Here is a 277938-nt window from a genome sequence, read left to right as displayed (position 1 = left end):
TAGTTTTTCCATCAAAACTATATATGGTCTTGTTCTTTAAAGAAAATCTTACAGCACAATACCTGGGGAAAGAGCACAGAAAAACCCCCCAGATAATCCAAGACAACTGGTAGTGGGTAGTAGTAACTAATTATCTTATTATTATTAACTTTGTAAACTTCTTTTTGAGAGATATTTCTAAAGTCCTTGGGACAAGAATGCCACAAATCATCTATCATCTATCTATCATCTATCTATCATCTATCTATCTATCTATCTATCTATCTATCTATCTATCTATCTATCATCTATCTATCTATCTATCTATCTATCTATCTATCTATCATCTATCTATCTATCTATCATCTATCTATCATCTATCATCTATCTATCATCTATCTATCTATCTATCATCTATCTATCATCTATCTATCATCTATCTATCTATCATCTATCTATCATCTATCTATCTATCATCTATCTATCATCTATCTATCTATCTATCTATCTATCTATCATCTATCTATCTATCATCTATCTATCATCTATCTATCATCTATCTATCTATCATCTATCTATCTATCTATCTATCTATCTATCTATCTATCTATCTATCTATCTATCATCTATCTATCTATCATCTATCTATCATCTATCTATCATCTATCTATCTATCATCTATCTATCTATCATCTATCTATCTATCATCTATCTATCATCTAAATTTTGATCCAGCCCATGCTGAGTGAAAGAAAAAAGGCCTATGGTTTATGAAATCACTCTAGTCTAGCTCGACCAAGAGGGATCAGTGGTTTATCTGAGTATAATGCCTTCCTGGTATCTAGTAGGCTCTCTACAACTATGTGTTGAATAAATTCAGTAAAGCTGGGTTTTATTAGCCTTAAAGGAATAAAAAGGATGTGGATGTGGAGCTGGAAGTCAGAGGCCTGGGTCCATTCCTGGCTCTGCCACTTGTTAGTGGTGAGTCCAGGTTTCCTCCTGGTTTTATCAGTGTCTCTGGGCTCTGGCTCTTCTGTAAGTGGTGAGGGCTGGACAAGATCAGGATGGCAAAAGGTTTCCATTCAAAATGCCACTTGCAGTCCGTGGGTGGAAGCTGATGGGGGTGCTGGTTGAGGATTCTGAGGCTGTGACCAGGCGGAGGGGAAGGGGGCCGGCTGGGACGAGGGGCCCATCTGGGGAAGGGATGAAGGGCAGGAACGGATGCAGGCACCTGTCATCACTGGGCTGTCACCTCCAGTGTCTTATAGTTTTATGAATCTACAACCATGAGGGTCCTGGGTTTGGCGGAAACTGAAGTTTAGAAGGAACTCAGGTAGTTCTGTGTTTTATGTTAAAAGCTTCTCCTAGGATCTGGGTTGCATGAAGTAATTAAAGAACTACGTTGGGACATAATCAGATTCACGGTAAAGAAAGCTCTCTGCAAGTTCTCCCAGCACCTCTAGAAGGGAAGGCAGTGCATACTCATATCACTTATCTCTCCCGATTTATAGAGGGGATCTTAGCACAAAAGGTAGAATTATCTGCCTTGGGTCATCTGTAGGTCTGGGCACATATTTAGGTCATGTCACGCATTCATGCTTTCTTTCCTAGTGAACCGAGTTGTAGGTCATTCAGGACACAAGCCCACCTCAGCGCCTCACAGCATTCATTCTCATCACTTGTCCTGGCTGCAGGGATGGGCTGGCTGCTGCTCCAGGAAAGCCGCGCGTATCCCTCGCACCCCTGGGACTCTCATTCCATCAACACTTCTGCTCAGGAGCTTCAGTGGATCAAATAGCGCTTGTTTCTTCTGCTGTTAAAGAAAGAAAATTGTGTTACACAATAACTTCAAAATGTCACCCACCAAAATGTCTCAAAGTTACCCACTTGGAGGACTCACCATTGTGTATGTTGTTGTTTAGCAGTTCCATCCATACTGATCCTAGCCAGAAGCTTCCAGAGGTTGGAACTGGCCAAGAAACTAGGTGGGAGGGCAGAGGGAAAGCTGGCAAAGAGGAAACCATTGTAAATGAATCACCCTAAATATAAACCAGTATTCTAAACAGGAGGTAAACATGTAGGCCAGGAATGCTGCAAGAAACTCCTTTAATTGCTTAACCACTCCATTGAGATGTCATTAGAGGAAACCAGGGCTTTTTTAACCAGAAAGGCAGGACGGAGCTCTGAGGTGGGGCAGCCACCTGAGCCAGCAATGCAATAGTTCTGGTGGAGTCAGGCTGCTTTCCTGGTGTGGGCCTGTCTGTCCTGTCCCTGGGACCAGGGCTAGCTGTCCCAGTGCATCTCCAAGAGTGTGAGGGGTGAGCATGTGACCCAGGCCTCTGTCTGAGCTCCTGAACACTCTGGGTCTGGGGCTGAGGCCGAGCTCTGTGAGGATGGATGGGGAGAAGCTGCTGCCCTGGCTTACGGTCACCTCATCTTTCTGAAGTGTTTCCTCATCTGAAAAGGGAGCTTGGACTAAATGGAGGCGAAGACCCTTTTGCATAAAGGTTCTATGCGTTTTCACAAACCCCACCTGCCAAGTGGCCCAGCTTATAGCTGCAGGTGTCCTGGTCTTAGCCCCTTTTGAAGACAAAGCAACTGGGACTCAGAATCCTTAAGTCCTGACTCCATGCGTTTTGCACTGAGAGGGTTTCTCAGTAAAAGCTGACCTTGTAACTGAAAGAAGTGAAGCTCAGTAGGTGAATAGACATAATGATCTTTGTTTAAGAAAGGCTGCAACGAGCAACATGCCTGCCAGGGTGCTGTGGGCAGGTGCTTCCACAGCTTGTGGTGGGGATTAGGTGGGTGTTCTCTGGAAAGCAATGTGATATGTGCATCTGGAGCCATAACAGCCTCCTGCTTTTGACTCAGTGATTCTACGATCTGACTCTGTCATAGGAAGTAACAGGACTTTTGACACAAAGATTCAACAGAAAGGGCTCAGTGCAATTGTACTGTTTTCCAGTGTACACCAGTGTGTCAACAGGTGTGTGTCCATCACTGCTCACCTGTGACCTGGGTGTACGACATAAAGGCTCAGCCTCAGAGGCAGGACAATGGAGAGGCTCAGGCTTCAGGTACTCTCTGAGCAAGAGCCCGAGGCACTCTCTGTGAGGGGCATTTTGGAGATGTGGGTACTGAAGATGGTACAATTTGGTCTCTCCTCTCACAGAGCTTCACGTTTAGTCGGAGAGAGTCACAACTCAGGCACTTTCATGCCTGTGATACACACTGTGACGGTTCAGGAGAGCAGGGACAATTTGAAGGTGCCCAGAGAATGGGGACAGGAGAGGCATTAGCTCATGCTATCCAAGGGCAATGGTGACTGCTTAGGTGTCTGAGGACCCTACACTTCCACTAACCAACAAGTGTAGATATGACAACTAATGCCATTGCGTAAACATCAAGACAGAAGTCTCTTTGTCAAATGGTATGTCCCATGTCTAAGAATGCTTTTCCAGAGACCCAAACAAGTCTTTGGACATAGCAACCTAGGAGAGAAAGAAGAAAACAGTGTTTACTACTAATAAGCTGAGTTCCCAGCACATGGAACAGACCTGAAAGTGCCATGTCCCAGGCCAGCCCAGGATCAGGGACACTGTGAATGGAGACCAGGAGCCCTGGACAGCCCAGGCAGCCACAGGAGGCAGGGGGAGTCCTGGCAGAGTGAAGTAGGCCCCTCCCCACAAACTGCGTTTGCCTCCATGTTTTCTCTCCTGGCACCTTCCTTCCTTCCTTCCTTCCTTCCTTCCTTCCTTCCTTCCTTCCTTCCTTCCTTCCTTCCCTCCCTCCCTCCCTCCCTCCCTCCCTCCCTCCCTCCTCCTCCTTCCTTCCTTCCTTCCTTCCTTCCTTCCTTCCTTCCTTCCTTCCTTCCCTTTTTAATCCTAATCTGAGGACATTTTTAAAATTGATTTGAGGGAGGGAGAGAGAGAGAGAGAGAGAGAGAGAGAGAGAGAGAGAGAGAGAGAGAAACATAGATGTGAAAGAGAACTATTGATCAGCTGCCTCTCTTACTCGTTCCAACTGGGGATAAAACCTGTGACCTAGGTATGTGCCCTGACCAGGAAACAAACCCACAACCATTTGGTGTACAGGGCAATGCTCCAACCAACTGAGCCACCTATCCAGGGCTCATTTTTATTTTCCAGTGTGGTAAAAGATCCATAACATAAAACTTACCATTTTAAGGGTAAAGTTCAGTGGCACTACTGGTATGCTCACATTATTGTGCAACTATTGCCAATCTCCACTTCGAGAATTTTTTAACCAGCTTCTTTTAAAAAGATCTTCCTGTCGTTTTCTTTCTCCTTGCCAGGCACTCAACTAATTGTTCTAGAATTTGTTCAAAATATCTTTAAATGTACTGAATAAAATTCTTTGCAATCCTTCATTTCGAAATCTTCCATTAAAATCCCACCAGTAAATTCATTGTAAATTACTCTTCATTTGCAACTGGTTCTTGTTTGGCTTTTTTTCTCACCTGGGAGAAGGACCAGACTGTCACCAAATGTAAATTCAGCCATTGGAGGGTGGGCCCCATGTGCTCAAAAAAGAGACTCAGATAACACAACTCCCACATAGACAACACAGGACTTCCTTGACAAAATATAGGCTCCCCGAACATTCAGTGGGCGGCTGGACAGCCATACCTAGAAGACACATTACATTGCCTTTTGCACAGCAATATCCACTGGCCGTGCAAGACCACCGTGCTCGTGGATAGACTCACAGATGGACTTGCTGTGTGTGCTGAGAACTGTCTTCCAAACGACAAATCAGTTATTTCAACACCATTAACTGTCTACTCCAATGATGCTCAACCTTTTTCATCTCATGGCACACCTAAACTAATTACTAAAATTCTGTGGCACACAAAAAATATATTATGTTTTTTGCCAATCTGACAAAAAATAGGTATAATTTTGATTCATTCCGGACTGATAACCCGACGGCTATTGCTATGTTGGCTATTGTTTGACAATAGGGAAAATAGGTCAGTGTCCCTGACTAAATAGTCAGGTATTGCATGTTGAAAATTGCTGGTCTAATCCATTATAATAACTGAATTAACATATATCCCAAATTTTGTGTCCAAATTTTCTACTTTGGACTGTTTATCTAGCTAGTCCTACATGGCCACCATCTGTTTCATTATTGCAGTTTTATAAAGTGACTAAAATATTATTCTTCATTTAAAACTTTGGCGTGAATATTCTTACATTTACTTGTACAGGTAGAATTTTAATCTAGAATCACATTACAAAAGCATCACATTGGGATTTTGATTGGGATCACATTAAAAATCTATGGGTTATTAAAAATGTATGGGTTATTTATATTTTACAAAAATAAATTTTTTTCATCTAGGAACATGGCATATGGCTCTCCACTTAGTCAAGTCTTAAAGTTGACCAAGATAGGCATGACTTTTATCCTATACTAGTGGCCCGGTGCACGAAATTCATGCAGGGGGGGGGGGTGTTCCGTCAGCCCAGCCTGCACCTTCTCCAATCGAGGACCCCTTGGGGGATGTCTGACTGCTGGCAGTTGGGCATCCCTCTCACAATCTGGGACTGCTGGCTCCTTACCGCTCACCTGCCTGCCTGCCTGATTGCCCCTAACTGCCTCTGTCTGCCTTCCTGATTGCCCAAACCCTCTGCCTGATCTCCCCTAACCTCTCTGCCTGCCTGCCTGATCACCCCTTTCTTCCCTCCCCTGCCAGCCTGATCAACCCTAACTGCCCTCACCTGCCAGCCTGATCTTGCCCCCAACTGCCCTCCCTTGCCAGCCTGATCTGACCCCCAACTGCCCTCCACTGCAGGTCTGGTTGCCCCCAGCTTCCCTTCCCTGCCAGCCTGATCTCGCCCCCAACAGCCCTCCCCTGCTGACCTGATCTCGCCCCCAACTGCTCTCCCCTGCCAGCCTGATCGCCCCCAACTGCCCTCCCCTGCTGGCCTGGCAGCCATTGGCTCCTCACACTTCACCCAGATTTGGTTCTGATCGGTCAGTTTCTATGCCAGTCAGCATCTCTGGGCCTATCAACAGGGCCTGATCAGAAAGGCAGGGCTGATCAGCAGTCCTCGTGGAGGCCTGGAGAGAAATGGAGGCGCAGTTGCTGGCCCCGCCAGGGGAGAGAGAGGCAAGTGCTGATCAACAGCTGCTACACAGGCTATAGATCAGACCCTGCTTCTCTCATCAGGCCTCTCTCCGGGCCTGATTTGCAGCCCCCTCAGCAGTCAGTGCTGGGTCACTGCCCCTGCAGCCACAGTCAGTGCTGGGTCACCATGGCAACCCAGCGCTGACTGCAGGACTGACTTCTGGTTGGTCAAGCCTCTGGTCATGAAGGACCCAGGGTTTTTATATATTAGGATAATAAAAGGCTAATATGCAAATCGACCAAACAGCAGAATGACCGGTCGCTATGACGCATAATAACCACTGGGGGCAGATGCTCAGCGCAGGAGCTGCCCCCGGTGGTCAGTGCACTCTCACAGGGGGAGCGCCGCTCAGCCAGAAGCCCGGCTCAAGGCTGGCGAGCACAGTGGCAGTGGTGGGAGCCTCTCCCACCTCTGCGGCAGCACTAGGGATGTCTGACTGACGGCTTAGGCCCACTCCCTGTAGAGCTCCTTGACTGTGAGAGGGCACAGGCTGGGCTGAGGGACGCCCCCCCACACAAGTGCATAAATTTCATGCACCAGACCTCTAGTAATCTAATAAGATTGACAATTAAAAAGTTATTTTAGCAAAATGTGATGACTATTGATAGGGGGAAATGTTAAAATCTTCATAAGACTTTGCAAATCAAATCACCAGGTCACTGTATGATCACAAATCCATCATTAAGTGTACTCATTCATGCTTAAACATGCATATGCTCACATGTCACGTGGTACCTGCACTTGCCTATCCTAGTTCCTTGACTTGGTATGTTGTCCCCATCCCCAACCCTCTTGCTTGACCCTGTGTTGTCTATACAGTGATTTCTTGTCCTACTGGATCATCACTTTGGTGCTTCTCTCATTTCCCAGCATCCAGTTCAGGACCCGCTGCTCAGTTCTATCTCTGTCCATTGTGCTTCCACCACAGCATGCATCTTGGATCCCAGCCACATTTCCATGTGTTCTGGCCCCCCACTATTGTGGGGGAGCTCCCTGAGAGGTACCAGTGCTTAGCCCGGTCCTGAGGCCTTTACAAGTATTTGTTGTCCTGGGCTTGAGGCTCTACTTGCAAGGAGGCTACATACTCAGTGCTTTCTTTTTATTTCCTCCACCTTCTCTACCAGTGAAAGTTCCAGGTGGCTCAGGTTCATGGCTCAGCAAACACTTTATTTCCACTGGCCAGTGTTGTCCTTGGCAGAGCATGGAAGTGTCAACAGTCCTGGGTGGAGGTTTGGTGACAGGGGATTTCTAGAGCAAATGTATATTTCAAAACAACCCAACTCAGACACCCATGTTCCACTTTCTTCCAGAACTCTCTTTGCAAAACTATGCTTAAAACAAGAAGAGCATAGAATAGGCTAGCCCTGCCTTCCTCTCGGCAGGTGCACAGCAAGGGCCTTTATCTCTCACGGGGCAGGTCCAAGCTTCAGGGATAAAGATACCGTTGTGGGCCCATCCAAATATTAGCTGTGGAAACTTTCCCACTTTGAAAACATGAGACACTGTGTACTCAGAGCCTTGCCTTCCAGAGAACACAATCGCATCTGCCTTTCTTCTTCCAATGGATTGAGGCCACAACTTTATCTTCACATTGCCCAGGGTTTGCTAAGTCAGGGCTTATGCCTGCTGATCTTTGGGCAACATCTTCTTTCCAGTGATCTTCTCTCCTTGGGCCCCAACAGCAGGTGATAAACCACAGACACAAAGAGAACATTGTGAGGGTCCACAGGAGCCAGTAAAGCTGATGAACTTCATCAAGTCTGTGAGGGAAACTGGCCCTAAACTGATGTTAAACAAACAAGTGTTACCTCCTGCACATGGTACTAAGGAGGTTCCAAGATACAACTATAATCTATAACCAAAATCAATATTTTCCATGTTACTATCTGATCATACAAGGAAGATCAATTTATTAAATTAGAAAAATGTTGCATAATGGGGCAACATTGAGTCATGGCTATTTTTTCTTTTTATTCCTCACACGAGGACATGCTTAAAGAGAGGAAGGGAGACAGAATGGGAGAGAGAGAAATAAACATCATAGTGAGAAGCATCGATCAGTTACCTTTCATACCTGCCCTAACCGGGGATCAAACTGGCAGCCCAGGTATGTACCCTGACTGGGAATCAAATGAGCAACCTTTTGGTGTGCAGGACAACCAACTGAGCCACCCAGCCATAGTGGCTGTCAGATTTGTCATTTTCCCAGAGTAAGTGTTTGTTTGTTTGTTTTTATTGATATTTTAGAGAGAGAGGAAGGGAGAGGGAGAGATAGATAAACATCAGTGTGAGACAGAATCATCAATTGGTCACCTCCTATACACCCCCTACTGGGGACATGCCCCCTACTGGGGATCAAGCCACAATCCCAGGCATCTTCCCTGACTGGAAATCGAACCTGCGACACTTTGGTGCATGGGACAATGCTCAACCAACTGAACCACACTGGCCAGGGCCCCAGGGTAAGTTTTAAAGCCAAATTGTAGAGTATGTCAAGAAAAGTTAGGCTCCCATTCAATTCAGTACATAGTCTTAATTGAATTTTATTCCTTTTGATTTGGCATTGCTGTGGCATGAGGTTACAGGGAGAAGCAGACATGGCCAGCACCTGTCAGCACTAACCATGAACCAGTTTTTTAAATCTTTTATTATTTTTTAAAAATATATTTTTATTGATTTCAGAGAGGAAGGGAGAGGGAGAGATAGAAACATCAATGATAAGAGAGAATTATTAATTGGCTACATCCTGCATGCCCCCTACTGGGGATTGAGTCCAAAACCCATGCATGTACCCTGACTGGAATTGAACTGTGACTGCCTCGTTCATAGACTGATGCTCTACCATCACTGAGCCATGCTGGCTGGGCACTGTGAACCAGGTTTTAACCAAGGCGAGTCTGCATGCTTTTCCCACTGGAACAGTGACTTGAGAAGTTGTAATTTGAATCAATTCAGCAATTTAAAATATAAGGAATAATAAAACAATCAGAACAGCAAAAAGAAAAAAGAATCCAAAAATATGAAGATAGTGTAAGGAGTCTCTAGGACAACCATGGGCAAACTACGGCCCACGGGCCCGGCCCGTTTGAAATGAATAAAACTAAAAAAAAAAAAAAAAGACCATACCCTTTTATGTAATGATGTTTAATTTGAATTTATATTAGTTCACACAAACACTCCATCCATGCTTTTGTTCCGGCCCTCCGGTCCAGTTTAAGAACCCATTGTGGCCCTCGAGTCAAAAAGTTTGCCCACCCCTGCTCTAGGACAACTTCAAGCATACCAACATTTGCATCATAGGGGTGCCAGAAGGAGAAGAAAGAGAGCAAAAAATTGAAAACTTCTTAAAAAAAATAATGAAAGAAAACTTCCCCTACCTGGTGAAAGAAGTAGACATGCAAGTTCAGGAAGCCTCGAGAGTCCCAAACAGGAGGAACTCAGAGTCCCTACACCAAGACAAATCATAATTAAAATGCCAAGGCTTAAAGACAAAGAGAGAATCTTAAAAGCAGCAAGAAAAAAGCAGTTAATTACCTACAAGGTAGCACCCATACAACTGTCAGCTGATTTCTCAACAGAAACTTTGCAGGCCAGAAGGGAGTGGCAAGAAATATTCAAAGTGATGAATAGCAAGGACCTACAACTGAGATTACTCTACCCAGAAAAGCTATCATTTAGTACTGAAGGTCAGATAAAGAGCTTCACAGACAAGAAAAAGCTAAAGGAGTTCATCACCACCAAACCAGTATTACATGAAATGCTGAAGGGTACTGAAGAAGAAAAAGAAGGAGGAGGAGGAGGAGGATGAAGAGGAGGAGGAGGGATAAAAAATATGAATAATAAAATGGCAATAAATACATATCTATCAACAATTGAATCTAAAAATCAAGATAAATGAACAAGGAATCAAGTGAACAAAATAAACTGATGAATAAAATAGAACCAGAGGTGTGGAAAAATGGAACAGACTGACAAATCTCAGAGGGAAGTGGGGAGGGGGGTGGAAAGATCTTGTATGCATATATGCATTACCTATGGACACAGATAATAAATAGGGTGGTGAAGGCCTGGGGTCGGGGTGGGGACTTGGTGGAGGGAGGCAACTGGGGTGAAGGGGGAAGACATCTGTAATACTCTCAGCAATAAAAATTTAAAAAAAACTCCTATGGAAAGATTGGCTTTGTCTAAATAGTGGGCATCAGGGCTCTTCTCTCAGCATCTTTGTTCACACAAAGATTCCAGTCTATGCAGCAAATTGTTTCTAAAAATATTAAATGGCTATAACTTGTCAGGGAGTATTTTTTTTAATTATAGACTTTGTTTGAGCACTTTCAGGTTTACTCTAAAATTAAACAGAAAATGCAGTGAGCCCTCTATGCCCTTTCCTTCTGCACTTTTCCCCTCGACATCTTGCATTAGGGCGGTGACTTTGTTTTTATTTATGAGTCAATATTGATACCTTACTATTTGCTGAAATCTATAGTTTAAATTAGTATTACTCTTGGTGGTGTACATTCTGTGGAGTTGACAAATATATAATGACATGTACCCACCATTACATGGACATTTGGGTTGTTTCTGATTTTTGTCTATTATGAATAATGCTGCGATGAACATTTGTCTACAAGTTTTTGCATGTTTTCAGTTCTCTTACATGTACTGAGGTGTAGAATTGCAGGTTAACTTTTTAAATGAATGGAGCACTGCTATGGATCTATCATCTTCTTGTCACATGTGTAGTTAGAGCCACGTATTCTGAAAATGTGCCCCAACTCTTCCATGTTCTGAATGGAGCGACAGGCTGTGCACTAACTAGGGACATATTGGTGATGAGACAAAGCCCCTTCCCTGTTTAACTCCCACTCTATGTTCTCCCTGGTCCATCCCCCTGTCCCTGCCTCGGTTCAGGCCCATCATGTCCCAGGCATCTTCTATGTAGGCACCTGTCTACCATTTTGCTTCTCTTAAGACCATCCAGTGGTTCTCAACCTTCCTAATGCTGCGACCCTTTAATACAGTTCCTCAGGTTGTGGTGACCCCCAACCATAAAATTATTTTCGTTGCTACTTCATAACTGTTGCTACTGTTATGAACCATAATGTAAATATCTGATATGCAGGATGTATTTTCATTGTGCGCGACCCACAGGTTGAGAACCACTGCAGGGTGATCTACTTATAAAGCCAACTAATTTGGCCCTGTCAGCCCTCTGCTTTAAACCCTTTGAGGAGTTGGTCACTTCTAGGATAAAGCTAGCACACTGAGGCCCTCGCAGGCCAGTGATGATGTGACCCTTACTTACCTGCTTCTCCAGCTGTATCTGGAGCCTGGCACCCCCTGAGCTTAACCCCACCTTACAGGACTTCTTACAAGTCCTCACTGTTCCAAGCTCAGCAGAGTCCTTCCCACTTAATCACCCATCGTACATCGAATACCCACCATAGGCCAGATGCTGGGATTCCACCGTCAACAGGACATCCACCCATACCCCTCTGCCTTTCTTCCTGAGATCCTCCTCCTCCCAGTGTCTCCTATTTATCTATCCAGTCTCACCTCCCTTCTGGAACCTTCCATGAACCCTCAACTTATTTTCTCCCTCTCACGGGGCCATTGCAGGAGAGCAGGAGATGGAGCTGGGGTCAAACCCCACTTGACCTCATTAACTGAAGCTTCAGCAAGTTAACGTACCTTTGAGTGGCAACTTCCTCAGCTGCAGATGTGCAAGGGGCACAGGGCATGGTAGAGATGACACAGGACAAGGTGTGGCACAGTGCTGTGGCACCTCAGGAAGCCTGTATTAAGCCAGCCCTCACTTTTACCACTACTTGAGCATGTAACATAGTGCTAACTTTTCCAATGGAATCATCACATTGTATTACTGTTTGTTTTTACTAATCTAATTGATTCTGGAGGGCAGTAACTATTTATTATAATTAACTCTGGAATCCCTCATTCCAGCACATTACTTGAAAATAATTCATTGGTTTTCCTTCCATGGATTATTTTAATTACCCCTAAGAGGAAGATCTGGGAATCACACTGCACTGGACAGCACGATGCTTTCCTGGTAGCAAGTAGGCTGATCCCAATGCACAGAGAAGGAACCTGAGTGACTGACAGGTGGGCCACACTCCAACACCTTGGTGGTGACATTTGGCACCTGCCTCCATAAAGGGGTCTCTTTTCACGGTGGCCTCCTCTCCCCGAATGAGCCCTCAAACTCCTCCCTGCACTGACCAAAGTGCACACAGGCCTGCTTGTCCCCTGTGATGAGAGGTGCCAGGGCCTCTGTGAGACCAACTGACCTCTTCAACCTGTAGTTCCCAAGAGGAGGGAACCTGGGTCCTGGTCCAGCTTCTGATTTCATCCTGGTGTCCTCAGCAAAGTCTTTGCCATCAGACTGAGTTCTCAAGCTTTCCTGCACAATGGAATCACCCTGAGGTCTTAAAAAAGACTGATGCTCCCATCTCAGGGCCTTCAGGGGCTTTGGAGCTTCCCAGGGAGTTTTTGTTTGTTTTTTAGCAGTGCTTAGCGGAGATTAGGAACCCAGTTGCTAAGCTCACAGAGCAAAGAGCATCTCCAGAGGTTGCCCTCCTCTGGATGTGTGGGTCACAAAGAGCACCAGCAACTGTGACCTCACTGGATGGGTGTGGAGGGCTCCTGCCATAACATCCAGAAGAGATGGGTGGCATCACTGCGCAAACCCTTAAACAGAGAAATTACTGTTTGGTGGTGAGGTAGATTTTTCCATTATGGAACTTCACTGTTTGAAAAGCAAGCAAATAAACAAAAACAGGGGGGAAAGGTGAGTTTTTAAAAATTAAGATGAAATTTGCCCCCTGTTTCCTTTCCTTGCTCCTTCCTGCTATCTGAGCTGCGTGACAGCTCACTTTTCTTTTATCAACACTTCCATTTTGTGGAACACAGGAAGGAAAACGTGGTCCTTGACTCCAGGGAGCTTCCAGGCTAAGCGCAGAGACAGACCACCACCAATGATCAGTTCTACACCACCTGGGAGGTGGGAACAGGGAGCTGTGAAGCAGAGGGGTAGAAAGTTAATCCTTGTGAGGCCCATTGCTCCCACATTAGTAAGGCCATGTGCCAGGACCTGTGTATGTGTATGTTTCTCTTCTCCTGCTCAGGGTGGGGGTTCATTTCTGGGGCCACACAGAGGAAGGAGGCCAGATGCACTTCCCCCCGCCCCCCATCCAGACCATGTTCAGAATCCAACTGTACCCCAGAGTCCCAGACAGATTAGCCTATGCTTTGATCATCAAACAGTGGGATAGCTTTATTTCTTTGGTGATTCAGATGCCAAAGATATGGTTAATTATTAGATGGAGAGGTTTCCCCTCTCTCTTAGGCGGTTGCCTTCTGGGAAGCATATCATTGTGTTGGCCCCAAACCAACTATGAGAAACTAGAGTGGGGGCTTATTTCAATAGTTCTACACAAGTTCCTGGCTGCACGGCTAAGAGGCCATCTAGGCAGCTGCAGTTCTGGCTAAGCATTGTGAAATCCCGGCTCCTTCATAAATTCAGTTAGAAGCAATCATAATGAAACCACTTCTCTTTTCCAGGGGATCAATGTGCTTGATGTCTGACCTCGTGTGTCCTCCACTGTTAAAGAGATGCACAGCCGCCCAGAAAGGGTAAGGTACGGGCTCAGCTGCAGACAACAAATCCACCACAGCCTAGTTTCAGCAGGAAGAGGTTTATTCTAGGCATATCCAACAGCTTACAGTATTGAGCAAGGCTTGAAGAAACAGAGTCATGGCTTATAAATGAGTCCTAAGGCCACAGCTCAGAACCAGGCACAGAAGAGGTAGCTGCCCCTGCTGGAATATGGAAGGCCCAGCCCTGAACTCCAGACAGGTCACACCGTGGGGACTTGCAGCTGCTGTGGGCGCTCACAGCCCAGCTCGCCACCTCCTCCCGGCCACTGGCTGTTCTGAGCAAGCAGCCCACTGCCGCCGCAGAGGGGGGCCACACCTGCTTGGGTCCCAGAGCCACTGAGGATGTCAAATCGACCGAACACAGATCCTGAGCTGCAACAAGGCTGCAAATGAGGGTCTCACATTCAGTTCCCACTAGGCAAGGACAGTGAAAGAATGCCCAACACCAGGCTGCATCTCTGCACAGGCCCCTGGGAGCTGGGAAAGGATGGGGACACTCAGACCGGCCCCAGACTCTAGAACCAGGACATCCTGTATTGCCATGACTCCTTCCCCAACCCTTGGTCTGGCAGGCAGCCTTCTCTCCTTCTGTCACACACTCTGTACAACGTACAACAGCTGTATCCGCCGCTGTCACATGCCAGCCTGGATCACCTCCCGCTTCTCTGCCATTTTGTTCCACCCAACCTTCAAAGTACAGCTGAAGCCTCTGAGGCTGCTCTGTGCTTGTGAGGTCCCTATCACCAGGTACTACGCCCTCCAGTCTCCTCCAAACCATTCAGCATGTATGTCCTCTCAGTGGTGAGGTCGCTGATGGCCCTACAGTTGCTGCCTGCATGGTAACTGTGAATCTCCAGTTAGAGTGAGAACTCCTGGGGAAGGATTTTAGATTCCTAACACCTGAGCACCGAAAACAGAAAAGTCACTCAACTTCTATCCTCAGAAATTCTGTTCATACATCATACAAAGGGATAATCCTGCAGCCCTGCTCCTCTGTGTATGGGGTTGGACTCAAGATAGAAAAAGCTAACATACAGGAAAGGCACTGTGGTCTTTACTGTAACAGCCACTGCCCAGATCTGCTTTTAATCCTAACCACACTGAAATGAACCTGAGAACTTGACCAGGAACTTGGGTCTTGAATCACTTTTCAGGCTCCCAGGCCCTATGAAGACAGGACATGTGCCTGTGTCAGTGAGCAGCTCAAGTGGTACATGAAGGCAGGAAACAGAGACGAGACACCTGATGTATTGTCTGGGCTTCACTGTAGAAATTAATAACAGTTGGCCCAACTACAAAGCCTTCTCCAAAACAAACAGAATTGGGTAAGCGAGCCCGCCCTCAAGACTTGGAAGCTGAGTCCTCCTTTCCCGCCTCTCTCGGGAGGTCCCAACAGCAGCCACAAAAACAAAGGGCCTGATGGGCACTAGTCCTTTCATTTTATGTTCCAAGCCAACCATGTAGACCAAGCATGTCAAAATCAAAGGCTAACATGAGCCAAATAAACAAGGTTTAAGTTTATGTGGGCCGCAAAAAGACCCCAAAAGCTTCAATTTTCATAGAAACAGGTTTATTTCGATAGAGACATGCTGAATACAAAGGGCTGAAATAAATGAGTAATCATTACCATAAAATAATAGAACATTTTAATAAAAATTAACATTTTTTCTTGAACATTAACTTACCAGACACTGAATAACTGCACAATTTAATAAGCATAACGCAAATGAACCTATTTTCCTTGTTCTCCGAAAGCGATATATTTCTTGTTGTGCACACCAAACAAATCAGAATAAGACTAATGACGTGGCAATCAGCTGCTAAAATCTTCCCTGCTATTAGTGGAGAGAAATGGTGTGCCTGCGTGTAAGGCACATAAGGAAAATGAATGCAACCCGATTATTGTAATCAGTCATTAGTGAACATTGTAGTACGTTATTAATAATTATGTATAACAGGATATTGTAAAAATTAAGTTATGAAATTTTTATTGGCTGGGCCACAAAAATATTCATTGTGAGCCTCATGTAGCCTGCGGGCCGCGAGTTAGACATGCGTGATGTAGACAGTTCAGCCACACATTAGAAGGTGAATGGTGGGTTCAGAAAGGAGAGCAGAGAAGACATTCTCTCCCACCAAGAAAAGAAAAAGAAGGCAAACTGGTTTTTGATGAGTTTTGTGCACCTATCTCCAACATTAACCCAAATTAACTCAACATCACTTAAATCTGCTTCCCCAGAAGTGCTGATGTGGGGTTACTTAAGAAACATGCTGAAACACAGGTTAAAAATTCACCGATTCAGTTCTAGCTGGTTTGGCTCAGTGCATAGAGCATTGGCTTGTGGACCAAAGGGTCCCGGGTTCGATTCTGGTCAAGGGCACGTACCTTGGTTGCAGGCTCCTTCCTGGCCCAGGCCCAGAGTGGGGCTCGTGCAGGAGGCAACCAGTCAATATATTTCTCTCACATCAATGTTTCTGTCTTTCCCTTCCCTTCCACTCTCCCCAAAAATCAATGGAAAAATATCCTTGAGTGAGGATTAACAAACAAACAAAAAAAACTCAAACAAAAAAAATTCACAGACCCATTGAGAGCACATTTGACATGATGGCTGGAGTTTGAGATAATCTGTCCTGAGGTCTGGATTCTCGGTGCAGATGCCACACACAAGTGCAAAACCAGGTCCATGAGCCCTTTCTCCATCCCTCTCCTCACTGATATGTATTTACTAGAACAAAACTGAGATTCATCATGAATTTTAACCAGAACAGCCAACGTTTTAAAATTTGTTTCTATTTATTGATCATCCCTGTCTTTTCTAGGCAAATTCTCAATTGTGGTAAATATCACTGCAATTTCCAGGCCCCACATATGATAATTGCAGCAAAACGCTATGGCTCTGAATATTAAAGCTAAAGGGCAGGCAGTGACCAGAAAGTGGTTGTCAGCAATTTTTGGATGTCCATTCCAAGAAATTACTCAGGAGATGGTACTTTTTAAAAGAAGTATTAAGGCTTGACGACACACTCAGTTCTGGGGTTTGAGATATACGCGTGATCCTGGAGTACATATGGAGTTTTGTGGTCTTAAAAAAGTGTTTTGTACCAAAACATAGGCCTGTGGATGATGATGGAACTTCAGGACACACAGTGTCCAACTCGGTGTTTGGCTGAGTCCTAGGCTGCCATGTGGCAACCTCAGCCCTCTCTACCTGCTCAAGAATTTGGTACAAAGGAGAAAGTTGATGGCTTTCCGTTGGAGTGCACTTTCATTTTTCATCCAGGTCATACCCTTCTTTACTTTCCCAGTTGAACCCTCACCCCGACAAGGAGTCTGTACGCATGTTATTGTTGGTACTTTCACAGCAGTTAAAGATAAGACACAAGCCCTAAAGCAAGGATTTGATACAATTTTCAGCTGCCTTAGTGTGAAAGGAGTTACTTCCCTGACCTGCACATAATGAAACAAGATACAAAACCACACACTTTGTTGCGTTATAGACTTGTATGTGTTGAAATTTTTGTCTTAATTAAATTGTATTTTCTATCTGAAACAACGCTTTGAAAATGTCTATAAATGTCATATTATCAGTCTTTCATAAACATATTTTTTAAAAAGAACTAAGAATATCAAACAACTCTCTTGATTATGCCCCAGTCAAATTAGACTGAAGCACATCCTGCCGCCAGTTCACCTGCCTTTTTCTATCCTTTTACCATTATTAGTCAATCCACAAAGGGTGTAACATTTTTTAATCTCATCTTATTATTTCACCAGGCCTCACAAACTGCCATATAAACATGGCTAGGAATTATGGAAAGACAATTATGAAAAGGTAACTTGGCAAGGAAATTCTTAGGTGGTTTAAGAGACAACTAGCTGTGACTCAGCCTTAGTTGCAGAAGAACCTGCTCCAGGACAGACATGTTTGTGCACTGTGGACAGGGACATCGCCCTTCCATTTTTTTCCAGCCATGGTCATCCTACCAGGAAGCCCACCAGGCAAATGGACCATACATATTCCAATCGGCAGGTGTGAGGATCAATAAATGTAATGTCATTGATAAGGCAGACATAATAAAAATCAAATTTCCAAGTTCAGATGGCCAAAATATGCAGAGACATGGATGCACACAACAGACTGAGGATCCTCAGAAGGAAAGGGGTGGGGAGGGGAAGAGATTGACCAAAGAACTAATATGCATATATGCATAACCCATGCATAATACAGACAATAGTGAGGTGAAGGCCTTGGGAGGGGACAGGAGTTGGGAAGAGGGGGGAAGAAAGGGGGGGACATCTGTAATACTTTCAACAATACAGATAAATTTTAAACAATTCCATTATTTCTCAGTGAAAAAATCACCTTCAGCTATGTATCACGTACTTATATGTACTTACCGGAGGTCTTTGGCAATATATACAAAGATTTATAAAAGTTCCCATTGACTACCTAATCCCTCTTCTAATAATGTATTCTAGATAGAGACTTACTTAGCTTTATGAACAAAATATTCTAGGCAGAGTAATTTATAATGGTAAAAATATTGACAACATTCTGACTATCCTATAATAGGGGAAATTCTAAAATAAATTATGACAATATGGTATAATAATATTCATTCAAAACTAAACTTCTGAGTCTTCCCCTCAAAGCTTATCTTTCCCAGTGCACCATGGTAAAGCACGGTGTTTACATTTTAGGTCTGAAGGCAGACTGGCTACATTCAAATTTGGTTCTGGAACATTCTGTGTGACCAAGAAACACTTAATGATCTAAGCCTCAGTTTTCTTGTATGTAAATAATAAGGCTACCACAGAATACATAAAAGTAACTAATGAAAAGTGCTAAAAGGTCTTGATAAATATTTCAAAGGTTAACTTGGTACATACTTCGGTAATGTTGGTTACATACAGAAGTCACCTGGAGTCCTTTACTAGTAAAAGTTGTGATGCTTGGCCCGGCTGGCATGGCTCAGGGGTTGAGCGTTGACCTATGAACCAGGGAGTCACGGTTCAATTCCCGGTCAGGGCATATGCCTGGGTTGCAGGCTTGATTCCCAGTAGGGGGCATGCAGAGGCAGCCGATCAATGACCCTCTCTCTCCTCATTGATGTTTCTATCTCTGTTTCTCTCCCTTCCTCTCTGAAGTCAATAAAAAAATATAGATTTTTTTAAAAAGTAGTGGTGCTTGGATTCCACATCCTGAAGTTCTGATGTGATTGGTCAGAGATGAAGATTCAATGTCCAGATTTTTTGGAGCTCTTCAGGCAGGTTCTGATTCAGTCATGGGAGGATAGCTCATATTGGATTAACCATCCTGCTAACAATTACAAACTCTGGTCAGAATGTAAACACCAACAGTTTGAAGGTACCAAGAGCCCACCATAAGGGCAGAAACTTCTTCCCAGAAAGAAGAGAGGCACACCAGGGAGCTCCACATCTAACCAGCTGGTCCCTTGAGGAGACTCTCCTGCTGCCTAAAAACAAAGCAAAATAGGCGGCTGTTTAGAAAGTGGCTGAAGAGACAGAAGTTGAAGTGTGGAGCTGCCATGGCAGCTAGAAATTGAAAAGTCCCAGAACACTGTATGAATAGAGGGGGAACCAGAAAATTGATATTGAATGCCCTCAGATCCTTGGTAACTTATAAACTGAGCATATACCCAGGAGCCCAGCAGAAAGCAGCAACTTGGGGGTCAAAGAGCTGCATCTAAACAGGTACTAAGTGCTTAGTGTCCTGAGTTCAAGTCCAACTTGTTAGACAGGGCTCAGTAAAACCCTGAAAAACTAGATGGACCACATATTAAGAGTATGAACTGCATCCCAAGTCTAAAGGCTAAGTCTAAGGACAGTGCAAAAGCCAAAAGCCAGCTTTCACGGGATCGAGGTGATCCACCAGTAATTTCAGTGCCTTCCAGAACAAAACTCAACACATTTCAGAGGAAGATAATATAATTCAGTCTCTAAAACATATTATTCACAATTCCCAAAGCAAGATTTTTTTTAAAGGACACTAGACAATGAAAAAAGACACGCACCCTAACCAGTTTGGCTCAGTGGATAGAGCATCGGCCTGCAGACTCAGGGGTCCTGGGTTCAATTCTGGTCAAGGGCATGTACCTTGGTTGCGGGCATGTACCTTGGTTGCAGGCACATACCCAGTAGGGAAGGTGCAGGAGGCAGCTGATCGATGTTTCCCTTTCATCGATGTTTCTAACTATCTTTCTCCCTTCCTCTCTGTAAAAATTCAATAAAATATTTTAAAAAAAGAAGAAAAGAAAAAAGACATGCAGAAAATGTGGTTCATAATGAAGATAATGAAGTATATAACTTACATGTTGACTTTAGCAGATGAGCAATTTATCAATTGCCTTAAGAATTAAATATGCTTTTATATTATAAATATGCTTAAGGATTTGCAAGAAAGATGGGAAGAAGGGGCAGAGGTAGAGAATCTCCGCAGAGAAATGGAAACTTTAAGATGAAAATTATAGAATTAAAAAGTACAGTGATAAAATTAAAATTTCACCAGATAGCCTTCACTAAAGACTTTACGTAGCTGAAGAAAGTACCATGAACTTAAAAATAAGTCACTAGAAATTATCCAATTTCTGAAGCACAGATGCAATTAGAACCCAGAAGGACGGGACAGAGAGGTGGGCAAAGAACATATTTAATGAGGTGATGGCCATTTTATTTCCAAAATTGATATAAGACAACCCAAGACGCAAGAAGCTCAGCAAACTCCAAGGATAATAAATACAAAAGAACATATCAGAGTTAAACTCTTAAAAAATAAAAATAAAGGGAAAAATCTTTGAAAAAAATACTAATCCCCCCTCCCCTCAAAAAAAAAAGACCCATTACATTCAGGGAAATGACAAAAAATAATGATGGCTAATATCTCAACAGGAGGAATAGAAGTTATAAGACAATTAAAAAATATCTTCAAAGTGCTGGGGTGGGGGAAATGGCAACCTAGAAATCTATGCAGAGCAAAAATCTCCTTTGAAAATGTAGGCAAAATAATGACATTCTGAGACAAACACCAAGACAATTAATGGCTAGGAAATCTTCATTACATGCAGGGCTTAAGGAATGTCTTCAGGTTAAAAAGAAAGATCCAGATGTAAACCTGAATCTGCAAGAAAGAATGAAAAATACCATAAATGGTAAATCTATGGGTACATATAAAAGGCTATCTTTCTTAAGTTCTTTAAAAGTATATTGTCTACAAAAAATGCAGAAATAATAAAAATGTGTTTATTGTACGATTTATATGTAAGTAGAAGTAAAATGTATGATAATAAAGTAAAGGGCTAGGGGTGTGAATGAAATTATAATGTTATAAGGTTCTTGCATTGGGTATAAATATTAAAGTTTGATTGATAAATTGAGAATATATAGCACAATCTCTAGAGCAGCCACTAAAATACATAAAACAAAGATCTTCAACTTTAAAGTCAATTATGTAGATAAAATAGAATACTAACAACTATTTTCAAGTAAATCAAAAGAAGGCAGAAAAGGGAGAACAAACAAATAGTATTAGGACAAATAGAAGATAAACGGAAGGTAGACTGAACTTCAACCCTATCTCTCATTATACTTAACTAGAGGCCCGGTGCACAAAAATTTGTGCACTCGGGGGGGAGGGGGGGTCCCTCAGCCCGGCCTGTGCCCTCTCGCAGTCTGGGACCCCTCAGGAGATAATGACCTGCTGGCTTAGGCCTGCTCCCGGGTGGCAGAGGGCAGGACCAATCCCTAGGTGCAGCCCCTGGTCGGGCTCAGAGCAGGGCCAATTGGGGAGTTGGGGCGCCGCCCCCTGTCATGCACAGAGCAGGGCGGATTGGGAGGTTGCGATGCCACCCTCAGTCATGCTCAGGGTAGGGCCAATTGGGGGGTTTGGGCACTGCCCTCTGTCACACTCAAGGCAGGGTCGATGGGGAGGTTGCGGTGCCACCCCCTGTCATGCACAGAGCAGGGCCCATTGAGGGGTTGAGGAACTCCCCCTTGTCACGCACAGAGCAGGCCCATCAGGAGGTTGAGGAGCTCCCCCCTGTCACTCACAGAGTAGGGCCGATAGGGGAGTTGGCGCACTGCCCCCTGTCACACACAGAGCAGGGCCGATCAGGGGGTTGGTGCACCGCCACAGTCACACTCAGGGCAGGGCCGATGGGGAGGTTATGGCTCTACCCCATCACACACAGAACAGGGCCCGTGGGTGGGTGGGAGGGTTGGGGCGCCGCCCTCTATCACCCACAGAGCAGGGCCGATCAGGGGGTTGGGACGCTGCCACTCTCACACTCAGGGCAGGGCCGATGGAGAGGTTATGGCTCTACCCCGTCACACACAGAGCAGGGCCCATGGGGTAGGGGGGTTGGGGCGCCGCACCCTGTCACACACACAGCCGCAGGGTGATCAGGGGGTTGGGGAGCTTCCCCCTATCAGGCACAGAGCAGGGCCAATCAGGGGTTGGGGCGCCTTCCCCTGTCACGAACAGAGCAGGGCAGATAGGGAGGTTGTGGCCCCACCCCCTGTCACACACAGAGGCGCAGGGCAACCAGGGGGTTTGGGCGCTGCCCCCTGTCATGCTGATCCTGGTGCTGGGAGGCATATTACCCTTTCACTATATAGAATAGAGGCCTGGTGCATGGGTGGGGGACAGCTGGTTTGCCCTGAAGGGTGTCCTGGATCAGGGTGGGGGTCCCCACTGGGGTGCTGGCCAGCCTGGGTGAGGGGATGATGGCTGTTTGCAGCTGGTCACACACCCTTCAGGGTAGGGGTCCCCACTGGGGTGCCTGGCCAGTCTGGGTGAGAGGCTGAGGGCTGTTTTCAGGCTGGGACTGAAGCTCCCAACTGCTCCTTTTTTTCTTTTTTTGTTTTTATTCTGGGCCAGCTTTAGCTCTGAGGCTTGGCTCCAGCTCTGAGGCCTCTGCTGCTGAAAACAGGTATCTGGTTTGTTTCGGTTCTATAATCGAAACTCTGTATCAACTCCAGCTCTGAGATCCCAGCTCTCTGAAAGCTGGTTTCTGGGGTTTTGTTTAGCTTCTATATTTGTAACAATGTTTCAAACTGCAAGCTCAGAGGCCGGCAAGGCAGGCGGGGAACGTTGCAGTCCTCCGTCACTGAAGCAAGCAAGCCTCATGTTCAGTTTAAGCTGCCTGGCTGCCGGCTGCCATCTTGGCTGGCAGTTAATTTGCATATCGCCCTGATTAGCCAATGGGAAGGGTAGCGGTCGTACACCAATTACCATGTTTCTTTTTTATTAGATAGGATGGGAATGATCTGAACATCTGTGTGCGGCCATCTCGCCATGCTGGCATGAGCAGTGAGAAAACTGGACAAATCATATAACAAGCCCTGCATGCTAGATAACTATGAGAAGGTCTTTTGGAAAGAGGTCTTTATTCTAGTCCATCTGGTAACTTCACCACAAGCCCATAATTTAAACTATCTCCTTATATAAGTCAGTCTCTGCTTGGATGACTCAGGGAAGTGGATCATCGTTTGGGTTTGTGTCCAGGTAATGTCATGTGGTTAACAAACCTGTGTCCTTGTAGGGAGAGGGATTCAGCCTTGTGTGCTGCCCTGAGTATGGCTGCCTTGACCCATCCTAGTGTGTTCTGTGGCAAGCCTCCTAATGTCTGAGGTTGATAAAATTATGGGCCATTGTTTTACACTCACCTCGTGGTCTCTCAACCAAATAGGGCCTCCTCTCAAGCACTTCTGGTGTCACCCTCCTCTAAGTCTCTGTCCAAGAAGCAAGAAGAGCCTTGTCATATCTATCTGGATGAATAAATGAAGGATTGAATGTGTGAGCAAACTGAAGAATATGCTCAAATACATTCTAAGCTACAAAAAGAACATAAAAATCACACACACACACACACACACACACACACACACACACACGACCAGAAAGAAACATATCATATAAACACTGGTTATTTGGGGTAGTGAGACTTTGTGATTATTTTTTCATTTACACTTTCCTTTGTGCTCTTCATACTTCCCCGAAATAAAATACTATCTTCTCCTTCTTCATATCCCTGGTGTCATGCATTTCTCCCTGGAATACTGAACTTTGAAGAGTGAATGGTCATATCAAGCTCAGTTCCTACCAAACTTTCATTTGATTGAGTGCCAATTATATGTAAGTAAACCCAGGACCGTGTAAAACCCAGTACCTTTTGGGAACACTTTGCCTGCAGTGAAAGGCGTAGGATACCACCTGTGGGAGTCATTTGCTTTGCAGTGTTGCTCATCAAGTCACACTGTTCATAGTTATAGTCACAGTGATGCCCAGTCCCTAAGAAAGCTGTGATCCTAGTAACCTCATGACAAACAGTGCTTTCCATTCTGTGATTGAATTTTCATCTTTCCAAATAGTATCCCCCATGATGTTGAAAGTGTTGCCTTTTAAATTTATCTTTGCATCAATAGGAACTAAAGTGCAGGGTCCTAATAAAACAAGGGCAACTCCCAGAACAAGAACATGAATTCCACAAATGTTTATCCTTAACAGTGATTTTTTAAAATTATACAGCAAAGACTCACATCAATAAAAAGTAACCTTTGAAGTAGCTACATTAGGACAAATTCTTGCACTACTGCAGTCTTTCCCTTCCTCGCTGTTTTTTTATTTGACAAGGCTTGATTTTAGAAACGTAGGCAAGAAAGTTGCACCTACAGCAAAAGAGATACTGAATTCCTGAGAGTGATTCCTGGGAATTAGGCTACGGAGTTATCTGTTCCTAGAGAAGAATTCCTTACAAAGACAGGCCTCAACTGATAGAAAGTAGCCAGCTTATAGTTAGTTAAACACATTTGTAAATGGAAGACAACTTGGAGATACTGGACACTGTTTTAGAGGTCCCTCAACTCTTTGCTGTTAACTCTTCTCCAGACTGCATAATGGAAACACATTTACACTTTTCCTAAAAGTGAAGGAAAATCCAGGAAATGACAGAGGGGAAAGAATAGGCTATGAAGCTGGACAGGTCTGGGTTCTGATCTCCTTTACAAAATTGATAATGAAAGTACTTTCTTCTAGGGTTTTCTGGATCAAAGATAATGTACATAAAGTGCCCATCAGTGTCAGGAACAGAGTAGGTGCTCAATCAAATGGTATATGTTATTATTTGGGGCAGCCAGCTCTACCACATACCAGCTCTGGGTGCAAGATCTTAGTTCTATTGAAAAAGTAGAAATAATAATGGCAAAGACGAATTATATCACAGGTAATAAAACTAAAGCACTGGACCTCACAGGGTGTTATTCTGACCTTTGCAGTCTATAATCTATGATCTGATAAAGGGTGTCCTTAAAGATACTGTGGTATAGAACCAGATGAGGTTTACAACAAATAAGAGCTCAGTTGCCACAGCAATTCTGATATTATTTTTGAAGTAAGATTATTAATGTTGATGCATATTATCTTCCATAACCCAGTGGGTTTTCAATTGTAGAAAAAGACTTATGAGATAAAGCTATAGTTTAGGATCAAAGCTAGCCTTACAGTGGAACTAATGCTCTCTGTTAAGCTAGAAAAACTAGTGCTTATAGAAATACAATGTAAAGATTCCTGATTTGCGTGCTTTGAAAATCCCAAATTCTCTTGTAGAAAATGGTAGGCACCATCAGAATATTGTGTTTTTCAACTTGACAAACACCCTCTTATTATAGACCAGCAACCTTTTTCCATTAGGAATTAAAAACACAGTAAAGTAGAATAAAGAGGAAGGAGTTCCGGTCAAGAGGGAGGTGTAGGTAAACATGGTACTTGGAACCTCCCACCACCACATCAAATTTACAGCTAATCTACAGAACAACCATCCTTCAGAACCACCTGAAATCTAGCTGAATACAAGTCCTATAACTAAAAATATAAAGACGCCATATCAAGACTGGCAGGAAGCACTGAGATGTGGAATGGGCTGGTCCCATATCCTCATGTGGTGGTTTAAAATCAGAAGGGATGCAGAGGTCCCACATGAGAAGCAAGGGTACCTATCCCACACAAGGCCTCCCAGCACAGGGGTTCCAATGCCAAGAAGAAAAGTCCCCATAACTTCCACCTCTGAAAACCAGCTCAGCTTGTGGTTAAGCGAGACAGAGTTCCTCTTTAAGGACCCATGCACAGACTTAACTTGGACTCACTTGCTCTGAGCTCCAGTGCTGGGACATCATGGACATAAGACAAAGAAACTGAGTTATCTACCACTGGGAAAGAGCTGGAGGGGCAGCTTCCTCCCAGACAGAAGTGCTAGTAGAGGCCATTGTTCCTCTTCTGGGCACTCCCCACACACAGCCCGCTGGCAGGTGCTGCATGAGTCTCCATCAATCTGGCCAACACTATTCACCCTGTCCTAGTAATTCCCTGAGACCCTATCCCACCCAATTTGCAGACCCAATCCAAGCCATTTCCAGTGGCTTTTTCATACAAAGAGCCTGTCTTGGCTCATGCTTCAAATTTTCCTAAAATCTCTCAAACAAGCAGCATCTGGCCACAGCATGCCCCATACCTCTCATTAAGTGGCCTCAGACCCAGCAACAGTGACAGCTAGCCTTGGTTCACAGGTTGGCATCTTGTGGGCACCTCCATGCCCAGCACAAGTAGCAGCCACCTGCAGATCACTTTGTAGCTCATGCAGGTGGCCCTAGACAGGGTATAGGTAGCAGCTGACTTTGGCCAATACACCTGGTTTCAGTTCATGAGAGTTTTAGATCATGTCAAAGCACCACTCACACTCCTCTACAAGGGACAGATTCAGCAGGCACCAGAACCCTGCTGAAGTAAGTCCTGCTTCATGGGGTCGGCCCTGCACTGTGAATCCTCCACTGTGGTCACAGCCAGTCCTCACAGCCAATTGGTCTGGGAGTAAATTGCTCTCATCGAGTTACCAACAATAATCAAGGCTCAACTACAACAGGTGGGTGTACATAGCCCACATGAGGAAGCACAACTGGAGTGCTTAACTAGAGAGAATGGGGAAGCTGTGCTACTGGACTCTACAGGACACCTACTAAATAAGGCCACTCTACCAAGCCCGGGTGAGATAGCAGCTCTACGAAATACATATAAGCAAACACAGGGAGGCAGCCAAAATGAGGAGACAAAGAAATAGGTCACAATGGAAGAACGGAACAAAACTCCAGAAAAAGAACTAAACAAAATGGAGACAAGCAATCTACTAGATGCAGAGTTCAAAACACTAGATATAACGATGCTCAGGGAACTTAGTGGAAGAGTAAATGGATTTAGTGAGAACTTAAAAAAGAGATAAGAAACACAAGAACACAGATAGAAAGAATAAAAAAGAACTGGTCAGAAATAAAGGATATAATAGCTAAAATGAAGAATACATTACAAGGAATCAACAGTACAGCAGATGAAGCAGATGATTAAATCAGAGATTTGGAAAATATGAAAGCAGAAAACACCCAAGCAAAAACAAGAAAGAAGCAAAAAAATTTAGGATAATATAAGGAGTCTTTAGGACAAATTCAAGCATACCAACATTTGCATTATGGAGGTTCCATAAAAAGAAGAGAGGAAGCAAGATTTTGAAAACCTATGTGAAAAAATATTTACAGAAAACTTTCCTAACCTAATGAAGGAAACAGACATACAAGCTCATGACGTGAAGAGAATCCCAAACAAGATGAACTCAAAGAGGCCCACACCAAGATACAGAATAATTAAAATGCCAAAGGTTAAAGAGAGAATCTTAAAAGCAGCAAGAGAAAAGCAGTCAGTAACCTACAAGGGAGTTCCCATAAGACCATTAGCTGATTTCTCAACAAAAACTTTGCACACCAGAAGAGTTTGGCACAACATATTCAACATGATGAAAAGCAAGGACCTACAACCAAAATAACTCTACCCAGTAAAGCTATCATTTAGAATCAAAAGATAGATATAGAGCTTCCCAGACAAGAAAAAGCTAAAATTTCATCACTACCAAACCAGTATTACAAGAAATGTTAGAGGGTCTTCCTTAAGAAGAAGAAAACAATAAAAAATATAATAAAATGGCAATATATACATTATCTATCAATAATTATTTTAAATGCAATTGGATTAAATGCTCCAATCAAAAGACATATGGAGGGCCCTGGCCAGTGTGGCTCAGTTGATTGAAGTGTTGTCCCGTACACCAAGTGTTGATTCCAGGCTGGGTACTTACCCAGGTTGTGGGTTTGATCCCCAGTTGTGGTGCATGTGGGAGGCAGCTGACCCATGTTTCTCTCTCACATAGATATTTCTCTCTCTCTCTGTCTCTCTAATATCAATTTTAAAATTTAAAAGAAAAAGACATGTGGAGGCTAAATGGATAACAAAACAAGGCCTTGCATATGCTGTCTACAAGAGACTCAATTCAGATCAAAAGATACAGATAGACTGAAAGTAAAGGGATAGAAAAGATATTTCATGAAAATGAAAACAAACAAACAAGCAAAAAGCTAGGGTAGCTATACTTATACCAGACAAAATAGACTTTAAAACAAAGGCTATACAAGAGACAAAGAAGGACCCAGCAATTCCACTTCTGGGTAGTTATCTGAAGAAACCCCAAACACTAAATCAGAAAGATGTATACATTCATGTGTTCACTGCAGCATTATTTACAAAAGCTAAGATATGGAAGTGACCTAAGTGTCTCTGAATAGATGAATGGATAAAGAAGAAGTGTGCATATAGGTATACAATGGAATATGACCCAGCCACAAAAAGAATGAAATCTTGCTGTCTGCAACAACATGGATGGACCTAGAGAGTAGTATGCTGAGTGAAATAAATCAGACAGATGAAGACAAACACCATATGATTTAACTTATATGTGGAATCTAAAAAAACAAAATAAACAAAGAAGTAGAACAGAAACAGACTCATAGACACAGAGAACATTTTGATGGTTGCTAGGTGGGAGTGGGTAGAGGGGATAGGCAAAACAGGTGAAGGGATTAAGAAGTGCAAATTTGTAGTTACAGAATATTCACAGGGATGTAAAGTATAGAATAGGGAATATAATCAATAATACTGTAATAACTATTTATGGTGCCAGGTAGGTACTATAATTATCAGTGGATAAGTTCATCTATACTAATAATAGAGGAATATGCAAATTGTCTGGGTTGCCATCACAGTAATGACCGAACAGCAGGCTGCATGGAGCAACAAAGCTGGCAGGCGGGGTTAGTGAGGAACAACCAAATGACTGAACAGCAGGCTGCGTGGGGTGACCAGGCCAGCAGGGGAGGCAGTTGGGGCGACCAGGCCATCAGGGGGGCAGTTGGGGGCAACCAGGCTGGCGGGGGGGGGGCAGTTGGAGGCAACCAGGCCAGCAGGGAGGCAAGTGAGGGGCGACCAGGCTGGTGGGGGGGCAGTAAGGGGCAACCATGCCGGTAAGGGAGGCAGTTAGGGGTGACCGGGCCAGCAGGGGAGGCCAGTAAGGAGCTATCAGGCTGGCAGGCAGAGGCAGTAGGGGTGATCAGGCTGGCAGGCAGATGAGCAGTTAGGAGCCAGCAGTCCTGGATTATGAGAGGGATGTCCAATTGCCGGGATCGGGCCTAAACCGGCAGTCGGACATCCCCCGAGGGGTCCAGGATTGGAGAGGGTGCAGGCTGGGCTGAGGGGACCCCCACCCCTCGCCTGTGCACAAATTTCATGTACCAGGCCTCTAGTAAGCTATATAAATGTCTAATCTCTGGATTGTACACCTGAAACTAATATAATATTGTATGTCATCTGTAATTGAAAAATAAAAATTATTTAAAGTAAAACAAAAGTTAAACTGATTCTATTGACCTACTTCTAAAATTGTTGAAGAGATAGGAGATATGATACAGACACACAAACACACAGAGAATATGTTATACTAGAGGCCCAGTGCACAAAAATTTGTGCACTGGGGGGGGGGGGTCCCTCAGCCCAGCCTATGCCCTCTTGCAGTCTGGGACCCCTCGGAGGATGTCCACCTGCTGGCTTAGGCCTGCTCCCTGGGGGATCGGGCCCAAGCTGGCAGTCAGACATCCTTCTGGCAGCCCAGCAGCCCTCAGGGGATGTCCACTTGCCAGTGGGGAGCAGGACTAAGCTGCAGTCGGACATCCTTAGTGCTGCTGAGGAGGCGGGAGAGGTTCCCACCACCACTGCTGTACTGGCAGCCATCAGCCTGGCTTATGGCTGAGCAGAGCTCCCTCTGTGGAAGCGCACTGACCACTAGGGGGCAGCTCCTGCATTGAGCATCTGCCCCCTAATGGTCAGTGTGTGTCATAGTGACCAGTCATTCCCAGTCATTCTGCTGTTAGGGTCAGTTTGCATATTACCCATTTATTATATACGATAGAGGCCTGGTGCATGGGTGGGAGCCAGCTGGTTTGCCCTGAAGGGTGTCCCGGATCAGGGTGGGGGTCCCGCTGGGGTGCCTGGCCAGCCTGGGTGAGGGGCTGATGGGTGTTTTCAGGCTGGTCACACCCCCTTCAGGGTGGGGGTCCCCACTGGAGTGCCTGGCCAACCTGGGTGAGGGGCTGAGGGCTGTTTTCAGGCTGGCCACACTCCCTTCAGGGTGGGGGTCCCCACTGGGGTGCCTGGCCAGCCTAGGTGAGGGGCTGAAGGCTATTTTCAGGCTGGTCACACCCCCTTCAGGGTGAGGGTCCCCACTGGGGTGCCTGGCCAGCCTGGGTGAGGGGCTGATGGCTGTTTTCAGGTTGGCCACACCCCTTTTAGGGTGGGGGGGTCCCCACTGGGGTGCCTGGCCAGTCTGGGTGAGGGGCTGAGGGCCGTTTTCAGGCTGGCCAAGCCCCCTGGCAACGGAAGCTCCCAGCCGCTCCTTTTTTTCTTTTTTTTTATTCTGGAATTTATTTACCTTCTATAATTGAAACTTTGTTGCTTTGAGTGGAGCTCAGAGCTGGCCAGGGCGGGTGGAAGGGAAGCCTCCTGCTCGCTCCAGCTCCATGGCCTCGGCCAGCTGAAAGCAGGTATCTGGGGTTTATTTACCTTCTATAATTGAAACTTTGTTGCTTTAAGTGGAGCTCAGAGCCACCGTGGCAGGCTGGGAAGCTTGGCTTCCTCCATCATTGGGGCAACCAAGCCTCCTGCTTGCTCCAGCTCCGTGGCTGCTGGCCGACATCTTGGTTGGATTAATGTGCATATAGTCACTCTGATTGGGTGGTGGGCGTGGCTTAAGACATAGTGAAGGTATGGTCAATTTGCATGTTTGTCTTTTATTAGTGTAGATACTAGTGGCCTGGTGCATGAAACTCGTGCATGTGGGGGGGGATGTCCCTCAGCCCAGCCTGCACCCTCTCCAATTTGAGACTTCTCAAGGGATGTCCGAGTTGGACATTTCTCTCACAATCCAGGACCACTGGCTCCTAACCGCTCGCCTGCCTGCCTGATTGCCCCTAACCTCTTCTGCTTGCCAACCTAATCGCCCCCTAACTGCTCCCCTGCCAGCCTGTACACCCCCAGCTGCCCTCCCCTACCAGCACCCTGAGAGTTTCTTAAGTGGAAGCACAGCTACTTCAGCTAAGTGTGTAATGTTAAATTAGGCCATCTGTAGTCCAGATGCATAAGTTACTTCAAATAAACATTTTTGGGGTGTGTGTGAAAATTTAGGTCTCTGATATTGAGAGGAAAAAACTATTGCTTTAAAATAATGACAACACCTATTTCAAATATTGTAATGAAACTATGAAAAAGAAACCCTCACATAAAAAGGCTGCAAAAATGTAATTTTACTTTGAAGACAGTAATAACTGAAAATAACAGGTTTCTTTCAGGCCACATCCTTAAAAGGTAGCTGCTTTTTTATGTCTTAGGCCTATACAAAGGTCTTCAAAGACTCCTGACCCTGCCTTCTGAAGCTTTTAGGTTAACATGTTTGTCTTAAAAACTGTGAGGTGCCTAATTTTTAAAAACAACTGGCCACACCCCCTTCCTCAACCATATTGTCGCATCATCCAAGTTACACTTTATAAACAGCCTTGATGTGCTACAGACGTGCAAAAAGTACACAAAGTGGGTAAACTAGTTTGCCTTCGAAGTATATACTTAATAATCACTTAGTTACATTTTATTTTTGTGAAATGAGAACTGATTGACCAAACCTTTCAAACACACCCACCAGACGATAAATATCACCATATGTTTGATTCACAGTACATTTGGGCATAATGTGAACTGGGGTCTGTTTCGCAGCAGGTTCCGTTGGGGCTTTGGCATTTCTGTGCTTCCTGGTCGTGTAAGGCTGTGTGGAATGGCCAAGCTGGTGCTCCAGTGGCTGCCGGTTCCCTGAGCCCAAGAAGACTGCAGTAAAATATGGAGAAAAGATTGCATCGAAAGCCAGTTCTGGTTGCCCCTTTTCAACCTTAAGGAAAAATCAACAGCACCCATCACATACGGTGTCCTTTCAACAGAAACACAGAGAGCGCTGCCCCAAGCACGCAGGGTGCTGGCTCACGGGGCCCACAGACCAGCAGCGATGGCCACTTCTGGGTGACGTTGTGAAGTCATGATGCTGAGGCGACGCCCGGGGTGAGTTCGGCTGCCACAGCCACGTCCTGGCCCACATCCGGGCCTACGCCCCATAGTGAAGCTTGCGGTTGGGCACCGGCAGGCAGCTCGGGGAACTGACATAGCCATGTCAGTACTGCCGCAGTTTCTCTATGCACATTTAAACCATCGGCGTTCTTCCGGAAAGAAGGGCTTTTTCTCCCACTCTGGACGGCCATTCTCCCCCGGCAATACCCAAGGACCTGGGGTCTACCTGGCACCCCAGCCTCTCTGACCCTGCAGGCCACTGCCTTATCAGCTCCATACCTCTGCGGCCCTCTGTGCAGCCCACCGGTGCCATCCAGCGTGGTCCGTCCATCTGAAGGGCCCCTGAGGCCGCCTGGCCACACGTGCTTGGACTGCTCCCGCCGGGGCTTCACTTTCCCCGTGCCTGAAGGTGGGCCCAGTCTGCCTGCGCAGAGCTGCGCTTCCGTGACTGCACTTCGAGAAGCTTCCCTTTCTTTATTTTTAAAAGACTGCACTGCACACACCGGGCCCCAGCGCTGCCCCGGCCTGGGTGAGGGGCTGCCAGTGGTTTGCAGGCCAGCAGTGCCCCCAATCATGGTGGGGGTCCCCTCTGGGGGGCTGAGCCGGCCTGGGCTAGAGGCCACCGGCAGTTTGAAGGCTGGCCATGCCCCCAATCCAGGCGGGGTCCCCTCATGGTGACCGGTGGTCATTTAGGTCGTGATGGCCCTAGGCTATTATTCGTATAGACTAGTGGCCTAGTTCACAAAATTCTTGCACTGAGCGGGGGTTCCCTCAGCCCAGTCTGCACCCTTTCCAATTGGAAGCCTCTTGGGGGATGTCTGACTTACTCACAATCTGGGACCGCTGGCTCCTAACCGCTCACCTGCCTACCTGCCTGGTAGCCCCTAACCCAGTGATGGCGAACCTTTTGGGCTCGGCGTGTCAGCATTTTGAAAAATCCTAACTTAACTCTGGTGCCGTGTCACATATAGAAATGTTTTGATATTTGCAACCATAGTAAAACAAATACTTATATTTTTGATATTTACTTTCTACTAGAGGCCCGGAGCATGGATTCATGCACCAGTGGGTCCCTCAGCCTGGCCTGCACCCTCTATCAATCCAGGACCCCTTTGGGGATATCAGACTGCCAGTTTCGGCCTGATCCTCAGCTCACCCCAGGCCGCTGTGACTGCCGCGCTGCCGCTGCTCATTAATAGCCCTGCTGTGGAGGCAGGAGAGGCTCATGCCACCGCAGTTGCGCTTACCAGCCATGAGCCTGGCATCTGGTGCCCATTGGTCAGCTGAGCTGCACTCCCGCTGTGGGAGCGCACTGGCTACCAGGGGACAGCTCCTGCGCTGAGCATGTGCCCCCTGGTGGTCAGTGCGCATCATAGTGACCAGTCAACTGGTTTTTTGGTCCTTTGGTCGTTTGGTCGCTTAAGCTTTTATATATATAGATATTTAAATGCCATTTAACAAAGAAAAATCAACCAAAAAAATGAGTTTGCATGTCACCTCTGACACGCGTGTCATAGGTTCGCTATCACTGCCCTAACCAATTGCCTGCCTGCCTGATCTCCCCTAACCGCTCAGCTCCCTGCCTGGTCTCCCCTAACCGCTCACCTGCCTGCCTGATTGCTCCTAACTGCATCTGCCTCGGCCCCCACACTGGGGACCTGGGCTTCCCTCCTTCTGGCTGGCTGCAGGCACTCGGGATCCTGAGTGGCTTCGCCAGGGCCCTGGCTTTGTCAGGAAGGATGTCAAAAGACATCTGGTGCCGGGAGCCGGTCCATGCTTGCTGTTTCAAGGGACCTGGCATATATGGCATACTGTTCTTAATATGTTTGCTCACCTTCTTGGCACTATGTGTTTTAACCAAGGTCTCTGAGAAAGGTTGTTTCCCCAGGTAGGGATTTTCCCCTGAAGTTAGGGAGGGAATAAAACCTCTTAACTAGTGCCAGGTGGGTAATTAATCACTTTAACTACGAACAATCATGCTTAAGCTACATAATCTTTACTCCCTGGAATGGAGATAAGAAACGCCCTAACCTTTGTAATAGAGATTGATAGGATTGAATCAACTGGTATAAATACAGATGTAATAAGACAACTTGGCTAGAGAACCTCGCTATGATGATCATCTGAACGCCCTCTCCGTGTCATTCCTTCTTCGCCGACTCCGTCCACACCTTTGGGGACCCATGGACCTGCTGGGGTTGGACCCCAGCAATCTGGTCTATCCAGTCTAATTAGCACATTACCCTTTTATTAGTATAGATAATTTTATGTCTATTTATATACATGTATATATATTACAGAGAGAGAATATGTATGTCATGAGAAGATCTTCAACTATTGGTAAAATTGAATTAAATTTCACCATCTGTCTGAAAGAGCTAAGCATCTTTCCAAAGTGCTCAGCAAGAAGTAGTTTGCTTCGCTGTAGAGACTATGTGGGTGGCATAAACCTTTTTCTAATGTACTTTTTGGATTAAACACAAAAAAATAGTGGTCCCAATCCTTGGAAGGATGCCTAGTTTGGGGGCATATCTTTCTACATCATGTCAGAGACAGTTTTCCCAATTCCTAGTATAGAAGAATTGTTCAGTTTTCAAAGGTTAACTAGTAAACTATGGAAGCCTTTCTTGTGAAAGGTGGACTTTCTCACTTCGTCAAGACCGGTTTCTTAGCATGGCACCTGGACACTGGTTTCCAGATCCTAGACTCAGAAAGAAATATATTGTTTCCTTCTAAGATCATATGGCCTGATTGGCAGGTTTCTAAACCCTGTAACTATCAAAATCTGAATTGGATCCAGTTGGATAAGTCTTTTGTGGTAAGTTTAACATGACATGTCTCAAGGGTTCAAAGGAGCTCCATGTCCTGGCATCCCACAGCTGTGGAGAATTCTCTTTTCTTCCTGATAGCAAGTACCGTTTTCTTGAAACATAGTTGCTCTTTCAATTGCATTTGGGAAATTTAAAAATCCTGCTGGAGGGAAACTCTCAGGTCTGTCAGACAAGAAGCACCGTGCCAGACACAGGTGGGTTTACAGGACTGACTGCGAACCAAGGCAGAGGCTCCAGGACTCAGACTTGACTCTACACGAGAAAGAACCTCCTGGGTCAAGATTACCCACACATCAAATAAGCACCTGGGAGGTGTAAGAACTTGTCTCTGTAGAGATTTGAGAGAGAGAGAGATCAGATGGCTGGTTAGACTAGAGTGATCACTGGCTGCTCACCAAAGTTACCTGGGATTCCTGTTTAAAATACAAATTCCTGGGCCCTGTCCCAGAGATTCTGATTTAGACGGTCTAAAATATGAAAAAACTATTTTTAACAATAGTGCCCTAGTGAATCCAATTAACTCTGGATGTTATACATTTCTTCTGGAAGGGTTGGAGGGTGTCAAAGATTGAAGTGGGTGGCTGGTAATGGGTGGGGGGTTGGGGAGGAATGAACAACACAGGGCAGTCTGAAAGGTATGGTGTCATCTGAGAACCCTGCTCAGCAATGAGACTAGGAAGCAGAGCATGACTTCCAGGCTGGTATCAGCCTGTGGAGTGCTGGTGCAGGTTTAGCACCAACACAATCACCAAAAACAAAAAGCAAAAACCCACCTAATTTTTTAGCCTTGCCAAATTTTGGATATTCATACATGTAATACATTGTAGTGTATAGTCAATTTCAAGCTATCAATTTGACATTACTGAACATAGAACTAGAAAGAGATGCCCACAACTGGTCCGCATGGCCCAAAATGAGGCAGCTCTGGCCCACAACTGAGCCAGCATAGCCACCCAGGGGTCAGTGGGAGAGTCCTTGAATCCACCATTCATCTAGGAAAGGGTATTGAGAAGAGCTAAGAGCTGTGAGTTCAGGGCTCCTCCACTTGGTCTAAGGGTGGGCTCATGGTCCATTTGTGTGATCAAGTGCAATGGGCATGGATTATCAACACACTAGAATACAAAACTTGAAATTCAGTTGAAGGTAGGGATGTGGACAGAAAAGGTGAAGACCAAGAATTTTTCTTTCAGGATGGAAGAGAGACCTGAGAAGTCTCAAAGGAAAAAAGCAACGAAGAGGCAGAGATGATTGATGCAACCAAGTCTAAGAAGTGGGGGGAAGAGAAGAGAGGGACAAATCTGAACAAGTGGGCCCAGATGGCCAATTATACCAGAGACACACAGAGAGAAGAATTAGTGAGACTGGATTGAGAACATGTCCAGGTATTGATAAGTATTGAAGTTAGGTGCACACAGAATGAGAGCACACATAGTTCATCACATTATTTCTATGTTTGTGTATATTTAAAATTTTCCATAGTAAAAAGTGTTTCAATCCCATAGACATACTCTTAAAACCTGTTATTTTGGTGAAATATAACCTACATACAGAACATTTCATCAAACATAAATACATATTTAATATAATAACTAAAAAGTAAACATACCTATATAGTAAACACCCAAGTCAAGAAATAGAACACTGATAGCACTAGAAGAACTTGCCCCATTCTTTTTTAATTTTTTATTGTTGACACTACTGCCAATGTTCCCCATTTCCCCCCAACTTTGCCTATCTCTGCCCCAGCCTCTGCTCCCCCATCCCTTGAACCTCATCTCACTGTTACCAGTGTCCATGAGCTTTGCATATATGTTTTTTAGCTAAATCCTTCACCTTAGTTTAACCTGTTGGTGCCACTCTTTACCCCTCTGACATTTGTTAGTCTGTTCTATGTATCCATGCCTCTGGTTCTATTATATTCTTCAGTTTATTTTGTTCATTAGATTCCACACATTAGTGAGATCCTACGGTATTTTTCTTTCTCTGACTGGCTTATTTCACTTAGCATAATAATCTCCAGGTCCATCCTTACTGCCACAAAAGGTAACAGCTACATAGTATTCCATGGTGTAAATGTACCACAGCTCTTTGATATGCTCATCTACTGATGAACACTTGGGTTGTTTCCAGAGTTTAGCTATTGTAAATAACACTGCTGTGAACATAGGGGTGCATATATTCTTTCTGATTGGTGTTTGGAGATTATTAGGCTATCTATATATATAAAACCCTAATATGCAAATAGACAGGACGTTGGAACAACCGGTCACTATGACGTGTGCTGACCACCAGTGGGCGTGTGTGTGTGTGCAGAACATGATGGTCATCAGCTGCAGTGGGATGGTGGGCAGGTGAGTGGGGGCACGAGACCAAGGCAGGGTGCTGGTTGCTGTCATCGGGTTGAGCCTCTGGTGGTTACTGAAAATTCTTTGCTCCCACGCCACAGTCCTGTCTGGTGCTCGCACCTGCTGCCAGTGCTACCCCATTTGCACCCACAGCTGGCGCCGGAGCCGCCACTTGCACCCACTGTTGGCTCCCAGGTCTGGTCCCAATCGCTTGGCGCCATCAGTGGATGCAAGTGGTGGCTACAGGCCCCGATCACCCTGAGTGAGGGCTTCTCCACTTCCCCCTGCTCCTGAGGGGTGATCAGGGCAGCAGCCACTCACAGCCGCTGCTGGCACCAGCCCCAATCACTCTGTGCCGTCAGAGGGTGCAAGCACGACCGGCGCCGTCAGCGCATGGGAGCAGTGGCTGCAGGAGCAAGGCTGCCAGCAGACAGGTGACCGGGGGCCACAGCGTGGGGGGGACCAGGGGCTACAATGGGAGGGGCCAGGCAGGGGTGCGGAAGATGAGATGAGACCTGTCCTGTGCCCACCGCAGCCTCACAGCCCACAGTTCCTTTCAAGGTGCACCAATTTGTGCACTGGACCCCTAGTATACCCAGAAGTATTTAATTTATTGAGGAAATTCCATACTGTTTCCACATGGCTGCACCAGTCTGCATTCCCACCAACAGTGTACAAGGGTTCCTTTTTCTCCACATCCTCACCAGCAGTTGTTGTTTATTGATTTATTGATGATAGCCATTCTGACAGGTGTGAGTTGATACCTCATTGTTGTTTTAATTTGCATCTCTCTGATGATTAGTAACCTTGAGCCTTTTTTCATGTCTATTGGCCTTCTGTATGTGCTCTTTGGAGAAGTGTCTATTCAGTTCCTTTGCTCATTTTTTAATTGGATTGTTTGTCTTCCTGGTGTTGAGTTGTATACATTCTTTATATATTTTGGAAATTAACCTCTTATCAGATGTATCCTTGGTGAATATGTTCTCCCATACAGTGGACTCTCTTGTCATTTTGCTGATGTATAAAGATGCCACCAATTTCTGGATATTAATTTTATATCCTGCTACTTGGCCAACATTGTTTATTAAATCTAGTAGATTTTTTTGGTAGATTCTTTTGAGTTTTCAATGTACAATATCATGTCATCTGAGAATAATGACAGTTTTACTTCCTCCTTTCTAATTTGGATGCCTTTTATTTCTTCTTGTCTGATTACTGTGGCTAGGATCTTTATTACTTTGTTGAATAAGAGTGGTGAAAGCAGACATCGCTGTCTTGTTACTGATCTTAAGGGAAACTTTTTCAGTGTTTTCCCCATTGAGTATGATATTGGCTATAGGTTTTTCACATATGGCCTTTATTATGTTCAGGTATGATCCCTCTATTCCCACCTTACTGAGAGTTTTTATTATAAATGGGTGCTGGTTTAGCAAATACTTTTTCTGTATCTATTGATATGATCACATGATTTTTATCTTTCATTTTTATGTGATGTATCACACTTATTGATTTGTGGATATAGTACCAACCTTGCATCTCAAAATAAATCCCACTTGATCATGGTGTATGATCTTTTTAATGTACTGCTGGATCTGATTTGTTAATATTTTGTTGAGAATTTTAGCATCTATGTTTATCAGAAACTAGAGGCCCGGTGCACAAAAATTTGTGCACTCAGGGGAGAGAGGGGGGTCCCTCAGCCTGGCCTGTGCCCTCTCCCAGTCTGGGACCCCTCGGGAGATAATGACCTGCTGGCTTAGGCCTGCTCCCGGGTGGCAGAGGGCAGGACCAATCCCTAGGTGCAGCCCCCGGTCGGGCTCAGAGCAGGGCTGATTGGGGAGTTGGGGTGCCGCCCCCTGTCATGCACAGAGCAGGGCGGATCGGGAGGTTGCAATCCAACCTCAGTCACGCTCAGGGTAGGGCCGATTGGGGGATTAGGGCACCGCCCCCTGTCACACTCAAGGCAGAGTCAATGGGGAGGTTGCAGCGTCACCCCATCACGCACAGAGCAAGGCCAATCAAGGGGTTGGGGCGCTGCCCCCATCACTCATGAGCAGGGCCCATCAGGGGGGTTGGGGCTCCGTACCCTGTCACGCACAGAGCAGGGTCGATCAGGGGGTTGGGAGCTCCCCCCTGTCACGCACAGAGAAGGGCCCATCAGGGGGTTGAGGAGCTCCCCCCTGTCACTCACAGAGTAGGGCCGATAGGGGAGTTGGGGCACCGCCCCCTGTCACACACAGAGCAGGGAAGATCAGGGGGTTGGGGTGCCACCACTGTCACACTCAGGGCAGGGCCGATGGGGAGGTTATGGCTCTACCTCATCACACACAGATCAGGGCCAATGGAAGGGGGGGGGGGGGTTGGGGCACTGCACCCTGTCACACACAGAGCCGCAGGGTGATCAGGGGGTTTGGGCGCTGCCCCCTGTCACGCTGATCCCGGTGCTGGGAGGCATATTACCCATTTACTATATAGGATAGAGGCCTGGTGCATGGGTGGGGCTGGCTGGTTTGCCCTGAAGGGTGTCCTGGATCAGGGTGGGGGTCCCCACTGGGGTGCCTGGCCAGCCTGGGTGAGGGGATGATGGCTGTTTGCAGCTAGTCACACACCCTTCAGGGTAGGGGTCCCCACTGGGGTGCCTGGCCAGTCTGGGTGAGGGGCTGAGGGCTGTTTTCAGGCTGGCAGGTGACTGAAGCTCCCAACTGCTCCTTTTTTTCTTTTCTCTTTTATTCTGGGCCAGCTTTAGCTCTGGCTCCAGCTCTGAGGCCTCTGCTGCTCAAAGCAGGAATCTGGTTTGTTTGGGTTCTATAATCGAAACACTATATCAACTCCAGCTCTGAAATGGCAGCTGGCTGAAAGCAGGTTTCTGGGGTTTTGTTTAGCTTCTATATCTGTAACAATGTTTCAAACTGCAAGCTCAGAGGCCGGCAAGGCAGGCGGGGAACGTTGGAGTCCTCCCTCACTGAAGCAAACAAGCCTCATGTTAGCTTCAAGCTGCCTGGCTGCTGGCTGCCATCTTGGCTGGCAGTTAATTTGCATATCGCCCTGATTAGCCAATGGGAAGGGTAGCAGATGTATGGCTAATTACCATGTTTCTCTTTTATTAGATAAGGATAATGACCTATAATTTTTTTTCTTTGTAGTGTCTTTTCCTGGTTTTGGAGTTAGGATATTACTGGTCTTGTAATAAGAGTTTGAAAGTCTTCCCTCCTCTTCAATTTTTGAATAGTTTGAGAGGGATAGGTGTTAGTTTTTCTTTGAATGTTTGGTAAAATTCCCCTGTGAAGCCATCTGGTCCAGGATATTTGTTTGCTGGGAGGTTTTTTTGTTTTATTACTGTTTCAATTTCATTAGCTATTATCAGCCTACTCAGGTTTTCTGATTCTTCCTGATTGAGTTTTGGAACACTGTATGCTTCTAGAAATTTGTCCATTTCATCCATATTGGTGAATTTGTTGGCATATAGTTGTGCATAGTATTTTCTTACAATCCTTTGTATTCCTGTGATGTCAGTTGTTACTTTTCTTTAATTTCTGATTTTATTTATTTGGGTCCTCTTTGTTTCTTGGTGAGTCTAGCTAAAGATTCATCAATCTTGTTTATCTTTTCAAAAATCCAACTCTTGGTTTTATTTATCTTTTTTATTGCTTTTTTAGACTCTATGTCATTTATTTATACTCTGATCTTTATTATTTCCTTCCTTCTGCTTACTCTGGGCTTTTCTTGTTCTTCTTTTCCTAATTCTTTTAGGTGTAGGGTTAGATTGTTTATTTCAGATTTTTCTGGCTTCCTGAGGTAGGCCTGTAATGCAATAAATTTCCCTCTCAGGACTGCTTTCACTGTATCCCATAGATTTGAGGTTGTTGTGTGTTCATTTTCATTTATTTCCAGGTAATTTCTGATTTCTTCCTTGATCTCATTGGTAACCCATTCATTGTCCAGTAATACGTTATTTAGCTGCATGTGTTTGAGCATTTTTAAGGTTTTGTTTTTGTTTGTTTGTTTTTAATATATATTTTATTGATTTTTTACAGAGAGGAAAGGAGAGGGATAGAGAGTTAGAAACATCAATGAGAGAGAAACATCAATCAGCTGCCTCCTGCACACTCCCCACTGGGGATCTGCCCGCAACCAATGTACATGCCCTTGACTGGAATCAAACCTGGGACCCTTCAGTCCGAAGGTTGACGCTCTATCCACTGAGCCAAACCGGCTAGGGCCATTTTTAAGGTTTTTTATTGTAGTTGATTTCTAGTTTCATGCCACTGTGATCTGAGAGGTTGCTTAGTATGATTTTAATCTTCTTGTATATATTAAGTCTTATTTTGTGTCCTAACATGAGGTCTACCCTAGAGAATGTTCCATGTGCACTTAAGAAGAATGTATGTTCTGCAGTTTGGGGATGTTCTGTAAATATCAATTAAATCCATCTAATCTTGTGTGTGATTTAAAGTTGCTGTTTTTGTGTTCATTTTTTGTCTGGAAGATCTACCCAGCAGTGATAGTGGGATGTTAAGTGCTCTACTATGACTGTATTGCTGCACATCTCTAACTTAAACTCCACCAAGAGTTTTTTATATATACTAGAGGCCTAGTGCACAAAATTCGTGCACGGGGGCGGGGGGGTCCCCTCAGCCCAGCCTGCACTCTCCAATCCAGGACCCCTCGGGGAATGTCCAACTGCCAGTTTAGGCCCAGGGATCCGCCCCAAACCAGCAGTCAGACATCCCTCTCACAATCCAGGACTGCTGGCTCCTAATTGCTCACCTGCCTGCCTGCCTGATCGCCCCTACCTGCCCCCGCTGCCAGCCTGATCACCCCTAACTGCCTCTGCCTGCCGGCCTGATCGCCCCTTATTGGCCCTCCTGCCGGCATGGTTGCCCCTAAGTGCCCCCTCCCTGCCGGCCTGGCTGCTCCTAACTGCCCCCCATGCTGGCCTGGTTACCTCTTACTGCCCCCCCTGCCAGCCTGGTTGCCCCCAACTGCACCCCCCTCCCACTGGCCTGGTCACCTCTTACTGCCCCCTCTCCTGGCCTGGTCACCCCTAACTGCCACCCCCTGCTGGCCTGGTCACCCCCAACTGCCCTCCCTGCTGGGCCTGGTCGCCCCTCACGAACTGCTGTTCAGCCATTTGGTCATCCCTCACTAACCCCCCTGCCAGCCTGGTCGCCCCACGCAGCCTGCTTATTCAGTCGTTTGATCGTCCCTCACTAATCCCCCTGCTAGCCTGGTCATAAGCAGCCATCTGGTGAGGTGTGAGGGTCAGTTTGCATATTACCTATTTATTATATAGGATATTTAGGCACTCCTATATTGGGTGCATATATGTTTACAAGGCTTATGTCCTTTTGTTGAATTGATCCCTTTAGTATTATTTAGTGAGCTTTGTCTCTTTTATGGCCTTTGTTTTGAAGTCTATTTTGTGAGATATGTGTATTGCTACTTTAGCTTTATTTTATGTTTCCATTTACATAGAATATTCTTTTCCATTCTCTAATTTCAGTCTGTGGGAATCTTTTGTTCCAAGGTGGGTCTCTTGTAGATATGGGTCTGGTTTCCTATCCATCCAGTTACCCTATGTCTTTTGATTGGAGCATTTAATCCATTTACATTTAAGGCTACTATTTGTAGGTACTTATTTATTGCCATTTTTTTCTTTACACCTATGTTCTCCTCTCTCTCTTTCTTCTTCTTAAAGCAGTCCCTTTTATATTTATTGCAATGCTGATTTTGTGGAAATTAATTCTTTTAGCCTTTTTTTTTTTTTTTTTTGGTCTTACAAGGTCTTTATTTTGCCTTTAATTTTACTTTGTATATGTCATGCCAACCCCTTCCAGCCTAAAGTGTTTCTGTTGGAAAAATCAGCTGACAGCCTTATGGAAACTCCCAGTTAACTAACTGTCTTTCAGTTGCTGACTTTAAGATTCTGTCTTTAACCTTTGCCATTTTAATTATGATGTGTCTTGGTGTGGATCTCTTTGTATTTATCTTGATTTGGACTCCCTGTGCTTCCTGAACTTGTGTGACTTTTCCCTTCACAGGGTTAGGGAAGTTTGTTGTCATTATTTCTTCCAATGGGTTTTTTATTCCGTTGGATATTGTTGTGTGTCATGTTTCCCAAAGTTCTCTTAAAGTATCCTCATTTTTATTTTAATTCTTTTTTCTTCTTATTGTTCTGATTGGGTGTCTTTTCCTACCTTGTCTTCCAAATCACTGATTCAATCCTCTATTTCATCCAGCCTACTTTTAATTTCTTCAAGTGTATTATGTCAGATATGGTATTCTTCATTTCCAATTGGTTCTCATTCATGGTTTATACATTTCTTTTTATGATGATGTATTTCCCACTAAGTTCTTTGTAGTTCTCACTACGCTTCTTGAGCATTCTTATAACTATTACTTCGAACTCTAAATTGCTTGCCCCCATTTCATTTAGCTCTTTTTCTGGAGATTCTTCCTTTTCTTTCATTTGGGGGTTGTCTCTCAACTTTAGCTGTCTCCTTGTGTTTGTTCTATGTATTATATAGAACTGCTATGACTCCCAGTCTTCATGCGGTGGCCTTATGTAGTAAGTGCCATGTGGGGCCCAGTGATGCAGTCTCCTTGATCTCCTTAGCAGGGTGCTCTAGGAATGTCCCTTGTGTGGGTTATTTGGGCTCTCCTATTGTAATTTGGTCTTGATTGTTGTCCTGTTCGTGTCCCCTCAGGCTGGCTAACTGTGAAGCTCAACTCTATCCTTATTGTGTGTGTGTATACAGGTGCTGACAGATCAAAACAAACAAAACAAAAGAAGAAAAAAAACATACAAAGGAACCCAACAACAGCAAAAACAAACACAAAAGAAAATAGAATTAGGAAAGAGAAGAATAATACAAGAAAAAAAAATATGAGAAGAAAAGGGGGGAGAAAAATAATATGAAAGGAAAAAGGGGAAAGAAAAAAGTAATAAAGAATAAGAAAAGAAAAATGGTAAAAAAGAAATGAAAAGAAAAAATTTATAGAAGGAAAAAATAAGATAGAAAGAAAACGAAAAATGAGCAAGAAAAGGAAAGAGAAAAAATAAAATTATGAAAGAAAAAGAGAAAAATAATAACAACACAATAAAAAGGGAAATAATGAAGAAGAAAATGTGAAGTTTGTCTCGCCAGAGTTTAGTGCCTGCTGGTATCTCCCTTTGGATTCTGCTCTTGTCTGAGGCTGTTTTGTATGCCGGTTTTGGGACTTTTAGGAGGTACCTTGGTGCTAGCCAATGTCATAAGCTGTCCACGTTTGGCTCTCAGCAGCCTGTTCAAAGCTTCAAGTGATCCATGGTTTGTGGCTGCCTCTGCTGGGCTTGTGCACAGGAGGGCCAATCTGCGTTCCAAGGTTGGCTTTTTAGCAGCATGGGGCTGAGGGGAGGGTCAGCAAATGTGCCAAGACACCTTGGGATCCACCTCCACCTGCTTCCATCTGCCAGCCAGCTCCCCGACTGTCACTGAAAGGGCTTTTGGCAGAATTGGGAGGATAGGACCTCTGGATCTCCCATGAGGGGGAGTGCTGTTCAGATTTCAGGGAAGATGGTGTGTTTCCCCGTCCTAGAGCCAAGTGTCTGTGTCTGTCTCAGAGTATTTTCCTGACCTCAGCAGTGCCGAGCCCCTTGTAGGCAGGCTGGTCAGTCTGCTGTAACTCCATGTGATGAGCTATAGGCTTAAACTCTGCTGCTGCGTCCTCAGCAGTGGTCAAGATACAGGGTGGGCAAGCAAGATTCTAGTGGGATGAGCTATATCCCAGAGGGTGGGGTAATTACCTTTCCCCACACTGCCTCTGCTGGGAAGAGCTTGCTCCTCAGGAAAAATGGCTGCTGCAGTATGGGGGAGGATGACTGAGCATAGGTATCCTGGTAGTCACTCTCCCACATCTCTGCCCAATGCCTCCCACCCCAGATTCTTCTCAAGCAACTCCAATCCACACTTCCTTTCCTCTGCCAAAGCCCAGGGTGAGTGGTTGTGAACAAATATCCTGAGCCCTGGCCCTTTAAAAAAAAAAAGAAAAAAAAAGTGGCTTTGTCTCCAGCAGTCTCCATCACTCCCTGGTGATTAGAAGTTCTGGTCGTTGTTGTGAATGTCTGTTCCTGGCTCTAGTGCTCTGGGCTGGGGAGCCCAGCCTGGGGTCCAGGCCTCATTCCTCTCGGGGAGAATCACCCCCTCACCCCGAGCTAAAAGGTCCCTCCTTACCTTTGTCTTGCCCCTTGTGGGAATTGGGCCAGTCCCTCTCACAACCCCACCCTTCCTACCAGTCTTGAGGTTGTATTTGCCCTTCCTTATTTAAAAGTCTCCCCCTCAACTTCTCTTAAGTTGGTAATTCAGAGTAAATGTTCCCCAATTTAGTTTTATTTCCAGTTTGATTCTGGGAGGAGGTGTGAGAAAGATCCACTTACTGCTCTGTCATCTTGAAACACACCCCATTCTCTTTTTTAATGACTCACAGAAGTTACATAATTCTGAGCGTAAATCCTTTGTCAACTGCTTGATTTGCAAACCTCTTCTCCCATTATGGAACTTGATTTTTCACTCTCTTTCGGTGTCTTTTGATGAATAGAATTTTGGGATGTTAATGTAATCAAAATTTGAATCTTTAAAATATATTTGTATTGATTTCAGAGAGGAAAGGGGAGGGAGAGAGAGAAACATTAATGATGAGAGAGAATCATTGATTAGTCCCCTCCTGCATGCCCCACACTGGTGATTGAGCCACAAACTTGACATATGCCCTGACCAGGAATCAAATTGTGACCTCCTGGATTATAGGTTGATGCTCAACCATGAGCCACACTGGCCAAGCAAGATTTGAATCTTTAGCCCTAGCTGGTTTGGCCCAGTGGATAGAGCGTCGGCCTGCGGACTCAAGGGTCCCAGGTTCGATTCCAGTCAAGGGAATGTACCTTGGTTGCGGGGACATCCCCAGTGGGGGGTGTGCAGGAGGCAGCTGATCGATGTTTCTCTCTCATCGATGTTTGTAACTCTCTATCCCTCTCCCTTCCTCTCTGTAGAAAATGAATAAAATATATTTTTTTTAAAAAAAGATTTGAATCTTTAAATCTTTTTCATTATTGTTAACATTTTTGGTGTCTTGTTTAAGAAACACTTCTACCCTCAAGATCATGGATATAAGAATACTCTGTATTCCCTTCTTAATGCGCTATTGTTTTACTTTCACATTTACTTGTATTACCCACTTTTAGCCAGTTTTGTGTATGATAGGAGTAGGGGACCAATGTCCTTTTTTTTCATAGGGTTGCCAATTCTCTCATTTCCTGTTATTCTTTCATGCCATAAATCAAGTGTATGTCTGCTTGACTCTGGTTCTGGGCCCTTATAATATTGCAGTAAGCTATCTTTATGCCAAAACTATATCACCTTAATCAATAAAGTTTTATAATAAATGTCAAATCCTGCCTCATTTTTTTGAGAGTGACTTGGCTTTTTAGCAGTAACACTTGAAAGAACTTATCGTGTTACACATACCACATCATGACACACACAAATATTGAAATGACATCAAATCTGTAAGACCAATCTGGTAAGAATTGACATTATGAGAATCTTGAGTTTTCTATACATAAACATGGTACATGTCTCCATATGCCACTAAAATCCTCTTTAATAGCTGTCAATAATGTTCTATAATTGTAACAACAGAGGTCTCTAATACCTTTTGCTTGCCTTTTCCTAGAAACTTCACTCTTTTTGAGAACCAAGACTGGTACTCGCCACCTCCGACAACCACATTAAAATTACAATTAAAATACAGAACAACCATCATTCAGAACAGCCTGGAATCTGGTTGAATGAAAATCCTATAACAAGAGAAGTAAAGAAGAAAGCACACCGAGACTTGTAGATGGGGCAGAGGCATGGAATGGGCTGGTCTGACACCCATGTGTGGCGTTTTTTTAACCAGGAAGGATATATAGGCTGTGGAGGCCTCCCATGAGGAGCAAGGGGTCCTAGCCCCAGACTAGACCCCTCAGCTCAAGGTTCCAGTGCTGTGAAGAGAAGCCCCCATAACTTCAGGCTGTAAAAACCAGTGGTGATTGTGGCCCAGTGACACAGAGGCTGGGGGAGTGCCAGGCAATTCCTCTTAAAGGGCTGGCACACAGATTTACTTGGTCTCACCCCCTTTGAGCTCTAGCACTAGGAGAGCGACTTTGTGAGATTCAGGGATATATCAGGAGGAACTGGATTGTCTGGCAATGAGGAAATAACTCAGGGGCAGCTTTCTCCCAGACAAAAGTGCTGACAGAGGTCATTGTCCCTATGCTGAGACCTCCCTTGTCACAGAGCAGACTGGCAGGTGCCATATCTGAGTTTCCATCAGCCTGGCTCACACTGTTCACTCTGCCCTGGTGATTCCTTGAGATCCTGCCCCATCCAATTTGCAGCCCCACCCAAGCTGTTTGTAGCAGCTTTTCTATATGAATGGCCTCAGGCTTCAGACTTTCCTAAAATCTCTCAAACAAGCAGCAGCTGGCATCAGCGTGTCCAAAACCTATCAAGAAGAGGCCCCAGACCTGGCACTAGCACCAGCTGGACTTATTTCACAGTTTGGCCTCTCCTGGACACTTCCAAGCCCAACACAAGTAGCAGCCATCTGCAGATCACTCTATCGCTCCTGACGGATGGCCCCAGAGAGAGCATAGGCAGTGACTGACTTTGCATCTCTAGAGGGGCCCCAGAGCCAGTGAACAGCTTCAGACCATGCCAGATTATAACACCATACATCCATGAGTGACACATGTAATGGGGAGACTCTGTGACCACCAAAGCCCCACTGAAGCACATCCTGCTCCATAGAGGTGTCTTCTGCACAGCAGCTCTTCCACTATAGTCATACCTGGTCCTCACATCCAATTGGCCTGGGGGTCAATTCCTCCCAGTGACTCCAACAGCAATCAAGGCTCAACTACAAGACTGTGCACACAGCCCACACAGGGGCACACCTAGAGTGCCCAGCACAGGTGACTGGAGAGGCTGAGCCATTGTACCCTACAGGACACCTACTACACAAGGCCACTCTAACAATTCCAGGATACATAGCAGCTCTACCTAATACATAGCAACAAACACAGGGAGGGAGCAAAAATGTGGAGACAAAGAAACATGTCACAAATAAAATAACAAAAGAAATCTCCAGAAAAAGAACTAAATGAAATGGAAGCAAGTAAACTTCTAGTACTAGATACAGAGTTCAAAACAATGGTTATAGCCCTGGCTGGTTTGGCTCTGTGGATAGAACATTGGCCTGCAGACTGAAGGGTCCCGGGTTCAATTCCAGTCAAGGTCACATGCCCAGGTTGCAGGCTCAATCTCCAGTGGGGGGCATGCAGGAGGTAGCTGATCACTGTTTCTCTCTCATCATTTATGTTTCTATCTCTCTATCCCTCTCCCCTCCTCTCTGAAATCAATAAAAATATATTTAAAAACCAACAACAATGGTTATAAGGATGCTCAAGGATCTTAATGAGAGCTTCAAGGAACTTAGTGAGAATTTCAAGTATCTTAGAGAGAATTTCAATGAAATCAGTGAGAACATCAAAGACAAGAAAAAGACCAGTCAGAAATGAAGGATACACTAACTGAAATGAAATATAGTTTACAGAGAATCAACAGTAGAGCAGAAGATGCCAAGAATCATATAAACAATTTGAAATATGAGGAAGCAAAAAACATCCAATCAGAAGAGCAAAAAGCAAAAAGGATAAAAAAAATATGAAGATAGTGTAGGGAGCTTCTGGGACAACTTCAAGTGTGCCAACATTCACATCAGAGGGGTGTCAGAGAAGAGAAGAAGCAAGAAATTGAAAACCTATTTGAAGAAATAATGACAGAAAACTTCCCCTACCCAGTGAAAGAAATAGGCTTAGCCCTAACCGGTTTGGCTCAGTGGATAGAGTGGATAGACCAAAGGATCCCAGGTTCAATTCCAGTCAAGGGTATGTACCTTGGTTGCGGGCACATCCCCCGTAGGGGCTGTGCAGGAGGCAGCTGATTGATGTTTCCAACTCTCTATCCCTCTCCCTTCTTCTCTGTAAAAAATCAATAAAAATATTTTTTAAATTATTTAAAAAAATATTTTATTTATTTTTTTACAGAGAAGAAGGGAGAGGGATAGAGAGTTAGAAACACAGATGAGAGAGAAACATTGATCAGCTGCCTCCTGCACACTCCCTACTGGGGATGTGCCCACAACCAAGGTACATGCCCTTGACTGGAATCAAACCCGGGACCCTTCAGTCTGCAGGCTGATGCTCTATCCACTGAGCCAAACCAGTCAGGGCATAAAATATTTTTTTTAAAAGAAAGAAATAGGCTTAGAAGTCCAGAAAGTGCAGAGTCCCAAACAAGATGAATCCAAAGATGCCCACACAAAGACACATCATAATTAAAGTGCCAAAGGTTGAAGGTAAAGAGAGAATCTTAAAAACAGCAAGAGAAAAGCAGTTAGTTACCTATAAGAAAGCACCCATACAACTGTCAGCTGGTTTCTCAGCAGAAATTTTGCAGGCCAGAAGGGAGTGGCGAGAAGTATTCAAAGTGATGAATAGCAAGGATCTACCCAGCAAAGTTATCATTTAGAATTACTCTATCCAGCAAAGTTATCATTTAGAATTGAAGGTCAGATAAAGAGCTTCATAGACAAGAAAAGCTAAAGGAGTTCATCACCACCAAACCAGTACTACATGAAATGTTGAAGGGTCTTCTTGAAGAGAAAGAAGGAAGGAAGGAAAGGAAGGAAGGAAGGAAGGAAGGAAGGAAGGAAGGAAGGAAGGAAGGAAGGAAGGAAGGAAAATATATGAACAATCTGCCCAAGCCGGTTGGGCTCAGTGAATAGAGTGTAGGCCCATGGACTGAAGGGTCCTGGGTTTGATTCTGGTCAAGGGCATGTATTTTTTTTTTTCTTGGTCTTTTCTTTTTTCTTTTTTGAACATTTTTATTTATTTATTTATTTATTTTTTTAATTAAATCTTTATTGTTCAGATTATTACATTTGTTCCTCTTTTTTCCCCCCATAACTCCCCTCCTCCCAGTTCCCGCCCCACCCTCCACCCTCACTCCCCACCCACTGTCCTCATCCATAGGTGCATGATTTTTGTCCAGTCTCTTCCTGCATCTCCCACACCCCTTCCCCCCACCCAAGAATAGTCAGTCCATTCCCTTTCTATGTCCCTGATTCTATTATGATCACCAGATTATTTATTCACTTGATTCTTAGATTCACTTGTTGATAGATGCATGTTTGTTGTTCATAATTTGTATCTTTACCTTTTTCTTCCTCTTCCTCTTCTTAAAGGATACCTTTCAGCATTTCATATAATACTGGTTTGGTGGTGATGAACTCCTTTAGCTTTTCCTTATCTGTGAAGCTCTTTATCTGACCTTCAGCTCTGAATGATAGCTTTGCTGGATAAAGTAATCTTGGTTGTAGGTTCCTGGTATTCATCACTTTGAATATTTCTTGCCACTCCCTTCTGGCCTGCAAAGTTTCTGTTGAGAAATCAGCTGACAGTCGTATGGGTATTCCCTTGTAGGTAACTGAGTTTCTTTCTCTTGCTGCTTTTAAGATTCTCTCTTTATCTTTTGCTCTTGGCATTTTAATTATAATGTGTCTTGGTGTGGTTCTCTTTGGATTCCTTTTGTTTGGGGTTCTCTGCGCTTCCTGGACCTGTAAGTCTATTTCTTTCACCAGGTGGGGGAAGTTTTCTGTCATTATTTCTTCAAATAGGTTTTTAATATCTTGCTCTCTCTCATCTTCTGGCACCCCTATAATTCTGATGTTGGTACACTTGAAGCTGTCCCAGAGGCTCCTTACACTATCTTCGTATTTTCGGATTCTTTTTTCATTTTGCTTTTCTGGTTGGGTGTTTTTTGCTTCTTCGCATTTCAAATCTTTGCCTTGATTCTTGCGCTCCTCTGGTCTGCTGTTGGGAGTCTGTATAGTATTTGTTATTTCAGTCCGTGTATGCTTAATTTCTAGTTGGTTCTTTATCATAACATCGAGGGTCTCATTAGTTTTCTTGAGGATCTCACTACATTTATCGGCGGCTTCTAGGCAGTTCTTAAGAGACCTTAAAAGTGTGGTTCTGAATTCAATATCCTCCATTGACAGTTTTGTCCTGTTTCTTTTTTTCCGCATTTTTTATGCTTTCTTGGTGCACCCCCTAGTGGTCTTTGTGTGCAGTCTTGTTGTAGTTAAGCCTTGATGTCGGCAATACCAGGGGTGATTTGACCTCCAGGCTAACTGGCTATGAGAGTCAGCTGTGTCTGCAGTGGGAGAGCTTCTGTGCTGGATCTCTAGGGCGGTGCTAATCTAGCGTTTGCCTGAGGCTATCTGGCAAATGGCTCTGTGCAGGGCTTGGGCGGGGCGGGTCCCTGGGGATCTACAGGGCGGGCTGGAGTGAACAGTTATGGCTGCTCTCAGTTCCGTCCCTAGGGGCTCTGCCTCACAGAGTCCCAGCAACTGCTGCAAACCTCGGAGAGAAAGCTGCCTTCGAGTTCCGACTGAAGCCAGACAGTCCCGCTTCTCCCGTTTGAGTCTGGGTCCCTAGGGACTCGCCTGGATCTGGAGCTCAGAGTCTGAAACTCCCTCCCGATTGAAAACAACAACTGCGCCCTCCGCCTCCAGCCCGCTCCGCGTGCACTCCGCACCTGAGTATTTCACTTCAGCACTGCACCTCCTCTGAGTCTGGGTATGATATTCTCTTTCCTCCTAGTTGTAGAATTTCCACTCAGCCAGCCTTCCTGTGGTTCTGGATGATGTCTGTTCCGTCTTTTAGTTGTTTTTTGAAGTGGTTGTTCGAGGCAGCAATCTCCAGCGTTAACCTGTGCCGCCATCTTGGTTTACCCTTTCCAAGGGCATGTATTTTGGTTGCAGGCTCAATCCCCTGTCCTGGTTGGGGCACGTGTGGGAGGCAACCAATCAATGTGCCTCTCTTACATCGACATTTCTCTCTCTATCTCTCCTCCTCCCTTCTACTCTCTCTCTCTAAAACAACAAGAAGAAGAAGAAGAAGAACAATACAGTGGAAATAAATACATATCTATCAACAATTGAATCTAAAAATCAAAATAAATGAACAAGAAATCTAATGAATAAAATAGAACCAGAAGCATGGAAACATGGAACAGACTGACCAATCTCAGGGGGAAGGGGGGATGGTGGGAAGAGATTAACCAAAGAACATATGCATATCTGCATAACACAGACAATATGGTAGTGAAGACTGGGAGGGGTACCGGGGCAGGATAGGAAAGCTCTATGGGGGACATCTGTAATACTCTCAAAAATAAAGATTTTTTTAAAAAAGAAACTTTACATTTTTGATGCTATGACAAATAATACATCTCCTGTTTAATTTTCCATTTGTGGTTGTATACGTAAGGTACAATTGACTTTTTATAAATCTTTATTGTTGAAAGTATTACATATGTCCCCTTCCCAGACCCCCACACCCCACACAGAGGTTGCACCAATCTACATTCCCACCAGCAGTGTACTAGGGTTCCCTTTTCTCTACATCCTCACCAGCACTTGTCATTTATTGGTTTGTTGATGATAGTCATTCTGAAAGGTGTGAGGTGGTACCTCATTGTCATTTTGATTTGCATCTCTCAGCTGATTAATGACTTTGGGCATTTTTTCATATGCCTTTTGGCCTTCTGTACGTCCACTTTGGAGAACTGTCCATTTAGGTCCTTTGCCCATTTTTTAATTGGATTGTTTACCTTCCTTTTCTTAAATTGTATGAGTTCCCTATAAATTTTGGAGGTTAACCCTTTATCAGATGTATCATTGGCAAACATGTTCTCCCATGCAGTGGGCTCTCTTTTTATTTTGCTGATGGATTCTTTTGCTGTGCAGAAGCGATTTATTTTGATGTAGTCCCATTTGTTTATTTTCTCCTTAGTTTCCATTGTCCAGAAGATGTATCCATAAACATATTGCTATGAGAGATTTTGCTGCCAATGGTTTCTTCTAGGATTTTTATGGTTTCACATCTTACATTTAAGTCTTTTATCCATTTTGAGTTTATTTTTGTGTATGGTGTAAGTTGGTGGTCTAGTTTCTTTCTCCTCCTCCTTCTTCTTCTTCTTCTTCTTCTTCTTCTTCTTCTTCTTCTTCTTCTTCTTCTTCTTCTTCCTTCTTCTCCTTTCTCCTCCTCCTCCTCCTCCTCCTCCTCCTCCTCCTCTTCCTCCTCCTCTTCCTCCCCCTGCTCCTCCTCCTCCTCCTCCTACACCTCCTCCTCCTTCTTTTTATGTATCTGTTCAATTTTCCCAACACCATTTATTGAAGAGACTGTCTTAACTCCAATGTGTACTCTTATCTCCTTTGTCCAATATTAATTGAGGATAATGGCTTGGGTCAATTTCTGGGTTCTCTGTTCTGTTCCATTGATCTATATGCCTGTTCTTGGGACAGCACCAGGCTGTTTTGAGTACAGTGGCTATGTACTGTAACTTGAATTCTGGTATTGTGATCCCTCCAAATTTGTTCTTCTTTCTCAAGATTGCTGTGGCTATTCAGGGTCTTTTTTGATTCCATATAAATTTTTTGAATATTTGTTCTAGGTCTGTGAAATATACCATTGGTATTTTAATAGGGATTGCATTGAATATATAGATTGCTTTGGGTAGTATGACCATTTTAATGATGTTGATTCTACCAATCCATGGGCACGGTATATTCCACTTGTGTATAACTTTGTCTATCTCTTTTTTCAATTCCTGTGGTTTTCGGAGTAAGGTCTTTTACCTCCTTGGTTAAGTTTATTCCTAAATATCTTAATTTTTTTGTTGTAATGGTACATGGGATTACTACATATATATTTTTAGTTTCTTTTTCTGAGAGTTCATTATTGGTGTATAAAAATGCCATGTATTGCCCTAACCAGTTTGGCTCAGTGCACAGCGTCGGCCTGAGGACTGAAGGGTCCCAGGTTCGATTCCGGTCAAGGGCATGTACCTTGGTTGCAGGCACACCCCCAGTAGGAGGTGTACAGGAGGCAGCTGATCGATGTTTCTCTCCCATTGATGTTTCTAACTCTCTATCCCTCTCCCTTCCTCTCTATAAAAAAATCAATAAAATATAATTTTTTAAAAATGCCATGTATTTCTGGGTGTTAATTTTATATCCTGCTATGTTGTCGAATTCATTTATTAAATCTAGTATTTTTGGTGGAGTGTTTAGGGTTTTCTATGTACAATATCATGTCATTTGCAAATAATGACAGTTTTACTTTCTCCTTTCCAATTTGGATGCCTTTTATATCTTCTTTTTGTATGATTGCTGTGGCTAAGACTTACAATACCATTTTGAATGCAAGTGGTGAAAGTGAGCATCCCTGTCTTATTCCTATTCTTAGTGGAAATGGTTTTGGTTTTTGTCCATTGAGGAAGATGTTGTTTATAGATTTGTCAGATAAGGCTTTTATTATCTTGATGTATTTTCCCTCTATTCCCACCTTGCTGAGAGTTTTTATCAAAAATGGGTGTTTGATTTTGTTGAATGCTTTTTCTATATCAATTGATATAATCATGTGGTTTTTATCTTTAAGTTTGTTTATTCGATGTATCACATTTCTTGATTTGTGGATATTGTAGCAGCCTTGCATCCCTGGAATAAATCCCACTTGGTCATGGGGTATGATCTTTCTAACGTAATGCTGGATCTGATTTGCCAGAATTTGGTGGAGATTTTAGCATCTATTTTCATCAGAGATATTGGTTTGTAATTCTCTTTCTTTGTTGTGTCTTTATCTGGTTTTGTAATTAGGGTAATGCTGGCTTCATAGAAAGAGCTTGGAAGTATTCCTTCCTCTTGAATTTTTTGGAAGAGTCTGAGAAGGGTAGGTGTTAATTTTTCTTTTAATGTTTGGTAAAACTCCCCTGTGAAGCCATCCAGACCAAGGCTTTTCCTTGCTGGAAGTTTTTTTTTTTATTACTCCTTCTATTCATCAGTAGTTATCAGTATATTCAGGCTTTCTGATTCTTCCTGATTGAATTTTGGAAGATTGCATCTTTCTAGGAATATGTCCATTTGGTCAAGTTTGTCAAATTTGTTGGAATAGAGTTGTTCATAGTATTTTTTTTAATGATCCTTTGTGTTTTTGTGGGGTCAGTTATTACTTCACCTGTTTCACATCTGATTTTGTTTATTTGGGTCCTCTCTCTTTGTTTCTTGGTGAGTCTGGCAAGAGGTTCATCAATCTTGTTTATCTGTGCAAAGAAACAGCTGTTGGTTTTTTGTATTGTTTTTGAATTGGTCTTTTGTATTTTTTTTCAAGTCTCTATGTAATTTATTTCTGCTCTCATCTTTATTATTTCCTTCTGTCTACTTCCTCTGGGCTTTTCTTGTTGCTCTCATTCTAATTCTTTAAGTTGTAGGGTTAGATAACTTATTACAAGTTTTTCTTATTTTTGAGGTAAACCTGTAGTGCTATGAACTTCCCTCTCAGGGTTGCTTTGGATCTCTTATAGATAGCACATATACATGGGTCATGTTTTCTTATCCATTCATCCAACCTATGTCTTTTGATTGGAGCATTATTATTGGTAGGTACTTGTTTGGTGCCATTTTTATTCTTTATACCTGTGTTCCTTCTTCCCTTCCTATTTCCTTCTTCTTACAACAGTCCCTTTAGCATTTATTGCATTGTCAGCTTGGTGGTAATAAAGTCCCTTAGCCTTTTGTTTTCATCTGTGAAGCTTCTGATTTTGAATGATAGCCTTGCTGGATCGAGTATTCTTGGATCCAGTCCCTTGCTTTGAATCACTTTGTATACTTCAATCCATTCCCTTCTGGCCTGATGTGTTTCTGCTGAGAAATCATTTGATAGTATAATGGGAGATCCCCTGTAGGTAACTTTCTGTCTCTCTCTTGTAGCCTTTAAGATTCTTTCTTTAACGTTAGCAAATTTAATTATGAAGTGTCTTGGTGTCAGTCTTTTTGGGTTCATCTTGTTTGAGATTCTCTGTGCTTCTTTAACTGGTATGACTTTTTTCTTCCCCAAGTCAGGAAAGTTTTCTCTCATTGTTTCTTTTTTTATTTTTTAAGTTAATGAAAAATAATTTTATTGGTTGATAGTTCATTATTTCTATAAATAAGGGTCAAATGAGAGAACTTTATCATCTAAGCAAATTGGGGCTGTTACCACAAGCAAACTGATTATCCTAAACAAACAGGGTTATCTGGTTAATGCCTGATATTAAACCAAAAATTTTGACCAAGACACCCCTGGAGCAGCCAACATCTAAGGCAATTTTATTTGCAACACTGAGGCAACCCGAGCCCTAATTTATTATCTCTTTTGCAATTGGAGACTCCAACCCCATTCTTCCCCAAGTGGGGCTGCCTCATAAACCCATTCCCTGGATTCAGGTTATATATTACCTAAAACTCAAGACTGGATTCAATTAATTTATTTACCGCTTTATTCTATTCTTAATTCTTTTCATATTTTCCCTCTTTCTTAGGGACACAATTCTTACAGTTTAATGAAAACAATTAGGCTGTGCATATCTCCTTTTCTGTGTAATGCTAATGATAGTGGTCTCTTACCATCACTGCTACTCTTCTTTAGGTTACTATTCTGTGATCAGAATGGCCTGCGTAAAGGATACATTTCATAGGTCTCTGAAGTAAGTACTTTAATGCTTCCCTCCCCTCTTGGGCCCTGCTCTCAAGTAGGATGCCTTAGCCTGTGAAGCACTGATTCCTGATGACTTGGGTTGAGTAGGTCTGGGCTAGAGCCTAGACTGGGAGGGCTTAGGTTGAGTGGGTTTGGATAAAGAGCAGCTAGCTTGAGAGGGCTGGGGATGAGTGGGTTTGGATGGAGAGCATCTATCTTGGGAGGGCTGGGGATGAGTGGGTTTTGTTTTGGTAGGTTTGGGTTGAGAGGCCATAGGTTAGAAGGGTTTGGGGCTAGGAATGCTTGCCCTGGGGTGGTGTGGGCTGATGGAACAGAGAGTTGGGTAAAAATCTGTTGTTGGACATAGGATGGGATCCCATTTGGCCAGCTGGATTTGAAGGCCCACCTTGTCTTTAGCTTGAATCCCTGCTGAAAAGCAGGCCTTAGGGGTCTGGGTATGACTCCTGCTGGCTGAAAGTTTCTAGAGTGAGGAGTCACAGTGTGGGATAATGTTCTCATCAGTTTTTCAGTTGCCTCAGGTGGCTGTGTTCCCCGGGCGTGGGCTTGCCTAGGCGGTGGCTTCCCACCTGGTCCTGCTGGCTGTGAGTGGAAGTGACCGACCAGGGAGACCAATATGGCAGACCTTGCACAAGCTCCCGTTGTCTGTGGTCTGCCAAGCCAAATGGGTCTTGGTGGTCTCCCAAATGGTCCATCCATGTGATGTCCCTGAGCAGGTCTCGAAAATTTCATAAAACTTTCAACAGAACAAAATCTCTTGGGTTGGAAGTACTAAACCCCAAAACTTCTATCTTGACTATGGACACTTGAAATCTGAAAGGGTGGAGGATGGAACCACTTAGACTTTTGCTCTGACCCAAGGCGGAAGCCTGTAACCCTAGGGGCTTTCACAGGAACACAGTTAAAGTGGCCTCCAATTCTGGCTGGGAACGAACAGAGGTTTTGCATATAAGGCATGAATACTGGGATGAGGTGGAAATTCTGAAGAGCCTGGGTGACCTCGCCTTCAGCTCCAGGCTCTTTCATAGGCATCTCAATGGGGATTTCAGATGAGCTTTCTGGCTAACTGTGTCTTTGTTGCCCCTCATCTTCAACTGTTCCAGCCAAGTTTTCACCAGGTGAAACTTGAATTCCTTGAATGTTCTCAAAGTCTTGGTCTATCTGGATCCCCAACGCCCTGGCCAGGAAGGCCATGTCCTCCACAGACACACATCTGAGTGATGAGGACATCACTTCTTGGAGGGCAGCTCGGAGGCCCTTCAAGTTCCTCCCTTTCTCCCCAGCTTCCTCCTCCTCCCAAAACAGTAGCTGTGATGGCTTCAACTTCAGAATCCTCTGGAAAATCTGAGCCCCTTCACTCTCCTTGGCCTAGGGACTGAGGATAAAGTAGCATCTTTCAATGGCATCTTCTCCTAAAAACATGAGCAGGTCCCATTCCTTTTCACCTAGGCCAGTGGTCGGCCTGCAAACCGCGGCTTGCGAGCCACATGCGGCTCTTTGGCCCCTTGAGTGTGGCTCTTCCACAAAATACAGTGGGGCCTTGACTTACGAGTTTAATTCGTTCTGAGACCAAGCTCGTTAAGGAGCTTGTTAAGGAGCTCATTAACTCAAATTACTCTGTCAACTCAATGCAAAAAATCGGCCGAGAGATAGCTGGTATCTCAAAAAAACTCGTTAGTCGGGACACTCGTAAGTCAAGGCCCCACTGTACTGGCTCTTCCACAAAATACCAACCCGCGCATGGGCCACGAAGTTTCAATCGCACTGTACGTGCGCGCCCGCATGTGATATTTTGTGGAAGAGCCACACTCAAGGGGCCAAAGAGCCGCATGTGGCTCGCGAGCCGCGGTTTGCCAACCACGGACCTACGCAGTCAGTGAAGAAAAAAACACATCTGAGGAAACCTCCATCAAGAAACCAAATTGTGTCCAAAAACATTCCAGATCTTCATGCAGGCTGGCCACAGCAACAGGCTCTTGGGAAAAGGGAGGGTTTTCCCTTAGACCAGTGGTTCTCCACCTTCCTAATGCCACAACCCTTTAATATGGTTCCTCATGTTGTGATGACCCCCAACCGTAAAGTTATTTTCGTTGCTACTTCATAACTGTAATTTTGCTACTGTTATGAATCGTAATGTAAATATCTGATATGCAGGATGTATTTTCATTGTTACAAATTGAACATAATTAAAGCATAGTGATTAATCACAAAAACAATATGTAATTATATATGTGTTTTCCGATGCTCTTAGGCGACCCCTGTGAAAGGGTCGTTCGACCCCCAAAGGAGTCGCGACCCACAGGTTGAGAACCACTGCCTTAGACTGTCGCTGTCCAGAAAGCACCATGCTATTTCCACCAGGCCATCCGAGATCTGCTGGGGAAGCACCAGAACAGGCAAATCATGATGGAAGAAGATTTTGTGTAGTTTGGGTTGGGCAGGGCTGAGCAGTGTGTTGAGGATTTTGGATTTGGAGAAGCTACAGTCTCCTAGACGCACAAAAGAGATGGAGGGCATCTTTGCATGAGTCAGAGGCCTTTCAGTTTCCCCTGCCAGCCCTCCTGAAGACAGTGCTGGCTGCTTCTTCACAATGCCTTTCACAGCCCTCAGATTAAGATGCTTTTGTTGTTCTCTGCATCTGGCAGGAACAAAGGAAGAGCAAACCAGCATCAATACATGCTTGACATGACCGCATGCTGCAAAGAGCTGTCTGAACACAGCAGAGAGGCACAAAGCACATCCAGGGGATTCATGGCTGGTGTGTCCCTCATTTCCAGATTCTCTACTCCGGTTGGCAACTCCCCTTTGCTATCCTCACACAGAACCTTGTGTCTAAGGATTGAATCTCTAGCCGTCACATTCAGTGCTTGAACTTTCATCAGGAAATTCCAGGCTAGGTCTCCTGGAGTCTCGGGTGTCCACTTAGATCCTCGATTAGAACTATTTAACAAAATCAGGCAGAAGCTTTCTGCTCCTATCCAAGTTCAAACATGACAGGACATCTTTCTTTTTTTTTTTTTTTTTTTTTCAGATGGGTACTAGATTTATCGAGGGATCATTTCATAAGTTACATAAATGTCTATTATGCTATACACCTGAAACTAATATAATATTGAATGTCAACTGTAACTGAAAAAATTTTTTCTAGGAATTTGTCCATTTCCTCCAGGTTGTCTAGTTTGTTGGAGTAGAGCTGTCCATAGTATTTTTTAACAATCATTTGTATTTCTGTGGGGTCTGTTGTTATTTCGCCTCTATCGTTTCTGATTTTGTTTATTTGGGTCCTCTCTCTTTGCTTCTTGGTGAGTCTGGCTAGAGGTTTGTCAATCTTGTTTATCCTTTCAAAGAACCAGCTCTTGGTTTCATTGATTTTCTGTATTGTTTTTTTGGTCTCTATGTCATTTATTTCTGCTCTAATCTTTATTATCTCCTTCCTTCTGCTCACTCTGGGGTTTTCTTGTTGCTCTTTTTCTAATTCTTTGAGTTGTAGAGTTAGATGATTTACTACCATTTTTTCTTGTTTTTTGAGATAGGCCTGTAGAGCTATAAACTTCCCTCTCAGGACTGCTTTCATTGTGTCCCATAGGTTTTGGATTGTTGTGTTTTCATTGTCATTAGTTTCCAGGATGTTTCGAATTTCTTCTTTGATTTCATTGGTAACCCAATCAATATTTAATAGCATGCTATTCAGCTTCCAGGTGTTTGAGTATTTTGGGTTGTTTTTATTGTAGTTTATTTCTAATATTATGCCATCGTGGTCTGCGAAGACGCTTTTTATGATTTCAATTTTCTTGAATTTGGGGATACTTTGCTTGTGACCCAATATATGGTCTATTTTTGAATATGTCCCATGAGCACTTGAGAAGAACGTATATTCCCTGGCTTTGGGGTGAAGTGTTCTGAAGATGTCAATTAAGTCCATCTGATCTAGTGAGTCATTTAGGATTGCTGTATCTTTGCTGATTGTTTGTCTATAGGACTTATCCAGTGCTGTTAGTGGTGTATTAAAGTCCCCTACTATGATTGTATTGTTGTCGATCTCTCCTTTGATATCTTCCAGGAGTTTTTTTATGAATTTGGGTGCTCCTGCATTGGGTGCATATATGTTTACCAGGGTTATATCTTCTTGTTGTATTGATCCCTTTAGTATTATGAAGTGGCCTTCCTTATCTCTTGTTATGGCCTTCACTTTGAGGTCTATTTTGTCCGATATAAGTATTGCTACCCCAGCTTTCTTTTCCTTTCCATTTGCCTGAAAGATATTTTTCCATCCTTTCACTTTCAGTCTGTGTGAGTCCCTTCTAATGAGGTGGGTTTCTTATAGACAGCAGATGTATGGGTCATGTTTTTTTATCCATTCAGCCACTCGATGTCTTTTGTTTGGAGCATTTAGTCCATTTACGTTTAAAGTTATTATTGAAAGGTACTTGTTTGTAGCCATTTCTGTTTTTGTGTGGCTGTTTTCTTTCTGAGCTTTTTATTTCTTATTTTTATACCAGTCCCTTTAGCATTCCTTGCATTGCTGGCTTGGTGGTGATAAACTCCCTTAGCCTTTTTTTGTCTGTGAAGCTTCTTATTTCCCCTTCAAGTTTGAATGATAGCCTTGCTGGATAGAGTATTCTTGGATTCAGTCCTTTGCTTTGCATCACTTTGTAAATTTCCGTCCATTCTTTTCTGGCCTGATGTGTTTCTGTTGAGAAATCATTTGACAATCTAATGGGAGATCCCTTGTATGTAACTTTCCGTCTCTCTCTTGCAGCCTGTAAGATTCTCTCTTTGTCATGAACATTTGCCATGGTAATTATGATGTGTCTTGGTGTGGGTCTTTTCGGGTTCACCTTGTTTGGGACTCTCTGGGCTTGTGTGACTTTTTTCTTCCCCACCTCAGGGAAGTTTTCTGATATTATTTCTTCTAATAGGTTTTCTAATCCTTGTTCATCCTTCTGTTGATCTGGTACCCCTATTATTCGTATGTTGTTTCGTTTCATGTTGTCCCAAAGCTCCCTTAGGCTCTCCTCCTGTCTTTTAATTTTTTTCTCCAATTGCAGTACAATTTGGGTGTGTTTTGCTTCCTTGTCTTCTAATTCACTAATTCGGTCCTCCGCTTCACCCAGTCTACTGTTGATACTTTCAATGGAGTTTTTCATTGCAGCTATATCACTCTTCATTTCTTCTTGGGTCTTACTTAAGTTGTTGATTTTTTCATCTGTTTCTTCTAGCTTCTTCCATATGTTATCGATTTTTTCATCTGTTTCGTCTTGCTTCTTGCAGAGGTTGTCGATTTTTTTCTCCATCCGGTTTATGCACTCTAGGACCCTTATTCTGAATTCTTTATCTGTCATGTTGCATGCCTCTGTATTACTTAGCTGCTTTTCTGGAGAGTCCTCCTTCTCTTTCCTTTGGGGGTTTCTTTGTCTACCCATGTTTGATCTCACTGACATATCTAGACGTTGAGTCGTTCAGTGGCTGCTCCCTTGGTGGCAGTGACTCCTTGGTCTGTGGTTGCTCTTCGGGCGGTTGCGGTAGCAGCTGCTCTTCAGTTGGCAGCAGCTCCTATGGTGGGTGCTGTTCACAGCTGTGGTGGCTCTTCTGGCTGGTGGGGCGAGGTTTCACGTACAGCTGCTGTTCCTCAGCAGAGGGTGTGGTGCTCAGGAGGTTGCTGTTGCTTGGATCTGCTGCGTTGATTTAAAGGCACAAAATACAACACAACAAGGCACCACGTACCAGGCACTATACACAAATATATTCACGATATTAATAACCCCAAATAAAGGTGACCACCTGAATTAAGAGAATTAGGGGATAAGGAAGAAGGAAGAGAAAAAGAGAAAAGAGAAAAAAGAAAAGAAAAGTAGGGACCAAAAAAAGGAGTGCAAAAATGAAATTGGGAAAAAGGAGGGGGGAAAATAAAAGCGAGATAAGAAAAGAAAAGAAAAAAAAGAGCGAAAAGAGAGAATGAAGTGGAAGAGGGGAAGAGACTTTTTTATATGAGGAGAATACTCCTATAGAACAGCCATTAATCCTAACAAATTCCAGCAACAGCTCCCTGGAGATGAATGCAAACTAGAAACAACCAATAATATAACGATGAAAATAGAATGGAGAACACTAATCCCAAAATAAAATAAAGAGAAAATAAAATGGCACTTTAAAAAAAAAATGGTAAAATGGTAGCAGTAATAATACTGGTTAAAAATAAGAAGGTAGTAATTAAAAGGGTAAAATCAGGTGATGGAAAAAAGAAGAGAAAAAAAAAGAAGAAAAGAAAAAAAAATTAAAAAAAAAAAAAAAAAATAAAAAATTAAAATTAAAAAAAAATTGGTTTCTTAGTTAAAAGGTGAAAAAAGAAAAAAAAAATATTGCAGTAGTGAAGGTCCTTCGGTTCTTCTATTCTTCAGTGTGGCTCGCCTTAGACCTGCCAGGTATTCAGGAGGGTGTTGAGTTTCCCTGCGATACACTGTTCCTCTGTGTTGTAAACCACAGTCCTTATTTTAAAGCAAGCCGCATTTGTTTCCCAGACTGCCTTATTTTGTGTTTAGCAAAGAGTCAGTTTGTGGGTCAGCCTCTGGGTGGCAGTGCTCTGGGGTTGGCCTCTGAGGCTATAGGGCCTCTCTGTCCAGTGGGAGTTCACTGCCCAGAGCTGGCTGCGTAACAGTTACCAGTGCTGTGTTGTTGCTGGGATCAGGACATCTTTCAATACCTTTTTTCTTTCTTCCATACTTTCCTCCTCTTCTTCCTCCAATTGCATGCCGGGTTCTGAATCACCATAACTCTGCTCGTCACCAGAGAACTCTGCGGTTTCTGAATACACAAGGTCCTCTTCCCCACCATAGACAAGGTACTCTAGGTCGTTATGATCTTCTCCTTCCACAGTGTTTCTACATCTTCGGAGAATACAGCCGATTCTAGATATCCCTCTTCTCCTAAGTATAAAGAATCATCAGGCTCATCGTATCTTTGTTGGTCCCATGAATAACCAATAGTTCCTGAAACTTCAGATTCAACATTCTCTACTGAATGTGGTATTGTGGTTGTTGGTGGGTTGTATGCCTTCTCGTTTTCGCTTAAGGACCACGCCATCTTGCCATAACTACTTTTCTTGTCCATGAACATCTCAGAGGTTTCCACATCCAAGTGTTCTTTCTCTTTTAAGGACACTGTGATCTCAGAACTCTCAGGCTGTTTCTTTCCTGGGGAAAATAGATCTTCCGAATTCTTGCTTACCTCTGTAGATTGAGGAGATTCTATATTTTCATGTTTTAAAAATTCATGCCTTAAGCTCCAAGTGGTCGCTGACTCTGAAAAAGTACTAAATAAACATTTGAGGAAATGCTGACAATCGTCTTCTCCCTTTTTCTACACCAAAATCAACAGCTTCCGACTTTTCTTCAGAGGGTTTGGAATGTCCTCCAGTGCCTCATACTCATCCTCAGAAATTAGCCTCTGAGAGGTTAATGAACCTAGGATCGAGTCCAGATCTTGCTGGAGGATTTCCAGTAACTTTTTTCATTCTCTTTCTATAATCTCGGAGGCCATAGCTCTAGCTTTCTCTAGAGCAGGAACTGGATTACCAAACCCTTCCAATGGGTAACAAGTTTAGGCAGGTCCCAACAACTAATTGTTAGCATTTGCTCTATTTTTCAAGTGTCTTTCTTATCAGAATTTGTATACAAAGGTCCATATTTTGGTAAGTCTGATCATAATACAGCAACATGCTGTTAATACTATGAGTTTCTTTATTGTAAAACACTGATCACTTATATTTGGTGGGGTTAAAATAATTTGCCCTGAATATGTGATATTTATTCTTTTAATTCAAATAGATTGGAATTTTTTACAAAAAGAAAAAGCTGAAGGTCAGTTTATAAAATAGGTGGCACTACTGGGGAGCCTTCTGATATTTAGGAAAAAACCTAAAATGAACTATTATTCCTAATAGTGAAAACATTTATGTTATAAAGTAAGGAGGTGTATGAAAATTAATGTTTGAAAATGTTGGACAATGGGAAAAATATCTGGAGTGTACCTGTCTTATCTGAATATTTTTGAAGTTTGAGCTTCAAATCCAATAGCTTTCATTTCCCTTCTTTACTGTATAATTCTCTCAATTTTTCCAAGTGTAAGATAAAGGCTAATGATATCTCATATATTTTGAATAAAAACTGAAATTGTTTTACAAGTCCAAAAAACCCCTCCAAAACCTTCAGCCTCTCCAAGTGCAAACAGGTCTGACTTGCAACCTAGATGCAAAGGTGCTATGGGTATTTTACCCTCCTTTCCCCATGCCAGCATCCAAACCATGACTCTGCCTGCATAGAAGCACCAGGCCCTCCCTGTTCCCCATACCACCTGGCTGGCCTGGCCTATATTACTGCAGCCTCCAACCTCCACCCTCCACCTTGGGCCATGCTGCTTCTCTCAGTCCTCCAGGGTCGAGGCTGGGGCAGGGGGAATGGGAGGAATCAAAAGAACATTTTGTAATACATGAAAATTCCATGAGACTTCTCGTTAGGATGGTGGATTAGGTAAACTCCTGTGCTCACCTCCTCCCACAACCACATCAAAATTATAACTACATTATAGAACAAAGATCATTAAGAACCATCTGAACAGTGGAACTCCTATAAATAAGGATATAAAGAAGAAGCCACATCAAGATTAGTAGGAGGGATGGAGACACCAAATGGGGTTGTCCTACACCACATATAGCAATTGAGAATTGATATAGCAATTGAGATTGGGAGTATATCTCAGCTTCAGAAGTCTCCCCATCCCACAAGGAGCAAGGAGCCCTAGCCCCACACCAGGCTCCCCAGCCTCCAGCACCAGTGCCAGGAAGAAGAGCGGTTCCCGCCCCCCCCCCCCCTCCGCCCCCAATAGCTGGCTGTGAAAACCAGTTGGGACTCTGTCCAGGTGAGATGGAAGGCTGCTGTAGACCCAAGCATTTTCTTAACGGGCTCCACACACAGACTCACTCACTTACACTCACCCTAAGCTCCAGCAAAGGGAAAGCAGTTCAAAAAAGGACATTCAGGGAGGGGCTGAATTGTGTGCTTTTGGACAAGGGCTAGAGGGGCAGCAGCTCTCTCCACTATTTTGCTTCTTTTCAAAATAAAAAGCAATTAGATCACACCACTCCCAGGCCTTCCCACTGCAGTTAAGTGACATCCTGACCTAACCTTAGGAAGTCTGTGTCCAGCCCACCGCCCTCTCAATCCCACTACTCCTGCCCCTGCTGAACCCTCCCCTCTGGCATGGACTCCTGCTGTGCTTTTTGCACCCATGCTCCCTCCTAGAGTGAACAGGGCTGTCTCCTTCTTGTCACTCAGGTCTCAGAAAGCCTTCCCAAACATCAACATGAGGCAGAAATTGGGCACATACTGTTCCATCACTCAATTTCATCCTCTAATCAGCACTTATCATTTTCTGGTATGTTCCTTGTTTATCTATTCTTTTTCACAGCCAGCCTCATTTAGAACACAAACTCCATGAAGGTAGTGATATGGTCTTGTTTTATATTGTATCCCCAAGAGCTGGGACCACAGGTTCTAAAGCTGTTGAAGTGTAGGTGATGGCAATGGTTTCCAAGAATTTATCCATTCATTGTAGGTTATACAGTTAGTTGGCATATAATTTGTTCACAGTAGTCTCTTATGATCCTTTGTATTTCTATGACATCAGTGTATTTTTTTGTATTGTTTTTTCTTAGAAGCACCTTTATTACAAATGTTCTTAAACACTTCTCTACAAGCATTGCAGAATGAGTATAACTTCAATTCACTAATATAACATATCAGTTTTAATGTCTCTCGTTCATTTCTGATTTTGTTTCATTTTTTTAAAATCAAGCTGAAGGGTTGCAATTTACTTAATATTTTAAGAAAACCTACCCTAATCTTATTGATTTTTTTTTCCTATTGTCTTTCAATTCTCAATTTCACTTATTTCTGCTCTTATCTATTTCCTTACATCTGCTAACTTGGAGTTAGTTTCTTCTTTTTTTTTGAGCTCGTCAAGGTGTAAAGTTAGGTTGTTTAAGCTATTTCTTCCTTTTTAATAGAAGCATTTATTGTTATAAACTTGATATTTAGTACTGCTCTTACTGCATCTTATAAGCTTTACAGATGACATGATCTTATATGTAGGAAACCCTAAAGATTCCACACAAAAACTATCAGAACTAATAAAAAAATTCAGTAAAGTTGCAGAATATAAAATCAACATGTAAAAATCAGTTATGTTTTCATGCACTAACAATAAACTACCCAAAAAGGACATTAAGATAACAATCTTGTTAACAATAGCATACAAATTCAATGTAATCCCTAACAAAATATCAAAATAATTTTACACAGAAATAGAAAAACAATCATAAAATTGATATAAAACCACAAAGAACCCACCCTGAATGACCAAAATAATCTTGAGAAAGAAGAAAAAAGCTGGAGGTACTATACTTCCTGATTTCAAAACTTATTATAAAGCTTATATTTAAAACAGTATGGTACTGTCAAAAAGCCATACAGATCAATGTAACAGAATAAAGAACCCAGAAATATACCCATTCTTATTGATATTCAATAAGGATGCTGAGATAATACAACAAGGAAATGACAGTCTCTTCAACAAATAGTATTGGGAAAACTGGATATCCACATGCAAAAGAATAAAATTGGACTCTTTTCTTACACCATAAACATAAAACTCCACTCTAAATGGATTAAGGACTTAAATGTAAGACTGTAAAATGCCTAAAATGGCTTCATAACATAGGCCCTCACAATGATTTCATGAATAAAGACATTAAAAGCACAGGCAACAAAACAAAAAATAAAGAAGTGAGACTATGTCAAACTAAAAAGTTCTGCACAGCAAAGGAAATAATCAACAGAGTGAAAAGGAAACCTGTGAAATGGGAGAAAGTATTTGCAACCATCTATCTGATAAGGAATTATTATCCAAAATATATAAGGAACTCATACAACTTGATAGCAAAAAAAAAACCAAAACACAACAATCTGATTAAAAAGTGGATAGAGGAACTGAATAGAATGTCTCCAAAAACAAAAGACCAACAGGTACATGAAAAGATGTTCAACTTCATTCATCATCAGGGAAATGCAAATCAAAACAAGTGAGGTATCACCTTACACCTGTTAGAATAGCTGTTATTAAAAAAAAAGAAAAAGATAAGTACTGGTAAAGATATGGAGAAATTAAAACTTTTGTACACTTTTTTAGCCACATAACTGATAGCCTTCTGACATATTCTATACTTGCCTATTGATTGCTTTATGTTTTGCTGTCTCCCACTAGAACTACAGAATAAGCTTCATAGGGGCAGGTAGTTTTTGCCTGTTTATTAGTGTCTCCCCAGCACTTGGAACAGTGCCCAGCACACAGTAGATGCTCCGTAAATGTTTGATTGATGGGTCAATTGAAAATGAATAAAACTGCCATTTTGTTTTTTATTTCAGTCTTGCATGTTTGATTAGCCTGTGAAAAGCACCTTGCACTTCATCAGCTATACATGCACCTCCAAACCAAGCAAGAAGCAGACATGAACAGGGACCCCACCCCTAACCCCATCTTGGACATCTTTCTGTGACTCCCACAGAAACAATATACAATCTGTTCTTTTGGAGCTGGCACCACCTCCAGTCCTGAAGGAGCACTGAGAAGCTAAGCTGAAGCATGCAGAAAGGGAAACCAGGGGTCCTGTACATATGGATGTGGACCAGCGCTTTGGGGAAGACATTTGGAAGCAGAGACCAATGTGAGAGAAACTGTGTGTGCATTACACAGGGGGTGGAGATAGATAGCTTTTAAGTTCTGAGAAAAGGACTCAGGAACCAGTCAGTGCGACATTCAACTGGGCTTGGTCCTTCTCACAGCCCCAGCTAAGTCACATAGCCCCTCATAGGATGGAATGAGAAGTCACTTCACTTCTGGGGTATTCTTTCCAAAACGTAATCCCAGTGTAACTAACCATAAGGAAACACCAAACAATCCCACACTGGCAATATTCTACAAGCTACCTGGCTGGGATTCCTGCAACTCTAAGGGTCATGAAAAACAAAGCAAGACTAAGAAGCTGTCACAGGCCAGAGAGAAGGAGATTTGGTAATGTAAGGCAGTGTGGTGTCTTGGATGGGATCCTGTGACAGAAAAAGGACATTAATGGGAAAACTGGTACATGACCTTACACAGTTGCTAAACTCATCGAAGCAAGGAGGCCCCAGGGATGACAAACTGAAGAGCAGAAGGGCCTCCTTTGTCTTGCAATTTATCTCTAAGACTGGATTTTGTGGGGCCTGTGGGAAGTCATGCTCACATAACTAGCCCTCCCTTTAGCGCCCTGTTGGACCCACTCTTCACTCTATCCAGCAATTTCCATAACTGTCCTCCTGCCCAGAGCCACAAGTATGCTCTCTGCTGTTCTTGCTTGGGAAGTCCAATTTTTTCAGCCCTTAGATGAAAATCAAATCACTGGCTCTCTGGCATTCTCTCAGCCCAATCCTTTTAGTAACTGCCACATTACACATTGTGATGGCTGCAAGCAAAACTGAGAAGCACTTCAATGGATGTATCTCAGAACAGACCCGATGCCTACACAAAAATACTTTACAGCAAAAGTAGGGAAACAGGATGTAAACATATAAATGAATGTTCATACTCTGTCTTCCCAGTGCATACCACCATAGGGGACACCAGGATGTGTCTGCCTTGCTCTCCTACTGGCCTGAGCATTAGACCTGATAGCCTCATTTGGCCACTCCTTCTGGAACCCCAAGTGGCTCATCAATGCTGTCAAACCACCAGGTGTCAAGTCTGTGTGACACCCGCCAACACCCCATGTCTCCTGGCTAGTTCATCTGCATATCAGTGATCCCAAACCTCGGTCCAGGGGCTGTGGGTAGCCTTCACATGCTCCTAAAAGCACTGAGCATAGTACAGAGACTTTGAGAAATCAAGTATGTTGAAGGAGAAGAGCAGGAACCAGAAGCTATTGGGAAAAGCAAGGGCTTGCCTGTGGCCCAGACACATGGCCCCTCAACAGATCACAGAGGGAAGGACTGAGTCAGAGTTTAAGGAGAATCTACAACTTAATCAGATAAATCCTTTCAGGGCTGACATCCTCCTTTGTGACTTGCCACATTATCCCTTCTGGGAAGTTTAGTATCTGGGACACTCACATTAGCCCTCCTCCTAACGTCCTCATCTTGTAACGGGCATAGACTCTGCATGGTTGCTGGAGCCGATACTCTAGGCTCCGATGTCACTTTCCCAGGTCACCCGATGACTCGATCCTACCACCGGGATGATTTCCACACTCACTCACCAGCCCCCATGTGGACCACAACGGGCTCTGCCTCCAGATCAGTCCCTCCATTGTCATAAGGAACTTTCTGAAATGCTGATGACCACTCCACTCCATTTAGACTCTCCATTGCTTTACATAAGGTCTGACTATTAATGTGGCCCCCAGGGCTCTTCACCATTATCTGGGTCTGGCCCTGCTCCAGCCTTCCCTTTTTCAGGCCCCAGAGAACCACTCCCCTTTTCCAGGGTGCCCGGCACTCTTTCCTGCTCTGCTTCCTCAGCCAGGAAGGCTGTCTCGTTCCTTAGACCCAACTCTAAAGTTGCCCACTGGGGCCTTCCAGGGCACACCCACGGGCAGGCAGTTGTGATCTCCTGTGTATATGACCCTCTGGAGCACTGTCCTATTTTACTGTAACATTTGGTTTTCTTACAGTAAACTTCTGAAAGGCAATGACCATGTGTGAGATGCCTGGTACATCACAGCTGCTCAGTGGATGTTGTTGCATAAATAAACGTGTGTGGGGGAAGAATGGGTGAAAAGGGGAAGGGATTAATAAGAAGTACAAGTTGCCAATTATAAAAATAGTTACAGGGATGTAAAATACAGCAGAGGGGATACAGTCAATAATATTGTAATAACTATGTATGGTGCCAAGTGGGTACTAGACTTATCAGAAGGACTGACTGCTTCAAAAGTTATATAAATGTCTAATCGCTATGTTGTACACCTGAAATTAATAATACTGTATGTCAACTGTAATTAATTTTTATATGAATAAAATAAAATTAAGTAAGTAAATGCATGTGATGGGTAAGTGATATGTACACTTAGCTGGAAATATCACTTCCACATGGTTCCCAATCGGGGACGCTGGTTCCAGCACCACCACAGCCTTGGCTCGAAGGGACGCATCTCCTATTGGGTGAAGCTGGGAAGCTGGTCATCGAAATGTACAGGATCATTTGGGCTGGGAGCTGTCAGGGGCCCCACAGAGGCATCCAGTGATCAAAGTTATTACGATGTGCTGGCCCTATGGGCTGGAGGAATTTTTGTGCTGTTTCCCAGAGTATTTGGAGAGCTAGTGCTAGGAACAGACTCCAAGTCAATGAAGATGATGGGATGCTGGGTGAAGTTAAACAGGTATCTTTACTATAGAACTTGGAGTCCCTAATTTCCTATAGATGTGAGTGTCCAAGGGCAGGCAGTCCATGGAGTTTCCCAAATACAGATAACTACAGAGCCACAGGGCACTGTGGAACATGTTTTGGAAACACTGGTCCAAATAGGTGAATTTTTACTGACTAAAAGACAAAGAACTCAGAATGAAGTATTTGCCTCTTATTCATCATGGTCACTCTAAAACATGTCAATCACAGGGTCAAACACTGTCTTTCTCAGAAGGATCAGAAGAAAAGACACCTATATGGAATCAAAAACTTTTATTCAGAATAATCATTGGCAAAATGAAGGTAGTTAGTTGTCTCAAAAATGAAGGGCCACAGAGTACTCAGAAAGCGATTAGAAATAATTACAAAAATTTTTGCTACAGATTAAAATGACTTGAAACTACAATCATTGGCTATAAAATGTAGGATGCATAATCACACTTAAAACTAAAAAGTGAAAATCTTGAGATGACTGGCTTGCCCAGGTGGCAGGAAATCGACAGCCCTCAGAACCCAAGTGCTGCTTGGACGCCCACATCGGAAATGACTAGATTACTGCTAACAGAGTCCAAGCCCAGGGCTTGCATGCTAAGTATGGTACCTCTGTAGTTGCTACTGTTTCAAACAATATGATTAAGTCTTTATAATTCCACCAACTAGGACTTTCAGTGAGGGGAGTGACGGCATTATAAAAAACTTCATGGGCCCTGGCCAGTGTGGCTCTGTTAGCTGGGCATCATATCATGCACCGAAAGGTTGCTGGTTCAATTCCCAGTCAGGGAACATGTCTGAGTTGTGGGCTTGATCCCCGGTAGGGGATGTGCAAGAAGCAGCTGATTGATGTTTTGCTCTTACATGGATGTTTCTCTTTCTATATCCCTCTACCTTCCTCTCTTTCTAAAAATCAATTTTAAAATCTTAAAAAAATACACAAAGAAAAACCTTCACTGGGAGGGCATCTGACTTTTCAGTTTGGCAAGTCTCATGAGGCATTGGTCCCTCCACTGCCTTCTGGCAGCTAAGTGCTCAGGATCATCTGGGACTTTCACACACATGGCCTGGGAACAGGGAAAGAAGAGAAAAGACAACAAGGAAAAAAGAAAAGAAAAAAAGAAATGAATGGGACTACATCAAACTAAAACATTTTTGCACAACAAAAGAAACCATCAATAAAACAAAAAGACAACCTACTGAATAAAAGAATATATTCACCAGTGATACATCTAATAAGAGGTTAGTATCCAAATATATAAAGAACTCATACAACTTAACACCAAAAAACAATCAAATTAAAAAATGGACAGAGGACCTGAATAGACATTTCTCCAGAGAAGACATACCGATGACCAATAGACATATGAAAAGCTGTTCAACATCACTGTTCAACACTAGTGAAATGCAAATTAAAACCACACCTGTCAGAATGGTTATCAATAAATCAACAAATATGTGTTGGCAAGGACTTGGAGAAAAAGGAACCCTTGTGCACTATTGGTGGGACTGTAAATTGGTGCAGTCACTCTGGAAATCAGTACAGAGGCTCCTCAAAAAATTAAAAAGGGAACTACCATATGACCCAGCAATTCCACTTCTGGGTATTTATCTGGAGAAATCAAAACACTAATTCAAAAAAACATTCTTATGTTCATTGAAGTATTATTAAAATAGTCAAGTATGGAAGCAACCTAAGTGCCTATCAATGACAAATGGATAAAGAAGAGATGGTATGTATGTATATGTGTGTGTGTGTGTGTGTGTGTGTGTGTATACACAATAGAATACTACTCAACCATAAAAAAGAATGAAGTCTTACCATTTGAGACAATGTGGATGGATCTAGAGCAGGGGTGGGCCACCCCTGGCATGCGTGCCAAACATGGCACGCCAGTAACTTTTGCTGGCACGCGAAACCCTCTCTTATAATCTTCCATTTACAATTTTTTTCTTAATATCGACTTTTTTATTTTTCAGATAAATTCAGTGTAGGTGCATCTTAGATAAATAAATAATTTTACATAACAAGTTATCTTAAAGACCATAGACATGGATTGACGAGAGAGGGGAAGAGCAATTTCTATGCCTTTGCCTTAACTCTCCCTGCCTTCCTAGATCCGACCAGTGTTTTGGTTTCATCCACATACGCTTGTGAATCTTTGTTCTCAGTGATGAATTTTGTTAAGTCTCGTAATAGGAGTAGCCTGACGGATGAAAGTAGTAGCTCGTGCATATCTCTGAAGGTCATGAAATATAAACCTGATGTAAAATCTCTGTCATCAGTGATGCAGCAGCAAAAGTCCCACTGATAATATCAAACGGAGTCATAAACTTTTCTGTCGGACTATCAGTGTACATGTATACATTAAAAAATAAATGTATTTTTCATCATCATATACTGTGTTTTTGTCGCTCGAATGAATTTTACTATTTCTTCAAGGTTCTTCACATACGTACACCTTAAGAGATATCAAGTAGGCATAACATGTTCTCAAAAAATTAGGGTTGGCACGCAGAAGAATTTTGAGTCAGAGATTTTGCTGGTTTTGGCACACACTCTTAAAAAGGTTGCCCACCCCTGATCTAGAGGTTATTATGCTAAGTGAAATAAGTCAGACAGAGAAAGATAAATGCTATATGATTTCACTTACATGTGGAATCTATAAAACAAAATAAGCAAAGAAAATAAAAACAAACTCACAGATACAGAGAACAAACTGATGGTTGCCAGATGGTAGGGGGACTTGGGAGGATGGGTGAAAATCATTAAGGGATAAGAAGTTCATGCCTGGCCCAGCTAGCATGCCTCAGTGGTTAAGCGTCGACCTATGAACCAAGAGGACACGGTTCGATTCCCTATCAGGGCATATACTCGGGTTGTGGGCTCAATCCCCAGTGTGGGGCATGCAGGAGGCAGCCAATCAATGATTCTCTCTCATTGTTGATGTTTCTATCTCTCCCTTTCCCTTCTTTTTCTGAAATCAATAAAAATATGCTTTTTAAAAAAAAGGAAGCACATGCCCTGGCCAGTTGAAGTGTTATCCCATACACCAGAAGATCTCAGGTTCAATTCCTAGCCAGGGCACATACCTAGGTTTCAGGTACAAGAGGTAACTGATGAATGTTTCTTTAACACTGTTTCTCTCTCTCTCTCTCTCTCTCTCTCTCTCTCTCTCTCTCTCTCTCTCTCTCTCTCCTGCCCCTTCCTCTCTCTGTAAAATCAGTAAACATCTCACTGGGTATGATTTTTTTAAAAAGTACAAATTGGCAGTTACAAAATAGTCCCAGGGATATGAAGTACAGCATAGGGGATATAGTCAATGATATAATAACTATGTATGGTGTCAGGTGGCTACTAGACTTAGCAGGGGGATCACTTTGCAAATTATATGTCTAACCCCAGTGGTTCCCAACCTTTTTTTGGCCATGCCCAACCTAAGCATCTCTAAAATCCTGTGACATATAATTCTTATTATTCAAAAAATGAACTCCTATTCACGTGGAGGAAGCCTAAAAGACCATTCACTTGGTCTAAACAAGCTTCCAAAGAACATGGCATCCATGAAAGAAAAAAATAAAAGAACGAAAGGACAGCTGAAGTACTGAGGAAGAAATCACTAAGAAATTGTTAAAATAATAATAGTAATAATAATTTGAAGTGATATGAAAAAATAGCAAGTAAAGTTTCAAAACATATAATAGAGAACTGAAATGCATAAATATGTCACAATATATATTTGTATACTGTATATGAGGTCCCTAGAAATGCAAAAAATTCACTGTTAATAACTCATTCTCAAAATGCCCTCCTTAAAAATCAAATTGCCCCCCTGTGGGACATGTGCCCCACGTTGGGAACCACTGGTCTAACCACTATGCTCTATACCAGTGATGGCGAACCTTTTGAGCTCAGCGTGTCAGCATTTTGAAAAACCCTAACTTAATTCTGGTGCAGTGTCACATATAGAAATTTTTTTGATATTTGCAACCATAGTAAAACAAAGACTTATATTTTTGACATTTATTTTATATATTTAAATGCCATTTAACAAAGAAAAATCAACCAAAAAAATGAGTTCACGTGTCACCTCTGACACGCGTGTCATAGGTTCGCCATCACTACTCTATACCTAAAACTAATATAAAATAATACTGAAATCAACTGTAAATGAAAATTTTTTTAAAATAAAAAAAGAACAAAAATGCATGAAGAGGAGGTAATTTACCAGGAGCATAATTGTTGGTCCTACTGTGCAAACTGAATTTGCTCTCAAGGACAAAGGGAGCAGAGTAAACACTCCATGAACATGAGTTTCCTGAACCCAGAGACTCCAGATCCTCAGAGATAAGTCACAGTGATCTCCAAGTTCATTGGCCACACTGCTTTGAAGGTCTCCAAGGACCATGACAGAAGTTAGAGATGAGGGACTGTGAAAACCAGAAACAAAGATACTAGCTGCACAATAAATGTCCCTGTCCACAGAGCTCCCTCCCACTCAGCATGCAAAACTCTCTGCAGTCAGTCCACGTACCTGGTGAACCTTCTCAACTGTGGCCCCAGAAAACTCTGGAATAGGTCCGAAAGTCTTGAGGACATGTTTCATGCTTTCGCCATATCTGTCACAGTAGCTTAACATGCCTGAATCCATATGAACACAAGAATACACAAAACCAGAACATTAGAGAACTCCCAACTAAGTCATCAATTCAGAGAGTCTAGCCTTGGGTCAGAATAACTACATTCCTTTCTTCTGGTGAGTTAAGAAAAGGAGGAGGTGGTCAGTGCACCTGGTTAGCTGGCGCTGGGGACCAAGGGTCCTCACCACAAGTCAGTCACTTGTCAAGCTTTCCCTCTGATCTCAAAATCCTGAAAAGCAAGGGGCCCCTGGGGCCTACCATTCTACCTCCCTCAGTGTTCCTGCATTGATTTATTGACTAACCTATTAAGTCCTATTTTCACCAAAAATGTTATGAGGTTACTTGTGTAAATGGCTTGAATGCATTTTCTAAGAACCACAGAGGTCACAGCTCACTTTAATCTGTTTCCCATTTCACACTTGTTCCCTGACTTCTAGTTACCACTTGGTTGGGTGTCTACAAGGCAGCAGATTCTTTAATGGAGGCTCAGAGTGTGGCCAGTGGATAACAGCCCTGTCCCCCAAGCCCAGGCTGCCTCTGTACCCCGGCCGCACTGCTCTCCAACTGCTCCTGCAGCTTCCTGGCCCTGGGACCCCAACCTCTTTCTCAGATGCTGAGATAAAGGCCCTGGGATTTTGACGAAGAAACCCATGAAGAAGAGGCTCATCCGCATGGGAGAGAGGAGGAAGAAGCACAGTAACCTGGAAGCAGTTCTGGGCTGTGTGTGGCTGAAACTAAGCTCTTCAGTAAGCGTCAGATATGCACAGAGAGGAAAGCAGAGTCCAGCGGCCTCGCTTCCCAGCATGTGGAACTGGCCTGCTGGGACCCATCTGTGCCTGGCATCCTCCCCTCCCACTGCCTGGGGGGCAGCAGGGCTTGGCCAGTGCAGGCATGTGTGGGGAAAGGGGGGGGTCAAGTCCAGTCTGAGGCCACCCCTGGGTATGCATAGAAGAGGCGTCTCTGAGTTCTGGGCCCACTTGGAACATGGCTGAACCACCCACTGTGCCACCCTTGGCCCAATTCTAACATCTTTCACAACCAGAAACACTCAGAGCTTGGTCAGTCAGGCTAAAAGGTAATACAGAATTTAAAATGAATAGCAGAATTTGCAAAGATGCCCGAGCTTGGTTCTTATCCACCCTAGAAAAAGTTTTAAATTAATCCTATATAATAAAAGCCCAATATGCTAAGTGTCCAGTAGTCCATTAAATCAATTAAAGCCTAATATGCTAATGATATGCTAAGGCCGCTCAACCATTCACTGTGATGTGCACTAACCACCAGGGGGAAGACGCTTTGACTGGTTGGTTAGCTTGTTGCTGGGGTCCGGCCAATCTGGACGGAGCGAGGTGAGCTGGACACGCCCTGGAGCCCTACCATGGTCCCTCCCTGGCTGGCTAACCTTCCGTGTCCCTCCCTGGCCCCAATCGTGCACCGGTTGGATCCCTCGGCCTGGCCTGCACCCTCTCGCAATCCGGGACCCCTCAGGGGATGCTGGAGAGCCAGTTTTGGCCTGATCCCGCAGGCCAGGCAGAGGGACCCCACTGGTGCATGAATTTGTGCACTGGGCCTCTAGTTTTAAATAAAGATCATCACCACACAATATTCTTTAAAAAAAAAAAAAGACCAACTTCTTTGGGGTTTAGTTTTGGTGGACCCACACTATTGTGAAAGCCTGAATTCACTGAATTTCAATTTTATTTGCCTCAAATAGCTTTCCTTCTCCTTCAGTGTGCTAAAATCATATCAAACTAGCTCTTAGAAATTGTTTTGAAGGGTAAAATATTCAAATATAACAACTTTTCTAACATTAGCACCTACAATTAAGTGGTGGACACTCCTTTCTAAAATAAGGGTTTCATTTCATTTAACACAAGTATAACCTGACAATTAAGGATTCCAGAAGACTTCCTAAAGCAGCGGTGGGGAACATCTGGCCCTCAGGCAGGACCTGTGAAATCATTTGGTCTGGCCCTGCCAACTCATTAGGAGTGTGTTAATTAAATGTTTGACCAAATATAGCAAGCTAATTTTTAAGTTGTTAATTTTGTATGGTCTGAGAATGATATTATAAATATGCAAATGGTCCTTGGCAGAGAAAAGGTTCCCCACCCCTACAAAGGTTCCGGCACTAGCTAGCTATCTTAGAGGACTCAGCATTTCCAGAACACAGAAAACCACCATTACATTTATTTCCTTTGGAAGTTAAATATTTTCTTCACTTTAAGTGTTTATTTATTCAAACCAAAGGTGGTAAAATCTAGACACAAATACAATTACTCCTTTTGGGGGGCAGAGACATAAGAATCAAATAAGTTGGAAAGATATTAAATGAGAAGAAAATGGGAGGCCTGGCTGCAGCTGAGATTCACCCACGTGCAGGGAAACAGAAGCCCAACAGTACCCTCCTGTGAACCAGTTCTATCTCCCTGTCCTCCTTGAGCAGTGAAAAGCCACAGATGCAATTCAAGGACTGTATTTCACTCTGGATTACTTCACATTTTCTGAACAAGCGTTCATCTTTCTGTGTCCCTGTGAAGTTATCTGAATCTCCCAGGGGCTTTTGAGAACTCTTTTTCCCTGCCTTTTATAAAATTTGTGGCTTTAAAGGGGCATTTATTTATTTAAGATAGAAAATACAGTAACTCTTTATAATACAATTAATAATTCCCCTCCAACTTTTCTAGGAAACCAATATAAAACTTCAGTCTTACAAACATAAAAAACTCTTTCTATAGCATGCACTCAGGCTCATGGGGTGAGCAGCCCCGAGTCTGTGGAGACGGTAAGAGGCCACACAGCCAGCATGTGCAGACCTCCATTTCATAGATAGAGCATCTGACACCGCAGGACAGCTCTCCCACTAGCTCAAAGTACAAGTTTATGGTGATTTAGTGTCAAAATTGTTTACAGTGTCCCAGCAAATTCACTACCTTACTCTTCTTTGCAACATCTTCCCTTCCAATAGAGCAGTATGAGCGGGAATGTTCCAGAATACCAATTTCAATGGAAATGAAAATAAAAAGCCACTTCACCTTCTATCCCACAGCCCGTCCCTCCTCTGTATTACTATGAAGTGAGCCTCTCTATGTTTTTCCTGCTATGCTTCCATGCCCTCTAGTCAACCAAGTACTTCCAACAGCTCTCAGAGAGCTTAGCTTTTTAGAAGACTTTGAACCTAATTTCTTAAGAAGTGGGAGAAAGAACTGATTGTCATGAGTTTGGATTTAGCTTCTCTTGCTGCTTTCGGACTTGTTATTCCTTGGCTGTGAGCCCTGAAGGTGAGACACAACCCAAGGTGATGGAGCAGTGGAGAGCCATCCCTTCTGTCTGCATTTACAGAGCAGGCACCTGTCTGTGTGGCCTCTGTCACGGTGGAGGCAGCTGCTGGGACACGCCCTCGGTGTTGATTCTTGGAGAGCCCTAATTGCTACCCACACCAGAGAAGTGTGCTTTTCCCACAGCCTATGAACCCACACTCACATGAATTCCCCTGCCTTTAAGAGACAAAACTTAATCAGAGAAGACCAAAAAGACCCCAAAGCCCAGGGACATTATGTAATTCCCACCTGAGGGAGGCCTTGCTGGAGCAGGTGGACAGAAACTGCCAGGAACAGCTCTATCAGCTCACCTGTTTCACTGCAAATCACAGCTCCCCTCAAATGAACCAGACCCACCAAGCAGACATCTCAATTTAAGATAAACAAACAAACAAACAAGGACAGCATCTAAACAAGGGAAATTTGGAGAGGCAAGATGGTGAACATTCATCTCAACTGAAGGTGATGTCCAGGGGCTGCCAGGTTCCCAGGCACCCAAAAGGCTGGTAGGTGTACAAGGGACCAGCCTTTGCTGACCTGCTAGTCTAAAAGCTTAGCATGGAAAGAAACCAAAGTCTTGAGAGTTCATATTCCACAGCAAAAATGTCCTAATCTGTATGTGTTCTGTATTTCTCTAATGCACTAGTGAATCTTTGGGGGAATTTTTTTAAAAAAAAACTGGAATAGGGAATTAAACAAAACTTTGTGTGAATATAACATTTATTACGGACTTCATGTCAGCCATCCAGCTAGATGTCTCCATCTGGTTTCATTCTCACACCACTCTTATAAGGCTGTTACTGTTGTTGCCCCATTTTACAGATGGGGATACTGAGTACACAGGGCTATTTAGCTTATAGGTCAACTAAAGATCCAGGCTGACTGGCTCCACAGACCAGATCCACTCTTCTGAGAGCTTGTCTTTCGTGGGTGTCACTTTTTAAAAGTAGCCAAAAGGCGAAGCAAGCATGCTGGCCTCCTGTTTTTCAGCTGCTATTTTATAATATTAAAAACAAATCATCAAATATTTTTACCCCTTCTAGATAAACTGTAGCTTTTAAGACTAATAAGTAGCCTCAACCTGAGATACTGGCTTTATGAGAACAACATCAGAAAAAAGAACTCTCCCAATTCCAATCTTGATATATCCTGGGTGACACTGAGGAATCATGATCATTTCCACTGGTTCTGAGCCTGATCTTATAACTGTCTAACTCTGGTCCTTAGAATGCTCTGAAGTTGAAAACTACATCCGTCCACCATTATCATATTAAACCAATTAGGTTTTCTTATCAAATCTGCTTTGTGTGAAAAATTGTTATGGGCTCCATCCTATCTGCCACACTGTTTGACTCCTGAGTTTCTGGTTTCATTGGCTTCAGTTTCTACTTGTTTGAGAGTCAAAGTGGTTCTCAGGTCTCTCCTATCAGTTTCTCCTGATACCTGAATTATCTTATTTTTCTCAAGAAAAATAAAAACACAGTGGTCATCCAGCAGTGTCTATATACATTTCAAATGCTACAATATGTTCATCACGTTTAAGGTTCTGGTTTACAAAAAAACATTCAAAATTATGCAAGACTTTATTTTAATGCTACTTCAAAACTCTGGTTTCACTTTAATAAAGCCTGTGTCTTTACATTACCCCCCTATGTTCAACTGTTATTCTACCACACAAGTAACATGTGGGTGCTAGGTGAAAGTCCCCTCTCTTCAGTTGCTCTCAGCTGGGTGTTAAGGAAAAATCAAGTCACCTATTGAACCACATTTGCACGACACCCTATTAACCCATCCAAGGACCCAGGTGTGCACCTGCTGTGTGCAATACATCTGGTAAAACTGCTTGGGATTATCCACTGGAAATTGTATTTAATTACTGTTGTGAAAATTAACTGAAGTATTACCAAACCCTCGTGGAATTATAAAATCTACGGCAGACTCCCCAGAGGTCATCTGCTCCAACTTCCAACCTCACTGTGAGACTCCTGTCAACATTCAAACATCCGCACATGTGAGGACCAGCCTCCAGCAGCAAGGCTCCCCCACCCACGGCATGGCCTCTCCTTCTACATCAGTTCCACTTACCAGAAAGTTCTCCCTGCCATGTCCTGACCGCAAATCTGTCTTCGTGCCATTTCCAGTCTTTCATTCTGATTCCACCCCCACAAAAGTCATGGACAAATACAGGCACATGCAGCGCGCGCACACACACACACACACACACACACACACACACACACACACACACTGAATCAGCTTCCATTTCTTGATATTTTTGTTAAATGTAGACCATGGAACTGAATACAATATTCTTTTTCTTTTTCTGCATATGTTTTACAAGTTAATAATATAAATTTTAAAAACAACATACAATAATTATAGAAATTTATTACAACATAGAAAAGTTAAAAGGTAATAAAAGTTACTTATAATTACAACACCAAGAGACAGCTATCATATTATTTAGTTGACATTTCCCAAGATTTTCTGATTCATTGTTTTAATTTGGTGTAGGTTTTATTATTTGTTTTTCAAATGATGTCTTCTTTTTAAATGGCTTAAAATCTGGTGGACAGTTTCATTCTTGGAAGCTTCTCACCCATCTCAAGTGACCTTGCTTTTAGAGTTACCAGTCCCTTTGAGGTGGCTCCAGGGTAACTGATGGCCTAGCCTGGCCACTAACCAAGCACCAGCCCCTTTTCCTGTAGAAGCTCCTCCCTCGTGACACCTCAGCTTTTGGAAAGAAGCCCACAGATGAGCAAGTCACAATTGCAAGCTGCCCATGTTTAGGCAGAAGGTAAGTCCAGCAGAGGTTCATGTGGTTATTTCCCTACTTTTTTTTTCCTTGCTACTAAATAATTTCATTATCTTCCTCAGGAAAATACCACTTTATCTTCTATCAGGCTGGATGACATGCGGCGAAGACTCCATAACATTGCTCACCTCTCCTTGCAGGCCTCACCTGAGTGCTGCTCTACACAGAGCCCTGAGGTCCATGGGACACAGCCACTTACATCCTGGGACACAGCCACTGCCCTACCCCTACCTGTGAATGAGCAGGGCTGGCCATTGTCTCCTGTACACAATACCAGTTCTATTCAGTTGTAAGAAAAGACAACCTTTGATTGTTTACAAAACCCATGAAAACACTACACTGCATAAAATTCCCATCTGAGCCCCTACCTTCTGCATTGAGATGCATGGTTTCCAGGGGTCCGATGAATGCATACCGGAGGCCGAGGCCGTGAGACACGACGAGGTCCAAGTCGCTCGGAGACACTATTCCTTCCTAAATGAAGAAAGGGGGTGCATATGGATGAGTCCTCTGGAAAGACCATTCTCTTACCATCATTTTCATCCTAACTGGGGCAGGATCCCAAAATACTCTCCAAGCACTGTAAGCGTTTTCATGAAATTTTTCAAGATGAAACTAAGATGTCGGAACAGATTCTGAAAAGAGACTACCTGTGAAATGTCAAATACCAATTCACTTTTTCCACAGCTATAATCAACCTTCTCTCATACTGTGCCCAATTCCACTGTCTTCTCTTCTCCACCCATAACCCATGTCTCACTTGCAGCTCTGTCAAACGGGGAGAGGAAGAAGGGAAAGGGAAAAAGTGAACGGGGTACTGGTGGAAAATGGCAAGAAGGATTTTCTGCACGTTTGTTAAGAACTGGGGCTGTAAGACTGGAGCCATCAAAAGAACTGTGAAGTTGCTCTCCAGACTGTGCCTGCCTGCAAGCCTGGCCTTGTTTAGTTTTTAATGAGTTTGTAAAGAATGATATTCTTTGATGAAATGCAGCTCAGAAAAGGGTGTTTATTTGCAAAGGTGGAGCCCTAGAATCTTTTACAAATGTGAATTGCAAAGCAAGAGGCACTTTGTTAGGCTTTTAGGTTGTATGTCAAATTGCCCAGCGGTATGACCTGATCTGTTCCTCACCGATGAGGAACAGGGATGCATTAGAAATATCTGTATCATTAGGCCCTTCACTGACAGCTCAGTCTCCATCTGAAGATATTTTCACCTTGGCCATTTCAGCTGTCAGGAAGACAGACATGGGGGAGGCTGTCATGTGTTCCCTGAATCTTCACTGGTCAGAACAGAAGAATGACTCTGAAACCTCCAGCCCCTATCTCCTGGGTGGTTTCTTTCACAAATAGACTACTGTGGGCACAGACATAGCTCCTGCCTCTGTAAGAGGCCACTCACTGTGCTGTAGTGCTGATACCTCTTCCACAGGCAACCCTTAGCTGGTAGTTCCCAGTGCAGCGAGGTCCCAGGGGAAGGAGGATGAAGTGCTCGGCGGCGGGAAAGTCAGTTCTGCCCCTACCTCCAGGGCACACCCACTCAAAGTGTCCATCCAGCTCCTGAGAACAGGCTCAGACATGTGGCCTCCCCTACGTGGCCTGTTACTCTGGGTTACAGCGCAAAGCCTTTACCTCTGCCAGCTGTCTGGTTGGAGAGGGTGTCTGGGGAGAGGCAGAGGTTTAATCACAGGTTCACCATGGCTCCATGGCCAATAGGGAGGAGCCCTTTGCCCTCCAGATGGCTTTGGGGAGTCCGGGCCAGGCCCTCCGTGCTCAGGAACTGCTGCCCCTCCTCCTCCAAACCAGGTGACTTCTCAAGTCCCAGACTTCAAAGTCACCCAAGAGGTAGAAAGGGAATTTGTACCTTCAACCTCTATGACCTGCAGCCCAGCTGCTGAGAGAGAAATACCAGCAGTCTCAGGTCTATGTGGGTATCTGGACCTCCCTGGGGAGGGGTGGGGAGAGCTGGAGCTGAAGAACCAAGAAGACAGAACCACCCACAAGGGGCAAGCACGGTTTAGTGTGAGGAGAAACTTTGTGTGAACCATTCTCCATCTAGTTTTGTGTGTGAGAGATAAACAAAGACATGCACAAACCATGAATATACTGTTCAAAGAATAATTAATTTCAAAGCAACCCCTCTAACCACCACCGTGCCCATCTTCCTGATCATATCCTTCCCAATAATAAATATCTGACTTTTGTAATAATCATTTCTTTTAAAATTTGCCATCTGTTTACATTCATAAAAATAAAGTGTGCTTTTTATCTATTTTCATCTTCTTCAAAATAGAATCACACTGTGCATTCTTTTGTGATATCAATGTAAAAAACATTCAAATCTATAGAGAATTTTTGTGAGTTTATTTGAGCCAAACTGTCGACAATTGCCAGGAAACAAAATCTCAATGGATTGGGATAATGCTGCAGAGGATGGAAGTTTTGCACCTTATTTAATACATTATAAAAATAAGAGATGCAAGTGGGTTACATTAAATCCATTGGTGATAGATTAGGAAGGCAGGAGAAAGGAAAAGGTGGTAGGGGCCCTCTGGGATTGGATAAAAAGTAAAATGGTAGACACATATATCTTTTACATAGGTGGGTACAGGATAGTTAACAGTCAACAATTAACATGATAACAATAACAAAGAGAATTTATGGCCCTAACTGGTTTGGCTCAGTGGATAGAGCATTGAGTGAGGACTGAAGGATCCTGGGTTCGATTCCAGTCACAGGCATGTACCTTGGTTGCACGCTCGATCCCCAGGAGGGGGAATGTAGGAGACAGCTGATCGATGTTTCTCATCGATGGTTCTAATTCTCTATCTCTCTCCCTTCCTCTCTATAAAAAATAAATAAAAACATATTTTAAAAAGAGAGAGGATTTGTGGTCTCCCATTGGTTATGCCCATGGGGTCTGTCTGACATTCCAAAGTACTAAACGCAGTTACATAAGAGCAGTCATATAATTTTTAGTTAAGGTAAAGATTGACTTTTGTCAGGGAAGATACCAGCCACATTTGCATTATTGAAGTAGATTTCTCTAAGTTTCCATTTTTATCCAGAAATTAAATCCAGAGGAAAAAAGAGTCAGAAGTGATTCAGCTGAGATGCTCACTCATTAGGATTTCACTTCACTGAGACAAACAAGTTCATCCCTGCTGTACTCAGCACTGAATAAAAGGTTCACAGTTAGGATATTTTTTTTTGGGGGGGGGGTGTTAATCTTCACACAAGGACATGCTTAGAGAGAAGAGGGGAGAAAGAGAGAGAGGGGAGCATTGATGTGAGAGAGAAACATCAATTGCCTTCTGCATGCTCCCGTGATTGGGGATCAAAACCACAACCTAGGTACGTGCCCTGACTGGCAATCGAACCAGCAACCTTTCGGTGCACAGACTATGCTCAACCAACTGAGCCACTCTGGCCAGGCTGGTTAGCACGTTTTGAAGCTCAAGCTGCTTAATTGTGTTACTGAGCTTCATTCCTCTGAGGCAGAGCAGAGGTTGCCACCCCAAAATATGCCTTTTGGGATATTGATGATTTCAAGTTGGTTATTTTTAAGAAACAGGAGACTCAGAAACTTTGATCCTCCTACTTTACCTGCCAAAAGGAATTCAGATAGGCAAACCTGCTTTAAGACGGGAACCTAGCATATTCATCTCAGCATATGTGAAATAAGTGGCAGACAGAGAGGATACAAGCAAAACCCTGTTTATTGGACTTCCCTCCTGTGTCCCATGGTTTCCGGGTGGCCCAGTAAGAATTTGTTGACCACAAGTTTGCTCTTTCTCATCTACTTGTGAGTTGCCTGCTTCTCCTTTGGAGTCCCAGAGCCCTGCCTCCCTCTCCTCGGTCCAGAATGGCATATAAGCCTAACTGCCCAGTGTGTCCTCAAGTCCCATATTCTATGGAACCCATGTAATGTACATCCATCATAAATTTGGTCATTTTTCTCCTATTAACCTGTCTCATGTTAACTTGATTACTAGGTTAGCCAGAAGAATTTAGAAAGGTGGGAGGAAAATTACTTTTCCACTCCAGCATACCCAGAGCCTAAGTGTTATTTGTGGCCTAAGTGTTAATATTATCAGGATTAATTACAATAAATAATCATCTTATATAATAAAAAGCTAATAAGCAAATTGACCGAACAGTGGAATGGCCAGTCGCTATGACACACACTGACCACCAGGGAGCAGATGCTCAATGCAGGAGCTGCCCTCTGGTGGTCAGAGCACTCCCACAGCCAGAGAGCCACTCAGCCAGAAGCCAGGTTCACAGAGTGCACGAATCTCGTGCACCGGGCCTAGTGATGGTATAAAGGGCAGAATTAAGTGCTTGAGTGGAACCCATGGATCTGATAAACAATTCCTTGGAAACAGTACCCTACACACTGTTTGAAGTTTGAAACCCTACCCCACTCCATGGTGTCTATGGTTCAACCAACATTTGTCTATATAGCTATCAATAGTTCCTCCATTTCGTGGTAAAATTCTCAAGTCACACAAAGGAAAGCCCCATGTGGTTAAAAGGTTCCTAAAACTTATACAGAGTGACTTAGATCACTATTAGTTCAAAACCTGGTTGCATCACATCTTAAAAAATCAAAAGGCCAGGAGAGCCCAGCCCAAGTGGTAAGGAATCCCCTTTATTGAAAAAACTTCTAGCTTCTACTTCCTTTAATTAAAATCTAAGACTTACCACAATCAACCAACACAAACTCATGGCCGGGGCACACACTGCACCTGGCATGCTTTGGAAAAGGTATGGAGGGAGATGGCACAAGGCTACCACCAACCAGTAAAGAGCAAATACAACATGGTTAATAAAGTACTAAATTACTGTGATACAAACTTTAAGTATAATTAACTGTCAGGGTCCTACCAGAAAGACAGAACCAGTAGGTTATATATGTGGAAAAAGGAACTGGCTTTTGCAATTGCAGGCACTGGCAAGTCTGAAATGTGGGGTAGGCACTCGCTGATGGTGGAAACCTCGGTTCTGCTCTTCAGGCCTTTCAACTGAAGGGATAAAGCTTTCCCAGATTATTGTGAATAATCCTCTTTAATTAAACAGATTATAGATACTAATCATATCCACAAAATACCTCTACAACAACATTTAGACTTGTGTTTGATGGGTATCTGGCCTAGCCAAGCCGATCGTCACAGGAGATAGAGAAGTTGGTGGTGAAAGGACAGAAGACACATCTAATGATTAACAATTGGCAAAAAGTTGATGGGTGCAGTGGTACTTGATCTTTTGGATAGACATGGAGAAAAGGGGAGACAGGGAAGTCTTGCAGAGTTTAAGGGTGAGACATTTGATGAATGAATCTCCCGTATTTCCTGTATTGATTATAAGCTACATAGAATTATTTTTCCTTCTAATAACCCCATTCTCATATTAAGTTTTCTTACTCAATTCACATATTTTGCATTCCCTCATTTTCATTTACTGTTCTGATGTTTCTTCATTCCATCTTTCTGTGTCCAGTTCTTTTTTTCACTCATCCTCAGCTTTTGATCTCCTATTTTGTTTCACTCTACTTTTTGCCACATTTGGCCCTGAATTTTCAAGTTTTTCTGTGCAAATACTACAGTAACTTTGCCACTGCCATCACCACCACGAACACAGACCTGCTACCCCAGGACCTTGCTACCTAGGTCATGTACAAGTCCTTCCACCCCTCCCCAACCAAAACTGTTTGGGAGTCAATCCACTGTCTTAACTGGGAAACGGAAGCCAGACAAAATTGTATCTTAGGTAAATGTTAGATAATGAAATGAAACATTAAAAGGCATGAAGCAGACAGTGGACTTGTTCAGTGTCACTGCAATCAGAAGCCAAGGAGAAGGGGCTACACAGGAAGAGAGCCGAACTCAATTTCTAGTTAGAGCAAGGACAGAACAAACTTAACTTGAGTGAGTGCCCCATCTCCAAAGATGTTTTAAAGATGGGCTGGACAAGAATAATCACTGGTATAGAAATAACTCATGTATGAGTGAGGGGTGCTGGACTTTCTTTTTTGGAAACACCCAGCCCTGGAGTCCTTATGAATAACACTGAGATACTATAGTTACACATCTTGAAGTTAAATTAAGAACTATCTTGATGATTTATGCTTCTTCTCATGAGAAATTAACCACAATTGTGAGTCCTCTCTCCCAATTTATATAGACTTAAACTTGCTCCAAGTAAGAGCAAAAATATCCAATGTGACCACCCTGCTTGCACTACCTTCCAGGGAAAGGTGAGGCAAATACAAGATTTTAATAAGCAGAAAAGAAAAGGCTGCTAAGTGCTGTGCACTGTTGCTCAAAGGGTGTGGTTGGGTTGAAGAGCTGGTTGGCCTTGTGCCAATGCCAACAAGTTTTCTTGGATATGGGGCACAAGAAGAGCTGACTGAACACTACACTTAACTGATGCAACAGAGCCATGAAACACCCACTGTCGAGAGCCCTAGGAGAGGCCACTAAGGGGGAGGAGATGGAAGTACGAGGTAGACATGTGGTCAGGGTGAGGGACACCATTTCATGCATTGCACTGATGGCCAGGGGTGTGGGTCAAACCCTCTGGAGGCATTTTGGGTAGACCTATCAAATTGTAGAAATGTGACAGGGAGAGCCGCTGGCAGGAATTATTCCAGAAGAAAAGACTGTGCATGCAAAGGGGCTCACTGAAGCATTATCATGGTGGAAAACTTGAAGCTACCTTAAAACAAGATTAGATATATTTTAATCAACTGAGAGAAACCAACAGTCGAACATCCCTCTCACAATCCTGGACTGCTGGCTCCTAATAGCTCACCTGCCTGCCTGCCTGATCGCCCCTCACTACCTCTGCACGCTGCCTGATCGCCCCTAACTGCCCCGCCCACCGGCCTGGTCACCCCTAACTTCTCGCCCCTGCCGGCCTGGTCACTCTTCACTGCCCCCCCTGCCAGCCTAATTGCTCCCAACTGCCCCCCTGCTGGCCTGGTCACCCCCAACTGCAACTCCCTCACCGGCCTAGTTGCCCCTAACTGCCCCCCATCCTGGTCATCCCCAACTGCCCCCTCTGCTGGCCTGGTCACCCTTACCTGCCACCCCCTGATGGCCTGGTCACCCCTCACTGCCCCCCCGGCTGGTCTGGTCGCACCCAACTGCTCGCACCCCCACCCCCCGCTGGCCTGGTCACCCCTCATGGCACCCCTGCCAGCCTGGTTGCGCCACACAGCCTGCTGTTCAGTCATTTGGTCGTCCCTCACTAACCCCCTGCCGGCCTGGTAATAGGCAGCCATCTTGTGAGGGTGTGAGGGTTAATTTGCATATCACCTCTTTATTAGATAGGATAATATATTAATTATAAAGGTCTAAGTAGCCCAGGGGAAAACTAGTTTTGCTCCTTGTTTAAGGAGGGAACTTGTCCCATGGCAGCAACTTCTAAGGAAAAATGTGGCTATTTCACATCTAAATAGACCAGGCTTGCTTCCAAAGCCATTGGCAACTTAAAACTTTGAAGTTTACTGAAATAATAAAATTTATTAAATATCTAGGTATTTTGACATAACAAAATGCTGAAATATTAATCTGAGTTTGCCTTGTATGAAAAATCTAGAAGACAGAATTGAATCTATTAATTAAAGTCTTGCATTTTAAAAAATGTGAAGTTATTATTAATCTGAGAAATACTAAGTATTTAACTTGCCAGCTAAAACTTAAGGCTTCTAAGAGTTAAAGTTCAAATTAAGTTGGGACAAATTATATAGTTGTGGTAACAAAATGCATAAAGTATAGAAATTTATTTTTTGAAAATAATTCCTGTACTTTCTCTAGAGAAATTAGTAGTTCAAAATATGTTATTTATTGGTCTAATTAATAAAGAGGATTAATTTTGTGGTCACTACCAAATTTTTAATATAAAAACCAGTTTAAATTTAATTGATATCTTTTAGAATAATTATAAAAGGTATATAATATAATCTTTGGGATATACATATATATATATATGTATATCCCAAAGATTATCTATACTAATAAAAGGGTAATATGCTAACTAACCAGGGGACCTTCCGGGAGACCAGCCACAGAGGGCAGTTGGGGGCCATAAGGCCAGTAGGGGAGGACAGTTGGGGGCCATGAGGCTGGCAGGAGAGAGCAGTTGGGGGCCATGAGTCCAGCAGGGGAGGGTAGTTGGGGGCCATGAGTCCAGCAGGGGAGGGCAGTTGAGGGCCATGAGGCCAGCAGGGGTGGGCAATTGGGGGCCATGAGGCCGGCAGGGGGGGGCAGTTGGGGGCGAACAGGCTGGCAGGCAGAGTGGTTAGGGGTGATCAGGCAGGCAGGCAGGTGAGTGGTTAGGAGCCAGCGGTCTCTGATTGTGAGAGGGATGTCCGACTGCCGGTTCAGAGAGGAATTGGGCCTAAACCAGCTGTCAGACATCTTCTGAGGGGTCCCAGATTGGAGAGGGTGCAGGCCAGGCAGAGGAACACCCCCCCCCCCAATGCATGATTTTGTGCACTGGGCCACAAGTATTATATAACTTTCCAAGTTAAATTTCAAGACTTTAATCAAGAGATAATTTTAGAACACTCCAAGGGCCCTAGGGTGATTCAAGAATTTATTTTCTCTTCTTAAAGAAAATATTTTTGGAGAAACCAAGATGGCGGCATAGGTAAACACTGGAGATTGCTGCCTCGCACAACCACTTCAAAAATACAACTAAAAGACAAAACCGACATCATCCAGAACCACAGGAAGGCTGGCTGAGTGGAAATTCTACAACTAGAAGGAAAGAGAAAAGCATACTGAGACTCAGAGGAGGTGTGGTGTGGAAGTACAGTACAGAGGTAAGAAGGCGCATGCGGAGAGGGCTGACGGCTGAGGACACGGTTGTCTTTTTCAATCGGGAAGGAGTCTCAAGCTCTGAGCTCCAGTTCCGGGCAAGTCTCTGGGGACCCAGACTCATATGGGAGAAACTGGACTGTCTGGCATTGGGCAAAACTCGAGGACAGCTTTCTCTCGGAGGTGCTTGCAGCAATTGCCGGGACACTGAGAAGTGGGGCCTCTGAGGGCAGGACTGAGAGTAGCCATAACTGCCCCCTCCGCCCTGCTGATCCTCTGGGACCTGCCCTGCACAAGCCATGCATGGAGGCTTTTGCATATGAAAGGCCTAGCCCTTTGCAATCTGATAATTACCTAACAAACTGAAGCTGGCCCAAGGCCCAAGGGCAACTTGCATTGCTTCACAGCTGGCTCCTGCTGGATAGCCTAAGGCAGAGGCTAGATTAGCACCTCCTTAGAGATGCAGGAGCCAGTGTGCCTGGTGGGGTGGTCGGAGTGGGACCATCCAGATTGCAGCTCCTCGGATCCATAAAGGACACTCTCAGGGGGCAGACTCAGTGAGCACCAAAGACCCACTGAAGCAAGTCTTGCCCCAGAGGAGTGTCTCCAGCACAGAAGTTCTCCCACTGCAGACACAGCTGATTCTCACAGCCAACTGGCCTAGAGGTCAATCCCTCCCAGTGTTACTTACAACAATCAAGGCTTAACTACAACAAGACTGTGCACAAAGTCCACAAGGGGGTGCACCAAGAGTGTCTACCTCAGGTAATTGGGGAGGCTGAGCCACTGGGCCCTAGAGGACACCTAGCACAGAAAGCCACTCTATCAACACAGCGAAACATAAAAAAATGTGGAGACAAAGAAACAGGACACAAATGACAGAAATGGAGGAAAGCAAACTACTGGATATAGAGTTCAAAACCACACTTTTAAGGTCTTTCAATAATTTTCTAGAAACTGCCGATAAACTTAATGAGACCCTCAAGAAATCTAATGAGACCCTCGAGATTGTGATAAAGGACCAACTAGAAATTAAGCATACACTGACTGAAATAAAGAATATTATACAGACTCCCAACAGCAGACTAGAGGATCGCAAGAATCAAGTCAAAGATTTGAATTCGAAGAAGCAAAAAACACCCAACCGGAAAAGCAAAATGAAAAAAGAATCAAAAAATACGAAGATAGTGTAAGGAGCCTCTGGGACAACTTCAAGCGTACCAACATCCAAATTATAGGGGTGCCAGAAGAAGAGAGAGAGCAAGATATTGAAAACCTATTTGAAGAAATAATGACAGAAAACTTCCCCTACCTGGTGAAAGAAATAGACTTACAAGTCCAGGAAGCACAGAGAGCCCCAAACAAAAGGAATCCAAAGAGGAACACACCAAGACACATCATAATTAAAATGCCAAGAGCAAAAGACAAAGAGAGAATCTTAAAAGCAGCAAGAGAAAGACATTCAGCTACCTACAAGGGAGTACCCATACGACTGTCAGCGGATTTCTCAACAGAAACTTTGCAGGCCAGAAGGGAGTGGCAAGAAATATTCAAAGTGATGAATACCAAGAACCTACAACCAAGATTACTTTATCCAGCAAAGCTACCATTCAGAATTGAAGGTCAGATAAAGAGCTTCACAGATAAGAAAAAGCTAAAGGAGTTCATCACCACCAAACCAGTATTAAATGAAATGCTGAAAGGTATCCTTTAAGAAGAGGAAGAAGAAAAAGGTAAAGATACAAATTATGAACAACAAATACACATCTATCAACAAGTGAATCTAAAAATCAAATGAATAAATAATCTGATGAACAGAATAAACTGGTGATTATAATAGAATCAGGGGCATAGAAAGGGAGTGGACTGACTATTCTGGGGAAAAAGGGGTATGGGGTATGCAGGAAGAGACTGAACAAAAATTGTGCACCTATGGATGAGGACAGTGGGGGGGGGGGAGCTATGTGGGGAAAAAGAGGAACAACTGTAATAATCTGAACAATAAAGATTTAATTTAAAAAAAAGAAAATATTTTTGAATTAAGCCAATTTAATATACTTGAAATCACGAGGAAAGCTTTATCAAATATAAATTAATAAATATATTTTATTTATATACATATATGTTAAATGTTATAAAGATTTCTACCTCTAAGGGAGGGCAAGGCAAAGTTGCTAAATATTTCTTAAGTAAAGCCAGATCATTCAACAGCGGAATTTTATTTTTTATTTATTTATTTTTTTATTGATTTTTTACAGAGAGGAAGGGAGATAGAGAGTTAGAAACATCGATGAGAGAGAAACATCGATCAGCTGCCTCCTGCACATCTCCTACTGGGGATATGCCCGCAACCCAGGTACATGCCCTTGACTGGAATCGAACCTGGGACCTTTCAGTCCGCAGGCCGACACTCTATCCACTGAGCCAAACCGGTTTCGGCCAACAGCGGAATTTTAAAAGACAAAAAGCCCTGGCAGCCTGCACTTCAGATAGGCAGGGGAGATGGGACATCATCTGTACCTCATAGATCAAATATATAAGTTTGCTTACTTTGCTTTTTCAATAAAGATGCCTATTTTAACTACTTAATAAATTAGCTTTTTAAAATATAATCAAGGTCTCATATGATTTCAGTTATATGAGAAGCCAAAATAATAAACAATGGATTCTAGTAAAGTCCTCTGAAATAGTTCCATAGACTTCCCATAATCCCTCTGTGTATGCAAATGAGCACTGGCAAAAAAGAATGCTGTTTTAAAGTAAATTTTAGCTTAATAAAAAGAAGAAATTTAAACATTTTAGAATCTCTTCCACTAATATTTACAGGGTAAACTGAAGGTTATAATTCAAGCATTAAATCTGATCACTAATATAGTCACCATAAGTAGAAAGAGTGTCACTTAATGTGTAGGCATGAGGGTACCAGTCAGTACCTAAAAAGCAACCATGTAGGTTGTGCTGGTGTAAGATAAAGAAAAAAGGTTTTTGAAAAGAAACTCTAAATGTGGCCTAGAAATTACTCTCGGAAGAAACAAAGGGAGGTTTTCTTCTAATGTTTAGAAAACTGTAATTTAAAGTCAATGTATTAGGCCTCAAAAGGAAAAGTAAACAATTTGTGTTTTGCCTCCTTAAACAAAGCTTATGTGAATTTACTCAAAGACTGGTAACAGAAATTCAGTTAGTGTTATTTACTGTCCACCGCTAAGGACAAATGAAGTTAAAGGATAAGCCTTATTTCAGTCTAGTTTAAATTGGCAAATTGAAATAAGTGAGTATTCAAGAGAACTTAGTTGTACTGGGCAGGAAACTATTTCTGGAGCATTAACTAATTTTTTACTGATGGTTCATCTCACAGTAAAGCTGCTTAACATGCAATGAATCCAGAGCAATAATATTTCTATGCAAAGAATTAAATTAAAAGCTTTTAAGACTGCACTGCAAGATTTCCAAAAGCCTCTTAATAATATTTAAAACAAAAAAGGGAGGATAGTGGAGTAATCTCCTGTAAGTAAATTACATCAAGTCTTAATTACTTAAATTTTTTACTTTAAAATTTATTCACTTGTAATGCTGATTGCAAGACACACATGGTGTCAGAATAAGCCAAAGGGAAGTGGTTTGAAAAAATGAAAAGATCCCAAGTCTAGTTTATAGAAAGGTCCCTTTATTAACCTTTGGTCAAGAATATGCTTGTATATTCCTAGAAAACTCCTCCAAGCCCATGTGGATTCCCGCAACAATGGATCTAAGGGAGGAACTGACCAGACTACTCCAGCCACAAATAGCAGTGGCCCCAAGCAACATGCTCACAAGAGAGGAGAAACAGTCCAGAGATGGGGGATGGTGAAGATGCCTTGCCATGCTAGCAGTCAGCAGCTGTGCATCACTACAGGTTGCCCAGGACAAGCCAAAGAAGGTCAGACCTGCATTTGCTCACCATTTATCCACCATCCGGAACTGGAATATCATTGCTGTCATGTCACAAGGGACAGTAATTGGAAAGGGGACTCAAAGAACTGCTGGCCCAGAAAGAAGCTTGCTGCAGACTGATTCCTTAGATGCCAGGCAGCAATTTAAAAAGACATGATAAAACTCTATCCTTTCCATTGAATTTAAAAATCTTAAAAGGACCTGAGCTCTGCAAATGGCATTCTTTTTAAAATTATTAAATCAAAGAAAGGGGATATGCTTGAGTCTAATTCCAGCAGGTCATAATTATGCAAGAAGTTCATCAAAAGGTTGATGAACCTTGGGGCTTCAGCAGGGCTAAAGATCTGCATATATTATTGACTACTGCCAGACAGCTGAAGGCAGTTCCCCCAACCTGATAATCTTTTACTGTTTACCAAACCTTACCTTTGATATGTACATCTGCTTTGCTATAGGGCAAAATGTGTGAATAAAAAACTCTGGGACTGGAGATTCAGGGAGTTTAGTTACTAAAGTTAAGCCTCCCCTGGTTCCCCCCAAATGCCTCCCAAATTTATATTTCATATCGTTTATTTAATTTATGTCGCAGCCCCTTCTCCAGATTCCTGAACCCTTCTAGATGTGGAAAAGACCCTGGCAGGAAGTGTTCCTTCCTCTTAAATTTTTTGGAATAGTTTGAGTAGAAGTGTTAGTTTTTCTTTGAATAATTGGTAAAACTCCCCTGTGAATCCATCTGGATCAGGTCTTTTGTTTGCTAGGAGTTCATCATTATTATTATTATTATTATTATTTCAATTTCATCAGTAGTTATCAGCCTATTCATGTTTTCTGATTCTTCCTGATTGAGTTTTGAAAGGAAACTGGTTGTATTTTTCTAGAAAAATGTCCATTTTGTCCAGGTCATCCTGTTTGTTGGAGTAAAGTGGTTCATAGTATTTTATTACAATCCTTTGTATTTCTGTGGGGTCAGTTGTTACTCCACCTATTTCATTTCTGATTTTGTTTATTTGGTTCCTCTCTTATTGTTTCCTGGTGAGCCTCACTAGAGGTTCATCAATCTTGATTTTCCTTTTGAAGAATCAGCTCTTGGTTTTATTGATATTTTGAATTTCTTTTTGTCTCTATGTCATTTATTTCTGCTCTGATCTTTATTATTTCCTTTCTTCTACTTCAGTGGTTCTCAACCTTCCTAATGCTGCGACCCTTTAATACAGTTCCTCATGTTGTGGTGACCTCCAACCATAAAATTATTTTTGTTGCTACTTCATAACTGTAATTTTGCTACTGTAAACAATATGTAATTATATATGTGTTTTCTGATGGTCTTAGGCAACCCCTGTGAAAGGGTCATTCAACCCCCAAAGGGGTTGCGACCCACATGTTGAGAACCGCTGTTCTACTTGTTCTGGACTTTTCTTGTTGTTCTCTTTCTAATTCTGTAAGTTGTAGGGTTAGATAACTCACGACCAGTTTTTCTTGTTTTTTTGAGGTAGTCCTGTAGTGCTATGAACTTCCCTATCAGGGCTGCTTTCACTGTGATTCATAGATTTTGATTGTTGTATCTTCATTGTAATTTGTTTCCAGAATGTTTTTATTTCTTCTTTGATCTCTTTGGTAACCCAATCATTATTTAATAGCATCTATTTAGCTTCCAATTTTTTATTGTTTTTATTGTAGTTATTTCTAATTTTATGTCATTGTAATCTGAGAAGATGATTGACATGATTTCAATCTTCTGGAATTTGAAGAGACTTAATCTGTGTCCTAACATGTAGTTTATTTTTGAAAATGTCCCATGTGCACTTGAGAAGAATGTATATTCTGTAGCTTTGGGATGAAATGTTCTGAAGATGTCAATTAGTTCCATCTGATCTAGTGAATTGTTTAGGCTTGCTGTTTCTTTGTTGTTTTTTTGTCTAGAAGATTTATCCAGTGATCTCAATGGGGTATTAAAGTCCCCTAGTATGACTGTATTTTTGTCGATCTCTCTCTTGATATCTTCTGGAAGTCTTTATATATTTGGTGCTCCTGTATTGCGTGCATATATGTTCATCAGAATTATATCCTCTTGTTGTATCAATCCTTGTAGTATTATGAGGTGGCCTTTATTATCTCGTTATGACCTTCAATTTGAGATCTATTTTGTTAGATATAAGTATTGCTACCCCAGGTGTTTTTTTTCATTTTCATTTGCCTGAAAATTTTTTTCCCATCCCTTCAATTTCTGTCTGTGTGAGTCCTTTGTTCTGAGGTGGGTCTCTTGTAGATGGCACATACATATGGGTCATGTTTTCTTATCCATTTGGCTGCCTATGTCTTTTGATTGGAGCATTTAACCCATTTATGTTTAAGGTTATTACAGATAGGTTCTTGTTTGTTGCCATTTTAATTCTTTATGCCTGTGTTCCTTTTTTCCTTTCTATTTCTTCTTTTTACAACAGTTCTGTTAGCATTTCTTGCATTGCTGGCTTATTAGTAATAAACTCCCTTAGCCATTTTTTTTTTTTTTTTTTTGGTCTGTGATATAGCCTTGCTCGATAGGGTATTTTTGGATTCAGTCCCTTGCTTTGATCATTTTGTATACTTCATTCCATTCCCTTCTGGCCTGATGTGTTCCTGTTGGGAAATCAGTTGATAGTCTAATGGGAGGTCCTTTATAGGTAACTTTCTGTCTCTTTCTGGCAGCTTTTAAGATTTTTACTTTGTCGTTGACATTTGTCAATTAATTAAAATGTCTCTTGGTGTCATTCTTTTTGGGTTCATCTTGTTTGAGACTCTCGGTGCTTCTTGGACTTGTGTGACTTTTTTCTTCCCCTAATCAGGGAAGTTTTCTGCCATTACTTCTTCAAACAAGTATTCTATTTCTTGCTCAGCTTCCTCTCCTTTTGGCACCCCTATTATGCAATGTTGTTTCATTTCATGTTGTCCCAAAGCTCCCTTGTACTCTTCTCCTGCTTTTTAATGTTTTTCCAGTTACTATTCTGCTTTGGTGTTTTTTTCTGCCTTGTCTTCTAACTTGCTGATTCAGCTTCTTCTAGTTGAAACCTTCCATGTGCTCTTTATTACAGTTATGTCATTCTTCATTGCCTCTTGATTCTTACATATGTTGGTGAATTTCTCATCCAGACATTTGAGAATAACCATTACTCTGAATTCTTTCTCTGACAAACTGCTTGCCTCCATTTCATTTAGTTCTTTTTCTGGTGATTCCTCCTTTTCTTTCATTTTGGGGTTGTTGTTTTGTCTCCCTATTTTTGCTGTTCTTTAGTAATTGTTTCTATGTATTAGATCAAACTGCTATGCCACCCCGATTTTTTAAATTGGTCTTATGTAGTAGATGTTTTGTGGGACCCAGTGGTGCAGGTCTCCTGGGCTGGGTGTTCCAGGGAGGCCCCCTATCTGAGATATTTGGGTTCTTCTGATGTAGGTGGGTCTTGAATGTTATTGTCTCATTCGTGGATGGAGTCTCCTGTCAGTGTGTCTGATTATGTGGCTCACTCCCTACCTAGCCAAGCCAACCACTGTGGAGGTGCTGACTGAATAGCACAGAATACAACACAATGAGACATGACACAGAAGGAACAGAACACAAATGTACACAGACACCTATAATCTCAATAAAAGTGACCACTGGAGAAAAGAGAATTAGGAAAGATAAAGAAAAGCAAGAATGATAGTGAGGGAAAAAAGAACATGGGGAGAAAACAATAAGAAAACAAATAAAACAAAAAGCACACACACAGAAAAAGTGGTTAGGGCAGAATCTATAGATGCAGAGCTTAAAGAAAATAAGGTTAAGGAATTGTAGGCATAGGGGAAGGACCACAGTTTAGGATAGATGAGGGAGAGAAGAAATGAGAAGACAAGAAGAAAAAAATAATTAAATAAGAAAAAATTTATTTTGAAGAGGCGAATAGAGGAAAGAGCAGATAGGTCTAAATTTTGGAAATGAAACAAGTTAAAAAAATTAGGAGAAGAAAAGAGCAAGAGAAGAGAGAAAATGAGTAATAAGAGAAAGGGAAATGGAGTAGGAGCAGGGAATAGGGAATTAGGTATATAAATAAACCAACAGAGATGAATAATAACACATCAATAAAGCAGATAAAGAAGATCAATTTTTAAAAGGGGAGAAAAAGAAAGTAAAGAGAAACACTAAAATGGAAGGATAAAAAAGAAGAGAGGAAGAAAAAGGTGCAAAAAATTACAAAAAATTTAAATAAAAATTTTTTATAAAATAAATATAAAGAAATAAAAAGTGAAGTAGTGTTCACTTCAATGAAATTTTAATGCTCCATGGGATCTGGTTTAGGACCCCACTCTTCTGTCTGCTAATTCTGGGCTTCCTTTTAGGTACTTGGGTGCTCATCATTCTCGTACACTGTCTTTTGGCTTTTAGCACCCTGCTTGAAGCTGCAAGAGATCAACCTGGTCCTGTGCTTGTCTGTCTCCACAGGCCTTGGCTGCAAGCAGGCAGAGCCAATCTGCCCTCTTTGCCTGTCTGACAGCTGTCAATCTTAATCACTCAAGCGTTTGTTTCTGACAGGGCTTTAGGTGGAGTTGGTGCTGTTTCACTTTGAGGGAACAAGATGGGTGTTTTTCCCTGACCCAGAGCTACTCCTCCATGAATGGCCCAAAATATTACTCTGCCCTTGGTTGGACAAAGATCCTTGTATGGAGACCAATGGGGTTAGTTGGAAACCTGGAGTTTTTATCAGTCTGGTTCCCAGAATATCAGGGTGGACAGCCCTTTTTCCAGTCCAGTCACTGAGGGCTCCTTGAGAATATTCAGACACGTAAGCTTGGTCTCTGCCTTTGTTTACTCTGTAAAGCTCAAAATGCAGGGTGTGGCAGGCTGAGGCTACTGGGTGGGGAAGGCTCCTCTGGGAAGAAATGCCGCTTAGGTATGGAAGCCTACGAGCGTCCCAATGCAGGACCCCTGGCCACACACCCCTGCCCTGCTTCCCTCCCCAGCCTCTCCTCAGACATTTCAAGTCCGTGCCTCCCACCCTGGACCAAAGCCTCGGGTGAGTGATTGCAATTGAAAAGTCCTGTGTTCTGGGTTTAGAGAATAAAAACAAAGACAAAACAAAAACAACAACAAAACCGCAGCTTTCTCTTCCACCAGCACCGCACTACTTTCCCATCATGGCACAGCCTTTCAAGGCTGTGGTCTTGGGTCTAGAGTCCCTGGCAGCTAGCAGCTCTGCAGCTTTTCCTTTTCACAGTTGGATGTTTTGCCTGCCACCAAAGGATGCAATTTTGGTGCTCAGCCTGGGCCCGGCTTCAATTTTCCTGAGGGAACTGCTGCTCCAGTAACACAGCTTCCTCCTCTCCCTCTCTGCCTGCTGGCTGGCCACCCCTTCCGAGCCCTTGCCACCCTTCCTACTGGTCTCCAGGCATTTTCTGCCCTTCCTTGTTGTAGGTTGTCTCCTCAGCTGTGCCTAATTTGTTAATTCCAGGTGGATGTTCTCCGATTTAGTTGTATTTCCAGTCTGGCTCCGGGACAACATGCCTACACATCTGCCTATTTGGCCGCCATTTTTCTCGAATCCTTGTTTTATTTTTAATTAAGTATGTGTTTGATGATTTCATTATGCTTGTCTATTAATGGGGCTAGAGATGTCTCTAAAATAATAAGTCAGCAAGATCTCTCCTATCAATAGGGTTATGTTGCTCGCCAATTGGGCTACTAAGAAAGTTACCTCCCATAAACTAATAAATACAATTATAAAAATGGTCTACTTCTTACAGATACTAGCTACTAGAAGGAGTTCTAATTAATGGATGATTCCCAGGCAGAAAACAAGTTTCCAGAGAGAAGGTTTCTGCAGTGTCCACATCCTCACTGACTGTCCTGGAGAGAAGTCAGTATGCTGTGTGTACCTCCTTAAGCCACCATCCTTCTTGAAAGAGTCCTGCCCTTCCTTAGCCCCACATCCCATGCATGGTCTCATACCTGGAGTCCCATTTATTGGGTTTTCCCAACCAGATGGCTGACTCTACATTGCCTATGATTGGCCTCTACTTAACTGACCCTTGTCCAGTGGTCAGAGCTGTGTCCTGGATGTGAGAAAGGGCAAGTGGAGATTGGGAGTTGCAAGACTCCTTGTCCACTGTATCTGAACTTGAGCAGAAGAACACAAAAGAAGGAACCACACAAAAACAAATAGCAACAAAATTAATAAAAGAAAAACAAACAAAGAAACAAAAAATAAAAATAAAAAGAGACAAAAATAGAAGGAGCCACAGGCCACGGGGCAGGCAAGGGTGCAGCAGGACCCAAGTTGAGACCACATTAGGACCTGCTGTGGGACCAGAAGTGAGAGGAACCAACTGCCTTCCTGCAGAGCCCTGTGTGAAGCTGGGAGAGCTGCCCAGGTTGATCCTGAAGGGAGGCGCAAGCCCAGAATGCAACAGGGAAACAGAGGTGGCTCATTTCTAGGATGTGAGGCTCAGGGCAGAGTAAGGGAAGGTGCTCAGAGATTCCCAGAGCTCAGTGGGAAAGGCTGCTGCAAGCTACTCTTTCATAACCACAGGTGATTCACTCTGACACTTTGTACATTATTTCTTTAATAGAATTAAAATCCTAAACTCTTACATTTAAATTTTAAAACCCATAACATGTAGAAACTCCTACAGCTAAGGGTGTGGTGTGGAAGGCAAGAGCTTGCTTCTCTCTTGGCTTCTTTAACTCCCCTTTACATTCCAGCCCACCATCTACATGACTCTTCTTGCAAGTACAGAGTTGTTGCCACTCTCTGTATGGTAATATTCTACTCAAGCCTCAGCTTTTTCCTCCTGGACACATTCCGGGATAGCCATAGCCTGAAGCAGTGCATAGTGTCTCTAACATCTCTCTCCAAAGAAAAACTACCACAGCCCCACCTTCCAGCTGCCTGTTAGTAACGGACTGCTTGAACATGCTTTCTCTTGTTGAGACTCTGAAGTCACAGGACAACTGCTGCCTCCTTGGTCCCAAAATCTGTGAAATAAGTCACTGAGCTGCTCTATTTTCTTCTTTTCATCCTCATTGTCCCATTTTGAACTGTTTTTCTTTCAAGAGTAGAAGTCCGAGTAATTAGCAGGTAATGTATTTACTGGGTCACAGGGCACCTGCTCAGGGTGATATTTAAGGGAAAATGACATCAGGGAATAAGAGGGCCTCCCCCGACTGTCAGGAAAGGTCAGGCCATAGCGGCAGTATATTGTCGGAGATGTGTGAGAAGGAAACATCCTGGGGATTAATGAAAATTGGAGAAATGGACCGAGGCTAATCCTGGTTTATGAAAGGAGAGAAGAACCAAAGACCACCTACCTCTGCATGACCTCTGCATGTGTAAGAGGTAGTGATGGTGGTAAATTTACAATTTTAGGTCATCTTCCCCCCCTAAAATATGTTCACCAATCAATCAAGCCCCCTGTGTCACCACCTCTCCATAAGGGAGCTCGCTGCACATTTTAACTTAAAACGGTAACAATTCCTAATGTGCAGGCTGCTCCTTCCCTAGCCAAAAAACACAAGATACTAGTGCACTTGACCCCACCCCCACTCACCCCCCCACACACACACACCACCCCCGCCCTGCAGCAGGAGGAGGAGCCTCTCATTACAAGGAGACTGCCCTTTTTCCTCATACCCAGGAGGGACCTACTTTTGTTCACACAGGCCCATGACTAAGAGGAAACCTGACCACAATTTGCATCCCTGTTCCAGAAACAAAAGGCTAGATGAGGGTGGCTGGTGTTGAGTGTGTGGGGAGGCCAGCTCAGGTTTGGACCAGAAACTTATATCCTCTGGACTGTGACAGACTCACATTCATTTGTTCTGATGTGTTTGTTTTATTCAAAAGTGAATAAAATCTTTTTTTTAAATCAATGTTCACGTCTTTTGGGAATAACCAGAGGTATTCAGTGTCATAAAACTAGGACTGAAAATCATTGCTCTAAAGTGACCACTCCCCTGGCTTAACTCCCCTTTACATTCCAGCCCACCATCTACATGACTCTTCTTGCAAGTACAGAGATGTTGCCACTGTGAGAACCTTTCCACAGAACAGAAAAGAGCTGGTTAGCACTGCAGGTTTATCTATTATAGGCCTGAGTCAGAGATAAAGAGAGTCAGAAACAAGAGACATACAGAAACAGAAAAACATGGAAGAAGAAAAGACAAATAAAAGACGGTAGAATATACGGTACCTCATTGAAATTAAGACTCCATTAGTTGAAAGTTAAATTAGTATTTAATGTTCCATTAAGGAGGAAAAATGCTGCCAATAAAGATGTTGAAATGCAAAAAAAAAAAAAAAAAAAAAAAAAGTTCTATCTTAGAACAGATGAAATATAATACATGGAGATTTTGAGGCCAAGGTCTTCCTGGGCAGTGAGCCAGGACTTCTCCAACTTTAATGTGCACACGAACCTCATGGGAAGCTTGTTAAGGTGCAGACTATGATTCTGCAGGTCCAGGGTGGGACTTGAGATGCTGCATTTCCAAAAAGCTCCCAGGCCCACGCTGCCACCCACAAGTCCCAGACCTCACAGGTGTAGCTAGGATATGAGCATTTCAGCTCAGCGCTAACTCACAGGTGACAGCTGTTTCACACAAAAATTATTTTTAAGGACTCAGAACACATTGTCATTATTGATATTATCATGATAATCCATAATATTTACTAAACTGTACAATATGCCAGGCATGTTCTCATCCTTAAACATATATATATATCCTTGCCCAATTCTCATCATATCCTAGGTCCATTGTTATCTCCACTTACAAATGCAGGCACAGAAACACACACAGAGGTAGCATAGGTTTGAATCCCTGCCTGTCTGTGGAATATGAATTAGACAATCTAACTTTCCAGGCTAGTGTCTTCATTTGTGAAGGCAAAAATAGCATGGTTTTAAGACTGAATGATTGGAAAATATCTGAAAATTCTGAGAAAGTAAGGAAAGTGCTCTGAAAACTCTGAAATACTGTACAGGCTGAAGTCACTGATGAACAAAGGATCTCAGGTGGTTCCTGGTGTTGAGTACTGATTCCTGTCACTCTCATGAATTATACTCAACAGAAACTGCATTTACCACCAAGAGCCTCATCTGTTAATATCACCACATGACATTTGGGATCCACTTTATTACCTGGAAAAATTCCTCATAACTCTTGGGGGCATTCGTGTCTGAAAATAAAAACAAAGTTCTGGAATCTCAAAGGGTCCCAACTGGTCCCACAGACCACCCTTCCCTGATGAGAAACCAAGAACTGAGCTTCTGCAGCTCAGAGCCCAGGGAACAGAGAGATCCAGCTTAGTGATCCCACAGCTCAGAAGGATGAGTAAGACCTGAGCTAAGCACTCTCCACATATCGCCACCAGCACATCCAACAGGCTGAGAACCTGTTCCTAGCCCCATGACTCATGTCTTGCTCACCTCCACTCACCCATCCTATATGGAACAAGGATTTACGGGAAGTACAAGCTCAGCTAATATCTTCACGAGACTTTATCACTACTACACAACTTCCCAACTGTGCTCATTAGCTTAAGAATATCGGCATGAAGTCACATTCCTGGCCAACAGGATCCTGTCACCCAGTGACCCAATCTTGGGCTGCTGGACTGCAGCCAAACTTGTCCATCAGGCATATCCAAGCTGACAAGGGCAGCTTCATCCAGATTCTGAAGCCAACAGGGAGGGAAAGTGGAGTGAGGCCTGTGAGACAATAGAACCCAGTTCCCACATTCCTTCAGATTTCTGGGCACCCATCTTACTCCAAGATAGTGCCTGCCTCTGCAGAGCTGTGTGGGGACAGACACGCTCACAGGTGATGACAAGACAGTGTGTCATGGTCTAGCATGCAGTAAAGACAAGGTGCTTCTTATTCCTGGCACTTTTGCTTTCTGACCTAGAAATGAAACCTGAGGCTTAGCTCCCTCCTGACCCCCACAGTTGACAGGCCAGCACAGGGGCCTCCCTGACCCTACCTTTCTTAATTTCTCTTTCATTCTTGGCTGCAAGTATTAAAATATGCCCTCTGGAGTTAGTAAGTAAAATTGAAAACAGAAAAATCACAGAGAAAGTCAATGAAATAAAAAGTTGCCTCTTCAAAAAATCTACAAAATTGATAAAACTCTACCAAGACTGACAAGAATAAAGAGAGCAGACACAATCACCCGCATCAGGAATGAAACCAGGGCTATCACTTCAGACCCTGCAGCCACTAAAAGGATAATAAGAGAGTTCCAACAACAACTTTATGTTCATAAATTCAACAACTCAGAAGAAATAGACCAATTTTTCAAAAACCACAAACCACCAAAATCAACCACGATGAAACAGAAAACCTGAATGGGCATAGGACTATTAAAGAAGTGGAGTTTGTAATTAAAAACCTCCTGAAAAAGAACTCTCCAAGCCTAGCAGGTTTCACTGGAGAATTCTACCAAACAAAGAAGAATTAGCAAAAACTACAATCTCTTCCAGAAAATAGAAGAGGACAGATACTTCCTAATTCATTTTATACATTATCACCTTAATATCTATGCAGAGTTACCTTGATATCAAAGTAAAACAAAGATAGTAAAAAAAGAAAGAAAACTATAGACCAGTATCTCTTCTGAACTTGGATGCAAAAAATTCTCAACATAAGCAAATCAAATCCAGCAATGTCTAAAAAGAATGACACACCAAAACCAAGTGAGATTTATTCCAGGCATACAAGGCTGTCCAACATGGGAATGTCAATCAAAGTGATAGCAGAAGAAATAGAACATTGGGGACCAGCTATAATGGTAAGAAATATTAATCATGCTCTGTTAACCATGATTACTTTTTCTGATTAAAGAAGGCACATTCTAACTTGGCTGGCAGTTGCACGTGGGACCTGGGAGCTCACCTGGAAATGCAGCCCATCCTCCCCATCCAGGAGCTGCCTATTATCATGGAAAGATTAATAGCCTTGTCCCAGAAACCAGAGCTGCCAGCCCTTTGCATATCGCTAATCCTTTGAAGCCTGGCCCCCCTTTGAACGCCCCCCCCCCGCACCAGCCTTTGCATATCCACAGGCCTCTGCAAATCTCCAGCCTGCATTACCTGTAAACTGCCCATTTGGCACACCCTTTTGCCTATTTCCCATGTAATCTGTGTCCTTCTACCCAATATAAGCAGCTGGCTTATGGTGGGGTAGAGAGCAGATTTTTGTGGATGACCTACTGTTCTCCCATATTGCCGGCAGTATTGGAATAAATGCTCATATATGATTCAACCCTGTCTCTGCCTAATTGGCTCCAGTAGTGAGAGGCAGCGTGGACCCATTGATTGTCCAGTTACAAAAGTGTCCTCCACATCAACAGAGTTAGCAAGTGGCAAAGCAGCTTCCTTGGCTCCTCTGCCACCCATATCAGGACACCACCAGGGCTGGGTGGGAATGTAGGCCATCAATTGGGCCAGACCCCTGGCTGTCCCACTCCAGCTCATACCCCAATGTGGGGGTGGGGCCCTTGGAAATCCATGGTTGGATTAGGTTTGTGCAGAACTATTTACACAGCCAATGGAACGGCATTCCTTGATCCATTGCTGACCATCACCTGAAAAGTCAGGACAGAAGCACACAGACCCCTATCCACACAAGACCTCTTTGAGCTCTAGAATCAAGTCACATTGTACCTTTTCCACCCAGGCTGTGGAATTAGGATAATAAGATAATTTAATTTATTTAAGTGAATTATCTCTGAGACTTCCACCAGCCCTGTCTGGGGTAAAGAAATGGTTCTGCCAAATTTCAACATGCTTTGTGAATCCAGAAAGTCATGAACCAGAGGCACCTATGTGAGTCTTTGAATAGGGCAACTCCTGCTCATCTCAGCTCACTCTGCTTACCACATCCAGGCTGAGCCTCAGGGTCTTGTATCCACACATGAAACTCACCCCAGAAAGAGCATGTCATGGAAAGATAAACTCTGCAAGGTCTTTTGATCTTTTTAACTTAAAATATATTTTTAAATCTTCAGTTTTTACTGTAAAACTTCCCAGATTCAGCTCCTTTTTACAATAAAGCTGACCTTAAATGTTTTGAGATTAACTTGGAACATCCTAAATCTAATCAAGTTTAACTGGCTCTGAAATTGTGAGTCAAAGGGGTGTCATCTAAGCCCAGCCCTGGCTGGCTCGATGCACACGTACAGATATACAAAGATGAAGGGGCAGCCCTAACCGGTTTGGCTCAGTGGATAGAGCGTCAGCCTGCAGACTCAAGGGTCCCAGGTTCGATTCCAGTCAAGGGCATATACCTTGGTTGCGGGCACATACCCAGTAGGGAGTGTGCAGGAGGCAGCTGATCGATGTTCCTCTCTCATCAATGTTTCTAACTCTCTATCCCTCTCCCGTCCTCTCTGTAAAAAATCAATAAAATATATTAAAAAAAAAAAAAAAAGATGAAGGGGCAGCTCTAAGAGCTCTAAGGAGGCATTCTTACCTTTCCTGACTCTCAGTACCTGAAGTGGAAACAGACCCCCAAGAAACAATGGTTTTCTTTCAAGAAATTCATGCAATAAAGTCAAGAATCCTTAAACCAGCCTCCCTAATAAGCAGAAATACTGATCCACTCTTCCCAGGGAGAGTGAGTGGGGGTGACATCTCTTCTGGGGTACAGAACCCAGAGGTGCCCACATGCTCAAAAGGAGGAATCCTGCTCTGGTGGAGTGAGACCTACAGCTTCTTTGCCCTTGGAAGCAACTACTTTGTGAACAAGTGCACGCCCGTGTGCTAGTGGCCCTTCCATATCTGGGAAGCCAAAGAAGCAACTGCCCTTGAGCAGTGATAGTAAAAGCAGGCACAACGCTGGAAGCCCCACCCTCCCTCCAAACTCCTTCCCCTGGAGCCCTGACCGCCACAAGAGAGACACTTCACTATCAGTGTACTAGTAAGTCTTCCCGGCAGAGCTTAGGGATGCCCCACATCTCTTCGGTTCCACCCTCATCCCAACCTGGACAGAGAGACCTGCCATTTCTACACCTGCCTTCATTCTCACTGTCCATAGATCAACTTTATTTTTTTTTAATATGATTTCAGAGAGGAAGGGAGAGAGAGAGTGCGCCCACTGGGAATCGAGCCCACAGCTCGGGCATGTGCCCTGACATGGAATTGAACCGTGACCTCCTGGTTCATAGGTCAACACTCAACCACTGAGCCACACTGGCCGGGCAATCAACTTTATTTTTAAAAAATTTATTTTAATCCTCACCCGAGGATTTTTGCTTGATTTTAGAGCGAGAGGAAGGAAGGGAGGAAGGGAGGGAGAGGGAGAGAGAGAAACATCAGGTTGCCTCCTGTATGCACCCCAAATCAGGAATCAAACCCACAACCTTTTGGTGTATGGGAGGACATTCCCACCAACTGAGCTACCCAGCTAGGGCTCAATTTAATTTTTTTAAGTAAATCACCTCTGAGACTTCCACTGAAGGCAATTCTTTGAGTTCTATTTACACTTTCTTAATCTCATTTCTATAGCTTCTCATTTTGTCACATTCACACTGTATCCTGCTGGATCTCAGTACTCGGTTCCTATGAGGACTCTAGGCATGTGAATTTCACAGCAGCCATTGTAGAGACACATGCAGGATTCCCTTTCTCAGAAGGTATATCATCCCCAAAACCCAGTAGACCACACTCTGTCTGCCATTAGCCCCTGGAGACAGGACAGTTGAAAGAAAGGTGGGTAAAATGAGGCAAGAAGAACAAATCAACAAATGACAAGTGCTGGCGAGGATGTGGAGAAAAAGGAACCCTTGTGCACTGCCGGTGGGAATGCAGACTGGTGCAGCCACTGTGGAGAACAGTATGGAGTTTCCTCAAAAAACTAAAATGGAACTATTTGAGCCAGTGATCCCACTTCTAGGAATATATCCCAAGAAACTAGAAACACCAATCAGAAAGGATATATGCACCCCTAAGTTCACAGCAGCACAATTTACAATACCTAAGATTTGGAAACAGCCTAAATGCCCATCAGCAGATGAGTGGATTAAAAAACTGTGATAGGAGGAGATTTCAAAATGGTGGCATAGGTAAACACCTGTACTTGCTGCCTCTCACAACCACATCAAAATTACAACTAAAAAACAGACAACTATCATCCAGAACCACGGGAAAGCTGAGTGGAAGTTCTACAACTAGAGGTAAAGAAGAAAGCACATTGAGACTGGTAGAAGGTGCGGAGGCGTGGAACGGGCTGGCACCTGGGTGCACTGCTTTTTTAATCGAGAGGGAGATATAAGCGCCCGCTTGCTCTGAATTCCAGTTCCAGACGAGACTCTGGGGGACCCAGACACATACGGGGAGAAACTGGACTGTCTGACATTAGGACAGGAACGGGAGGGCAGCTTTCTTTCAGACGGAGGTGCTCGCAGCTGTCATTTTTCCTGCGCTGGGACCTCTCAGGTGCAGGGCTGACTGGCAGCCAATGCTGTTTGCTCCACCCAGGAGATTCCCTGAGACCCCACCCGACCCCATTAACAACCCCACCCAACCTGTGCACAGCGGCTTTTGCATATGAATGGCCTGTCCTTTCTCAGCCTAAAACCTGTCAAACAGGAAACAGCAGCAGCAGAAGCCTGCCTTGCTACACAGCTGGGCCTCCTCTGGGCACTTCCAAACCCTGTAAAAAGAGGAGGAATCTGCAGATCTCTCTATAGCTCCTGCTGGGTCGCCCAGGCAGTGGCTAACTTTGCACCTCCTTGGAGATTCAAGAGCCAGTGGACCCAGTGGTCAGTGTGAGACCATACAGGATTACAACTCTTCACATCCATAAGAGACACAATCAAGGGGCAGACACAGTGAGCACCAAAGCCCCATTGAAGCAAGTCTTGCCCCAGAAGGGTGTCTCCTTCACAGCAGCTCTTCCATTGTAGACACAGCTGGTCCTCACAGCCAATTGGCCTGGAGGTCAATTCCTCCAAGTGATTCCAACAGCAATCAAGGCTTAACTACAACAAGACTGTGCACACAGCCCACAAAGGAGTGCACCAAGAGTGTTCACTGCAGGTGATCAGGGAGGCTGAGCCACTGGGCCCTACAGGACGCCTACCACAAAGGCCACTCTATTAACTCAAGGAGATTTAGCAGCTACCTAATACATAGAAACAAACACAGGGAAGCAGCCAAAATGCAGAGACAAAGAAACATGTCACAAATGAAAGAAATGGATGAAAGCAAAATACTAGATATAGAGTTCAAAACCACAGTTATAAGGTTACTCAAGAATCTTCTAGAAACCTCCGAGGAACTTAGTGAGAACTTCAAGGATCTTAGTGAGAATGCCAAAAAAAAATGAATAAAAAAAATAATGGAAAAGGACCAGTCAGAAATTAAGCATACACTGACTGAAATAAAAAATAATATACAAAGCAAGAGGCTTTGCGAGGCTGCGCTCCTGCTCCCGCTCCCACACCCACACCCACACCCACACCGCGGAGGTGCCATGAGTGGGAGAACTGCCTTGAGCGAGTGCCCGTTCACCACGTGCAGGAGCCTGCACCCCGACCACCTGTGGATCTGGCGGCCCAACGTGTATGTGGACGAGAATGACCGCACCTGGCTGCCCATCATCATGGAGACAGAAAGCAGCCTCCAAGTCCTCATGCGCCAGATCGAGGTCTCCCGCGGGGAGGCCATGCAGCCCAGCCGGCTGCCCCCCAGCATGCTGCCCCTCATGTGGCAGCTCTACCCTGGCAGGTGGTACCGCGCCTCCGACTCCAGCTTCTGGCGCATCGTGTACCACATCGAGATCAATGGTGTCGAGGACATGGTCCTTGAGCAGCTGCCAGACCCGTAGCGCAAGCCGCGCGTGGTCCTGCGGTTCCTGTTCCTGTGCCCTGAGCCGCAGTCCCGCTGGCCTGCAGTGGGGATGTCCGTGCTTCTGTGTTCCTTTTTACCAGCCCCATTGCTCTGTCTGCCACCCCCGCCGGAGGGCACGGCAGGCAGGGGATGAGCCCGCCCAGGGCCCACGGGAACCTGCTTGCAGCCCCTCCCTCCACCTCCCGGGCAGATTGGCCCGCGAGAGCGCCCGGCTCCAAGTGCCCAGGCCCTACCTGTCCCCGGTCTCTGAGCTGCCTGCTGGTTTGTGGCCGCGCGCTCTCTCTGTGTCCCTCCCTCCCCAGTCACTCATGTTCTGTGCTACCCACGGGGATACTTCTCCTTCTCCTCCCTCCGCTCTGTGCGCCTCTGGCTGCCAGGCAGCGGGGCCTACACGCCTGAGCCCAGGCCAGGCCCCGAGCGCTGAGTCAGCTCTCCCGTGGCGTGTGCCTGCTCGCGGCCATGCCTGCAAAGTCCCACCTGCCACGCAGGCTCACGCGCAGCTCACGGGAAGGCCTGGAGGAGCCGGGCTCCCTGCTCAGCACTCGGAAGCTTGCGGGTCAAGCGTCCACAGCCCCTGACCTCGCAGGAGGCCAGGCCGGCGAGCCCCCCTATAGGACAGAGGTCAGGAGTCCCCCCTTTTATAGGCACCCACACCCCTGGATGTTAATGAGGTTGTATGTAGCATGAACACTTTGTAATACTGATCGATTAAATGTAAGACAACTCAAAAAAAAAGGAAAAAAAATAAATAAATAATATACAGAGATTCAACAGTAGACTAGAGGATCCCAAGAATCAAGTCAAAGATTTGAAGTACAAGGAAACAAAAAATGCCCAACTGGAAAAGCAAAAAGAAAAAAGAATCCAAAAATATGAAGATAGGGTAAGGAGCCTCTGGGACAACTTCAAGCGTACCAACATCCGAATTATGGGGGTGCCAGAAGAAGAGAGAGAGCAAGATATTGAAAACCTATTGGAAGAAATAATGACAGAAAACTTCCCCTGCCTGGTGAAAGAAATAGACTTACAAGTCCAGGAAGCGCAGAGAACCCCAAACAAGAGGAATCCAAAGAGGACCACACCAAGACACATCATAATTAAAATGCCAAGGGCAAAAGACCAAGAGAGACTCTTAAAAGCAGCAACAGAAAAACAGTTAGTTACCTACAAGGGAGTACCCATATGACTGTCAGCTGATTTCTCAACAGAAACTATGCAGGCCAGAATGGAGTGGCAAGAAAGATTCAGTGATGAATAGCAAAAACCTATAACCAAGATTACTCTACCCAGCAAAGCTATCATTTAGAATTGAAGGTCAGATAAAGAGCTTCACAGATAAGAAAAAGCTAAAGGAGTTCATCACCACCAAACCAGTAGTATATGAAATGCTGAAGAGCATACTTTAAGAAGAGGAAGAAGAAGAAAAAGGTAAAGATAAAAAATTACGAACAACAAGGTGGCAACAAATACATATCTATCAAGTGAATCTAAAAATCAAATGAATAAAAAATCTGATGAACAGAACAAATTGGTGAATGGAATAGAATCAGGGGATGGAAATGGAGCAGACTGACAATTCTCAGGGGAAAGTGGGTGTGGGGAGTAAGGGAAGAGATTGGACCATAGTGGGAGGGCGAGGGCCTAGGGTGGGATGGGAACGGGTGGAGGAGAGCTATTGGGGGGGGGGGGGAGAGGAACATCTGTAAAAATCTGAATAAAGATTAAAAAAAACACACACACTGTGGTACATCTACAAAATGGACTTCTATGCTACTGTAAAAAGGAAGGAATTCCTAACATTTGTAAAAGCATGGATGGACCTGGAGAGCATTATGCTAAGCTAAATAAGCCAGTCAGAGAAAGATAAATATCACATGATCTCACTCATTTGTGGAATATAATGAACAACATAAACTGATGAACAAAAACAGATCCAGAGACAGAGAAGCATCTATCAGACCGTCAAACCTCAGAGGGAAGGTGGGGAAGTGTGGGGGTAAAGGGGCGAGATCAACCAAAGGACTTGTATGCATGCATATAAGCCTGACCAATGGATACAGATACCAGGGGGGTGAGGGCATGAGTTGGGGGTGGGGGGAGGTAAGGGGGAATTTAGGACACATATGTAATACCTTAATCAATGAAGAAAATAAATAAAAAAACAAACAAACAGGGAAGAAACCAAGAAGCGGCATAGGTTAACGCCGGAGATTGCTGCCTCGAACAACCACTTCAAAAAACAACTAAAAGACGGAACAGACATCATCCAGAACCACAGGAAGGCTGGCTGAGTGGGAGGAAAGAGAATATCAAACCAGACTCAGACGAGGCGCAGTGCTGAAGTGAAATACTAAGGTGCGGAGTGCACGCGGAGCGGGCTGGAGGCGGAGGGCGCGGTTGTTGTTTTCAATCGGGAGGGAGTTTCAGACTCTGAGCTCCAGATCCAGGCGAGTCTCTAGGGACCCAGACTCAAACTGGAGAAGCCGGACTGTCAGGCTTCGGTCGGAACTCGAAGGCAGCTTTCTCTCCGAGGTTTGCAGCGGTTGCTGGGACTCTGTGAGGCAGAGCCCCTAGGGACGGAACTGAGAGCAGCCATAACTACTCGATCCGGCCCGCCCTGTAGATCCCCGGGGACCCGCCCTGCCCAGAGCCATTTGCTGGATACCCTCAGACAAAAGCTAGATTAGCACCGCCCTATAGATACAGCACAGAAGCTCTCCCCCTGCAGACACAGCGGACACTCATAGCCAGTTAGCCTGGAGATCAAATCACCCCCGGTATTGCCGACAACAATCAAGGCTTAACTACAACAAGACTGTGCACAAAGGCCACTAGGGGGTGCACCAAGAAAGCATAAAAAATGCAGAGACAAAGAAACAGGACAAAACTGTCAATGGAGGATATTGAGTTCAGAACCACACTTTTAAGGTCTCTTTTTTTTTTTTTGATTTTTTTTTTATTTAAATCTTTATTGTTCAGATTATTACATTTGTTCCTCTTTTTTCCCCCCCATAACTCCCCTCCTCCCAGTTCCCGCCCCACCCTCCGCCCTCACTCCCCACCCACTGTCTTCATCCATAGGTGCACGATTTTTGTCCAGTCTCTTCCCGCATCTCCCACACCCCTTTGCCCCCAAGAATAGTCAGTCCATTCCCTTTCTATGTCCCTGATTCTATTATAATCACCAGTTCATTCTGTTCATCAGATTATTTATTCACTTGATTCTTAGATTCACTTGTTGATAGATGCATGTTTGTTGTTCATAATTTGTATCTTTACCTTTTTCTTCCTCTTCCTCTTCTTAAAGGATACCTTTCAGCATTTCATATAATCCTGGTTTGGTGGTGATGAACTCCTTTAGCTTTTCCTTATCTGTGAAGCTCTTTATCTGACCTTCAATTCTGAATGATAGCTTTGCTGGATAAAGTAATCTTGGTTGTAGGTTCTTGGTATTCATCACTTTGAATATTTCTTGCCATTCCCTTCTGGCCTGCAAAGTTTCTGTTGAGAAATCAGCTGACAGTCGTATGGGTATTCCCTTGTAGGTAACTGAGTTTCTTTCTCTTGCTGTTTTTAAGATTCTCTCTTTGTCTTTTGCTCTTGGCATTTTAATTATGATGTGTCTTGGTGTGGTCCTCTTTGGATTCCTTTTGTTTGGGGTTCTCCGCGCTTCTTGGACCTGTAAGTCCATTTCTTTCACCAGGTGGGGGAAGTTTTCTGTCATTATTTCTTCAAATAGGTTTTCAATATCTTGCTCTCTCTCATCTTCTGGCACCCCTATAATTCTGATGTTGGTATGCTTGAAGCTGTCCCAGAGGCTCCTTACACTATCCTCGCATTTTTGGATTCTTTTTTCATTTTGCTTTTCCGGTTGGGTGTTTTTTGCCTCCTCGCATTTCAAATCATTGACTTGATTCTTGTGCTCCTCTGGTCTGCTGTCGGGAGTCTGTATAATATTCGTTATTTCAGTCCGTGTATGCTTAATTTCTAGTTGGTTCCCCAATATAACATCGAGGGTCTCATTGGTTTTCTTGTAGATCTCATTAAGTTTATCGGCGGCTTCTAAACAGTTCTTGAAAGACCTTAAAAGTGTGGTTCTGAACTCTATATCTTCCATTGACAATTTTGTCCTGTTTCTTTGTCTCCGCATTTTGTTATGCTTCCTTGGTGCACCCCCTAGTGGTCTTTGTGCGCAGTCTTGTAGTTAAGCCTTGATTGTTGTAGCTAATACCAGGGAGGGTTTGACCTCCAGGCCAAGTGGCTATGAGAATCAGCTGTGTCTGCAGTGAGAGAACTTCTGTCCTCTAGGGAGGTGCTAATCTAGCCTTTGCCTGAGGCTATCCGGCAAATGCCTCTGTGCAGGGCTTGGGCGGGACGGGTCGCACAGGATCAACAGGGTGGGCCGGAGAGAGCAGTTATGGCGGCTCTCAGTCCTGTCCCCAGGGGCTCTGCCTCTCTGAGTCCCAGCACCTGCTGCAAAGCTCGGAGAGAAAGCTGCACTCGCTCTGACTGAAGCCAGACAGTCCCGCTTCTCCCGTTTGAGTCTGGGTCCCTAAAGACTCGCCTGTATCTGGAGCTCAGAGTCTGCGACTCCCTCCCGATTGAAAACGCCAACCGCGCCCTCCGCCGCCAGCCCGTTCCGCGCACTCCGCACCTCAGAATTTGACTTCAGCACTGCGCCTCCTCTGAGTGTCCGTATGCGTTTCTCTTTCCTCCTAGTTGTAGGACTTCCACTCAGCCAGCATTCCTGTGGTTCTGGGTGATGTCCGTTCCGTTTTTTAGTTTCCCTTTTGAAGTAGTTGTTCAAGGCAGCAAACTCCGGCGTTAACCTATGCCGCCATCTTGGTTCTCTGTCTTAAGGTCTCTTAAGAACTGTCTAGAAGCCGCCGATAAATGTAGTGAGATCCTCAAGAAATCTAATGAGACCCTCAATGTTATGATAAAGAACCAACTAGAAATTAAGCATACACGGACTGAAATAACGAATACTATACAGACTCCCAACAGCAGACCAGAGGAGCGCAAGAATCAAGGCAAAGATTTGAAATGCGAAGAAACAAAAAACACCCAACCAGAAAAGCAAAATGAAAAAAGAATCCGAAAATACGAAGATAGTGTAAGGAGCCTCTGGGACAGCTTCAAGCATACCAACATCAGAATTATAGGGGTGCCAGAAGATGAGAGAGAGCAAGATATTGAAAACCTATTTGAAGAAATAATGACAGAAAACTTCCCCCACCTGGTGAAAGAAATAGACTTACAGGTCCAGGAAGCGCAGAGAACCCCAAACAAAAGGAATCCAAAGAGGACCACACCAAGACACATCATAATTAAAATGCCAAGAGCAAAAGACAAAGAGAGAATCTTAAAAACAGCAAGAGAAAGAAACTCAGTTACCTACAAGGGAATTCCCATACGACTGTCAGCAGATTTCTCAACAGAAACTTTGCAGGCCAGAAGGGAATGGCAAGAAATATTCAAAGTGATGAATACCAAGAATCTACAACCAAGAATACTTTATCCAGCAAAGCTATCATTCAGAATTGAAGGTCAGATAAAGAGCTTCACAGATAAGGAAAAGCTAAAGGAGTTCATCACCACCAAACCAGGATTATATGAAATGCTGAAAGGTATCCTTTAAGAAGAGGAAGAGGAAGAAAAAGGTAAAGATACAAATTATGAACAACAAACATGCATCTATCAACAAGTGAATCTAAGAATCAAGTGAATAAATAATCTGGTGATCATAATAGAATCAGGGACATAGAAAGGGAATGGACTGACTATTCTTGGGGCCGAAAGGGGTGTGGGAGATGCGGGAAGAGACTGGACAAAAATCGTGCACCTATGGATGAGGACAGTGGGTGGGGAGTGAGGGCAGAGGGTAGGGCGGGAACTGGGAGGAGGGGAGTTATGGGGGGGAAAAAGAGGAACAAATGTAATAATCTGAACAATAAAGATTTAATTAAAAATAAAATAAAATAAAAGAAAAGAAAAAGAAAAAAACAAACAAACAAACAAACAAAAAAACAGACAAAGCAGACAAATAAGTCCACCGTCCCACCTCTCTAACCAGTGAAGGGGACAACAGAATCCTCTGTGGCTCTTGCCATGTTTTACTGTATCTATTATATTGTATCTATTGTATCTATTACTTGTATCTATTATATTGTTCCTCTACTTTAGACAAATGGAAATATTTTAAATAGCTCTCCAAAGGGGTGTTTTTAGTTCAGTGTTTCTTTCAAATATCTTACCACAAAATGAAATTCAAAGACATTCTGCAATTGCTAAGAAATTAAAACTGCAAACTTGATGGTGGGAACCACAGCACTGTCTTGCAGATATAAGACCACTAAGTGGATTTAAGCAGTGAGAACACAGAGTTGCAGTTGTTGTGTGGCAAATGCACTGGGCAGTGAGGTCAATGAGGAACTTCCAGAGCTGTGCCCAAATAACAAACAGGGAGGCAGAAGGGCCACTGCATCCTGCATTGGGACCTGTGGGAGTGGAGTCTTTGTCCCTGTCCCAGGCTGGGACCCACAGGCCTGCAGAAGGCTCAGACAGGAGCTGTGGGCCCAGTGCAGGTGGCAGCACTGTCACCCACCTGAGCACAAACCCATCCTGCACTTTGAGTCCTGGGGCACCATGTCCCCATACAAATGTGGTTGGGAGTGTGTGCAGGGAGGCCACTTCTTAGTTGACATGCAAAATCCTTTCATTAGAGGATGAGATTAATTGTGAAAAAATAAATAATGTTCTTTTTCTACATAAGACAAGCTTGTTACCAACAAGTATAAAGATTATAATTGTTTCTTCTCAAGCTCTTGAAATAAATTGGGTTTGTTTAGAGGACACATGTGGACTGTACTCAAAATGCAATTTTTTTTCCTCCTAAAAGATAACACTGGGGGTGAGTAGTCTGAGTCTATGGGAAATGCAGCATGTCACCCGGAGACAATTATGCAGCAATGACACGTAGGAGCAGCAGTCTATCATCCTGTCCTACATCAAATGACTCCATGTAACAGCATCTTTGACACAATGAAGGTTTATCCTCGTTGCCTTTTCACTGCACCTGAGAAAACAACTGACAGGCTCCAGAAACAGCGAGGAGCCCTGAACACTGACTCCCTGCAGCCACTTCCCCCAGGAAGCTGTTTCCACTCTGCTTCCCCTCTTGGCTAGCAACCACCTCCAATTGCCCCCTCGCTCATCCCCTCCACCACCCTCCCTCAAACTGTCCCTACTATTGTCCCCACTGGCCACTGCAGCCTGCGTACCTGCACCAGCCTCCAGGCCTCGCTGATGACCGCATACTGCAGGCGATTCAGGACAAATCCATCGACCTCCCTCAGGACCCTGACCGGGGACTGTCCGATCTTCTGCATCAGGGCGTGGGTCCTGTCCACTGTCGCAGGGGCTGTCTCCGGGTGGGGGACCAGCTCCACCAGAGGGACATAATACGGGGGATTCACCTTATGAGACAGGAGTGAAGACAGTCAACAGGCAGCTCCAGAGTTTGGGCATCATTCTGCAGACCCTGTTCGCCGCCTTTGTCAGATGGTCAGATGGGCAGATTCCTCTCTGGAAGGCACCCTGGGTTCAGCTCCCAATGACAGCAAACTCAAAAAACAGAGTATTAATTCACAAAGGAGAGAGAAAAAGAAGGAACTCCAGCACCGGATTACATGGTTTTGTTTAAAGAATCATGTCCAACATAAGAGTTAAAATTTGGAGGTTCGTACCACCATCCTATACATTACAGCTATTCCCAAACCCCTGACCTCTAGGGGATTTTACTTCTACCACCTGTGCGGACTTCACACCGACCCCAGCCACCTCTTCCCAGGACAGTCACCGTTGGTCCTGCAATTCTGTGTCCATTAGAAATGACTAACAGCATCTTCCCAAAACTTGGCGTTTCCTTAACTTGCCCATGTTGAGTCTCAGACACCAACCTCCCCAGTAAAACCTCACCTTTAAATTGCACAGCCCCAGAACCATCCCCTCCGCCCCCCTTCCCCCTGCAGCCTTGACCTGGGTTCAAAGTCTAGGACAGGAGGGCCGGTCCTCAGGAGCAGGTCCTGATGGAAATGCTTGTCCAGCCCAGCGCCGAAATATTTGGCTCTGATTTTCTTGGTTGACTTTGAGAAACCATTCTTGAAGATTCCCAGAGAAAATTATCAGATGTCCACAGACAGCACCACTTAACATAACCTGACACCTCACATGCTGCAGTAAACCTTCCCAGGTGCTGCTTGTAGGTGGTTTTTCTTTTATACATAGGTGAAAATTGGTAGGACCTCATGTTACCAAATAACTACAAGAAGTATCCATTTTAAAATGACTCCAACAGAAAAGGAAAAGAAAATGTATTTCTCCTAGGACACTGCCTAGAAGAGGTGGCTAGTGCAAATACAGCTATACTTTCATGGCTTCTGCTCCCAGCCTGCCCTGGTCACACTTGCTCAGCCCTCTTAAAAAGTGAGAGATGATGGCACCTGTTTTAAAAATAAATTATAAATCAATGCCTCACTTGAATCAGTATCTCCTGCCTCAATCATTGAATTCTTATAAAAAACATTTCACCTCTGGCCTTTTTAAAAATCAGAATTATAGCAACTGGAACAGTGTCTGTATCAGATGAACTTTATCTCACTGTATAGCAGGGATGCTGGGCTCAGGGTCTCTTTGGTGTTCTAAGCTTCATGTAGCAAACACAGATGGAGACGAACAGTTAAAAAGCATCTTCACGAAAACTTGCTAATTCCCTGTCTCTGTCCCCCTCGCAGGCTCTGCTCCTGCCAGTGATCTCTCTGAGTGACGGTGTTCCAGGCTGCACCCTTAGACTCCCTCTGTGTCCAGACTCTCCCGGAGGGCTTGTCAGCTCGTAGGGCATTAGTGCCATCAAGATGCTGAGACTGCCGGAACCGGTTTGGCTCAGTGGATAGAGCATCGGCCTGTGGACTGAAAGGTCCCAGGTTCGATTCCGGTCAAGGGCATGTACCTGGGTTGCGGGCACAACCCTAGTAGGCGATGTGCAGGAGGCAGCTGATCGATGTTTCTCTCTCATCGATGTTTCTAACTCTCTATCTCTCTCCCTTCCTCTCTGTAAAAAATCAACAAAATATATTTAAAAAAAAAAAAAAGATGCTGAGACCTCACCAGTGCGCACCTCCCACTCCAGACCCACATTTAAATTGTGCACTGGATACTTTCCCTCAGACATATCACATCCTGCCATAAATTAAACTCATGGCTCTCCACCCCAACACCTCTCCTCTTCCTAGCTCCCCGTCTTGACAAGGACACTCAACTAGTACAACAAGAAGCATCCTTGGTCCCTGCCTCTCCCTTACCTCACCCATTTTCCATCAGTGGCAAAAGTCCTCTCAGTTATATTTACATCTCTCAAAAAACCTAGTCCCTCTGCTATATACTTAGCTCAGGCCATCACTTCCAACTTGGGTTCTGACACTCCTCTCTTCACTGGCCTCCTGCAGGCTCACCTGTCATTGCCAGGTGACCCTTTGTAAGATGGAGCTGTCAAATCCATAGAGACAGAAAGTACAGAAAAGAGAATGGTGCCTGCCCAGGGCTTTGGGAGGGAAACTGGAAGTTGTTTAATGGAGACAGAGTTTCAGTTTTGCAAGATGAAAAGAGTTCTTGAGATGGATGGTAGTGATGGTTGCACAACAGTGTGAATGTACTTAATGTCACTGAACTAAACACTTAAAATGATTAAGGTGGTAAATGTTATGTGTATTTTATCACAATGAAGTATTTTTTAAAAATTAAAAGCAGGACTCTGGCCAGTTTGCTAAATGGTTAGAGCATCACTCCATGCATAGAAGGATTGTGGGTTCGATTCCCAGTCAAGGGCGGGTGTAGGTTCAATCCCTGGCCCTGGTAGGGGCACCTGTGGGAGGCAACCAATTGATGTGTCTCTCTCACATCAATATTTCTCTCTCTCTTTCTCTCTTTCTCTCTCTCTAAAAATCAATGGAAAAAATATCCTCCGGTGAGGATTAACAAAAATAACAAAACAACAAAATTAAAAGCAGGAGCCTGATCACTCCACCTCCAGTTCAGAGTCCTGCAGCTATTCCCTAGCACCCACAATAAAAGTCATAGCTATAGGGATTGGCCCTCTGCTGTGTCCCCAAGCTCAAGTTGATAGGCTGCTGGAAAAGGACCTTCAGGTGCCTGAGGGCTTGGATGGGGTTATTCTTGCCAGAGTGCCTCCTTCTGTGATAAGGAAATTAATCCCTATTCCATGCTCAGAGAAGGATGTGACAATCATGGCAGGTGCCCCTTATATTTAACATGGTACACATGTGAGGAGAGGAAGGGAGAAGAAAGAAAAACAATATAAGTGATTCCACTAAAAAGGAAAGAATAGCTACTTCCTGAAATGTTCTTCCCTTTCTGACAGGGACATAGGACAGGCCTTCGCTGTTGGTCTATGAGGAAGATAGAGAAGTAGGACCTCAAGAAATGGGGAAAACAAAGAAGAAAAAGAGATGATTTCTTTAAAACAGTGGTCGCCAACCTTTTGAGCCCCATGGGCCACCAGTGGTCCGCGGACCACCGGTTGGCGACTGCTGCTTTAAAGGTTAAGCACACTGGTTCCTGGGCTGAGTCCTGTTGGAGGCACAAGAGGAGATTGTGGCCCAAGGCTGTCTGAGAGCTCAGGTTGAGCTGAGCAGCACAGGGAGCCTTTCTCCATTCACCTTGTGAAAAGCCTTGCCCGAATCTGGAACAGAGCCGGAGGCATGTGATCAGATGATAGCACAGCCCAGACACAGAGTCCATTTATTCTCTCTGCAGCCAATTAAAGAAGTTAACCTCACAGATGAAAGGCAGGCTGTCCCTTCTCCAAAAGATCCACTCATATCCACACAGCGGGGGCACTCCTGTCCAGGTAAACTCCTCTTCTTCTTACAACACGATACAAAAACGAAGGGGTCCTTGTTCACAGCTGGTTCAGAGGATTTCATCTCTCAGTATTTTGATAATTTATGTTTGTCCTCCACAGAGATAAAAAGCAAAAGTAGCCCATGTGACCAGGGAGCTGGCAAGCTGGAGCAGGCAGCACTGTGCAACGTGCAGGACACACAGAAACATGCACTCTCCATACACAGCAAACCCAGAAACGGACCGTTCCAATGACCACCTGCATGTAGACAAGTGGGTTCAGAGGTGCAGCAGAGAAGGTGCATGCAAGGTAGGGAGTGCTGGGCGGGAGCACCCTAGGCACCTGTGCAGGCCAGCCTGATTGAATCCCAGCAGCAGCAGCCCAGTTCCGGCCTGACTGGTACCTAGGCTAGAGCTGTGCCTTTGGGAGCTGCTCCCATCCAGGGCTGAAATCCTGTGGGCTGACATGTGTCAATCCAAGGCAGTTCCATCTATGGAGCATCTGTAACACACAGAGGAACACCAAGAGCACTGGATGCACTAATGAGGCCCCATAAGCTCCACAGGACCATCACATCCCAGCTGAAATAAGGAAGGAAAACGGGAAAACTTAATTATAAAGTGCAGCTAAAACTATTGGTGGAAACCTGGGGTGTCTTGATGGGCTGCTGACATAGAATCTAAGTACCAAGAGAGAATGCACAAAACTCAGCCTTCAGTCAGTCATTGGCAAAAATTGCCCCAAATGGCCTCTATACCTCTACAGGGAAGACAGACAGACAGGGAAAGGCAGCAAAAAAATATCAGATAGAAAGAATGTCAGATCATGGAGAATGGTTGTATCTTCCCTCTTGCTTCACCTGTTACTTTCCCCCCCTAAATCCCATTCCAACTACCTGGATGCTGAGAGAGCACAACCAGTGCTGAGGGCCCACTGGGAGGGTGCCCACCAAGAGAACATGTGTGATGTCAAAATTCCCTGGCAGATGGCCCTTCTGTGCAAGGTGGAGACAGCAATCTTTCAGGGCATGAACAAGCTTCCTCTTCCTTTATCCTGTTTCCTGTCCAGACAGAGGATCCCACTGATGGGCACCGAGCTGAGGGCAGCGGCATGTAAGCTGACACCCTGAGCTGCTCCTGCCTGGACAGCGGTAACAGAAAACTGCAGCTCCTCAAAGGTTACTGATGGGCCCTGGTCAGAGCATCAGCCCGCACACCAAAGGGTCGCACGTTTGAATCTCAGTCAACAGCACGTACTTAGGTTGTAGGTTCAATCCCAGGCACTAGTAGGGGCATGTTCAGGAGGGAACCAATTGATGTGTCTCTCTCACATCGATGTTTCTCTCTCTCTCTCTTTCTCTTTCTCTCTCCCCCCCCCCCCCCTTCTGCTCTCTCTAAAAATTAATGGAAAAAATATCCTCAGGTGAGGATTAACAAAACAAAAAAGGTTCTGGGTTCCGTAGGTACTGCCGGTCCAGCTAAGATTGAATTGTCCAAGATGCTTTTTGTCCTTTGCAGAGGTCATTGGTATGATCAAAAGGTGAATGACACCAGCACAGAAGGAAAAAGGGATAAAATTCCAAAGGTAGTTAACCTGGGTGATTTGATTTGCTTTAGTTAACGTCATTTGGGTTTAAAATAATTTATAAAAGTAATGACAGGTTAATTTTTAAACTGAGGTTTGACTGACTTTGACTCTGCAGTTTGTATGTCATTAAATAAGTAAAACTCAGCAATACTGGGATGGTATGAAGGAGAGAAATGTCATGATTCAACAGTCACTGATCGAGCACCTGGTCAGAGGCACTGGGCTGGTGGGACAGAAGAAAATGAGTAAGGTGTGGTCTCACCCATTGGTAATTTAAAATGGAATGTAGTAGAAGTCTTTTTTCAATTATTTTTTATTTAAATATAGTTGGTATACTGGTTATATTAATTTCATGTGTCCAAAATAGTGATTCAACATTTTCAGGCCTTACAATGTGATCACTCCACTAATTCTGGTAGTCATCTGTCACCATGTAACTCATCACAATATTATGAACTACATTCCCCTTCCCCTTTTCACCTAGACCCTCACACCGAACCTTCTGGCAGCCATCCCTTTAGTATCTGTTTCTATGAATTCTATTTCTGTTTTGTTTGTTCATTTGTTTTGGAATCAAATGATATTGTCTTTCTCATTTGTCAGACATATTTTACTTAACATAATACCCTCTATTTCCATCCACATTGTTGTAAATGGCAAAATTTTACTTTTTTATGGCTGAGTAATATTGCATTGTATATATGTACCACATTTTCTTTTTTTTTTTATTTTGTTTTATTGCTTAAAGTATTGCAAAGAGTATTATATATGTCTCCTTTTTTTCCCCCCTTGACATTCCACCGGCCTCTCCTACCCCCCCATGTCTTGTGTCCATTGGTTATGCTTATATGCATGCATACAGGTCCTTCGGTTGATCTCTTACCCGCCCTCCTCCATCCCTCCCTGGCCTTCATGCTGTAGTTTGACAGTCTGTTCGATGCTGCTCTGCCTCTGTATCTATTTTTGTTCATCAGTTTATAATGGTCTTTATTAACTATAAATGAGTGAGATCATGTGGTATTTTTCTTTCATTGACTGGCTTATTTTTTTTTTAAGTGTTGTGTGTTTTTTTTAATATATTTTATTGATTTTCCACAGAGAAGAAGGGAGAGGGATAGAAAGTCAGAAACATCGATGAGAGAGATCAATCAGCTACCTCCTGCACGCCCCCCAGTGGGGACGTGCCCGCAACCAAGGTACATGCCCTTGACCGGAATCGAACCCAGGACCCTTGAGTCCGCAGGCCAATGCTCTATCCACTGAGCCAAACCGGTTCGGCATGACTGGCTTATTTTACTTAGCATAATGCTCTCCAGTTCCATTCATGCTGTTGCAAATGGTAAGAATTCCTTCTTTTTTACAGCAGCAGAGTATTCCATTGTGTAGATGTACCACAGTTTCCTAATCCATTCATCTGTTGATGGGCACTTAGGCTGTTTCCAAATCTTAGCTATGGTAAATTGTGCTGCTATGAACATAGGGGTGCATATATCCTTTCTGATTGGTGTTTCTGGTTTCTTAGGATATATTCCTAGAAGTGGGATCACTGGGTCAAATGGGAGTTCCATTTTTAACTTTTTGGGGAAACTCCATACTGTCTTCCATACATTTTCTTTATCCATTCATCTATTAATGGACACTTGGGTTGCTTCCATATCTTGGCTATTGTAATAATAATGCTGCAATGAATATAGGGGTGCATGTATCTTTTTGAATTAGCATTTTGGATTTCTTCGGGTAAATACCCCAAAGTGGGATTGTTGGATCATAAGTTAGATCTATTTTTAATTTTCTTAAGAACCTCCATACTCTTTTCCACAGTGGTTGTACCAATTTGTAATCTCACCAACAATGCATGAGGATTCACTTTTCTTCTCATCCTCACTAGCACTTGTTTATTGACTTTTCATATGTTTTATTCATAGATTCAATTCTTTGTTTTGTTTTTTACTTGTTTGTTGGTTTGTTGACTTTTTGATGATAGCCATTCTAACAGGTGTGAGGTGATATGTCATTGTGGTTTGGTTTTGATTTGGAGTTCCCTGATGATTAGTGACACTGAGCAAGTCTTATTAAAGGATTTAGGAGGTATTTTCTGAACAATTTGATTTAGTTGTTGTTTTTCTAAACTGCCTCAGAAGTAAAAACATTGGTCAAACATTGCAAGCTTTCAAGTAATGAAGCAATCGAGTAACAATCTAATAAGTGGCTTATGGTTTTTAAGGGATTTTATGGGCATGTAAATGTCACAGAAGCAAAAACTGACGAGCTTCATAGAACGTGGCCTTTAGGTGCTTTAGTTAAGGTTTTCGTGGTGCTAATTCACCTGTATTTGAATGGTAACTGTATTTGACTGGTTTTATTCTATGTCCTATGGGCCTAAGTCTCCTTATTCCATAATCATTCTTCACACTTTCCATTATACTTCAGTACAAGGATATCTAGACATCCTGAACCACACAGCCCTGCAAGTGGTTCAAGTCATCCCTCTTTGCCCATATAAAATCTAGCCAGCATCTGTGATTTGCTCTTTTCCTTCACCTCCCTGTGTCAACCTCAGACTTCCTCACTCTAAACTACTCTTGCTCAGAAGGAAGAACATCCCTGCTCTCAGTTCTAGAGGTTCTAACCACTCCTGGGGCCATTCACACATGGAATGCTGTCCCAGGTTCTGTGAACTGGCTTCCCCCTCTCTGAGCCACCTTCAGTCGACCCTCTAAAGACAGTGTCTCTACTGCATCTCCACACTGCTCTGTACCTGAACCAGTCCAATTCCTCAGAGCAATTCTGTTTCTCCACAACACAACTCTTCCCAAGCCTTCTCACTTTCTCCTCTGACTCCCAAGTGCATATGCTCTTCCAGTTCAGCTGGTCCCCTCATAATTCTGCATACTCGATTGTAGTTCTTAGCCTAGGGTCTTTCTTATACTCTTTCCCAAACTCATACACTCTTCTCATCAGCCCAACTAGATTCTATCTGATCTTCCCAGCCTCTTAGTGTAGCTTCTCCCGAGCTTTCACCTCCAAAGGCCTGATGGTGCTAAAGATGTGATCATCATCCTATACTGTCATACTTCTGATGACTTGAGCTAAGCTAGCTTTTCTGTCCTAACAGATCATCCGGGTTCTCCAAGGTCATGCTGAGCTCACAGTTGGGACTCGAACATCCACCAAGTGATCCGTGACTCCTCTCTCTGATCCTCACATTAACACATTAATCTCAAGAAGACGCATTGAGTGCCTGATGCCAACTTTAAACCCATTGCCTACTAGCCTCCTACTGTACTCCTAGTGAGTAAGTATGCCCAGGTAATTACAACAGATGGGTGGACGGGACCACCAAGAAGGAGGGGTTTGTACTGAACTGAAATCTCAAGTGAGACTCAAAAATCTGCATTTTAGCAAAACTTATCCTACACAGTACAAGTGACAGATCTATAAAATCCTACTCAGTGTACACATTATTTTAATTAGACTTTTTCTTCAGTAGGAAAATTATTAGTTTAGTATTCTCTCTCCTTGGTTGGACAGTGAGTTACTTGAGGGTGAAAGTCTGTAAGGATTGCTTATTCTGTCCCACTATGCACTAGGTACATAGATACAATCCAAAAAATTTTTGGATAAAATTCTTTTAGAAATGCTGGTCTTGCACAACTCTCTAAATATGCTAAAAACCATTAAATTGTACAATTTGAATTGTGTGGTATGTGAATTACATGTCAACAAAGCAATTAAAAAATACTAGTGGATTAAACAAAATGTAATACTCCCCAAAACCAGAAGGAGATGTGATCAACATCCAGGTTTGACATACTCACAGGATGAGCCACAATGCACTGCTTCACATGCACTAACCCAGCAAACAGCTGGGAAGGCAAGAGGCATGAGGTGGAGCTGCTGAGGACAACGTCGTCACCGATGATTCCATCTAACTGAGCAAAAACCTTCTTCTTCAGTTCCAGGTCTTCTGGAACACATTCCTGAGGAGCACACATGCAAATCACTACTCATGACCACTGCACTCAGGCCCTGAGCAAAACATCTCAAGTTCTATTCATTCCAAAACAGAACCAATTAGAAAACCACAAGCAACATTTAAGAAAAAACAAAAAGCTACCCAAAAATATGATAAATCTTGATAACTCTGGAAACTGGGTGATGCCTACCAGGAAGCTATATTCTCTAGTTTTGTGACCCACCAATTCTATGTCTGGCTATTTATCCAAAGAAATATAAAATACGAATTCAAAAAGATATATGTAGAAACATTATTTATGATAGCAAAGATATGGAAGTAACCTAGGTGACCATCAATAAATGATAAAGAAGATATAATACATATATACCATGGAATATTATGCAACAATAAAAAAGAATGAAATCTTGCCATTTGTGACAATACAGAAGGACATAAGGGTATTAAGCTAAGTGAAAGCAATCAGACAGAAAAAGACAAATACCATATGATTTCAATTATATGTGGAATGTAATAACCAAAATAAATAAACAAGCAAAACAGAAACAGACTCATAGATACAGAGAACAAACTGATGGTTGCCAGATGGAAGGGTGGTTGGGGGGCTGGGTAAAAAGATGAAGGGATTAAGAAGTACAAATTGGTAGTTACATATTAGTCATGGAGATGTAAAGTATAGCATTAGGAATATAGTTAATAATATTATAATAACTATGTATGGTGCCAGATGGGTACTAGATTATTGGGGGGATCACCACGTAAATTATATAAATGTCTAATCACTATGTTGTGCACCTGAAACTAATATAATACTGTATGTCAACTGTAATTGAAAAATAAATTTAAAAAATTAAAATTCTCATAATAAAGAAGTCCCCCAACCACATGGGAAGGGAGAGTCTACAAGCAGAACACACTCAGCAGTATCTCAGGCAAAGTGCTGTGAACATTAGTGGTGTCATCACCACATTTTCCCCGATCTGTCATCTTCATGAAATGAACAAGTGTGTTACATCCATAATTCTCCGAAGGCTTTTAAGCACCCATAGATCATTGGAAATCCTTTGGAAATATAACTTTGTTTCTAAAAACTAAAATTTCTTGAATAGGGGTTGAAGAGGAGATGTAAATTGGGATTAAATACTGCAGATAACAACCATGCTGAAATTCTCATCATGCAAAGATGGGGTAGAAGTGAGATGACACTGTCAAATACCCAGAACCAGCCCCCAGTGAGGCATGTTCCTGGAATGGGGTGCCTATGGTGGATCCCTGCCTCAGAAGCAAGCAGAACAGGAAAAGGTTGCTCGCTGCTTCAACCCTGCAAGTACTAGAGGCATCTTTCTCTGCCTGCCAACAACAGCTCTGGGAAATCACACCAGAGGCCACTTCATCCGAGGTGGTCCCTGAGTACCTGGAGGCAACAGGCCCGACAGGAGGAATATCACTATTCCCAACATCCTCTGGTGAGTTTAGGATCGTAGTTCTCAGTATCAGCATCAGAATCAATGCGGTGCTCATTAAAATGCAGATTCTCGGGCTCCCGCCAGACCTACTGAATCAGCCTTTGGGAGTGGGACCCAGGCATCTGCATTTTAATCAAACATTCTGTCGATTTTCGTTCCTAATAAAGTCTGAGAGCCACTATTCTGAGGTATGGATCCAAAGTGTGGTATGCTACCAAATATATCCTCAGGGCTCTGTCCTCTCTTCTCCATGCAGAGATTAACCAAGTGTGCCCTGATTAGTGTAGTAGCACTGTAATAGAAGTAGTAGCATAAAAACCAGCAGACAACCAGAAGTGTGCAAAAGTGGAAGTGCAATGCTCAAGTATTACTAGGTAGTGTATCAAAACCTTCCTCAAAAATAAAGAACATATTTTCAGGCCTAATTTAATATCTAATAGTTAACAATAATATCTAATGTTTTGAAATCAGCTGTGTAAATATTATAACATGAATTCTATTTCTGTATCATCACAACATTTTAAAATTTAACTTGAAAGGTAGGGCATGAATACTGCGTTTGTTTATACTTTTAAAAAATATAATCAAACCATGTGAAATTTTTTTGAGAACAAAAGGTCATACCAGCACCACATCGGAAAGACGGAGAAAATGGAGTCATTTAAGAACTGTAAAGCCCATTGTGTTAAATCCCTTTATCAAATGGGAAAAAAGGCTACAGTATCTGGCTGGTTGTATTGAGTAATTCCTGGATCAGTTATGTCTGCAAGTTGGGTTAAGTTTAAATGGAGCCTTGTAGTAAAGCCAGAGACTAAGAATGATGGCGATACTGTGTAAGTTAATAAAAGAGCCCTTGTGAATGGCTCTATTGTGAGCCTGTCATACAGCTTCTCCCTTGAAACTCTATGCCTTTCTTCAGATCATTTGATTATCAAAGAGGCAAGAAAACTTGAACCAGAGGAAACCCAAACCTGCTGCAGTGAGTTATGTAAGGCGTTTTTCTTTCTTTCTTTCTTTTTTTTTTTTTTTTCCAGGCACTCTGGCTTGAAGCTTTGTTGTTGTTGTAGTTGTTGTTGTTTTTAATAGTATCCCAATTGTGCTCAATTTGCTAAGCCAGGGTTATGATACCTCCCTCATCCATGTCAAGTCTGGAGTTCATTTCCGATCTTTAATGGGGACCCCCACCTTGTCTGAGAAAGGGAGTCTGACACACCATTAATCAGGACTTTCATCACTTGCAGCAGATTACAAAGCTAAGCAAGCGAGGCTACAGGCATTCTCTTTCCTAAGTGGGCTGAAAGGAAAGGCAGGGACAATATCAAACAATGAGGCGCTGACAGCCTAGCAGCCAAATAGCCAAGTGTTCTCTCTAAACCTCAGCAACGTAATGGGGTAAAAACACCCCACCCCATCCCTATGCATTCTCAACTCTATGGTGTTTTCAAGGTCTTTTCTAGAGAAAGCCACCAAATGTGAAGTGTTAGCAAAAGCTCCATCATTATGGAAAGTAATTAGCTAGAGTTTGCTTAATTAAACTCTAACAGCACTTTCAAAGCAATGACTATTATTTGTTTGTGTTTTGTTTGTTTTGAGGTGCAGGGAGATGATATTCTCACGCAAAACCACTCTGGTGCTCTAATTTTGACAAACAAAACAAAACAACACTTTGGGGATGAGGTCACGGTGAGAAAAACACAGTGTGACAAGTATCACAACTACTGCTGGTACATCCAAAGGAGGTCATTCAAGTCAGGCAGCATCAGATGGTTAAAAGGTGGGGTTGAGTTTAAATACTCCTTTTTCCCTTTCCATCTTGAAAGGAAGAAACTGAATGATGGTATATAGGTATTACATTAATTCTCTCTAACTTACTTATATTTCTAAAAGTAAATCCTATATAATAAAAGGTTAATATGCGAATAGACCAAACAGTGGAACAACCGAACAACCAAACAACCAGTCACTATGACGTGTGCTGACCACCAGGGGGCGTGTGCAGAACATGGCGGGTGTTGGCCACAGTGGGATGGTGGAGCAGGTGAGTGGGGGGGCGGGGTGCAAGACCAAGGTGGGACGCCGGTTGCTATCTTTGGGGTGAGCTTCTGGTGGTTACTGAAAATTCTTTGCTCCTGCACCGTGGTCCTGCCCAGCGCTCACACCTGCTGCCGGTGCCAGCCCCGCTCGCACCCACTGCCAGTCCCGATCACTCAGTGCCATCAGCGGGTGCGAGCAGCAGCGGCTGCAGGCCCTGATCACCCCTGGGGGCTTCTCCACTCCCCCCTCCCCCCGCTCCTGAGGGGCAATTGGGGCAGCTGCCGCCGCTCGCAAACCCTGATGGCACCGGTCATCACGCACTAGGCCCCTAGTGTTTTATAAAGATCCTTGTTTTATTAGTAATAAAGCTTACTTATGACAGTACTCAACTCATTAGGGCTGTTTTAGGGAAGGAGCAGGGCCACAGCAAATCACCCCTGGACCACTCCCAGAAAGGAAGTGCTGCATGAGAACTCAGGTCTGAGCTTTACCCACTTGCTGTGCAACAATATGTGTTTCCAAAACAAATATTTTCATGGGGAAAATGAAATTTTATTGATTTTTTTTTAAATCCACTCAGGAATTTTAGATAGGCATCCTGTTGCTAGAAAAATCTACATTTGCTCATGCAATATATCTGGAAACAATCTTCAGTGTGCTTCCCAGAAAGAAAAAAAAAAAACTTAAATTGGAAGACATTAGTACCAAAGGTATTTTACATGCAAAGAAATTCCATTAGCCGATTTTAGGGAGAAAGACATGGCAAGGAAAAAAAGATGAACTCAAATCCTGTTGTAATCATGGCAGAGGGCAATTCTTTCTCAAGTTGAAGATGGAAGTGCTCCACATAATACAGTCTGTCTGGTAGCACTAATTAACCCTCTGGCTTCAATCTGGCTCATCATCACCAGCAGTCCCTCATCACTATTTCTTCCAAGAGCACAATCTTTAAAATCTATCAGATTAATAAAACTACTATGATTATACTTCTCAAGAGGTGCACATCATAACTACAAAAAAGAGGAAAATCTTGCTCTAGAAGAAATAGTATTTGTTAAGGAAAAAGAAAGGAAAACAAGTATAAATAAGGTTTCAATATCACAGGCAATAAACTACTCTATGCCCTGACCTGAGGCTCATTTTCCCCCCTTAAATATCAAAATTAAGGGTGTGTTTTTTTTTTTTTTAAAAAAAACCACCCTCATATAATAATTCTAAACAGAGTTCTACAACAATACAGAACAAGTTATACCCAATCAAGAGAGAATTTGCCAAAGTAAAAATCAGTATAGACCAGAATAGAGACATTACTTCCTGGGGCTGAGGTGTTAAGGCTAGCGGGATTGTTGTGGTTTGCATTAAATAGCAGTCTTTTCTCAGGGTAACCACACGCATCAACTGCTATCCTAATGAGGTTCCTATTCCATCTTCATTCCAATGATTTTTATTTGTACTTTTTATAAAATCACTTATTTAGAATAAGGTTACAATACTTGATGTGAAAAAAATTATACAATTAAAAATACTGCAGTTACACCTGCAAATAGCATATAATTTTATGGCATATCCAAATAATATTTCTCATAAGAAAAAAGTAAGATTTTTAAATACAAAGTTTTTTATTTAACAAAGCGCTGGGAGCCCTAACTGGTTTGGCTCAGTGCATAGAGCGTCAGCCTGCGGACTGAATGGTCCCAGGTTCGATTTCAGTCAAGGGCATGTACCTCGGTTGCAGGTACATCCCCAGTAGGGGGTGTGCAGGAGGCAGCTGATCGATGTTTCTCTCTCATCGATGTTTCTAACTCTCTATCCCTCTCCCTTCCTCTGTGTAAAAAAATCAATAAAATATATATTTTTTAATGCAACTGATTTCTAAATATTTTTTAAAAAACAAAGTGCTGGGAATAGCTTGAAACAAAATTTAAGTAAGCCACAAGGAATGAATTTTTGAGAAGAAAAACTTAAAATAAATGTTGATGTGAAAGACATCACATCACATTACATTAATCACTCAGAGCACTTATTATTGGTAAGGAATATCTTTAAATTCCAGTTGACAGACGAGACACTGAGAGAACTCCATAAGTTATTTTTTATGTAATTTTTTGGCTTTATATTGGATACAAGTGTAATGCATTTCTATCTGTGACCTCTCTGTTTATAATACAGTAATTCTCAAAGCAGCAGATAACTGGGGGAGAGAGAGTCCGTTAGTGAGGTTCAAGGGGAAAAAAACATGGAAATTAAAATATATTCCTCTTGTTGAGAATAATTTAACTGAATATTTTTAGCCAAAATACTTTGTTATTGCTATGAGTAAAACAATTTGCATTCAATATATTTTGTTGCATAAGAATCAGTTTTATGAAAATGTTTTAAATTTTTGAAAATACATTTGTTTAATAGTATCCTAAAACTAGTTTAGCTTGCAACCATGTATGTATGTTGGACTATAAAATAATTATATAGCATTTTGAAGAGGAATAGGATCATCAAAGCGATACCTACCTGTATTTTGACTCCATCTGTCCACAGAGAAACCAAAAAGTTAAACCATTTATGTGCACAGTTGCATAAGTGCAACATAATTTTAAAAAGTTTGTGTTAGTCTTCTAAAAGGCAATTTTTCTCACTTTAAGGTGATACACTCTTTCTAGTTGCTGGTACAAGATGTTTACAGTAAAGAAAATTATTTTATTTAAGAACAGAGGTTTTCAACACAGCTGGACTTACAAACTTCGGATAGGAAGTTTATAACTTTTTTAGAAGAAATTAGGCCATTTTTATTATCTAAAAATATAAATGATAATCTTTTAAATACAACATTTGTTTCATTTAGTTTTGACATCAGACATTATGTTTGCCTCTTCCCGATTCCTTCTTATCCACTAATCTCTTCCTTACCTATGTCGCTGAGGAGAATTGCTATCTTTAAAATTATTTTGTACTGATTTTAAAGAGAGAGAGAGAGAGAGAGAGAGAGAGAGAGAGACTGACTTGTTGTTCCACTTGTTTATACATCCACTGGCTGCTTCTTGTATATGCCTTGACCAGAGATTGAACCTGCAACCTTGGAGTATCAGGACGATCACCTAACCAACTGATCTACCCAGCCAAGAAAGAATCACAATCTTTTATAATTACTATCCTATCTAATAAAAGAGAAACATGGTAATTGGCATACAACCACTACCCTTCCCATTGGCTAATCAGCGAGATATGCAAATAACTGCCAGCCAAGATGGCAGCCGGCAGCCAGGCAGCTTAAAGCGAACATGAATGAGGCTTGCTTGCTTCAGTGACGGCGGACTCCAACGTTCCCCACCTGCCTTGCCGGCCTCTGAGCGGGCAGTTTGAAACATAGTTACAAATATAGAAGCTAAACAAAACCCCAGAAACCTGCTTTCAGCGAACTGGAATCTCAGAGCTGGAGTTGATACAGAGTTTCGATTATAGAACACAAACAAGTCTGGGCCTGAGGGTTTCCGCTTTCCCAGCAGCAGAGGCCTCAGAGCTGGAGCCAGAGCTAAAGCTGGCCCAGAATTAAAAAAAAAAGAAAAGCAAAAAAGGAGCAGTTGGGAGCTTCAGTCACCCGACAGCCTGAAAACAGCCTTCAGCCCCTCACCCAGACTGGCCAGGCCCAGTGGGGACCCCCACCCTGAAGGGTGTGTGACCAGCTGCAAACAGCTATCATCCCCTCACCCAGGCTGGCCAGGCACCCCAGTGGGGACCCCCAACCTGATCCAGGACACCCTTCAGGGCAAACCAGCCGGCCCCCACCCGTGCACCAGGTCTCTATGCTATATAGTAAAAGGGTAATATGCCTCCCAGCACCGGGATCAGCGGAGCCGCGAGGCCTCCCGGCACTGGGATCAGCATGACAGGGGGCAGCGCCCAAACCCCCTGATCGGTCCTGCTCTGTGTGTGACGGGATAGAGCCATAACCTCCCCATCGGCCCTGCCCTGAGTGAGTGTGAGAGTGGCAGCGCCTCAACCCCCTGATTGACCCTGCTCTGTGCATGACAGGGTATGGAGCCCCAACCCCCCGATGGGCCCTGCTCTGTGCGTGACAGGGGGCAGCACCCCAACCCCCTGATTGGCCCTGCTCTGTGCGTGACAGGGGGTGGCGCCGCAACCTCCCCATCGACCCTGCCTTGAGTGTGACAGGGGGCGGTGCCCCAACCCCCCAATTGGCCCTACCCTGAGCGTGACTGAGGGTGGTATCGCAACCTCCCAATCCGCCCTGCTCTGTGCATGACAGGGGTAGGCGCCCCAACTCCCCAGTCGGCCCTGCTCTGAGCCCGACCAGGGGCTGCACCTAGGGATTGGGCCTGCCCTCTGCCACCCGGGAGCAGGCCTAAGCCAGCAGGGCGTTATCTCCCGAGGGGTCCCAGGCTGGGAGAGGGCACAGGCCGGGCTGAGGGACCTCCCCTTCCCTGCCCCCGAGTGCACAAATTTTTGTGCACCGGGCCTCTAGTTTATAATAATAAACATTCATTTTTATTTTATTTTAAATTTGTTTTCTTTTTAAAAATAGAATCAAGTTGCTTTTTCTGTAATGGTACTTATGTGGTCTTTTCTGTATCAATATTTGCTTAATACAAACACTTGAATAACCTAATCCTCAACTTCTCATGTAACTCTGGCCTGTGCTAATATGAGTACACTCATGGGGTCATATATAAATTATTGGGAGTATTATGCTTGCCTCTTCTTATTCTATTAAACTTTCAAAAAGTCACCACGCAGTGTGCTCCTTGCCAGACACTATATAAAAAGGCATGTTCTGTCACCCCTCGGTCCTTAAATGAGTCCTCTCCACCCCACAAGCATGAAGTTTCCTAGGAAGTATCAAAGTCAAGGTAAGGTGTGGTGCGATACCTACTTCAATGACCTGCATTATCAGGCCATGTAAAACTGGTAGAGAGATGCTCAGAAACAGCTCTGTTGAATAGCAGTTCTGATATTTTACCTCTCATTCAGAAAAAAAGGGTAAATTTAGAAAGATCCTATGTAATAAAAGGCTAATATGCTAATTGACTGAACAGTGGAATGACTGGTCGCTATGACGTGCACTGACCGCCAGGGGGCAGACGCTCAATGCAGGAGCTGCCCCCTGGTGGTCAGTGCACTCCCACAAAGGGAACACCGCTCAACCAGAAGCTGGGCTCATGGCTGGAGAGTGCAGCAGCAGTGAGGGAGTCTCTTCCACCTCTGTGGCAGCTCTAAGGATATGTGACTGACGGCTTAGGCCTTCTCCCCAAGGGGAGCGGGCTTAAGCCATCAGTCAGACATCCACCAAGGGCTCCCAGACTGTGAGAGGGCACAGGCCTGGCTGAGGGACACCGCCCCCCCCCAGAGTGCACGAATTTCGTACACTGGGCCTCTAGTAGTTAATATAAATATATACCAGATACACACACACACACATATATAAATATATAAATATGTAAATATATATATATATATATCTAAATATATATATATATATATATATATATATATATATATTTGTTTGCTTGTTTATCGGTTTGTCTCGTGTTTGTTTATTAAAAAGTGACCTTTGGCCTTCAATAGAATTCAGCTAAAAATAGCTCCTCATCAGATTTCCCCAATAGGTACCACAACAGCTATTTTTTAAAAAAGTAAGCATATATAATCCTGAAAAAAAAGGTGATTGGGAGGCTTTTTTTTTTTTTTTCCCAGTTAAAAGAATATAGTGTGTATGCTAATAAAAATTTCTCCCATAAAACTGATAGAGACTTGTGGAAATATGATGGACTGGAAAACCTAAAAGTCTTCCCTCCACAAATACGGGGTAATTCTGTATAAAACAAATCATCCATCTAAATGAATAGCTGAGCTCTCATATTAGCATATGGATTTCCTGTTTTCAATTTCATTGATTTATGCACTAATTCTTATTACTTCTTTTCTTCTGCTTACTTTGGATTTAACTTGGTCTTCCTTTGCTAGTTTCCTAAAGTAGAAACTTACATTATTGATTTTAGATCTTTCTTCTTTTCTCATATATGCATTCAAGGCTATGAATTTCCCTCTAAGCCAGGGGTGGGCAAACTTTTTGACTCGAGGGCCACAATGGGTTCTTAAACTGGACCGGAGGGCTGGAACAAAAGCATGGATGGAGTGTTTGTGTGAACTAATATAAATTCAAAGTAAACATCATTACATAAAAGGGTACGGTCTTTTCTTTTTTTTAGTTTTATTCATTTAAGCGGGCCGTAGTTTGCCCACGGCTGCTCTAAGCACTGCATCCCACAAATTTCAATAAGTTGTGTCTTCATTTTTATTTAATTCAGAATATTTTTACATTTCTCTGAGATTTCTTCTTGGATCCATGTGTTATTCAGAAGTCTGTTGCTTATTCTTCACATATGTGGGAATTTCCAGTTAGCTTTATGTTACTGATTTCTAGTTTAATTTCATTGTGGCCTGAGAGCAGACAATGCATAATTTCTATTCTTTTACATTTGTTAAAGTGTGTTTTATGGCCCAGAATATGATCTACCTTGATAAAAAGTGTTCTATCTGAGCTTGAAAAAGTATATTCTACTGTTGTTAGATGAAGAATTATACAGTTGTCAAATATATTCAGTTGGTTGATAGTGCTGTTAAATTCAATTGTGTCTTTATTAATTTTCTGGCTGCTGGATGTCTCCATTTCTGATAAAGGGGTGTGAAGTTTCCAACTATGATTGTAGATTCATCTATTTCTCCTTGCAATTCTATCATTTTTTGCCCCATATAGTTTGACTTTCTGTTGTTAAGTGTATACATACTAAGAACTGGTATGTTTTCTTTATCATTATCTCTTCTTTAACATTATGTAATGCCCTTCTTTATCCTTGATAACGTTCCTTGCTGTGAAGCCTACTATCTGAAATTAAATATAGCTCTCCTGTTTTCCTTTTATTAGTGTTAGCATTTTCCTACATCCATTTATTTTTCATCTATATGTGCCTTTATATTTAAAGTGGGTTTCTTATATACAATATACTGTAATCTTGTTTTGTGATCCACTCTGACAATATGTCTTTTAATTGGTGCATTTAGATCATTAACATGAAAAGGAAGTATTAATATAATTTGGATTAATATCTCCCACATTAACTACTATTTTCTATTTGTTGCCCTTGTCCCTATTTTTGTGTTCCCCTTTTTTCTGCCTTTGTGATTTTAATTGAGCATTTTATTTATTTTTTTAATTAAATCTTTATTGTTCAGATTATTACATTTGTTCCTCTTTTTTCCCCCCCATAACTCCCCTCCTCCCAGTTCCCGCCCCACCCTCCGCCCTCACTCCCCACTCACTGTCCTCATACATAGGTGCATGATTTTTGTCCAGTCTCTTCCCGCATCTCCCACACCCCTTTCCCCCCCAAGAATAGTCAGTCCATTCCCTTTCTATGTCCCTGATTCTATTATAATCACCAGTTCATTCTGTTCATCAGATTATTTATTCACTTGATTCTTAGATTCACTTTTTGATAGATGCATATTTGTTGTTCATAATTTGTATCTTTACCTTTTTCTTCCTCTTCCTCTTCTTAAAGGATACCTTTCAGCATTTCATATAATCCTGGTTTGGTGGTGATGAACTCCTTTAGCTTTTCCTTATCTGTGAAGCTCTTTATCTGACCTTCAATTCTGAATGATAGCTTTGCTAGATAAAGTAATCTTGGTTGTAGGTTCTTGGTATTCATCACTTTGAATATTTCTTGCCACTCCCTTCTGGCCTGCAAAGTTTCTGTTGAGAAATCAGCTGACAGTCGTATGGGTATTCCCTTGTAGGTAACTGAGTTTCTTTCTCTTGCTGTTTTTAAGATTCTCTCTTTATCTTTTGCTCTTGGCATTTTAATTATGATGTGTCTTGGTGTGGTCCTCTTTGGATTCCTTTTGTTTGGGGTTCTCTGCGCTTCTTGGACCTGTAAGTCCATTTCTTTCACCAGGTGGGGAAGTTTTCTGTCATTATTTTTTCAAATAGGTTTTCAATATCTTGCTCTCTCTCATCTTCTGGCACCCCTATAATTCTGATGTTGGTATGCTTGAAGCTGTCCCAGAGGCTCCTTACACTATCCTCGCATTTTTGGATTCTTTTTTCATTTTGCTTTTCCGGTTGGGTGTTTTTTGCCTCCTTGCATTTCAAATCATTGACTTGATTCTTGCGCTCCTCTGGTCTGCTGTCGGGAGTCTGTATAATATTCGTTATTTCAGTCCGTGTATGCTTAATTTCTAGTTGGTTCCCCAATATAACATCGAGGGTCTCATTAGTTTTCTTGTAGAGCTCATTAAGTTTATCGGCGGCTTCTAAACAGTTCTTGAGAGACCTTAAAAGTGTGGTTCTGAACTCTATATCTTCCATTGACAATTTTGTCCTGTTTCTTTGTCTCCGCATTTTGTTATGCTTTCTTGGTGCACCCCCTAGTGGTCTTTGTGTGCAGTCTTATAGTTAAACCTTGATTGTTGTAGCTAATACCAGGGAGGGTTTGACCTCCAGGCCAAGTGGCTATGAGAATCAGCTGTGTCTGCAGTGAGAGAACTTCTGTCCTCTAGGGAGGTGCTAATCTAGCCTTTGCCTGAGGCTATCCGGCAAATGCCTCTGTGCAGGGCTTGGGCGGGACGGGTCGCACAGGATCAACAGGGTGGGCCGGAGAGAGCAGTTATGGCGGCTCTCAGTCCTGTCCCCAGGGGCTCTGCCTCTCTGAGTCCCAGCACCTGCTGCAAAGCTCGGAGAGAAAGCTGCACTCGCTCTGACCGAAGCCAGACAGTCCCGCTTCTCCCGTTTGAGTCTGGGTCACTAAAGACTCGCCTGTATCTGGAGCTCAGAGTCTGCGACTCCCTCCCATTGAAAACGCCAACCGCGCCCTCCACCGCCAGCCCGCTCCGCGAACTCCACACCTCAGAATTTGACTTCAGCACTGCGCCTCCTCTGAGTGTCCGTTTGCGTTTCTCTTTCCTCCTAGTTGTAGGACTTCCACTCAGTCAGTGTTCCTGTGGTTCTGGGTGATGTCCGTTCCGTTTTTTAGTTTCCCTTTTGAAGCAGTTGTTCAAGGCAGCAAACTCCGGCGTTAACCTATGCCGCCATCTTGGTTCTCCTAATTGAGCATTTTATATGATTCCATTTTCTCTCCTTTCTTAGCATATCAGTTATACTTTCTAAATTTTTTTCAATAGTTGTCCCCAGAGTTTGCTATATAAATTTACAACTACTTGAAGTCCACTTTCTTTTTTTTTTTTTTTTAAATCTATTTTATTGATTTTTTACAGAGAGGAAGGGAGAGAGATAGAGAGTTAGAAACATCGATGAGAGAGAAACATCGATCAGCTGCCTCCTGCACATCTCCTGCTGGGGATGTGCCCGCAACCCAGGTACATGCCCTTGACCGGAATCGAACCTGGGACCTTTCAGTCCGCAGGCCGACGCTCTATCCACTGAGCCAAACCGGTTTCGGCAGCTTGAAGTCCACTTTCAAGTAACAGGATACTAATTTATAGGTAGTGTTAGTACCTATAATAACAAAATAATCCCAATTCTTTCTTCCTGTCCCTTGCATCATTACAGCCATTAATTTCATTTATATATAAGCATACACACCCAATATATATGACATATGCATAAGCATATATAATCAAATACATTGTTGCTATTATTTTGAACTGTCATCTGTTATATCAATTAAGAATAAGAAAAATAAAGTTTTTTATTTACCTTCACTTGTTCATTTTTCTTTAGGCTTTCTTTCTTGCTGCCTTTCTTTATGTAGATCTGAGTTTCTGACCTCTCTCTCTAAAGAATATCTTTTAACATTTCTTATAAGACAGGTCTACTAGCAACAAAGTTCCTCAATTTTTGTTTATCTGAGTTTATTTCTCCTTCATTTTTTTTCCTCCTTCATTTTTTGAAGGATAGTTTTGGAGGGTACAGAATTTTAAGTTGGTGGGGTTTGGGGTTGTGTGTGTGTGTGTGTGTGTGCATGTGTGTTGTTGTTGTTGTTGTTGTTGTTTACATATTTCACTCCACTCTCTTCCTGCTTCCATGGCTTCTGTGAGATAAGATATAATTCTTATCTTTGCTGCTCTATGGGTAAGTTTTATTGGGGGGTTGGGGAGGGGGGTCACGCTGGCTTCTTCCAGGATTGTTTCTTTATCTTTGATTTTCTATAAATGGTATGCCAAGGTGCAGGGGGCGAGGGGTTGTGGGTTTTATTTATTTATTTTTATTTTTCTCATTTATTCTGCTTAGTGTCCTCTGGTCTTCCTGGGTCTGTGGATTGGTGTCTAGGTTAATTTGGGAGAATTCTCAGTCATTATTGTTTCAAGGATTTCTACTTTCTCTCCTGTCCTGGTGTTCCCATTAGATGTATGTTACACCTCTGTAGTTGTCCGACAGTCCTTGGGTATTTTGTTCTATATTTTTCCTTTTAGTCTTTGTTCTCTTTGCTGTTCAGTTTTCAAAGATTCTATTGATATAGCCTCTAGATCAGAGATTCTTTCCTCAGCTGTGTCCAGTCCACTAAAATATTTGCAAATCATATTTCTGACAAAGAACATATCCAGAATACATAAAGAACTCTCAATGCCAAACAGTGAGACAAGCAACCTACATCCCTGTTTCTTAAAAAAATAGGCTAAAGATTTAAATAGATACTTCATCAAAAAAGTTATGGATGGTAGACAGTCATGCGAAAAGATCCTCAACACTGTCAGTAATCAGACAAGTGCAAATTAAAACCTCAATGATACACCACTGCATTCTGATTAGAATGGAAAAGAAAAAAGACAACAGCTACTTCTGACCAGGAGGCAGAACCACAGGAACTCTGACAGGGCTGATGGGAATAGAAAATGGCATAGTCACTTTGGGAAACAGTTCTGCAGTTTCTTATAAAGTTAAACATATAGGCAAAATCTTACTCCATAGCTAATAGAAATAAAAATGTATGTGCATACAAAAACCTATATGGTCAGTGCTTACAGCCTCTTTATTAAAAGTCACCCAAATATAGCCCTGGCCAGTGTTTCTCAATGGTTAGAGTGACATCCCGGGCACCGAAGGGTCACGGGTTCCATTCCTAGTCAAGGGCATGTATCTGGGTTGCAGGTTCGATCCCTGGCCTGATCGGGGTGAATGCGGGAGGCAACCAATTGATGTGTCTCTCTCACATCCATGTTTCTCTCTCTCCCCCCCACCTTCCTTTCTCCTTCCCTCCCCCACCCACCTCCTTTCTTTCCTTCTACTCTCTCTAAAAAATCAATGGAAAAAAATTCCCTCAGGTGAGTATTAATAATAAAAAAAGAAACAAGCTGCTGATTCACATAATAATGTGAATAAAACTTAAACACCTTTTGCTAAAGGAAAGTAACCAGTCTACATGTTATATTATGCAACTTTTAAAAAAATCAACCAGGATGTGGGGGAGCCTAAAATGAACTCCAGGCTGTGACAACTGAATTACATAACCACACTCAGATGAGTGGGTAAGAAAGGAGCTAGACAATGTAGAACTTAGCAGCATTGGATGCTATCTTTTTCATCACTGCCAATCTCGGAGGCAAAAATAATAAGCAGCTGGTCTTTTCTCAAGAGTTCAGTAATCTATTGAAGAGTAGCATATGTACAGGAAATTGTACACATGATAAGTGTGCAGCCATATGAGTTTTCACAAAGTGAACACACTGTGTAACCAGCATACAAATCCTTTCTGGCAGTCCAGAAGCCCCCTCCTCACTGCAAGGGTGCCTTCCCAAGGGTAGTCACTGCCTTGATTCCAGAGTCAGCTATTATTTTATTGTTTTATTTCTCTGAATTCTAATAAGCTTTATCATCTTTTATATATGTATTGACTATTTGGTTTGCTTCTATGAATTGCCTTTGCCCATTTTATTATTGATTGATTCTTTGTCTTTTTTTTTTTTTTTTTTTTACTGTACCCCCCTTCAGTGCTCACAGCCCAAGGGTAAGGGGGCTGGGCAATGGTTTGAGGCTGCAACTTCCTCTGGCATGGGTCCACTATGAGAGGCCCACAGACAAGACTCTTTGTCTTTCTTACTGAGTTACATTTCTTTCAATATGATTTGGACATTGCAAATATTTTTCTTCCGGGTCTGTTACTTATTTTTTGATTTTGTTCACAGTATCTCTTGTCCTACAGAGATTTAATTTTTACAAATCCAGCATCTGTTCCTCTGGGTCCATGAAGGCCCTCCTTTCTCAATGTTACAGGACCTATACTATCTTCTTGAACATTTTAGAATTTTAAAAATGTTTGTTTAATCCATCCAATATTTATTTTGTGTTTATTTTTATACATAGCACATAGTAAATTTTTATCATCTTTCTTAATAAAATGGTGGCTCCAGATACCGATCCTTCTTTAGACAATAGGTTTGAGCATTAGGGCAAATATTGGCATGACATTAAGCTGACATGGTCCTGACTTCAAACAGCTCACAACTAAGTAGAGAAATACACAAATAAACAAATCACCACAATGTAGCATAATTTATTCCATAATAAGATCATGTAAGTGGTTCAGCAATAGGATAAAATCTGATAGATTCTGCTTGGAGCAGGGGAGGAGAGAGAGGAAAGAAAGGAATCATTTAAGAAGACCTCAGAGAAAGGCTTCACATCTATCATATAATCAGAACAGGATCTTTCCCAGAGCACAGTTGTGCCTGTGGGCCTTCAAAGAGCTCAATTTGGTGAGATAGTAAGTGGAAGAGATGAGGCAAGAGATAAGTAGGGGACACAACACAGAGGTCTTGGGGACCATGTCAAGGGGCAAAGATTATATCTTGTCAATGGTAAGAAATGAATGAGGGTTTGAAATGGAGGAATACTGATCAGTAATGGCCATTTAGAAAGAATCTAAAGCAATGGCAAAAGAGAAAAAGAAGAACAGATGGATTCCATGACTATTCCAAAAAGTGAAATCATTTATTTGACGTGGGGGATCTGGGAGTAGGCAGTCCAGAAGAGAATGGATCCCGGGCTTCTGGCTTGGGTAAACAAGTATATGGTGGTGGCAGTGGAAATCTCTCAAGAATCATGACACAGATTCTCTTGAGTAGGTGGATTTTAGGACACACTTTCAGCACTCGTACAGTAAAAGCAAAGGCCAAATCTGTTGCATGAAAACAGAGCAACAAAATAAACTATGACAGGTTTGACCATTCCCCAAAGGGGGTTCTGGAATCCAGCCAGGCCTGTTAATGAAGAGTGCTATTTTCATTGACTTGCCAAAATGAATATTTTCTGAGCAGCCTCAATTACTTGGGTGCCATTACATACCAATATAAGCCATTTTCAGTCTACATTTAAAACAAAAACTAAGTAGTTGTTTCACTCTTGACCATATTTTCAAAAAGAGACCACAAGTTTCACCCACTTGGCCGTATGTAGGCCTGTAAGCCAGGTCTATCGTTTCGAGGGAAGGCCAGACGGAACCTCAAGTTTGGCAATTCACCTAATTCTGGTAAAGAGCATACTGAGTTTCTTCCTTCCTACAGCAAGAGGCAAATAATGTTTTTCTAATAGTTGCAGGAAATGTGCATTCACAAAACCTTCATAATAAGAAATACAGCCAAGGTCGGTTAAATTGACCTTAAGTGTGAAAAAGCATAAGTACTCATTGCAAAAAAAAAAAATTGTAACTATGTGTGGTGATGGATGTTAACTAGACATTCTGTGATGATCATTTCACAATATATACAAATACCAAATCATTATGTTGTACACCTAACACTAACATAATATCTATAATACTTATATATCAATTATACCTCAATTTAAAAAACTGTCATGCACTTTTTCACTGTAACTGAGGCTCTGAGAAACAGAAACAGATGACTACATGCTGGGTGAGTAATTCCTATTTTCCCTCTCCTAAAATAGAAAAGAAAATACCTAAAAGAAGAAAAAAAAATAGGTAAAAAATGGCGGCTGAAAAGGTGGACAGGTCTGGCGCCTTCTCACCACAGAGCAGATAGAAGGAAAGAAACAGCTGAATTGAATAGCATCCACCCAGAATTGGAGAATTAACCACAGCTGGTGAGACAATTCATGGACGGAAAGTGTTCTACATTCTGTTTTTTCTTTATCATTATTTTACTCTATCTCATTTTTTCCTTTATGCCAACACTTTCTTCCTCACCTCCTCCTTTTTCATCCTGTTTCTCTTCTCCTGTTCCTTTTTAGGTTTTGCCTCTCCGTTCCTTTTACTCCTTATTAAAAATTGATCTTCTTTATCTGCTTTATTGATGCATTACTATTTTAGTAGTCTCTGTTGGCTTACTCATATATCGAATTTCCTCTTCCCTGCTCTAAGTCCATGCACCTTTCTCTTTTCTTTTACTTCATCAGCAAATTTTTTTTTCTTGTTGTTCTTTTTTGTTTGATTGTCTTTTAGTTTGTTTTTGTGTTTTTGATTTTTATTTTATGCTGTTTTTCCTCTCCTTGCTTGTTCTGTTCTTCTAATAGCTTAATTAGTTTCACTCATCAAACTCAGGCCTATCTGCTCTCTACTCTATTCTCTTTTTGCAAAAATAGATGAATATATAGATAGATTAAAGAAAGGGGGAAATTTTTTATTCTTTTATATATATGTGTGTATTATATATATATTTCTTAATACATTTTTTTAATTATTAATTTTAATTGAGTATTTTGTTTACTTTTCTTCTTATACACTCATTCTCTTTCTACCTTCTCTATGCTGAATCGTGGCCATTCCCCCATTCATTCAATTCCTTTACCTTACCTTATGGAAATAAGCTCTGCCTCTTCTGATTCAGCTCCCCTCGTTTTTTTCTGGGTGTTTGTTTGCATTTTTTGGATTAGTTGTTGGTTTTGTGGAGTTTTCTGCCAAAATACGTGTATTTTTTCCCCTTCTTTTTTCTTCTGTTTCTTTCTCTCTTACCTTTTTTCTTTTCTCAATGTTATTTTTGCACTCTATTCTCTCCCATAACTCACTTTTCTCTGGTGGTCAACTTTTTTAAAAAAAATAAATCTTTATTGTTCAGATTATTACAGTTGTTCCTCTTTTTTGCCCACATAGCTCCCCTCCACCCAGTTCCCACCCCACCCTCTGCCCATACCCCTCCTCCCACTGTCCTCATCCATAGGTGTACGATTTTTGTCCAGTCTCTTCCCACAGACCCCACACCCCTTTCCCCCCTGAGAATTGTCAGTCCACTCCCTTTCTATGCCCCTGATTCTATTATATTCACCAGTTTACTCTGATCATCAGATATTTTATTCACTTGATTTGTAGATTCACTTGTTGATAGATATGTATTTGTTGTTCATAATTTTTCTCTTTACCTTTTTCTTCTTCCTCTTCTTAAAGAATACCTTTCAGCATTTCATATAATGCTGGTTTGGTGGTGATGAACTCCTTTAGCTTTTTCTTATCAGTGAAGCTCTTTATCTGACCTTCAATTCTGAATGATAGCTTTGCTGGATAAAGAAATCTTGGTTGCAGGTTCTTGGCATTCATCACTTTGAATATTTCTTGCCACTCCCTTCTGGCCTGAAAAGTTTCTGTTGAGAAATCAGCTGACAATCGTATGGGTACTCCCTTGTAGGTAACTGACTTTTTTTCTCTCGCTGCTTTTAAGATTCTCTCTGTCTTTTGCCCTTGGCATTTTAATTATGATGTGTCTTGGTGTGGTCCTCTTTAGATTCCTTTTGTTTGGGGTTCTTTCTGCTTCCTGGACTTGTAAGTCTATTTCTTTCACCAGGTAGGGGAAGTTTTCTGTCATTATTTCTTCAAATAGGTTTTCAATATCTTGCCCTCTCTCTTCTTTTGGCACCCCTATAATTCGGATGTTGGTATGCATGAAGTTGTCCCAGAGGCTCCTCACACTATCTTCATATTTTTGGATTCTTTTTTCATTTTGCTTTTCCGGTTGGGTGTTTTTTGCTTCTTCGTATTTCAAATCTTTGACTTGATTCTTGCGATCCTCTGGTCTGCTGTTGGGAGTCTGTATAATATTCTTTATTTCAGTCAGTGTATGCTTAATTTCTAGTTGGTCCTTTATCACAACATCGAGGGTCTCATTAGATTTCTTGAGGATCTCACTACATTTATCGGCGGTCTCACCAGTCTTCTTGAAGATCTCACTACATTTATCGGCGGTCTCACCAGTCTTTTCGAGGGCCTTATTAAGTTTATCAGTGACTTCTAGACAGTTCTTTAAAGACCTTAAAAGTGTGGTTTTGAACTCTATATCCAGCAGTTTGCTTTCCTCCAATTCTGTCCTTTGTGTCCTATTTCTTTGTCTCAGCATTTTTTATGCTTCACTGTGTCGATAGAGTGCCTTTCTGTGCTAAGTGTCCCGATTACCTGAAGTAGACACTCTTGGTGCACCCCCTTGTGAGCTTTGTGCCCAGTCTTGTTGTAATTAAGCCTTGATTGTTGTAGTTATCAATGTGAGGAATTGACCTACAGGCCAACTGGCTGTGAGAATCAGCTGTGACTGCAGTGGGTGAACTTCTGTGCTGGAGACACCCCTCTGGGGCTAGACTTGCTTCGATGGGGCTTTGCTGCTCACTCTCTGTCATTTGTGATCTGTTTCTTTGTCTCCACATTTTGGCTGCTTCCCTGTGTTGATAGAGTGGCTTTGTGTGCTAGGTGTCCTATAGGGCCCAGTGGCTCAGCCTCCCCAGTTACCTGAGGTGGACACTCTTGGTGCACCCCTTTGTGGGCTGTGTACACAGCCTTGTTGTAGTTAAGCCTTGATTGTTGTTGGTATCACTGGGAGGAATTGACCTCCAGGCCAATTGGCTGTGAGAATCAGCTGTGTCTACAGTGGGAGAACTTCTGTGCTGGAGACACCCTTCTGGGGCAAAACTTGCTTCAGTGGGGCTTTGGTGCTCACTGAGTCTGCTCCCTGAGTGTGTCCCTTATGGATCTGAGGAGTTGTAATCTGGATGGTCCCGGGCTCTTGGATCTCTAAGGAGGTGCTAATTTAGCCTCTGCTTGAGGCTACCCAGCAGGAGCTACAGAGAGATCTGCAGATTACTCTTCCTTGTTTGGGGTTTGGAGGTGCTCATATGAGGCCCAGCTGTGAAGCAATGCAAGCTGCTGTGGGGCCTTGGGCCTTCTTTTGGATATTCTGGGTACCTTGGAACCAGCTGCAGTTTGTTAGGTAATTTTAGATCTCAAAAGGCCAGCCCATTCATATGCAAAAGCCTCTGCTAGCAGCTTGCGTGGGGCGGGGTCTCAGAGAATCAACAGATCAGAGCAAACAGCTATGGCTGATCCTCAGCCCTGCCCTAAGAGGCCCCAGGTCTCAGTGTCCCATCTCAGTGTCCCGTGGTAATCGCTGCAAGCAGCTCTGAGAGGAAGCCGCCCTCGAGTTCCACCCGCTGCCAGACAGTCCAGTTTCTCTGGCTCCCCAGAGACTCGCCTGGAACTGGAGTTCAGAGCAGTTGGGAGCTTGAGACTCCCTCTGGATTGAAAAAGACACCGGCGTCCTCTGTTGCCAGCCCTTTACGCGTGCGCCTTAGTGCCACTTCTCTTTACTTCTGCAACTCCTCTGAGTCTCAGTGTGCTTTTCTCTTTCCTTCTAGTTGTAGAATTTCCACTCAGCCAGCCTTCCTGTGGTTCTGGATGATGTCCGTTTTGTCTTTTAGTTGTATTTTTGAAGTGGTTGTGCGAGGCAGCAATTTCCGGTGTTTACCTATGCCGCCATCTTGGTTTCCTGGTGGTCAACTTTTTTTGAGATGACGGGTGTCGTGAATACATTCATTTTTTGTTCCCTCAGTGTCATGTCTTTTTCAGTTGTATTTTGTACCTTTTGGTCAATGTGGCAGAGAGTGAGCCACATAACCAGACACCTGAGAGGAGTGAAAATGGGGACACAAAGAAACAGCCCCCATACAAAAGAAAAGGAGGAATCACTGGGGAAAAAATGTAAATGAAATGGAGGCAAGCAATTTGTCAGAGAAAGAATTCAGAACAATGGTCATAAGGACACTGAAAAGGATGGAAGACAAATTCAACAACATGTGTAAGAATCAAGAGTAAATGAAGAAGAACCAAGGAGAGCCCTGACCAGTTTGGCTCAGTGGATAGAGCGTCGGCCTGTGGACTGAAAGGTCCCAGGTTTGATTCCAGTCAAGGGCATGTACCTTGGTTGCTGGCACATTCCCAGTGGGAGGTGTGCAGGAGGCAGCTGATCAATGTTTCTCTCTCATCGATGTTTCTAACTCTCTGTCCCTCTCCCTTCCTCTCTGTAAAAAATCAATAATATATATATATATATATATATATATATATATATATATATATATCTCAAGAACCAAGGAGAAAGGAAGAATGACATAGCTGCTATAAAGAACACAATAGAAAGCATCAATAGTAGACTAGAAGAAGCTGAGGATCACATCAGTGAGCAAGAAGAAAAGGTAGGAAGAAACACCCAAGGAGAGCAGCAACTGGAAAATAAACTTAAAAAACAGGAGAGCTTAAGCGAGCTATGTGACAACACGAAACAAAACATCTGCATAATAGATGTGCGAGAATGAGAGGAAGATGAGCAAAGAATAGATAACCTGTTTGAAGAAATAATGACAGAAAACTACCCTGATATTTGGAAGAAAAAACTCACACAAGTACAAGAAGCTCACAAAGTTCCAAATAAGATGAACCCACAAAGACCCACATCAAGTACATCATAATTAAATTGGCAAACACCAACAACAAAGTAAGATTCTTAAAGGCTGCCAGAGAGAGACAGAAAGTTACCTATAAGGGATCTCCCATTAAACTATCAACTGATTTCTCAACAGAAACACATCAGGCCAGAAGGGAATGGAATGAAATATACAAAGTGATGCAAAGCAAGGGACTAAATCCAAGAATACTATACCCATTAAGGCTATCATTCAAAACTGAAGGCGAAATCAGGAGTTTCACAGACAAAAAAACACTAAGGGAGTTTATTACCACCAAGCCAGCCATCCAAGAAATGCTAAAGGGACTACTGTAAAAAGAAGAAACAGAAAGAAAAGAAGGAACACAGGCATAAAGAATAAAAATGGCTACAAACAGGTGCCTATCAATAATAAACTTATATGTAAATGGACTAAATGCTCCAATCAAAAACAATAGGTAGCTAAATGGATAAGAAAGCATGAACCATATATTTGCTGTCTAAGGAGACCCACCTCAGAACAAAGGAGTCACAAAGACTGATAGTGACAGGATGGAAAAAATTTTTTCAGGCAAATGGAAATGACAAAAAAGCTGGGGTAGCAATACTTATATCTGACAAAATAGACCTCAAAGTGAAGGCCATAATAAGAGATAAGGACGGCCACTTCATAATAGTAAAGGGAGCAATTCAACAAGAGGAAATAACTCTGGTAAACATATATGCATCCAATACAGGAGCGCCCAAATACACACAAAAAAATTTGGATGATATCAAGGGAGAAATCAATAGTAATACAATCATAGTAGGGGACCTTACTACCCCATTAACACCACTGGATAAACCCTCTAAACAAATAATCAGCAAACTTGAAGGGGAGAGTGGATGTTGTCGGAAGCCTTAAAATCCCAGGAATCTACAACAATGGCACCCAGCGAACAACTGTGAACCCGGGAACAACAGTGCCCAAGCGGCGCGAGCACGTGAATTGGGAGGAGCTTTGCACTCACTCACAGAAAGGTCAGATTTCGCCTGGGATAAGGAGAGAGAGAACTACATAACCAGACACCCGGAAAAGAGAGATCATGGGGAGACAAAGAAACAGCCCACATATAAAAGAAAAATGGGCATCACCAGAAAAGGAAGTAAACAAAATGGAAGCAGGCAACCTGTCAGAGAAAGAATTCAAAGAAATGGTCATAAGGTGGATGAAAAGAATGGAAGACAAATGCAACAATATGTGTAAAAACCAAGAGGAAATGAAGAAGAACCAAGAAGAAATGAAAATGACATCACTGCTATAAAGAACTCAATAGAAAGCATCAACAGTAGACTAGAAGAAGCAGAGGACCGCATCAGTGAGCTAGAACACAAGGTAGGAAAAAATACCCACGCAGAGCAGCATCTAGAAAAAAACAAAAATTAAAAAACAGGAGAGCCTAAGGGAACATTGAGACAACATGACACGAAACAACATCCACATAATAGGGGTGCCAGAAGGAGAGGAAACTGAGCAAGGAACAGAAAACCTGTTTGAAGAAATAATGACAGAAAACTTCCCTGATATAGGCAAGAAAAAACTAACACAAATCCAAGAAGCTCACAGAGTCCCAAACAAAATGAACCTCAAAGACCAATGCCAAGGCACATTATAATTAAATTGGCAAAAACCAACGACAAAGTAAGAATCTTAAAAGCGGCCAGAGAGAGACAGAACGTTGCCTACAAAGGATCCCCCATCAGACTAGTGACTGATTTCTCAACAGAAACACATCAGGCAAGAAGAGAATGGAATGAAATATACAAAGTCATGCAAAGCAAGGGTCTGAATCCAAGAATACTGTACTCAGCAAGGTTATTAATCAAAATTGAGATGAAATCAGGAGTTTCACAGACAAAAAAGGACTAAGGGAGTTTATTACCACCAAACCAGCAATGCAAGAAACGCTAAAGGGTTTGCTGTAAAAAGAAGAAATAGGAAACGAAGAAAGAACACAGGCGTAAAGAATAAAAATAGCGACAAACAAGTACCTATCAATAATAATTTAAATGTAAAAGGGTTAAATGCCCCAATCAAAAGGCATAGGGTAACTGAGTGGACAAGAAAACATGAACCATATATCTGTTGTCTACAAGAAACCCACCTCAGAAAAAACGAAGCACACAGACTGATGGTGAAGGGATGGAACAAGGTTTTTCAGGTGAATGGAAATGAAAAAAAAAAAAAAGCTGGGGTAGCAATACTTATATCTGACAAATTAGATCTCAAAGTGAAGGACATAACAAGAGATAAGGAAGGCCACTTCATAATAATAAAGGGAGCAATCAAACAAGAAAAAATGAATCTGGTAAACATATATGCACCAAATACAGGAGCACCCAAATACATACAAAAACCTTCTGGAGGATATCAAGGGAGAGAATGACAGCAATACAGTCATAGTAGGGGACTTTAATATCCCACTATCACCAATGGACAAATCCTCTAAACAAAAACTCAGCAAAGAAACATCAATCCTAAATGACTCACTAGATCAGATAGAATTAATTGACATCTTCAGAACATTTCACCCCAAAACCACAGAATATACATTCTTCTCAAGTGCACATGGGTCATTTTCAAAGACAGACCATATATTGGGTCACACGCAAAGTCTCTTCAAATTCAACAAGATAGAAATCATATCAAGCATCTTCTCAGATCACAATGGCATAAAGCTGGAAATCAACTACAATTTAAAAAAAATCAAACACCTGGAGGCTAAATAGCATGCTATTAAACAATGACTGGGTTACCAGAGAGATCAAAGAAGAAATAAAAAACATCATGGCAACAAACGACAATGAAAAGACAACAATCCAAAACCTATGGGACGCAGCGAAAGCAGTCTTGAGAGGGAAGTTCATAGCTCTACAAGCCTACTGCAAAAAAAAAGAAACAATAGTAGTAAATTACCTAACCTTACAACTCAAAGAGTTAGAAAGCAACAAGAAAAGCCCAGTGTAAGCAGAAGGAAGGAAAAGTAATGATCAGAGCAGAGATAAACGACATAGAGACCAAAAAACAATACAAATGATCAACAAAACCAAGAGCTGGTTCTTTGAAAGGATAAACAAGATTGATGAACCTCTAGCCAGGCTCACCAAGAAGGACCCCAATAAACAAAATCAGAAAGAGGAGAAATAACAATACACCCCACAGAAATACAAAGGATTGTTAAAAAATACTATGAACAACTCTACTCCAACAAACTGGACAACCTGGAGGAAATGGACATATTCCTAGAGAAATACAACCTTCCAAAACACAATCAGGAAGATTCTAAAAATCTCAATAGGCCGATAACTATGGAAGAAATTGAAACAGTCATCAAAAAGCTTCCAGCAAACAAAAGCCCAGGGCCAGACGGCTTCACAGGGGAGTTTTAGCAAACATTCAAGGAAGAACTAAAACCTATCCTCCTCAGACTATTCCAAAAAATTCAAGAGGAAGCAACACTTCCAAGTTCATTCTATGAAGCCAGCATCACCCTAATACCAAAACCAGGTAAAGACAACACAATGAAAGAGAATTACAGGCCAATATCCCTCATGAACATAGATGCCAATCCTCAACAAAATCCTAGCAAATCAGATCCAGCAGTACATAAGAAAGATCATATACCATGACCAAGTAGGATTTATCCCAGGGATGCAAGAATGGTACAATATCCGCAAATCAATAAACGTGATACATCACAAACAAATTGAGAGATAAAAACCACATAGTCATATCAATTGATGCAGAAAAAGCATTTGACAAAATCCAACACCCATTTTTGATAAAAACTCTCAGCAAGGTGGGAATAGAAGGATCATACCTCACCATAATAAAAGCCATATACGACAAACCCACAGCCAACATCATACGCAATGGGCAAAAACTAAAACCATTTCCCCTAAGAACAGGAACAAGACAGGGATGCCCACTCTCACCACTCCTGTTCAACATAGTACTGGAAGTATTAGCCATTGCGATTAGACAAGAAGAAGAAATAAAAGGCATCCAAATTGGAAAAGAAGTAAAACTGTACTCATTAGCAGATGACACGATATTGTACATAAAAAACCCTAAAGACTCTATCAAAAAACTATTAGACTTAATAAATGAATTTGGCAATGTAGCAAGATACAAAATTGACACCAAGAAATCTATGGCACTTCTAAACACCAATAGTAAACTTACAGAAAGACAGACTAAGAAAGCAATCCCATTTACCATCACACCAAAAAAATTAAGATACCTAGGAATGAACTTAACTAAAGAGGTAAAAGACCTCTACTCAGAAAACTACAGGACGTTGGAAAAAGAGATAGAGGAAGATATAAACAGATGGAAGAACATACCATGTTCATGGATTGGTAGAATCAACACCATTAAAATGTCCTTACTACCCAAAGCAATCTATAAATTCAACACACTCCCCATTAAAATACCAATGGCATATTTCACAGATCTAGAACGAACTCTCTAAAAATTCATCTGGAATAAAAAGAGACCCCAAATAGCTGCAGCAATCCTGATAAAGAAGAACAAAGTAGGTGGGATCTCAATACCAGATATCAAAATGTATTACAAAGCCACTGTTCTCAAAACTTCCTGGTACTGGCACAAGAACAGACATATGGATCAATCGAATAGAACAGAGAACCCAGAAATCGACCCGAACCAATATGCTCAATTAATATTTGACAAAGAAGGCAAGAACATACAATGGAGTCAAGACAGTCTCTTCAATAAATGGTGTTGGGAAAATTGGACAGATAGATGCAAAAAAATAAAACTAGACCACCAACTTATACCATACACAAAAATAAAGTCAAAATGGATAAAGGACTTAAATGTAAGATGGGAATCCATAAAAATACTAGAGTAAACCAACGGCAACAAAATCTCAGCCATATGCCGTAGCAATTTCTTCACCGATACAGCTCCTAGGGTATTGGAAACTAAAGAGAACATAAACAAATGGGACTACATCAAAATAAAAAGCTTCTGCACAGCAAAAGAAACCATCAACAAAACAGCAAGAAAGCCCACTGCATGGGAGAACATATTTGCCAATGTTATCTCCAATAAGGGTTATATCTCCAAAATTTATAGGGAACTCATACAACTTAACAAAAGATAAACAATCCAATCAAAAAATGGGCAAAGGACCTAAATAGACACTTTTCAAAAGAGGACATTCAGAAAGCCAAGAGACATATGAATACATGCTCAAAGTCACTAATCATCTGAGAGATGCAAATCAAAACAACAATGAGGTACCATCTCACACCTGTCAGAATGGCTATCATCAACAAATCAACAAATAACAAGTGCTGGAGAGGATGTGGAGAAAAAGGAACACTCGTGCACTGCTGGTGGGAATGCAGACTGGTGCAGCCACTATGGAAGACAGTATGGAGTTTCCTCAAAACGTTAAAAATGGAACTCCCATTTGACCCAGTGATCCCACTTCTAGGAATATATCCCAAGAAACCAGAAACACCAATCAGAAAGGATATATGCATCCCTATGTTCATAGAAGCACAATTTACCATAGCTAAGATTTGGAAACAGCCTAATTGCCCATCAACAGATGAATGGGTTAGGAAACTGTGGTACATCTACACAATGGAATACTATGCTGCTGTAAAAAAGAAGGAATTCTTACCATTTGCGACAGCATGGATGGAACTGAGAGCATTATGCTAAGTGAATTAAGCCAGTCAATGAAAGAAAAATACCACATGATCTCACTCATTTATGGATAATAAAGACCATTATAAACTGATGAGCAAAAATAGATACAGAGGCAGAGCAGCATCAAACAGACTGTCAAACTACAGCATGAAGTCTGGGGAGGGTGGGGGGGGGGGTAAGAGATCAACCGAAGGACTTGTGTGCATGCATATAAGCATAACCAATGGACACAAGACACTGGTGGGTAGGGGAGGCCGGGGGAAGGTCAAGGAGGGGGAAAAAGGAGACATATGTACTACTCTTTGTAATACTTTAAGCAATAAAACAAACTAAAAAAATAATAATCATCAAAGAAACAGCAATGCTAAATGACTCGCTAGATCAGATGGAATTAATTGACATCTTTAGAACATTTCATCCGAAAGCAACAGATTACATATTCTTCTCAAGTGCACACGGGATATTTTAAAAGATAGACCACATATTGGGATAAAGTCTCTTTAAATTTGAGAAGTTAGAAATCATACCAAGCTTCTTCTCAGATCACAATGGCATAGAATTAGAAATCAAATACAATAAAAGCAATGGGAAAAATCAAGCATTTGGAGACTAAATAGCATGCTATTAAACAATGATTGGGTTACCAAAGAGATCAAGGAAGAAATAAAAAGCATCCTGGAAACACATGACAATGAAAACACAACAACCCAAAATCTATGGGACACAGTGAAAGCAGTTATGAGGAAAGTTCATAGCTCTACAGGCCTACCTAAAAAACAAGAAAAAAATGGTTATAAATTATCTAACCCTGCAATTTAAAGAATTAGAAAGAGAGCAACAAGAAAAGCCCAGAGTAAGTAGAAGGAAGGAAATAATAAAGATTAAAGCAAAAATAAATGACATAGAGTCCAAAAAAATACACAAAAGTTCAATAAAACCAAGAGCTGGTTCTTTGAAAGAATAAACAAGATTGATGAACCTCTAGCCAGGCTCACCAAAAAACTAAGAGAGAGGACCCAAATTAACAAAATCAGAAATGGAAGAGGTGAAGTAACAGGCAACCCCACAGACATACAAAGGATTGTAAAAAAAGAATACTACGAACAACTCTATGCCAACAAACTGGACAACCTAGATGAAATGGACATATTCCTAGAAAAATACAATCTTCCAAAACTCACTCAGGAAGAATCAAAAAACATGAATAGGCCTATAATTACCAATGAAATTAAAGAAGTAATCAAAAAAACTTTCAGCAAACAAAAGCCCTGTTCCAGATGGCTTCACAGGGGAGTTTTACCAAAGATTCAAAGAATTACAACCTATCTTCCTCAGACTATCCAAAAAATTCAAGAGGAAGGAACACTTGTAAGCTCTTGCTATGGAGCCAGCATTACTTAATCCCCAAAATCAGATAAAGACACTATAAAAAAAGATTATCAGAGACCAATATCCCTGATGAACACAGATGCTAAAATCCTAAACAAAAATTAGCAAATGAAATCCAGCAATATTAGAAAAATCATACACCATGACCAAGTGGGTATTTATTCCAAGGATGCAAGGCTGGTACATTATCCGCAAATCAATAAATGTGATACATCACATAAACGAATGAAAAGACAAAAATCACATGATCATATCAATGGAAGCTGAAAAAAAGCATTCAACAAAATCCAACACCCATTTTTGATAAAAAAAAAAACTCTCAGCAAAGTAGGAATACAGGGATCACACCCAAACATTCAAGGAAGAACTAAAACCTATCCTCCTCAGACTATTCCAAAAAATTCAAGAGGAAGCAACACTTCCAAGTTCATTCTATGAAGCCAGCATCACCCTAATACCAAAACCAGATAAAGACAACACAATGAAAGAGAATTACAGGCCAGTATCCCTCATGAACGTAGATGCCAATCCTCTATAATAAAGTCAATATATGACAAACCTAGAGCCAACATCATACTCAATGGCAAAATGCATTCCCCCTACAAACAGGAACAAGATAGGGATGTCCAACTTTCACCAGTATTATTCAACACAGTATTGGAAAACTTAGCCACAGCGATCACACAAGAGAAAAAATAAAAGACATCCAAATTGGAAAGGAAGAAGTAAAATTATCATTATTTGCAGATCGCATAATATTGTATATAGAAAACCCTAAGGACTCCACTAAAAAACTATTAGATTTAATAAATTAATTTGGCAATATAGCAGGATACAAAAATAATACCCAGACATCAATGGCATTTTATATACCAAAAATGATCTCTCAGAAAGAGAAACTAAAAAAATCAAAACCAACAAACTAACCACAACAACAAAAGAGACCAATCCCATTTACCAGTGCAACGAACAAAATTAAGATACTTAGGAATAAACTTAACCAAGGAGGTAAAACACCTGTACTTGGAAAACTAGGATTTTGAAAAAAGGGATAGAGGAAGATATAAACAAGGGGAAGAATATACCATGTTCATGGATTGGTAGAATTAACATCATTAAAATGTCCATACTACCCAAAGCAATCTATAGATTCAATGCAATCCCAATTAAAATACCAATGGCATATTTCACAGATCTAGAGAAAATACTCCAAAAATTTATATGGAACCAAAAAAGACCACAAATAGCTGCAACAATCTTGAGAAGGAACAAAGCAGGAGGAATTACAATACGAGGTATCAAGTTATATTACAAAACCACTGTACTCAAAGAAGCCTGGTATTGGCATAAGAACAGGCATATAGATCAATGAAACAGAACAGAAAATCCAGAAATTGACCCCCTTATGCTCAATTAATACTTGACATTGGAGGCAAGAGCATACAATAGAGTAAAGACAGTCTCTTCACAAACTGGTGTTGGGAAAACTGGTCAGGTTCATGCAAAAAAATGAAACTAGACTACTAACTTACACCATACACAAGAATAAACTCAAAATGTATAAAAGATTTAAATGTAAGTCGTGAAACCATAAAAAATCTTCAAAGAAACCATAGGAAGCAAAATCTCAGACATCTCTCATAGCAATATGTTTACCGATACATCTCCTAGGGCAGTGATGGCGAACCTATGACACGCGTGTCAGAGGTGACATGCGAACTCATTTTTTTGGTTGATTTTTCTTTGTTAAATGGCATTTAAATATATAAAATAAATATCAAAAATATAAGTCTTTGTTTTACTATGGTTGCAAATATCAAAAAATTTCTATATGTGACATGGCACCAGAGTTAAGTTAGGGTTCTTCAAAATGCTGACACGCCGAGCTCAAAAGGTTCGCCATCACTGTCCTAGGGCAAAGGAAACTAAGGAGAAAATAAACAAATGGTACCACATCAAAATAAAAAGCTTCTGCACAGCAAAAGAAACCATCAACAAAATGACAAGAGAGCCCACTGCATGGGAGAACATATTTGCCAATGATAAAATAAGGGTTTGATTTCCAAAATATGTAAAGTACTCATACAACTCAACAACAGGAAGACAAACAATCCAATTAAGAAATGGGCAAAAGACCTGAATAGACTCTTCTCCAAAGAGAACATTCAAATGGCTAAGAGACATATGAAAAAATGCTCAATGTCACTAATCATCAGAGAGGTGCAAATTAAAAAACAACAATGTGATACCACCTCACACCTGTCAGAATGGCTATCATCAATAAATCAAACAACAAGTGCTGGTGAGGATGTGGAGAAAAAGGTACCCTTGTTCCCGGTTTGTGGAAATGCAGACTGGTACAACCACTATAGAAAGTTTGGAGTTTCCTAAAAAATTAAAAATGGAACTCCCATTTGACCTAGTGATCCCACTTCTAGGAATATATCCTAAGATGGCTGAAACACTCATCAGAAAGAATATATGCGCCCCTATGTTCATAGCAGCGCTGTTTATAGTAACAAAGATCTGGAAACAGCCCAAGTGCCCATCAGTAGACAAGTGGATAAAAAAGCTGTGGTATTTACACAATGGAATACTATGCAACTGTAAAAAAGAAGGATCTTTTACCCTTTGAGACACGCATAGAGGGAGCTGGAGAGTATTATGATAAGTGAAATAAGCCAGTCAGAGAAAGACAAGTATCACATGATCTCACTGATATGTGAAATCTAATAAACAAAATAAACTGACAAACAAAATAGACCCAGAGACATTGAAGCATGCAACAGACATGAATGTCAGAGCAAACGGGGGGGGGGGGGGGGGGGCGGGGCAGGGAGGTTAGGAAGAGATTAACCAGGAGATTACCTTATATGCATATACTAGAGGCCCAGTGCACAAAAATTTGTGCACTTGGGTGGGTCCCTCAGCCTAGCCTATGCCCTCTTGCAGTCTGGGACCCTCAGAGGATGTTCACAAGCTGGCAGTCAGATATCCCTCTGGAAGCCCGGCAGCCCTCGGGGGATGTCCACTTGCCAGCAGGGAGCAGACCTAAGCTGCAGTCGGACATCCTTAGCGCTGCTAAGGAGGCGGGAGAGGCTCCCACCATCACCGCTGTGCTGGCAGCCATCAGCCTGGCTTGTGGCTGAGCAGAGCTCCCCCTGTGGGAGCGCACTGACCACCAGGGGGCAGCTCCTGCATTGAGCGTCTGCCCCCTGGTGTTCAGTGTGTGTCATAGTGACCAGTCATTCCCAGTCTTTCTGCTGTTAGGGTCAATTTGCATATTATCCTTTTATTATATAGAATAGAGGCCTGGTGCATGGGTTTGCCCTGCAGGGTGTCCTGGATCAGGGTGGGGGTCCCGCTGGGGTGCCTGGCCAGCCTGGGTGAGGGGCTGATGGCTGTTTGCAGGCTTCCCAAACCCCCTTCATGGTGGGGGTCCCCACTGGGGTGCCTGGCCAGCCTGGGTGAGGGGCTGATGGCTGTTTGCAGGCTGCCCAAACCCCCTTCATGGTGGGGGTACCACTGGGGTGCCTGGCCAGCCTGGGTGAGGGGCTGATGGCTGTTTGCAGGCTTCCCAAACCCCCTTCATGGTGGGGGTCCCCACTGGGGTGCCTGGCCAGCCTGGGTGAGGGGCTGATGGCTGTTTGCAGGCTGCCCAAACCCCCTTCATGGTGGGGGTCCTCACTGGGGTGCCTGGCCAGCCTGAGTGAGGGGCTGATGGCTGTTTTCAGACTGACCAAGACCCCTGGCAACTGAAGCTCCCAGCCTTTTCTTTTTTTTTTTTTTATTTGCTCCAGCTCCGTGGCCATGGCGACTAGAAGCAGGTATCTGGGGTTTATTTACCTTCTATAATTGAAACTTTGTTGCCTTGAGAGGAGGCAGCAGCCGCAGGGAAGCTTGGCTTCTTCCATCGCAGAGGCAAGCAAGCCTCCTGCTCGCTCCAGCTCCGTGGCCATTGCCTGCTGAAAGCAGGTATCTGGGGTTTATTTACCTTCTATAATTGAAACTTTGTTGCCTTGAGAGGAGGCAGCAGCCGCAGGGAAGCTTGGCTTCTTCCATCGCAGAGGCAAGCAAGCCTCCTGCTCGCTCCAGCTCCGTGGCCATTGCCTGCTGAAAGCAGGTATCTGGGGTTTATTTACCTTCTATAATTGAAACTTTGTTGCTTTTGAGTGGAGCTCAGAGCCAGCGGCAGGCTGGCTTCCTCCATCACTGGAGCAAGCAAGCCTCCTGCTTGCTCCAGCTCCATGGCCACAGCCAGCTGAAAGCAGGTATCTGGGGTTTATTTACCTTCTATAATTGAAACTTTGCTGCTTTGAATGTAGCTCAGAGCAGGCTGCGGCAGGCTGTCTTCCTCCATCACTGGAGCAAGCAAGCCTCCTGCTTGCTCCAGCTCTGTGGCTGCCGGCCGCCATCTTGGTTGGGTTAATTTGCATATAGTCGCTCTGATTGGCTGGTGGGTGTGGCTTAAGGCGTAGCAAAAGTACGGTCAATTTGCATGTTTGTCTATTATTAGGTAAGATGCATAACCCATGGACCCAGACAATAGTGCGATAAAGGCCGGAGGAGGGTGTGGGAACAGGGTGGAGGACGTCAATGGTTGCATAAATAAAACAAATGGGGTGCTGTGGGTTGAACTGTGCCCCTGAAAAAGATACGCTGAAATCCTTATCTCTGGTACCTATGGATGTGACCCTATTTGGAAATGGGATCTTTGCAGTTGTAGCCAACTTAAGATGAGGTGACACAATAAGTGTGGACTCTAAATCCAACAGCCAGTGTTCTTATAATGGAAAGGAAAGGGATATTTGGACAGAGACAGAGGAGACACACAGGGAAGAAGGCCACATGATGATGAAGGCAGAGAGTGGAGTGATGCAGCCACAGGGTGGCAGCCACCACTAGAAGCTGGAAGAGGTAGTGTGGTGGCCTTCAGAGGAAGAGTGGCCCTACTGACACCTGAGGTCAGACTTCTAGTCTCCAGAACTGTGAGTGAATAAATCTGTTGTTTTAAGTCACTAAGTTTGGGGTGAATTGTTATGACAGCCCTAAGAAATTATTGCTAACCCCCCAAATCCACCCAGAGTGAATAAACATATACTCACCATACTGCTTTATCAATCTGAATTTCCAATTTGATAAGGAAAAGAGACTTAGACTTTCACATTTTACTTTGCCTTTGCATATATATATATATAATGTTTTTATTGATTTTTAGAAAAAGAGGAAGGGAGAAGTTTAGATAGAAACATCAATGAGAGAGAAATATCATTGATCAGCTGCCTCCTGCACGCCTCCTACTGGGGATCGAGCCCACAACCCAGGCATGTGCCCTGACTGGGAATCAAACTATGACCTCCTGGTTCATGGGTTGACACTCAACCATTGAGACACACTGGCTGGGCTTTGTATATATTTTTGTGTGTGATTCAGCAATTCATAATATCTGACCATTTTAACACAGGATTTCTTATATCTGTCTTGATTCCTGGTAGTTTGTATATTCACCTTTTTAAAACATTTTTGTTTTTACTACTATGGATGTTCTCCCAATCTGCCATGTGCTTTCAGATTTTGTTCATTTATTGGCCTCACAGAAGTGTTTTAATTTAATGTTAATTTGTCACTTTGGCTTCAGATTCCACTTCAGGCTTATAAAGCCTTTATGACTGTCAAGAATATAAAAACAATTCTTCAGAACAAAATGTCCTCCTCATAGCTGCCTTCAAGGTAGCCCTGAAAGAAAACCTCCTTACCTTTTTCTAAGCAACTTTGATCATGTTTTCTGACCAGGAATTCCCTTTATAGAAAACCCTTAATCAATTAAAAATTTTTAAATGTTTACAGCACATTCAATTTGCTGTTACTTTTGAAAAGATACATCAACAACACATAGTTCATGCAGAGCAGAGAAATTTCTTTAGCAGTCTTTTGTGCACATTTTAAGGCTGGACAATACCTGTCTTAAGGGAGATCAAACTTTTAAATAGCCCAACTGTTCACTAAGCATATCCAGAAGTGACCTAAAGGCCAGATAAACACAGTTTTACAGCAGGAAACAGCTTAGGACTAAACAAAAAACTAAACTGGAGTCACTGCAACCCGTAGCTACTCCCTACCCCCCAGTGACCAGCTGCATGTTTCTGGGCAAGTCATTTGATGTTTCTCTGAATAAACAAGCATGGAGTTATTCAAGCAATGAACCAAAACACAGCGATGTCAAAGGTTTTCTAGGGTTGGGCATAGAACCCTCTCAGGAGAAATGTGGAGTTAGGCTTTGTTTCCTCCCTTATGAAAGTAAAAGTCCTAAGCAAGGAAGAAAGCATCACTTTTGGATCTGGGAGAAGAGCTCTATGCTGACAGAAATGAAATGACATGCCTTCTTACAGGCATCGCCAAGCAGCCCTCCAGATGCCCCAATCTACAAACAGGAGCGGGGGTCAGTGGAAGGAGGCTTCTTAAACAAGAACTAAAAAGCGTAAGATTTCTTAAGGGAGAGAATGGTAAATTTGCACTGAAAAATTTTTTAAAATATAAGTGCATAAAAGGACACCATAAAACAAAGCAAGACAGTTGCAAATTGTGAGTAAATATTAAAACAAAAGATATGGTTCCTAAAATTTTAAAATAATTGCTGCAAATCAGTAAAGTTAAAGGATTTTGTTTAAATGGAAAAAGTGTATGACAGGCACTTCCCACAAAAATGAGGAAGAGGAGGAAAGGATAGACGCTCAGATATCCAACCTCTCAAATAATCAGGGAAGTGGAAATTAAAACACTGCACACAAATCAGACTGGCAAAAAGTTAAATATCTCTCAAGTATTTCTGATGAGAAAATAAACTAGTATATAACTATTCTCCACATAATGATGTTCCCATCAACAACAGACCGCATGTATAACAGTGGTCCCTTAAGATTATAATGGAGCTGAAAAATTCCTATCACCTAGAGCAGCAATTTTCAACCTTTTTCATCTTATGGTGCACATAAACTAATTATTGAAATTCTGTGGCATACCAAAAAACATATTATATTTTTTGCCAAAATGACAAAAAAATGGTATAATTTTGATTTATTCACACTAGACAGCTATTGTGTTGGCCATTGTCATTTTTTTCTTTGACAATATAAGGGAAAATAGGTCAGTGCCCCTGACTAAAAGTCAGGTATTGCATTTTTTAAAAATTCTTGCAGCACAGCAGCTGAAAATCACTGACCTAGAGACATCATAACTATCTTAACATCGTAGTACAACACATTACTCACATGTTTGTGATGATGCTGGTGTAAACAGACCTACTGTGCTGCCAGCCATGTAAAAGTACAGTATGTCGTATTTTACTGTACTATTTCTAGGTTTAAATGTTTACATATATAAATACTTACCATTGTGTTACGATTGCCTACAGTACTCAGTACAGTAACATGCTGTACAGGCTTGTACCACAGGAGCAATAGGCTGTACCATACAGCCTAGGTGTGTAGTAGGGCTGCACCATTCGGTTTTGTGTAAGTGCACTCTATGATGTTCACACAAAGGTGAAATCACCTAACCACACATTTCTCAGAACATATTCCCATCATTAAGCAGTGCATGACTGTACTTTGGCAAAGTGTGTGTGTGTGTATGTGTGTGTGAAATTGATGTTGCACCTGCTATACAAGGCAGAAGATCTATGCTTAACTGCATACCCTAATTATAATATCAATATAAGAAGAGAGGTACAAGAATATTCAATATAATGTTCTTTATAATTCAACATTACTTACAATATTTACACAGCCACTGGCAGGGGCATGACTACACAAATTGTGGAATATTTATATTAACCACAGGCAATAAAAATGAAAGAACTAGAGTTACATATGTATCAAAACGGATTAACCTCAAAAACATAAATGTAAAAAAGCAAGAGAACTCTTATAGTATGATAACATTTTAAAGTTAAAAACCACATGGTATAAACCAGACAGTGCAAATACTACATATGTGTACAGCTAACGTATACATGTAGAAGACACACTTAGAAAATATAAGTGACAAATTTCATATACTGATACCTTGTGGGCAAAGGACAGCTACACAAGGGAGCTGTATTTGTAGTTATGTCCTTAAACTGTATGGGTATAAGTGGGTCTTCATTATACCATTCTGAATATCTTTTTCTATGACTACAATACTTTACTTAAAATGCTAAAGGTCTACATTTAAAAATACTTAGAAAGATAAACACTAACACCTTTACAGGAGCTCTCTTTTATTCTGAAGTTTCCTACAATGGAATATATAACATTTGAATTTGAAAAGGTGTTAAAGATGTCTGGAAATTTCCAGTTTTGTAAGCAGTGAACACTCTGGCTCAGCTATCCCTTCCAAACACACTTGTGTTGCAGTTGTGCCTTCAACAGTCACCAGCATAAATCAGTGGCCACTTTAAGAATCACTCCACTGGCTGATCAACTGGACAAATGAGAAGCTGGCTCATCAGGTTTCTTTTTAGAGACACAAACACTATCTTCTCCTTTTACCTTATTTTCCAGTCTACATAGTCTGTAGTGCTATGAGTCAGAGAACTCTATCCCCAGTTTCTAGAATATGAAATAAGAAAATGAGAGAGTGCTTATTATAAGCTTCACTTTTGTAATTCCACTCCTGTCAGAATTTCCTCAAGAAGTGCTCAGTGTCTGACGCTAACTTACTTTCTGAAGCTTTTTCGGGTCTCATACCTAAAATAACTTGTGGGGGTCTTAAAATGTATATGTACTTCCTTCAGGACATTAGCTGTGCATAAAGGTATCCAGGAAAAAAAGATGTTTAAATTTAGGTGCTTTCTTTTCAATTTCTTAATTCCTATAATTCAAATTCGAGCCCTGCAGTCCTTTGTAAATACAAATTTACTCTGAAGTTCTGTATATGAATCTGCAGACAAACAAGCAGTTTCTCACAACTAAACCTACAGTAAGAGTGTACAACTACCAGGAAGCCTTTCAGAAGTTCAAGTCGGGGTCAGCAAGTAATTATCATATTTACCAGTCAGAATGCTTTCAGCTACGAGTAATCAAAAATAATTCAAGCCCTGGCCAGGTGGCTCAGTTAGTTGGAGCATCACCCCATACACCAAAAGGTTGCAGTTTCAATTCCTGGTCAGGGCACATACCTAGGTGGTGGGTTCAATCCCTGGTCTGGGTGCATACTGGAAGCAACCAATTGATATTTCTCTCTCACATCAATGTTTTTCTCTCCCCTCCCCTTCCCTCCCCTCCCCTTTCCTCCCCTTACCCCTCCCTCTCTCTCTTTTCCTCTCTCCAAAATCAATAAACATATCCTCAGGTGAGGATTAAAAATAATGATAATAATAATTTGAAATGCCCTGAACAATAAAGAAACAGACTGTCTCACATCACAGAAAATCCAAAGGAGGAACAGGGTTCAATTAACATGGCTGAAACCTCTTAGCTATACATTCCTTCTCATATCTGTTTCAGCCTCAGGCTGGTGGCAAGATGGCTGTGTATCCCTTGTCCTCACAGCCAAGTATGACAGTGTTTAACTTCTTCCTGTGGGTTTCTCAGGAAAAAGAGCCCCATCCCAGGGCACTTTTCAGTCTTACTGGAGCCACTCCCTCAATCTGGCACTATCACCTGCTGGAGAGCTGTGCTCTTGTCAGCTGGGCTTGATGCCTGACTCCCTTGCTGGCAAGGTAGTGGGACTCCCCTGGTTGATTAGACAGTTAAGGCCACTCCTACATCTGAGACCATTCCTTTATGCCAAATGCTATCTCATAACAGAGGTGGAATGGGTTTTGAGGGGACAGTCACAATACGTACACATTATAGAAGTTTAAGACTGAATTCAATCTTTTACACCTAATGGTTCTCAAGAAGGCTATCAACAGCATGGTACCTGGAGGAGGTTAGAGCTAAATCTATCTTCCCTACATAACAGGATCTCTCCTCTCACAAATATCTTGAGAGCATCAAGCATTCCCATTAGGCAGCCCATGTCTCCACGTCACAGAAGCAGCACATGAGAATAGAGCAGCTTCAGGAGAAACATGAGGACCCCTCCTGGCCCTGGAAAACTTGACCATGCCCAGAACACCACAGGCTCGGCCCTGGCAGCAAGTTGAGCAGAGTCTGGAGCACCAACCTGTTCCAAGTGAGCAGCAGTGTCCCCCCACAGCACACAGGCAGCCACTGTGAGCGATGACGAGCCAAGGTAGGGGACAGCCAGGATCACTCAGCCTGGGGTGGGATGCACCGGCCTCCAGGGTGCTCGACACAAGAACAGTGACATCATCAGGCCGCTGAGGATTTTCTCTTTCTCCAGGGAAAGACACCAAAAACCAACTCATTGTTCGCATAATAATAGACAAGAAGAGAACAGCTACACTGAACCCCAAACTTCATTTCTTCCAGAGTCTCAAAACACCGACCATGAAACCATACACACCCTCTGGAAAGTCAACAAGATCTAAAGCCATTTTTAAAAATAAGAGTACATAGCTTCTAGCGCAACAGTCCCTCTTTAAGGAAATATCCTAAACAAAATTGCCTTCCATATGGAAGCTGTTTCAGGTATCAAAGAGGTCCTTGTGTTGAAATATCAAACCAGCACTGCAGGTGTGGCTCAGTTGGCTGGGCCTCATTCTATGCACAGAAAGGTTGCTGGTTCAATTGTGGATTCGATTCCCAATCAGGGCACATGCCCAGGTTGGGGCTCCATCCCCTGTAGGAGGTGTGCAGGAGGCAGCCAGTCAATGTTTCCCTCTCACATTGATGTTTCTCTCTCTCTCTCTCAAAAAAAAAGAAAAAAAAAAGAGTAAGAAATATCAAAACAAATGTTTAGCAGTGCTAGAACGATGATATTTTCACTTAAATACACATGGAACACATATGAAATAATTGTTTCTTTTAGTGACAGCCGTGCACTAAACAAACAAAACATACACATGAGAAGAGAAAGAAAACCCAACACTGGCAGTAGTCCTTACATTAGGAAGCTAAGTTTACAGCAGTCCTTCCCACTGCCCTACCATAACAAGGACAATCACAGCTAACATCACACCACTGGTTACCTGCGTTAGCCATTTACTCAGTAGACCCTTATCAGGTAGTTCCTATCATTATCCCCAAAACTGCTGGCCATTAGTGGGGGCAAGGGGTAACTAGTTAGGGTCAAAGCTTCTCCTACCACTGCCTTCCCCTCTAAAAAGGGAATTCTGAGGAGGCTAGGGACAGGGTGGGGTCCTCCAAGGCAAGGCACAGGGTCACGTGGGTGGCCCTTGGTGAGGAGAAGCTGAGCTCTGCCATGGGACTGGGCTCTGTGCAATGCTCCCAGTTCTCAGTCAGTACTCGAGTGGATCTTGGGTTGCCTAGGGGAAAGGACGCATCCCATGACATCTGGGACATTGATGGGGTGGGGCAGAGAGCGGAGGAGGTGACAGAGGGAAGTGGGCAAAGAGTGGAAGCCAGCTGAGCTCTCAGCATCTGGGAGACAGACCCCTCTTTGGACTCACTTCTGTGCCTCTTCTTGCTGGCAAAATGTTAGGACTTTCGGGGTCAAGATGTAGGCCTGGAGAGGAGGGGCAGGGGAGCAAAGTCAAGGGCTTCCCGGCTGAAGTAACAAGGGAGATAAGCGAGGTGATATAGAATTCAGTTTTCAGTCTGATTTCTGTTTTCCAATTTTTAATTGAGATACAAACACAAGAAATATTTCACTATCCTCTCCATTCTAAGACCAACCATGTAAGAACTATGACATGAGACAATAGCCTTTTGGCCTCAGTATTAAAAAAACATAAGGGAGTGATGGTAACCCAGGCAGAGTCACCGTTGCCAGACCAGCTCACTGTGGCTGGGAAATCTGATTCTAAAGAGCTGCTAGAAATTTACATTTTATGTAAGAATGTTTAAAAACATCAGGGAGTCATTCAAACACACACATAAAAATGTTTAAACTGTATGTGGCCAGATTCAGCCCTTGGATCACAAACTGAGGCCTCTGAACTGACCTAAGCCCGAGGAGCACTGGGGAGGCCTTGTCACCTCTGCCTTCTCCGTGTCTGGAGCTCTGCCCTTCCCCATTCCCTTAGCCAGTGCAGGCCATTCTGTCAGGTGGGCAGAACTTCCCAGGACCCAGCCTGAGAAGGCGGGGCGGGAGACCACACAAGGATAGGGACCAAGCCTAAGTCCAAGGTATGTACCCTGGGTTTCTATTACAGAAACACAAACATAATGTAGAATAAAACCCTTGAGAGTAAGGTGGGGGTGGGGAAGCACAATATAAAATTATACATAAAATTCTGTAAGTATCAGAAGACAACAGAAAAGATATTGGTGAGGGTAGCAGGACTCAAGATAACTCGTTTTTCATTTCTCATTTTTATCACTGTTTATATCAGCCGTGGGCAAACTACGGCCCGCGGGCCGGATTCGGCCCGTTTGAAATGAATAAAACTAAAAAAAAAAAAAAAAGACCGTACCCTTTTATGTAATGATGTTTACTTTGAATTTATATTAGTTCACACAAACACTCCATCCATGCTTTTGTTCCGGCCCTCCGGTCCAGTTTAAGAACCCATTGTGGCCCTCAAGTCAAAAAGTTTGCCCACCCCTGGTTTATATAATAAGACAATGACTCTCACTTATTCCAACATCTCAGGAAAGTACCCAAAACATATCAAGCTAATTAGATATAAGCAACAGGGTAATTTTTTTGAATTCTTTATTGTTTCAAGAGTTACATATAGTATTACATATGTCTCCTTTTTCCCCATTGACCTCTCCCCGTCATCCCCACCCCCACTCCCCGCACATGCCCTCACCCCCCTAGTGTCTGTGTCCATTGGTTATGCTTATATGCATGCATACAAGTCCTCTGGCTGATTTCTTACCCTCTCCACCCCCTCTCCCTTCCCTCTGAAGTTTAACAGTCTTTTCAATGCTTCTCTATCTCTGGATCTGTTTTTGTTCATCAGTTTACATTGTTCATTATATTCCACATATGAATGAGATCATGTGATATTTATCTTTCTCCTGCTGGCTTATTTCACTTAGCATAATGCTCTCCAGGGATATCCATGCTGTTGCGAATGGTAAGAGTTCCTTCTATTTTACAACAGCACTAGAGGCCCAGTCCACAAAAATTTGTGCACTCGAGGGGGTCCCTCAGCCCGGCCTGTGCCCTCTCGCAGTCTGGGACCCCTCAGGGGATGTCCACCTGCTGGCTTAGGCCCACTCCCCGGGGGAGCAGGCCTAAGCTGGCAGTCAAACATCTCTCTGGCAGCCTGGGAGCCCTCAGGGGATGTCCACTTGCCAGCAGGGAGCAGGCCTAAGCTGCAGTCGGACATCCTTAGCGCTGCTGAGGAGGTGGGAGAGGCTCCCACCACCACCGCTGTGCTGGCAGCCATCAGCCTGGCTTGTAGCTGAGCAGAGCTCCCCCTGTGGGAGCGCACTGACCACCAGGGGGCAGCACCTGCATTGAGCATCTGCCTCCTGGTGGTCAGTGTGTGTCATAGTGACCAGTCATTCCCAGTCTTTCTGCTGTTAGGGTCAATTTGCATATTATCCTTTTATTATATAGAATAGAGGCCTGGTGCACGGGTGGGGGCTGACTGGTTTGCCCTGAAGGGTGTCCTGGATCAGGGTGGGGGTCCCGCTGGGGTGCCTGGCCAGCCTGGGTGAGGGGCTGATGGCTGTTTTCAGGCTGGCCACACCCCCTTCAGGGTGGGGGTCCCTATGGGGTGCCTGGCTAGTCTGGGTGAGGGGCTAATGGCTGTTTTCAGGCTGGCCACATCCTCCAGCGACCCAAGCTCCCAGCCTTTCCTTTTTCTCTCTTTTTTTTTCCTGGGATTTATTTATCTCCTATAATTGAAACTTTGTAGCCTTGAGCAGAGTCCAGGTCTGGCCAGGGCAGGCAGGAAGCTTGGCTTCCTCCATCACTGGGGGAAACCCAAGCCTCCTGCTCACTCCAGCTCCATAGCCGCTGCCATCTTAGTTGGGTTAATTTGCATACTTGCTCCTGACTGGCTTGTGGGTGTGGATTGTGGACGTGGCTTGAGAATAGCAGGGGGACAGTTAATTTGCATGTTTCTCTTTTATTATATAGGATAGATTTCATTGTGTAGATGTGCCACAGTTTTCTAATCCACTCATCTGCTGATGGGCACTTAGGCTATTTCTAAATCTTAGGTATTGTAAATTATGCCGCTATGAACATAGGGGTGCATATGTCCTTTCTGACTGGTGTTTCTGATTTCTTTGGATATATTCCTAGAAGTGGAATTACTGGGTAAAATGCCAATTCCATTTTTAATTTTTTGAGGAAATTCCATACTGTTTTCCACAGTGGCTGCACCAGTCTGCATTCCCACAAGCAGTGCACAAGGGTTCCTTTTACTCCACATGCTAGCCATCACTTGTCTTTTGTCGATTTGTTGATGACAGCCATTCTGACAGGTATGAGATGGTATCTCATTGTCATTTTAATTTGCATGTCTTGGATGATTAGTGACTTTGAGCATGTTTTCATATGTCTCTTGGCCTTCTGTATGTCCACTTTCAAAAAGTGTCTAAGTCCTTTGCCCATTTTTTTATTGGATGGTTTATCTTCCTTCTGTTACAATGTATGAATTCCCTATAAATTTTGGAGATTAGGCCCTTATCAGAGATAACATTGGCAAATATGTTCTCCCATGCAGTGTGCTTTCTTGTTTTGTTGATGGTTTCTTTTGCTGTGCAGAAACTTTTTATTCTGATGTAGTCCCATTTATTTATTTTCTCCTTAGTTTCCATTGCCCTAGGAGCTCTACCGGTAAAGATATTGCTGCAACATAAGTCTGATATTTTGCTGCGTATAGATTCTTCTAAGACAGGGGTCCTCAAAGTTTTTAAACAGGGAGCCAGTTCACTGTCCCTCAGACCGTTGGAGGGCCGGACTATAGTTTAAAAAAAAACTATGAACAAATTCCTATGCACACTGCACATATCTTATTTTGAAGTAAAAAAACAAAACGGGAACAAATACAATATTTGTATTTGCATGTGGCCCACAGGCCGTAGTTTGAGGACCCCTGTTCTAAGATGTTAATGGTTTCCCATCTTATGTTTAAGTCCTTTCCCATTTTGAGCTTATTTTTGTGTATGGTGTAAGTTGGTGGTCTACTTTCATTTTTTTTTTTTTTTTGCATGTGTCTGTCCAATTTTCCCAGCACCATTTATTGAAGAGACTGTCTTGATTCCATTGTATGCTCTTGCCTCCTTTGTCAAATATTAATTGAGCATAATGGCTTGGGTCGATTCCTGGGTTCTCTGTTCTGTTCCATTGGTCTGTATGGCTGCCTCTTACATGCCCCCCACTGGGGATCGAGCCCACAACCCAGGCATGTTCCCTGACCGGAAATCGAACTATGACCTCCTGGTTCATAGCTCGACACTCAACCACTGAGCCACACTGGCTGGGCATCAGCTTCCATTTCTTAATCTCTAAAGAAAGGGATTCCCTACTTATGATTAGAGAGATAGCAGGCATTTAATAAAAATATCTAGGTACAAGCAGAGAAGCGTGGATATATGGTCATGAATTCTATAAAGAACAGCAGTTAGACCTCAACTACAACTACTGAAAACTGCTCCATTGAAGTGCACACAACAGTGGGAGTTTTAAGGTATATTTTCCATATTTTATTACACTTTCAGCCATAATAGTAACTTTAAGATTTCTCACTAGGTATCTCGGAGCATATTTCAAGTCCCACATTGGTCTTGACAGCAAGTAGCCTCACAGGGCAGCCTGCCCTGCTCCCTCCCCAGGTTGTGCTCAGGAAATGGGATGTAATCTTTCTTCTAATTTCTGAGTTATGAAGAGAGAGCCATGTTCCCCAAGTGACGAATTAATAAAGCTAAAAACATGAAAAGTCTTGCGCTGCAATCAAAACACCAAAAGCTAGCCCTGTCCATATTTGACAATATGAAAAATCCCTGCATGGAATGCCATGCATGTAAAGTGACTGTCATTCACAATATTTTCCCACAGCCAAACCAACTTTCAAGGGTTAGCTAGAGGAAAGAATGAGGGAGACACCTGGGAAGAAATAAGTAGCATTCTTGACCCCCTTGTTTAGACCACGAGGAGCTGCTGCTCAGCGGTGCCCGCAGGAAACACAAAAACCCTCCTCTCCCCTCCCAAGTTCCTCACAGCCAACACCCTAGCCCCAAAAGATCTGGAGGAATCCTCTCCTGCCTTTCCCCTCATCCAGCAGGTTCCTGCCTAGTCTTGCCCTAACCTCCTTTACTCTCAGTAAAAGGAAGGAGTGGGTTGGCAATCTTAATCCTCTCAATTTTGGCGCAGTATTCTTATTCAGCTCCTGAAAGATCAAGGATAAGGCCACCTTGCATTGGGGCCAAGCCAGCTTACTACACCTGTCTTCTCCAGCTTCTCACAACCTGGGTCTTTGTGCAATGAGACAGATATTAAGCCTCCTCCTTCAGGCCAAAGCTCAGTGTCCCTTCTCCCAGGTCCACAATAAAAGAGGCAGGAGGCAGCTAAGTCCTCTCACTGCACCTACTTCCAATATAGCAAAGTAGAAATTTCTGTCTAGCTGACAGAATGGCCTACAGTGGGCTAAGGGAATGGGGAAGGGCAAAGATCCAGACAAAGAGAAGGCAGAGGCCAAAATGAATGGCATGGGGTACCAGGAAGAGGCTCTCCCCATATGCCAGCCCCCCTGCACTCCCTTGTGTCCCTCCTTCCTGTGGAAGGGTTGTAGAGCATGAAGGTTACAAAGGACCTGAATCAAGTGCTATCTTTACCACTTACTGCCTGTGGAGTCTTCAGCAAGGTCATTAATGTCTCATCTGTAAGCACATCTTCCACTCAGTCCTCAGCAAATGTTAACACCAAGTTCATGCTACGTGCCAGACACTGCTTAGGTGCTGGGGACACCAGTAAATAAAACAACTCCAACTACCTGGGGGTGGGGAGATTACAATGATGGGGGTACGGGGGAGAATGAGAGGAACAAGGTAAGAATAAATAACAGATAATAGTACCCACCTCTCAGAGTCATTCTGGGTATGAACAGGACCATTATGGATAAAGTACAGGGCACAGGATCTAGTAAATGGTAAGGGGTTGGCACACAGCACTTACCATTAGCAGTGATCGCTGGCCAAGAGGAAAGAAGATCCATGCTGGCCTTGGGGTCCCCAGGTGTTCTAGGGCTTGCTCGGGGCAATGCGTAGAGTCGAGAGGGAAAACCCAGGGCCCTTGGAGGGGTAAGAGTCCCACCCATCACCTACCAACTTATGTGGCACAACAGGTAGGTAGTTATTCATTTAAACTTGTAAACAAAGCAAGAAAATGTAAAAAGCCCAGGACAAGTCCATGTAAGGTATGAGTAAATAGCAGGAAGAGACCCTATTAAGTAAAGGCTTGTGTAAACTTTCTCAGTAAGTGTGAAAGATGTAAGGCTAACAGGCATTGTCCAGGAAGGCCACCAGAACCTCATCCTGGTCCAAGCACACACTTTGCAAATGCTAACACAAGCGAGCACATCATTTCTTCCACCCTCACTTACAACATTTATCATTAGACAGAAGGAACAGACAGTAGCTGCCTCCTCAGTCAAAACAACAGGAACAGCCACTCAAGAATCCAAGATGCATTCCTTCACACAATGTGCAATCTGATGCTGGCTAATACCCAGGGCTTCTGAGCGATAGGAAGCTCTCCCCAGGCAACAGGGACTGACACAGCAACTCCTAAACAACCCAACTCCTAAAAGGTGAAAGTCACCAGCTTCAAAGAAGCTTTTGATTTCTCCCACTGCTCCTCCCCACCCCCGTGTTCAAACAGATATACTGGGCAGCAAGTCTCTGAATATTGACTTTCAAATGAAAATAAACATAACCATGGAGGTTTAGAGTCAGCAGATATGAATCCCAGGGTGCCTGTGTCACTGGGCCAGTAGTAAGAGGGCCGAGAGCTACAAGACAAAAACAACCATGGAATGCTTTCCATAGCACTAAGTCCTGAATGCTGGGGTTCCTGGACTTTTACCCATGGAGTTCTGCCCCAGGTGTTCCTTATTTTTATTAATATAAGCTCCCTGATATATTCCCTCATATGTGTTTTATTATATCTCTTACAAAAGGAGGCCTCTATGACATGTTCTGCATCACATGTGGTAACTGATGTTCTTAATAAATAATGGCCACCCACCACCAAAGCAAAAAGTGAAAACACTTTGGGGAAAATAACTAGAGGCTAGTATTTTAATTGCTAAAGTATTTACTATTTTCAAAGCACTAGATATGCATGCCATGGCTACTTTTAAATGGGCTTATGTTTTTAACAGAATGATAACATCAAAAAATTATTTCTTTAGTTGGTATTTTATATTCCATTTATTGTACTCCATACAATATAAATGTTTATATTAGACATTTGCTTATTTTGACTTTGGGCATTAATTTAACAGCCTACAACTTCTAAAGCAAAGGGACAATTACATTTCTATCTATGAAAAGATAGGTTTAGATATAGATGAATAGATAGGTAGACAGATATTTACGTTTCTGTTTCTATCTATAGTACATATAATAAATATTATGTCAATTCTCCATTTTTTATTATATCATCCCATCTTTCCAAAGAGCTGTGCAGTGTCCTTTTAAACAGAGATTTGAGCTTCTACTTTCTTTAAGCTTAAGAGACAGTATGGTCACTCATTCAGTTTTACAGTGATTTTAGAAACCAAATTAAGAATGTCAATGTTGGACAATGACATGTTTGTTGTTACAAATTTGGATAATGAAGTATCTTTTTTCACTTATCAATTTAATAAACATTTTAAAGATCTATATACCAAATACTAGCAGGCTTAGAATCAAATTGTCTTCATAGGTTGCCACAGGGATTTACAATGTCACCTAGTAATACATCACCAAGAGCCAGAAAGAGGCTGATAATTTTAATTCCGATTTTAATGAGCCTTCCATTGAAAAGGTAACTCAAAATATGATATAGAGCAGTCGTTCTCAACCTTCCTAATGCCGCAACCCTTTAGTACAGTTCCTCATGTTGTGGTGACCCCCAACCATAAAATTATTTTCGTTGCTACTTCATAACTAATTTTGCTACTGTTATGAATCATAATGTAAATATCTGATATGCAGGATGTATTTTCATTGTTACAAATTGAACATAATTAAAGCATAGTGATTAATCACAAAAACAATATGTAATTATATATGTGTTTTCCAATGGTCTTAGGCGACCCCTGTGAAAGGGTCATTCGACCCCCAAAGGGGTCGCGACCCACAGGTTGAGAACCACTTATATAGAGGGACTTATCAACCAAGTTTCATTTTTAATAGCAAAGATCATTGTTTTCTAAATGATACTTGATTTTCATTGACTGCATTCCACTGGCTCAGGAATCTCTGCAGAGAAAGAGCATGGCAGCTGGATGTAGACAAATGAATTCATTTAGAGCTATAGAATATGGTGCCTTCTGATACCAATATCTGATTCTTTTGTTATAAAACTTATAAAGGAATATCACCAAGATAATAAAGTAGGAAGCCCCAGACCTCAATTCCCAACAGAGACAAAAACTTAACAATATACAGTCCAAAAAGCCTTTATGACAAATCCAGAAACCAGCAAGGAATTCGCAATAACCCCAGGTGAGTAAGTACCCCGGGTGAACACAAAGCCAAGAACAAGTACCCCGAAATGAGTAAGAAAAGCTACTGTATTTCATCTGCAATAGCCCTTCCCCTAAGCCAGTAAAGCTCAGTTAATCAGGAAAACACATCCAACTCATGGCTTCTCCCCTGGGAGAGAAAGAGAAGAGTAGAATTCATATCCAATATCCCAGCTATTGGGGGACTGCCTAAGGAACTGGTTCTTGTCTTACCTGACTCAGCATTGATGAGGAACTGGCATATTGTGAATGCTTAGGGACTACTGAGAATAAAAGGAGTTCAGCAGCTTACTTGGTGTCAGAGAACCTGCAGTACTAATAGACACCCACTAGATGAACAAGAGATGACAATCTCCTAAAAATGAAATCAACAAACCTCTCTAACTGTGAAATTACATGCACAGGACCAGAGAAGACACATCCCCATAAAAGGACCAATACCACCAATAACAACCCTAAGAATCATTGCCTAGGCTGATCAGAGAAGGTTTTCCCCTATCTGAAGCCAGTCCATAAGGACTGGGAGAGGAGCCTGGTTTTATTTTTAATGCACAAATAACAATCAAAAATAGCAAGGCACATAAAGAAACAAGGAAACATGGACCAATTAAAGAAATAAAATTAATTTCCAGAAATTGGCCCTTAAAGAAATGAAAAGCTATGAATTCAAAATTATCATCTCAGTAAGCTCAATGTGATATAAGAAAACACAGACAACTGAACAAAATCAGGGAAACAATGCATGAACAAAATGAGAATATCAATGAAGAGACAGAAACAAATTCAGGAGCTGATAAATACAATAACTGAATTGAAAAATTCACTAGAGAGGATCAACAGACTTGACCAAGCAGGAGAAAAAGTCAGCAAACTTGGAGACAAGTCATTTGAAATTATTAAGTCAGAGGAATAAAAAGATAAAAGAACAAAGAAAAGTAAAGAAAGTTAAAGGAATTATGGGACACCATATGTGAATCAATATATGCATTATGGGATATTTTAGAAGGAGAAGAGAGAATGGGACAAAAAGCTTATGTAAAGAAGGAATGACCAGAAACTTCATAAATCTGGGGAAGATAATGTACATTCAAATTCAAGAAGCTTAAAAGACTACAACTAGCATTAACCCAAAGAGGCCTACACACATTATAATCAAACTGTCAAAAGTCAAAGACAAAGGAAGAACTTGAAAGCAGCAAGAGAAAAGTACCGATCATGTGAAAGGGAGCTTCTATAAGATCAAGAACAGATTTCTCAGCATACAGGCTAGAAAACAGAGGGAAGAAATATTCAAAGTGCTAAAAGAAAAAGCTGCCAACCAAAAATACTATAACTGGAAAAGCTGTCCTATAAAAATGGAGAAATAAAGAACTTTCCAGATAAACAAAAGCTGAGGGACTTCATCACCAATTGACCTCCCTTACAAGAACTGCTAAAGAAAGTCCTTCAAGTTGAAATGCCAGATAGCAACTGGAATGCATATAAAAATATATAGCTTTCTGGTAAAGCAACTGGGGGTGCCTACATCATTTTTAATTCTGGTGTACAATTTATAAGATGAAAGCATAAAAAATAATTATAACTGCTCATATAATTTGGGACATTGATAACATAAAGGGAAGTGTACAGGAATAAAGTTGTTCTATGCAGTTAAAGTAAGTTGTTGTTACAGTTTTTGTTTTTCTTTTTTTATTAAAGAGTTTTTTAAATTGACTTTTAGAGAGAGAGGAAGGGTAAGGGAAAGAGAAAGGGAAACATCAACATGAGAACATAACATTGATCAGTTGCCTCCTGCACACCCCCATTGGGGGTCCAGCCTACAACCCAGGCATGTGCCCTGACCAGGAATCAAACCAGCAACTGCCAGGTGCATGGGACGATGCCCAACCAACTGAGTCACACCAGCCAGGGCCAAGTTGTTACAGTTTAAAATAGATTTCTATAAGATATTTTATGTAATCCCACAAAGCAAATACCTATAAAGAAGATGCATATAAGAAAATAAGAAAAAAAATCAAAGCATGTCACTACAAAAACAAAAAAATCAATGAAACACAGATGAAGACAGCAAGGAAGAAGAGAAACAAATAACTTCAAGTCATACAGAAAATAACGAATTGGCATACAACTAAAGCAGAAGAAATGTGCTGCATTAAATGCTTACATTAGAAAATATAGGTTTCAGACCAGTTATCTAAGGTTATATCTTAACTAGAAAGAGAAGTATAAATTAAATCCACTGTAAGCAGAAGGAAAGAAATAAGGCTAACAACAGATATCAGTAAAATATAAAGAAAAAATAAAACTCTACTCACAAATACAACTGTCTACACAGAAAATCCTGAAGAATCTACAAAAGAGCTACTAGAACTAATGAGTAAGTTTAGCAAGGTCACATGATATAAGATCAATATACAAAAATTAACTATATTACTACATACTAGCAATGAATAATTGGAAGTTGAAAAATTGTTAATTAAAGTACCATGTCTATTTATGTATAAACCTAACAAAACATGTGTAAGACCTATTTGCTAAAAACCACAAAACACAATGAGACAGATTTTTTTAAAGACTAAATAAGTGTAGAGATGCACTGTGTTCATGGATTGGAAAATTCAATTTTGTCAAGATGTCAATTCTCTTCCAAGTTGGTGTATATATTTATACAATCCTATGATCTCTGCAGGATTATTGTTTTTTAGAAATTGATAAGCTAATTCTAAAATGTAAAGCAAAGTGACTAAGACTAGCCAAAATAATTTGAAAAAGAACAAATTTGAAGAATTCACACTGGCAAAGTGTCACAGACCTATTCATCAGTGGAATAGAACAGAGTTCAGAAATAATCTCTCATATATATAGTCAACTGACTTTTAAACAAAGTTCAAAGGCAATTCAATAGGAAAATGATAGTCTTTTCCAAAAATTGACATAAAAACAACTGAAGGACCTTTTACCCTGTACTAAAAGCAATTCAAAATTGATCATAGACATACATGTAAAATATAAAACAAAGAAAGCCCCTAGAAAAATCTTTGTGACCTTGGGTTAAATAAAGATTCCAAAGACAGAACAGAAAAAAGCATAAATCAAATGGACTCTATGAAAATTAAAAACTGCTGCTTTTCAAAAGTCACTATCAAGAAAACAAAAATAGGACGGAAGATGGCTGCCGACGGGAAGGCAGACTGCAAGATAGTGTGAGAAGGAGAGAATGAAAGGAGAGCATGTGGACATACGGGGAGTGTATATTTGTGGGTGAAGGACAGCTATACTCCAAGGGACTGTTGGGGACTGCCGAACTGGGCTCCCCTGACCAGGAAACCTCCACTGCTGCTGAAATCTCTCCCGGAGAGATCAGCTCTGCCACGGAGACCGTGCCATCTTGAAGGGGAGAGTGGCTGTTATTGGAAAACTATACATCCTGGGAATCTACAACAACACCACCCAGGGAACAGCTGCGAACCCAGAAACACCGGATCTCTAGCAGCGTGAATATGCAGACTTGGATGAGCTCTGCACTCCTTACGGAAAGGTCAGATTTCGGCTACAAAAAGGATAGAGAGAGCTACAAAACCAGACACCCGGAGAAGAGAGATCCTGGGGAGACAAAGAAACAGCCCACATATGAAAGAAAAGGAGGCATCACCAGAAAAGGAAGTAAACAAAAGGAGGCAAGCAACCTGTCAGAGAAAGAATTCAGAGAAATGGTCATAAGGTCGCTGAAAAGAATGGAAGACAAATTCAACAATATGTGTAAAAACCAAGAAGAAATGAGGAAGAACCAAGAAGAAATGAAAAATGACATTGCTGCTATTAGGAACTCAATAGAAAGCATCAGCATTAGACTAGAAGAAGCAGAGGACCGCATCAGTGAGCTAGAAGACAAGGTAGGAAAAAATACCCAAGCAGAGCAGCATCTAGGAAAAAAAAAAAAAACTTAAAAAACAGGAGGAGAGCCTATGGGAACTTTGGGACAACATGACATGAAACAACATCCACATAATAGGGGTGCCAGAAAGAGAGGAAACTGAGCAAGGAATAGAAAACCTGTTTGAAGAAATAATGACAGAAAACTTCCCTGATATAGGCAAGAAAAAACTAACACAAATCCAAGAAGCTCACAGAGTCCCAAACAAAATGAATCCCAAAAGACCGACGCCTAGGCACATTATAATTAAATTGGCAAACACCAACGACAAAGTAAGAATCTTAAAAGCAGCCAGAGAGAGACAGAGAGTTACCTACAAAGGATCCCCCATCAGACTGGCGACTGATTTCTCAACAGAAACACATCAGGCAAGAATGGAATGGAATGAAATATACAAAGTCATGCAAAGCAAGGGTCTGAATCCAAGAATACTGTACCTAGCAACGCTATCAATCAAAATTGAGGGTGAAACAGGAGCTTCACGGACAAAGAAGGACTAAGGGAATTTATTACCACCAAACCAGCAATGCAAGAAATGCTAAAAGGGTCTGCTGTAAAAAGAAGAAAAAGGAAACGAAGAAGGAACACAGGCGTAAAGAATAAAAATGGCGACAAATAAGTACTTATCAATAATAACTTTAGGTTTCCGGAACCAAGATGGCGGTATAGGTTAACACCGGAGATTGCTGCCTTGAACAACCAAATCAAAACACACCTAAAAGACGGAACGGACATCATCCAGAACCACAGGAAGGCTGGCTGAGTGGAAATTCTACAACTACTAGGAAAGAGAATATCATACCCAGACTCAGAGGAGGCGCAGTGCTGAAGTGAAATACTCAGGTACGGAGTGCGCACGGAGCAGGCTGGCGGCGGAGGACGCGGTTGGTGCTTTCAATCGGGAGGGAGTCTCAGATTCTGAGCCCCAGATCCGGGCAAGTCTCTAGGGACCCAGACTCAAACGGGAGAAGCGGGACTGTCTGCCTTTAGTCAGAACTTGAATGCAGCTTTCTCTCCGAGGTTTGCAGCGGCTGCTGGGACTCTGTGAGGCAGAGCCCCTAGGGACAGAACTGAGAGCCGCCATAACTGCTCTCTCCGGCCCACCCTGTTGATCCCGAGCCGGAGCGACCCACCCGCCCCGCCCAAGCCCTGCGCAGAGCCATTTGCCAGATAGCCTCAGGCAAAGGCTAGATTAGCACCTCCCTAGAGGACAGAAGTTTTCCCACTGCAGACACAGCTGATTCTCACAGGCAGCTGGCCTGGAGGTCAAATCCCCCTAGTATTTTTTTTTTAAATATATTTTAATTGATTTTTTACAGAGAGAAAGGGAGATAGAGAGTTAGAAACATCGATGAGAGAGAAACATCGATCAGCTGCCTCCTGCACACTCCCCACTGGGGATGTGCCCGCAACCCAGGTACATGCCCCTGACCGGAATCGAACCTGGGACCTTTCAGTCCGCAGGCCGACGCTCTATCCACTGAGCCAAACCAGTCTCGGCAAATCCCCCTAGTATTAACTACAATCAAGGCTTAACTACAGGAGGACTGCACACAAAGACCACTAGGGGGTGCACCAAGAAAGCATAAAAAATGCGGAGACAAAGAAACAGGACAAAACTGTCAATGGAGGATATTGAGTTCAGAACCACACTTTTAAGGTCTCTCAAGAACTGTCTAGAAGCCGCTGATAAACTTAATGAGATCCTCAACAAATCTAATGAGACCCTCGATGTTATGATAAAGAACCAACTAGAAATTAAACATACACGGACTGAAATAACGAATATTATACAGACTCCTAACAGCAGACCAGAGGACCGCAAGAATCAAGGCAAAGATCTGAAATGCGAAGAAGCTAAAAACACCCAACCGGAAAAGCAAAATGAAAAAAAGAATCCAAAAATACGAAGATAGTGTAAGGAGCCTCTGGGACAGCTTCAAGCGTACCAACATCAGAATTATAGGGGTGCCAGAAGATGAGAGAGAGCAAGATATTGAAAACCTATTTGAAGAAATAATGACAGAAAACTTCCCCTACCTGGTGAAAGAAATAGACTTACAGGTCCAGGAAGCATGGAGAACCCCAAACAAAAGGAATCCAAAGAGGACCACACCAAGACACATCATAATTAAAATGCCAAGAGCAAAAGACAAAGAGAGACTCTTAAGAGCAGCAAGAGAAAGAAACTCAGTTACCTACAAGGGAGTACCCATACGACTGTCAGCTGATTTCTCAACAGAAACTGTGAAGGCCAGAAGGGAGTGGCAAGAAATATTCAAAGTGATGAATACCAAGAATCTACAACCAAGATTACTTTATCCAGCAAAGCTATCATTCAGAACTGAAGGTCAGATAAAGAGCTTCACAGATAAGGAAAAGCTAAAGGTGTTCATCACCACCAAACCAGTATTATATGAAATGCTGAAAGGTATCCTTTAAGAAGAGGAAGAAGAAGAAAAAGGTAAAGATACAAATTATGAACAACAAACATGCATCTATCAACAAGTGAATCTAAGAATCAAGTGAATAAATAATCTGGTGATCATAATAGAATCAGGGACATAGAAAGGGAATGGACTGACTATTCTTGGGGGGGAAAGGGGTGTGGGAGATGCAGGAAGAGACTGGACAAAAATCGTGCACCTATGGATGAGGACAGTGGGTGGGGAGAGAGGGCGGATGGTGGGGCGGGAACTGGGAGGAGGGGGGTTATGGGGGGAAAAAAGAGGAACAAATGTAATAATCTGAACAGTAAAGATTTAATTAAGAAAAAAAATAAAAAAAATAACTTTAAATGTAAATGGATTAAATGCCCCAATCAAAAGACATAGGGTAGCTGAGTGGATAAGAAAGCATGACCCACATATCTGCTGTCTACAGGAAACCCACCTCAGAAAAAAAGACTCACACAGACTGATGGTGAAGGGATGGAAAAAGGTTTTTCAGGTGAATGGAAATGACAAAAAAGCTGGGGTAGCAATACTTACATCTGACAAATTAGATCTCAAAGTGAGGACATAACAAGAGATAAGGAAGGCCACTTCATAATAATAAAGGGAGCAATCCAACAAGAAGAAATGATTCTGGTAAACATATATGCACCCAATACAGGAGCAACCAAATACATAAAAAAACTTCTGGAGGATATCAAGGGAGAGATTGACAGCAATACAGTCATAATAGGGGACTTTAATACCCCACTATCACCATTGGACAAATCCTCTAAACAAAAACTCAGCAAAGAAACATCAGGAAACCAAGATGGCGGCATAGGTTAACGCCGGAGATCGCTGCCTCAAACAACCACTTCAGAGATATAACTAAAGGACAGAACGGACATCACCCAGAACCACGGGAAGGCTGGCTGAGTGGAAATTCTACAACTAGGAGGAAAGAGAATATCATACCCAGACTCAGAGGAGGCGCAGTGCTGAAGTGAAATACTCAGGTGCGGAGTGTGCGCGCGGAGCGGGCTGGCGGCGGAGGGCGCGGTTGTTGTTTTCAATCGGGAGGGAGTTTCAGACTCTGAGCTCCAGATCCGGGCGAGTCTCTGGGGACCGAGACTCAAACGGGAGAAACGGGACTGTCTGGCTTCGGTCGGAACTCGAAGGCAGCTTTCTCTCCGAGGTTTGCAGCCATTGCTGGGGCTCTGAGAGGCAGAGCCCCTGGGGAAGGAACTGAGAGTCGCCATTACTGCTTGTTCCGCCCGCCCTGTAGATCCCTGGGGACCCGCCCCGCCCAAGCCCTGCACACAGGCATTTGCCGGATAGCCTCAGGCAAACGCTAGATTAGCACCGCCCTAGAGATCCAGCACAGCCCTCCCACTACAGACACAGCAGACTCTCATAGCCAGTTAGCCTGGAGGTCAAATCACCCCGGTATTGCCGACATCAATCAAGGCTTAAAGGCAACAAGACTGCGGTCAAAGACCACTAGGGGGTGCACCAAGAAAGCATAAAAAATGCGGAGACAAAGAAACAGGACAAAACTGTCAATGGAGGATATTGAGTTCAGAACCACACTTTTAAGGTCTCTTAAGAACTGTCTAGAAGCTGCCGATAAACTTAGTAAGGCCCTCGAAAAGACTGGTGAGACCGCCGATAAATGTAATGAGATCCTCAAGAAATCTAATGAGACCCTCGATGTTGTGATAAAGAACCAACTAGAAATTAAGCATACACTGACTGAAATAAAGAATATTATACAGACACCCAACAGCAGACCAGAGGAGCGCAAGAATCAAGTCAAAGATTCGAAATGCGATGAAGCAAAAAACACCCAACCGGAAAAGCAAAATGAAAAAAGAATCCGAAAATGCGAAGATACTGTAAGGAGCCTCTGGGACAGCTTCAAGCGCACCAACATCAGAATTATAGGGGTGCCAGAGGATGAGAGAGAGCAAGATATTGAAAACCTATTTAAAGAAATAATGACAGAAAACTTCCCCCACCTGGTGAAAGAAATAGACCTACAGGTCCAGGAAGCGCAGAGAACCCCAAACAAAAGGAATCCAAAGAGGACCACACCAAGACACATCATAATTAAAATGCCAAGAGCAAAAGACAAAGAGAGAATCTTAAAAGCAGCAAGAGAAAGAAACCCAGTTACCTACAAGGGAATACCCATACGACTGTCAGCTGATTTCTCAACAGAAACTTTGCAGGCCAGAAGGGAATGGCAAGAAATATTCAAAGTGATGAATACCAAGAACCTACAACCAAGATTACTTTATCCAGCAAAGCTATCATTCAGAACGGAAGGTCAGATAAAGAGCTTCACAGATAAGGAAAAGCTAAAGGAGTTCATCACCACCAAACCAGGATTATATGAAATGCTGAAAGGTATCCTTTAAGAAGAGGAAGAAGAAAAAAAAAAGGTAAAGATACAAATTATGAACAACAAATATGCATATATCAACAAGTGAATCTAAGAATCAAGTGAATAAATAATCTGGTGATCATAATAGAATCAGGGACATAGAAAGGGAATGGACTGACTATTCTTGGGGGGGAAAGGGGTGTGGGAGATGCGGGAAGAGACTGGACAAAAATCGTGCACCTATGGAAGAGGACAGTGGGTGGGGAGTGAGGGCGGAGGGTGGGGCGGGAGCTGGGAGGAGGGGAGTTATGGGGGGAAAAAAAGAGGAACAAATGTAATAATCTGAACAATAAAGATTTAATTAAAAAAAATAAAATAAAAATAAAAATAAAAATAAAAAAAACTCAGCAAAGAAACATCAATCCTAAATGACTCACTAAATCAGATGGAATTAATTGACATCTTCAGAACATTTCACCCCAAAACCACAGAATATACATTCTTCTCAAGTGCACATGGGTCATTTTCAAAGACAGACCATATATTGGGTCACACGCAAAGTCTCTTCAAATTCAACAAGATAGAAATCATATCAAGCATCTTCTCAGATCACAATGGCATAAAGCTGGAAATCAACTACAATAAAAAAAAAATCAAACACCTGGAGGTTAAATAGCATACTATTAAACAATGACTGGGTTACCAGAGAGATCAAAGAAGAAATAAAAAGCATCACGGCAACAAATGACAATGAAAATACAACAATCCAAAATCTATGGGACACAGTGAAAGCAGTCTTGAGAAGGAAATTCATAGCTCTAAAAGCCTACCACAAAAAAAAAACAAGAAACAATGGTAATAAATTACCTACCCTACAACTCAAAGAGTTAGAAAGAGAGCAACAAGAAAAGCCCAGTGTAAGCAGAAGTAAGGAAATAATAAAGATAAGAGCAGAGATAAACGAAATAGAGACCAAAAAACAATACAAAAGATCAACAAAACCAAGAGCTGGTTTTGGAAAGCTAGTGGTGGAAAAAATAAACAAGATTGATGAACCTCTAGCCAGGCTCACCAAAAAGCAGAGAGAGGACTCAAATAAACAAAATAAGAAATGAAAGAGGTGAAATAACAATCGATCCCACAGAAATACAAACAATTATGAAAAAATACAATGAACAACTCTATTCCAACAAAAAGGACAACCTAGACAAAATAGACATATTCTTAGAAGAAAACAAAAATATTGGGAGAAAATGTTTACAAAACACATAACTGATAAATGGTTTTTGTCCAGAATATATACATAGGGAAATCTCAAAATTCGATAATAAGAAACACAACCACCCAATTTTTTTAATAAGCAAAAGTTTTAAACAGACACTACACCAATGAAGATTATATGAATGGCAACTAAAGGGGAAAATATATCAATGCCATTATTGAAATGCAAATGAAAGCCACAATAAGATGCCGATAAGTATATATGAGAATGAGAGGGAAAAACCACCCTAATAATACCAGTATGCACAACAACTGACACTCTCATACATTGCAAACGAGAATGCAAATGCTAGAGCCACTTTGGAAAACAGTGGCTCTAATTTCTTACAAAGATAAACATATGCTTATTATATGCTGAGCAATCCCACTCCTAGGCATTTACCCAAAAGAAATAAAAGTAAATGTTCATTTATAAAAATGTGAACACAAATGTTTACACCAGCTTTATTCATAATTGCTAAAAACTGGAAACAACCCAAATGTACTTCAGCTGGTGAATGGATAAGACAAGCTGTGGAATACTCCTCATTAAAAAAGAAACAAATTACTAATAACCACAACATATATGCACTTAAAATTCATTTTACTCTGTGAAAGAAGTCAAACTCAAAGACTGCATATGGCATAATTCCATATTATGTAACATTACAAAAAAGGAAAAACTATGGGGACAAAAGCAGACTGGGAGTAGTCAGGGCCTGGGGAAGCAGGAGAGGACATTAATTGCAAGGGGGACTGAGGGCACACAGAGGATAATGGGAATGTTGTAAAGCTTGAAAGTGATCACGGTGGTGCCTGGATTGTATGCATTTGTCAAAACACTTAGAACTAAACACTAAAATTGGTTAATTTTATTGTATGTAAATTATACCTTAGCAAATTTGATTTTAGAATTTTTTTTTTAAACACATAAAACAGGAAAATTGAAATTCAATTTTCAATGCACACTCCTATATATTCTCAAGGCTGGCATCCCACATGCCCTTTGCTACTACATCCCTCACCTCCACCCATACCTACATCCTACTAAAAGGATTACTCTGAGCCTCAGTGAACCAAAACAAAATTCCACAAAACTCCCATCCTTTAAGGAAATACAAAGACTAAAATGTAAAGTCTAGCCCTAGTCAGTTGCTCAGCCTTGGCCTGCGGACTGAAGAGTCACAGCTTTGATTACAGTCGAGGGCACATACCTCAGTTGCAGGCTCTATCCGGGCCTGCACAGGAGGCAACCAATGTGTCTCTCTCACACCAATGTTTCTCTTTCTGTGTCTCTTCCTCTCCCTTCCACTCTCTCTAAAACAAACAAAAAAATCAATGAAAAATATCCTCAGGTGAGGATTAAAAATAAATAAATACAACGTAAAATCTAAAAACATTAGTATTCCCATGAACCAGGAGGTCACGGTTCAAAATTCCCAGTCAGGGCATATGCCTAGGTTGTGGGCTGGATCCTCAATGGGGGTGTGTGCAGGAGGTAGCCAATCAATAATTCTCTCTCATCGTTGATGTTTTGATCTCTCTCTCTCTCCCTCTCCCTTCCTCTCTGAAATAAAAATAATAATTAATAAATAAATATTAATAAACACTGTTTCTTGTAATTACTAACAGAGTCTGAAAGTCCTTATCAAAATGACTACCATTTTCTAAATTTTAAGGATAAAGTGCAAATGCAAATTCTGATAATCTGCATGGATAATATAATTTTTACTTCTAGATTTCAGCTATTGTCTTGATTTTTGTGTTAGGAAATTCCAGTTAAACTTCATAATTCTATAACTCATTCCAAGGTTCCTATAAGCTACCTCAGTCTCAAGTCTTAAATTCCAGAGATTAGATAAAACCTTTGTACCATAGCTAATGAGCCTTAATGCTCTTTAAGAGTCAATGCTTTAGAAAGGCTTTTCAGGATAAAGTTATTTTTCCAGAATAGTAGCTTTTCTTGCCAGGCAAGATTTGATCTCTAAATTGCACTAAGTTCTAGCAATTCAGGTTTCATTCTTGCACACTCCCACCGTTCAGCACAGAATTAGGAAACTCTGACCCATGCTCCTGCCCACTGGGGTTTGGGTAGAAAAAAAATCCACCATAGAGATTTACACTCACATTTCTGGGACTTTCACCCTTGGGGACACAGCAACATCTATAATTGGGTTGTTTGTCATTAGAGAACAGTGGCAACAATGTGGTTTTATTCGCTGGTTAACTCGCAAGCTCTGCCTCCTGCTTTTGAACAATTCCCTAAAGTAATGATACTTTTATTTGCCTTTAAAAAAATATGTCCAAAGAGCCTAGATTAATTTATAAATCGTAAAAAGGAGTTCCAAGAGTTGACAAGAAGGATCAGCTACGAAGAAGTCTCTGGACACTAAGATGAGGAAGCTTAACAAGGCCTGGTGAGTAGATGCAAGACAGGTGACCATGGCCTTTTGATCCTTCAGCTTTAATATCATTCTTAGGTTAAACATCACATGATATACATAACGACTGTTTTCAGCCTAAAAATTATACTTCTTCTATCTGACAAAGTCTTGGGCAAATCATGCTATAAGAAATATTCTAAGTTTTATTTATTTTTTTAAATATATTTTATTGATTTTTTTACAGAGAGGAAGGGAGAGGGATAGAGAGTTAGAAACATCGATGAGAGAGAAACATCGATCAGCTGCCTCCTGCACACTCCCCTACTGGGAATGTGCTCGCAACCAAGGTACATGCCCTTGACCAGAATCGAACCTGGGACCCTTGAGTCCGCAGGCCGGTGCTCTATCCACTGAGCCAAACCGGTTAGGGCAGAAATATTCTAAGTTTTAAATAAAATCCTTGATACAAAATACTACTTAAACAGTAAAATATCAACTATGTTAGAGAAAAACAGAAAATAAATAGAAGCAATGGAAAGAAGTACGAACACACAAAACTATTAAAACATTTTTTGAATAGTGGACCTAATCAGTATTTTCCTAAACTTTATTTTTCGTTAAAATGTATTTTTAACATTCCTGAATTGTTAGAAACCTAATAAAATTTAACAAACACATGCTATAGCATTAAGCAGGCTTTGATTTGGGAATTTTATTTGCTTATTTGTTTGGTAAGCAAGGTGAATTAATATGAATTAGTTGCAAAATTTAGAAAATCAAATTTGCTGCATGTCATATAAAGAAATGTGTAAACATGCCCAAGAAAATCAGTCAAGGCATCAGACAAAAATGAAATCTCAATTTTTTTTCCCTTACCCATTTTTTAATCTGATTATTTTCACTCTCCTTTTAAACTCCTTCCCTGATATCTCAACATAATAAGGACCATATATGACAAACCTACAGCCAACATCATACTCAATGGGCAAAAACTAAAACCATTTCATCTAAGAACAGGAACAAGACTGAGATGTCTGCTTTCCCATGTCTTATCATAGTGATCAGACAAGAAGAAGAAATAAAAAGCATCCAAATTGGAAAGGAGGAAGTAAAACTGCCATTATTCGCAGATGACATGATATTGTACATAGAAAACCCTAAAGATTCCACCAAAAAACTACTAGATTTAATAAATGAATTTGGCAATGTAGCAGGATACAAAATTAACACCCAGAAATCAATGGCTTTTTTATACACCAATAATGAATTCTCAGAAAAAGAAACTAAACAATCTCATTTACCATTACAACAAAAAATTAAGATACCTATGAATAAACCAAGGAGGTAAAAGACTAGTACTCCAAAAACTACAGGACATCAAAGAAAGAGATAGAGGAAGATATAATCAAGTAGAAGAATATACCGTGTTCATGGATTGGTAAAATCAACATCATACTACCCAAAGCAATCTATAGATTCAATGCAATCCCTATTAAAATACCGATGCCATATTTCACAGACCTAGAACAATTACTCCAAAAATTTATATGGAACCAACAAAGACCCTAAATAGCCACAGCACTCTTAAGAAAGAAGAATAAAGTTGGAGGAATCACAATACCAGAGTTCAAGTTATACCAGAAAGCCACTGTAATCAAAACAGGCTGGTACTGGTGCAAGAAAGGCATATAGATGAATGGAACAGAACAGAGAACCCAGAAATCGACCCAAGCCATTATGCTCAATTATTTGATAAAGGAGGCAAGAGCATACAATGAAGTCAAGATAGTCTCTTCAATAAATAGTATTAGGAAAATTGGACAGATACATTTAAAAAAATGAAACTAGCCCACCAACTTACACCATACACAAGAATAAACTCAAAATGGATAAAAGACCTAAATGTAAGTCATGAAACCATAAGAATCCTAGAAGAAACCATGCTACAGATACATCTCCTAGGGCAAAGGAAACTAAGGAGAAAATAAACAAAGGGGACTACGTAAAAATAAAAAGCTTCTGCACAGCAAAAGAAATCATCAGCAAAATGACAAGAAAGCCCACTGTATGGGAGAACATAGTTGCCAAAGATACATCCAATATGGTGTTAATTTCCAAAATACATACAGAACTCATACAACTTAACAAAAGGAAGACAAACAATCCAGTTAAAAAAAGGGCAAAGGACCTACATAGACACTTCTCAAAGCAGACATACAGAAGGGCAAGAGACATATGAAAAAATGCTCAAAGTCACTGATCATCAGAGAGATGGAAATTAAAATGACAATGAGGTATCACCTCACACCTGTCATAATGGCTACCATCAACAAATCAACAAATGACAAGTGCTGGTGAGGATGTGGAGAAAAGGGAACCCTAGCACACTGCTGGTGGGAATGCAGACTGGTGCAGCCATTATAAAAAGCAGTAAGGAGTTTCATGAAAAAATTAAACATGGAACTGCCATTTGATCCAGTGATCCCAATTCTAGGAATATATCCTAAGAAATCACAAACACCAATCAGAAAGAATGTATGCACCCCTATGTTCATAGCAGCACAATTTACAATAGCTAAGATTTGGAAACAACCTAAGTGCCCATCAGTAGACGAGTGGATAAAAAAGCTGTGGTACATTTATACCATGGAATACTATGCAGCTGTAAAAAAAAAGAAGGATCTCTTACCGTTTGAGACAGCATGGAGGGGCCTGGAGAATATTATGCTAACTGAAATAAGTCAGTCAGAGAAAGACAAGTATCACATGATCTCACTCATATGTGGAATCTAACGAACAAAATAAACTGATGAACAAAAAACAGATCCAGAGACACAGAAGCATAGAATAGATTGGGGCATCTCAGAGGGAAAGTGGGGAAAGGTGGGAAGTAATCAACCAAAGAACTGGTATGCATATTTGCATAACCCATGGACACAGACAATAGGGTGGTGAAAGCCTAGGATGGGGAATAGGGGCAGGTTAGAATGGGCCAATGGGGGGAAATAGGGGACATATGTAATACTTTCAACAATAAGATTTAATTTAAAATTAAAATTTAAAAAATAACTCCTCATTTCTTGAAGAGAACACTTAAATACTGCTGTTATATGGCAAGCACTTTACATATATTAACTTATAACATCTCAGTAACTCTTCAGGTTGGCACTTAGTATTCCCCAGCAGGCTAGCTACACTTAAGCTCTAGCCTTTCCTCACCTTTTCAGCTGCCATTCTACTCACGTACTGAACCACACCCACAGGTACCTCAAATCCTCTCCTCACCTCTCTCTGAGACACTGTCCCCACCTCTGTCCTGGCCTCAACCCCAAAAATCCACTGTCAAAGGCCAAGGTGGGCTCCAACACCACCTTCATTAACCCTTCCCAATCCTCATGGTCCAAACTGCTTCCTTCCCATTATTCTTTGTGGTACTAGAAGTACAAACCATTTCTTTTGTTCTTTCACAAAGTTAAAAATATAATTTCAAAAAAATTTTAAACTATTTATGAAGAACACAATCTCTTACAGGAATTAAACCTAGTACAGCTTACATCATCTTTCTCTAGTATCCTCTCCCTACACTGCCTGACTCAAGAATTGTGCACAATAGATCCTGCTCAACAAGTAAATGCCATGTAAATACATCCATTTAATCCATACAACACAGACTGGCCTTGAAGAGCAGTTTTCAGTACCTACTACACATAGAGCAACATACATTATCCCATATCATTTGTTTATTGCCAAAATTGTACACAAATGGCTACATTATAAGATAGTTTATTTTATAAATTTATTAAGCATTTCTATGTGCCAAGTACTGTGCTAAGCATTTTACATGCATAAGTTGGAATATTTCCCCAAAACTTTTCCATAAAAGTACCAGCTTTATATTCAAGTCATTTTAAAGTTATATTGTGGAGGTTCTCCATTTTTTGAAAAATAATATACTGTTTGGGGAAGAAGCATTAACCTAAACTAATTCAACATGGTAGTGTAGAAACCATCTGACAGAATCTAGTTTTTAAAATCGGACCAGAAAACAAAGAAATTTAACATCAGCGTATTAATGATTCCTGGGACATGACTTTACTATTTCTTGGGCTGCAAAATTTGTAAGTAAGCTTTATAAAGATCAATTTTTTTAAAAAAGGAACACAGCAAGTTGTTACGTTGTGGGACCACAAATCTCAAGCATACTACTGCAGGGAGAAAAAAACACCTATAGGTCTGAAAATTCGTAGTTGAGTGAAAATAAAACTTCCAGTGCCATCATCATATATGGATTTTTTAAAGCATCTCAGAGGAAAGCAAAGATGTGCTCTGGAAAACATGTTCACATGTTCATATTTCATATCACATACATGGGTAATTATAATATTTATTTCCACCATGTAAATATTACATATCAAATGGACCCCAAAAAGGATTGTTTTAATCTTCTCATTGGAAAAACGGAACCTTGCCTTACATTGGGGTCCCCTTAGACATTGTGGTTCCTTCACAATCACCCAGTGCATGGGGTATGATGCCCATTTCACAGGTGAGGAAGTGGGCTCATTAAGAAACTTGCCAAATCACACAGCTGTTCAGTACAAAGTTGCCTGACTTAAAGTGTGTGTTCTCAACCACTGCCTCCATGCAGGCAGCTCCCACATGTCTGTGTTTGGGGAGGATTGTTGGACATAAATTGTGTCTCCTCCTCCAGCAACATCAGCATAAAAAGCACACACTTCCTTAAGCATGTGTGAAGAGCCTCTGTGCTGACCATGCTAGAAAGCTTCCATGCTCTCTCTAGAAGCAAATCCTTGTACAGGCCTGCCACCACCTCAGTAAGGGTGAAACAGGTGGCATGTGAAGGCTAATTAAAGAAGCATCTATCTGATCCCTCTTCAATGCTACACAACTTTCACCACATAAAATAGGGATGAAAATAATAGAAAAAGGTAAAGAATTGAAAAATAGGCCCCTGCTTATGTTCTGACTGATACACATTTGTTAAATGAACCAGAGAAATTTTAGAGCCACAAAGTCGAGATTCTAAGATTTCGTGTATTTGACCTGAATCTCAAGGCAGCAGCTGACCATAAAACATGTGTGCTCAAACTGCTGGGTTTGTTCCCAAATTCTCAGCTATGTTATATACCTAAAACTAATACAATATAATATTGAATGTAAACTGTAATTGAAAAAAAATTACTTTAAAAAATGGAATATACTCTCTCATTCAATAGAAAGATAAAACTGTCCAGAAAATCTATTTTTGCTCAAAATCCTAACACCTCTGAAAGATCATCATCCCAGTAGTTTAAAGCCCATAAGATGTTCTGATGATAACATTTCCTATCACAAAAATCATAATTTTGCCCTGGCCAGTATGGGAGGATGGTTAGAGCATCGGTCTGCGCACCCAAGGGTCGTGGGTTCGATTCCCAGTCAAGGACTTATACCTGGGTTGCAGGTTCAATCCACAGCCCCAGTCAGGGTATGTGTTGGAGGCAACCAATACCTCTCTCTCTCTCTCTCTCTCTCTCTCTCTCTCTCTCTCTCTCTCTCCCCGCCCTCCCTCCTTCCCTTCCGCCCTTCCACTTTCTCTAAAATCTCAATGGAAAAAGTATCCTTGGATGAAGATTAACAACAACAAAAAAGTCATCATAATTCTGACCTTCATGTTACAAGAGGCCCACACTTTTTTTTAATTCTCACACGAGGATATGGTTTTTTAATTGATTTGATAAAGAGAGAAATGCAGAGATAGAAAAACAATCCATCAGCTGACTCCCAGGGATCAAACTGGCAACTTAGGTATGTGCCCTGACTGGGAATCTAACCCATAACCTTTTGGTGTACGGGATGACACTCCAACCAGCTCAGCCATCCCACCAGGACAAGAGGTCCATACTTGTAACTGCCTTGTATCCTCCCCTGTTCTTCCAAGGAGGTAGGAAGCCCTTATGGAATTGAGCACAGGCCCTTAACTCACCTGAATGTGTATGGCGCCCTCTACTGCTTCTTGAATATTTGAACAACCAGTGATGAGGAACAGCTGCTGTTCTGCGCTCAGTGAACCTTTCAGAGAACTTGACTGCTCCAGCAACTTCATGTCTTTCCTTAAAAAAAGGAAAGTGTATTCACTGTGAGTATTCAAAAACAAATTTTAAAACAAAAAGGTCAACATCCCTCATCAGTAGGAAAATACCAATCAAAACCACAAGGATAGGTCACTTCACACCCATTAGTATGGCTACTAACAAAAGAAGAGAAAATAAACCAAGCGTTAGTGAGGATGTGGACAAATTGGAACCAGGTGCACTATTGGTAGGAATATAAAACATGTGCCAAGCAGTTTGGTGGTTATTCAAAAAGTTAAAAATACAGCTAGCACATGATCCAGCATTCCATTTCTTGATACATAACCAAAAAAATTGAAAGCAGGGACTCAACAGATATTTGTACACTCATGTTCATAAAGGCACTGTTTGCAATAGTAAAAAGTTAGAAACAAGGCCCTGGACGGGTAGCTCAGTGGTTAGAGGATTGTCCCCATATGCCAAGGTTATGGGTTTGATTCCTGGTCAGGACACATACAAGAAGCAACCAGTGAATGTATAAATAAGTGGAACAACAAATCAATGTCTCTCTTTTTCTTTCTTTCTCTCTCTCTCTCTCTCTCCCCCCTCTCCTCACCCCCACCCTTTCCTCTCTCTCTAAAAATTAATTTTAAAAAGATAGAAACAACCCAAATATCCATAGACAGATGAATAAATAAACTAAGTGTGGTGCATCCATACAATGAACATTATTGAACTTTCAAAAGGAAGGAAATCCTGTCACATGCCACAACATGGATGAACCTCTAGGATATTATGTTAAATGAAATAAGCCAGTCACAAAAAGACAAATACTGTATTATTCCACTTATTTGAGGTCCCATAGAGACACAAAGTAGAAGGGTAGTTGCCAGTGCTGGGGGGGAGAACTATTGTTTAATGGGTAGAGTTTCAGTTTTGCAAGATGAAAAGAGTTATGGAGATGCACAATAATATGAATGTATTTAATATCACCGTACTGCACACTTAAAATTACTATGAAAGTAAATTTCCAGTATTTTACAATTAAAAATTTTTTTCAGAAAGGATGAAACAAGGCTGATGGGAGGTGAAACTGGAAAGCAGGAGTTCTTCATCCTTACCCTCAGTCCCTGGGGCGAAGGTTTGAAAGAAGGTATGTTCTAATCAGGACCATCTGGCTTCCTGGTGTAGGAACTGTGCTCAGAAGGGCCCTGTGCTGGATATAATGCTCTGCTGTCAGCACCATAAAACTCTTAATAAATATTGAGCCAAAGGCCCACATCTGCACTGGCCTCACAAATTATGTAGTCAGTCCTGCTGAAAATTCATGATGGGTTAAATAAACAAGGTAGAGTGCATACACAAACAGACACAGACACAAGCGCACACACACAGTTGCTTAAGGAGCACCATTCATGCTTTCCAAAGAATCTTGGGAATTTTTCTGCCAGTGAGTCAAATAATTTTTACATGATTTCATGTCATGTTTTTTACCTTAAAGCTATCAAAGTCCTTCAGCCCAAGAACACATCACTTCATCTCCTGAATTACATGCAAAATAGTGTCTTCAGATTTGACTTCAGATCAGCTCTCTGTGTGCATGTGTGTTGTCATTTTTTCAGTTGTGGCTATTGAGCCAATTCAAGCAGTTTATACTGGTATTAGTTATACAGAGTATTATACGGTGTCATGGTGACAGATTCAAAATTTAAGATTTATCAGTTTGATACCTAAAATCAAGGAAGAGCCACCCTGGACGGTGTTGCTCAGTGATTAGAATGTTGGCCCGAGCACCAAAGGGTCTCAGGTTCAATTTCCAATCAAGGGCACATTCCTGGGTTGTGGGTTCATTCCCCACCCCGGGCAGGTTACATTCAGGGGGCAACCAGTCGATCGATGTGTCTCTTACATCAACGCCTCTCTCTCTCTCTCTCTCTCTCTCTCTCTCTCTCTCTCTCTCTCTCTCTCTCTCTCTCTCTCCCCCCTCCCTCCCTCTCTCAAAATATCTTCAGGTGAGGATTAACAACAACAACAAAAAAGAACTGGTTTAAGTGCCAGCAAATACATATTTTATACACCATCAAGGGAAATGCAGCAAAAAGAGTCATAAGAAAAGGTTACCCTACTGAGATACAAAGGGAAAGCACGGGTTTCCAAGTCCTAGGACAGTGATGGCGAACCTTTTGAGCTCGGCGTGTCAGCATTTTGAAAAACCCTAACTTAACTCTGGTGCCATGTCACATATAGAAATTTTTTTATATTTGAAACCATAGTAAAACAAAGATGTATATTTTTTATATTTATTTTATATATTTAAATGCCATTTAACAAAGAAAAATCAACCAAAAAAATGAGTTCGCGTGTCACCTCTAACACGTGTGTCATAGGTTCGCCATCACTGTCCTAGGGTTTCTGGGATCACACATCAGTATCATCCAGCAAACCCCAGAACACAGCTGCATTTTTTATTCAAATTACCACAGTGAGGAGAGCTCCATATGATTCAAAGATCATTTCTTTTCAATTTCACATTTTTTGATGCATCTTTCCAAATTTTTTACAATTATACAATACTATACATATACTAAAAACCATGTAAGCCCTAGTTGGTGTGGCTCAGTTGGTTGGAGAGTTGTCCGGTACAACAGAAGGCTGCAGATTCAATTCCTGGTCAGGGCACATACCTGGGTTGCAGGTTCGATCCCCGATCGGGGTGCGATCCATGTGTCTCTCTCACATCAATGTTTTTCTTTTCCTTCCTCTCTCTCTCTCTCTCTCTCTCTCTCTCTCTCTCTCTCTCTCTCTCTTTCCCTCCCTCTCTATAAAAAGTCTATTTTAAAACAAATAAATGTTTAATAGTACACTTTAAACAAGTTGATAAATGATATCTCAATAAAGCTGTTGTATTTGTTTCCCATCACTCCTGTAACAAACTACCACAACTCAGTGGCTTCAACAACACACACTTACCATCTTACAGTTTGGAGGTCAGAAATCTCAGGTAAACAAATATCAAAGTGTTGGTGGGGCTGTGTTCCTCTGGGAGGCTCTGGAGGTGCATCTATTCCTTGCCTTTTCCAGACCCTACAAGCCACCTGCTTTCCTTGGCTTCATGGCCCTCTTCTACCTTCATTCCAACCTCTACATCTATCATCAGACCTCCTTCTTTGAGTCTCCTGCCTCCCTCTTTCTCCCACAAGGATCTTTGTGATCACATTGGGACACCCAGATAATCTCCCTATTTTGATATTCTTAATTTTATTATATTTGCAAAGCCTCTTTTCATGTAAGGTGACATATTCACAGGTTCCAGGATTAGGACCTGGACATCTTTGGGGAGCCATTATTCTGCCTATCATACCTGTTTTTTTTTTTAAAGTATAAAAGAAATATAATACGAAATATATATAAATTTCCTATAAAATTACTATCTAAAATTATGCTTACAGAACAGAAAGAATCTGCTTAGTATGACTGGCTCTGTGCTTGGCAGTTATTATTCTGTCATGTTCTGAATTCCACTGGCTGTTGTCAATCTGTAGTTCCTTTATAGGCAGTCTGTCTTTTCTCTCTCTGGCTGCTTTTCAGACTTTTCTTGTGTTCCCTGGTGTTTTTATAATTTCACTATGACTCATCTAGGGATAGACACCCTTTGTATTTATGCTCCTTGGAACACTTGTTTCTTCCAAAATGAGGATCCATGTCTGTAGCTCACATAAACTCTCAATCGTTATGTCTTCATAAATTGCTCCTTTCCCTAGTCTCTCTAAATCTTTCAGACCTCTAGTGAGCTACTTTACATGTTCCATCACTTCAACTCCTGAATTACATGCTAAATAGTATCTTCAAATCCGACTTCAGGTCAATTCACTATGCTCATAATACCTGGTCTCTCCTGTGTTTTGTGATTTTTGATTGTGAGCTGAACTCTATCTGTGGGAATTCTTTTAGTCTTGGGTTAAAGGTACATTATTCTGGAGACAGAATGTATTTTGCTTCTAACAAGCACTTGGAGACACTAATAACCAAGGGACCAATCTGAATTCTTGGCATGGAGTTTTTAAGACCACACAGGTAGTATGAATTTGGGTTTCAAAACTCTAAGAGGGCTGATCTATATATATATAAAAGCCCATGTGACCGGCCAACTGGTAGCTATGACACACACTGACCACCAGGGGGCAGATGCTCAACACAGGAGCTGCCGAGCTGCAGTGACTGGGCAGCTGCAGTTCTCGGGTGACACACCTGGAACCAGAGAGGAGGGAGCCTGATTCCAGAGTGTGTCACCCAAGAACAGCCCTCTCGCAATTCGGGATCCCTCAGGGGATGTCGGAGAGCCAGTTTTGGTCCAATCCCCGCAGGCCAGGCCGAGGGACCTCACCAGTGCACAAATCCATGCACCAGGCCCCTAGTTTATGTATAAACTCTCAGAGAAACTCTTTCTCCTCTCCACCCAGAGTCAAAGTCAGAGCCTCCACTTATAAGTGAGTTATATTCTTCCTAGTTCTCCATTTCACTAACAATGTAGCCCTTTGAATACCAGCTTCATTTGAGATCTCCAATTTGATCCCCCATCATCTACAGACTAAGGTTTGCTATTAGAACCAAAGGTCTAGATTAGCAAGATAGGAAAATACTCTTAGAGCAGTTGTAGTTTTCACACATCCCTTGGGACTCCTGCCGTCTGGCTGGTCTCTCAGAATTTATGTTACTTTCTCACCAGTTCAGCTACGCATTATAAAGAACTATGAACTATATACATCTACTCCATATTTTTAAGTATTTCAAGCTGAAAGGATTTTCAGGATATTTGCTTTGCCATATTGCCAGAAACTAATCTCTAGACTGTTTCTTTAAAGTATAATATTCCTAGATACTTGGAATATTTTATATTTCATGAGAAAAGGAAAATGCTCACTGCCTTCAATTTTGTAATGATAATGTTATTCAATGTGAATACGAGCTCTACTATACAAATAAATTCATATAATTATTAAGTGATTTCATTACAGTTCTTGTTCACATTTAGAGGAACAAAAACATTACTGGTATTAGGATTATTACTGCTAATGCCTGCTCTTTTGTTTCCCAGTTTTGCCCATTTGGAAATATATACACCGAGTGGCCAGATTATTATGACCACCTAGCGTTTGTAGGCAAATTAGCTATAATTTCGCACTGAAGTTGCTAGAGGGCCAGACCATTATAAACAGGGAAACAGGTTGTTTACCACGACAGAAGTGATTTTTTTCTGAAGATATGGGTAAACAATGCGATTTAACAGCCTTTGAATGTGGCATATATATTATTATGAGTTGCCAGATTATTATGACCACGTGACGTTTGTAGGCAGATTAGCCGTACACTGCATCGTATGGGATATGGAAGCCGAAGGCCTGTTCGAACACCCTTGCTGTCTACAGTTACCAAGATAAAACGTCTCCAATTCACATGGGAACACAAGGATTGGATAGTCGAGCATTGGGAAAAAGTCATGAGGTCTGATGAATCATGTTTCCAGTTGCATCATGCAAGTAGCAGAGTGAGAATTTGGCAGAAACAGCATGAAAGCATGCACCCCACATGCATGAGTACAACCCTTCAAGCTGGTGGGGGCAGTGTTATGGTTTGGGGCATGTTTTCCTGGCATGATTTGGGCCCTTTAATTCATATGGAACAACGTCTGAATTGCACAACATACCTAAGTATTGTTGCTGATCAAGTTCATCCTATCATGTTGATGGTGTATCCCAATGGAGATGGCTTCTTCCAACAAGACAATGCGCCATGCCACAGTGCTCGTATTGTGCAGGAGTGGTTTCAAGAACATGAGGGAGACTTTAACTTGCTTAGGTGGCACCCACAATCACCATACCTCAATCCAATTGAGCATGTGTGGGACGAAGTTAAAAGAGCCATCAGGCAGCTGGTTCCACAACCATCAAATCTCACAGAACTGGACAGTGCTATTCATCAGGCATGGTGTCAGATTCCTCACATCACCTTTCAACATTTCGTGGAGTCAATGCCAAGAAGAATCGCCACAGTATTGAAGGCAAAAGGTGGCCCAACAAAGTACTGATGGGGTGGTCATAATAATCTGGCCACTCACGTGCAAATATATCCCACATTCAAAGGCTTAAATCACATTGTTTACCTATATCTTCAGAAAAAAATCACTTCTACTGTTGTGGTAAACAACCTGTTTCCCTATTTATAATGGTCTGGCCCTCTAGCAACTTCAGCACGAAATTATAGCTAATTTGCCTACAAACGTCAGGTGGTCATAATAATCTGGACACTCAGTGTATATATTACCTGAATCCAATAAACTTAACCTTAAAAACTGCTATAGATATTTCAATGAAATGCATCAAAACACAAATAACGTTTCTTTTTTTATTTAGCCTAACTTGTTCACTTTGGTAACACAGAAATCAAGGCCCAAGTTAGTTACAGATTTGCCCATGGACATCAAGCTGCAGGAAGCAGGATGGGATGAAAACCATCTTCAGACTCTTTCTGTTAAACATATTAATAGGAACCTCTTCCTCTTCCTGACTCTTCCTCCAAAACTATGATGGCTCTCTCATTTAAAAAAGAAAATCCCAGCCAAAACCAGTTTGGCTCAGTGGATAGAGCGTCGGCCTGCGGACTGAAGGGTCCCAGGTTTGATTCCGGTCAAGGGCATGTACCTTGGTTGCGGGCACATCCCCAGTGGGGAGTGTGCAGGAGGCAGCTGATCGATGTTTCTCTCTCATCGATGTTTCTAACTCTCTATCTCTCTCCTTTCCTCTCTGTAAAAACTCAATAAAATATGTTTAAAAAAAAAAAAAAGAAAGAAAATCCTGTTTGGTGGAATTTATTTATAGTACTATTTGGCACAATTTATTGCCTTAAAATCTGAAGATTCTAGGTACTCAATATTGAAGAGACTAGAAAGAGAAGAGCTTGTATGCGCTTCCTCCCTCATGAATGCTGCTAACACCTGAGTTCCAACCTGCTGAGCTTGAACTTAGACTACAGGCTCGTGTGTTCCCTTCAGGGAGCCCCAGTGTACCTAGCAAACATGCCATCTCCTTTCAGGATTTCATTACCAACAGGCTGTGTCCCATGTGAACCAATACTGTGACTTTCTGGACTGGGCCAAGATGGGAAGCTGAACCGAAGGCAGCTGTGCACAGGTGAACCTGCAGTCTGGCTCCAGAGGGCAGCCCAGTGGGATCCTGTGCTAATAGCATGTGGCCAACCAATCAGTTCATCCTTGGACAATTTGAAATGAAGACCTAGAAAGTAGACTGGTCAAGGGCAGGATGAGCAACAGATGAATAGCCAGTGGTAGAGTCACAATGGTGGACCTTAGAAATGCAAGTCCTGAGACAAGGACCTACTATGAAACAACCTTCCTGCCCTAGAATTGCTGTGAGTTACCAAAGCTGCTATATGGCAATCAGAGGCTCAGGTGTTCCTGAACCATGTCCCACTTCTGTGGCAGTGATGGCTTCCTGTATTCCTTACTCCCTCAGTCTCACAATTGATCCTCATCAACAGATATAATCTGAGTACTTTCATCCTTGACAACCTGAAAGCGCCTAGCACCTACTTTGCTTGGAGAGTCAATGGACCTTTGCGCTAAAGGAAATGTCAACACATCTAAACTGCTCAGTTTTGAACTATATGATTTATGTAAATTAAACCTGAAGCAACGGCTAAGCCTGGGAATCAATGGCATTGATATAAGTTAGCTACGTTGCCCATAAATATAACCAGAATACAAGTGGCCAGACTGTTTGTGGCCACCAAACAAACATCCACACACAAAAAAAAATCACTTCAATTAAATTGATAAGTATTTGCTATCACAGAGGAACAGGAAATAAATTTAACGGAGTACTCTGTTTCTTTTCTAGGACTATTTTCTTTTCAAAACTTATTTTGAGAAATTAAAAAATTAGAGAAAGAATAATAAACATCCCCATATTTCTACAATCAAGATTTAACAACAACCAATCCTGACATATTTGCTTCTGGTCATTTGTTAAATGTAAAAGTTTTAAAAATAAATAATAAAAAAACATTAAAGTTCCTTTGGCCTCCAACCTCACAAAACTTTTCTGCTGAACTCGATAGGGTTTTTAATGCCAAAGCCCAATAACATAATCATTAACCATTTTGCTCTGAGTAGCTCATGTGCTCAAAGGCAACTTCTTTAAGCTTGAACAGGCCAAAGCAAACTTTTGGACTTTCTTCCAAATGTCCTGAGTCACATGAGATCAAATCAATGCCAGGACAAAGGAGCCTCTTGTTCCTTTGATGACCTACTGTTTTTAGACCTTCCTTGGGACATCCCTTTGCAGCAGAGAAGGAGCAGGCCATGTGGGGACAGAAAGCCAGCACTGCAACAGCCACAACCAATGGCCTCCCAAAAATTAGGCTCATATGAAGAATCTACCTAAGTGATTGGACCTCGAGGCCCTTTTCCCTCCGGGGTGGAAACAGGCAGAGGCGACAGATGTGGCATACTTTAACCCACTGGATGGCGGCACACCAGGTCCGGAGGGGAAGGCAGATTAAAGGCTGGGAAGAGCTTTCAGACACACTCAGACAAACTCCTCAAGTTCCCTTCAAGTTCCGCAAAGCTATATGCCACAATCAAACCCAGCCATTTGGCAAGGTTTTGTCCCAGTTAGACTAGTTGCAATATTTTTCATGGAGTGTTCTGAAAGAACTTCTGCCTCAAGGTTTACAGAAGATGTAGATAAAAACCTAGAAAAATGATATGACTTCCCAACCAGCTTTCAGTAGCTTCATGTATTTCACATTGTTCAGCCTTACACTGTTTTTTGTTGTTATTGTTTAATTAACATTTTTTAAAAATCTTTACTGTTAAAAGTATTACATATGTCCCCCTTTTCCCCCCATTGGCCCTTCTAGCCCACCCTTGTCCCCCGCCCCAGTCCTTCACCACACTATTGTCTGTGTCCATGGGTTATGCATATAAGCATACAAGTTCTTTGGTTGATTTCTTCCCACCCACCCAACCTTCCCCCACCTTCCCCCTGAGGTTCGACAGTCTGTTCCATGCTTCTATGTCTCTGGATCTTTTTTGTTTAACAGTTTATATTTTGTTCATTAGATTCCACATATAAGTGAGATCATGTGATACTTGTCTTTCTCTGACCGGCTTATTTCACTTATCATAATACTCTCCAGGTCCCTCCATGCTGTCTCAAACCCCTACACTGTTAACAGTGAAGAACCTTCTAGTTCAAAGAGTGTTGCTAAGTGGCTGTCGCACACCAGTGCAACCTCTAGAGGTCAGCCTAGCATTAGAACTCAAAACAGCACTTGTATCCTTCAGCAAAATTAAATTTTTACTTAAAATTAGAGAAAAGAAAATGTTAATGATTAGTGTCGGGTAGGATATGGGTGATTTTTTATATTTCTATTTTTGAAGTTTTATTGAAAAGGAGCATTCAGTAAGTTAAAAAGATAAAGTGGAACTCTTGTGCACTATTAGTGGGATTGTAAAATGATGTAGCTGCTGTAGAAAATGGTACGGTACTTCCTCAAAAAATTAGAAATGGAATTACCATATCATCCAGCAATCCCACTTTTGGGGATATATATAAAAAAATGAAAGCAGGGCCTTTAAGAGATATTTGTACATCCAGATTCATAGGAGCATTGTTCACAGTAGCCAAGCAGCCTAAATTTCCATCAGTGGATGAATGGATAAACAAAATATGGTATAAACATACAATGGAATATTATTCAGCCTTCAAAAGGAAATCCTAACACATGCTATAACATGAATGAACTTTGAACACATTATGCTGAGAAATAAGCCCATCACAAAAAGACAAGTAGTGTGTGATACCACTTTATGAGGTCCCTAGAGGAGTCAAATTCATAGACAGAAAGTAGAATGGAGGTTGTAGGGAGAATGGGGATTTGTTGTTTATGGGTATGGCATTTTAATTTTGAAAGATGAACAGTTTTGGAAACGGATGGTGCTGATGGTTGCATAACAATGTGAATGTACTTGATATCACTGAACTATACACTTAAAAATGGCAAGGACGGTAAACTTGTCACATGTTGTTTACCACAATTAAAAATTAAAAAGATATTTTTTTATTTTTATGTTTTCTTTATTAAAGGAGTGGCTACTTTAACTGGCATTAAATTTTGTTTAAACTTGAATCTTCTAGTAGGTAAGAGAGGGTAGAAGTCAAGCAAGGACAAAACTCCATACGAACTACAATTCAGAAATATGTTGATTTAGGGACCAGCTTGTAGATTTTTTTGGGGAAAAATCTTTTTAGCTAGATTTGTTTTAATTAATTTATGTAACAATATAGACCTTGGACTTCCAATTACAAATGGTGAATAAAACACAATATTTATTTTTTCTCCCTCCAGAAATCAGTAAAACCAGACTAAAGGAATCGTCCTAACTAGACTTACTGTGGTGATTATTTCACAATATATACAAATATCAAATCATTATATTGTGCACCTGAAAATAATATGCCAGATGTCAATTATACCTCAATAAAATTTTTAAAATAAAAATATGGGCCCACAGGTGAAAGATATCAAGATACATCTATATATATAAAAACCTAATATGCAAATAGACCAAACAGAGGAACAATCAAACAACTGAACAACCAATTGCTATGATGTGTGCTGACCACCAGAGGGTGCACGCAGAATATGGCGGACGTCAGCCATGGCGGGATGGTGGAGGTGAGCAGGGGCACCAGACCAAGGTGGGGCACGGTTGCTGTCATTGGGACAAGCCTCTGGCAGTTACTGAAAATTCTTTGCTCCCATCAGATGCTTGCACCTGCTGCTGGCACCAGACCCGCTGCTCACACCTGCTGCCAGCGCCTGGTGCTGGCTCCGATCATTTGACGCCCTCAGCAGCTGTGAGCGGCGGCTGCCGGCCCCGATCGCCCCTCAGGGCTTCTCCACTTCCCACTGCTCCTGAGGGGTGATCAAGGCCGACAGCTGCCTCTCACACCCACTGCTGGAGATGGCTCCCTTGCACCTGTTGCTGGCGCTGGCGCCGGCCCAAATCGCTCCACGCCATCAGCAGGTGCAAGTGGGGCCAGTGCTGTCAGTGCGTGGGAGCGTCAGCGGCGGGAGCGGGGCTGCAGGCAGACAGGGGGTGGAGGGGACCCCCATAGCAGGAGGGGCCAGGTGGGGTCATGTAAGATGGGCCAAGACCCGCCCCTGTGCCCATAGCAGCCTCGCAGCCCACAGTTCCTGTCAAGGTGCACGAATTCATGCACTGGGCCCCTAGTAATAAATAAAGATTGAATTTTTTCTTTTTGGAAGATGGGAAATAATGCAAGAGAGGTAAGGTGAATGACCAGTGGAGTGAACAAAGCTGATTATTTACATACTAGGGGCCCAGTGCATGAAATTCGTGCACTGGGGCGGGGTCCCTCAGCCCAGCCTGCCCCCTCTCACATACTGGGAGCCCTCAGGGGATGTCCTACTGACGGCTTAGGCCCGCTCCCTGCTCCCCTTGGGGAGCAGGCCTAAGCCGCAGTCTGGCCTCCCTTTGTGGGAGGTGACCGGGCTGATCAGGGGAAGGCACCAGCCCCATCACCTCGCTGCTGCAGCCACTGCCAGTCACCGCAGCCAGCAAGGTTTTTTCATCAACACGACTCCAGTCCCTTCACCATGAAAAAATTACAACTTTCTTTAGGCATTTTCAAGATGTGTCTTTCATAGGATATGACATTTCTTTATTATTTTTTTTATCCTCATCTGAGGATATGTTCCCACTGAATTTTAGAGAATGTGGAAGAGAAAGGGAAAGACAGAGAGAAACATCAAAGTGAGAGGAACACTTTGATTGGTTGCCTCCTGCATGAGCCCTGACCTGGGCCCCGGCCAGGAAGGAGCCTGCAACCGAGGTACATGCCCTTGGTTAGAATTGAACCCAGACCCTGCGGTCGGAAGGCCAAGGCATTATCCACTGAGCCAAACTGGCTAGGGCAGGATATGACATTTCTTAGCCCTCCAGCAGTGGACCTTTGTTTTTTCACCAGGAGTGTGGTGAAAAACCCTAGATCACCTTTTTGGATTCTTATTACCCAAGTTACTAAGAATATTACCAGTGGCATACAGGGAGCTTAGCCAATGAGTGGTCAGAAAAGGTGTTTCCTCTGTAGTTCACACCGATTGCCAGCTCGGCCCCCCACCCAGGCCTGACACCTCTGTCCAAGGCTTTAGGCTTGGGCAGGGGCCCCTGCAGCTCCGATGGCCAGCTCTGCCCCTGCCCAGGAGCCCCCTGGCTCAGGCCCTTCCTACGCTGCTCAGGGCCCACACGGGGCCTGCCTTGGAGTGACCTGGGTGCCGATGATGTTCCCGGGACCCAGGACACTGGGAGGCTATGTATGCAAATTAACTGCCATCTTTGTTGGGTTAATTTGCATACTCATCCAATTGGCTGGTGAGTATAGCAGAGTGACACCAATTTGCATGTTTCTCTTTAATTAGTGTAGATGGAGAAAGGAAAAATCCTGTGGGAAGGAAGTCAAAGTGTCTCCCAAAGGACCTGGCAAAGGTGAGGGTTTGCAGACACCAAATGTGACACAAGTGAGGTGCCTGGAGCCCATGAGTCCCTCCCCTCCCCACTCCTGCAGAAACTCAACTAGAACACACCAGACACATGAGGGGCAGGCATGACACCCTATAGAAACATGGAGTTGAGATCAAGTATACACACTGAATGGTGAGAACCCCCACAAGCATACATACCCCTTCAGGCACTTTCCTTAGATGAGCAACAAGAATGTGGGTGGAGAGCAGCAGGTCCTCTTCTGGAGACAGTGTGTCAAGAAGAGACACAGGAATCTCCGTGAGAAAGCTGGACCCCTGCCCACTATTCTGAAAAGATACCCAGGGGCTGTTAGCCTGATCCCACACACAAATCCCATTGAGCTTGTCAGTGTCTCTTTCTTAAGCACAATATACCATCACCCATCACTAGACAGCCTCTAATGTTAAAGGTAGAGACAAACACAAAAACAAAATTCAGTATGGAACTATGAAGAAACCATAACAATGCAAGAAATGAAAGAGAGTAAAAAAAAACAACCTGTAATATCCCCAGAAAAATTGGAGAATATATTACATCTAGGACTCAGTAATAAGATAAAGAAAGAAACATACAAAGATAGAAACCGCAAATGAAATACATGGTAGTTCAAATGAAAATTTAAATGAAAGGGCTGGAAAGTCAATCTGTGTAAATATCTGAGGAAGAACAAAAAGACTGAGATGGCTAATAGACGATAGAAAAATTAAGACTTTTCTATATGGTCCAACATCTGCCTAGTAAGAGTTCTGCTTAGGAAGAAAAATAAATAACTGAAGTGAAGCCATTTGAACTGTCCTGATGACAACTAAGTAACAGCATGATCTGTGAACACACAGATAAGTCAGGCTGAATGACCCAGCTGAACCCTTGGCCTAGGAGAGAACGGGAAAAAAGGGGGAGGTAGGGAGGAACTTAATCAAAGAAATAATACAAAAATATATCCCAAACAGGATACGTTTCCAGATCAGGTATGAAGTCTACATGTAGGAAGACGTGGGACAGGAGTCTGCAGGTCTGAGTTATAAACTTGGTAGTAATAATTGTCTTTATGTATGTATTTCTGTAATGAGAATTTTAAAAAATATAACTATCTAGGCCTTTAGCTTTTTCAGAGTGGCATTAATGTGCTATCTATAATTTTGCAATCTCTCTTCATCCAGTCCCTGACAGAGTGATACTCTGTGCCTGTATTTCTTCCCACTTCAGCAGAAACCAATTAGGAAAACAGAAGGCCAGGATCTTGTGGGTGGGGTGACCCGTGTGTGTCACCTATCTGGTCGGTGATGCTACTGCTGTTCCCAGTCCCCTGACCTGGCTCTATCGCTGATACCCAGCCCACCCAGACTGTCTGAGTAACCCAGAGCTCCAATCACACTCTCACTACACACACGTGGATTAAGTTCATGCTCCACAAAATCCCAAGTCAAGTCCCTGGAGTGTGAAAATTCAGAAAAACATCCAACAGTGCAGCGCACCTCCTGCTGTGAAGTATCACGTGAACACTTTTCTCTCATTCATTCATTTCATTTTTATCATTTTTTAATGTTTTTGAAATGGGGGGAAAGAACACCAAAATTTTATTTAAAGGAGAGCCCCATACTCTGTGTGACAGCACAATATTTTTAAAATCATGACTGCTTCCAGTTTCCCAAGGGCTATTCACATGGTTACCAGCCGAGCCCCTCAAATATCTGAATCTGAAAACCTCTCAGTGAAGTACAGGATGGGAAAAGTAGTTTTATAGTTGTTTTAGGGAAATACAATAAATAATAATATAAGAATATAAGAATAAACTCTGTGTTTTTCATACTTACAACTGTAAACCAACTTTTGTCCTACCCTACATATAAATTTAAACATGCCATAGAAAAAAAAAATCCCTCCATTTGTCCCCCAGGATGGCTGAGGCTCTGACTGCCTGGACCCAGAGCCCCCCACTCCCAGGCAGTCACTGTCCCTGCTTTCTCCCCTCTCCTTTCTGAGGCTCTCAGATGTTCTCTTCCCTTCAAGTTGGTGGTACCATTGGGATTTGGGGAGGGGGGCAGATAACTCAAAAGGGCCTGCTTAGGCCTCACATCAGTCAACTTCAGCAATGTTTTCACTGGAGAATCAGGCATTAGCCCAATTAATAAAAGTGGACTTTGATTTCCTATCTGTCATTGTTGGAAACCTCAAAGGGAGACAATCCACATGACTGTGAGTCCACACCCTTCACACCAAGTAAGCTTCACAGCCTACCTTCACTGTTAACGTGTATGTGTCTACATGCCCAAGCACAGAGGATCATGATATAAGTGTGTACCCTCAAAATGTTCAACAGTCACTCTTTATTCTGCCATCCAAAGATAGTCAAAGCATCCTGATGTGCCAATATTTTTAATGTGCAATTAACCTATATAACTTTCACAAATCAGATAAACAAAGCTATTTCTGTTGGAGAAAAATAAATAACGGAAATGAAGCCATCATTTGAACTGTCCTGATGATAGCCAAGTGACAGCATGACCTGTGAACACACAGATAAGCCAGGTTGAATGACCCAGCTGAACCCTTGGACCATGGGGTGAACGTTTAACAAGAGGATTTCTTGACTTTGCAGTCCAGTAGGTCCAGTCAACGCTGCTTCCCTACACCCTACTTCCAGGAGTGCTTCAATTAACCCACTAAAAGTTTTCTGCACTCTCTCTCCTGGGAGCATGCTCATGCTTTCCTCTCCCCCTCCTCCCCTCCACTCTCAGGTATTACCTATACCCTTCTCTCTCCTAAGCTCCAAGGGCCCCTCCTTTTGCCTCTGCAACTTGTTTCCTGGGCCCATTTCTTCTACCACTTTATTTTCACTATCTCTGTGAAAATAAAATAAAAGTTTTCTGCCCAGGAACAGGGTATAGTTATCATTTAGATGAGTCTTGCTTTTTGTCTTTCAATAAAACTGAAAAAAGTCCCCTTGAATGTCTTATACATTTTTCTTATATTTCTACCTAGATTGCATATATTTTTTGGTAATTGTAGCAAATTTTTAATTATTTTCTAACCACATATGGTCAATTTATAGAAACAATTTATTTTCCACCTGACATGTATTATTCCCAGCCTTGAAATTTTACCAACAAAGTCTATGTTCAAATTTCACCCTTTTAAATTTCACCTAATAGTAAAGTGTTCACTGTCAACTTGGCTAGAACTATTCAACTTCTCCTGGAATCTCCTATTATTCATACATCACATATCTGTTTCCCTCCCAGGGCATGGGGGTAGATTGTAAATATTTTAGGTTTTGCGGGCCATACAGTCTCTGTCACAACTACTCCTGCAGAGTGAAAGCAACCCACAGACAATATGTAAACAGTGGGCATGGCTATGTTCCAATAAAACTTTATTTATGGCATGCCAAGGATTGGAATGGACAGTTCTGCCTCACTTTCTACAGAAGTGGAATTCCCACAGTAACAGGACAGCTATAGCAAGACAGAACCAAAAACCCCCAGACCCTAGAGTCAGTAGAGATAGCAACCTAACCACAGGAATCTGGCCAAGGCCAGTATATCAGTTCTCTACCATCTATTATCACAATCTTAGGGGTTAAGAATTTGGGGCAAGGCTCAAATAGGCTCACTTGCATGGCTGCAGTAAGTTGAGGGCTGCAGTCAGTTGGTTGGGGGCTACTGGTCTAAGCCAAGCATGTCAAACTCAAAGGCTAACACGGGCCAAATAAACAAGGTTTAAGTTTATGTGGGCTGCAAAAAAACAAAAGCTTCAATTTTCATAGAAATGTAGGTTTATTTCTATAGATCTCACAAATTAATAAGCGTAACGCAAATAAAGTTATTTTTCTTATTCTCCGAAAGCAAAATATTTCTTGTTGCACACACCAAACAAGTCAGTCCAAGACTAATGGCGTGACAATCGGCTGCTAAAATATTTGCTGCTGGTATTAGTGGAGAGAAAATTATGTGTCTGTGCATAAGGCGCATAAGGGAAATGAATGCAACACGATTATAGTAATCAGTCATTAGCGAACGTTGTAGTTCGTTATTATAAATTATGTATAACAAAATAATGTAAAAATTAAGTCACAAAATTTTTAGTAAAATGTTTCTTGCATAACGTTATATTGGCTGGGCTGCAAAAATATTCATTGTGGGCCACATGCGGCCCTTGGGCCACAAGTTTGACATGCGTAGTCTAAGATGTCTTTACTCATCTGTCTAGCAGTCGGAGTTAGCTAGTGCTGGATGACAGCTGGGTCCCCTATCTCTACTGGCTAGGCTGAGCTGACTGACAGGATGGAGGATGGAAGGCGGGAGTGGGAGCAGCGAAGTCCCTGGCCAAGCCTGGAGTCAGGGAGTGGGAGCAGCAAAATCACAGGGCAAAAGGGGATAAGCACAGGAATAGGAGCAGTGTGTGGCCATTCTGTGATCTATTATCCTCAGTTATTCCAGCCCATGGTATGTGGGAAAACTGAAAGTCAGTTTCAAACCAGAACAGACCAGTCTAGGGGCATCCAGATCAAAGCTGAGATCAAGAAGTTTCAGCAAGTGTGCAGAGATCAGGGTAGCAAGTTATAAACAAGCCCCGAGGCCGTTACTGGGAACACCAAGTTCAGGGACAAGCAGTTCAGTTACTTAGGAGACGGAGTCCAGGGCAGCCACCTCATTTCAGAGGTCACTTCTGGTGGTTTATTAAATCCATATCTATTTAGAAAGCAGATTCATTTTTAGGTGGATTGAGTACCACAACAACAATCTTCAGCTGGTAGAGAGGTGGCAGTAAAGACACTGAGGAGAGTAGGTTTACTCAAAAGAGTGTGATTTCTGATACAGACTCCAACCAGACAAGGCAGCTTCTTCATGGCCCACACCAGGGAGTCCTGGTCCCTCGAGGGCAAGACTGGCCCCATCACTATGTGGCAAGGAGACTGGATCTAAATCATACGAAGTAAAACACTCCTCATCTATGGGTCCATATAAAACTTTGCTTACTTGATTTTTTTCTTCTTAAAATATATTCATCCTCTCAAATTCTTAATTAAGACCTAGTATGTGCCCAGCAAATATAATGCAAAACAAAAACCAAGTAGTGAAGCATCTGCCAATGAGCTTTTCCAAGGTCAACTACCTTTCTGTTCTGAGATTTAAATATGTTAAGTTTGCCCTGGCCAGGTGGCTCAGTTGCCTGAAGCTCTGTTCCATATACAAAAAAGTTGCAAGTTTGATTCCCACTCAGGATACATACAGAAGGTGGCCTATCAATGTTTCTCTCTCACATAGATGTTTCTCTCTCTCTCTCTCTCCCTTCTTCTCTCTCTCTATGAAAAAAAAAAAAAATCAGTTAAAAAACATATCCTTACCCTCAGTGGATAGAGCATCAGCCTTCGGACTGAAGGGTCACAGGTTCGATTCTGGTCCAGGGCATGTACCTCGGTTGCAGGCTCCATCCCTGGCCCCAGTTGGTAGGGGAGCATGTGGGAGACAACCAATCAATGTGTCTCTTTCACATTGATGTTTCTCTCTCTGTGTCTCTCCCCATCCCTTCCACTCTCTAAAAACCAATGGAAAAATATCCTTAGATTAGGATTAACAAAAAAAACAAAACAAAACAAAAAACAAAAACAAAAAATCCTCAGGTGAAGATTTTTAAAAATTAAATATGTTAAGTTTTTTGTGTGTGTGTATGTTTTTAATCTTTATTGTTGAAAGTATTACATATATCCCCTTTTTTTCTCCCATTGATAAAAATGTTAAGTTTTAAGTTACTCATTTTGCTAACCCTGGTAGGAAAAGAACAGTCTTGGATGACAGCTTTTTAACTTTAATTTTTTAATTCACTGAGATCTCTGGGCATGGTATGAGTTGTGATAATAATTTCTTAAATCTTCTAATGTTTTATTAATTTTTAAAAAATCAACTTCATCCAGTTTAAGTTCATTTTTACAAGTTCAAAATCAAGATGCACCATTTCTATTCATTTAAGATTTGTTTAACAGTTGTTACACAGAATTTTCATGCAGAGGTAATGAATTTCAACATTTTATTTTCTACTACAGAATGTTCAGGAGAATCTGAATATGGGAAGTGAACCAAACTACAAGGATGGAACTGATGGCAGGAAAAAGACTATGAAGAACTGCCTTTTGAGATTCAAGAAAAGGTTCCCATTACTCAGTTAAAACAATTACTGAGCTAGTGCCCATGATGTTCCAGGCTCTATGGACAAGAAACTTGCACCTTGCTATTTCTGTGCCCACATGGCTCTCTGTGCCCATATGGCTCTCACAGAGATCACATAACATCTGAATAACGAGGGGTACTTGAGAGTCCTCATGAAGCTCACAACCTAGTGTAATGAATGAAGAGTGTCATAAAAGGACCCAATCAGGAAGACAGGCTGTTTATATTTGTTAACAAAAGGTTCTCCTTATACCTTATGCCAAATATATGGTCAGGAACATTTTAATCTTTGGTTCCTGAACATATAAGGACTATAGCCAATACAGTGTTGCTGTTGACATGAGCTAATGTTATTGTTAACCTGAGGTTGACACAGTTTACTGACTGAAAGCAGCAGCAATAATTCTTTCCTGGCTGAAAAAATTTTGAAACTCAGACTTCACATTACTGATCAAAATAATTACAAAAATAAGGCTTGAACTCAATTCTCTTAAGTGGTCTCTCTGTACAGGAAAGGCACTTTGAAAATCTTTTGATTTAAAAAGGGAAAGCAGGTGGCACAAGACCAAAAATTTAGTACTCCTTAGGAAGGCAACATGACACTCCTCAACCTAATTTTCCTGAAGCACTTTGCACACAATAACTTGAGAAGAAAGAGGAAGTCAGTTATAAGATACCCTGAGATTCCCTACTTTCAGCCAAAGAGGTACAACCAGTTCTGCATATTTACATTAACTCAACTTAAATCTGAATGAGTTGTAAAGATTCAGTCTCTGCTATTGAGGAAAGAACTGTGTGCACTCTAAGTCTTAGATACATAAGAATTCAGTACATTTGCTTTTTCTATAATAAGTCAGATAACAGTAAGAAATTATCTGAAGTTGTATATTAAATATGCTCTGTTTAAAAAATAAATTATTTTGGAATTTTTGGTTTAAAAGTCTTACAAACTGATATCTAAAAGTTCAATCTAATTGGCACCAATAACATTAAGAAACACTAGGTTTTCAGCCCTGGCTGGGTGGCTCAATGGGTTGGAGTGTCATCCTGTGCACCAAAAGGCTGTGGGTTTGATTCCTGGTCAGGGCACATATCTAGGTTTCGGGTTCAATCCCTGGTCAGGGAGCATATGGGAGGCAACCGACTAATGTTTCTCACATCGATTTTTTTTCTCTCTCTCCTTCTTCTCTCTCTAAAAATCAGTGAAAACATATCCACAGGTAAGGATTTAAAAAAAAAAAAAGAAACACTAGCTTTTCATCAAGCAAAGTAGCAGAGTAACAAGAATACCTTTAATCTGGCCTTTAAAAAATGGGGGAAAAAACCTACCCACAATTTCCCCATGTACTCCTAATGCCTGAAAGGACTTCAAAAGTGGCCAAAACCTTTAATGATATACCTAAAAAAGAAGGTCTAAAATATAAATACCCCCCAAGATACAGAACAAAGAACTTTTCAGTTAGGTATTTTACAGTTTTTTTTCTTGGTCACAACTGAGTTGGAATTGGCTCTATGAAATAAAAGATGAAATGAGAGGATCCCAAAATGGTGGCCGGTAGGACATCAGGGAGGAAAAGAGTGTGAGTGAGTAAAGGAGCGAGAGAGGCGTATGTGGACGTGTGTGGTGTGTGGGTGGGTGAGTGAGGGACAGTTAGATCTCACAGGAGTCTCGGCAGATCGGGCTCTCCTAGATGGGGAGCCCCTGCTATTGGCATGGGCATTCCCATGCCCGTGGGGCTTTGTCATGGAACCCATACCATCTTAGAGAGGGGAGCAGTGGAGGCCAGAAGTGCAGACACACCAACACTCAGACTGGCCTCAGACACCACCCCGGACGGTGCAGGGAGCAGCTTGCCAGCCATGACCCAAGTGGGACCACCACTGTGCCCTGGCAGTGAGTGGAGCAATACCTCCCCGCAGGCTCCCAGACGTCTGCAGTGAGTGCTTGCCAGAGCGACCTCCACATGCGCCTCTTCACCCCTTCACCAGGACCCAGCACTCTAGGATCCGATGCTAACAGGGCTGCTGTAGCGACAGGGCCCCCAGTGACACCCCAATCCTGGAATCAGGTCAGCGCTGCCCTAGCAACTCAGAGCTGCCCAGCGACCAATCCAAACCCGGTTCCAGGACAGCGCTGCTGTAGTGACACAGAGCTGCCCAATGAAGCCCTAATCCTGGACCCAGGTCAGCGGTGCAACAGTGACATAGAGCTGCCCAGTGATGCCCCAACACCCAGCCCCAGGTCAGCAGTGCCATAGCAACCAGGAGCTGCCCAGTGACACACCAATCCCAGGCTCAGGTCAGGAATGCCACAGTGACACAGAGCCACCAGGCGACTGTCCCAATACTGGCCCTAGGACAGAGCAGTCAGTGCAACCCAGTGCACCCACCCATGGGTCACAGCACTCTGCAACAAGTTCACTGCTAGAGGGTTCTGGGGCGCCACCCTGCTGCAGGATCCAGGGACACAAACTGAACTGCAGGCCAGAGAGCTCTGGGGACTCACAGGGGGTCACACACAGAGGATCAGAGGATGTGTGCACGTACCCTCCCTCACCCCCAGCCCACCCTCAACCACAAACATCTGAATCAGACAACAGAAGGGGGTACAACTCAGAGCAGAGTCAATAAATTTTTGAAATCCCAGCAACAACACAGAGCAGGGTAACGATTAAAGAACCAGCTCTGAATAGGACTAAGGCGAGCCAGACTGATGAGTAGAAGAACCGAAGGACCTTCACTACTGCAAATTTTTTTTTCTTTTTTCACCTTTTAACTAAGAAACCAATTTTTTTTCTTCTTTTTCCATCACCTGATTTTACCCTTTTAATTACTACATTTTTATTTTTATCCAGTATTATTACTGCTACCATTTTACCATTTTTTAAAGTGCCATTTTATTTTCTCTTTATTTTATTTTGGGATTAGTGTTCTCCATTCTATTTTCATCGTTCCTTTAGCATCAATTTTCCCTACCTCAATTTTACCTCTATGCTAAAACCCTCTCCCTCACTTTTCCCCTTTTGTTGTCCTGTTTCTCTTACCCTATTCCTGCTTTAGATTTTCCCCATTCCTTCCGTTTACCTCCTGTCAAAATTTCACCCTACTTATATATCCTATTTCCAATCCACTGCTCTAAATCCTTATACACATATCCCTTATCTTTCTTCACTATCCAAAATTTTTTTCTTCTTCTTCTTTTATCTTTCTATTGTTTTGTTGCTATTTGCTTGATTGTTGAGTATACAGTTTTGTTGTTGTTGTTGCTTATTTGTTTTTTGTGTGTATCTGTGTGTCTGTGTGTGTTTTAGGACTGGTTGTGAGGCTATTTCTCTTTTTGTTTTTCTTTTTTTCTGCTGGTTTTTCCCCTCCCTCAACCCCCCCCCCCCGCCCCCCAGCTACTTTTGTGCTTCTGTTTTTCCTTGCCTCTCTTGATATTATTGGTTGTTTCTAGTTTGCATTCATCTCCAGGGAACTGTTGCTGGAATTTGTTGGGATTAGTGGCGGTTCTATAGGAGTTTTCTCCTCATATAAATAGTCTCTTCCCCTCTTCTACTTCAGTCTCTCTTTTAGCTTTTTTTTTCCTTTTCTTCCCCCCTCCTTTTTCCCAATTTCATTTTTGCACTCCTTTCCCCCCGCCCTTCTTTTCATTTCTTTTTTCTCTTTTATCTTTTTCTCTTCTTTCTTCCTTATCCCCTAATTCTCTTAATTCTGGTGGTCACCTTTATGTGGGGTTACTAATATCATGAATATATTTGTGTTTAGTGCCTGGTACGTGGTGCTTTGTTGTGTTGTATTTTGTGCCTTTAAATCAATGCAGCAGATCCAAGCAACGGCAGCCTCCTGAGCACCACACCCTCTGTCTGAGGAACAGCAGCTGTACGTGAAGCCTCCCTCCACCAGCCAGAAGAGCCACCACAGCTGTGAACAGCACCCACCAGAGGAGCTGCTGCCAACTGAGGAGCAGCTGCTACCAAAACCACCCGAAGAGCAACCACAGCCCAAGAAGCCACTGCCACCCAGGGAGCAGCCACTGAATGACTCAACATCTAGATATGTCGGTGAGATCAAACATGGGTAGACAAAGAAACCCCCAAAGGAAAGAAAAGGAGGACTCTCCAGAAAAGCAGCTAAGTGATACAGAGGCATGCAACATTACAGAAAAAGAATTCAGAATAAGGATCCTAGAGTGCATAAACCAGATGGAGGAAAAAATCAATAACATATGCAAGAAGCTAGAAGAAACAGATGAAAAAATCAACAACTTAAGTAAGACCCAAGAAGAAATGAAGAGCGATATAGCTGCAATAAAAAATACCATGGAAAGTATCAACAGTAGACTAGGAGAAATGGAGGACCGAATTAGTGAATTAGAAGACAAGGAAGCAAAACACACCCAAACTGTACTGCAATTGGAGAAAAAAATTAAAAGACAAGAGGAGAGCCTAAGGGAGCTTTGGGACAACATGAAACGAAACAACATACGAATAATAGGGGTGCCAGAACAAAAGAAAGAGGAATAAGGATTAGAAAACCTATTCGAAGAAATAATATCAGAAAACTTCCCTGAGGTGGGGAAGAAAAAAGTCACACAAGCCCAGAGAGTCCCAAACAAGGTGAACCCGAAAAGACCCACACCAAGACACATCATAATTACCATGGCAAATGTTCAGGACAAAGAGAGAATCTTACAGGCTGCAAGAGAGAGACGGAAAGTTACATACAAGGGATCTCCCATTAGATTATCAAATGATTTCTCAACAGAAACACATCAGGCCAGAAAAGAATGGACAGAAATTTACAAAGTGATGCAAAGCAAAGGACTGAATCCAAGAATACTCTATCCAGCAAGGCTATCATTCAAAATTGAAGGGGAAATAAGAAGCTTCACAGACAAAAAAAGGCTAAGGGAGTTTATCACCACCAAGCCAGCCATGCAAGAAATGCTAAAGGGACTGGTGTAAAAAGAAGAAATAAAAAGCTCAGAAAGAAAACAGCCACACAAAAAAAGAAATGGCTACAAACAAGTACCTTTCAATAATAACTTTAAACGTAAATGGACTAAATGCTCCAACCTAAAGACATCGAGTGGCTGAATGGATAAAAAAACATGACCCATACATCTGCTGTCTACAAGAGACCCACCTCATTAGAAGGGACTCACACAGACTGAAAGTGAAGGGATGGAAAAATATCTTTCAGGCAAATGGAAAGGAAAAGAAAGCTGGGGTAGCAATACTTATATCAGACAAATTAGACCTCAAAGTGAAGGCCATAGCAAGAGATAAGGAAGGCCACTTCATAATACTAAAGGGATCAATACAACAAGAACATATAACCCTGGTAAACATATATGCACCCAATGCAGGAGCACCCAAATTCATAAAAAAACTCCTAGAAGATATCAAAGGAGAGATCGACAACAATACAATCATAGTAGGGGACTTTAATACACCACTGACATCACTGGATAAATCCTCTAGACAAACAATCAGCAAAGAAACAGCAATCCTAAATGACTCACTAGATCAGATGGACTTAATTGACATCTTCAGAACACTTCACCCCAATGCCACGGAATACACATTCTACTCAAAGGCTCATGGGACAGCTTCAAAAATAGACCACATATTGGGTCACAAACAAAGTCTCCCCAAACTCAAGAAGATTGAAATCATACTAAGCATCTTCTCAGATCACGATGGGATAATATAAGAAATAAATTACAATAAAAACAACCAAAAATACTCAAACACTTGGAAGCTGAATAGCATGTTATTAAATATTGAATGGGTTACCAATGAGATCAAAGAAGAAATTAAAAACATCCTGGAAACTAATGACAATGAAAACACAACAATCCAAAACCTATGGGACACAATGAAAGCAGTCCTGAGAGGGAAGTTTATAGCTCTACAGGCCTATCTCAAAAAACAAGAAAAAATGGTAGTAAATCATCTAACTCTACAACTCAAAAAATTAGAAAGAGAGCAACAAGAAAACCCCAGAGTGAGCAGAAGGAAGGAGATAATAAAGATTAGAGCAGAAATAAATGACATAGAGACCAAAAAGACAATACAGAAAATCAATGAAACCAAGAGCTGGTTCTTTGAAAGGATAAACAAGATTGACAAACCTCTAGCCAGACTCACCAAGAAGCAAAGAGAGAGGACCCAAATAAACAAAATCAGAAACGATAGAGGCGAAATAGCAACAGACCCCACAGAAATACAAATGATTGTTAAAAAATACTATGGACAGCTCTACTCCAACACACTAGACAACCTGGAGGAAATGGACAAATTCCTAGAAAAATACAACATTCCAAAACTCAATCAGGAAGTATCTAAAAATCTCAACAGGCCAATAACTATGGAAGAAATTGAAGCAGTCATCAAAAAGCTTCCAGCAAACAAAAGCCCAGGACCAGACGGCTTCAGAGGGGAGTTTTACCAAACATTCAAGGAAGAACTAAAACCTATCCTCCTCAGACTACTACAAAAAATTCAAGAGGAAGGAACACTTCCAAGCTCATTCTATGAAGCCAGCATCACTCTAATACCAAAACCAGACAAAGACAACACAATGAAAGAGAATTACAGGCCAATATCCCTCATGAACATAGATGCCAAAATCCTCAACAAAATCTTAGCAAATCGGATCCAGCAGTACATCAGAAAGATCATACACCATGACCAAGTAGGATTTATCCCAGGGATGCAAGGATGGTACAATATCCGCAAATAATAAACGTAATACATCACATAAACAAATTGAAAGAAAAAAACCACATGGTCATATCAATTGATGCAGAAAAAGCATTTGACAAAATCCAACACCCATTTTTGATAAAAAAAACTCTCAGCAAGGCGGGAGTAGAAGGATCATACCTCAACATAATAAAAGCCATATATGACAGGACCACAGCCAACATCATACTCAATGGACAAAAACTAACACCATTTCCCCTAAGAACAGGAACAAGACAGGGATGCCCACTCTCACCACTCCTGTTCAACATAGCACTGGAAGTATTAGCCATTGCAATTAGGCACGAAGAAGAAATAAAAGGCATCCAAATTGGAAAAGAGGAAGTAAAACTATCCTTATTTGCAGACGACATGATATTATACATACAAAACCCTAGAGACTCCATCAAAAAGCTACTAGACTTAATACATGAATTTGGCAATATAGCAGGATACAAAATTAACCCCAAGAAATCTGAGGCATTTCTATATACCAATAGTGAACTTTCAGAAAGAGAGATTATAAAAACAATCCCATTTACCAATATGCTCAATTAATATTTGACAAAGGAGGCAAGAACATACAATGGAGCCAAGATAGTCTCTTCAATAAATGGTGTTGGGGAAATTGGACAGATATATGCAAGAAAATGAAACTAGATCACCAACTTACACCATACAAAAAAATAAACTCAAAATGGATAAAGGACTTAAATGTACGATAGGAAACCATAAAAATTCTAGAAGAATCCAAAGGCAACAAAATCTCAGACATATGCCGAAGCAATTTCTTCACTGATACAGCTCCTAGGGCACTTGAAACTAAAGAGAAAATGAACAAATGGGACTACATCAAAATAAAAAGCTTCTGCACAGCAAAAGAAACCATCAACAAAACAACAAGAAAGCCCACTGCGTGGGAAAACATATTTGCCAATGTCATATCTTATAAGGGCCTAATCTCCAAAATTTATAGGGAACTCATACAACTTAACAAAAAGAAGATAAACAATCCAATCAAAACATGGGCAAAGGACCTAAATAGACACCTTTCAAAAGAAGACGTTCAGAAAGCCAAGAGACATATGAAAACATGCTCAAAGTCACTAATCATCTGAGAGATGCAAATCAAAACAACAATGAGGTACCATCTCACACCTGTCAGACTGGCTATCATCAACAAATCAACAAACGACAAGTGCTGGAGAGGATGTGGAGAAAAAGGAACACTCATGCACTGCTGGTGGGAATGCAGACTGGTGCAGTCACTATAGAAGACAGTACGGAATTTCCTCAAAAAACTAAAAATGGAACTCCCATTTGACCCTGTGATCCCACTTCTAGGAATATATTCCAAGAAACCAGAAACACCAATCAGAAAGGATATATGCACCCCATGTTCATAGCAGCACAATTCACCATAGCTAAGATCTGGAAACAGCCTAAGTGCCCATCAGCAGATGAATGGATTAGAAAACTGTGGTACATCTACACGATGGAATATTATGCTGCTGTAAAAAAGAAGGAACTCTTACCCTTTGCAGCAGCATGGATGGAGCTAGAGAGCATTATGCTAAGTGAAATAAGGCAGTCAATGAAGGAAAAATACCACATGATCTCACTCATTCATGGATAATAGAGACCATTATAAACTTTTGAACAATAATAAATACAGAGGCAGAGCTGCCTCAAACAGATTGTCAAACTGCAGCGGAAAGGCCAGGGAGGGTTGGGGGGCAGGTGGGAGGGGGGATAAGAGATCAACCGAAGGACTTGTATGCATGCCTATAAGCATATATGCATAACCAATGGACATAAGACACTGGGGGGTAGGGGCATCCAGGGGATTGTTAAGGGCGCGGGGGGGGGAAGGACACATATGTAATACCCTTTGTAATACTTTTAGCAATAAAAAAACAATAATAATAAAATAATAATAAAAAATAAATAAATGTTTGAGACCCAAGGCAGACCCATCCTCCTGGTTAACAAGTCCCAGATCACTGGACCCCTAGGGGCTTCTACCTCTCAGAGCCCAAGCAGGGTGCCCAGGGCCAGAAAGAGACAGCAAAATGGGGAGACAAAGAAACAATCCCCAAAGGAAAGAAAAAGAGGAATTGATAGAAAACAAACTAAACAAAATAGAGGCAAGCAATATGACAGAGAAAGAATTCAGAGTAATGGTTATAAAGATGCTCAACCATCCAGATGAGAAATTCACCAACATATGTAAGAATCAAGAGGAAATGAAGAATAATATAGATGTAATAAAGAACACAATAGAAGGTTTCAACAGTAGACTAGAAGAAGCAGAGGCTCAAAGGAGTGAGTTAGAAGACAGGGTGGAAAAAAACCCCAACCTGAACAGCAATTGGAAAAAAAATTTAAAAAGCAAGAGGAGAGTTTAAGGGAGCTTTGGGACAACATGAAATGAGGCAACATATGCATAATAGGGGTGTCAGAAGGACAAGAAGAAGAACAAAGAATAGAAAACCTATTTGAAGAAATAATGACAGAAAACTTCCCTGACTTGAGGAAGAAAAAAGTCACACAAGCACAAAGAGTCCCAAACACGATGAACCCCAAAAGACCCACACCAAGACATGTCATAATTACAATGGCAAATGATAAAAACAAAGAAAGAATCTTAAGAGCTTCAAGAGAGAGACAGAGAATTACCGACAAGTGACCTCCCATTAGATTATCAACTGATTTCTCAACAGAAACACATCAAGCAAGAAGGGAATGGAATGAAGTATACAAAGTGATGCAAAGCAACGGACCTAACCCAAGAATACTCTACCCAGCAAGGCATCATTCAAAATTGATGGTGAAATCAGAAGCTTCGCAGACAAAAAATAGGCTAAGGGAATTTATTACCACCAAGCCAGCAATTCAAGAAATGCTAAAAGGACTGTTGTAAAAAGAAGAAATAGAAAGGAAACAAGGAATGCAGGCATAAAGAATTAAAATGGCAACAAACAAGTACATATCAAAAAATTAAAAATGGAGCTCCCATTTGACCCAGTAAATCCACTTCTAGGAATATATCCCAGGAAATCAGAAACACCAGTCAGAAAGGATATATGCACCCAATGTTCATAGCAGCACAATTCACAATAACTAAGATTTAGAAACAGCCTAAGTGCCCATCAGCAGATGAGTGGATTAAAAACCTGTGGTTCATCTATACAATGGTATACTATGCTGCTGTTAAAAAGGAGAAACTGCCCTAGCCGGTTTGGCTCAGTGGATAGAGCATCAGCCTGAGGACTGAAGGGTCCCAGGTTCGATTCCAGTCAGGGGCATGTACTTGGTTGCAGGCACATCCCCAGTTAGGGGTGTGCAGGAGGCAGCTGATCGATGTTTCTCTGTCATCAATGTTTCTAACTCTCTATCCTTCTCCCTTCCTCTCTGTAAAAAATATATAAAATATTTTTTTAAAAAAAGGAGAAACTCTTACCATTTGCAACAAAATGGATAGCCCTGGAAAGCATTATGCTAAGCAAAATAAGCCAGTCAGAGAAAGATAAATATCAGATGATCTCACTCATTTGTGAAATATAATGAACAACCTAAACTGATGAACCAAAATTCAACCAGAGATAAAAAACACTTTAATTATAATAGAAATAATCCTGGTATTTGCAGATTTTTAATATTTCCTACAACTTTTGTGATATTATACTATTGTAGTACAGTTTTGGTAATATTACATTTAAAATCTTTATTCTTGAAATATTATTTTTACCGTATGTAATATTATTATAGACTAGAGGCCCAGTGCACAAAATTCATGCACTTGGGCAGGGGGGTTCCCTCAGCCCAGCCTGCACCCTTTTATAGTCCAGGAGACCTCAGGGGATGTCCAACTGATGGCTTAGGCCCGCTCACCGCCTAAGCAATCAGTCGGACATCCTTAGCGCTGCCAGGGAGACAGGAGAGGCTCTTGCCACCGCCGCTGCACTTGCCAGCCATAAGTCAGGCTTCTGGCTGAGCAGTGTTCCCACTATGGGAGCACACTGACCACCAGGGGGCAGCTCCTACATTGAGAGTCTGCCCTCTGGTGATCAGTGCGCATCATAGTGACCGTTTGTTCCACTGTTCAGTCAATTTGCATATTAGCCTATTATATAGGGTAAAATAATTTTTCCTGAAATAGTAACCTTTATTGCATGTAACATTATTATACTTAAAATCATTTTTCTTGAAATATTATATTAATATTTATTGCATATAACAATATTCTATTTAAAATTGTTTTTCTTGCAAAAAAACCCCAAAAAACTCCAGGTTTCAAGCGGATCCCATTGGTCTCCATACAAGGATCTCTGCCCAGCCAAGGGCAGAGTAATATTTTGAGCCACTTGTGGAGAAGTAGCTCTGGGGCAGGGAAACACACCCACCATATTCTCTAAAAGCTAAATAACATCTACCCCCACCTAAAGCCCTTTCAGAAACAGACTTTTGAGTGATTAAGATTGACACCTGGCTAGCAAGCAAAGGGGGACAAAGGCAGAGCAGGGGAAATTTACTGACCCAGGCCTGGGCCCCATGCTGCTAAAAAACCTACTTTAAAAGGCAGACTGGCCCCTCCTGTTTGCAGCCAAGGCCTGTGGAAGCAGACACAAACGGTGGATCAATGGATCACTTGTAGCTACAAGCAGGTTACTGAAAGCCAAAACATAGTGCCTGCAAGTGGTTACTACCTAAGTACCTAACAGGAAGCCCAGAACTGGCAGACAGAACGGAAGAGTAGGATCCAAAGAGAGCTCCCAGAGGGGAACTAAACTTGCCGGAAACAAATGCTCTTCAGTTTTGTTACTTTTTTTCCTTCCTTTTTTTTCTTTTTTTCTCTTTTTTCCTCCCTTTTTTCTCCTTTTAAAAAAAAAAATATTTTTAATGATTTCAGACATGAAGGGAGAGGGAGAGGGGGAGAAACATCAATGATGAGAGAGAATTATTAATTGGCTGCCTCCTGCAAGCCCCCTACTGGTGATCAAGTCAGCAACCAGGACATGTGCCCTGACTGGGAATTGAACCCGGACCTCCTGGTATAGGTCGAAGCTCAAACACTGAGCCACACTGGCCGGGCACTTCTTTTATTTTGGGGGTGTTTTTTTTTCTTTCTTTTTTTCCCCCCTTTTAAAATTTATCTTCTTTATCTACTATAGACCAAAGGGGCCACATGCTAACCTAACAAGCTCAGGGAAGGCCTGCATGGCGGTCTTGCAAACTCAAAGACCTAAAGTAACCACAAAGGATGGTCTGAAATTAAACTTTAACTAAAAGTAGTTTTGGTGGATAGTTATCTCCTAGGTTGGCATCTTCACTGACAAAGTCAACCTTTACCTTAACTGAGCCTATCTGTCTTTTTGCATCTATGATAACATATCCTTGAAATCTCTGGGTAACTTGTAACTTCCCTTTTTCTGGACCCTTGGGGTACAGCCTAGGTGCCAGGACAGATACCACAAATTCCTTCATTGTTATTGTTATCACGTTAATTGTTAACTGTTAACTATCCTGCACCCACCGAAGTATGTGTTTATCATTTTACTTTTTATCTAATCTCGGGTTTCCCCACTTTGCTTTCTCCCACCTCTCTAATCTATCACCAGTGGGTTTCATGTAACCCACCTACATCCCTTCCTTTGACTGCAATGTATAAAAATAGATGAGAAACCGCCATTCTCTGGAGCACTATCCCAATCTGTTGAGATACTGCTTCTAGGCAATTGTGGACAGTTTGGCTCAAACTCACAAAAATTCTTTACATGTTTGAATGTTTTCACGTTAACACTGCTTTATTGATTTGTTATTATTCTAATCTCTGTTGTTTTATTCATATATCTAACTTTCCTCTTCTCTTTTCCTACTCAATTTTTTTTCTTTTCTTTCTCTTTTGTTTTTCTCCTGCTTTTTCATCTTTTTTGTTCTTTTATTTTAGATCTATCTGCTTTCTCCTCTATTTCCCTTTACAAATTATTTTTGTCTCTTCACTTCTCTTGTCCCTCTTTTATTTTAAACTCCTTTTCTTCCCCTATTCCTCTAACTCTCCATTCTTATTTTCTTTATTTTAGCTCTGCATCTACATATTCTGCCACCCCTTTTCTTGTTTTTTTTGTTTGTGCTTTTGTTAGAGTGTTGTGTTTTGTCTTCCCTTCATATTTTCTCTTTCTTTTCTTTTTTCTATCATTCTTGCACTCTTTTCTCTTTCATAATTCTCTCTTCTCTGGTAGTTGCTTTTGTTGGTGCTGCAGGAGTCTTGTGTATGTTTTTGATTTTCTTCTGTTTCCTGTTTTGTTTTGTTTTTTTTGTTTGTTTGTTTTTTTTATTTTATTGCTTAAAGTATTACAAAGGGTATTACATATGTGTCCATCCCCCCCACCCCCCGCCCTAGACAGTCCCCTAGCCTCCCCTATCCCCCAGTGTCTGTTTCCTGTTTTTATATTTTGTTCTGTTCAGTCAGTACCTCCACAACAGCTCACACAACGTGGTTGGGGTGAGCCACATAGTCAACCAGGCTCAGAGGAGACTCCATCCTCGAATGGAACAATAACCTTAGACACAAAACTACAACAGGAGGACCCAAATAACACAAGTAAGAGGCTTTCCTAGAGCAGCCAGCTCAGGAGATATAAGAGAATGCACCACGGGGACCCACAAAACACCTACTATATAAGACCCCGCAAAGTCTGGAAGGCAGAGCAGTTTGAGTTAATACACAGAAACCAATCAAAGGGACAGATAAACAGGCAGACTGAGAAACAACCCCCAAATGAAAGAAAAGGAGGAATCTCCAGAAAAGAAACTAAATTAAATGAAGGCAAGCAATTTTTCAGGTAAATAATTCAGAGTATTGGTAATAAGGGTACTCCAACAATTCAGTGAGAACTACAAGCAACTAAATAACAATTATAAGAAAATTAATGAAAATATTAAGGGAATTAATGAGAGCTACACCAACATGGAAAGAGATGTTGAAAGAATAAATAATAATCAATCAGAAATAAGGAAATATATAGCTGAAATAAAGAACATCCTGGGCCCTAGCCAGTTTTGTTCAGTGGATAGAGCGTCAGCATGTAGACCAAAGGGTGCCAGGTTCCATTCCAGGCAAGAGCACATACCTCTGTTTCAGGCTCTTCCCCAGCCAGGGGCCCTGGTCGGGACTCATGCAGGAGGCAACCAATTGATGTGTATCACTCACGTCGATATTTCTATCTATAGTTCCCTCTCTCTTCCACTCTCTAAAAATCAATGGAAAAATATCCTCAGTTGAGAATGAAAAAACAACAACAATAAAACACCCTGGGAGGATTCAAGAGTTGACTGGAAGAAGCTGAGAACCAAATCAGTGAATCAGAAGACAAGGTAGAAAAAACACCATTCAGAGCAGCAAATGGAAAAAAAAAATTAAAAAGCAGAAGGAGAATATAATTGGGCTTTGGAACAACATGAAATGTAACAACATTCACATCATAGAGGTAACAAAAGGAGAAGAATCCAAGCAAGGAACAAAGAACCTGTTTGGAGAAATGATGGTAGAACATTTCCCTAACCTGGTGAAGGAAAAATTCACTCAAGTTCAGTAAACACAGAGAGTCCAAGCCAAGTGAACAACAAAAGACCCACACCGAGCCTTTAAGAATCTTAAAGGCTGCAAGAGAGACCTACAAGGGAGCTCCCATTAGACTATCAGCTGACTTCTCAATAAAACCACTTCAGGCCAGAAGGGAATGGCTTGAAATACACAAGGTAATGAAAATGAAGGAACTGGACCCAAGACTACTCTATCCAACAAGGCTATAATTCAAAATCAAAGGTAAAAAATGGCTAAAAGAGTTTATTACCACCAAACCAGCACTGCAAGAAATGCTTAAGGGACTATTGTAAGAAGAAATAGAAAAAAGAAAAGAACGCAGTCATAAAAAATAAAAATGACGCCCTAGACAGTTTGGCTCAGTGGATAGAGCATCAGCCTGCAGACCGAAGGGTCCCAGGTTCAATCCCAGTCAAGGGCACATGCCTGGGTTGAGGGCTTAATCCCCAGTAGGGAGCGTGCAGGAGGCAGTCAATCAATGATTCTCTCTCATTATTGATGTTTCTATCTCTCTCTTCCTCTCCCCTCCTCTTTGAAATCAATAAAAATATATAAAAATAAAAAAAATAAAAATGGCAACACATAAGTACCTATCAATGTGAGTACCTTAAATGTAAATGGCTTAAATACTCCAATCAAAAGACATAGGGTAGCTGAATGGATAAGAAAACATGACGCATATATATGCTGTCTACGAGAAACCCACCTCAAAAAAACAAAACAAACAAACAAAAAAATGCACCTCAGAACAAAGGACTCACACAGAATGAAAGTGAAGGGATGGAAAAAAAATTTTTCAGGCAAATGGAAATGAAAAGAAAGCTAGGGTAGCAATACTCATATAAGACAAAATAGACTTCAAAGTGAAGGCCATTTCATAATGCTAAAGGGACTGATACAACAACAGGATATACCTCTGTTGAACATATATGCATCCAATACAGGAGCATTCAAATATATAAAAAATTTCTGGAGGATATCATGGGAAAGATCAATAGCGACACAATCACATTAGAGAAATTTAATACTCTACTGCTATCACTGGATAGATCTTCTACACAAAAGATCAACAAGGAAATAGCAATCCTAAATGACTCACTAGATCAGATGGAATTAACTGACATCTTGAGAACATTTCACCCCAAAGCTACAGAATATACATTCTTCTCAAGTGCATATGGGACATTTTCACATCTAAGGACACAGGCTAAATCTCTACAAATTCAAGAAGATTGAAATCATATCAAGCATCTTCTCAGATCATAAAGGCATGAAATTAAAATCAACTACAATAAAAACAACAAAAAACATTCTAACACATGAAGGCTAACTAGCATGCTATTAAACAATGATTGGGTTACCAAACAGATCAAAGAAGAAATCAAAAACATCCTAGAAACAAATTACAATGAACACATAACAATCCAAAAGCTATGGGACACAGTGAAAGCAATTCCGAAGGGGAAGTTCATAGTACTGCAGACCTACCTCAAAAACCAAGAAAAACTTTTAATAAGGTATCTAACCCTACAACTTAAAGAATTAGAAAGAGTACAACAAGAAAAGCCCAGAGTAAGTAGAAGGAAGGAAATAATAAAGAGCAGAGCAGAAATAAATTACATAAAGACAAAAAATATATATATGAAAGAGCAATAAAACCAAGAGCTGGTTCTTTGAAGGATAAACAAGATTGATGATTCTCCAGCCAGACTCATCAAGAAACAAATAAACAAAATCAGAAATGAAACAGGTGACGTAACAACTGACCCAATGTAAATACAAAGGATCGTAAAGAAATACTATGAATGGATAGAGTCCAATAAACTGGACAACCTGGACAAAATGGACATATTCCCAGAAAAAATACAATCTTCCAAAACTCAATCAGGAAGAATCAGAAAACCTGAAAAGGTCAATAACTACTGATAAAACTGAAGCAATAATAAAAAAATTTAAAAATAATTTTAAAAAAGCCGAAACCGGTTTGGCTCAGTGGATAGAGCGTCGGCCTGCGGACTGAAAGGTCCCAGGTTCGATTCCGGTCAAGGGCATGTACCTGGGTGGTGGGCACATCCCCAGTAGGAGATGTGCAGGAGGCAGCTGATCGATGTTTCTCTCTCATCGATGTTTCTAGCTTTCTATCTCTCTCCCTTCCTCTCTGTGAAAAATCAATAAAATATATTAAAAAATAATAATAATAATAATAATTTAAAAAAATAAAAAACTTCCAGCAAACAAAAGCCCTGGTGTGGACCGCTTCACGGGGGAGTTTTACCAAACATTCAAAATAAAACTAACACCCATCCTCCTCAAACTATTTCAAAAAAATTCAAGAGGAAGGAACACTTCCAAGCTCTTTATTATGAGGCCAGCATTACCCTCATCCCAAAACTAGATAAAGACACTAATAAGAAATAGAATTACAAGCCAATGTCCCTGATGAACATAGATGCTAAAATCCTCAACAAAATTTTAGCAAATAGGATCCAGCAATACATTAAAAAGATAATACACCATGACCAAGTGGGATTTATTCCAGGGATATAAGGCTGGTATAATATTCACTAATCAATAAACATGATACATCACATAAACAGACTGCAATATAAAATTCACATCATCATATCAATGGATGCAGAAAAAGCATTTGACAAAATCAACACCCTTTTTTAAAAAATATATTTTTTATTGAATTCAGAGAGGAAGGGAGAGGGAAAGATAGAAACATCAATGATGAGAGAGAATCATTGATCAGCTGCCTCTTGCACACCCTCTACTGGGGATCGAGCCCACAACCCACACATGTGCCCTTGACCAGAATCAAACCTGAGACCCTTTAGTCTGCAGGCCAACGCTCTATCCACTGAGCCAAACCAGCTAGGGCAGAACACCCTTTTTTGATAAAAACTCTGAGCAAAGTGGAACTCTAGGGAGGATATCTCAACAATAAAAACCATACGTGACAAACCTACAGCCAACATCATACTCAATGGGCAAAAACTAAAACCATTTCCCTTAAGAACAGGAACAAGACAGGGATGGCCACTTTCACCACTCTTATTCAAAATAATACAGAAAGTCCTCACCAGAGTGATCAGACAAAAAGAAATAAAAGGCATTCAAATTGGAAAGAAGGAAATAAAACTCATTATTCGCAGATGATATGATATTGACCAATGAATTTGGCAATGTAGCAAGATACAAAATTAACACCCAGAAATCGATGGCATATGTATACACCAATAATGAACTCACAGAAAGAGAAACTAAAAAAAACAATCCCATTTACCATTGCAACAAAAAAGTTAAGATACTTAGGAAAAAACTTAACCAAGGAGGTAAAACTCTACTACTCCGAAAACTACCAGACATCAAAAAAAGAGAGAGAGGAAGATATAATAAAGTGGAAGAATATACCGTGTTCATGGATTGGTAGAATCAACATCATTAAAATGTCCATACTACCCAAGATAATCTATAGATTCAATGCAATCCCAATTAAAATACCAACAGCATATTTCACAGATCTAGAACGAATGCTCCAAAAATTTACATGGAACCAAAAAAGACCCCGAATAGTTGCAGCAATTCTGAGAAAGAACAAAGTTGGAGGAATCATAATACCAGAGTTCAAATTATACTACAAAGCCACTGTACTCAAAACAGCCTGGTACTGGCACAAGAACAGGCATATAGATCAATGGAACTGAACAGAGAACCCAGAAATCAACCCAAGCCATTATGATCAATTAACATTTGACAAAGGAGGCAAGAGCATACAATGGAGTCAAAAGAGTCTCTTCAATACTAGTAATGGTGTTGGCAAAATTGGACAGATACATACAAAAAAAATGAAACTAGACAACCATACACAAGAATAGAAGGAACATATCTTAACTTACACAAGAATAAACTCAAAATGGATAAGACTTAAACCATAAAAGTCCTAGAAGAAACCATAGGCAGCAAAACCTCAGACACTTCTCATAGCAATGTTATAGACTAGTGACCCGGTGCATGAAATTCATGCACATTAAAAGGGAATTAATTAGAGGAAATATTTTAATATTGCTATTTGCCCTTTCTCTATAATAGAAGTGTCAGAGATGACAGAAAATTAGTAAAATGTATATAAAAAATCTTCCTCCTGTCAGAGTCTGGGGTGCGCCATGGGAACCAGAGTCAAGTCCCCGCCCACCCACGTGCGCCTCGAAATCATGCGAGACCCAGACCCGGCCGGCCCTACCCCCGCTGGGTGGGGGGGGGCGTGGCCTCAGGTCCCCCGGCCTGGCACCAGAGCAAGGGTTGTGGCCTCAGGTCCCCCGTCAAGCCCTGCCGGGCAGGGGGCACAGCCTGAGGTCCCCCGTCAAGCCCCGCCAGGCATGGGGTGTGCCCTGAGGTCCCCCGTCAAGCCCTGGTGGGCAGGGGACACAGCCTGAGGTCCCCTGTCAAGCCCCTCCAGGCGGGGTGTGCCGCCTCAGGTCGCCTGCCCCAGCCCAGCACCACACAGCCTCAGGTCCCTGCTGATTGCTCATTAAGGCTCATTACGGGAACTCGGCCTCTGCTGTGGGCGCAGCCATCTTATGTTACGGAATCCCTGCCTCCACTATGGGCACAGCCATCTTGACCGTTATGGCATGACAGGCAATTTGTATATTCCCTCTTTATTAGATAAGATACATCTCCTTGGACAAAGGAAATAAGAAAAAATAAACCAAAGGAACTATATCAAAATAAAAAGCTTCTGCACAGCAAAAGAAATCACCAGCAAAATGACAAGAGAGCCCACTGCATGGGAGAACATGCCAATGATGGTACATCCGATAAGTGGTTAATTTCCAAAATTTATAGGGAACTCATACCACTTAACAAAAGGGAGACAAACAATCCAATTAAAAATAGGGCAAAGGACCTAAATAGACACTTATCCAAAGTGGATATACAGAAGGCCAAGAGACATATGAAAACATGCTCAAAGTCACTTATCTTCCAAGAGATGCAAATCAAAACGACAATGAGGTATCACCTTACACCTGTCAGAATGGCTATCATAAAAAAATCAACAAAAGACAAGTTTTGGTGATGATGTGGAAAAAAGTGAACCCTAGTACACTGCTGGTAGGAATGCAGATTGGTGCAGCCACTGTGGAAAACAGTATGGAGTTTCCTCAAAAAAATTAAAAATGGCACTCCCATTTGACCCAGTGATCCCAATTCTAGGAATATATCCTGAGAAAACCAAAACACCAATCAGAAAAAAATATATGCACCCCTATGTTCATAACACTGCAATTTACAATAGCTAAGATTTGTTAACAGCCCAAATGCCCACTAACAGATGAGTGGATAAAAAAAGCTATGGTACATTTACACAATGGAATACTACACAACTGTAAAAAAAAAGAACTCTTACCATTTGCAACAGCACGGATGGACCTGGAGAGTATTGTGCTAAGCCAAATAAGCCAGTCAGAGAAAGATAAGTATCACATGATCTCACTCATATGTAGAATCTAATAAACAAAATAAATTGATGAACAAAATAGATCCAGAGACATAGAAGCATGGAACAGATTGACAAATTTCAGAAGGAAGGTGGGGGAGGGTGGATTGGTGGGAAGAGATCAACCAAAGAACTTATATGCATATATGCATAACCCCTGGACACAGACAATAGGGTGGTAAAGGCCTGGGGCAAGGTTGGGGGGTGGGCTGGAAGAGGTCAATCGGGGGAAAGAGGAACATATGTAATACTTTCAACAATAAAGATTTTTTAAAATAAAATAAAAAGAAAGTAGGAATATGTCAATCGGGAAAATATTATTTTATTTAAAATTCCCCCAATGACTGTTTAAAGATTTTTTTATTAATTTCTGGAGAGAGTGGAAAGGAGAGGATAGAGAGAGAGAAACATCAACATGAGAGCAAACATCTATTGGCTACCTCCTGCAGGCCCCCTGCCAGGGATGGAGCCCACAACCCCAGCATGTGCCCTGACCAGGATCAAACCAGCAACCTTTCAGTAGATTGGACCCAGACCAGAGAAGTGGAAGTGCCTGGGAGTTCACACCAACCAAGGACAGCTGTTAGACAATGATGGATAAGGGAATATGAAAGCTAACCTCTCTTGCCTTCAGGGATGACAGACTTTACAGAGTACTTCATGCTCCAAAACTTCCCTGGAATCTTGATGAGCCTGCATTTCTGAAATCATGCCCTCAGTTGGTTTCTTTGTCTTCCTTATCATGTCCCCTCACTACCAAACTGGCTTCTCCTGGGAGCATTTCCTTAATCAACCCGGGCCCAAGAACTCTCATCTCAGGACCTGATTCTGAGGTTCCTGATCCAAGCTAACATAATATAAAGCAATGTATATTAAATACTCAAAGATTTACAAGTGGTACCATGCCAGAGGGCTCAGTGATTGAGCATCGACCTATGAACCAGGAGGTCAGGGCTCAATTCTGGTCAAGGCACATGCCTGGGTTGCAGACTCCATCCCCAGTAGGGGGTGTGCAGGAGGCAGCTGATCAATGATTCTCTCTCATCGTTGATGTTTCCATCTCTCTCTCCCTCTCCCTTCCTCTCTGAAATCAATTAAAAAATAATAAGTAAATAAATAAAAATAAAAAGTGGCACCATAAAGAATGAGCAAACAATGAGAAACTATTAAAAATGAATAGGTATATTTGGAAAAGAACCAAATAGAACTTTTAAAATGAAAAGTTAATTATTGAAATAACTCAATTGATGGTTTAAACAGCAGATCAGACACAGCTAAAACTAGAATTAGTAAACTAGAAGATAGATCTAAAAATTGTAACCATGCCCCTAGCCAGTCTGGCTCAGTGGATAGAGTGTCAGCCTGCAGACTGAAGGATCCTGGGTGTGATTCTGGTCAAGGGCACATACCTCGATGGTAGGCTCGATCCCCAGCCCTGGTGTGTGTGGGAAGCAACCAATTGATGTGTCTCTCTCACATTGATATTTCTCTCTCTGTCCCTCCCCATCACTTCCATTCTCTCTAAAAATCAATGGAAAAATATGCTCAGGTAAGGATTAACAAAAAAATAAAGATTAAAAAAAAAGTGTAACAAGAATATATTCCAAAGAGATAGGGAGAAAAAATATATAAAAGAGAGGTTAAAACAGTGTACAAACCATGTGTTGTGAAAGTGTGCACCTGTATAATATTCCAAACTAATGTCACCTCAATAAATTCAATAAAAAAGGGGCGGGGGGAGTCAGTATAAGACAAAGACAAAAAGGGGGGGGGGGGGTTAAAAGATACGAATGAGTTGGTTCAATATACATATAATCATAATCCCAGAAGGAAAAAAAACCCAGCAATCTCACTCTTCAATATGTATCCTGTAGACACTCAAGCACTTATGCACTGGACATACGCCCCAAACTGACAACAACTCTAATGTTCATCAAAAGGAAAAAGATAAATAAATTATAGCAAAGTCACACAGTAGAGTATTATATAGCAACTAGAGGCCCAGTGCACGAAATTCATGTAAGGGGGAGGAGGGTCCCTCAGTCCAGCCTATACCCTCTCACAATCCAGGACCCCTTGAGGGATCAGGCCTAAACCAGCATTCAGACATCCTTCTCACAATTTGGCACCGCTGGCTACTAACCGCTCTCCTGCCTGCCTGTCTGATTGCCCCTAACCACTCACCTGCCTGCTCATCACCCCTAACCCCTCTGCCTGCCTGCCTCATTGCCCCTAACCACTCACCTACCTGCATGATCACCCCTAACCACTCGCCTGCCTGCCTGATTGCCCCTAACTGCTCGCCTGCCTGCCTGATCGCCCCTAACCACTCTGCCTGCCTGATTGCCCCTAACCGTCTCTGCCTGACTGCCTGATCACCCCTAACCGATCGCTTGCCTGCCTGATCACCCCTAACCATTCTGCCTGCCTGATCGCCCCTAACTCCTCTGCCTGCCTCCTGATTGCCCCGAACCCCTCTGCCTGCCTGCCTGATTGCCCCTAACTACTCTGCATGCCTGCCTGATTGCCCCTAACTACTCTGCATGCCTGCCTGATTGCCCCTAACCGCTCTCCTGCCTGCCTTATTGCCCCTAACTGCTCGCCTGCCTGCCTGATCACCCCTAACCGCCTCTGTCTCGGCCCCCGCCGCCACAACTTCATCCGGAAGGATGTCCGGAATGACATCTGGAAGGTCATTCAGCTGTCCGGTCTAATTAGCATATTACACTTTTATTATTATAGAAGATGAAAACAGATGTACTATAGCTATAAGCAGTAACATGGATGAATCTCAAAAATATTTTTATAAAGCACAAAAATGAGCAAAAGTAAACCATATATTATTTGGTTATATATATAACTATTTTTAAGGCAAGTTAATAGTAAATACAAAATAAAGGATATTTGTTGCTTCTGGTGAAAAGGCAGGGGAGTCAAACCCATGGGATGCACACAGGGTATTGATAACATTCTAGATCTCAAGTTAGATATTTATTATATTCTTCATAAACTAGCATAAATTATCTACTTGGTTGCATACATTACATATTATATTAAAAGTAGTATTTGCAGGATCTCTATAAAGCAAATAGTATAAATGGATGCTGAAGAGCTCAGACCCGCCCTTAACATGTACATAGACCAGGGCTAGAATCTTGTGTCTTACTGGGTCTGTGAGCAGGTTACTGACCATTTATAGACCTAACTTTTCTCATAAAATAATGGCAATAATATCTGATTCACAGGGTTTACTATGAGAATTAATATGGTAAGATTACTAGACTATAAGCTTCATGGTGGAAAGGACTGTATCTGTTTTGTTCCTCTGTGTATCCTTAGTGAATAGCACATGCCTGGAATGTAGTAGGTATTTATGTCAATTCCTCTTCCTTCCATAGCAGTACAGAATAAAGCACTGGTGCCAGGGGGTAGCTATATAGTAGTTGTTTCATTTTGGGGTTTTCGGGGTGTTTTAGATTGACATTTTATCTTGACATTGGCTACATGTCACTATATGTAACAAGCAATCTGACTTCTCTGGATTTCAGGTTCTTAATCTGTTATACAACAGAATTAGGCTCGAATATTTGTATTTGATACCTATATTTTTCTTTTTCTTTTTCCTTTTTTTTAAATATATTTCTTTATTGATTTAAGAGAGGAAGGGAGAGGGAGGAAGAGATAGAAACATCAATGATGAGAGATAATCATTGATTGGCTGCCTTCTGCATGGCCCCCACTGGGGATCAAGCCTGCAATCCGGGCACGTGCCCTTGGCCGGAATCAAACCTGGTATCTTTCAGTCCACAGGCTGACGCTCTATCCACTGAGCCAAACCAGTTAGGGCAATACCTATATTTTTCTTGATGCCTATAGCCTGATAGCATACCCTATATATTAGTCTTTTCAGAAAGTAAATGATAAAAGAATATTTCTGTTACCAAAAAAAAGGCAAATTCAAGTTACATATCCATGGATAGCCCCCAAAGACAGATAATAATCACCTGAATAAAACAACATCTGAGATGTCAAATTGTGTTCAGTGACCATCATCTCAGGTGGGGCCTTGCCATCTGGCACACTGCATTAGCTTGATTCTTCTATTTCGGACCTCCTAATTCTCGTCCTTTCTCGTTTGGCTCCTATTCTTCTTCTGCCCCCTATGGTTATGCCTAAAATTCACCTCTCAGCATCTGGTAAGCTCATCTACTCTCACAACTTTAACTACTAGAATTATCACAGTTAAACTGTGTCCTGCAGTCATTAGATCAATAGATCAAAACAAACCTCAGGACCTCTGTTCCTAAGATGTAATGCCCACGCAGCTGTGGCTTTCACATGGTATAAACCAGTTCTCTGATCCAGAGAGAAGGAAGGATACCCAGGCCTGCAGCCCTGTGGGACACAGCAAAAGTTTACAGATTTATTCAGGCTGGAAGCCTGAGATCCACATTGAGTTCCCTTACTCCCATTATACATCTTTACAACCCTAAGAGTCCTTTCCTTGCAATATGAACCTCTTATTCAGGGGTCCTCAAACTACGGCCTGCGGGCCACATGCGGCCCGCCGAAAACATTTATCCGGCCGCCGGGTGTTTTTGCCGCCGCTGCCTGTCCTGCTTAGCAGCCGACTCGTCCCGGGCCTGCGGTGCACATGTGTGGAAATTCTGAAGGACAGTGAACTGGCCCCCTTTTTAAAAAGTTTGAGGACTTCTGCTCTTAGTAGTTGACGATTCTACCATTATAGGCCTGGCTTTACCAGCTCAATGGCACTATAACTGAAGTGAACGAGTGAAGTCACAGATGATGATAGCCTTAAGAGTGTGATAAATAAGACCCACTGAGAGCAACAGAGTCAATATTCCTACCAACGTGCCACCTGACTCACCTGATGTTTTCCAGGGCGTTTGTTATCTGCTGTTGCTCAATATCAAACAGTTTCACCCTGAAGCCTCCACTGGCAAACAACATAGCCCAGCTTCGCCCAATGAGGCCACTAAAGGGATAGAAAATCAGGAGAGGCTCTCAGTTAATTTGTAATTGAACAGTTTTTTATTCCTAACCCAGAATAATTTTTTCAAATTATAAGCATCCTATTCTTAAAATATTTAATATCTTGAAATTCCACATTTTAAAGTAGGTAAATACCAGTACTCACATCCTCCCACAACCACATCAAAATTACAACTAAAATACAGAACCATCATTCAGAACTGCCTGAAATCTGGCTGAATCTAAGCCCTACAACTAGAGAATTAAAGAAGAAAGCGCAGTGACTGGTAGGAGGGGTGGAAGCATGGAACAGGCTGGTCCAACACCCACATGTGGCTGTTTTTATTTTATTTTTTTAATATATTTTTATTGATTTCAGAGAGGGAGAGGGAGAGAGAGATAGAAACATCAATGATAAGAAAGGATCATTGATTGGCTGCCTCCTGCATGCCCCCTACTGGGGATCAAGCCCGGAACCCAGGCATGTACCCTTGACCAGAATCAAACTTGGGACCCTTCAGTCCACAGGCTGACACACTCTATCCACTGAGCCAAACTGGCTAGGGCATGTGGCCTGTTTTTAATCAGTAGGGATATCTTGGCTAAGGGTGCCTCCTGTGAGGAGCAAAGGGTTCCAGCCCCACACCAGAACCCCACCTCAGGGTTCCAGTGCCAAGAAGAGAAGATCCCATAACTTTGGGCTATAAAAACAAGCGAGGATGTGGCTGAGTGACACAGAGGCTGCTAGAGTCCCAGGCAGTTCCTCTTAAAGGGCCTGTGCATGAACTTACTCGGACTCACTCCCTCTGAGCTCCAGTGCTGGGGAAGCAGCTTGAAAGGATCCAGGGACATATGGAAGGAACTAAATTATCTGTCATGAGGACAAAACAGACAAAAGTGCTAGGACCTCCCCAGCACAGAGCTGACTAGCAGGCACCATATCTGAGTCTCTAGCACTGTTTACCAGTGGTTCTCAACCTGTGGGTCGCAACCCCTTTGGAGGTCGAATGACCTTTTCACAGGGGTCGCCTAAGACCATCGGAAAACACATATATAATTACATATTGTTTTTGTGATTAATCACTATGCTTTAATTATGTTCAATTTGTAACAATGAAAATACATCCTGCATATCAGATATTTACATTACGATTCATAACAGTAGCAAAATTACAGTTATAAAGTAGCAACAAAAATCATTTTATGGTTGGGGGTCACCACAACATGAGGAACTGTATTAAAGGGTCCCAGCATTAGGAAGGTTGAGAACCACTGCTGTTTACCGTGCCCTGATGATTCCCTGAGATCCTGCCCCACCCAATTTGCAACCCCACCCAAACTCTTCACAGTGTCTTTTCCATATGAATAACCTATTCTGGCTCAAACTTCAGACTTTCCTAAGATCTCTCAAAGAACCAGCAGCTAGACTCAATGTACCCCGTACCTCTCAATAAGTGGCCCCGGCCCAGCACTAGCAGTAGTTTACCAAGGTTCACAGCTTGGCCTCTCCTGAGTACCTCCAAGCCCAACACAAATAGCATCCATCTGCAGATCACTCTGGAGCTCATGCTGGGTGGCCCCAACAGAGCACAGGCAGTGACTGACTTTGTACCTCCCAGGAGGCCCCAGAGCCAGTACACCCAGTGGAGAACTTCAGACAACACCAGGTTATAACTTTACCACATCCAAGAGCAACGCACTCAGGGGCAGACTCAGTGAGCACCAAAGCCCCACTGAAGCAAGTCCTTCTCCATAGGGGTATCTCTGGCACAGCAATTCTTTTGCTGCAGTTGAAGCAGGTCCTCACAGCCAATTGGCCTGGAGGTCGATTCCTCCCAGTGATGTCAACAGCAATCAAGGCTCAACTACAACAGGACCGTACACACAGCCCACACAGGGGTACACCTAGAGTGCCCAGCTCAGGTGACTGAGGAGGCTGAGCCTCTGGGCCCTACAGGACACCTACTACATGAGGCCACTCTACCAATTCCATGAGACATAGCAGCTCAACCTAATACATAGAAACAAACACAGGGAAGCAGCCAAAATGGGGAGACAAAAAAACATTACCACAAATGAACGAACAGAAGAAACCTCCAGAAAAATAACTACATGAAATGGAAGCATGCAAACTACTAGATAAAGAGTTCAAAACAACGGTTAGCCCTAGCTGATTTGGCTCAGTGGATAGAGCATCGGCCTGCAGAACAAAGCATCCCAGGTTCGATTCCGGTCAAGGGCACATACCTTGGTTGCAGGCTCTTCCCAGGCCCAGGCCCTGCAGGAGGCAACCAATCGATGTGTTTCTCTCACATTGATGTTACTCTCTGTCTTTCCCTCTCTCTTCCACGCTACCTAAAAATCAATGGAAAACTATCCTCAGGTGAGGATTAACAAAAAACAACAATGGTTATAAGGATGCTCAAGGATCTTAATGAGAGGTTCAAGGGACTTAGTGAGAATTTCATGGATCTCAGTGAGAACATCAAAGACATGAAAAAAGACCAGTCAGAAATGAAAGATACACTAACTGAAATGAAGAATAATTTACAGGGAATCAGCAGTCAAATAGAGGATGCTGAGAATCAAATCAACAATTTGGAATAAGAGGAAGCAAAAAGACACCCAATCAGAAGAGCAAAAAAAAATCCAAAAAGTGAAGATAGTGTAAGGAGCATCTGGGACAAAGTCAAGCATACCAACATTTGCATCATGGGGGTGCCAAAAGGAGAAGAGAGGGAGCAAGAAATTGAAAGACTATTTGAAGAAATAATGACAGAAAACTTCCCCTACCTGGTGAAAGAAATAGACTTACAAGTCCAGGAAGTGCAGAGAGTCCCAAACAAGAAGTCCAAAGAAGACACATAATAATTAAAATGCCAAAGGTTAAAGACAAGAGAAAAGCAGTTACCTATAAGGGAGCTCCTATACGACTGCCAGCTGACTTCTCAACAGAAACTTTGCAAGCCAGAAGGGGGTGGCAAGAAATATTCAAAGTGATGAATAGCAATGACCTACAACCAAGATTACTCTACCCAGCAAAGCTCTCATTTAGAATTAAAGGTCAGATAAAGAGCTTCACAGACAAAATTCATCACCATCAAAATAGTATTATATGAAATGTTGAAAGGTCTTCTTTAAGAAGAAAAAAAAAGACCAAAAATATGATCAATAAAATGGCAAAAGATACATATCTATCAACAATTGAATCTAAAAATCAAAATAAATGAACAAGAAATCTAATGAACAAAATAAACTGAATAATAAAATAGAAGTAGAGGCATGGAAACATGGAACAGAGTGACCAATCTCAGAGGGAAGGGGGAAGGAGGGAGTGGGAAGAGATTAAAGAACTTATATGCATGCATGCATTACCCAAAGACACCAGGGTGGTAAAGGTCTGGAGCAGAGCAGGATCTGGGTGGAGGAGGGCAATGGGGAGGAATAAGGGGGTACATTGGGGGGACATTGTAATACTCTCAACAATAAAGTTATTTTTAAAAATACACATTTCGATAGCTGCATTGATTCTAAATGTTGTCTTTGTCCACGTAGGAGCTCCTGAATCCTCAATTCCAGCCCAGCATTAATGTGCATGGAGTACCACCAGACAGGTAGTTAACAGGCACTTACACACTGAAACAAAAAGTTAGAGTTGGGAGGTGACAGGATGTCGTGGATGAGACAGGTCTCCTAAGGGATCCTCCATCTGACCATTTCACTTATCCTGAAGAATAGGTAGAATTTCCCCTGTCTCTTAAATAAATAAATAAATAAATAAATAAATAAATAAATAACTGCTATTACCACTGGCATTAGACCATGCATTAGGTGCCAGGCAACATTAAAAATGTTATGTGTCCCACCTCTGTTAATCTTTACAACAATCCTCCAAAGTCAGTACTATTATTATTTCCATTTTATACAAAGAAAAACGGAGCACAGGTGGGTTAAGATGATACATGCTGTAAGCGCTAGAGCTGAAATGAACTCCAGCAGTCTGACTCTTGAGTCCTTACCACTACGTTCTGCCCACTGCTTCGGATTTATTGAAAATAAAGGGACAGAGGAACGTGTTAAATGACATTACAGGGTTACATTCAGCAAATTCCAGAATGGGAAATTTTACAAATGATTCATGTTCTTCAATAAGTAACTGCCAGGACCCAGATCATTTCTCAGAGTTATGTTTGCAGAACAATGCTGAGAGAAGAGGAAATATATCCCTCAAGGACAAAGAGCAAGCTTGCTTACCTCTTACTATAAAAAACAGTGGCTTCCCCAAGTTCAATGTCCCTCTCCTGGAACATACTCAATGAATCTGCAGCTGTCCACCAGCCCCTCCACTTCACCTCCACGGGACTCGGGGAGAAGGGAACCATCCCAAGTATAAATGTTCACGCGGCCTGCTCTGCTGTGATTAATAAAGTCCTTTGTCTCTGACCCTGCAGTCTCACATCCTTTGCCAGCTTTCAAGAAACAGTAACCAGCTAACTTACTAGTATGCAGGTAGCCTGAACGGACAGCAGGACAAGTTTGTCTCAGTCATAGTGTTATTTCACTTAAGTAATTATACGAGCCACTTTGGGGAAGGGAGGCTAGAATAGCAGTCACAGGGCGGGCTCCAAGAAGCATTCTCCCCACTCTATCTCCTCCCACTTCCTGCTTATTCAGCTAATCTGTAGTTCAGGTTCTGAGCACAGAAAGGGCTTCACACTAGAGATAGTTACAATCCCTATAGCTTCTGTCATAGCTTTCCGGCCCAAGTGATTGAAGCAAAGAGCTTAGCACACCTCCCATTAAGGAAAAATCCTGCAATTGCCACAGAAGTGCTATCCAAGCTTCAAAGCTCTCACAGATTGCTCACTTGAGCTAAGCCTTTAATGCATACAAAGGGTCAATGAGAGGGGCTACTGTCTTCTTATAAAGTATCTTATGTGAAACCGTATAGGGGAAAAAAGTGAAAGCAACTGAAATAATCTCTACTCAACTTCTGGAGAAGGGAGCAGGATTATACCGTGGATTTTATTCCATATTCTTCTGCAATATTGAAATATTTTGCAATTAAAATTTATATATCAGTTCCTATAAATTTTTTATGAAATGCTATGTGCTCTAGACCTACATTGTCCAATATGGTAGACTCTAGCCACATGTAGGTATTTAAATTAATTAAAATTAAGTCCATTTTAAAACTCAATTTATCCAAAATACTAAGCACATTTAAAGTACTCAACAGCCACAGGTGATAGTGCCTACCATCTTGGACAGCAAGGGTATATGAGAGCACTCAGTCTTTGCAGACGGTTCTATTGGACAGATCTGTCTAGACCAGCAGTTCTCAACCTGTGGGTCGCGACCCCTTTGGGGGTCGAACGACCCTTTCACAGGGGTCGCCTAAGACCATCGGAAAACACATATATAATTACATATTGTTTTTGTGATTAATCACTATGCTTTAATTATGTTCAATTTGTAACAATGAAAATACATCCTGCATATCAGATATTTACATTACGATTCATAACAGTAGCAAAATTACAGTTATGAAGTAGCAACGAAAATAATTTTATGGTTGGGGGTCACCACAACATGAGGAACTGTATTAAAGGGTCCCGGCATTAGGAAGGTTGAGAACCACTGGTCTAGACCATTTGAAGAAAAAGAAATCCAGAGTTTGAAAGAGATAGTCCATGCATGGAGACATCTTTTCCTTCTTCAAACACAAACACACACTCACTCACTCTAGAGCTGCAAGGCGGTCAGTTAGAAGGCCAATTAACATTCATGCTGGTCATCCCAACTGACCAGCCATTGACCTTAAACATTCCTTCTATTGCCCTTCTCATAATGTTTGAAACATACAGGGACTTATTTAATTGTAAAAGAAGCCCTTACTGCAGCCTAAGTCTAGAAAGAAGAATTATTTCACAGTGGGGTTTACAGTGGTGTGTTTACTCTGTGATAATCATTGAGCTGTATGCATATGATGTCTGCACTTTATTGTATTAAGAATGGTCATATTTCTTAAAAAAATAATTCGTTCTTTGCCACTTTGTTGTTTAAGAAAATATCATACCCTTAAAAAATGACTCATCCATACATGTAAAAGCCTTCGCCCACACAGTGATCAGGCACCTGACCCTGACTCCCTCAGGGATGAGAGCTCCACTTAACCTCTAAAGCAGTGGTTCACAACCTCCCTAATGCCGGGACCCTTTAATACAGTTCCTCATGTTGTGGTGACCCCAACCATAAAATTATTTTCGTTGCTACTTCATAACTGTAATTTTGCTACTGTTATGAATCGTAATGTAAATATCTGATATGCAGGATGTATTTTCATTGTTACAAATTGAACATAATTAAAGCATAGTGATTAATCACAAAAACAATATGTAATTATATATGTGTTTTCCGATGGTCTTAGGCGACCCCTGTGAAAGGGTCGTTCGACCCCCAAAGGGGTCGCGACCCACAGGTTGAGAACCGCTGCTCTAAAGCAACCTTAGCATCAGACCCTCAACTGATTGGGTCCTCTGACATCCTGTGTCCACCACACAATGAAACTGAGAACTGGTGTAGAGGAAAAGGGAACTGCAAATGCCAGGCATGGGGAACAGGGAGAGCTAGCAGGCTGAACAATGGTAGAAGGGAGAGGTGCTTCAATCGGTATTTTTATAAAAGCCCAAAGAGCTACAGCTGCTTTTACAGAAAAGACTTTCCATAAAGGAGAACATAACAGATTCGAGGTAAACCTCCTCCCACTACTTGACTTGTTTTTCAAAATAAGTCTAAGCACCTCTCAAATGAGTCTACATTACAACGGGAGCCACTAAAAGCAGGAGAAGGCAGCTTTCTCAAAATCTGCTTTCTTAATTAACAAAGGTTTCATCATTATTTAAACCCGAATGTCCAGAACAGTAGCCACCAGCAAAATGGGGCTATTAAGCACTTGGAAAGTGGCTAATAAAATAATTCATAGACAAAAACCCCATTTAAAATGAAGTCAGGCCCTAGCCAGTTTTGCTCAGTGGATAGCATGTCAGTCTAAGGGTCCCAGGTTCAATTCCGGTCAAGGGCATGTACCTTGGTTGCAGCCTCCTCTCCAGCCCGGGCCCTGGTCAGGGCTCGTGCAGGAGGCAATCCATCAATGTTTTTCTCTCACATCAATGTTTCTCTCTCTTCCTCCCCTCTTCCACACTCTCCCTGAAAATCAATGGAAAAATATCCTCGGGTGAGGATTAACCATAATAATAAATAAATAAATAAATAAATAAATAAATAAATAAATAAATAAAATGAAGTCAGGAGGCCAAATGGGGTGCTCTCATGCTCCAAGATGGTGGAATCCAACAGGAAGAACTCTTTATCACAGCTCTCCAAACTTCTCTTCCTCTATAAAACAGGGTTCTTCTCCTTTGTTCTCAGGATTTGCCTGAGGTTTGCCAGAAGACCACATGTCCCAAAGTACAAATCTTTGTTATTCCTGAATAAACCCATTTTGTTGGAGAAATATTTAGCTATCTGTTTAAAGTCAACACCAGTCTGAAGTGATATGCACTGTAAGTATAAAATACACACTAGATTTTGAAGCCAATACCAAAAAAAAAGTAAACTATTTCAGTAATATTATTTTATATAAATTAGATGTTGAAATAATATTTTGGAAATATTATGCTAATTAAATAGATTATTAAAATTAATTTCACCTTTTCTTTTTACTTTTTTAAGATAACAAGAGAAAATTTAATTATGTATGTGGCTTGCATATGTGGCTCACATATTTCTAAAGGGCAGTGGTCACTTAAACAATTATCTAGTATTATAATTCATTCACTTATAATTCAATCAATAGTTAATTTATATCAGGAAGCCTAGTTCCACCCCCAGCTATTCTACTATGCTAAAATCATACAGAAGTCAGTCACATCTCCAAGAGACCTATAGTCATCTATAAATGCAGTGGGAGGAGGGGGATATTTACACTAAAACACTAGTTTCCAACCTTTCCATCAAAGATATTTTTTACAATACTCCAAGACACAAAGATCCTCATGTTTGAATAGTGTTTGTCAAATAAACTAACTAATCTTAATAACATTGTTTATGGCAAAAAAAAAATCAACATGAGACAAATATCCAAGAGGAAATAATATTTATAATATAGCTATAATAATAAAAGCATAATATGTTAATTAGACCAGACAGCCAAACGACCTTCCGGACGTCATTCCAGATGTCCTTCTGGACGAAGCCGCAGCAGCGGGGGCAGAGGCAGAGGCGGTTAGGGGCGATCAGGCAGGCAGGCAAGTGGTTAAGGGCGATCAGGCAGACAGGCAGAGACGGTTAGGGGCGATCAGGCAGGCAGGTGAGTGGTTAGGGGCAATCAGGCAGGCAGGCAGAGTGGTTAGGGGCGATTCGACAGGCAAGCAGAGACAGTTAGGGGCAATCAGGCAGGCAGGCGAGCAGTTAGGGGTGATCAGGCAGGCAGGTGAGTGGTTAGGGACAATCAGGCTGGCAGGCAGAGGGGCTAGGGGTGATCAGGCAGGCAGGCAGGCGAGCAGTTAGGAGCCAGCGGTCCTGGATTGCAAGAGGGATGTCCGACTGCCTGTTTAGGCTCGATCCCTAAACTGGCAGTCAGACATCCTCGAGGGGTCCCGGATTGTGAGCGGGTGCAGGCTGGGATGAGGGACACCCCGCCCCCACCCCTATGCACAAATTCCATGCACTGAGCCTCTAGTATGTATATATAAAAACCCAGAAGTAAAAAATAAATATAACAAACACAAGAGGGGAAAAGCCTGAAAAAATTATATGAATAGGCAAAAACTAACTTGAAAATAGATTTACTGCTTTAGTCTAATAACAGCAAATAAGATATAGATCAAAATGGCAGAGATTAAAAAGACTAACAATGCTTCATGTTGGCAAAAAATTTATATTAGCAAAAAATTTAAAATTAACCATCTAATATTCAGAATTGGTTAGTAAATTGGGCACAAATAAAGCAAATATAACAAAATAACAAAATTTTAACAATTTTTGAAAACAGATGGGTGTGCAGGTATTCTTTTTTCTATACTTTCAACTTTTCTGTGTGTTTGAGAATTTTCATAATAAAAAATTGGGGAGAAATTAGTTATAGTCCATATAACAGCATTAAAGGCAAAGTTGATTTATTTTTACTGTAATAGGTTTATGGCCTGTATTGCCCACATTCCCCTACAGGGCCCACCAATAGCAGAATGCCAACTCCTGGGAACCCACAAGCAACCATTAACCCCTACTGTCCCTCCTAACTCTAATCAACATGAGGTTTCTGTTTAATAACCTTCACAGCTATTCAGTTATATACAGGAATACGTTTCTCTGTAGATGTGAAAAGCCAACAGAAACGAATGCCTGAAGATTCCCCCCAAATGCAAATTTGTCTTTAGGATACCCATTTCTACTTCAATTTTTTGAAGTTGTCATTATCAGATTTTCCCTCTTTATGTTCCCACAGACCTACACTCTTTTCGTATTTTTTCAAATGCACACTTACTCTCTCAAACCCACCATTTTGAAGGGACTTGCCTTAGGGTTCACAGAAAAGCTAAGTGGCCCTAAGGAAGAGTGGCCTTTATGAAAAGATCACTGGAGAGGAATTAAAGAGAGACTCTATTTCTAGCAAGTACTTTTAAGAGGGAGTCTGGTATTGACGGAAAAACAATGGCCCAACAGGTTTCTGAAATTGAAATATGTTAGTTTTCAGTCTGTTGAAATCCAAGAATGAAACTCAACCCGGTTTTAGGGAATTTAAATGGGTGTTTTTGGAATTACCTATGGGACTGGGAGAGAAAGAGAAAGAAAGGGGGTGAGGAAAGGGAGGGGAGAGAAAAGGATGAAGGGCAGGAAAGCAATGCTACCCTAGAAGCAGAGATGAGTGTCTGTGAGGTGCTGAGAGTGTGTGAATAGATAGGAATTTCTATCCTGTGCTATGTCCTGTGGTCATTATAGTTTGCCATCCCCCACCCCCACCCCCTAATTCTGACTTCCCAAGCACAGCTCCTACTCCAAACTGTACTCCTTCCCCCTTGATTAGGTGCAGACAGAACACTACTCCAAGGCAGAGTGGGAAACATACAACACTCCAGCCCTGGACATCAAAAATGCAAGGCAAGCAGAGTCACTTTACCTGGTGCAAAGTGCACTTATATACATTTTTTTATTATTATTCCTTCACTAGGCAGCCACACATACCCATGTGCCTGGAAAGGACAAGGGCACAGTTAATGCCACTGATCTGTGAGCAAAAGAAAGGTGACAAAAGGCATCCTGACTCCTTCCTTTAATAGGCTGTAAAACTGATGGGGGGGCGGGGGGAATAGGGTAGGCGAACTCCTTAGTGGTATAGAGGTTCACAAAGCCACCCCAAAAAAGGTGCTTCTAACTATCAATAGCAGGTAACACATGCGGATTGTATCCACATATGGGTAGACTACTATGAGAGCTTATCAATGGTAAGATACACATAAATGCACTTTTAAATAATAGTAACAGGAAATATAAAAGGGATGGGAGCACCAACCGTAACAATTTGGATGGAGTTTAGGCTGTTAGGCTAACTCACCTAAGCAAACTGAAAAGGGCTCATTTCCCCCAAGAATTAGGCATGCCAGATGTGTTCGCCAAGCACGTGTTCCCACCCAGTGGCACGGTGGGGACCAGAACCCGCTCCCACGCCCCGCGAGCATTGGACACTCCCGACTGGGCTCGTCCCATCTCGGTCCCTTACTGGCTGTGGCCCTGGGTCCCTAAACTGCTCAAGCTCGGTTTTCTCTTCCATTAATGGGAGTGATTAACCACTCAGTTCTGCAGCCGGACTTCGTGTTGCCCACACGGAACGACTGGCACATTCACTGGAGCTCGCTCGCTGGCGGGCAGCATACCCGGCGAGTCCCCTACTGCGCGCAGCCTGCTCCGTCAGCTTTCCGACCCGCCATGCGTCAGCACCGTGCTCCGCCGCACTTCCCCGCGGGCCCCGCGGGCCCCGTGGGCGCCGCTTACCTGCCAACGATGAGCACGGGACCGGCCGCCGAGGTCGCCATGCCGGAGCCGGGCTGGCCTGGAGCCACTGAGGGTCGGAGTAGCCGGCTCTGACTGCGGGCTCGCTGCTATGCGGGGCCCCACGCCAGAGGGGCGCTGACCCACACCTATTGGCTGCGCTCGGAGTCGCGCAGCCCAGATTGGTTCCAATTGGCTGCGGATTCGCTAGGGCGGGGCCAGGGCTGACGCGCGCCTCGGCCCCCCGCAAAGGGCGAGGCAGGGCGAGGCAAGGCGAGGCCCGGGACGGAGCCTTGCCCCCTCTCCCCCTTTTCTCCCCACCTCCCCCCTCCCGCCCCCCGCCCCGTGCGTAGGGGCGTGGGCAGAGCTGTCCCCCCAAAACCCACTGGAGGGAATGCCAGTGGGAAGCACGGGGACCAGACACGCGGAGTTCAGTAATTCATTGTTTATTTTTTCAGTTTTCCACCCTCACCCTAAAGTCAGTGTGCCTGACCCTTTTTGGAACCCAGGAGCAAACAGACCAAAAATAAAGGGCATCCATCACACATCACATGACAGCAGTGTATGTCTACACAGCACACAGTTCTGGGAAGTGCCACGGTCATCCCATTCAAGGCGATTGCTCTAGTGGAAACACATCCAACACCAGTAGACTCATGACAAATGGAGCTTTTCCTTTATTTGTTTTCCCCAGGCAGAAACATGGAAAGAGCGATGTCAGAGGGGAGGCTAAGCTTTGAAGATCCACTTCACAAATTATCAATAAACATTTGAAAAGGTGCTCAACTCAAGAAAAGATAAACGAAAAGTACACAACAAACGTAAGTTATCCTTCACCCATCAAATTGGTTAAAATTACAAAGATTAAAAAGAAACACCAAAATTACAAAGATTGATGATATTCCCATATTGGCAACCAAGACTCTTTTCTACACACTTGAAGGCAGGCATAAACTTCAATAGGCATTCTGGAGAGAAATATTACAGTATATTGTTAGAAGAGCTGTCACCATGAGGCCTGAGCATCCCTGCACGTTCCTGCTGAGTATCAGATGCCAAGATTGATCCATCTGCGGATACTGAGCAGTTTCTGTAGCTATTCAACAGGCAGCTAAAGGGGTCAAGGCACCCACAGGATGATTATGACTACTCTTGGGGGTAGAAAGAGACTGGCTATTTTGCTGCTCACTACAGTGATGGCTCTTTAATTATTTTTATAAAAGATTATCAGTGAAAATCTCTTTTGTTGTTGTTTTATTTTGTAACTAGAGGCCCAGTGCACAAAAATTTGTGCACTGGCGGGGGGGGGGGGGGGGCGGGAGGGAGGGTCCCTCAGCCTGGCCTATGCCCTCTCTCAGTCTGGGACCCCTCGGGAGATAACGCCCTGCTGGCTTAGGCCTGCTCCCGGGTGGCAGAGGGCAGGCCCAATCCCTAGGTGCAGCCCCTGGTCAGGCTCAGAGCAGGGCCGATTGGGGAGTTGGGGCGCCACCCCCTGTCATGCACAGAGCAGGGCGGATTGGGAGGTTGCGATGCCACCCTCAGTCACGTTCAGGGTAGGGCCGATTGGGGGGTTGGGGCACCGCCCCCTGTCACACTCAAGGCAGGGTCGATGGGGAGGTTGCGGTGCCACCCCCTGTCACGCACAGAGCAGGGCCCATCAAGGGGGTTGAGGCTCCTTACCCTGTCACGCACAGAGCAGGGCCCATCAGGGGGGTTGGGGAGCTCCCCCCTGTCATACACAGAGCAGGGCCCATCAGGGGGTTGGGGAGCTCTCCCCTGTCACAGACAGAGCAGGGCCCATCAGGGGGTTGGGGAGCTCCCCCCCTGTCACACACAGAGCAGGGCAGATCAGGGGGTTGGGACGCCACCCTCTATCACCCACAGAGCAGGGCCAATCAGGGGGTTGGGGCGCCGCCACTCTCACACTCAGGGCAGGGCCGATGGGGAGGTTATGGCTCTACCCTGTCACACACAGAGCAGGGCCTGTGGCGAGGGGGCTCGGGGGGGGGGCGTTGGGGCTCCGCACCCTGTCACACACAGAGCAGGGCCGATCATGGGGTTCGGACGCTGCACCCTGTCACACACAGAGCCGCAGGGCAATCAGGGGGTTGGGGTGCTCCCCCGGAATCAGGCACAGAGCAGGGCTGATCAGGAGGTTGGGGCGCCTTCCCATGTCACAAACAGAGCAGGGCGGATAGGGAGGTTGTGGCCCCGCCCCCTGTCACACACAGAGCCACAGGGCAATCAGGGGGTTTGGGCGCTGCCCCCTGTCACCCTGATCCCGGTGCCGGAAGGCCTCTCAGCTCCACTGATCCCGGTGCTGGGAGGCCTCGTGGCTCTGCTGATCCTGGTGCTGGGAGGCATATTACCCTTTTACTATATAGGATAGAGGCCTGGTGCATGGGTGGGGCTGGCTGGTTTGCCCTGAAGGGTGTCCTGGATCAGGATGGGGGTCCCCACTGGGGTGCCTGGCCAGCCTGGGTGAGGGGATGATGGCTGTTTGCAGCTGGCCACACACCCTTCAGGGTGGGGGTCCCCACTGGGGTGCCTGGCCAGTCTGGGTGAGGGGCTGAGGGCTGTTTTCAGGCTGGTGGGTGACTGAAGCTCCCAACTGCTCCTTTTTTTCTTTTTTTCTTTTATTCTGGTCCAGCTTTAGCTCTGGCTCCAGCTCTGAGGCCTCTGCTGCTGAAAGCAGGTATCTGGTTTATTTGGGTTCTATAATCGAAACAATGTATAACTCCAGCTCTGAGATCCCGGCTCACTGAAAGCAGGTTTCTGGGGTTTTGTTTAGCTTCTATATTTGTTACAATGTTTCAAACTGCAGACTCAGAGGCCGGCAAGGCAGGCGGGGAACGTTGGTTTCTCCGTCACTGAAGCAAGCAAGCCTCATGTTAGTTTCAAGCTGCCTGGCTGTCGGCCGCCATCTTGGCTGGCAGTTAATTTGCATATCGCCCTGATTAGCCAATGGGAAGGGTAGCGGTTGTATGCTAATTACCATGTTTCTCTTTTATGAGATAGGATGTATTTGTTGTAATATATTTTTATTGATCAGAGCAGAAGGGGGAAGGAGAGATAGACAGAAACACCAATGATAAGAGAGACTCATTGATAAGCTGCCTCTGGTACACCCTACACTGGGGATTGAGCCCACAACCAGCGCATGTGCCTTGACTAAATTGAACGGTGACCTCCTGGTTCATAGGTCGATGCTCAACTGAGCCATTCTGGCTCAGTGGCTCTTTGCTTTAAAACGTGCTGGTCCTTGGCCCATTGCAAATGGCCCTCTATGTAACTAACCCTGTGGGAACTGGGGGCTCCAAAACCAAATGTATATACATATGCAGATATCCTGGCTATTACTATTGCTGTGAGTACTACTAATAAGGTTGTTTATCTCTATCCCATGAGTCTCATGTCTTCTGTCAACTTCCACAAAACTATGACCCATTAACTTGTTTGTCTGCAATAAGGTGACCCCCTACTATCCTCTCCTTCCCACAGTGCTTGAAACATCAAAATTTTAAATGTATGTACCCTTTGGCTTTCTGATTCCAGTCCTACAGAAATACTCACAAGTAGACACCAAGATAGGCTAAGCTGTTCATTTCAGCATATTTTTTAATAGAAAAATATTGAAAACATGATGAATATCTATCTACTAGGGGCCCGGTGCACGAAATTCGTGCACTGGGTGTGTGTGTGTGTGGGCGGGGGAGTGTCCCTCAGCCCAGCCTGCCCCCTCTCACATACTGGGAGCCCTCAGGCGTTGACCCCCATCACCCTCCAATCGCAGGATCGGCCCCTTGCCCAGGCCTGACACCTCTGACAGAGGTGTCAGGTCTGAGCAGGGGACCCTCATTTCCCCCCATCACTGGTTCTGCCCCCAGCCCAGGCCTGATGCCTCTGGCTCAGGCATCAGGCCTGGGCAGGGGACCCCCAGACCCCTCCGATTGCTGGCTCTGCCCCTTGCCCAGGCCTGATGCCTCCGCCAGAGGTGTTAGGCTTGGACAGGGGACCCCCATCTCCCCCCATCACTGGCTCTGGCGCCCACCCAGGCCTGAGGCCTCTGGCCCAGGAATCATGCCTGGGCAGGGGACCCCCATCTCCCTCTGATCGCTTGCTCCACCCCCTGCCCAAGCCTGTGGCCTCTGACCCAGGCTTCAGGCCTGGGCAAGGGGACCATCATATCCCCCCAATCCCCGGCTCCGCCCCCCATCCAGGCCTGATGCCTCGGCCAGAGGAGTTGATCCTCATCACCCTCCAATCACCAATCACTGGATCGGCCCCTTGACCAGGCCTGAGGCCTCCGGCAGAGGTCTCAGGCCTGGGCAGGGGACCCCCAGCTCCCCGCGGTTGCAGGCTCTGCCCCTGCCCAGGCCTAACGCCTCTGGCTGAGGCGTCCGACCCGGGCAGCAGGGACCCACAGCTGCAGCGGCTCCGCAATCGTGGGCTCCACTTTGGGCCCAGGCAAGGGACCCCTAGCTCCCGGGACTGCCAGCTTCGACCGTGCCCAGCTCCCATCGCTGGCTCCACCCCTATTTCCTGCTATCACTGGCCAGGGCAGAAAAGGTGCCTGATTCTCCGATCATGGCTGGGGGGCAGGGCAAAGGCGGCCCTGGGGCCGCCTTTGCCCTGCCCCCCAGCTCTTAGCTCCCCCCTGGGTTTCCGATCACTGTCAGTGGCAGGGGGCTTCTTCCTGCTTTCCCTTTTGCCTCCCTGCATTGTGCCTACATATGCAAATTAGCCACCATCTTGTTGGCAGTTAACTGCCAATCTTTGTTGGCAGTTAACTGCCAATCTTTGTTGGCAGTTAATTTGCATATAGCCCTGATTAGCCAATGAAAAGGGTAGCGCCATACGCCAATTACCATTTTTCTCTTTTATTAGTGTAGATAAGAAACAGTTTTGAGGATTATAGTACAGAGGATTTCTACATGTGCCCAAGATGCTCTTCAAAAGACACTGTTAAGAAAAATCAAAATACCAATCACACACTGGGAGAAAATATTGGCAAAACACATATGTAGTTAAAAGCTTGTGTTCAGGACATACAGAGAAGTCTTGCAACTCAAAAAAGGGAGAAACAACTGATTAAAAAGTGGGCAAAAGATTTGAAGAGACAGTTCACCAAAGAAGATACATTAATGGTCAGTAAGCAATGAAAAGATGGTAAACATAACTAGTAATCAGAAAATGTGAATTAAAATCACAATGATATACCACTACACACTGGGTAGGATTAATATTAAAATCACCTTGTGTTGGTAAGGATGTGGAACAATTGAATTCTCATATTATTTCTGGTAAGAATGCAAAAGGAAGAGTCACTTGGGAAAAGAATTTGGCAGTTTCTTTTATTTTTATTTTTTTTTTAAAAAAAAAAGGTCTTTTCTAGCTCTGCTCCCTGAAATAGCCTAGGATCAGCACTATCAATTGAGCCTGGGACTCTTCAGTTCATGCATTAACACTCTATCCACTAATCCAAACTGGCTAGGACTGACTTAAACAATTTTTAAGATGAATTCTTCCTACTTTTTGCATGGTCTTGGAACATCTGAGAGAACATTAGAATGACTTTAGAATAATTTGGCATTTGGGGAATTTTTAAGTCCAACAGTTGAAATACCCAAAAAGGAAATCAAATACAGTTATTCCTCAGTTGCACCTTTCCAACTCACAGGCCTACATCAAGAAAACCCAAATAGCTCAAGTAGGGATCTACTCTAGATTACCAAGCCCAGGAGACCTGAGAGATCATACCAGTAGCATCATCCCCAAACCTGCACGATCCAACAAAGCAGTCAGATCTACAATTAAAATGTTACAGCAAAACATGGGAAGCAATGCCCAAAGGAAGGAAAAAGAGGAATCACCAGAAAAGGAGTTAAATGAAATTGAGACTAGTAACATGTCAGAGAAAGGATTCAGAGTAATGGTTATAAGGATACTCAAATGGCTGGATGAAAAATACACACAACTCAATGAGAATTATAAGGAGCTGAATGAGAATGTCACCAACATGAAAAGGAACCAAGAGGAAATGAAGAACAACATAGCTGCAATAAAGGACACAATGGAAGGCTTAAAAAGTAGACTAAAAGAGGCTGAGGACCACATCAGTGAATTAGAAGACAAGGTAGGAAAAAACACACAAACACAGCAGCAACTGGAAAGAAAATTTAAAAAGCAAGAGGAGAGCCTAAGGGAGCTTTGGGACAACACAAAATGAAACAACATTCACATAATAGGAGTACCAGAAGGAGAGGAAGAGAAGCAAGGAATAGAAAACCTGTTTGAAGAATTAATGACAGAAAAATTCCCTGATATTGGCAAGAAAAAAACTATGCAAGTCCAAGAAGCACATAGAGTCCCAAACAAGATGAACCCCAAAAGACCGACACCAAGACACATCATAATTAAATTGGCAAACACCAACAACAAAGTAAGAATCTTAAAGGCTGCCATAGAGAGACAGAAAGTTACCTACAAGGGATCTCCTATTAGAATATCAACTGATTTCTCAACAGAAACACACCAGGCAAGAAGGGAATGGAATGAAATATACAAAGTGATGCAAAGCAAGGGACTGAATCCAAGAATACTATACCCAGCAAGGCTATGATTCAAAATTGAAGGTCAAATCAGGAGCTTCACAGACAAAAACAGGGCTAAGAGAGTTTATTACCACCAAGCTAGAAATGCAAGAAATGCTAAAGGGACTGCTGTAAAAAGAAGAAACAGAAGGGCAAGAAGAAACACAAACATTAAGTATACAAATGACAACAAACAAGTACTTATCAATAATAACATTAAACATAAATGTATTAAGTGCTTCAATCAAAAGACATAGGGTAGCTGAATGGATAAGAAAACATGACACATATATTTGCTACCTGCAAGAGACCCACTTCAGAACAAAGGATTCACACAGACTGAGAGTGAAGGGATGAACAAAAAAAATTTCAGGCAAATGGAAATGAGAAAAAAGCTGAGGTTGCGATACTTATATCTGACAAAATAGATGTCAAAGTAAAGGCCACAACAAGAGATAAGGAAGGCCACTACATAACACTAAAGGGAGCAATTCAACAAGAACATATAACTCTGGTAAACATATATGCACCCAATACAGGAGCACCCAAATACATAAAACAACTTCTGGAAGATATCAACGGAGAGGTCGATAGCAATACAGTCATAGAAGGGGACTTTAATACTCCACTGACACCACTGGATAAATCCTCTAAACAGAAAATCAGCAAAGAAACAGAAATCCTAAATCACTCACTAGATCAGATGGACTTAATTTTTATATATATATTTTTTTATTGATTAAGATATTACATATGTGTCCTTATTCCCATTTTACCCCCTATCCCCCTGCTCATGCCATCACCCCCCTGTTGTCCATGTCCATTGGTTTGGCCTATATGCTTGCATATAAGTCATTTGGTTGATCTCTCTCCCTTAACCCCACCCTCCCCTACCTTCCCTCCAAGGCCTGACAGTCCAATCAATGCCTCTCCATCTCTGGATCTGTCCTTGTTCATCAGTTTATGTTGTTCATTATATCAGATGGACTTAATTGACATCTTCAGAATATTTCACCACAGAGCTACAGAATATACATTTTTCTCCAGTGCACATGGGACATTTTCAAAGATAGACCACATATTAGGACACAGGCAAAGTCTCTTCAAATTCAAGAGGATATAAATCATAACAAGCATCTTCTCAGATCACAATGGCATAAAACTAGAAATCAGCTACAATAAAAACAATGAAAAAAAATCAAACACTTGGAGGCTAAATAGCATGCTACTAAATAATGAGGGTTACCAAAGAGATCAAAGAAGAAATAAAAAGCATCCTGGAAACACATGACAATGAAAACACAACAATCCAAAATCTATGGGACACAATGAAAGCAGTCCTGAGAGGGAAATTCATAGCTCTACAAGCCTACCTCAAAAAAATAAAAACAAAAAACAAGAAAAACTGGTAATAAATTATGTAACCCTGCAACTTAAAGAATTAGAAAGAGAGCAACAAGAAAAGCCCACAGTATCCAGAATAGTGGTTCTCAACCTTCCTAATGCCGCAACCCTTTAATGCAGTTCCTTATGTTGTGGTGACCCCCAACCATAAAATTATTTTCATTGCTACTTCATAACTGTAATTTTGCTACTGTTATGAATCGTAATGTAAATATCTGATATGCAGGATGTATTTTCATTGTTCGCAACCCACGGGTTGAGAACCGCTGATCCAGAAGGAAGGAAATAATAAAGATCAGGGCAGAAATAAATGACATAGAGACCAAAAAAAAAAAAAAATACAAAAGATCAATGAAACCAAGAGCTAGTTCTTTGAAAGGATAAACAAGATTGATGAACCTCTAGCCAGGCTCTTCAAGAAACAAAGAGGACCCAGATAAACAAAATCAGAAATGAAAGAGGTGAAGTAACAATTGACCCCACTGATATACAAAGGATTGTAAAAAAAAAAAAATACTACAAATAACTCTATTCCAAAAAACTGGATAACCTCGATGAAATGGACACATTCCTAGAATAATACAAGCTTCCAAAACTTAATCACAAAGAATTAAAAAACCTGAATAGGCTGATAACTATTGAGAAATTGAAACAGTAATCAAAAAGCTTCCAGCAAACAAAGGCCCTGGCCTGATGGCTTCACAGGGGAGTTTCACCGAACATTCATAGAAGAACTAAAACCTATCCTCCTCAGACTATTTCAAAAAATTCAAGAGGAAGGCACACTTCCAAGTTCTTTCTATGACACCAGCATTACCCTAATCCCAAAACCAGATAAAAGCACTACAAAGAAAGATAATTACAGGCCAATATCCCTCATGAACATAGATGCTAAAATCCTCAACAAAATTCTAGCAAACCAGATCCAGCATTACATTAGAAAGATCATACACCATGACCAAGTGGGATTTATTCCAGGGATGCAAGACTGGAACAATATCCATAAATCAATAAACATGATACATCACATAAACAAATTGAGAGATAAAAATCACATAATCATATCAATTGATGCAGAAAAGGCATTTGACAAAGTTCAACACCCTTTTCTGATAAAAACGCTCAGCAAAGTGGGAATAGAAGGATCATACCTCAACATAATCAAAACCTTATATGACAAACCTACAGCCAACATCATATTCAATGGGCAAAAACTAAAACCATTTCTCTTAAGAACAGGAACAAGACAGGGATGCCTGCTTTCACCACTCCTGTTCAACATAGTACTGGAAGTGCTAGTCAAAGTGATCAGACAAGAAGAAGAAATAAAACGCATCCAAATTGGAAAAAAAGAAGTAAAATTGTCATTATTTGCAGATGACATGATACTGTACATAGAAAACCCTAAAGACTCCATCAAAAAATTATTAGGCTTAATAAATTAATTTGGCAAAGTAGCAGGATACAAAATAATGCCAAGAAATCTATGGCATTTTTATACACCAATAGTGAACTTACAGAAAGAGAGATTTTTAAAAAATCCCATTTACCATTGCACACAAAAAATTAAGATACCTAGGTATAAACTTAACTAAGGAAGTAAAAGACCTCTACTCAGAAAACTACAGGACGTTGAAAAAAGAGATAGAGGAAGACATAAACAGATGGAAGAACATACCGTGGATTGGTAGAATCAACATCTTTAAAATGTCCATACTGCCCAAAGCAATCTATAAATTCAATGTACTCCCCATATTTCACAGATCTAGAAAGAACGCTCCAAAAATTCATCTGGAATTTAAAAAAAAATAAAATAAAAAGTAAAAACCATATAGCTGCAGTGATCCTGAGAAAGAAGAACAAAGTAGGAGGGATCTCAATACCAGATATCAAGATGTATTACAAAGCCATTGTTCTCAAAAGTGTCTGGTACTGGCACAAGAACAGACATATAGACCAATGGAATAGAATAGAGAACCCAGAAATCGACCCAAACCACTATGCTCAATTAATATTTGACAAAGGACGCAAGAACATACAATGGAGTCAAGACAGTCTCTTCAATAAATGGTGCTGGGAAATTCGGTCAGACACATGCAAAAAAATGAAACTAGACCACCAACTTACACTATACACTAAAACTCTAAATGGATAAAGGACTTAAACATAAGAGCAGAAACCATAAAAATATTAGAGGAATTCACAGGCAGCAAAATCTCAGATATATGCCAAAGCAATATCTTCACCAACACAGCTCCTAGGGCAATGGAAACTAAAGAGAAAATTAAAAAAAAAAAATGGGACTACATCAAAATAAAAAGCTTCTGCACAGTAAAAGAAACCATCAACAAAACAACAAGAAAGCCCACTGCATGGGAGAACATATTTGCCAACGGCATCTCTGATAAGGGTTTAATCTCCAACATTTACAGGGAACTCATACAACTTAACAAAAGGAAGATAAACAACCCAATCAAAAAATTGGCAACGGACTTAAATAGATACTTTTTGGAAGAAGACATAAGGAAGGCCAAGAGACATATGAAAACATGCTCAAAGTCACTAATCATCTGAGAAATGCAAATCAAAATGACAATGAGGTACCATCTCACACCTGTCAGAATGGCTATCATCAACAAATCAACAAATGACAAATGCTGGCGAGTATGTGGAGAAAAAGGAACCCTCGTGCACTGCTGGTGGGAATGCAGACTGGTGCAGCCACTGTGGAGAACAGTATGGAGTTTCCTCAAAAACTAAAAATGGAACTTCCATTTGACCCAGTGATCCCACTTCTAGGAATATATTCCAAGAAACCAGAAACACCAATCAGAAAGGATATATGCACCCCATGTTCATAGCAGCACCATTTACAATAGCTAAGATTTGTAATCAGCCTAAGTGCCCATCAGCAGATGAGTGGATTAAAAAACATTGTCACATCTACACAATGGAATACTACGCTGCTGTAAAAAGGAAGGAACTTCTACCATTTGCAACAGCATGGGTGGAGCTGGAGAGCATTATGCTAAGTGAAATAAGCCAGTCAGAGAAAGATAAATACCACATGATCTCACTCATTTGTGGATTATAGAGAACAACATAGACTGATGAAAAGGGACAGACTCAAAGACTGAGAAACAGCAATCAGGCTATCAATCCCCAGAAGGAAAGTAGGGGAGGGCGGGGGTAAGGGGAAGAGATCAACCGAAGGACTTGTATACATGTATATAAGCCATACCAATGGACATGGACAACAGGGGGATGGGAGCATGAGTGTGTGTGGGGGGGAGGTTGGGGGTTAATGGGGGGGATGAGGACACATTTGTAATACCTTAACTAATAATAAAAAAAAAAAAAGAGAGAGAGATACATTGATTGTTTGCCTGCAGTTAGCCCCCTGACCAGTGCTCTTGACTGAGAATTGAACCTGTGACCCTTCGGTAGGCCGGCTGATGCTCTAACCACTCAATCACACTGGCGAGCGCCAAACAACATCATTCCAAGACTGCTTTACAGTAAATGTATAAATGTAGGGAAGGTATTTAAGTAACTTAGTAAAATAAAAGGCCTCTTAAAAGTGATTGCTAAAATCTGTGATTTTTTTTAAAGAAAAGCAATCTGATCTTCAAAATCTAAGGAAGAATTCTAATATTGCAAGTTTATTTTTTATATATTTTTAAAGAATAGTTAATTGATTTCTAGAAAGAGAAGAAGGGAGAGGGAGAGAGAGAGAGAGAGAAACATCAACGTGAGAGCTAAAATTGCTCGGCTGCCTCCTGCACACCCCTACCAGGGATTGAGCCTACAATTCGGGCATATACTCTTGATGGGGAATCGAACTGGCAACATTTTGGTGCACTGGATGACACAACAGAGCCACACCAGCCAGGACTAATATTGTAAGTTTAATAAATTGAATATTAATCATTTAAATAAAATGTAAATTCCTGAATTATTTTTTCTATGGAATAAAACAACCTATCAACAAAAATTCCTATGAATGGTGGAAAACTAGAATACCTGCAGAAGATAAGACCTCAAGTCCTGAGGCTTGCTATTGACACAGATGTCCACAAACCTTCTTGTTCATAAGTGCTTGAAGGAAAAAAGAGTGCCGGCCTAAAGGAAGCAGAGCTGGGCAGAAGAGTTGAAATCAAAGTGTCAAGACCTTGTAGACAAAGTGAAGACTTTGAACCAGCATCCAGCCTGCCTCTCCACCTCGATAAATCAATATACCTGGGAGTGGAGCCCAAGACAACGATCTGAATACAGGATAGCTGTCCACTTCTATCCTTCCAAGAAGCTGTTTGTGGGTAAGGATGGGGTCCTTGGCCAAGGGACTAGCTAGCCAGTCAGTGCAGAGGAGGTCCAGGTGAGATCAACTATAAGTGAAGTCTACTGGTCTGGCTGTGTCTGATGAACTGACTAGATCTGTACTGTACTCTGTAAATATCTATTTCTGTGAATAATTTGCAGAGGTAAAAGAGGACATCAAGGAGGTTAGTATGAGAGTCCCTGCAGTAAGGACAGAGGCACAAAGAACTCAGCATGGTGACCAATCTCTTTCCATGACCACCACCTCTCTCCCCCACCCCATATGGCTAAGTCTTGGCAAGAAAAGCTACAGGCAGATGTCGACAGAGTGTGCTCTTAAATAATTTACAGAGCACAGAGTTACCTACTACTAAGCTTTGGTGCCTACATGGCAAAGTTGAAAAAGTAGGGCTTCAGAAGAGAGATTAGCCTTCCAGTTGGTTTGGAAGATGCAAGTCTCCATGAAGACTAGATAATCAGCCCTAGCAGGTTTGGCTCACTGGGTAGAGTGTCGGCCTGTGGACTGAAGGGTCCTGGGTTCAATTCCAGTTATGCGCTCATGCCTGGGTTGCAGGCTTGATCCCCAGTGTGGGCATGCAAGAGGCAGCTGATCAGTGATTCTCATCATTGACATTTCTATCTCTCTATCTGTCTCCCTTCCTCTCTGAAATCAATAAAAATATATATATTTTTAAAAACTGGATAATCAAGCATTGATTTAGGTCTCTGTCAGCTCCTAGAAAGTCATAAACACTTTGATGTTGGTTAAATTTAGTCCACAAATCTGTTTTGTTTTGTTCTAACTTATAGACTTTTCTTTTTAATTGTGAATCTCAGTACTTCTGGAGACAGATCCATGACCCCATTATGAACATTGTCAGGCTAGTCCCTGGCAGAAGTGGCCAGTAAGGGACTCTGCTGGCTCAGGAACTTGTGAATTATTTACAGAAGGGCAAGAGCCCATGAAATGTGAGTTCTTCCTATTTTCATAATCACATTTGTACCCAGGGTTCCAGGAAGCCCGGGTAAGTTGAATTACCACAATGATCATTCACATTCTTCTAGTATGAGGTTATTTCCCTTTGTCATCTCATTTAATTCTCACAATCTTTTAATTGTTGTTTCCCTCATCTTACAGATAAGAAAACAAGAGGCTCAAAGAGGCAAGTCCAACAACTTACATTGATTTAACCTCATTCATTAAATATTTACTAAGCACTTGTTTATGCACCAGCCACTATTCTGAGTCAGCACTGTCTGGCAGAACTTTCTGTGGTGGTACAGAAAGTACCACCATCTGTACCATCCAACTCCACCAACTATGGTAGCCACTAGTTACATGTAGCTATTGACACTGGAAGTATAGCTAATGTGGCTGACGAAACCAACTTTCATTATGTTTCATTTTAGTTATTGCTAACTTATATTAAACTAGAGGGCCGGTGCACAAAAATTTGTGCACTGGCAGGGGTGGGGGCTGTCCCTCAGCCCCACTTGTGCCCTCTCACAGTCTGGGATCCCTCGAGAGATAACGACCTGCTGCCTTAGGCCTGCTCCCGAGTGGCCGAGGTCAGGCCCAATCCCTAGGTGCAGCCCCTGGACTGGCTTAGAGCAGGGCCGATTGGGGAGTTGGGGCGCCACCCCCTGTCATGCACAGAGCAGGGCGGATCGGGAGGTTGCGATGCTACCCCTAGTCACGCTCAGGGTAGGGCCGATTAGGGGGTTGGGGCACTGCCCCCTGTCACACTCAAGGCAGGGTCGATGGGGAGGTTGCGGTGCCCCTGTCTCGCACAGAGCAGGGCCCATCAGGGGGGTTGGGGCTCCGTACCCTGTCACACACAGAGCAGGACCGATCAGGGGGTTGGAGAGCTCCCCCCCCCCCCCCCCGTCACACACAGAGAAGGGCCAATAGGGGAGTTGGGGCACTGCCCCCTGTCACACACAGAGCAGGGCGGATCAGGGGGTTGGGGCGCCACCCCCTATCACCCACAGAGCAGGGTCGATCAGGGGTTGGGGCACTCCCCCGTGTCACACTCAGGGCAGGGCTGATGGGGAGGTTGCGGCTCCACCCCGTCACACACAGAGCAGAGCCCATGGGGGGGTTGGAGCGTCGCACCCTGTCACACACAGAGCAGGGCCAATCAGGGGATTGGGGAGCTCACCCCTATCAGGAACAGAGCAGGGCTGATAGGGAGGTTGTGGCCCTGCCCCCTGTCACACACAGAGCCGCAGTGTGATCAGGGGGTTTGGGCGCTGCCCCTGTCACGCTGCTCCAGAAGCCAGGAGGCCTCTCGGCTCTGCTGATCCCAGTGCTGGGAGGCCTCGCACCTCCGCTTGACACAGGGCAGGGAGGCCTCGCTGCTCTGCTGATCCCGGGGCCAGGAGGCCTCGTGGCTCCGCTGATCCCGGTGCTGGGAGGCATATTACCCTTTTACTATATAGGATAGAGGCCTGGTGCACGGGTGGGGGCCGGCTGGCTTGCCCTGTAGGGTGTCCTGGATCAGGGTGGGGGTCCCGCTTGGGTGCCTGGCCAGCCTGAATGAGGGGATGATGGCTGTTTGCAGTTGGTCACACCCCCTTCAGGGTGAGGGTCCCCACTGGGGTGCCTGGCCAGTCTTGTTGAGGGGCTGAGGGCCGTTTTCAGGCTGGCGGGTGACTGAAGCTCCCAACCTCTCCTTTTTTTCTTTTTTCTTTTTTTAATTCTGGGATTTATGTACCTTCTATGGCTATCACTGGAGCTGAGAGCCGGCTTTAGCTCTGAGGTTCAGCTCCAGCTCTGAGACCTCGGCTGCTGAAAGCAGGTATCTGGGTTTGTTTGGGTTCTATAATTGTAACACTATTGCAGTCCTGCTCACTCCAGCTCTGACAGCTGAAAGCAGGTTTCTGGGGATTGTTTAGCTTCTATAATTGCAGCATTGTTTCTTAGAGTGCAGCTCAGAGCTGGGCGGCGGCAGGCGGGGAACCTTGGCTTCCTCCTTCACTGGAGCAAGCAAGCCTCCTGTTCGCTTCAGCTGCCTGGCTGCCGGCCGCCATCTTGGTTGGCAGTTAATTTGCATATCGCCCTGATTAGCCAATGGGAAGGGTAGCGAAATTACGGTTAATTACCATGTTTCTCTATTATCAGATAGGAAAGCTACATGTATCTAGTGGCTATTGTATTAGCTCAGTTCTAGACATTTGGGACAAAGTGGTGAACAAGTCAGATAAAGACGTCTAGTCTTATGGAATTTATATTCTAGTGAAAGACAGAAAATAAACAAAAAGACAAAAATGGCATAATATATAAAGAAATGAAAATTCAGGTCATGATAAGTTCTATGTAGGAAATAACACAGGTTAAGGAGATTGAGAATGATGGTGGGGGAAGATGTTTTTTGAAATCAATGGTTTTGAATGTTCAAATAATTATACAGATCTATAACATCTATGATATCTATCATGTGCATAACATTTCCTTAGATGTGTCCCCCTTGTGCAGTGCTCAATCTATTCAACTATATGTGATAGATGCTGTGATGAGTATAATATTGTCTAGGAAAATTCATGTGCTTGACTATAACTATGTCCAGATAGATGGTAGCTCCTTGTCAGAAACTTAGAATTTCATAACCATTGTAATTACTATGGCTTCCTCCCCAGTGATTTCTAAATTCATTTAGAGAAGATGTCACTTATGGATTTTATCTTTGTCTAGGCTTAGTATTCTGGGAGTAGCAGGAGGATGAGAAAGAGAATAGGTGATGGCTGGAGAGCCTCAATTTATAAAACCAAGAGAGAAAGTGAGAGCTAAATTAACAGACATGTATTTTTACTTCAGCAAACAGGTCAATTAAAACCTTCACCCTGCCGAAACCGGTTTGGCTCAGTGGATAGAGCGTCGGCCTGCAGACTCAAGGGTCCCAGGTTCGATTCCGGTCAAGGGCATGTACCTGGGTTGCGGGCACATCCCAGTGGGAGATGTGCAGGAGGCAGCTGATCGATGTTTCTAACTCTCTATCTCTCTCTCCCTTCCTCTCTGTAAAAAATCAATAAAATATATTTAAAAACAAAAACAAAAACAAAAACAAAAACAAAAACAAAAAAAACCTTCACCCTGAGTGACCCTTGACTTTATTGGGGTTTTAGAGGAAGTACTCAGATGGCCTTTCAAAGTCATTACTGGATAGAGACACATTTGTGATGGGGGGAATAAAAAGAATCTCCTTGACTTTTGGCACAGCTCAACAATTTTATATACAAACCACCACGAAAAGATAAAAACCTCCCATCTTCCCAAACCACTTCCACTTTCCCCAATCAGGAGCCAAATGAAAGGGAAGATTAACAATGTTTTAGTGAAGTGACATCAGGTTCTTCATAAGGAAAATTTTGACGAGCACATGGAAACAGGTGCAACATTCTGTATTGTATTATCACTAAAGGCCTGATGCACAAAATTCATGCAAAGGTAGGGTCCCTAGGCCTGGCCAGCGATCAGGCTGATTGGGGCCTTCCTTTCCCCAGCTGCTGGCTGCCAGCCGGGGCCTTTCTTTCGTTCCACGTCGCCCCCTGGTGGTCAGCGTACATCATAGCAAGCGATTGAACTCCCAGTCTTCCAGTCAAACTCCTGAGGGGACAATTTGCATATTAGCCTTTTATTATATAGGTTAGATATTCAGAAAAGTTGACCTCACATATCTTTAAAAAATACTAAAAAGTCACTAATGTTTCTTTGACCCATGCTTTGGGGCTTACAAACAAATGCAGTTTATTCAAAGTTGTTTTTAATGTTGCTGTCAAATGATTTCAATATTCTCTCCACCCTCCTGGCCCTGCCCAGTAGAAGTTTCTGTGGTGATGGAAATGTTCTATATGTATCCTTTCCACCACAGTAGTTACCAGGCACATGTGGCTATGGAGCACTTCGAAGGTCTCTAATGAGACTAAGGAACTGGATTTTTATTGGAATTAATTTAAATTTCATTTCAAATAGTTATCTGTGGCTAATGATTACCACTTTAGACAGTGCAGCTTATACATGTATACTCTTCTTTCTGCCAGGAATGTGGTATCTATTTGTGAAACTCCTACAAATGAATGAATATGTTTCTGTTAGACACTATATATAGCTGACACAGATCAATAAAAATATTGAATGCTGACAGGATAGTGTATTTAATTCCACTGTGTTATCAAATATCTTTGAACAATAGTCTAAATGTTTTAGTTATTTGAGCATTCTTGTTTTGTTTGTTGTTTTTATTTCAGATGATGCATGAGTTGGCATTTACTTTGGATGGGAAAAGAGTTACTGGGTTTTTTTCCAAACCACATTCCAGCCTTCACTGATCCTCCTTTCAGGTTCAAATGCTAAATTCACATCTGTTATTATGAAGCTGATTTAATTATAGAGTCAGGCAAGTAGAAAAAACTGACATGTTCTACTAGGGAACAAGGCTTTTTATAAGCAAGCTCTTTTTATAAGCAAGGAAAATAAAAGCCAAAGCAATGAAGTTTACTTTGCACGTAAACTGCACAAACATCCCTTTCAAAGTCAGCTTTGGAGCACCATAAAAGCTGTGGCTGGAACAGTAGTGCTGTGTGTGAGGCTCATAAAAGGGCAAAAGTGTGCTGTTTCTCCAAGAAACCCTTTCACATGGTCCTGGTCTGCTCCAAGCACCAGGGCAGCAGTTACAATGTACCACAGGCTTCTTTTTACCAGTTTCCATCCATAAAAGGCGTTTGAACATTTATTAGTGTTCCTCCACGTTCTTTTCTTTCCTCTGTCCCACTCCCCAGTTTTAATCAGCCATCTCCTTCCACACTAAATACAGATTTATTACCTAAAATCTAGGGCACTCTTCTGGTTTTTCAAGTGAGAGATGTGTGGAAAGGTGAAACTTACTTTGGAACCTCAACATTAATACACATTAATACTCACAAATTTAAACTTAACAATAGTTAAAATTCCTTTCATGTGAACGTCAGAATTGGCAAGCCATGGGAGCTGTGGGAGAGTCATCCTCTGACAAATGAGAATTTGGATAAGATTTAAGCCTCAGAAGTAGGTAAAGCTGGAAGGGGCCCAGGCCACGCCTCCTTTTATAGGTGACAAGACACAGTCCCAGAGAAGGAAGAGATTTTCCCTAAGTCACACAATGACTCAGAGGTAGTGTTGCGGGGAGGACTCTAAACCCTGAACTCTTAGGAAGCTCAGCTTTCCAGGACCCATGTTTTTCATGTCTCATTTCTTTCCCAACAAAACTCCAATGGCAGAAGAGGGTGAACGCATTTCCTTCCTCTGGTCACAGAGGACACCTAAATCCTCCAAACAACACTGCATTGGAGTTTAGAGTGTTTTATTAAAAATGTGTAATAATTTACATTCTACTCTGTAATATATTCATATAAAATGTGTTCATATAAAGTAATATTTGACATTATTTACCAATTTCAATTATCTAAAATTTTCTCTCAAGACAAATTCCAGTGGAATGAGTGCTTCAGAAAAATTTATTATTTTCTTGCATACTCCTGGCATAATGGCACAAACCTCTGTGTGTATCTGAGAAGTACAGCCATCAACAAAACTTGGCAGAAATCAGGCAGTAGGCTGAAAAACAATATAGCAGTATCACTGCCTTTTCTTAATAGTGTCTTTTCAAATTAAACTTAAAAATAGTTATTTTGCTTGTGGGATGAAGTCATAGTCTTTGTTTATTGTCATCTTTTGCATAGAGGACACAACTCTATGCTTCTATAAAGATTCCTTGATTTGTAAATTTGGTAAGATGAACTTGGAGAGAAAAGTTGAATTATTAAGTGTAATTTGCACTAAGCATAAATATGCTTATTTATTAAGTTAAATTGGTTATTTTCATAAGAATTACATGATATTGACTGGAATGTAGGAAGATGCAACATGACAGCCTACAGGATGAGAGTGAGGGAAAGAGTGTGAATGAGTAACGGAGCAAGAGGGGAGTATATGCACGTGTGTGGTGTGTATGTGTGAATAAGGGACACTTAAATCTTGTAGGAGTCTCAGGGGCTGGCAGATCAAGCTCTCCTAGGCAAAGAATCCCTGCTACCACCACTGCACTTCCTAGGCAGGCACCGCTCTAGCACAAAAACCATGCCATCCTTAGGGAGGAGCAGCATGTAGGAGTGCAGCCTCACTGCCACCCAGATTGGCCCTATACACCACCCCAGACCCACACAGTGAGCCACATGACAGCAGGACTTCACAAGGGACCCACACAGTGGGCTCTGGGACCCCTGCATTAAGTTGCAGAGTCACAACACCATCCCAGCTATGGTCTCTGAGACTGCACAATGAGCTGCCCACCAGTGGGAACTCACAGATGACCCCTCACCACAGGAACCGGGACCACAAGCACATCCACAAGAACTTGCATAACAAGGTCGGGGTGAGCCATATAGTCAAAACAACCTGTGAGGAAATTCCATCAATGAATGGGAAAATAACATTCAAGACCCAATACATCAGGAGAACCCAAATAACTCAAGTAGGGGGCTTTCCTAGAACAGCCAGCTCAGGAGATCTGGGTCCCACAAAACACCTACCACATAGGACCACCCCCCCAAAATCTGGGTGGCATAGCAGTTTGATCTAAGACATAGGAACAAATACAATGGGACAGCAAAAATGGGGAGACAAAGAAATAATCCCCCAAGGAAAGAAAAGGAAGCATCACCAGAAAAACAACTAAATGAAATGGAGGCAAGTAATTGTCAGAGAAAGAATTTAGGGTAATGGTTATAAGGATGTTCAAACATCTGACAGAATTATAAGCAACTCAATGAGAATTATAAGGAGCTGAATGAGAAATACACTAACATGAATAAGAATCAAGAGGAGCCCTAACCAGTTTGGCTCAGTGGATAGAGCATCAGCCTGCAGACTCAGGGGTCCCAGGTTCGATTCCGGTCAAGGGCATGTACCTTGGTTGCGGGTGCATCCCCAGTGGGGAGTGTGCAGGAGGTAGCTGATCAATGTTTCTCTCTCATCGATGTTTCTGACTCTCTATCCCTCTCCCTTCCTCTCTGTAAAAAATCAATAAAATAAAAAAAGGAATCAAGAGGAAATGAAGAATGAAATAGATGCAATAAAAACACCCTGGAAGGTTTCAACAATAGACTAGAAGAAGCTGTGGACCGAATAAGTTAGTTAGAAGACAGGGTAGAAAAAAACACCCAATCAGAACTGCAATTGGGAAAAAGATTTTAAAGCAGGATGAGAGTTTAAGGGAGCTTTGGGACAACATGAAATAAGGCAGCATCTGGATAATAAGGGTTCCAGATGGAGAAGAGGTTGAGCAAGGAATAAAAAACCTGTTTGAAGAAAACTTCCCTGACTTGGGGAAGAAAAAAGTCACACAAGTTTAGGAAGCACAGATAGTCCCAAACAAGATGAACCCAAAAAGACCCATACCAAGACACATCATAATTAAAATGGCAAAAGTTATAGACAAAGAGAGAATCTTAAAGGATGCAAGAGAAACAGAAAGTTACCTACAAGGGAGCTCCCATTAGTCTATCAGCTAATTTCTCAACAGAGGCACATCAGAACAGAAGGGAGTGGCATGAAGTGTACAAAGTAATGAAAAGCAAGGGAGTGAATCCAAGACTACTCTATCCAGCAAGGCTATCATTCAAAATTGATGGTAAAACCAGAAGCTTCACAGACAAAATAAGACGAAAGGAATTGATTACCACCAAACCAGCAATGCAAGACATTCTAAAGGGACTGCTGTAAGAAGAAGAAATAGAAAGAGAGGGAGGAAGACAGGTGTAAAGAATAAAATGGCAACAAATACCTATCAATATAATAACATTAAACATAAATGGATTAAATGTGCCAATCAAAAGACATAGGGTAGCTGAATGAATAAGAAAACATGACCCATATATATGCTGTCTACAAGAGACCCACCTAAGAACAAAGGATTCACACAGATTGAAAGTGAAGCAATGGAAAAAAATTCTTCAGGCAAATGACAATGGAAAAAAAAAGCTGGGGTAGAAATACTTATATCTGACAAAATAGACCTCAAAGTGAAGGTCATAAGAAGAGATACTGAAGGTCACTTCATAATACTAAAGGGAGCAATACAACAAGAAGATATAACTCTGGTAAACATATATGCACCCAACACAGGAGCATCCAAATACATAAAAAACTGAGAATTACAATAAATAATAGGGGACTTTAATACCCCATTGACATCATTGGATAAATCTTCTAGACAAAAAATAAACAAGAAAACAGTAATCCTAAATGACTCACTAGATCAGATGGAACTAATTGACATCTTGAGAACATTTCACCCCAAAGCTACAGAATATACCTGCTTCTCAAGTGGAACACTTTCAAAGATAGACCACATGTTAGGACACAGGCTAGGTCTCTACAAATTCAAAAAGATTGAAATCATATCAAGCATCTTCTCAGATCACAATGGCATAGAATTAGAAATTAACTACAATAAAAACAATCAAACACATGGAGGCTAAATACCAAGCTATTAAACAAGGATTGAGTTACCAAAGACATCAAAGAAGAAATAAAAAAAAAAACATCCTGGAAACAAATGACAATGAAAACACAACAATCCAAAATATATGGAACACAGTGAAAGCAATCCTGAGAGGAAAGTTCATAGCATTACAGACCTACCTCAAAAAATGAGAAAACGTTTCATAAGGTATCTAATTATCTAATCCTACAACTTAAAGAATTAGAAAGAGAGCAACAAGAAAAGCCCAGAGTAAGCAGAAGGAAGGAGAAGAATAAAAATCAGAGTGAAAATAAATTACATAGACACACAAAAAAAGATCAATAAAATTAAGAGCTGATTCTTTGTTAGGATAAACTAGATTGATGAACCTTTAGCCAGACTCACCAAGAAGCAAGAGAGAGGAATAAAATAAATGAAATCAGAAATGAAAGAGGAGAAGTAGCAACTAACCCAACAGAAATACAAAGAATCGTAAAAAAATACTATGAACGACTTTATTCCAACAAACAGGACAACATGGACAAAATAGACATATTACTAGAAAAATACAATCTTCTAAAACTTAATCAGGAAGAATCAGAAAACCTGATGAGGCCAATAGCTACTGATGAAATTGAAAAAGTAAAAACAAAACAAACAAACAAACAAAAAAACCAGCAACAACAACAATAAAAACAAACAAACAAACAAACAAACAAAACTTCTAACAAATAAAAGCCCTGGTCTGGATGGCTTCACAGGGGAGTTTTACCAAACATTCAAAGAAGAACTAACACCACCCTAGCTGGTTTTGCTCAGTGGATAGAGCATTGGCCTGTGGACAGAAGGGTCCCAGGTTTGGTTCTGCTCAAGGGCACATGCCCAGGCAGCAGGCATAATCCCCAGTAGAAGATATGCAGGAGGCAGCCAATCAATGCTTCTCTCTCATTGATGTTTCTATCTCTCTCACTCACCCTTCCTCTCTGAAATCAATAAAAAAAGAGATATATTTAAAAATAAATAAATAAATAAAGTTTAAAAGCAGAGTTAACACCTATCCTCCTCAAACTATAGAGTGTCCCAAAATTCACACAAGATTTAATTTTGCTAGGAAACACAGGTTTATAATTAAAAATTGTAATTTTTTTATTGATTCATAAAGGATACAGTATAGGGTTATGTATGGAATAACACATCGGGGAAATGGCCTCCACAGCTTTGCTGGCACATACCCAAAGTCGTGGTCTTCATTGGTCTTCATTGTCCCTGCTCCTGGGCCATAATTGGTACTTGGTAATGCTTATCAAATTGAAGGGATTGAAATCAAAGGGCAACAGATATTAGAATCTGATTCAATAAACCAAGTAAAATTAGGCTTTTATTTGTTGTTGTTGTTGTTGTTGTTAATGCTCACGCAAAATTCAAATCTTGCGTAAATTTTGGGACACCCTATATATCCAAAAATACCAAGAAAAAAGAACATTTCCAAGCTCTTTCTATGAAGCCAGCATTACCCTAATCTCAAAACCAGATAAAGACACTACAAAGAAAGGGAATTACAGGCCAATATCCCTGAAAAACATAGATGCTAAAATCCTCAACAAAATTCTAGCAAATTGATCCAGCAATATATTTCAAAGATCATACTCCATGACCAAGTGGGATTTATTACAGGGATGCAAGGCTGGTACAATATTTGCAAATCAATAAATGTGATACAGCACATTAAGAGATTGCAAGACAAAAATCACATGATCATATCAATTGATACAGAAAAAGCATTTGACAAAATCCAACACCCATTTTTGATAAAAACTCTCAGCAGAGTGGGAGTAGAGGGGTCATACCTCAACATAATAAAAGCCATATATGACAAACCTGCAGCGAACATCATACTCAATGGGCAAAAACTAAAACCATTACCCCTTAAGAACAGGAGCAAGAGAGATATGCCCACTTCCACCACTCCTGTTTGACATAGAACTGGAAGTGCTAGCCATAGCAATCAGACAAGAAGAAGAAACAAAAGGCAACCAAATTGGAAAAGAAGAAGTAAAACTGTCACTATCACAGATGACATGATATTGTACATAGAAAACCTTAAAGACTCCATTAAAAAAAAACCTACTAGATTTAATAAATGAATTCAGCAGGATATAAAATTAACACCCAGAAATCTATGGCTTTTTTATATACCAATAATGAACTCACAGAAAGAGAAACTAAAAAGAATAATCCCATTTACCATTGCAACAACAATAAAAAAAAGATACTTAGGAATAAACTTAACCAAGGAGGCAAAAGGCCTGTACTTGGAAACTACAGGACACTGAAAAAAGAGATAGAGGAAGATATACACAAGTGAGAGAATATACTGTGTTCATGGATTAGTAGAATCAACATCATTAAAATGTCCATACTACCATATAAAAACATGCTAAAAGTCACTAATCATCTGAGAGATGCAAATCAAAACCACAATGCAGTACCATCTCACACCTGTCAGAATGCCTATCATCAACAAATCAACCAATAACTAGTGCTGGTGAGGATGTAGAGAAAAATGAACCTTCGTGCACTGCTGGTGGGAATGCAGACTGGTGCAGCCACTGTGGAGAACAGTATGGAGTTTCCTCAAAAAACTAAAAATGGAACTCCCATTCAACCCAGTAATCCCACTTCTAGGAATATATTCCAAGAAACATGAAACACCAATCAGAAACTATATATGTACCCCTATGTTCATAGCAGCACAATCTACTATAGCTAAGATTTGGAAACAGCCTAAGTGCCCATCAGCAGATGAATGGATTAAAAAACTGTGGTACATCTACACAATGGAATACTATGCTGCAGTAAAAAACAAAAAAAGGAATTCTTACCATTTGCAACAGCATGGATAGAGCTGGAGAGCATTATGCTTAGAGAAATAAGCCAGTCAGAGAAAGATAAATATCACATGCTCTCACTCATTTGTGGATTATAATGAACAACATAAACCAATGAACAAAAACAGATGTAGAGACAGAGAAGCATCTATCAAATGCTCAAAACTCAGAGGGAAGATAGGGGAGGGTGGAGGTAAGGGGAAGAGATCAACCAAAGGACTTTTATGCATGCATATAAGCCTAACCAATGGACACAGACACCAGGGGGGTAAGGGCATGAGTTGGGGGGGAGCAATGGGGGGGGGTAAGGAGACATATGTAATACCTTAATAAAGAAAAAAATGTCCATACTACCCAAAGCAATCTATAGATTCAATGCAATCCCTATTAAAATAGCAACAACATATTTCAAAGACTTAGAACAAACTCTCCAAAAATTTATATGGAACTAAAAAAGACCCCGAATAGCTGCACCAATGTTGAGAAAGAATAACAAAGTAGGAGAGAGCACAATACCAGATATCAAGTTATACTATAAAGCCGCTGTACTTAAAACGGCTTGGTACTGTCCCAAGAACAGGCATATAGACCAATGGAACAGAATAGAAAACCCAGAAATTGACCCAAGCCATTATGCTCAATTAATTTTGACAAAGGAGGCAAGAACATACAATGTTCTTTTGAACTGCTAAGATAGTCTCTTCAATAAATGGTGTTGAGAAAATTGGACAGGTACATGCAAAAAAAAAATGAATCTAGACCACCAATTTACACCATACACAAAAATAAACTCAAAAGGATAAAAGACTTAAATGAAAGACGTGAAACCATAAAAATCTTAGAAGAAATCATAGGCAGGAAAATCTCAGACATGTCTCATAGCACTATGTTTACCAATACATCTCCTAGGACAAAGAAAACTAAGAAGAAAATAAATAAATGGAACTACATCAGAATAAAAAGTTTCTGCACAGCAAAAGAACCATCAACAGAATAACAAGAGTGCCCACTGCATGGAAGAACATATTTGCTAATGATATATCTGATAAGGGGTTAATCTCCAAAATGTATAGGGAAGTCATACAACTTAATAAAGGAATATAAACAATACAATTAAAAATAGGCAAAGGACCTAAGTAGACCCTTCTCCAAAGTGGACATACAGAAGGCCAAAAGACATGAAAAAATGCTCAAAGTCACAAATTGTCCAAGAGATGCAAATCAAAATGACAATGAGCTATCAATCACCTCACCCCTGTCAGAATGGCTATCATCAACAAATCTGTGGGGCATGGCCATAGGGTTAAGCCTCAGACTGACCTGTTGGGAAAATCACAAACAAGTCCCAGCTTAGAGGGCACAGTCCTCTTAGCATAATTAGGCTTGACCTTATGAGGCTCCTTAGATCTTATCTGGGAAGCTAATGGGCTGAGGGAGGTACAGCAAGTGCTGCCAAAACAAGTGAAACTCACAAGAACAGTGTAACTATGGTAACCAATCTGCCAAAACAAGTGAAACTCACAAGAACAGTGTAACTATGGTAAACACTACCTTGTTTACCTCTGACTATAAAATAAAGGCTCAGCTTGCCTCTGGATCTTTCTCTGTGGCCTCAGCCAAGCACAGGAAGATCCACCTAGAATCAAGAGGGAACCATGCTATGCTGACCATCTGAATGAAGCCCCATGTCTTTCATTCTTCACCAACTCTGTCCACACCTTTGGGAACCCCTGGCCCGCTGGGGCTGGACCCCGGCACAAATCAACAAATGTTACGTGTTGGCAAGGATGTGGAAGAAAGGGAACACCAGTACACTGCTGGTGGGAATGCAGACTGGTGCAGCCACTGTGGAAAACCATATGGAGTTTCCTCAAAAAACTAAAAATGGAACTCCCATATGACCTAGTGATCCCACTTCTAGGAATATATCCTAAGAAACTCAAAACACCAGTCAGAAAGAATATATGCACCCCTGTGTTCATAGTAGCACAATTTACAGTACCTAAGATTTGAAAACAGCCTAAATGCCCATCAACAGATGAGTGGATTGAAAACAATGGTAAATCTACACAATGGAATATTACACAGTTGTAAAAAGAAAGAACTCTTACCATTTGCAACAGCGTGGATGGACCCGAAGAGTGTTATGTTAAGTGAAATAAGCCAATTGTTGAAAGATAAGTATCACATGATCACACTCATTTATGGAATCTAATGAACAAAATAAACTGATGAACAAAAATACATCCAGAGACATATAAGCATAAAACAGACTCTCAAATCTCAGAGGGAAGGCGGGGGAGGGTGGGTGGGAAGTTATCAACCAATGAACTTGTATGCATATATGCATAACCCATGGACACAGACAATAGGATGGTGAAGGCTTGCAATGGGGAACGGGGGTAGACTGGGAGAGGTCAAGGGGGATAAAAGGAGACATATGTAGTACTTTCAACAATTTAAAAAATAAATTATATGATAATCATCCTATCCAATAGAGGGAATATTCTAATTGACCCTCACATCATCGCAAAGATGGCGGCACCCACAGCCAATAAGGAGGGAACAGGCTAATTGACTACCACGCTCTCAAAGATGGCAGCGCCCACAGCCACAAGATGGTAGCACCCAGTACCCTCAGCCCCGCCAAGGTGGCAGGTGTGCGGCAAGGCCGGGCCCGCCCCCAGGTGGGCCTGGCCGCTCCGTGTGCCTGCCTCCGGAATTCCCTAGTCCCCTCAGTATCCCAGCCACCCAGGGCCGGCCCGAGGCACCGGCAAGCCTCGGATGGAGGCTGCACAGCTGCCCAGGACTGACCCCAAACACAGGCAAGTCTTGGATAGTGGCTGCCCAGCCTCTCAGGGCCAGCCCAAGGTTCAGGTAACCAGGGCCACCTGAGGCTTGCACTGCCAGCAGTAGCAGCAGCAGAAGTGTGATGGAGTGTCACCTTCCCCTGATCGCCAGGTCACCTCTCACACCTGAGAGCTTCCGGACTGTGAGAGGGAGCAGGCTGGGCTGAGGGACACCCCTTCCAGTGCATGAATTTTCATGCACAGGCCTCTAGTCTATATATATAACAGCCTAAGTGACTGAACGACCAAACGACTACACGACCAATTGCTATGACATGCACTGACCATCAAGGGGCAGACACTCAATGCAGGAGCTGCCCTCTGTTGGTCAGTGCATTCCCACAGCCAACCTCCTGCAGCTGGCCAACCTCCCATGGCCCCTCCCCCTGGCTGGTCAACCTCCCACGGCCCCGGTTGGCCCTGATCGCCAGCCAGGCTGAGAGACCCCACTCGTGCACAAATTCATGCACTGGGCCTCTAGTTAAAGTTATAATTATATCACTATCCTATGTGGTTATGTAATCTATATATATAAAAGGCTAATATACAAAGTGTCCCCTCGGGAGTTCGGCCTGGAGACCAGGAGTTCGATCATATTGTTTTCCACAGTTTGACAGGAGGGGCTGGTGGCAGAAGCACAGGGG

At 42.3% G+C, this 277938-nt stretch overlaps 1 protein-coding gene and 1 pseudogene across 3 annotated transcripts; both read right to left on the bottom strand.

Moving 5' to 3' along the window:
• Positions 1 to 56647: 56647 nt before the first annotated feature.
• LOC118651105 lies at positions 56648 to 64905 on the bottom strand (annotated as a pseudogene).
• Positions 64906 to 71959: 7054 nt separating this feature from the next.
• CRYL1 (crystallin lambda 1) lies at positions 71960 to 249905 on the bottom strand. Of its 3 annotated transcripts, XM_036299243.1 has the most exons (8): positions 249747 to 249905; positions 238591 to 238698; positions 194962 to 195088; positions 127404 to 127565; positions 118361 to 118555; positions 82839 to 82944; positions 76230 to 76336; positions 71960 to 72761 (listed from the first exon to the last, which is right to left on the bottom strand). In XM_036299243.1, the coding sequence occupies exons 1-8, from the start codon at positions 249785 to 249787 to the stop codon at positions 72648 to 72650; spliced, it is 960 nt and encodes a 319-aa protein (XP_036155136.1). In that variant the 5' UTR covers positions 249788 to 249905; the 3' UTR covers positions 71960 to 72647. The 3 variants fall into 3 exon arrangements, with proteins under 3 accessions (XP_036155136.1, XP_036155138.1, XP_036155137.1); XM_036299245.1 differs by lacking the exon at positions 127404 to 127565; XM_036299244.1 differs by lacking the exon at positions 238591 to 238698 and having other exon boundaries at positions 249747 to 249886.
• Between the last annotated feature and the right edge of the window lie 28033 nt (positions 249906 to 277938).

Source organism: Myotis myotis, unplaced genomic scaffold (genome assembly GCF_014108235.1).
Source record: "Myotis myotis isolate mMyoMyo1 unplaced genomic scaffold, mMyoMyo1.p scaffold_m19_p_3, whole genome shotgun sequence".
Classification (NCBI taxonomy): domain Eukaryota; kingdom Metazoa; phylum Chordata; class Mammalia; order Chiroptera; family Vespertilionidae; genus Myotis; species Myotis myotis.
The sequence above is the reverse complement of the archived record's forward strand: the minus strand, read 5'-3'. Positions and strand labels throughout refer to the sequence as shown.

What these genes read in the sequence shown, in the direction of transcription:
- CRYL1 (XM_036299243.1), bottom strand. Translation starts at nt 249,787, where the DNA reads ATGGCGACCTCGGCGGCCGGTCCCGTGCTCATCGTTGGCAG. An exon ending in AACGCCCTGGAAAACATCAG is followed by an intron (nt 195,089 to 238,590) that starts GTGAGTCAGGTG and finishes CCTTTTTTTAAG; the next exon opens with GAAAGACATGAAGTTGCTGG. An exon ending in AGGCCTGGAGGCTGGTGCAG is followed by an intron (nt 82,945 to 118,360) that starts GTACGCAGGCTG and finishes TTCTTCATTTAG; the next exon opens with GAAGGAATAGTGTCTCCGAG.